General features: G+C 56.6%; 11 protein-coding genes, 3 long non-coding RNA genes and 1 pseudogene across 52 annotated transcripts in view; 6 read left to right on the top strand and 9 right to left on the bottom strand.

The window, feature by feature from the left end:
• Positions 1-22,094: 22,094 nt before the first annotated feature.
• Positions 22,095-28,499, top strand: LOC138846603 (uncharacterized protein DKFZp434B061-like). The gene is made up of 2 exons (XM_070062879.1): positions 22,095-24,518; positions 25,453-28,499. Exon 1 carries the CDS (start codon positions 22,438-22,440, stop codon positions 23,527-23,529), a length of 1,092 nt encoding a protein of 363 aa, XP_069918980.1. The 5' UTR covers positions 22,095-22,437; the 3' UTR covers positions 23,530-24,518; positions 25,453-28,499.
• A 5,664-nt stretch (positions 28,500-34,163) lies between these two features.
• On the top strand, positions 34,164-38,271 carry LOC103346200 (uncharacterized). The gene is made up of 3 exons (XR_515713.3): positions 34,164-35,482; positions 36,403-36,698; positions 37,519-38,271. It is a non-coding gene; the product is annotated as an uncharacterized lncRNA (long non-coding RNA).
• Positions 38,272-38,407: 136 nt separating this feature from the next.
• On the bottom strand, positions 38,408-42,610 carry LOC138846602 (uncharacterized). Of its 2 annotated transcripts, XR_011384148.1 has the most exons (3): positions 41,240-42,581; positions 40,599-40,774; positions 38,408-39,917 (listed from the first exon to the last, which is right to left on the bottom strand). It is a non-coding gene; the product is annotated as an uncharacterized lncRNA (long non-coding RNA). The 2 variants fall into 2 exon arrangements; XR_011384147.1 differs by having other exon boundaries at positions 38,408-40,774; positions 41,240-42,610.
• Positions 42,611-45,139: 2,529 nt separating this feature from the next.
• On the top strand, positions 45,140-48,290 carry LOC127485720 (5-hydroxyisourate hydrolase). Its single transcript, XM_051828957.2, has 4 exons — positions 45,140-45,300; positions 45,651-45,790; positions 47,443-47,578; positions 48,023-48,290. The coding sequence occupies exons 1-4, from the start codon at positions 45,241-45,243 to the stop codon at positions 48,110-48,112; spliced, it is 426 nt and encodes a 141-aa protein (XP_051684917.1). The 5' UTR covers positions 45,140-45,240; the 3' UTR covers positions 48,113-48,290.
• GAS8 (growth arrest specific 8) lies at positions 46,944-70,573 on the bottom strand. 5 transcript variants are annotated; one of them, XM_008251961.4, is made up of 11 exons: positions 70,396-70,573; positions 64,283-64,369; positions 61,301-61,498; positions 60,807-61,013; positions 57,434-57,488; positions 56,238-56,443; positions 55,619-55,786; positions 55,187-55,273; positions 53,398-53,607; positions 50,546-50,611; positions 46,944-48,760 (listed from the first exon to the last, which is right to left on the bottom strand). In XM_008251961.4, exons 2-11 carry the CDS (start codon positions 64,295-64,297, stop codon positions 48,611-48,613), a joined length of 1,362 nt encoding a protein of 453 aa, XP_008250183.1. In that variant the 5' UTR covers positions 64,298-64,369; positions 70,396-70,573; the 3' UTR covers positions 46,944-48,610. The 5 variants fall into 5 exon arrangements, with proteins under 5 accessions (XP_008250183.1, XP_008250182.1, XP_002723540.1 ...); XM_008251960.4 differs by lacking the exon at positions 70,396-70,573 and adding an exon at positions 65,549-65,679; XM_002723494.5 differs by lacking the exon at positions 70,396-70,573 and having other exon boundaries at positions 64,283-64,543.
• On the top strand, positions 65,629-68,578 carry LOC138846601 (uncharacterized). The gene is made up of 2 exons (XR_011384146.1): positions 65,629-65,890; positions 68,172-68,578. It is a non-coding gene; the product is annotated as an uncharacterized lncRNA (long non-coding RNA).
• DBNDD1 (dysbindin domain containing 1) lies at positions 70,567-82,491 on the top strand. 2 transcript variants are annotated; one of them, XM_051841353.2, is made up of 4 exons: positions 70,567-70,924; positions 78,428-78,574; positions 78,949-79,089; positions 80,504-82,491. In XM_051841353.2, exons 1-4 carry the CDS (start codon positions 70,894-70,896, stop codon positions 80,659-80,661), a joined length of 477 nt encoding a protein of 158 aa, XP_051697313.1. In that variant the 5' UTR covers positions 70,567-70,893; the 3' UTR covers positions 80,662-82,491. The 2 variants fall into 2 exon arrangements, with proteins under 2 accessions (XP_051697313.1, XP_051697312.1); XM_051841352.2 differs by lacking the exon at positions 70,567-70,924 and having other exon boundaries at positions 78,269-78,574.
• A 2,024-nt stretch (positions 82,492-84,515) lies between these two features.
• Positions 84,516-128,608, bottom strand: LOC100342095 (mitochondrial inner membrane m-AAA protease component AFG3L1). 4 transcript variants are annotated; one of them, XM_008251956.4, is made up of 16 exons: positions 128,406-128,607; positions 123,102-123,192; positions 122,026-122,120; positions 115,874-116,023; positions 113,702-113,770; positions 111,377-111,501; positions 106,196-106,466; positions 101,326-101,463; positions 101,045-101,198; positions 97,693-97,800; positions 96,993-97,118; positions 88,340-88,450; positions 86,702-86,817; positions 85,956-86,156; positions 85,681-85,875; positions 84,516-85,565 (listed from the first exon to the last, which is right to left on the bottom strand). In XM_008251956.4, exons 1-16 carry the CDS (start codon positions 128,541-128,543, stop codon positions 85,347-85,349), a joined length of 2,307 nt encoding a protein of 768 aa, XP_008250178.2. In that variant the 5' UTR covers positions 128,544-128,607; the 3' UTR covers positions 84,516-85,346. The 4 variants fall into 4 exon arrangements, with proteins under 4 accessions (XP_008250178.2, XP_008250179.2, XP_008250180.2 ...); XM_008251957.4 differs by lacking the exon at positions 115,874-116,023 and having other exon boundaries at positions 128,406-128,608; XM_008251958.4 differs by lacking the exon at positions 123,102-123,192 and having other exon boundaries at positions 128,406-128,589.
• On the bottom strand, positions 123,150-150,459 carry DEF8 (differentially expressed in FDCP 8 homolog). Of its 15 annotated transcripts, none has more exons than XR_011384140.1 (13): positions 150,249-150,335; positions 145,426-145,558; positions 144,766-144,863; positions 142,330-142,479; positions 141,060-141,201; positions 139,052-139,216; positions 138,403-138,530; positions 138,121-138,234; positions 136,416-136,496; positions 135,489-135,629; positions 135,252-135,361; positions 133,604-133,822; positions 123,150-123,192 (listed from the first exon to the last, which is right to left on the bottom strand). XR_011384140.1 is itself a non-coding variant. In XM_051828949.2 (12 exons), exons 2-12 carry the CDS (start codon positions 145,547-145,549, stop codon positions 133,720-133,722), a joined length of 1,356 nt encoding a protein of 451 aa, XP_051684909.1. In that variant the 5' UTR covers positions 145,550-145,558; positions 150,350-150,459; the 3' UTR covers positions 131,770-133,719. The 15 variants fall into 15 exon arrangements, 6 of the variants coding, with proteins under 6 accessions (XP_051684909.1, XP_069918977.1, XP_051684908.1 ...); XR_011384143.1 differs by lacking the exons at positions 123,150-123,192; positions 150,249-150,335 and adding exons at positions 131,770-131,994; positions 150,350-150,459; XR_011384144.1 differs by lacking the exons at positions 123,150-123,192; positions 150,249-150,335 and adding exons at positions 131,770-131,994; positions 150,350-150,459 and having other exon boundaries at positions 135,489-135,623.
• Positions 150,460-154,427: 3,968 nt separating this feature from the next.
• On the bottom strand, positions 154,428-161,947 carry TUBB3 (tubulin beta 3 class III). The gene is made up of 4 exons (XM_051828958.2): positions 161,790-161,947; positions 157,007-157,115; positions 156,488-156,598; positions 154,428-155,850 (listed from the first exon to the last, which is right to left on the bottom strand). Exons 1-4 carry the CDS (start codon positions 161,844-161,846, stop codon positions 154,775-154,777), a joined length of 1,353 nt encoding a protein of 450 aa, XP_051684918.2. The 5' UTR covers positions 161,847-161,947; the 3' UTR covers positions 154,428-154,774.
• Positions 161,948-164,685: 2,738 nt separating this feature from the next.
• MC1R (melanocortin 1 receptor) lies at positions 164,686-172,345 on the bottom strand. The gene has a single exon (XM_070062874.1). The coding sequence runs from the start codon at positions 166,289-166,291 to the stop codon at positions 165,338-165,340; it is 954 nt and encodes a 317-aa protein (XP_069918975.1). The 5' UTR covers positions 166,292-172,345; the 3' UTR covers positions 164,686-165,337.
• A 155-nt stretch (positions 172,346-172,500) lies between these two features.
• Positions 172,501-202,275, bottom strand: TCF25 (transcription factor 25). Of its 2 annotated transcripts, XM_017339568.3 has the most exons (18): positions 199,565-202,275; positions 190,676-190,837; positions 188,907-188,981; positions 188,152-188,270; positions 187,540-187,605; positions 183,620-183,702; positions 182,260-182,390; positions 181,643-181,742; positions 180,586-180,679; positions 179,651-179,743; positions 179,430-179,535; positions 178,241-178,400; positions 176,828-176,915; positions 176,102-176,260; positions 175,677-175,767; positions 175,002-175,081; positions 173,095-173,167; positions 172,501-172,761 (listed from the first exon to the last, which is right to left on the bottom strand). In XM_017339568.3, exons 1-18 carry the CDS (start codon positions 199,751-199,753, stop codon positions 172,603-172,605), a joined length of 2,028 nt encoding a protein of 675 aa, XP_017195057.1. In that variant the 5' UTR covers positions 199,754-202,275; the 3' UTR covers positions 172,501-172,602. The 2 variants fall into 2 exon arrangements, with proteins under 2 accessions (XP_017195057.1, XP_069918967.1); XM_070062866.1 differs by lacking the exon at positions 172,501-172,761 and having other exon boundaries at positions 173,119-173,167; positions 174,904-175,081.
• A 486-nt stretch (positions 202,276-202,761) lies between these two features.
• Positions 202,762-232,447, bottom strand: SPIRE2 (spire type actin nucleation factor 2). 4 transcript variants are annotated; one of them, XM_051828943.2, is made up of 15 exons: positions 232,146-232,447; positions 222,846-222,889; positions 217,884-218,240; positions 215,667-215,747; positions 215,420-215,584; positions 214,367-214,453; positions 213,982-214,105; positions 212,881-213,050; positions 212,038-212,227; positions 211,057-211,154; positions 208,078-208,212; positions 207,885-207,952; positions 204,528-204,555; positions 203,501-203,616; positions 202,762-203,142 (listed from the first exon to the last, which is right to left on the bottom strand). In XM_051828943.2, exons 1-15 carry the CDS (start codon positions 232,432-232,434, stop codon positions 202,920-202,922), a joined length of 2,175 nt encoding a protein of 724 aa, XP_051684903.1. In that variant the 5' UTR covers positions 232,435-232,447; the 3' UTR covers positions 202,762-202,919. The 4 variants fall into 4 exon arrangements, with proteins under 4 accessions (XP_051684903.1, XP_017195054.3, XP_051684902.2 ...); XM_017339565.3 differs by lacking the exon at positions 232,146-232,447 and adding an exon at positions 230,806-231,805 and having other exon boundaries at positions 215,667-215,738; XM_051828942.2 differs by lacking the exon at positions 232,146-232,447 and adding an exon at positions 230,806-231,801.
• FANCA (FA complementation group A) overlaps positions 231,104-260,059 on the top strand; it is a 57,807-nt gene continuing 28,851 nt past the window's right edge. For 11 of the 12 annotated variants that reach the window (XM_070062852.1, XM_070062853.1, XM_070062859.1 and 8 more), the window contains exons 1-16: positions 244,686-244,793; positions 244,901-245,098; positions 246,703-246,851; positions 246,947-247,042; positions 247,671-247,744; positions 251,096-251,205; positions 252,052-252,134; positions 253,367-253,400; positions 253,741-253,807; positions 254,451-254,563; positions 255,556-255,632; positions 255,870-256,011; positions 256,153-256,286; positions 257,597-257,707; positions 259,650-259,745; positions 259,833-259,892. In XM_070062852.1, the coding sequence (XP_069918953.1) occupies positions 244,733-244,793; positions 244,901-245,098; positions 246,703-246,851; positions 246,947-247,042; positions 247,671-247,744; positions 251,096-251,205; positions 252,052-252,134; positions 253,367-253,400; positions 253,741-253,807; positions 254,451-254,563; positions 255,556-255,632; positions 255,870-256,011; positions 256,153-256,286; positions 257,597-257,707; positions 259,650-259,745; positions 259,833-259,892 (1,605 nt within the window). In that variant the 5' untranslated portion in view covers positions 244,686-244,732. Of the gene's footprint in view, positions 231,244-244,685; positions 244,794-244,900; positions 245,099-246,702; positions 246,852-246,946; positions 247,043-247,670; positions 247,745-251,095; positions 251,206-252,051; positions 252,135-253,366; positions 253,401-253,740; positions 253,808-254,450; positions 254,564-255,555; positions 255,633-255,869; positions 256,012-256,152; positions 256,287-257,596; positions 257,708-259,649; positions 259,746-259,832; positions 259,893-260,059 lie in introns of those variants that run through there. The other variant, XM_070062857.1, reaches the window with a different exon arrangement.
• On the bottom strand, positions 241,777-243,998 carry LOC138846600 (large ribosomal subunit protein uL23-like; annotated as a pseudogene).

Genomic DNA, 260,059 nt, shown 5'->3' with positions numbered 1-260,059 from the left:
CTTCTCCAGGACCCACTTAGTACATGGACCCTGTGCCCCTGGTAACTTGACACCTGCTCGTGAGACTTGACGGCTTACCCAAGGAGGACTCTTGTCTCAGTCTCTGAGGCATCCATTAGGGCTGAAAACAGGGTTCTGTGCACACTAGAACCCAAAACTGCATTTTCATAGAATGTGTGAAAAAAATGAGCAAGCAGGCCAGTTCCCCAGAGACAGGATACTGAGTCACACTTCAGCTGGGCAGGGCCAATCCAATGCCATCTTTGGGACTTGCCACAGAACCACTTCCCCTCTCTTCCCCAGTGATGTGGGAACCCCTCACCACTGACCAGGGTAGACTTGAAAACCCCACCTAATCCAGGATCAGCCAGTGAGAGGTGGGGAGGAGTGACCCTTGATGCCCGACTTACCACACATGCACACACATGCACACACACACACACACGAGCACACATACACACACTACCTACCAACCTGGGTGACAGCTTGAACAGAAGGTAGATGAGGCCACTCAGCAGAATAAAGATGGACATAGCAACAAGGGTGCTGTCCAGCTGCCCCCAGGGTGGGATCAGGGAACCTGTGAGCAGAAGGGCTCAGGGCTGTGAGCAGCCTCCTTGCCAAGATGTTGTCTCCAAACCCCCATAGCAAGAGTCCCTGTTACTGCACTGGGCTACAATGGGAAGTTTGTGGCTTGCCTGCTGGGATACCTGGGGTGAGTCCCCAGGCCTCCCTGGCCTCATCTGCCATTCAGCCGGGGGTAATCACTGCTGTGAGCAAGGATCAGTCCAGCCCCCACCCAGGTGACTGAGGTCATGTCTGGCCTCCAAGCAGCCCTGGGAGCACACACCCTCTAAACAAAGGCCCTCAGAAAACCAAGGGCATCCCCTTCCTCTGTGCACATCTCTGACTTCCAGGTGAAGGGGTCAGTGGGGAGAGGCTGCCCCAGGGAGGGGGTTGGCAGGGTGCGGGGGCAGGACCAGCAGAGAGGGGGCCTGGATCAGCCCCTGGAGGACAGCACCCACCCCATCTCTGGAGGGTGGAAGCACACTGGCTGGCTCCACTCACTCGACTGGCCCTCGTGCTCCCCCTCTGCTTCATCCTCCTGCGTGGCCATCTGCACCCGCAGCCTGGCCTCATAGGCAGAGCCAGGGTCCAAGCCCATGGCTCCAAGGGTGATCCTGGTCACCCCAACAACGTGGTCCTTGTGCTGGGCCCACTGTGGGTGGGAGGCAGTTAGCAGTTTCTGTGGGTGGGGCTAGGCCCAACAGCCCTTGAGGCCAAACACACATGCACACAGACACACTCATGTGCATTTGTCCACACCTTCACAGATGGACACACTGCATTCACATTCTCACACACACACAGCCACACTCACTACACTCACACACTCACCCATATATAAGCGCAAGACACACTCATACGCATTCTGTGTGCATACACATACGAGTGTACACATGCACAACCACACTCACATGCACACACACACAGCCACCCTCACCACAGTCACACACTCACACATACAAGCACAAGACACACGCACACATACTCATAGAAGCATTCTGTGTGCACATACAAATGCACACATGCACATCACACTCACACTCGTCTCACATACACACATGTAAGGAGCAGAAATTAAACAGCTTCACCATAATATTAACAAGAAATAAGCAAGAGCTAAGCTGACTGCAGATCTGCATGGACTGGATAAGAACCACCCGTGGGCAGCACACACCCTCCTCGGGACCTTATCGGCCCTACACTGACCACTAGCAGTATATACAAGCTGCAGACTGAAGGGGCCCAGAGAGACTCTGAGCAGACTCTCCTGAGAGCAGCAGAACCCACCACACTCATACCTTCCCTCCAGAGAGTTCTCTCAGCCAGCCCTGCACCTGCCCAACACTGAGGCCCTGAGCTCACCCAACGCCGAGGCCTGCTTGCCTGATGCTGAGGCTCTGAGCTGATCCGACATTGAAGCCCTGCTCATTCGAAACCAAGACGCTACTCACTCTTCAAGACTTGTGTTCTTTGGCTCAGGGGCACATGCGGATGCTGGGAGAATCCGCCTTCCATGGCTAAGACACTTTGTGAAGACTACCAGAGGTACTTTGGGAACCTTGGGTGGTCAGTTTGCCCAGTGTGTTGTGTGAATTAGAGTGTCTGACTTCCCCACTCCATAACAAAATCTTTATTGGAACCAACACAGCCTCAGTGCTGTTACTATGCTCACAACAAGTAATATTGTATTTATGTATAAATTTATCATTGAGCCAAGACTCACACTCCCCAAATTTACAAAACATTAGTGATGGAAATGAAATAAATACAAAATAAATATAAGGACATATCATGCTAATGTACTAGAAGACCTAAATCTTTCAAGACTGCAATACTACCCAAAGCAATCTATAGTCAATGTGATTCATATCACAACCACATGGACTTGGGGCATGTCTATTAGAACACCCGTCCTAACATTCTTATGGAATTTCAAAGAAACATGAATGGCCAAAGCTGAACTGAAAAACAAACACAAATGTAGCAGATTCATATTTCTCAATTTGAAATCTTAACAGAAAACAATGGTAATTTTAAAAACCCTAAATACGAGACCAAAGTATAAACTGTACAATAAAACATACAGATAAATCTGCATAACTTTAGATTTCACATTTCTTAGATCTGACGCCAAAAGCACAAGCAACCAATAGAAAAACCAAACACACTGGATTTCCTCAAAACTAAAAATATTGTCCATCAGAAAACATTACCATGAAAACTGTTAGACAAGAAAAAAAATTTTTTTTCCTACTACTATTGACTCAGGGGTCAACATAGAACACCTCGTGATGAGATGGGGGGTGATTTAGAGAGTCCTGTAGTCCAGTCCAATTCCAGTACTATCTGCCTGAAGACAGCATCAGATACACAGATTGACAGCTCAGTGATAAAAGACCGTTCCCATTTCTGAAGCAAATTGCAAATTGCTATTAATAGGTTCCCAGCTGTGCACTAACTTTCCCATATAGGACCTCTGTGCTCAAAGAGTTGTATTATGAGAGTTAGCAGTAAAACTTGTTCTCAAATATTTACTTAAGGTGTATTAAGTGGAGGATATTGGTTTTTTTTGATTTATTTATTTATTTATTTGAAAGTCAGAGCCACACAGAGAGAGAAGAAATGGCAAAGAGAGAAAGGTCTTCCATCGCTGGTTCACTTCCCAATTGGCCACAATGGCCAGAGCTGTGCCGATTTGAAGCCAGGAGCCAGGAGCTTCCTCTAGAACCTCCATGCGGGTGCAGGGGCCTAAGGACTTAGGTCATCCTCTACAATTTCTCAGGCCATAGAAGAGAGCTGGATTGCAAGTGAAGCAGCCAGAACTCAAACTGGCATCCATAAGGGATGCTGGCACTGCAGGCGGCAGCTTTACCCGCTATGCCACAGTGCCAACCCCGGGAGGATATTCTTATGTCTCATAAGTTATAGTTATGTCTAAGTACTTGCAAAAGATATACCATTCTTGGGTTCTTATTTAAAGTTTATTAAGTTTCTCAAAAAAAAAAAAAAGTGAAATCAAGTTTGAGATATAATGACTTTGAACAGCCCTTATTTCTTCTCTTGCGTAGCAGGTTTTTTCCATACAATTTGTTGAACTCTTTATTAATATGGAGTTAATCTTCTGTATACAAAGTTAATTGAAAGTAGATCTTAGTAAAAAACACTGGGAATAGGAGAGGGAGAACGAAGAGGGGTGGGAGGGTGGGTACTGTGGGAAGAATCACTATGTTCCTAAAGTTGCATTATTGAAATGTATGAAGTTTGCATTCCTTAAATAAAAGGTTTCTTTGAGGAGGAAAAAAAAAATAGGTTCCCAGGTTAACACATGACTTATGTTCGACTTTGATACTAATCAGAGGTTCCCACAACCACCTTCTCTAGTTTGATCATTTGCTACAGTAGCTTACACAAACCAGGAAAACAGCACACTTGCCATTCTTGATTTATACTAGAAAGTGTATAATAGAAAGGCTACAAACGAACAACCCATGATGGTGTGCACAGGGTAAGGCGGGTGGGGAGACTGCGGAACTTTCACAGATTCTCAAGGTTGCCTCCCTCCCAGCACCTCCACGTGTTAATGCAGAAACTCTGAACCCCATCCTTCTGGATTCTTACTGGGTTTAATGAAGGAGTCAGCATGATTAGATCACTGGACACTGGTGGTCACGGCAACCTTCAGTCCCTCTTCCCTCCCAAGAGGTCAGGTGGGGGGCACTGAAAATTACAAACCTCAAATCACAGGGTTAGTTCCTTTGGCAACCAGCCATCTTGGGGCTGTCCAGAAGCCACCATACATCAATTGTCCTGTTAACACACAAAACAACCACCACATAAAATAACAGCAAAGTACCACAAAATCAGGGAAGAGACCAAATATGTATTTGCTGTTGTATTTCACTACAACTCATGTGATGGAAGAAAAAACTTGCATGTTGCATATATGAAAAGGATGTGTTATCCAGAATATTCCTTAGTAAATTTTACAACTCAACAACAAAAGACAAACAATTCAAAATACGGTAAAGAACTTGAAATACATTTCAACAGACAGGAAAAGATGCTTAACATCACTACTTCATTATGGACATACTGAAAACCAGTGAGAAACTCCTTCACTTACACTAGAATAATTATAATAAAAAGGAAAACCATAACAAGCATTGGTAAGAAGGTGGAGAAACTGAAATCCTTAAACACTGCTTGTGACAATATACAGAACATAAAATGGTTTGGTAATTCCTCAAAACGTTGAAAATACAATTACCACATGGTTCAAAAACTCACTGTTAGGCATATATTCCAGGTAATTAAGAAGAGGTGATCCAAGAAAGACTTGTGTGCTCTGTAAATATGTAAAGGGCCGATCTACACAGCAGTCAGAAAGAAAAAAAGCAGGATACGAAGAAAATAAGAACATTTTCTTCCAGTGAACACAGGCAGTGAAAGCAAATAGGCCCATTACTGGTTTCATAGAAAGCAGGTTGATTTTCTGATCTGTGGGCTAACCTGTGTCCCTGTTTTAGGAGAAAAACAGTGGAGTGTTTTATGAAGAGTGGCAAATCTGATAAAAAGCAACCAATGGGGAATCTGGGAGAAGGGACAGAGTATTTACATCACTGCTGCAAGTTTCCCGTAAGTCTGACATTGCTGAGAAGAAAATTCACTTTTTAAAACAAAAACCATGTCAAAAATAACCATGACAACATAAACCTCATCGTAGAGAGCAAGCCCTAATAAAATTCAGGGCAGCCAAAGCTGTGAAACCAATCACGCCTAAGACTCAGAAAGTCAAGTGGATATCACGTAAGCATTAGAGCCCACTGTGTGGATATTTATTACTAGGGACTACCCTGTGGATATCATATGAGCAGACATGTGTGCAGAGTTAAACAGGATGGTTATTTTGAACTGCATTTTTCCACCTGAGGCCCCTCCTCTGCAGAGTTCTCAGGAAGCCTTTTTCTCACCAATGCACAGCATAGGCCTGGCATCCCCACGAGGCCTGCCCCAAAGAGAAAAATGCTTTGAGTTAGCCATCAGCATGTCAACTAACACTTAACTTGCAGCCATTTCTTTTATATGAACTTCTACAAATATTTAAATAGAGCTCTTTCTTTTAACCTCTACAAGAATTCAAAATCCAACCTTAGAGGATAACAAGCAGCCCACCTGCTCAGTACCTGCACAGCCAGGGGTCTCCCCAGGAAGCACCACAAGGGGCAGCCCCCTGGCTGTGCCCTCTCAGACACGTCCTCCATTTGCTTCAGCTGTGAAAAGCTCCCTGCTCACTCCTTGAGGGGGCCCAAAGCCAGTTTCTCTCTAACTTCTGGACACACGCTGTAGAGGAAATAGGGCCACAGCCAGAGACAAAGAAAGAGAAGCAGACCCCTCCTCCCGACACAGACCTGAAAAGCGGCTGCTCACAAGTGACTAGTGAAGCAGCTGCTCACTGGGATCTTGTCTAGGGAGGGAAGACGTCCTGAGTTCTGCTTCGGTAAACTCCAGTCCTATCCGTCCTAATAAAGCTGCCCCTGGTATCTCTGGTACAAACACCAACACTGCCTCGATCCTCCACTGTCCCTGGTGTCTGTCTAAACAAAGGGAGTCTTCCCACCTCAGATCTCTGTAACAATGCATCACCCTTCTGTTCACATGAACCACTTATTTTATATAAAGCTCTTCTTACTTATTCAGTTTATTTATTTGAAAGTCAGACTAAGAGGAAGAGAGAGATCTTCAGTCTGTGGCAGAGGCCTTTGTCTTTTAATTAAAATTGTTTCTAACTAACATGATTGAAGTTGTGGTAGAAGCCTTCCCAAGGTCAGAAGAAGAAAAGGGGAGAAATTTGTCCTGCAAGTCAAACGTGGCTGTGATCTGCCTGCTTATGAGTGCTTCAACTGCACGTGCTACTGAGGCTGTCTTGTGGAGTTTGGGGTTCTGTGGGCCCTCAGACATAGGCAGGATGTTCTTCACAAGCAGGCTGCCCCTGTGGCTGGAAAGCTTGTTTCCAGACCAACTGGCATCTCCCCACTAATAGCTTCTTAGGGTGCATGTGTGACCTTGTGGCTTTAACTCACACCTTCAGGGTGGGTACAAGCTTTCACTTAGAGCTGACAGGAAGGGGCTGAGCCTCTGGGGAGAGTCGGACTGGCTCCTGGAGATCCCTGCTATCTTGTGTGATCCTTGCAGTTTTAAGCCATACTTTCAAGGTAGTTGCAATCTTCCACCCAGAGCTAGCAGAGGAGGGGGCTGAGCCCCTAAAGGCAAGACAGGCCATCTCCAGGAGGACCCCCCCATCTCCATGAGCCCCCTAGCCAATCAACATACAGTTTGTGAAACTCCCACCCAAGGAGCACCCCTACAGAATGACCCAATGGAAAAAAAAAGAAAAAGAAAGAAAAACAGCAATGCGGGAGCCAGTGTTGTGGCTCAGAGGGTTCAGGACCTGGCCTGAAGCACCGGCATCCCATATGGTCACCAGTTCAGACCCGGCTGCTCCACTTCCAATCCAGTGCTCTGCTATGGCCTGGGAAAGCAGTAGAAGATGGCCCACATGCTTTGGCCCCTGTATCTGCGCGGGAGACCCAGAAGAAGCTCCTGGCTCCTTGCTTCAGATCGGCACTGCTCTGCCTGTTGTGGCCAATTGGGGAGTAAACCATCGGATGGAAGACCTCTCTATCTCTGCCTCTCCTCTCTCTGTGTAACTCTTACTTTCAAATAAATACATACATCTTTAAAAAAAAAAAAAAACAGTAATGTCTTAAAAACTTGGGACGTTGCCTCAAAGCCAGTGTCCCACTCTGGCACTGCGACTGGTCTCTTCTCAGGCCCAACGCTTTTTCTGTTGCTTGCCAATCAAATGAAAGCTTCTTTTCTGTAAAATAATAGTTTCTGCCTCTTTGCTAATTGTTTCATGGCTTTTTATTTCTATACTAAGCTGAGGAAAAGAACCTGCTCCAGCAACCGCCCTATCTGCTCATGTGTAACCATTTCAGGTTCTGTGGCTCATTATGTGTGTGGAAAAAACATCATCAGTAACTATGTGCACATACACAGTATTGTATCAATACCTGCGGCAGCCGTGTAACATTAGAATATCCAATCAAATGTATTCGTGCAGCCATATAAGGGAAACAAAGAGGCTAAGATACCCCTCTTTGTCCTGCACTCAGGCTTTTGGATAAGAAATCCCACCTGGGCCCTACGAATAAATAATAAGACTACTTCCTGTTAAAAGACCTTGATTTCTTATCTCTGTACAGAATCTCCCTACACATCCAGAGGATCACACACACACACACCCCAATGCCTATAACAGAAAGCGCTGAGCCAGGGTGAAGCCAGAAGCCAGGAGTCAGGAGCTTCTCCTCTGTCTCTGATGTGGGAGCAGAGTCCCAAGCACTTGGGCCATCCTCCGCTGCTTTCCAGGCCCATTAGCAGGGAGCGGGATTGGAAGTGAAGAAGCCAGGACTCGAACCTGCGCCAAGTGTCCCAGGCAGCAGCTTTACCCGCTATGCCACAGAGCCAGCCCCACAGAGCTCTTTTAACAGACATAACTATATAACTATATAGTGTTCTGAGTTTTAAAACATCTACTTTGGAAATACTTTAACACTGAAAAAAAACAAAGCCATTGAAACACACATGGAAGAGCGACTGCAGCCGGCCACTGCCAACACTCACCTCGCCTGATGCCGGCTGTCCACGCTTTTCTCTTTGTGACAGGATTTACCCCCCGAAACAGACGGGAATCCGCACACACAGCTCAGCGCGCTGTGCTGGAGCCCGGCGTCGGCACCCACGGGGGACCCTGGGGTTCAGCACTCAGGGAACTGTTCCCTGAGGAGGGAGGGTCCTCACACCTCAGCGGGCAGTGCAGGAGCCCGCCCACGCCTCCACGGGGACCCTGGGTCCGCAGATTCTGGGGACTGTTCCCTCAGGAGCGAGGGTCCTCACACCTCAGCTCACCTAGCTTGAACCGCCCACGCCTCCACGGGGGATCTTGGTGATGGGAAGACCTGGGAACTGTTCCCTGAGGAGGGAGGGTCCTAACACCTCAGCGCGCTGTGCTGGAGCCCGCCCACGCCTCCACGGGGACCCTTGGGTGGGCAGACCCGGGGAACTGTTCTCTGAGGAGGGAGGGTCCTAACACCTCAGCGGGCAGTGCTGGGGCCCGCCCACGCCTCCACGGGGACCCTTGGGTGGGCAGACCCGGGGAACTGTTCTCTGAGGAGGGAGGGTCCTAACACCTCAGAGCGCTGTGCTGGAGCCTGCCCACGCCTCCACGGGGACCCTGGGTCCGCAGACCACGGGATCTGTTCCCTGAGGAGGGAGGGACCTCGTATCTCAGCGCGCTGTGACGCAGTCGGCCTGAGCATCCACAGGGAACCCTGGGGTTCAGCACTCAGGGAACTGTTCCCTGAGGAGGGAGGGTCCTAACACCTCAGCGGGCAGTGCAGGAGCCCGCCCACGCCTCCACGGGGACCCTGGGGTCCACAGACCACGGGAACTGTTCCCTGAGGAGGGAGGGCCCTAACACCTCAGCTCACCTAGCTTGAACCGCCCACGCATCCACGGGGGATCCTGGCGATGGGAAGACTCTGGGAACTGTTCCCTGAGGAGGGAGGGTCCTAACACCTCAGCGCGCTGTGCTGGAGCCCGCCCACGCCTCCACGGGGACCCTGGGAATTGGCAGACCTGGGAACTATTTTCTGTGGAGGGAGGGCATTATGGTAAGTGCAGTCTGGAAGAGGTTCACTTCGGATCAGAGGGCATCATGGGCGAGGGCATCTGGGCGAGGACGGCGTCGCAGGGTGAGGTCATCTCTGTGCAGGGGGCATTGGCAAGGGCATCGCTGGGTAAGGGTCACTTCCGGGCCAGGGGCATCTGGGTGAGGGTCATCTCTGGTGGTTGCTTCGCTGGGTAAGGGTCACTTCCGGGCCAGGGGCATCTGGGTGAGGGTCATCTCTGGTGGTTGCTTCACTGGGTAAGGGTCACTTCCGGGCCAGGGGCATCTGGGTGAGGGTCATCTCTGGTGGTTGCTTCACTGGGTAAGGGTCACTTCCAGGCCAGGGGCATCTGGGTGAGGGTCATCTCTGGTGGTTGCTTTGCTGGGTAAGGGTCACTTCCGGGCCAGGGGCATCTGGGTGAGGGTCATCTCTGGTGGTTGCTTCGCTGGGTAAGGGTCACTTCCGGGCCAGGGGCATCTGGGTGAGGGTCATCTCTGGTGGTTGCTTCGCTGGGTAAGGGTCACTTCCGGGCCAGGGGCATCTGGGTGAGGGTCATCTCTGGTGGTTGCTTTGCTGGGTAAGGGTCACTTCCGGGCCAGGGGCATCTGGGTGAGGGTCATCTCTGGTGGTTGCTTCGCTGGGTAAGGGTCACTTCCGGGCCAGGGGCATCTGGGTGAGGGTCATCTCTGGTGGTTGCTTCGCTGGGTAAGGGTCACTTCCAGCCTGGGGCATCATGAGTTAGGGTCATTTCTGGGTCAGGGGCATTTTCAGGGAAAGTCATTTTCAGGCAAGGGCATCTGGGTGAGGGTCATTGCTGGAGGGCGCTTCCAGGCAAGGGCATCTTCGGGCAAGGGTCACTTCTGAGGCAGGGTCATCTTCGGGCGAGGTCAATTTCAGGGATGGCATCTGGGTGAGGGGCATTGCTGGGCGGGAGCACCCAGGCAGGGGCAAGAGTCACTTCTGGGGCAGGGGTATCATGGGTAAGGGCAGTCTGGGTGAGGTTCACTTTGGGCCGGGGGGCATCATGGGTGAGGGTGTCTGGGCGAGGAGGGCATCTGTGTGAGGGTCACTGCTAGGCGGGGGCACCTGGGCAAGGGCATCTTGGGCAAGAGTCACTTGTGGACGGGCACTGCACAAGGCAGCAAGGCCTGCCAGCAGTAGACAGCCGTCTGTGCTGTGCTGAGCATTCAGAGGGGTGAAGAGGCCTCTTCCAGGCTGGTCTCCTTACACTGCAACTCCAGGGGCACTGCCACGTGTGTGTGTGTGTGCGTGCGCACGCCCATGTGTGTGTGTGTGTGTGTGTGTGTATTATATATATATATAATATGAGTTTTTATAGATATTTATAGAACAGGGCAGGAGCAGGACCGCAGAGGGACACAAATTTTCACCAAGGTCACGCCTGGAGGTGTCAGCTCACCACACAACAGAAAGTCATAGATGAAGGGGAGGCTTTGGGGCTGAGGGGCCCCCTTCAATCCACAGAACAGCTGTCCAGGCAGGCTTGGAAAGGGAGGTCTCCGAGGAAGAGGAGAGATCTGTTTAGAGGTCGAAGGGGGGCCTGGGGCTCTCAGGACGGGACGGCCTTGCCTGACCCAATCGGCTGGCAGTGGGAGAGAGAGGAGAGAGAACAGCGGAGAGAGAGGAGGGAGACGGGTGGTAAGGCAAGAGCAGCCAGGCCATGGCACTGGTGGGCCGGAAGCAGCAGCAGGTGGGCATGTGGGTGAGCTTTCTGGAAAAGGCCATGGACAGGAAGGGGAAGGAAGATGGGAGGAGGAGCTGGAGTGGGTGACCAGAGCTTCCAGGGAGTCGGGGTGGAGGGTGGAGAGGGCCTCCCCTGCCACTCACGCCACCTCTCACACAGCAACCAGGCAGCACAGCCACAGTCCTGACACAAGCCTGGCCCTCTCGGGCTTCCCTCCTCACTGATGGCCCTGCCTTTGGACCCACTGGCCAGGGCCAGCACTAGCCTCGGGAGTCCCTTGTGGCGGCCAGCAGGCCTGATGGAGAAAGACAGGAGGAAGATCCCTACTTGAACCAGGAGCACACAGCTAAAACGGATGGCTGGAGGGGGCGCCGGAGGCCCCTCCAGTGCTCAAAAAGCCCAGGAGTCCTCTGAGGGGACCCTGGGGAGGCAGGGCGGGCAGGGGGCCACAGACTCCCAAATCTAAGAGGGTAGCCTCGGCTGCTCGGGGGCTGCAGGTCGTGTAGGCGAGGCGGGGCCCTTCCTGCTGGGGAAAAGCAGAAGAGGGAGAGTGAGAGGCCAGCGAAGAGTGGCTGGTGGGGCCCTGGGCCAACTCTGTGGTCCAGCCAGGCAGAACTCAGAGTAGCTGACCTGCCCTGGCTACGGGGCTTCATCCGGGGCTGAGGATCCCACCTTCAGCCAGTAGCAGGTGTGACAATGCCCAGGTGGGTGGCAGGAGGCTGGGCGCCCCTGCCTCGTCTGGGCTGATGGGTGCAGAGGATTCTCAGGCTTTGAGGTCACCAAGCAACTGAAGGCTTCATCCCGGCCACTGCTCAACTGCACACCCAAGGGACGAGGTGACCCCCGGCCTGTCACCCTGGCCTGTGCTGGGGCTCCCAGGCCAGGGGGCAGGATACCCCCCTGCCCCCAGCAGCACAGCTCCAATTGGGGTGGGTGTGGCATGCCCAGGAGGAAGTTCAAAGACCTCTGGCTGTCCCACAACACCCCCCAAGTTCCCAGCCCCTACACCATCAACCACAAGCTCCCTGGCCTCTCTGACAGCTCAGAGGGCACCCACGTCTGCCAGTGGTGCGGATCCTGTCCCGAGAACCCCCAGGCTCAGCCACGGAGGCCCTGGGCAGCTGCACTGAGCCCCGAGGCTGCCTGGGAAGGGAGCGGAGAGAGCCAGCTGGCTCAAGGACAGAAGCAGGAACGAGGGAGTCTGGAGCTGCAGGGAGAGGGAGGGGCCTGGTCCTGAGGTCCCAGGGGCGCCCCCCAGTGTGGGGCTGGTGCAGCGGGGCAGATGCGGTCCTGAGGCAGGTAGAGTGGCAGGTGCCTACCTTGGCTGACGCTCCTCAGGGGGCACTGAAAGGGATTCTGAAAGACAGCTCGGGAGCCTCCTGGAGTTCTGTCTGCCCAGGAAGACTGAGGAAGGCCTACCTGTGGGCTGTGGTTGGGGTGGGGGAGGGCTGGGGGTAGCTGTGACTGCCACTGTGTGTTGGGGGGCACGTAGACAACCTGCCCACATTGGGTGGGCTCAGAAATCCTCATGGGTGTTGGAGGGCGTGGCACCACAGGGGTTGGCAGGCACTGGCAACCTCATGGGTTGGGGGACAGAGGCACCCTCACCAGGTTGGGGTGGCAGCCATCCTCACAGGGTCAGGGGCAGCAGCCACCCTCATGGGGTTGGTGGTTCAGGCACACTCATGGGGCTGGGGATGCTGGCACCCTCATGGCTCGGGGGGCACTGGCACCCTCATGGGGTGGGGGCACTGGCACCACGTGTCAGGGCCCCTGCACCCTCATGGGATCGTGTGGTAGAATGAGAAGGCCATGCCAAGATACTCAGGAATTGCTTCAGAAACTCCCTGGGAAACATCCTGGCAACGGAGCCTGCCTGGCAACAGGCTGTGATTGGTTAGGGCATAAACCACCCCTTGACCAGATTGGCTGCCTCGGCTATATAAGCTGCTGCACCAACTGAAGTAGACGAGTCTGCAGGCTGCTCCCCTCAGGCCTGCTTTCACCCAGCTCCCGGCATCTGTGTGGTGACTGCACCTCTTGCCCCCACCACGCTCCTCCTCTCAGAATGAATCCACAGCAACATCTGGCACCAACATGACTGAGAGAGACACTGTGTTGGACTTGGCAAGGTCCCCCCTTGATTTTGGCAAGTAGGCCCCTCAGTGCTTTGTGTGCTATTCGGTTCTGTGAGGGTGAGCACAGAACCCCCTCCTACGCACCTTTCCTTGCCCTTGTCCTCAGTCTAAGTGACCCCAGGTTAAGCACACACTGCCCAGAAACCTAATGCTGCTTCTCAGCTCCTCCTTTTACTTTCGGTTCACCTAGCGAATTCACATAAGGGACTGATCATCCCAGAATTTGGAACCAAGTCATCTACCCTCCCTTGAGAGAGTTGACGCTCCGGAGACACCATGTGGGCATATGGCCTTGATCTAATGAGTCAAGGAAGTCCCCCTCTAAGCACAGGACAAACGTACGACCTGATATACCACTGTCTGTCCGTCTAACGTAGGGAACTCCTGCATAATGCCATCAACCACTGAGGTGCTAGGAATTTGTTTTGTTATGGCAGCAGTGCTGTGCGTGTCTTCCCTTTGGCTAGAGTTGGCATGCTGTGCTGCTCTTAAGCACTCAAACATGGGAAAGATACCCCCTCTCAGAAACCCACACAGAGTACCAAACATAATGAATCGGTGAGTGATGAAAGCCTGTCACTCCAGGTCCCTGCCTCACAGACATCAGTTGATGACTTAGGGAGAGAGAGCTCTGACAGTGAAAATGACGTGTCAGCAGACAACGCAGCAATGCCTAGTCAGACACCCCCCAAATACCCATGGGATGAACTTAGACGACCTCGAGGCAATAACCCATGTGAGGTCATGTGCACCCAGTGAGGATCCCCATGTTTGTGGCAGTCCCCAGGCACCCCAGGCTCTCAGGGCAGCTGCTAGACCCATCCCACCTGCATGTTTGCCGGAAATGTAGCAGCAGATGCGGAATTCAGGCCCTGGATTCCAACACCCGTAGAAAGGCTTCTGCTGACCAAGGGCCGAGGATATGCTTGTGTCTATCCAGAGAATGCGGGACAGCCCATTTGGGTACCAGCCAGAAACATCAAGCCTGCAACTGACAGTCAACCAGAACCAGCTGAACAAGACTGAGAGTCCGCCTTGATATCTGACGCATCTGTTACCAATTGTCAAGCTGCTGCCCTATCATCCTACCCTGAGGAACTGCCCATAGCCATATTTACTACTGTTTTATAACCCACTGGCTCTGGTCAGTCACTCAAATGGCCCACAGACTGCATGCGGTTACCATTGTTCCTCATTCCTACCCCCATCTGAGCAAGCACTCCTGTGGTCTCCCATTTTGAGGGCTGATTAGTCAATGACGGGTAAGATCCCCTGGGGGACAACCTAAGACAGGCACAGCCACGAACGGAGACCACATGGAAATGGGGTCAACAATAGTATGGCCAAGATTCATGCTTCCCATTGCTCAAAAATAAACGAAAAGGGGGAAATGTGGTGGAACGAGAAGGCCATGCCAAGATGGCCACTGGCAATGGAGCCTGCCTGGCAATAGACTGTGATTGGATGGCTTTGGAAACCACATGGTAACGGAGCCTGCCTGGCAACAGGCTGTGATTGGATGGCTTCCGAAACCACCTGGCAACGGAGCCTGCCTGGAAACGGGCTACGATTTGTTAGGGCATAAACCACCCTTTGACCAGATTGGCTGCCTCAGCTATATAAGCTGCTGTACCAGCAGAAATAGACGAGTCTGCAGGCTGCTCGCCTCTGGCCTGCTTTCACCCAACTCCCCTTGTCTGTGTGGTGACTCCGCGCCTCTTGCCCCCACCGCGCTCCTCCTCTCAGAAGGAATCCACAGCAACAATTAAGTTCAGGGGGGATGCAGGAGATGCCTCAGAATGTGGATTAAAACTTGAGATTTGCACTCTGGCCCAGGGGTGCCTCTTTGAGGACAGCCAGGCCTGGATGCAGCTCCAGGAGCCCTGCAGGAACACACCTGCCAGAGAGAAGCTGCAGGGTAGCTCCTGTTAGTTACCTGATAACCCATCCTTGATTAGCTTGAAGGGTCTTACCCTGCTACTTCATTCCCCCATCCAAGTTTTTATCTGCTCTCCTTTATTCAGAGAGAAACTGCATTCTGCACCTGGATGTTGTTAACCAAGAATTCATACTCAGCTTCCAGTCCAAGCCAGGTCTCCAGGTGCCACTTGGGGGGTGCCTGACAAATGAACAGGTATCCACACCACACAGAAGAGATGTTCCAGTTACTGGTGTTACTTCTCTAACGATGAGGTGGTTTGGGCCCCACATGAATACTCATGAGCTTTGCACACGCTGATACATAGACCAGCCCGGAGCTCCCCAAGGCCTGGATCCAGGAAGAGGATTCTCTCTAGTGCTTTGTACTTGGCTAGAGTTGAGGATGCCTGCACTCATTTCTGCCCACTCACACAGCCCCACACCTGGGGTGCCTAAGATCCATTCTCAGGCCTGCCTCACCACCGCTGACCAGCATCAGGATATTCTGAGACTCCCCTCAAAACCTCTGGAGGCTCTGAGAGTACACAGGGAGGGCAGGATGACTGAGCCAGAAGGGACTTTTACCTATGGGGGCCTGGGGCTGCAGGAAATTGTTTTTTTCTCCCCCAGGCTATGGAATAATTGAATCTGGGAGTAGAGATGCCCCTTGCAGTTCAGTGACTAGAGAACAACCTCTCTTTATCCTTTCAAAAGGTCAGCACCATCAACACCAGAATGGGCTCATCCTGGCCCCCACTTCACATATGATCTCAGTGACAGCTCCAAGGCCAGCAGTCAGGCCTCTTGGAACCTGTCTGGGGCATGTAGGAAAAGAAGGGGCCTCTTGGGAGAGAACATGATGCCTTGGGCCATCTGGCCAGGTTTTCTGTGATATCCCCAGGACAATGGCAATCTCAAAAGCAAAAATAATCAGGTTTTGCAAAGAATGATATTCATTTGGGAATGGTAGAGCAACGCAATGGTTGAACAAGTGTCATAATAGACTATGAGTGCACTCAAAAGGTCTGAGGGAAGGGGAGTTCTTAAAGGAAAAAATAAGGAATGCTATGCCAAATACTTTGAAACAACAATATTGGATAACAGTGGAGAATACCCAGGCTGAGTCCTTTACAATAGTTACTATTAGGCAACCAAGAGTTTAGCATCAGCTCCAGGGCTGCAGCAGGTTGGACAGGACAGGAGCTGAGACGGCACTACGGGACTCATGGTTGTTAGTGACCATACAGGAAGTGTCCCTAGAACGGTGGCAAATACCCAACTAGGGTGAGCCCAAGAAAGAATGGCAAAAGCATGGACAAGAGTATACACATGGCCGGCGCCACGGCTCACTAGGCTAATCCTCCGTCTTGCGGCGCCGGCACACCGGGTTCTAGTCCCGCTCGGGGCGCCGGATTTTGTCCCGGTTGCCCCTCTTCCAGGCCAGCTCTCTGCTGTGGCCCAGGAGTGCAGTGGAGGACGGCCCAAGTCCTTGGGCCCTGCACCCCATGGGAGACCAGGATAAGTACCTGGCTCCGGCCATCGGATCAGTGTGGTGCGACGGCCGCGGCAGCCATTGGAGGGTGAACCAACAGCAAAGGAAGACCTTTGTTTCTGTCTCTCTCTCTCACTGTCCACTCTGCCTGTCAAAAAAAAAAAAAAAAAAAAAAAAGAGTATACACATGAGTCCATGCTTCCTGCTGAAAAGAGAGTCGAGTGTTCACAAAGACGTGTGATGTGGAGGTTTTGTCTCACGGATGAACATTGCATAAGATGCTCAGGCCATGCAAAGAGATTGATGCGAGACACTGGTAGAAAATCAACATACAGGCCGGCGCCGCGGCTCACTAGGCTAATCCTCCGTCTTGCGGCGCCGGCACACCGGGTTCTAGTCCCGGTTGGGGTGCCGGATTCTGTCCCGGTTGCCCCTCTTCCAGGCCAGCTCTCTGCTGTGGCTCCTGGTTCCTGCCATCGGATCAGCATCAGCGCGGTGCGCCAGCCACAGCGCACCGGCCGCGGCGGCCATTGGAGGGTGAACCAACGGCAAAAGGAAGACCTTTCTCTCTGTCTCTCTCTCTCACTGTCCACTCTGCCTGTCAAAAAATAAATAAATAAATAAATAAATAAATAAAATTTTTAAAAAAAAAAGAAAATCAACATACAAGGGACTTCGGAGCGCACTTACTTTAGAAATGAGAAATATCAACAAACAATTTCTCCTTGGTTTGTCTGTGCTTTGATGAGGAAAGATTGCCTTTCATCTGAGAGCCATTTTTCATTGTGTGGTATGCTGCAATCGCACCAAATTTAAATATTTTTCCTAGTTGTTTTCTGTCTCCGAAAATTTTCATCTTAAGGATGTATTTACAATAAGATTGCATTTTGGGCCTAATACTATGGTGCAGTGGGTTAAATCACTGCTTGAGGTGCTAGCATCACATACAGGTGCCAGTTTGAGTCCTGGCCACTCCACTTCCAATTCAGCTCCCTGCTAACACACCTGGGGTAGTAGCAGAAGTGCTTGGGCCCCTGCACCCACATGGGAGACCTAGAAAAAGCTCCCAGCTCCTGGCTTTGGTCTGGCCCAGCCTTGGCCATTGTAGCCATCTGGGGAGTGAAGTAGATAGAAGATACCCCCCCTTTCTCTCTCTCTCTCTCTCTCCCCCCCTCCAACCCCCCCTTTCTCTCTTTCTCTCTCTCTCTCTCTCTCCCTCTAACTCTCTCTTGCAAATAAAGTAAACAAATCATCTTAAAAGATATTGCATGTTATATACCTCATTACCATCAGATAGCTGAATAATTATGGGGCTCCTAAGCTTACTGGGGAATGCATTAAAGACCTGAATTTAAGGCCTACGACTAAATTTTCTAGGAGAAAATATAGGGGAAACATTTCAAGACATTGGTGTAGAAGGTGACTTCTTGGTTAAGGTCTCCAAGGCATAGACAACAAAAGCAAAACTAGACAAACGGTATTATATCAAAACTCAGAAGCTTCTGCATGTCAAAGGAAAAGATAGAGTGAAGAGACGTCCAACAGAAAATGAAAAAACACTTGTGAGCCACTTATCTGATAAGGGGTTAGCATCCAGAATATATCAGCAACATAAAAAACTCAACAACAAACAACCAATCGAGTTAAGAAATGGGGAAAGGATGTCAGAAGACAGTTCTCTGAAGAAGAAATGCAAATGGCTAACAAATATGGTGAGGGAATTCTTAGGGGATAATAATGTAAACCAACCCAAGCATTTGGTATATGATTGTCCTTGTATTCAGAACATGGCAATCAGGAGGTAATTAGTTCTGACCAAATGATACTACATTATTGGTTTTGTAATAATTGTCAAATATCATCAGTTTCTCATAGTGGATTCCAAAACATTTGGAGAGGCTTATTATTTTTTAGACATTTGGGAAGGAAGGACTGTTCAGTGATCAGAAAGGTGTTCTTTAAAACCACCACAAGAGGGCAGTAAGACGTAGGCTTTAGTATCTGCACCCCTGTTTCTCAGAGGCTTGGGAATATGTTTATTCCACCTTTCTTGTGTTAATGTCTCCTTTTCTTCATTTTAAAATTTTTCAAACATCTTAGTAGAGATAAATTTACTTTCTCTGGAACCTCCTGATTGTGCATCTGTGTCTGTATCTGTGTGCACATGTGCATGAGTATATGTTAGTGTTCACACGCATGCATTGTGATGTGTGTGCTTGTCTAACATATGTATACATCTCTGTTAGTGTTGCTATTGTATATCTTCATGTGTACCTTCATCTGTGTGTACTATGTAAGTGTGTGAAGGTTAAGTGTATGAGTGTGTGTACCTTTATGAAATATATGTTTGTGTATACCCACTTGCATCAAATACTATGCACATGTATGTGTGTGTGTGTGAGATGTGCACTGTGGTGTGTCCATTTGTGTGGCTCAGGCCTATTCAAGTGTGGGCTAGGGTATGTGACATATGTGTGCCTGTGTTCATATTTGTGGGATTTTGTTGGATGGGCAGGGAGATTTCAAATAGCATTTATGTGTGTGTGTAATGACAAGGAACTAAACCAACTGTCCTCTTTTTAAAAGATTTATTCATTTATTTGAAAGTCAGAGTTACACAGGGAGAGGAGAGGCAGAGAGAGAGGGAGAGAGGTCTTCCATCTGATGGCTCACTCCCCAATTGGCCACAACAGCCAGAGCTGTGCCGATCTGAAGCCAGGAACCAGGAGCTTCCTCCAGGTCTCCCACGTGGGTGCAGGGGCCCAAGGACTTGGGCCATCTTCCACTGCTTTCCCAGGCCACAGCAGAGAGCTGGATCAGAAGTGGAGCAGCCAGGTCTCGAACTGGCACCCATATGGGATGCCAGTGCTTCAGGCCAGGGTGTTAACCCGCTGTGCCACAGCACCAGCCCCACAAACTGTAGAATTTTCCTCCCAGTTGAACACCTCACTCTGGCAGTGTGCTGTCTGCACTCTCTGGAGAGCTCAGAGGAAACCCTTTGACTCCCATGTTGAGACCACTACTCTGTCTGCATTTCTCCGTCCTGTCACTGGATTGTGTGGGGGCCATTGTAAGCCCCCAGACCCACCGTTAACTATTTGTTTGTTCTGTGTAGAAGCTCTGAGTGTAAAGCGCACTTTAGTATTTATTTCTATCACCACAGAGTCTTACTTCCTCTGCTATTTGACCATTTCATCTCTAATGATTGAATTTCTTAGGAAAATACAGGTGTCAACTATCCTCTGAAATAATCTGTTTTCTAATATGACCATTTTCTTGGCTTCAGCAGATTCTTTTGAAGTAAAACTTGTCAGTTTATCTTCCTAAAGCTTATTTATGCCTGCCTTTACTTTAAACTCTGTATTCCTTTGCAAAAATGCCAGAGGAACCGTCACAAGCTCTGTTTTCTTAGAAAGAGTTGATTACTTGCTTTTGAGGTTTGTCTTGAAATTGTGTTCTCTGATCTTAGTGCCTGATATGTAGTCATTTTTCATGTTTTCCCACCTAGCATTTTCTTTTTATTTATTTATTTTTTGAAAATAACACACAGAGAGAAGGAGAGGCAGAGAGGCAGAGGTCTTCCATACGCTGGTTCATTCCCCAATTGGCTGCCATGGCTGGAGCTGCATCGATCCGAAGCCAGGAGCTTCTTCTGAGTCTCCCACTCAGAAGTGGGTGCAGGGCCCCAAAGACTTGGACCATCTTCTACTGCTTTCCAAGGCCATAGCAAAGAGCTGGATTGGAAGTGGAGCAGCCTGGACTCAAACTGTCACCCATAGGGGATGCCAGCACTGCTGGCAGTGGCTTTACCTGCTACACCACAATGTCAGCACACCCACCTAGCATTTTCTAACTTCATAGCATTCTGAGAGAGCAATGACTTTGCAGGCAGAGTAGCCCAAGATCAAACCAGGGGCCAAGCCAAATCACTTGGCCTTTACAGTAGTGGCTTTGGCTTTTTGTTTTTGGCTATAGCCTGCTCACTAAGTTATATAGTAGATTACCCATAAACTCTTACTAATTTTTATTTAAATTTTATGAAGGAAATGTTTTAAAAACAGTTTCTCAGACAAATTATTGTTGAAAGATGTTAATGTATGGTGGAATGAGAAGGCCATGCCAAGATGGCCGCTGGCAAGCGAGCATCAGTTACTCAGGAGTGGCTTCGGAAACTCCCTGGGAAACCCCCTGGCAACAGAGCATGACTGGCAACAGGCTGTGATTGGATGGCTTTGGATACTTCCTGGCAACAGGCTGTGATTGGTTAGGGCATAAACCACCCTTGACCAGATGGGCTTTCTTGGCTATTCAAGCTGCTGTAGCAACTGAAATAGACGAGTCTGTGGGCTGCTCGCCTCTGGCCTGCTTTCACCCGACTCCCGGGGTCTGTGTGGTGACTCCACGCCTCTTGCCCCCACCATGCTCCTCCTCTCAGAATGAATCCACAGCAACAAATGTAGTTGATTTCTTGCATAAGAATCAGAAAATATTAATTCTACATTATTCAAAATGGAGAACTTTATGCTTCAAAAGAACTCTAAAGCTACTGACTTAAAAAATATGAGGGGGTCTTCAAAAATTCATAGAAAGTGCATATTTTGAAAAAACTATGCATGGAGTTGAAACAGTTTTGCATCAAAATAAACATATCTTGGGCCAGCGCCACGGCTCACTAGGCTAATCCTCCGCCTTGTGAGAGAGAGAGAGAAAGGTCTTCCTTTTTGCCGTTGGTTCACCCTCCAATGGCCGCCATGGCTGGTGCGCTGCGGCCGGCGCACCGCGCTGATCCGATGGCAGGAGCCAGGAGCCAGGTGCTTTTCCTGGTCTCCCATGGGGTGCAGGGCCCAAGCACCTGGGCCATCCTCCACTGCACTCCCTGGCCACAGCAGAGAGCTGGCCTGGAAGAGGGGCAACCGGGACAGAATATGGCGCCCTGACCGGGACTAGAACCCTGTGTGCCAGCGCCGCTAGGCGGAGGATTAGCCTAGAGAGCCGCGGCGCCGGCCCTCCATCCGCATCTTCTACTGCTTTCCTAGGCTGTAGCAGAGAGCTGGATTGAAGTGGAGCAGCCAGGTCTCGAACTGGCGCCTGTATGGGATGCTGGCACTACAGGCAGCAGTTTTACCCACTATGCCACTGCACCTGGCCCATTGCTAAAATCTTTTAAAAGAAACAGTAGCAATTGCAATAAGAACTTTCATTCATCACTGTCCCACCCTCCCTGTAGATTTGAGAAGGAAATTGCTTTTGAAAACAATCATGTCAACACCATGCAAGAGAAAAAGAGAGGATCCAACTTTATTTAACACAGTAAGCCCGCCAAGTCCAGTGCAGCCACCTGCCAATCCAATCAACCTTGTAGGATGTCACTATGCAGACATGATAGAGTAATACTGGAAGACACACAGGGAACATCAGGTTAGTTTCAGAGATCAGATATCACACCAGTATTACAGGTCATCATCTGGACCTAAAAATCAGTATTACAGGTCACTGTCCAGGCCTCATACTAGTTTCAGTGACCACTGTGTGGATATCTTTTTTTTTTTTTTTTTTTTTTTTTTTTGACAGGCAGAGTTAGACAGTGAGAGAGAGAGAGAGACAGAGAGAAAGGCCTTCCTTCTGTTAGTTCACCCCCCAACGGCCGCTACGGCCAGCACTGTGCCGATCTGAAGCCAGGAGCCAGGCACTTCCTCCTGGTCTCCCATGCAGGTGCAGGGCCCAAGCACTCGGGCCATCCTCCACTGCCTTCCCGGGCCACAGCAGAGAGCTGGACTGGAAGAAGGGCAACCGGGACTAGTACCCAGCGCCCCAACCAGGACTAGAACCCGGAGTGCCGGCGCCACAGGTGGAGGGTTAGCCTAGTGAGCCACGGCGCCGGCCATGGATATCTTATTGGTAGATATCTTGTGCTTTAGGTGGAATTTCTCCCCCGTCCCCCCAGACCTTTCTGTGTCCAGCACTCCGAAGCCCTGTCAGCCAGAGATGGGAAGCATTTTACAGAGTGCGGATCTGAGATTTCACGCTTGCTGGGCCCTGGCGCACTTCTCACACCCTTCATGGCTACAGTCAGAAAAGGCAGGTTCGCGCGCCCTCTGGTGGCTTCTAGGACTCGGCACAGGACTCGCGGCCTTTCACCACAGACTCCATCTCCCAGCGGTCCCCACGGGCGTCTTGCGTCAGAGGACCGCGTCTCCCAGAACACCTCACGGGCTCTGGACTCAGACTCCATCTCCCGGAACCCTGTGGGCGCCCGCCTCAGACTCCATCTCCCAGAGCCCCGCGGACAGCCGACTTCCGACGTCTTCATCTCACGGAGGGCCCTGCGGGGGTGCCCTCTTTGAGGAGCCCGTCTTCCAGAGCACTCTAACCCTAAGACCCCATCTCCCAGAGCCCCATGGGCGCCTCAGACTCGAACTCCCAGAGCCAGCGAGCGACAAGCCTCAAAGGACGCCATCTCCCAGTGGTCCCCACGGGTGTCACGCATCAGAGGACCGCGTCTCCCAGAGCCCCTCATGGGCGCCCGCCTCAGACTCCATCTCCCAGAGCCCCGTGGGCGCCCGCCTCGGACTCCACCTCGCAGAGCCCCGTGCGCGCCCGCCTCGGACTCCACCTCCCAGAGCCCCGTGCGCGCCCACCTCGGACTCCACCTCGCAGAGCCCCGCGGGCGCCCGCCTCGGACTCCACCTCCCAGAGCCCCGTGCGCGCCCGCCTCGGACTCCACCTCCCAGAGCCCCGCGGGCGCCCGCCTCGGACTCCACCTCGCAGAGCCCCGTGCGCGCCCGCCTCGGACTCCACCTCGCAGAGCCCCGTGGGCGCCCGCCTCGGACTCCACCTCGCAGAGCCCCGTGGGCGCCCGCCTCGGACTCCACCTCGCAGAGCCCCGTGGGCGCCCGCCTCGGACTCCATCTCCCAGTGGTCGCTGCGGCCATCGCGCCACGTCTCCCAGAACTCCGCGCGGGCACCGCCCTCTGACGCCATCTCCCAGAGCCCAGCCAGCGACATCCTCAAGGACTCCATTTCCCAGGGATCCCCGCGGAAGTCCTACGTCAGATGACTGCATCTCCCAGAATGCGCCGTGGCCTCTCGCTTCAGACTCCGCTTCTCCCAGAACACCTCGCGGGCGCTCACCTCAGACTCCATCTCCCAGAGGGTGTCAGCTTCCTAGGACTCTGTCTCACGGAGGGCCCTGCTGGGCTGCCCTCTTTGAGGACCCCAGCTTCCAGAGCCCCCTGGGCAAGTTCCCCTCTGAATCCCATCTGCGAAAGCCCCGCGGGCGCCCCCCTGACTCCAACTACCAGAGCCCAGCCAGCGCCAAGCCTCAGAGGACTCCATCTCCCAGGAGACCCCGCGGGCATCATACGTCAGAGGACCGTGTCTCCCAGAATGCACTGTGGTCTCTCGCTTAAGACTCCATCTCCTAGAGGTCCCCGCGTGCACTGTGCGTCAGAGGACCGCGTCTCCCAGAACACCTCGCGGGCGCTCGCCTCAGACTCCATGTGCCAGAGTGACAAGCTTCAAAGGACTTCATCTCCCAGTGATCTCCGCCGGCACCGCGCGTCAGAAGACCGCGTTTCCATGAAGGCAGGGGGCGTCCATCCTCAGACCCCATCTCCCAGCGCTCCCCGCGGGCACCCCCCTCCCCCGTTATACTTAGAACGATGGAGCCCTAGAGTGTGGAGTGCAGAGCACGACAGGGCATCTGTCACAGATGCGTGGACACTCACGACGCGTGTTGGGAGACGGTGCTTGTGTGGAACTCACAGGCCGGAAGGAAAATGGAATGCACACGAGCAGTGCACCCTCCTTTCTCACAGGGCCAACAGAGGCTTCGGGCGTCAGGCGTCGCGGCACAGCCGCTTAAGTGGCCGCCTGCAATCCTGCATTCCCTATGGGCGCTGCTTAGATCAAGGCTACTGCACTCCCAATCCAGTTCCCCGCTGATGTGCCTGGGAAAGCCTTGGGTGGCGGCCAGAGTCTTGCACCCCTGCCACGCACATGAAAGACACAGAGGGAGTTCCAGGCTCCTGGCTTCAGCTTGGCCCGCCCCACCATTGTCGCCATTTGGGGAGTGAACCAGCAGATGGAAGATCTGTCCCTCCCTCTGTCACTGTAGCTCAAGAAAGAGAGAGAGAAGGAAGGAGGGAGGGAGGGAAGGAAGAGAAAAAAAAAAAAGAAATGAAAAAAGAAAAGGAGTCTGAGGGAGCCTGTTTCACCGTCCCGCCACTCAAGGCCACAGCTGCAGACCCATCAATGAAGAGCAGGTCTGCACCAGAAATCTCCAGAGCTTTAATCTTTGTCTTCTGTCCAGGACCGTGGGCAATAAATTACTGTTGAGATCTACTTCCTGAAAACCCATAACCCCAGGCCATTGTGAGGAAAGTCAGAAAAGAGAAACTCATGGCATAAAGCTGGAGACCTAGAAGCCATGAGCGATTTTCTAGTAAAAATACATAAAAGTTGGGGCCAGTGTTGTGGTGTAGTGGGTTAAACCACAACCTGTAGTACCAGCATCCCATATGGGCACCGGGTAAGTCTCTCCCTGGTACTCTGACACCATCAGAAGCACATGTCCTGCCTCTCCAGTCTGTGCATATCCTGGAGCCTGTGTGAATTGGCACAGACCCTAAATGCCTCCCTTCCACTTTTATCTTCACTCGTTTTCCGGGGTGCAAGCTTTTCCCTGAGGGCATGGATTGCAGGGGACACAGTGCACATCTGCGCTGGGAGATAAGTAGGAAGTGAGAGAAGCCTGGAAGGGGATTCCCTGAATCTGAGATCCCCAGAGGCGATCCCAGCTCTGCCCTCCACTGCCTTCCTCCACAGTGGAGACTCCCTGGGTTCCTACAGCCACGGGACGGGTGTGGAGAGTCCTCCCCTTTGTGGTGCATCCTGCAGAGCAGTGCAGTCATGCACATTTATGTCCTTTATGTCTCAGCAAAGCTGAGTTCCCATCTCCATGGAGAATCTTAGGAAAGGCCATGTGGGGTGAGCTCCTGTTTCGATGTCAGCTTTGCAACATTGAATGTAAAAATGGTCACTGAAAAACCCAGGAAGCTTGCTTATTGTGAGAGTTGAAGGATCAAATTCCACTGTATATTAACTGTAAATTTCAAGATTTAGAGGTGACTTTTTTCTTTTTTTAGTTTTCTTAAAGATTTTAAAATTTATATGAAGGAGTTACAGAGAAAGAGAGAGAGGTCTTAGATCTACTGGCCCAGTCCCCAAAAGGCTACAATGGCCCAGACTGGTCCAGGCCAAAGCCAGGAGCCCAGAGATCTTTCCCAAGTCTCCTGCATGTGTGCAGGGGACCAAGCACTTGAGTCGTCTGCCACTGTTTTTCCAGGCAAATTAGCCCAGAGCTGGACAGGAGATGAAACCGCCAAGTCCTGGACTTGTGCCCATACTGGATGCCAGCATCACAGACAGCAGCTTAACCTGCTATACCACAATGTCAGCCCAAAGCAGTTTTATTTTTAAACATTGCCTTCGTTAATCAATTAATAAATCTATTCATCCTTGATTTTTCCAGTCATTTCTTTATTCTCTGTGAATTTGCATCTGCTCTTTGGGATACCAACCCTTCTGCATTATTGACTGCAAACATTATATGAGGTTCCCTCTTGTCATTCATGAAGGGATGAAAGCATAAACTCATTTTAATGTGAACCTAAGGAGATCTTTTTAACATTAAACACAGATGATCTTGAGGTAGTTTCCTTTTTCCCTTCATTTGCTCAATTTTATTTACTTTCCCACCTCTCTGGTGTAAGCATGGTTTTAATAGCACAAGTTTCCATTAGTTGTGTTTCCAGAGTGGCCATGAGAAGCCGCTCAGATGTAGTCAGCTGAGGCATAGTAATAGTTCTGCAGTATAAAGCGTAAGCACATCAGAGCACTGTGTTGGTTTCTGATTTTCAGACTGCTTTTTCCTTTGCTTTTTATAAACATCACAATTTGAATTAACATATCTCAGTCCATTGCTGTGGATAGAAGTTAAACCATGTGTTGTAGAAAATAAGGTGTGGGGCCGGCACCGCAGCTCAATAGGCTAATCCTCCACCTGCGGTGCCGGCACTCCAGGTTCTCGTCCTGGTTGAGGCGCCAGATTCTGTCCCAGTTGCCCCTCTTCCAGGCCAGCTCTCTGCTGTGGCCAGGGAGTGCAGTGGAGGATGGCCCAAGTGCTTGGGCCCTGCACCCGCATGGGAAACCAGGAGAAGCACCTGGCTCCTGGCTTCGGATCAGCGTGGTGCGCCGGCCGCGGCAGCCATTGGAGGGTGAACCAATGGCAAAGGAAGACCTTTCTCTCTGTCTCTCTCTCTCTCACTGTCCACTCTGCCTGTCAGAAAAAAAATAGGGTGTGGAGGGAGAGTTTCTGGGTGATGTTCCATCTCTATCTGGCTTCTTGGTGATTTGGGGGTCAGTGATAAATTCATGCTTCTCTCTGGTCTGCTTTGCCTTCTATGAATCCAACTGTATATTATTCTAGCTATTTGTTTCTCCAGGTTATTGCTTTGCAGGTTCCTTTGAATGCCTGTTATAATTCAGGCCTATTTTTGGTTAGGAACGGCAGCAGTGGAGATGAATGTATGTGTTACTGTCGTCCCACTAAGCAGCCTGGAGTAGAGCTGATGGGTTTACTTGACAGTGTGAACTTCCCTTCATGTTCCTGGAAGCAGCCTTGCCCCCTGCGTGCAGACAACAAGGTAGCAGGACAGCGGCACAGCAAACAATGCCATGGAAATTTACCGTTGCGGGGAGCTAGGCCATGCTGCATTGGCTTCTGCATTGGCAGTGCTTAGCCTCGCCAGCAGGGCCATCTGCTGGGGCTGCCTCCTTCATACGGTCAGCCCTTCTTTCTTAGTGACCATGGCTCCTGTGACAGCAAAGCTACAGGTTTGGATGGTGGAAACCGTGGAGGAGTCAACAGTGTGGAGCAGCTTGAGTATATTTCTTCGGTGCTTGAATGATCCTGGCCCACCCGTATAGCTTCTGTGTCTAACATCACTGCCTTCTGCTGCATGATGGCTCTGCTCTGTCGTGTGTCAGAGACCTTTGGGTGGCATTTTCATTTATAGAGCATGAGCCTAGAAATGTCACTTCCCCAGTGGTTTTAAGTATTAGTTCTTTGGCCTCAGTTTCTGGAAACTCTTCTGTCATAATGTCATGGCCCAGCACAGAGATGGTGTTTCTCTGGCAGTTGCTGTGTTGAGATGGCTGTGTGGCCTTCCTGCTTTATTCCATAAGTGAATGAAATCCTGTTTCAAAGATCAGAAACATGATTTGTTCATTTCTGAGTCACGGACAGCAGGTTACCTCACTGGTAAGGCATGCATAAATGGTTATCCCAAGATACCTGGTAAAAGCCACTTGGTTCTTCCTTTAGTTATGAAAAACTAGAGCTTGTAGAGTGTTTTTGTAGGCTACGAGCTGACCATTATTGAAGGTGCTGTGAGCATGTGGTAACCCTGTATTCCTAGTCTTGGTTAGCATGTGAATGGTTGTGTTTAATGTATGAAAAAATATATAGATATATATTCCTAAACCTCCAAGAAAAAAATAAAGGAAACAAATTGCTTTCAAATGCTTGTGAGTATTTAAATCTTTGGTAAGTAAAATAGTAGTATCATAGGCTTAATAATAGTAGTTCTGTCTCCCCATATGTACATGCTATAAAAAGTTACTAGGAAATTACTGAAAACAATGGCTAGCTTTCTTTAATATTATTTCTCTCTAGAGTAGAGTCTAGATCCTAAGCCAGATAAAGTACTGAAACAGTAATTACTGAACATAAGTTTATATCTTCTATTTGACATCTTGCTTCTGTATGATAATGATAAGCAAAATATCTTGGAGTATCTTAATGAATATGAAAAAGATATCACATGATGATCCTTATTCCTCTAGAAACTACAGATTCACAAATGTGTTAGTCTGCTATCAAATGCTGCTCCATGACTGCACTATAGAGTGAATGTTCATGGCTGCCTCAAACATATCTGTTGGTATATTTAGCCTGTTGTGATGGTCTTCAGTACTGGGGTTCTTGGTAAGTGATATGATCACTCTTACAACAGAACCCTATGTCTTTTTTGTTTTTTGATGATTTTTTTTTTGACAGGCAGAGTTAGACAGTGAGAGAGAGAGAGACAGAGAGACAGAGAAAAAGGTCTTCCTTCCATTGGTTCACTCTGCCACTACGCCGATCTGAAGCCAGGAGCCAGGTGCTTCCTCCTGGTCTCCCATGAAGGTGCAGGGCCCAAGCACTTGGGCCATCTTCTACTGCCTTCCCGGGCCACAGCAGAGAGCTGGACTGGAAGAGGAGCAACTGGGACAGAATCCAATGTCCCCTCCGGTACTAGAACCCTGGGCTGCCAGTGCCGCAGGCAGAGGATTAGCCAAGTGAGCCGAAGCGCCTGCCTAGAACCCTATGTCTTAAACATTACTTGGCTGTTTCTGCTCTGAACAGCCCTCGGCAATTTTGACAAATTATCTGAACCATAATTGTTTCCATACTTCTCAGCATGTCCTAGGAAAATAATTTATTTGAAATCACAATTAAGAATTACAGAATCAGGCCGGCGCCGCGGCTCACTAGGCTAATCCTCCGCCTTGCGGCGCCGGCACACTGGGTTCTAGTCCCGGTCGGGGCGCCGGATTCTGTCCTGGTTGCCCCTCTTCCAGGCCAGCTCTCTGCTGTGGCCAGTGCAGTGGAGGATGGCCCAAGTGCTTGGGCCCTGCACCTGCATGGGAGACCAGGAGAAGTACCTGGCTCCTGCCATCGGATCAGCGCGGTGCGCCGGCCGCAGCGCGCCAGCCGCGGCGGCCATTGGAGGGTGAACCAACGGCAAAGGAAGACCTTTCTCTCTGTCTCTCTCACTGTCTACTCTGCCTGTCAAAAAAAAAAAAAAAAAAAAGACAGAATCAAATTGTTGCAGGAATTTGAGTCAGTTTTTTATTTCAGGTTGGATAATGAGTGTGAGAAAAAGGAGAAGTAAAGTTTTACTGAGGAGGGCTCCAAGGGAGTGTTCCAGTAAGGTTGCGGACAACACAGCTTATTTAGCAATTGCCTGTTGATTGAGCAATCGCCTATGTCGGGGCCTGCTTTGTTGTTTTGTTTCATGTTTGCATGTTTTCTTCAGGAGTCTGGTTTCTGGTGAATTGAGAAATGGCTTCCTTACATACATCTCAGGAAGTGGTCATTGTCTCTGACCAGGTTATCTCTCTATTGAGGTCTGATCTGGCTTCCAATATCTGGAACATTCTATACATCTGGGAAGTGGTCCTGGTCTCTGATGAGCTGAGAAAGTCATCTTTCTGAGTAGAAAGAGTTGAAAGACGTTACCTCACTGATCACTACAGAAATGCCATAGTTGGAAACTGTTGCTGACAGGTTGAAAATGTGGTGGTCTGCTCTGACACCAGAACATGGTATCTTGTAGTTATTTAAGAAAAAAGGACACTTCTACATCCCAGAACCCGTTATTTTCCTATCTTTCTGCTGGTATTTCACTTACTGCATTCTCACAAGATAGTTACTCAAGGAGCACCCCCCCTGCTACCCTTACAATGCTATAGTTGATCTGCTGACTGATGTGAGATGAGAAGGCCATAGATATCCAACTGCAGCACCAGCAACAATAAGCACAAAGAAACACATAGGAACATCTGACTACAGAATTGCCCACTTTTGGCAATCGAGGTTTATCTTCAGTTATTGAAACTGGAGTTAGAGAAGCATTTAACTTCATAATAGTAAATGAGAAATGGGCATATCTTTCCTATTCATACGATTCTTTTTTCAGTTGCTGATTGAGTGTGGTGGCTGCAGCTGACCAATTCTACAACAGCTTCTCTGTGCTGAGAACTACAGGCTGCACTGGGAGGCCGAGATGTAGCCCCTCTCCTACCAACACCTCTTTTTCTGCTCTATCCTCCATGGTAGGAAGGTTTGTTTGCTTCTACAACACAAAACTCAGAGATCGCAACCAGTTAAATTTGTGTTTTAACTCTGGTATACTACACATAAAACATGAATGCCATGGCATTGTTCTTAACCATCATTTTTGTACTATGTCTATGATGATTAGTAATTATTCTGTAAAGAATTTTGATGGTGTTCTTGTTTGCAGGGAATTTCTCCCTATATTCATTATCTGGTTTTTTGGAGTTCCTTCTCCATAGACTTCTCTTATAATTCTGTTTCTGTGAATTCGTTGGTAACAGTCTATGTTTCATTTCTGAGTTAAGATTCTGAGTCTCTCCTTTGTAATCTAAGTGTTTGTAATATGTGTTCATTTGTCAAAGAATCAAGTTTGATTCTGGTGATTTTTAAAAAGATGTACTTATTTAAAGGCAAAGATGGAGGGGGGGTAGGGAGGGAAAGAGAGAGATATCTTTGACTTTCTGATTTGATCACCAAATCAGCACAATAGCCTGGGCATAATCAGGCCAAAGCCAAGAGTACAGAACTCAATCAGGGTCTTCAAAATGGTGGCAAAAACCCAGGTATTTGAACTAATATCTTCTGCTTCCTATTTGCACAGCAGTGAGCTGGATGGGGAGCAAAGCAATGTGATTGTTTACTTCCCACATACTCCATACAGTCAGGTCCAGGCTTGCCGAAAGCCAGAAGCTTGGAACTCTACAGCTATATCCCACGTTGGTGGCCAGGACCCAGGTTCCTGTGCCATCACATGCTGCTCTCTGTGATCTACATTAGCAGAACAGGTACCAGTAGCCATAACTGTGACTAGAAACCAAGTATATGCATATGGCGCTTAGGCATCCTAACTGGTTGGTATCTTAACCGATAGGCCAAATGCCTATTCCATATTGTATGTTCTTTTTTAAAACATTTTATTTATTTTATTTGAGAGGCAGAGTTACAGACAGTGAGAAGGAGAATCAGGAAAGAAAGGTCTTCCCTCCATTGGTTCACTCCCCAAATGGCTGCAATGGCCAGAGCTGCGCCAATCCGAAGCCAGGAGCCAGGAGCTTCCTCCAGGTCTCCCACATGGGTGCAGGGGCCCAAGGACTTGGGCCATCTTCCAGTGCTTTCCCAGGCCTGAGCAAAGAGCTGGATTGGCAGTGGAGCAGCCAGGACCAGAACCGGCAACCAGATGGGATGCCAGTGCTGCAGGTGGAAAGATTAACCCACTGTGCCACGGCACTGGCCCCTCCATATTATATGTTTGTTTTTTGTTTTTGTTTTTGACAGGCAGAGTGGACAGTGAGAGAGAGACAGGCAGAGAGAAAGGTCTTCCTTTTGCCGTTGGTTCACTCTCCAATGGCCTGGAAGAGGGGCAACCGGGACAGAATCCGGCGCCCCGACCAGGACTAGAACCTGGTGTGCCGGCGCCGCAAGGTGGAGGATTAGCCTAGTGAGCCGCAGCGCCGGCCCAGGGCCAGCCTTACCCACAGTCGCCCAGAATGAGAACAACCACACGCCCACCCCCGGGGGCTGGACGAGCAAACTGCAGTTACCCACACCACGGAGTTTGCTGAGCCACAGAGAGCAGAGAGGCACAGCGACAGGGACGGAGTAGATAACAGCAGCGTCACCAGCACGGGCTGAGGGGCACAGGACGCTCGGCCAGCAGCGCGGTGGTGGAGCGGGCAGAGCCCCGGCCTGCGACACCAGCGTCCCACACGGCGCCAGCTTGAGTCCCGGCGGCTGCACTGCCGACCCAGCTCCCCGCTAATGGCCCAGGGGATTGGGCCCCTGCACCCACGTGGGGGACACAGAGGAGGCGCCTGGCTCCTGACTTGGAACCAGCCCAGTTCCAGCCATTGCAGCCATTTGAGGAGTGAACCAGCACATGCAGGGTCTCACTCTCTCTATGTAACTCTGACTTCCAAATAAATAGATGAATCTTTAAAAAAAAAGGCTGGCGCCGCGGCTCACTAGGCTAATCCTCCACCTTGCGGCGCCGGCACACCGGGTTCTAGTCCCGGTCGGGGCGCCGGATTCTGTCCCGGTTGCCCCTCTTCCAGGCCAGCTCTCTGCTGTGGCCAGGGAGTGCAGTGGAGGATGGCCCAAGTCCTTGGGCCCTGCACCCCATGGGATACCAGGATAAGTACCTGGCTCCTGCCATTGGATCAGCGCGGTGTGCCGGCCGCGGCGGCCATTGGAGGGTGAACCAACGGCAAAGGAAGACCTTTCTCTCTGTCTCTTTCTCTCACTGTCCACTCTGCCTGTCAAAAAAAAAAAAAAAAAGCCCTTCTCTGTCGCACCAGGTGCTCCACGTACGCTTGCCAGACCGGAGGGGGGTGCAGGGGGTGCTCCCTCTCATTTTAAGTCTCCTCGCAGTCTTATTTTTCCATCATGGGCTTTTCTTTCTTTCCTTTTTGGCAAATTAATTACGATGCCTGTGGGAAGAGTGGCTGCTTCAGCTGGACTGGCTCTGAGCCTAACCAAACAGCGCGGATTCCAGCAGGAAATGCGGGCCCTCCCCACAATTCCAACCCCACCCTCCAAGACCCTAAAACCACCTTCAGTCCAAAGAGAACCCGACCGCAGAGCTAAAGCACCTAGGGCGGCCATGGGCGCCCGCAGCGCCATCTGCAGGGTGCGTCGTGAAGTTCACCGCCCACCAGGGACCAGCTGCGCTCTAGAACCTCCTGGAGGTCCCAGGGCAAGGGCCAGCAGCCAGGGTTCACGGGAAGCCGGACAAGGATCAGCACGTGGCTGCGGGCAGTCAGAGGGAGAGGCCAGGGCCTGAGCAGGTGGGACAGGAAACGAGGATGACGGGAAAGCCCGCCCTGGAACAGCTATCTAACAGGTGGGCAGAAGCTACCCCAGCTCAGGGCAGCGCGGTCTGGGAGAACGGGGTTCCACCTGCACTCAGACACTGAGGGCACTGCTGCTGCCAGAGCCCCGCGGGCGTCCCGCCTTATTGGAGTCCATCTCCCAGGGGGCCCCGCGGGCGTCCCGCCTTATTGGAGTCCATCTCCCAGGGGGCCCCGCGGGCGTCCCGCCTGGAGGATCCATCTCCCAGAGGGCCCCGCGGGCGTCCCGCCTGGAGGACTTCATATCCCAGGGGGCCCCGCGGGCGTCCCGCCTGGAGGATCCATCTCCCAGAGGGCCCCGCGGGCGTCCCGCCTGGAGGACTTCATCTCCCAGAGGGCCCCGCGGGCGTCCCGCCTGGAGGACTTCATATCCCAGGGGGCCCCGCGGGCGTCCCGCCTGGAGGATCCATCTCCCAGGGGGCCCCGCGGGCGTCCCGCCTGGAGGACTTCATCTCCCAGGGGGCCCCGCGGGCGTCCCGCCTGGAGGATCCATCTCCCAGAGGGCCCCGCGGGCGTCCCGCCTGGAGAACTTCATCTCCCAGAGGGCCCCGCGGGCGTCCCGCCTGGAGGACTCCATCTCCCAGGGCGCCCCGCGGGCGTCCCGCCTGGAGGATCCATCTCCCAGAGGGCCCCGTGGGCGTCGTGCGTCAGAGGACTCCATCTCCCAGCGGGCCCCGCGGGCGTCCCGCCTGGAGGACTCCATCTCCCAGCGGGCCCCGCGGGCGTTCCCGCCTGGGGGACTCCATCTCCCAGGGGGCCCCGCGGGCGTTCCCGCCTGGAGGACTCCATCTCCCAGGGGGCCCCGCGGGCGTCCCATCCATCCCATCCACAGGCCTCCCACGCTGAGGCTGCAGTCGGTCGGATACAGCGAGTTCGCGCGCCCCCTCGTGGCCACCGCGACTCCCTACACAACGCTCAGCACGTGCCCCCCAGCTTTCCCAGGAAAAGTTCGGGGTCCTGCTCATGACTGAAGGCCTCCGTGCGGGAAACTCACACTGAAAGGGGCGCCATACCCCAGGGCGTGTCCGACAGTGTGACAGGCGACTCAGAAGTTGAAACTGTCTACAAAGTATAGCACACACGGACGGTTACAGACAGCCGGTTATTTTGCTTGGTTGTTCTAAAACAAGGCCTGTTCTTCATAAAAATAAACGTTAGCTTGTAACTGGTCCATTTCTAGCCTCTGTACCTCTTTGCTTGATAACGGCCAAGGCCGCCAGACATGGCTTCTATCTACTCCCGGCTGCCGCCACAAGATAACACAGGTGGCACGAGATCAGTGACACCATGCTTGACCGGGACAACGAATAACTGAATCGTTACTTTTTTTCAATAAGGTTACAGTAAACTTGGCTGATTGGCTAACTACTCACTTCTGTATGCCTGCTTTCTGCTTGCACAAGCCCACGAATAATCAAATGTCGGATAAAAAGTAGGTTTTGCCTTTATAAACCCCACACCACTGCGACTCGGGGCTCTTCTCTGGACTTGCTCTGTGAGAGCTGGCTAATAAAGACTCCTAATTTGACCCCAAAAGTCTCGCAGTGTTTTTAATCTGTGCGCTCCACATTTGGAGGTAGGCCGGCGCCGCGGCTCACTAGGCTAATCCTCCGTCTAGCGGCGCCGGCACACCGGGTTCTAGTCCCGGTCGGGGCGCCGGATTCTGTCCCGGTTGCCCCTCTTCCAGGCCAGCTCTCTGCTGTGGCCCGGGAGTGCAGTGGAGGATGGCCCAAGTGCTTGGGCCCTGCACCCCATGGGAGACCAGGAGAAGCACCTGGCTCCTGCCTTCGGATCAGCGTGATGCGCCGGCCGCAGCGCCGGCCACGGAGGCCATTGGAGGGTGAACCAACAGCAAAAGGAAGACCTTTCTCTCTCTATCTCTCTCTCTCTCACTGTCCACTCTACCTGTCAAAAATAAAAAATAAAAAAAATAAAAACATTTGGAGGCCCCAGCGAGATCCTCCCCGTCCCTCTTGGGACATGCAGGCTAGCTCCGACACTGTGGTGTAGCCCGACAAGGCTCAGGGGCAGCTGCTGAGAGACGTTCCTCAGCCCGGGGCTGACTTCCAGCACTTCGGCACAGTTTCCCGGAGCCTTCGCTAAATTTAAATGAAAGGAGTCGTCTGGTGCCTCACCGGTGAGTAGAAATTGTTTGATTTCTTCTGGTTTCTGGTCTGTGGGTCGGCCTGTGAGGGGTTGTTGAGAGGCTGGACACAGCACTACTTCCAAACCAGGTCTGAGTGCGAGACGTCATCTCAGGCCTCTGGTCTTGCTTGTCTGGTTTTGGTTAAACCTAATTTGTGTAAGGATCATCTTTGTTCATTCACTGTTGTGTCTCGTTAAGGAGATGGGACAGGGTCTCTCTTCCCGCTGACCCTCCACTGGGTTTCCTCCTGCAAGACTTGGATGAAGTCAAAAATTTGGATATGAAATAAATGCTCTTGATTTCCACCTTTTTTGTGAGTGGGAGTGGCCACTAATCTCTTTATGGCTTTACAGGTTCAAAGGGTGATTTTTGGGAAACCAGGTCATTGTGACCAGGCCCTGTACACTGAGGTCTGGATGGATTTTCTCATAGACCCCCCAACACGGCTGAGAGTCGGCCTAAAGAAACAGATAAGGCCTCTAAAGGAAAGAGTGCTGGGGACCCGAGGGAAGGATAAGCCACCCCCCCAGTCATTCCAAGTCCCCCAGAGGATTCAGATGTCCTAGACCCTCCCCCATATGGGATCCTGCCGACGACCCCAAGTGCCCCTGACTCTTCCACTCCAATGTCCCCTGCGGGCCCGTCGACACCTGCAACTCTGAGGACCCTTGATCAGGGTAGAAGACCAGCCTTATTAGCCCTCCACACACATGGAGGGGGGCGAGGTAGCCCCTTTACCCGCAGCTGAGGAGTTTCCAGATTCCACTCAACCCCTCGTTCAAGTCCCCCCTTTACACCAGGTGCCTCCCCGTTGGGGGAAGGCAGGCTTCCTGCATGGTGGTTATTCCCTTTTCCACTAGCCATCTGTATAGCTGGAAACAGGGAACCCTTCTTTCTCGGAAAAACCGCAGGCTCTAATCTCCCTTCTGAGTCTACTCTCTTCACTCACCAACCGACTGGGATGACTGCCAGCAGCTTCTGCAGACCTTCTCACCTCGGAGGAGAGATCGCATCCAGCGAGAGGCCCAAAACCCGTCTCGGCCCCGACGGACAGCCTTCCTCTGAGCCCATCAGACAGGAGAGAGTATTTCCCCTTAGCCGCCCTGATTGGGACCCAAATGATGGAGGTAAAGAGGCTCCCAACCAGTATCGCCAGATTCTTATAAGGGGGTATGCGCGGCAGCCAGATGCAACTAATTTATCTAAGGTAAGTGAGACCATCCAAGAGCCAGTCCCTGGGAGCTTCTCTTGGGCGCCTCTTTGAAGCATGCCGCGTGTATGCTCCCACAGACCCAGAGGCCCCTGAAAACAGTCGTGCAATTAACGTGGTGCTGGTATCACAGTCGGCCCCGATATCAGATGTGAGTTACAAAGTCTGAAGGGTTCAAGGCAAAGCTCTGAATTGGCAGAGGTGGCTCAACGGGTCTATAATAATGGAGATGACCCTGCTACTGTCCAGACAAAAAAGATGGCCAGAATTACGGCTTTAAGAAACCCTGGAAGTAGCAGTGTGGCCTCTTCACGCTGCCTGTGCCTAACTCATTCTGAGACTATGTGTTTACAACACTTTCTAGAATGTAAGATAAAATATATATACATGAAGACATGCTTCCATATGTGTGATCTTATTGAATACAAAAACTGTAAGGAAGTAAGGTCAACACAGTTAAACTTATCCAACATACATATAAGGAAATAAATTCAACTACTTTTTTGTAATCAAAACCGTTTATCCTGATTGTGTCTGAGTAAATCAAACAAACTGTTAAATTAGCTAAGTTAGGTAATCACATTAAGTGTGCCCCGCTTTAGTTAAATGCTATGGGTACATAAGGTGTGTGTACAAGGTACAGGACTGTTAGAATAATTACAAGTATGCTAGAAAGTGTGTTATAAAATGTGTTGCCATACTAGACCATGTATCTACACATAACTTGTTTGGTAGGTAATTTGCTAAATTGTTAAATTACTAATTGATACTAGCAAAAACAACTGTAAAATAACAGACTCATCAATATGTGCTGCAGGTATCTACTGAGCCAGAGACAACGGTAAGACAACAGACCCATCAGTCTCTGCCGCAGCAACACTGTGCGGCATAGTCTCAGAGAGATGGTACAACGGTGTTAACCGACTCCTCCAGAGGCTGCAGTATGTGAAACCTTGAGGCCCCACCTTACTAGGCCTCCAGTTTCAGGGGATGAACTGTAAGGAGCAGAAATTAAACCACTTCACCACAACATTAACAAGAAATACCCAAGAGCTAAGCTGACTGCAGATCTGCATAGACCTGATAAGAACCACCCATGGCCCACACACAGCCTCCTGGGGACCTCCTTGGTCCTACACTGACCCCCAAAAGTCTGCAGACTGAAGAGGCCCAGAGAGACTCTGAACAGACGCTCCTGAGAGCGGCAGGCGAAAGCCCCGGGTTGACCCACCACACTCAGACCTTCCCGCAAAAGAGTTCTCTCAGCCAGGCCTGCTTGCCCAATGCCGAGGCGCTGAGCTAGCCCGACGCCGAGGCTCTGAGCTAGCCCGACGCCGAGGCGCTGAGCTAGCCTGATGTTGAAGCCCTGCTCGTCTGAAGCAGAGACCTGTGTTCTGCTCAGAGGCACCACCCTTGCGGATGCTTTCAGAAGCCGCCCTCTGTGGCTGAGACACTCGTGGGGTGCACCAGAGGTACTCTGGGAACCCTGGGAGGTCGGTTTGCTCAGTGTGTTATGTAAATCAGAATGTGTGACTTCCCCACTGCATAATAAAATCCTTATTGGAACCAACACAGCCTCGGTGCCGTTACCCCATGCATGACAAGAAATAATGTATTTATGTATAAATTTATCATCGAGGCAAGACTCAAACTCCCCAAGTTGCAGAATATTAGTGGTGGAAATGAAATAAATACAAAATAAGCATAAGGATATGCCATGCTAATGTATTAGGAGACTTAAATCTTTTTTTTTTAAATTCATTTGACAGGTAGAGTTATAGACAGTGAGAGAGAGAAAGGTCCTCCTTCCATTGGTTCACTCCCCAAATCACCACGCCGATCTGAAGCCAGGACCCAGATGCCGCGTCCCAGTATCCCATGCGGGTGCAGGGGCCCAAGCACTTGGGCCATCCTCCACTGCCCTCCCAGGCCACAGCAGAGAGCTGGACTGGAAGAGGAGCAACCAGGACTAGAACCCAGTGCCCACATGGGATGCTGGCGCCACAGGTGGAGGAGTAACCAGGTGAGTCCCGGCACTGGCCCCAGAAGACTTAAATCTTTAAAGACTGCAATACCACCCAAAGCAATCTATGGTCAATGTGATTCCTATCACAATCACACGGACCTTGGGGCATGTCTGTTAGAACACCCATCCTAACATTCTCGTGGGCATGTCTATTAGAACACCCGTCCTAACATTCTCATGGAATTCCAAACAGGAATGGCCGAAGCTGAACTGAAAAACAAACACAAATGTAGCAGATTCATGTTTCTCAATTTAAAATCTTAACAAAAAACAATGGTAATTTTAAAAACCCTAAATATGAGACAAAGGGATAAACTGTGCAATAAAACATACAGATAAATCTGCATAACTTTAGATTTCACATTTCTTAGATCTGACGCCAAAAGCACAAGCAACCAATAGAAAAACCAGACACACTGGATTTCCTCAAAACTAAAAATATTGTCCATCAGAAAACACTACCAAGAAAACTGTCAGACAAAAATAAAAACCATTTTCTCCTCTGACTCAGCGGTCCACATAGAACACCTTCTGATGAGATGGGGGTGGTTTAGAGTCCTGTAGACCAGTGCAATTCCAGTGCTATCTGCCTGGGGACAGGATCAGATACACAGATTAACGGCTCAATCATAAAAGACTGTTCCCACTTCTGATGCAAATGGCAAAATTGCTATTAATAGGGTCGCAGGTTACCCCGGGACTTCCATTTGACTTGGATACTAATCAGAGGTTCCCACAACCACCTTCTCTAGTTTGATCATTTGCTACAGTAGCTTACACAACCCAGGAAAACAGCACACTTGCCATTCTTGATTTATTACAGTGTATACTAGAAAGGCTACAAACGAACAACCCATGATGGTGTGCACAGGGTAAGGCGGGTGGGGAGACTGCGGAACTGTCACAGATTCTCAAGGTTGCCTCCCTCCCAGCACCTCCACGTGTTAATGCAGGAACTCTGAACCCCATCCTTCTGGACTCTTACTGGGTTTAATGAAGGAGTCAGCAGGATTAGATCACTGGACACTGGTGGTCACGGCAATCTTCAGTCCCGCTTCACAACAATACTTGGAGTGAAACGTGTTCTGTTATACGACACACACTGCAGGAGGGTGCTTCAGTAAACTCCCAGGCTGGAGAGCGGGCGTTCAGCCACACCACAGTGCTCTGGCTTCCGGCAAGTGCAGATACTGGGAGGGCAGGGAGCACTGGGATCATTCACTGTGTGGGGTGTGTGTCCTCAGCACCCCCCCCCCGACTCATTTCCCTTTTCAAGATGAAAACACGAGCTCTACTGTCGGGGGTGAACACCTAGTGACAGCCGTGTGAAGGCTGGGTCCCGGCTGGAGCACGTGCCGATCACAGGGGGCCGCTCCTTCGCTCTTCCGCCTTGTGCAGGGAGCAGGGGCCATCAGTCTACGCACTGACTCAGCCGCACACAGCAGAAGCCTGAATGCCAGCCACGCCAAAGACACAGTCAAACTCACTTTCCACCAAGGAGGCAGGGTGAAGCCGAGGGAGAGATACACAGGGGACTGGGACACAGGGAGATGGCGACAGGCCAGAACTGCCCAGAGGAAGATGTGTGTACTGGGGAGGCGGCAGTTTTAGGCTCAGGCTCTCAGGGCTAGGGGACTTTCTGCTGGACCCAGTCCCCACCCCCAGTGGCTGCCCATGGAACCCTGAGGGCCTGCGATGCCTGCGCTTGGCAGTATCTGTGCTCCCGAGGCACCCCAGGGAGGCGTATCCCTGCCGGCCCTCCCAGAATTTCCCAAAACTGCTCTTGTCCTCTGCCCACACTGAGTGTGCGCTCCTGGCCCTGCCTGAGAAACAGCTCGGGCAGGGGTCCTGGCTTCTAACGTCGTCCCCACCTCCTTACTCCCACACGGGCAGGCACGAGGAGCCCCGGCGGCACGGAGGGTTTGCAGCAAAAAGGGAACTTCACTGGCGCAAGTTGGGCCGTGGGTCCCCGCCCGTGTCTGCGAGTCAGCGGCAGAACAGGCGAGCAAGGGGTACAAGGGAGCGACACCAGCTCGGGGTGAACATTCTGCAGGAATAAAAACAAATACATTTGGGGGGGGGGGGGGGACTGCATTCTGCAGCTCCGGCACCGAGCTGGCCACCCAGAGGGCGCAGGCTTTGTAAAAGTGGCTCTTTGGTGACCACCGTCACCAGAATAGGGCTGCTCATCCGCCTCTCATCTGCTATGGGCACAGCCCCTGGGAACATGGTGGCAGGTGCCCGGGGAGGCCACAGCCCCGGGCATTCCCGGGCCGGTCGCTCCCGGAGAAAGGCAGTGGCCTGCACCCTCCGTGCGTATCATCGTGCCAGAGGCCACGGGACGGACTTCAGGTTAGCGCCAGACACGCGTGCTGGGCTTGGGGTGGAAACCGGACTCTCTGAACTCCGTTTTTCCACCTGAAGCCCTTCCTCTGCCCAATGCTCGGAAGACCCCTCCCCACCACCAACCCCGGCCTGCCACCGAGGCCCGCGCAGGGAACCTTTTCCTCACCTCCGACAGCGCGAAAAACATCCCCGAGGACTCGGCTCTGGTTTCTCTGACAAGCCTGAAGCCAGTCAGAAAAAGCGGGTTCGCGCGCCGGACCCTAACCCTAGGAATCCTGACCTTTGACCCAAGCCTCAGCACAACCCTAACCCTAACCCTACGCTGATCCCCTGACCCTGACCCTAACCCTAGCATAACACTGGGGTTGGAGAGGAAGTGGAGAATCGTTAACACCGCTGATAGCAGGGAATGTTGAGTGGTGTCGCCACTGTGGAAAACAACCCGGCAGCTGCGCCAAAAGAAAGACAAGTACCGTGGGACCTAGCGATTCCACTTCCGGCTGTCCGCCGGCAGCCGCCGAGGATGCTGGGTACTGTAGTCCGCGCTCTCCCTGCGCAGCCTTCACCGCGAAGGCTCAGGGCCACCGCCAGGGATTCTGGGTACTGTAGTCCGCGCTCTCCCTGCGCAGCCTTCACCGCGAAGGCTCAGGGCCACCGCCAGGGATTCTGGGTACTGTAGTCCGCGCTCTCCCTGCGCAGCCTTCACCGCGAAGGCTCAGGGCCACCGCCAGGGATGCTGGGTACTGACCGGCGTCTCTGGGAGTTGAAAATGGCAGATGCGTCCGACCACCCCGGGGGAATCTCGGTAGTGTGGCCTGGCGCTCTGCACCGCGCAGTCCTCACCGCTGGACGCTGCGTGCTAGCCCTGGCACCCTTGGGGATTCCAGGGGCCTGCCCGATACCGCCAAGGATTCTGCGTAGGGTAGTATGGCGCCTTGCTCGCACAGCGTCGTCGCGGAGGCCTCTGGGAAATGTAGTCTTTGAGGTGCAGCAACACAGCCACACAGCAAGGCTGTGTAGACACTTGGAGCGAACCCCAACTTCATGTAGTTCCACGTATAAAAACTTCACTTGCATAATGAAAAGGACTCTTAACACAGCCATAATACCATCTTCACATAAAAAATAATAAAAACGTGTTAATATCAAATCAGTAGAGATTCCTCAAGTTATTTCAAATGTCACAGATCTAAAGAAACCTAGTTTAGAGTAGGCGCATTTGGGTGCCAGTTGGATCCCGGCTGCTCCACATCTGATCCAGCTTCCTGCTAATCCACCTGGGAAAAACTGCAGAAGATGGCCTGGGAGTTTGGGCCCCTGCCACTCCTGCAGGAGACCTGGATGAAGCTCCCCATTGCAACCATCTGGGAAGTGAACCAGAGAATGGAAGATTCTCTCTCTCTCTCTGCTCTCTAACTCTTTCAAAACAGGAAAAAAAAAAAAAACTTAAAAAAAAAAGTGTTTAATCCTCCGCCTGTGGCACCGGCATCCCATGTGGGCGCTGGGTTCTTGTCCCAGTTGCTCCTCTTCGAGTCCAGCTCTCTGCTGTGGCCTGGGAGTGCAGTGGAGGACGGCCCAAGTGCTTGGGCCCCTGCACCCGCATGGGATACTGGGACGAGGCACCTGGCTCCTGGCTTCAGATCGGTGTAGCTCCGGCCGTAGCAGCCATTTGGGGGATGAATCAACCGAGGGAAAACCTTTCTCTCTGTCTCTCACTGTCTATCTGTCAAATTAAAAAAAAAAAAAAAAAAGGAACACTCATTCCATTTCATTAACACATTTTTTGTAAATATTTATTTATTTGAAAGGCAGAGTTACAAAGAGGCAGAGGCAGAGAGAGAGAGAGAGAGAGAGAGAGAGAGTTTTCATCCATTGGTTCACTCCCCAACCGGCAGGAGCTGGACTGATCCGAAGGCAGGAGCTTCTTCCGGGTCTCCCACATGGGTGCAGGGGCCCAAGCACTTGGGCCATCTTCTACTGCTTTCCCAGGCCATAGCAGAGAGCTGGATTGGAAGTGGAACAGCTGGGACTCGAACCAGAACCCATATGGGTGCCGGCACTGCAGGCAGTGGCTTTACCCGCTTTGCCACAGCACCAGCTCCTGGTTAATACATCTTAAGTCCTCCTCCTTCTCCATTTCCTTTTTTTTTTTTTTTTTTTTTTAACAGGCAGAGTTAGAGAGACAGAGAAAAAGGTCTTCCTTCCATTGGTTCACCCCCTAAATGGCCACCACAGCCGGTACTGCGCCAATCCAAAGCCAGGAGTCAGGTGCTTCCTCCTGGTCTCCCATGGGGTGCAGGGCCCAAGCACTTGGGCCATCCTCCACTGCACTCCCAGGCCACAGCAGAGAGCTGGCCTGGAAGAGGAGCAACCAGAACTAGAACCTGGCACCCATATGGGATGTCGGCACTGAAGGTAGAGAATTAACCAAGTGAGCCACGGCGCCGGCCCCCCTCCTCCTCCATTTCTTGTCACGTATTTGTTAGCAAAACTAGGTCTTCTGTACTGTAGAATTCCCAGTCTTAGCTTGGCTGTCCTTCAGCAAGTTCCACAGACTATTTCCTGGGACCATTAGTTCTAGGGTCTTGATTACACTGGGGTTCAATATTTTCAGTTCAGGGACTGGCCCTGGGGAGACGGCAAACCACCAGGACCACAGAGGAAACGTGGCACACAGGTCGCACAGTGGGATTTTGTCTGTGTCCTCCTCCTCAGAGGAACCTCTGGTGAGGCACCGCTCCCTCCCCGGGCCTCCTCTCACACTGCCTGGGGCGAGACTCAGGGCGTCTCTGTCTAAAAGGGGGGACCAGAGCCTCAGGCCGCAAGGACAGGCACTCCCCAAACCTCTCTCACAGACGGCCTGGGGCTGGACTCAAGGCATCTCTGTCTTGGGACCAGAGCCTCAGGCTATAAGGATGGGCTCTTTGCCCTCAGGGGTCCCCGTGGCCTAAGGAGAGAACTTCTCAGGCCGTGTCCAGCCTGGGCCTCACTTTTTTGCGAGAAATGAAAAGCATTGTGTGAAGCTGTTTAGGGAGTGAGCTGACAAGGTGCTCTCTCTGAGCCCAAAGGTCCATTTGCTGGGGGTGCCACCAAACAGGCCACCTCTAGGGGGAGTAGGGAGCTGCCTCCGGAAGTTTTATTTACTTGGGACGGTAGAGAGAGAGAAGGTGTAGTCCCCACCAGCACGGTGTTAGGAGAGCGCCCAGGATACAGAAAGGGGGAGGGGGAGGGGAGGGCCGGCCAGCATCAGCAGCCTTCCTTGTCTGTGGCCTGGCTTGCTCTCAGCACCCTGTCACAAGGGGAGTCACCCTGCAAGGTTCTGTGAAAAAGCAGCTCAAGTGAGAAGTGCTGGCTTCTACCTAGATCCTGTTCTGGGTTACAGCACCTAGGTGTCTGCCCCTGCATACTCTATCCTCTTGGAGTCGTGAGCTTCCTAACTCCTCCAAAGGGGTTCTAAGCAAACACTCCCAACCTTTGAGGAGGGTCTGTTTCCCTGGCCTTGAGGGGCCCTGATCCTTAGCCTACAAATAACCCGTGATCACCCTGGAATAATTGGAAAAGCTACTTCGCAGGAAGGAAAACTTTTCCCCTGGCCAGAGCAAGGCAGCCGGTCACTAATACCGGGTCCAGCTCTTTGCTGTACATCCTACATCCCAAGTTCGTGCTACCGATGCTGCATAATTTACTACAACGATGGACCAGCACCCTCTCACACGGCTCCCCCACCTCCCGCGGAGCAGAGACCTCCTGCCCAGCGGGGGGGGGGGGGGGGCACAGCTCCGACAGCTGCACCTTTTCCAGGTACCCGCGGCCACCCGACGGCCCTTCCTGCACGGTCACGTGGCCCGCCGAGAGGCCTCCGGACAGGCGGCCCGCCAGGTCCCCCTCCCCCTCCCCCTGCGGCTGCGCTCCCCCGAGTCCCCCTCCTCACACTCCCCGCAGCCTGAGCCTCCGTGGCCCCACAGGTCTGGGCAAGGCCCCTGGGGCCCTTCTGGCGGACGGGGTGGAGCCGCGCTGATAGGGGGACGCTGGGCGGGGCCGGCAGGGCGGCTCCCTGGCCCCGCCTGGCCACACAGGTGGGTGCTAGCGTGGGGAAAGCAGCTGACCCGGAGGCGGGGTGACCTCTGATCTGTCTGCCCGCCCGGCACAGGAGCCTTGGGGCGGGGCATGAGCTCCGGGGCGGCCTCGCGGCTGCTGGTCCTCCAGCGACACCTGGACTACCCTGAGGTAAGAGGGCCGCACGCCTGAACCCTCAGGGCCCCTTTCCGCTCGGAAGTACAGGGGAGGCCCGGGTTGGGGCAAACAGGCTGGCCCTGGCCGCTGGCACTGAGGGGCGAGGATTGCGGCCCTCTAGCAGCTGGGTGAGGGTGCGTGGCGCGGGGGCGGGGTGCGGCCTGGGAGGGCAAGCGAGAAGGGCCCCCGGCCCGCCCTGTTGGCCAGGCTGGCGCCTTACCGTGCGGACTGCCATCCCAGCTAACCTTGCACCCAGCCGGCTCCCTGGACAATCTGGGCCACAGCTGGTGTGGACACAGGACTGGGGCTCCCTGCAGCTCACTCCTGGCTCTCTTGTGGCCCAGGGCGGTGGCATGGAGCCGGTGGACAGCCCACTGACCACACATGTACTGGACACCACCTCAGGCCTTCCTGCTCAGGGCCTCTGCCTCCATTTGTCCCGGCTGCAGGACCTGGACCAGCAGTGGATGGAGCTGAGGACAAGGTAGGCCGGTCCAGAGCACCTGACCCCCCCCAGCACAAGGTCCTCCCTGAATCCGACGGCCCACAGGTCCTAGAGGGCCTCAGCCTGGGTGCGCATTGCCTGGGTTCACACCCTGAGCCTGTGCCTCATCTGAAAACCCGAGGACAAGCCACAGTGGCTGTTTTGCAGGTGTGAGTGCCGGAACAGCACTGCCGCTGTCGGGGTGTCCTGCAGCCTCACGGCCCCCTGGGCTTGCAGGAATCAGAGGAGCCCCACTGTCTACGTGACCTCTGGGTACCTGCGGGCAGATGGGGAGACAGGTGGCACAAAGAGGGGTGCAAGCTGGGACTCCCAGCCAGGCCCATGGGGCACTGTGCTCCTTGGCCTCCAGGGCACACAGACTGACCCTCGGCCCCTGCCCTGTGCCCAGGACCTGCCGGGGAGGCTTTCCCAGTATTGCACATTGCTCAACCCAGGCCGGCTGGACTTGGCCCTCCAGGCGGGTTCCCCAGTCCCCTCATCTGGAGGAAGGAAATTTCAGTGTGATGGTGATCCCTGCCCAAATGCCTGCAGCAGCAGCAGCAGCTGGGAACTCAATCCAGGCCTCCCACATGGGCGTCAGGGATCCAGCCACTTGAGCCACCACCTGCTGTCTCCCAGGGCGTTCACTCAGGACACTGCGTCGAGGACAACCAGGATTTGAACCCAGGCACTTCAGCGTGGACGCACGCACCCAAAGCAGTGTCTTCACTGCTGTGCCAATGCTCAGAACGGAAACAACTCGAACGTACAGCTGGGCACACAAGGGAAGCCTCCAACCTGCCTTGTCAGAGTCCCACTGCTCAGCTCCCAATCCAGCGTCCTGCTAATGCACCTGGGAAGGCAGTGGGGCACGGTCCAAGAGCTTGGGCCCCGACACGAAGTTGACCAGGACGCAGTTCCTGGGTCCTGGCTTCAGCCTGGCCCAGACAGCTCGTTGGAACCTCAGGGTTTTCCAGAGGGACTGAGCAAAACCACAAGCTTTCAGAGCATTCAACCAGCTCATTGGACACAGCTGCCGTGTGTGTGTGTGTGTGTGTGTGTGTGTGCGCGCGCGCGTGTCTGTGGCGGGGGGGGGGGGCAGTTACAGTTCAACCCAGAAAGTTAAGAACATAGTACATGAAAAACATGTTATAGAAAAGTATGAATAGCATTATCTATTTTCTTTAAAAAAGAATGTTAATTATTTGAAAGGCAGAGGTAGAGAGAGAATGTGTTATCCATGGGTTCACTCCCCAGATGGCCCCAACAGCTGGGGCTGAGCTTCCTCCTGGTCTCCCATGTGGTGCAGGGGCCCAAGGACGTGGGCCATCTTCCAGTGCCTTCCCAGGCCATAGCAGGGAGCTGGGTCAGAAGTGTAGCAGCTGGGACTCGAAGTGGCACCCACGTGGGATGCGGGCACTGCAGACGGCAGCTTAACCCACTGTGCCACGGCGCCGGCCCACATGTTGTGATTTCTCAAGTGGGCAGTGCTGTGGTCTCTCTCGGCTGCGGAACTGCAGACCCTGGAAACTTCCAGTCTTCTGCTGCCCCAGGTCTGTGTCAGGCTGCAAGGAGGCCCCTGGAGCTGCAGATCCAGGCGGCCGGGTGGGGCGGCTCCTGACCGCACCTCTGCAGCCCTGTCCTCTCTCCAGCTACACAGATGCAGATGGTCGGTGCCCCGGGCTCTTAACACCAGGCCAGATGAAGGCCGGCACCTACAAGCTGTTGTTCGACACTCAGGACTACTGGGAGAGGAGGGGGCAGGCGAGCTTCTACCCGCACGTGGAGGTGAGAGCCGCGGGCAGGCTGGAGGGGTGGAGGCCCCTGACTCACTGGCCTGCAGGCCAGGTCCAGCTGGCTGGGCCTCGTCTTTGTGCCACGGGCAGACACATCCCACTTCTGGCAGGGCGGTGGCAGGCAGGTGAGCTCACCTGTTTGAGCTCCCACAAGAAAAGTGTTCAGGGACCTGAGGCATCATTAGATTGCCCCTAGGTCAGGCTTTGTGGGAGGTGGGCAGATGACGCATCCCCTTTCATCCTCAGCTCACTGCCTCCTCCACTGCCAGGAGCTGCCGTCAGGGCCTGACGTGACAGGCCAGCAGAACCAGGGGCTCGGGGCCGTCCCTCGGGCGAGCACTTGCCCAGGGAAGGTTCTTCCCCACCCTCGGGCCCAGTGCCCGAGGCCAGCAGCTCTTACGCCCTGGCCCCTCACCACCTTCTCTGCTTCTCTCAGGTGGTCTTCACCATCACGAACGAGACCCAGAAGTGCCACGTGCCTCTGCTGCTGAGCCCATGGTCCTACACCACCTACCGGGGGAGCTAGAGTTCAGCGTGGCACACGGAGCCCATCTGACGCTCCCTCTGGCTGAGCCGCCCACGCAGCCCTCAGCAGAGGGTCTGCGACCATCCCAGGGGCCGAGGTCACCTGCTTCCTGGGTGAGGGTCTGGCCCCCTGAAGTTTCTCAGTGGGCTGCAATAAATTCCACGCTGCCATCTGCAAACTGCGCCGTTCACTGCGACAGGAGTGACGCGGGAGCTCTGCTGGCGTCATGCCAGCCCACAGGTGAAGGAAGGGCCCTCAGAGAAAGTGCTGCTGGCTGTGGCTGGAGCAGGCACAGGAGGGGCGACTGTGGCACAGACTGGACATGCACCCAGGGAAGGATGCTGTGGGCTGAGCCTGTGCAGGCAGCTCCTCCACAGAGCCAGGCAAGAAGACAACAGCAGATGTGCAAAACCTTCAATTGCTGCAGAAATCTAAAAACGAAAGCTTGCTGTCACAGTGGTGAGAGGGTCCTACAGAGGACAGCCCTGGGCAGGGCAGCTATGTCGGAGAGCCCACCAGTCCGGCAGGGCCCTGGCCCAGTGTCTGTCCGACCACGGCTGTCTCCAGCGGCTTGAAGCCCACATTGTCCAGGGGGATCCCAAAGGCCAGCAGTTTTGCCTCATATGTGCGTAGCAGGTCATTGTGAGCCTGTGGAGACAGGGCAGCATCAGGAAGGGGGGTCCACCTGGACACTGTGGCCAGAACACTCTGGACAGGGCAGCAGCAGGAAGGGGGGTCCACCTGGACACTGTGGCCAGAACGCTCTGGACAGGGCAGCAGCAGGAAGGGGGGTCCACCTGGACACTGTGGCCAGAACGCTCTGGACAGGGCAGCAGCAGGAAGGGGGGTCCACCTGGACACTGTGGCCAGAACGCTCTGGACAGGGCAGCAGCAGGAAGGGGGGTCCACCTGGACACTGTGGCCAGAACGCTCTGGACAGGGCAGCAGCCAGAAGAGGGTCCACCTGGACACCGTGGCCAGAACACTCTGGACAGGGCAGCAGCAGGAAGGGGGGTCCACCTGGACACTGTGGCCAAAACGCTGTGGCCCATTCCTAAGTTCAGCGCCAATGGGGATGGAATCGGCAGTGTCAAAGAAAAGACAACATCTGTCAGCTGTACTCTGGCCAGACCCAGCGCTGAGCACTCTATATGCCTACACGCAGGTGGCCCTATTTCACAAATGGGGAAACTGAGGCACAGAGAATGAACTCAGCAGAACTGTGGCCTGAGAGGCTCCTGGCTCTCGCCAGGCCTTTCCCAATGGGGCTCATCCTCCCCGCCCTGCCGTGTCCAACAGCATCTGCCAGCTGCTCTTGGTGGACACAAGGCCCCTGCATCTTCACCCAGAGGGAGGGAAACCACCCCACCCACCCGAGAAATGAGGCTTGAGGACAGCACTGGTCGCATCAGCACAGCAGCCATGCAAGCAGGCTGGAGCCCCACCCCTGGGAAACGCAGCTTCCCATAAAACGGCAAGTTTCACCGGCTGCTTCAAAGCGTGGTGCCTGGACTGAGAAGGGGTGGCTGTCTCTGCCCTTATGCAGAAGAGGCAGGGCTTGGAACCTGACTTTAAAAGGGCCAACAGAACAGAACCTGAGAGAGAACTTCAGGGTTGGGCCCTGGTTCTCACCCCATCCCCCTGGGTTTAGATCTGCTGAGAACCACATAGCAGCCATGAGCACTCCCCGAAATGCACTGCGGATGGCCCAGACTCTGTGGTTAAGCATCAGCATCTGAGGGCAAGCTGGAGACGGGCAGACAGGAAGCTGGGGAGAGCTGGGCCTGGCTGTGGTTTGCGGAGGCCTGAGAGGCCAAGGCGGGCTGGGTGGCTGGGTTCATCTGGGGGTTCCTAACATATCGGGGAGACAGGACCGTTTGGTCATAGCCCACACAACAGAACCAGGATACGACTTCCACCCCACAGAACCAAGGGTGTCCCTGAGTCACACTCCCAGGGCGGCAGACTGGCCAGCTGTGTCTCCCCATGTAGGGAGGGATACCTGGTGAGAGCCCACGCCTCGCTCGGGCACAGGGGACGGGTGACAGCAGGGGCCCAGGCACCAGCGTCAGGGGGTCTAAGCCCCCTCGGAACTGCGGAAGGAGGCTGCTGATGTGCACTTCCAGACTGCAGGGGTGAGGCCCTGACTGCCCATGCTGAGGGGACAGCGGGCATTCATCTGAGACAGCAGAGGTGGCTCCTCCAACTGCCCGAGGCCAGAGCAGCACCACAGTGTCAGGGAGGAACAGAGCAGGAAACACCAGCGGCCGATCCCAGGGCAGGCTGTTACCTGCACCTTCACACGGGACAGCCACGCCCACCTCACCCAACAGAGCATGAAGCAGGACAGGTGGGGTCCTCAGGACGGTCCGTCTGGGAAGCCAGGCACCAAGGGAGCAGCCCTGAGGAGGGGACCGAGGTGCGTGTCCATACCTTGCAGACCCGGGCCAGCTCATACTGCAGGTCCTTGATGGTGCTGTTCTTGGATTCCAGGACATCCTGAGGAGAGACGTGTCAGCAGGAAAGGTCTCCGGGAGGGGAGCAAGCAGTAAGAAGAGGGGAGACGGGACACGTGCTTGCACATGGGCCTCTCCAGTAGGGAGCCCAGAGGAGCTCAGGGCGCCACCCACGCACTCTTAAACTTCTGGAACCACACACACAGATATCCTCTCGAACAGGAACAAGCAGCCTCGGCAACTTCTTTAAAAAATATGGATTTTTAAAAAACACTTATTTATTTGAAAGGCAGTTAGAGAAAGAAAGTGGGGGGCAGAGCCAGAGAGATCGTCCATCTACTGGTTCACTTCTCAAATGGCCGCAAAGCCAGGAGCCAGGAGCTTCCTCTGGGTCTCCCACAGGGTGCAGGGGCCCTAGGTAGGAGCACTTGGGCCACATTCTACTGCTTTTCCAGGCACATCACATCAGCAGGGAGCTGGATCAGAAGTGGAGCAGCTGGGACTCAAACTGGAGCCCATAAGGGGTGCCAGCACTGCAGGCAGAGGCTTAATCCAGTATGCCACAGCACGGGCGCCTAACTTTTAACACTTCAGCAGAGTTGGCCCAGGTACACTTGGCCATTCCATCGGCAGCACAGAGGCCATCTTCCTGAGGAAGACGGGCAGGTCCCTCCACCTGCTGCCAAAAGCAGGACCTCACTCCCACACTTGCCTGTGCTCCTGGAGACCAGCCCTGCCCGGAGGACAGGGGTCCAATCCTGAGCAGAGGGGAAACAAGTGTCCAATGCCAGGGCCGTGCTGCTGCCTCCCCTCCTGTGTGGTTGCACCATCCCAGGCCTGACAGCCTATTCTAGCCTATTCCAAGCAATCCAAGGTCCTGCAAACAGAGCTGCCCTCTGGGCCTGCACCTGCTGCTCCCCTGTGCTTGGCCACAAGCAGGGGCCTTCCCTACCCCTACACCTCTCTGCTCGCATGCATGCTGCACTGGCCATCTGCTCCCCTCCGGCTCTCTGAGCCAGTCTACATGTCCACAACTCGGGGCTCCCATCACTTCAAGTCACAGGTGCAGCTGAGGGCCCTGTTACGATGTCTCCCTTCAAACAGACAAGGAGGCCCGACACAAAGTCAGTGCTGGGCATTCACATTCTACTGAACAGTGTGTGGATGAAATCACCTGAAAAATGCTACCTGTAATACTTCTCAGGATAAAACACCTCCACAGGAGCCGGTGCTGTGGCACAGCGGGTTAAGATGCCACCTGTCAGGGCTGGCGCTGTGGCATAGTGGCTAAAGCCGCCACCTGCAGTGCCAGCATCCCACATGGGCACCGGTTCGAGTCCTGGATGCTCCACTTCTAATCCAGCTCTTTGCTATGGCCTGAGAAAGCAGCAGAAGATGGCCCAAGTCCTTGGGATCCTGCACCGACGTGGGAAACCTGGAAGAAGTTCCTGTCTCCTGGCTTCGGATCGGCACATCTCTAGCCATTACAGCCATTTGGGGAGTGAACCACCGAACGGAAGACCTCTCTCTCTCTCTCTCTGCCTCTCTGCAACTCTTTCAAATAAATAAATAATCTTAAAAAAAAAAAAAAAAAGATGCCACCTGCAGTGCTGGCATCCCAAACAGGTACTGGTTTGTGTCCTGGCTGTTCCACTTCCAATCCAGCTCCCTGCTAATGCACCTGGGAAAGCAGAGGAAGATGGCCCAAGTCCTTGGGCCCTTGCACCCATGTGGGAGACCTGGAGGAAGCTCCTGGCTCCTGGCTTCAGCCTGGCCTAGCCCTGGCCATTACAGCCATTTGGGGAGTGAATCAGCAGATGGAGGATCTCTCTCTCTCTCTCTCTCTCTCTTGCCTCTGTAACTCTGCCTTTGAAATAAATAAATCTTTAGGGGAAAACAAAACAAAACAAAACCCCTCCATCAACTATGAGGACACTTCAAATCTGTAACCAGGCCATCTGTGTCTCTGACGACCTCAGCACAAGGAGGAGGGACAGAGAGGAGTCCACTGGCCCCACAAGGGTCCATCTCAGGGACAAGGGACTCCCCTCGATGGGCAGGCTGCAGGCTTTGAGATCAGCTGTGCCCAATTTGGGAGCAGCAGCTGAGCCAGAGGCTGAGGACCTGTGTCTGTCTCCAAGGGCCCCTGCGGGAGCTGCACCTGCTGCTACTGGGGATGGACGCAGGCCTAGCTGTGGAAGCTGGACAACCAGCAGAAGCTGAGCTACGAGGCTGTCTGAGGCTTCAGATTCTTCTATCCCCGAGCTGTCTGCTGGGGGCCAAGGCTGCCCCCACCATGCCAGGGCCAGGAGAGCAACACCGCAGGCAACAATGGACACAAATGAGTGAATGTTCTGGGTCTGCTGAGACCTCACTACCCCTGCTCCACCAACCTAAGGCTCTCCCCACCCACCCTCTCCTGGGGGCCCCCGGGGCTGTGATTTTCCTAGGTGGAGAGCCCAGGGACGCAGCTGCTCCCCAGGCCTGTGTCTGGGTCTGTCGCTGAAGAGCTCAGGCCCGCAGAGAACCCGTCCTCATGCTGTGCTCAGGTAACAAGAACCTGACGTGAGCCAGTCTGGGTGGCTGCAGTGGGAGGGGCTGAGTCTCAGGCACCATGAAGGAAGGAGGGGCTGGGGGAGACTGACAGCCTGCAGCCCCACTGACGTGTCCACAAGCTGGCAACGACAGCCTGAGAGGCCACCACCAGCAGCTCCCCTGCGGTCACCTGAGAGGTCTCTGCCCGCCCACACAGGCACGGGGCAGCAGTGAGCAGTCCCACCGCTTGGCCAGCCTGGCCCGCACCGCCTCAGAAGCCTGCCCAAGGCCTACCTCAAGTTTGCGGGACACAAGCGTCAGGGTGGCAGGGTCCAGGTTGGAGGCGGCCAGCACCTCGTTGAACTGCACCTCCCTCTTCTCCACAGCGGCATTCAGGGCCTGCAGCTTGCGTTCCAGCAGCAGGTTCTTGAAGCCCGTCTTCTGCTGCACCTCCTGGATGGCGGCCGTGAACTTCTGGTAGAGCTCATCGCGCTCCTGTTGTACCTGCAGAGACGGGACTGGGGTAAGCATCGAGGACGCTTACCTGCAGACATGTCCCTGGCGAGAGGTCATTTCCCACCCCTGCCCCTGCTGGGCACATGCTGCCCCCCAGGAAGGTCTCAGGCAGCAAAGGGGCATCCTGGTGGGAGCTGGAGCAGCCCCAGCTAAAAGCCAATCCACAAGTGGTCAACAGCCTGAGCTACTGCTTCTGACCTCAAGTGACACCTGTCCCTGACCACCTGTGTGTGAAATCCAAGGCATCTAACTGCCAGCAGGAAGCATTTATGAGGTGGGGGGCCCCTTGAGCGGTCCTGGAATCCCACTGCTGCCGACGCACCCCACAATGGCCAGTCTGGAAGCCAGCACACTGCCCAGTGGTAGAACTACTCTCCTCTTCTCCTAACTCTGCTACTGACTGTGTTGTACAGGAATGAAGACATCACACAAGTGTCAAAAGCAGTGCCAGTGCTGTGGCGCAGCGGATTAAGCTGCCACCTGCAAAGCCAGAATTCCTTAGGGGTGCTGGTTCGAGTCCTGGCTGCTCCTCTTCCATCCAGCTTCCTGCTAATGTGTCTGGGAAAGCAGCAGAAGATGGCCCAAGTGCTTGGGCCCCTGGCAAAAGCTCCTGGCTCCAGTCTGGCACAGCTCCGGTCACTGCAGCCATTTGGGCAGTGAACCAAGGATGGAAGATATCTCTCTTTCTCTCTCTCTGTAATTCTGACTTTCAAATACATAAACAAACCTTTAAAAAAAAATGCAAGTGTTGGTTACAACACAATCCCAGTTTCTACAGTAAAGCACACAGGAAGAAGACCATGTCTAGAAAGAGGCTCACGACACTGCCTCCCCCTTGAGGGCCACTACTGGGCAGCAGGTCGGCTCCTTTCCACCTGCACGATGGACAGTGCCACGTTGTGCAGTTAGGCTAGTGCTCAGGAACGTGACACAGGGCGATGAAAAGGGCTGCCGTGAGGGGCCAAGCTACCCAACCTGTGTGAGAGGCCGGCTTCTGAGGAGACAGAGAGGGCGCAGCCACCACCACCGGGCCACCTTCTGCAGAACAGGCCCCAAGGTTCTGCCTCCTACAAGCTGCGTGAAGTACAGAGCCAGCATTAAGGACGCCAGCTTTCAGGGCCGGCGCTGTGGCAGAGGCCTGAAGTGCCAGCATCCCAGATGGGCACTGGTTCTAGACCTGGCTGCTCCTCTTCTGATCCAGCTCTCTGCTGTGGCCTGGGAAAGCAGTGGAAGATGGCCCAACTCCTTGGGCCCCTGCACCCACGTGGGAGACCTAAAAGAGGCTCTTGGCTCCTGGCTTCGATCGGCGCAGCTCCAGCCATTGCAGCCATCTGGGGAGTGAACCAGCAGATGGAAGACCTCTTTCTCTGTCTCTACCTCTCTCTCTACCTCTTTCAAATAAATAAAATAAATCTTTTTTTAAAAAGGAACTCCAGCTTTCAAACCCAGAAACTAGCCGCTTGTCAAAACCTCCTGGAGCGGGTGACAGGGGTCGAGGCCCCAGGACAGCCCTGACCAGCTGGCAGGGGTCTTGGCCACACTGAAGGCAAGCCCGGTGCTCGCTCACCTTCAGGAACCGCTGCTCCAGCACTTCGTGCTCCCACTGCAGGTCTTTCAGCTCCTTCTCAGTGACTTTCAAACGCGCTTTTGTGCACTGGAGAGACAACAGGCAACGGGACCTAGAAATCACTCAGGACTCACAGGCATCCCTCACACACAGGCAGGGCGCAGAGAACCGAGTGAAACCACCGGTGTGAAGATGCAAGCAGCTGCCTCCCACCACGGCCAGCTGGTGGGACACGATCAAAGATTAGGGCCATCTCCCAGGACACCCGCCAACTTCACATCCCCAGGCCGGCACCAGCCACACACAGGAGACTGCAGCCCCCAGCCCTCCATTCCTGACTTAAGGGCAAAGGCCACTCAGGCGTCTCAGCCGTCTCCCCGCCGCTCGCTCCCTCCTGAGCCCAGGAAGGAGAGAAGTGGGCAGGACACTCACAACCAGGATCTGCTTGTCCCGCTCGTAGTTCCCAAGCTGCTTCTGCATCTCGTGCATCTCGTCCCGCGCCTTCTGCAGCGGGTCGGCCAGGCGCTTGTTCTGCATGGACACCTCCGCCATCTCCCTCTCCAGGTGTTCTTCTTTCTTCCGCATGTCCTCCATTTGCTCCTGTCAGCACAAGCAGAGGTACGGGAGGTGCTAGCTGGGCAGAAACGAGGGGCTACGGCCTGCAGGGCAAGGCCAGCTGTCCTCAGTCTCACCAACAGGTACGTGTATAAACAGAGTATTTACACACAGTTTTAACTGATTCTGAATTTTCTAGGAATGCAGCGTCCAGGCAGAGAGATGACACTTTGGGATTCCATCAAAGCTGGCTTGCTGTGGAAACCTTACCACTGCCAGCGTCTGAGTGACTCCGTGCCATCCAGTCCAGTGCACCGCAGCCGTATGCCGGCCACGGGTGTGCCTGAGCCTTCCCATACCACTTCTTCCCTCTACAGTGCAGCCAGGCAGATGCTCTGACTGGCTTCAGTTAGGCACGTTTGTGAATTCAAAGGACGGACGGCAGAGGGGCATCCTCCAGTGGGCTTTAAGACAGGCACACTGTGTCTCCCAGCACCTTAAGGGAGTTGATGAGGGCCAGGTTGTTGAGGGTGATGTCGTTGTAGTAGTTCTTGATGTCGGTGAAGGCCTCTTCGTGGCGCTGCATCAGTGTGTTGATCTGGCTGTTCTTCCTCTCCTCCACCTCGTGGATCTCAGTCTTCCTCCGCAGGTCAAGTTCATCCCGAAGCATCTTCATCTTCTTATCGTACTTGGACTCAATTTCTGAAAGGCAGCAGCGCACACAGAAGCTTACAAGAGGAAGAACAGGTGCCCCTGCAGTTACACAGATGGGGTCTGTGAACAGGGCCCCAGAACACCTTCCACGGCCAAGACCAAGGTGCATAAAGGTCTCCACAGGAGAGCAGGACGGTGCAGGTGGATCGTTCCTGCCGAGGCGCACAGGGGACACATTCAGCATACGCTGCCTTCCTCTGCCAGGGCTCCCAGCAGCTGAGCGTCAGCCAGTGCCGGCGGGCACCAACCACGGCCCGTATGGCCTTGGAGCAGCCAAAGATGACAAGGCTTTACTGGAAACCAGGCCGACTTCTGAAACCGGACGACCAGGAGGCCTGGAGAAGATGAACCTCCGACGTTGCCACCAGAGTGACTAACAAACGCCTGCTGGTTGCTGGCACCGCCATAGCTCAATAGGCTAATCCTCCGCCTGCAGCGCCGGCATACCGGTTTCTAGTCCCGGTCGGGGCGCTGGATTCTGTCCCAGTTGCCCCTCTTCCAGGCCAGCTCTCTGCTATGGCCCGGGAGTGCAGTGGAGGATGGCCCAGGTGCTTGGGCCCTGCACCCCATGGGAGACCAGGAGAAGCACCTGGCTCCTGCCTTCGGATCAGCGCGGTGCGCCGGCCGTAGTGCACCAGCCACAGCGACCATTGGAGGGTGAACCAATGAAAAGGAAGACCTTTCTCTCTGTATCTCTCTCTCACTGTCCACTCTGCCTGTCAATAAAATAATAATAATAAAAATAATAAAATAAAATAAATAAAAAAAAACAAATGCCTGCTGGCAGCCGCTGACCCCAGCCAGGAGCAGGTAAGTGAGGGAGCGCAGCGTCCCAAGCGTTCGTGGAAGTGAGCTCTCTGCATTCCTGGGCTGCTCTGATCCACTTTATGTACCCTGACTGAGCAAGCTCTGGACGTGGCTGCTTCTTGTCGGCGGGGTCTGGCCCCAGGCTGCACAGTGTGAATGGGAGAGACTGACCTCGAACTTGCCTCTCAAAGTCGTTCCGCATCTTAGTGATCTCCTCGGTGTGTTTCTGCAGAGGAGAACGTCAGTTATTAGCAGGACCAGAGGAAGCGCCCCTCCTTTGCAGTGACCACACTCCCACCCTCCAGGAGACATCCAGCTCAGAAAATCCTGCGCTGCTGCTGGCTAACATGGTTTGGTCACCTCCATGCTTTCTGGTTCCCCTCTTCTGTATTTAAGAGTCAGAGAGACAGAGACAGAATAGAGAGCTTCTATCTGCTGGAATGGTCACTCCACAAGTGCCCATTAACAGCCAGAGCTGGGCCAGGCCCAAGCCAGAAGCCAGTGGTCTCCCATGTGGGTGTGAGGGACCCAATGACTTAGCCCACCACCACTGCCTCTGGGGTCTACATTAGCAAACAGTGGAGTGTGTAGCCAGGGGCAGGTCAGATGTCAAATCCAGGCACTCTGACATGGGACACATTTCTTCCTGTTTTTCTTAAGATGGTACCTTTTTTGCTGGAAAAGCAGACAGAGAGAAACTGTCCATATGTCCACTTATTCACTCCCTAAAATGCCTGCAGCAGCTAGGGCTGGACCAGGTGAAAACCAGGACACAAGAACTCAATCCAGGTCACCCACATGGGCGGCAGGGACCCAACTTCTTAAGCCTCCCAGGATGCACCAGAGTAGGAAGCTGGATGGGAAGCAGAGGACTGTGCCTCAAACCAGGCACTCGGGTATGCTACAAGCTGCCGGTGCCCTATGCAGCAGCTTAACCCCTATGGCAAGTACCTGCCCCAACCTCCACACCTTTTTTTATTTTTAAAGATTTATTTATTTGAAAGGCAGAGTTACAGAGAGGCCGAGGCAGAGAGAGAGACAGAGAGAGACAGAGAGGTCTTTCATCCAATGGTTCACTCCCCAGATGGTACAACGGCGGGAACTGCACCGATCCAAAGCCAGGAGCCAGGAGCTTCTTCTGGACCTCCCACATGGGTGCAGGGACCCAAGGAGTTGGGCCATCTTCTACTGCTTTCCCAGGCCATAGCAGGGAGCTGGATCGGAAGAGGAGCAGCCAGGACTCAAACCAGCGCCCATATGGAAAGCCAGCACTGCAATCAGCAGCTTTACCCACTACGTCACAGTACCGACCCCAATCCAACCCCCGTATCTCTTAAGGCACTTCCTTCAGCCGGCTGGGTCACCTCCTACCAAGCTTGAGAGAGCAGCGGCAGACAAGGCACTGAGCACAGTTCCATCTCTCACACGCTGAGAAGCAGTGCCTTGTCTACGCACGACTGTGGGCTCTCCAGGTCCCTCACCAGCTCCTGCTACTCTGCCTCACTGGTGCTTAGAGCAGCACTCAACACGTACCATGATAAGCAATTACTGCAAGTTTTTGAATAAAAATTTATTTTTAGAGCAATCTTTTCACTGCTCTAGAAAGGAGAGCCCTGATTATGTAACAGCCTCCTATCTAGGACTCAGGCTATGCCGACAGCCTCACATCACTCAGCTCACCCAAAACCAGAGTCGGAGCTACAGCGGCCCACAATGCAGTCTTCGCTGCCACTGAAGTTCCCTCCAGCTTCTGTCAAGGCTGGGCTACTTCCAGACATGAGACAAACGTGTGAAGAAACTCTGCCCAATCCAGCAGCCAGGAGCAACCTTGAAAACTGAAGTCAAAGGCAGCTCCTCTCTGCCCAAATTCTCAAAACGCTACTGACAGCCAACTCACTGTGGCTTTTCAGGCCCACGAGCCCTGCGGCTTCCCTTCAGCCCTCTCACTCCTCGCTCCTCTGGCCTCTGGGCCCTCCCATGGGCCCAGCCCCTCTCTGGGGCTGTCACCTCCTTCCTTCTGGCCTCTGCCAGACGCTGCCCCCTCCGGGAGTGCTTCCCAGAGCCCTCGGAGGAAACGGCTGCCTCCCTTCACTCCTGCTCCCCACTCTTGCACCACGTTGCTCCTCCAACAGGGACCCCCCCTTAAGCTGAGCCATACCTGTGAGTGTCTGTCACTCAAATTCTATATACTATGTTGTGCACTGTCTCGTCTCCTTTCTAGATCACCAGCCCCCTAGAATAGGCCTCTTGAGGGCCTGGTACCCAAGTGCACTCAGCCAACGTGTCTCAGTCGCTACCTAGAAACTTCCAGCACCCCTCAGAATGGCTCAGCCCCAGACTCACTCAAAACTTGACTGTGCAAGGCCGGCGCCGTGGCTCAATAGGCTAATCCTCCACCTTGCGGCGCCGGCACACCGGGTTCTAGTCCCGGTCGGGGCGCCGGATTCTGTCCCGGTTGCCCCTCTTCCAGGCCAGTTCTCTGCTATGGCCAGGGAGTGCAGTGGAGGATGGCCCAGGTGCTTGGGCCCTGCACCCCATGGGAGACCAGGAAAAGCACCTGGCTCCTGGCTCCTGCCATCGGATCAGCGCGGTGCGCCGGCTGCAGCAGCGGCCATTGGAGGGTGAACCAACGGCAAAGGAAGACCTTTCTCTCTCTGTCTCTCTCTCTCACTGTCCACTCTGCCTGTCAAAAATAAAAAAAATAAAAAAAAAATAAAAAAAAATTAAAAAAAAAAAACTTGACTGTGCAAAAGTCAACGTGGGTCAAGCCGCTGCTTCCAACGCTGGCAACTCCAATGATGGCTTGACTTCGTCTGCTCCACTTTTTTGTTTGTTTAAGTAGAAAAGACTTTATTTTAGGGGGAAACCGAAGAGAGGGTGAGGGGTTACAGAACAGAGGTTGAGCCAGTCCAAGAAAGAGGGCAGGGAGTTTGAAACCAGGCTCCATTCCTCTCACTGCTCCACTTCCGATCCAGCTCTCTGCTGTGGCCTAGAAAGCAGCGGAAGATGACCAAGTGCTTGAGCCCCTGCACCAGCCCCAGCCACTGTGGCCACGTGTGGAGTGAACCAGTGGATGGAAAACCTCTCTCTCTCTCTGCCTCTCCTTCTCTGTGTAACTCTGACTTTCAAATAAATAAATAAATCTTAAAAAAAGTAAACGAAATGCTGGTGAGCCCAGCCAGCAGGACTAACTGCCGCAGCTGCCCAGACGTTCACCTGGTGCACAGCTCAGGGCTGGTGTGTGCTTCTGCACACGTCTGACGCTGTCTCCTAGGAAAAGCAGCCGGTGGCAGGTGTCAGCAGCACAGGTGAAAGGTCCCGAGGTGGCGTCCCTTGGGGAAGTCAATCTGTCGCTCAGATCTGAGACAGAACTCTGCTGTTGGCCCCCAAATCAGGTTTGACTTACACATTTAGAACAAAGAAATTTTAAATGCAATACAAAAATGCAGAGTTTTGACGTAAAAACAGGAACCCTCGGTTGTTTAAAAATCCCGAGTTGCGGCGGCACCAGGCTGGCTGTCACACCAGGTGGTCTCACACCTACCAGCCGCAGGTTCTTCACCACCACCTCGCCGGCCAGCTCCTGCTCCCTGAGCTCCACCTTCAGCGCCCGCATGTCCTTGCGCAGGGCGCCCTCCTGCGTGCGGTGCTCCTTCTGGGCCAGCTTCATCACCACCGTGCCCTCGGCCTTCATCTCAGTCAGGTTGTTCTGGTGTTCGTACAGCAGGTGCTTCACCTTCTGCTTGTACACCTGCGGGGCGGGGGGACAGGCGCTCGTCCACACGACCGCACACAGGAGGCACGAGCACATACCCGGCTCCCACAGCGCTCAGCGGCAAAGCCTGGCCTCAAACAGGTCCGCAAGCCCCCAGAGCCCACGCTCCTTCTGCGGCATGGAACTTACAGGGATGAAGTTTTATGAAAACAAAACAAAAGCCAGAAAGACACCTGTGGGTTCCAGGGTAAAGGACACAAGGGAATGAGAAGACGACAGAGCCCAGCAACCTGCTGGTGGGCACAGCCAGGCCGGCCGCTCACCTTGATCTCCACCTGGTGCCGCTCCTCGGCCTCCTCCATCTCCCGGTCCTTGTTGCGCAGCTCAGCCTTCTTCTCCTCCAGCTGCCTCCGCGTGATCTCCCAGAACGTGTGGATCTTGTCTCGCTCCAGCTGGAAGTAGTTGCGCTCCTCCCGCTCCCGGTCCAGCTCCTCCCGGATGCGGCCGATGTGTTCCTCCACCTGGCGGGCAGAGCTGGGTGAGGGGAGGCTCCCAGCAGGGGCCCACACACAGCAGGGGGCGGGTGGACAGAGAAGGGCAAGGCAGAAGGTGGGAGGGGCCGCTCTCAACTAATAAATAGAAGCTAAAAGGAAAAGGTAAAATAGGTACTAGGAAGGGCCCAGAACGGGATACATGCAGTAAGTGGCAGAATTCTCTTGAATTTGAAAGTCATGAAGCGATTATAAGCTTCCTTCCACTCCTGGGAATTCATACTGAGGAAACTTCTCAAAAGAAACACAAGAGCTTCTGGCTCAAAGATATTTAGCCTCAGCAGTATTATAATAGCAAAACTAAGCAGATAAATAAAAGTAAATTAGAAGAAGCATGTAAACATGTTCACAAAATAACATTAAGTGAAAGAACATTCACTTTTCAAGGCACAATGTCAGTAAAAGCACAGAGAACCAGAAGGTTCCTAACACAAGAGGGTTTGGCCCACAGCCTATTGCAAAACTACAAATAGGTCAAAAAAAAAAAAAAAAAAAAAAAAGTAGGACAGGCTTCAGCTTTCCTGGCATCTCATTCCACTTAAGACTTAGTTATAGGGCTGGCGCCGTGGCACAGGTTAATTCTCCACCTGCAGCACCAGCATCCCATAAGGGCAATGGTTCAAGTCCTGGCTGCTCCTCTTCGGATCCAGCTCTCTGCTGTGGCCTGGGAAAGCAGTGGAGGAAGGCCCAAGTACTTGAGCCCCTGCACCCATGTGGGAGACCCAGAAGAAGCTCCTGGCTTCAGATCGGCTCAGCTCTGACCATTGCAACCATTTGGGGGAGTGAACCAGTGGATGGAAGATTGATATTCATATTGATATATCTCTTTCTCTCTCTCTGTAACTCTTGCAAATAAATAGAATAAATCTCTAAAAAAAAAAAAATAAAGACTTAGTTCTCTTTCAGGTATAGCCACAGGTCACTTTCTGTAAAGTTTGTTCTCTCCTAAAACCTTGTCCCCGAGGGAAACCACTACGTCTTACTTGAAGAGAAAAGGGGGCGCAGCACAGAGGACTTCGGCAGGGCAAAGGCCTCTGAGGGAGGATGCCACCCCAGAATCTCACAAATGCTGCAGCAAAATGGCACGTGTCACCAGGTCACAGAACAAACAGTTAAACCAGGGTACCTAGCTGCTCTGTGTGGCTCACACAGAGTTAGATCTCGTCATCAATCAACACTTAGATTTCTTATAAATATCCAGATTTCTAGCTTCTCCTGAAAAATTAGAAAACAGCACTAGAATCCAATAGACTGCGCACATGTCCTCAGCAGAGGGGCACGCGTGTCCAGGTGATGCCAGTCCCTGTCCTCACTCCTGGACTGCACAACGTGCCGTAAACCAGGCCTGTGTCAGGCCTGCTGCCGCGGCAGCTCTACCTCCACAGGGAGCAGACAGCAGCACAAGGGTCGCTGCAACGCCCGTGCACCCACGCTCCCCCGCCAGCCTAACGGACCCGCCCACACCACACCTCTGCCGGCACTGCGTGGTCTTCCCGCACATCCCTGGAGCACCCCTTCGCACTTCAGCTCCTTCATATTCGGGCTTATTAACCCTGCCACCTGAGTTCACACAGCACCCTCAGGCCCCAGAGACACTCACGGGGGGGCGTCCCGCCAACACGGATGCCACAGGACACACCGCGTTTGCCACGTGTCCCAATCGGAAGTGAGATTTTAATGACATCATGATGTTCTCTAGCCCTTTACACCAAAATGGACAAGCAGCTTAAAATGTCTCAAAGTAACTACAGACATCACCCCATGCCCCAAATAAGAAGGCCACAACGAAGGCAGCCGGACACTGTTCCTCCTTGTTGGAACGTTTGTAAAAACAAGCACGAGGGACCAGCGCTGTGGTGCGGGGGAAGCTTCTGCCCACGTGGTCATGGGTTTGAGTCCTGGCTGCTCATCGTAGGATCCAGCTCCCTGCTAATGGCCTGGGAAAGCAGCGGAGGATGGCCCAAGTGCTCGGGCCCTGCACCCACGTGGGAGATCCGGAGGAAGCTCCAGCTCCTGACTTTGGCCTGGTCCAGCCCTGGTTGTGGCCATTTGGGGAGAGAATGAGCAGATGGAAGATCTCTCTCTCTTCACACACACTCTCTCTCTCTCTCCCTACCCCCCAATTCTTTCAAATAAATAAATCTTTTAAAAAAAGAATGATTAATCAGACTCAGACAATGTGATTGAAGTAAGTCACGTTCTGCTTAAAGACTTTCTTTTTGCTATAGTGCTTAATAGGAAATAAAATAAAAGAGAATGCGCTGCATGTATGTGCTATGGGAACAGTTCTACAAACACCAGCTACCTGAAAGGGTTACAAAAATAGCATTTAAAAATATTTTCATTTTTTAATTATCTGAGAGAGAGAGTGCTCCCATCCACTGGCTCAGTCTCCAACGTCCACATCAGCCCGGACAGGGCCAGGCCAAAGCTGGACGTCAGAAACAGGGGCCCAGTCACCGCACCCATCGCTGCTGCTTCCCAGCCTCTGCACTGCAGGAATCTGAAGTCAGGACCCAGGGCGGGCACCAGCCCCAGGTCCTCGGATAAGGGACACGGTGTCCTAACCACCAGGCCAAACACCAACCCCGGAAAACAGCTTTCCTACCAGGACACCATGTCTTTCCACATTCCTACCACCCTGTTAGAACACGGCTGCAGGCGGCTGCGCGGCACGCGAGCAGACACGCAACGCGCTGGAGAGCTGTGGGCACACGTGGGCACAGGGGCGGCAGACGGGCTCGGGAAGCTCACCTGCTCCTTGCTCATGTCCTCCGGCGCGAGTCCATCGACGATCGGGGTGCCCTTGGCCTTGCCCTTCTTCCCTTTCCTTTTGGGAGCCTTGTTTACAGAAGAGAAGGTTGCTTCCATCTTTGTTGACGGTTACGTGGGGTGACCACGTAGGGTGACCGCCAATCGGCCTTCCCCCTGGGCCGGCTGGGCTCGAGTCCCCGCTGCAGAACGTGCCCCTCTCTGTCCAGGGCCTTGGGGTGCCCGGAAGAGCACTCACGGAGCGTGTTCATCTGCCCTGCGCCTCAGCCACACGATTACCCTTCGGCACACATGGCGAGGCCAGAGAGGAACGGGCTCTCCTTCCAAAAGGCAGGCACCCATTGCACACCCACTCACCCCTTGGTATATGCTCATAAAGGAAGACCCCTAGTCCCTCGCTGATGTGACCGGGTCGGCCATAATGCCCGGTAACCACCGCAGGCAGACGTAGGGAAAACCATCAGTCCTGGCCATCTGGGGGTTCCTTTTCCCGAATATGAAACTCCACCGAGAACCCGCATCTAGACAGCCTGGGCAGACGGCACCCACTGCGAGTGATCACGACCGGGCTGAGAGCAAGGCTTCTTCCCCAGCCCAGGGCGCCCAGGCTCGGGCCGGACTGAACTTTCAAACCCTATCCTGCCTCTCTTACTCCCAACCACCCTCCATGCCACGCACTTGCAAGACTTACTGCAAATGTCACATGCAGATTCGAGAGAAAGAAAACCGCCCACATTCCCGCAAGCTTATTTTGATGTTCCCCCGTTGCTTTTCAAGACTAGCAACTAGCACCGTAACTCCTAAGGTACCGGGCCGTCCGCGTACCCCCCACCCGCAGGGCTTTGGAGGAAGATTCGGCGCCACTTCGCGGCCCGCTGCGGGGCCAGCCGCGGCTCCCGGAGCGCCTGGACACGGGCCCCGCACGCTCTGAGCGCCCAGCGCCCCAGCGCCCCAGCGCCCGGAGGTCCTCGCGCGCCGCAGCCCCTGCGAGGCGACGCCCCGCCACCCAGGCGTTCGAGTCTGCACACCGTGCAAGCCGGGCGGGCGGGGCGGGCGCGAGGAACACCCCAGCGAGCGCAGGACGCGGGACAGCGCGGGTCCCACAGGCGCGCCGGGATCCCCCGCAAACGCGAGGCCGGCACCTCAGACCCGGGGCCGCCTTCGCTGGGACGCCCGCGGCCGGCACCGCCGACGCCGGGCCCAGACCCCGCGGCGCGGACCCGGGCCCCGACTCCCGCCAGTCCTCACCATGGCGCCGCTGACCGGCCCAGCCGCGAACTCCACGCGAACGAGCCGCCGCCGCGGCTGCGCCGTCTCCCGGCAACGCCGGGCGAGCGCGCGCCCCGGGAATCCTCGCGGGAATCCTCGCGAGACCGCGCGCGGGCCGGGGCCGGGGCGTTTCCGGCAGGGTGCGTGCGGCTGCCTCCCGCGCGGAGTGCGGGGCGCGAGGACCAGTGAGCACCCGAGGGCCCAGCACGACCGGATTAAATTCGCGCCCAGCGTCGGCCCCTGGGGCCCGCCCGTGAGGGGCCGTTGGCCACGAGCCTCTGAAAGACGCCGAAAGAGAGTTCCAGCGCGCCTGGCTCCCAGGTCTGCAGTCCGCAACGGTCCCCTCCAAAAACCAGTGCGTGGCGAGTGCTGTGCAGGGGTCAGCCCGCGACACCCGCATCTCGGGTCGGCTTTCGCGTCCCAGCGCTCCACTTCCCGTGCAGCCCCGTCCGCACCCTGGGAGACCCCTCGCACCTACGTGACCTGCCAGCGCCCGGGCCCTGCACCCACTGAGCAGCTCCCCAGCCCCCACCGCTGGTCCTCGGCCCTGCACCCACGTGGAGGCCGCAGTGACCTCCCCCGCCTGGGCCCTGCACCCACTGAGCAGCCATAGTGACAGCTCCCCAACCCCCACCGCTGGTCCGGCCACAGCCCGGGCCCTGAACCCACTGGAAAACTGCAGTGACAGCTCCCCAACCCCCACCCCCGGTCCTCCGCCCTGCACCCACCGAGAAGCCACAGTGACAGCCCTGGTGCCTGGGCCCTGCACCCACTGGGGGGCTGCAGATGACGGCACAAGTGCCTGGGCCCCTTCACTCACGTGGGAGACACAGATGGAGCTTGCCTGGCCCAGGCCTGTCTGTTGTAGCCATTTGGGGAGGGAGCCAGCAGACGGAAGATCTCTCCCTCCCTCTCTCTCTTATTCTGTCTTTCAAATAAGTCTTTAAAAATAAGTAAATTGCTCGGTGGATGAGGAACACCCAGAGACCCCGGCAGAGGCTGCCGGGAAGCCCCGGGGAAAGGGAAAAGCTCTTATTTTCCCTTCCTGACGTCTTCTCTGAAACTGATAAGCATTTCACGGGTGCCCCGCGTCACCAGACGTGAGCAGGCGCCTGTCTCCAGCATCACGGTGGTCCTTCCTTTCTCCAGAAGGGTCCCGCAGCAGGCAGGTCTTCTTTTGCCGCTTGTCTGGGGGATGAGACTTCAGAATCTCATCTCCCTGGAGCGCTGCGACAGGCGTGCCGTGTCCAGGTGGGAGAGGAGACGGCTGGGCATGCCTGGGCCTCGGGACCCGCCAGCGGAGGCATCTGAAAGCCACAGGGAGGAGCCCCTGGTTCACCCCCCAGGCGCTGCTGGGAAAGGAGCAGCCAGCTGGGAAGGCACTGACCGGCTTGCACAGGCCATGGCGTGCCCCGAGGCCTTGCTGAGGTCTGGCTCCGTGCTGTGCCTGGGCACCCAGCAGCCAGTACTGCTGGCCTCTGGGGGCCTCCTGCCCCAGGGCTGGGGGGGGTGAGGCTGAGCTCCCAGAGGAGGCTTGCCTAGGTGTATGGCAGCGGGGTAGCACCGGGTGCTACCACCAGCATTTGGTACTTCGCTTGTTGCTCTTGCTGTTTGTCTCAAGATTGCTTTTACTTACTTGAAATACAGAGAGGGAGAAATGGAGAATGAGTGGTGATGGCCCCACTCTGGTTCTCCTGCAACCTTTTCCACATGTTTTTTTCTTTCTTTCTTTCTTTCTTTCTTTCTTTTTTTTTTTTTTTTTTTTTTTTTTTTTTTTTTTTTAGGATTTATTTATTTGAGAGGCAGAGTTAGAGAGAGATGTCTGCCATGCGCAGGTTCACTCCTCAAATGGCCGCAACCAGGGCTGAGCCAGGCCGAAGCCAGGAGCAGGAGCCTCTTCCCAGTCTCCCACGTGGGTGCAGGGGCCCAAGTACCTTGGCCATCTTCCACTGCTGTCCCAGGTGCTTTCCCAGGGAGCTGGCTCAGAAGTGGAGCAGCAGGGACTGGGAACAGCACCCATGGGATGTTGGCACTGCAGGTGGTGGCTTTACCCATTACGCCACAGTGCCGGCCCAGGATCCTGATTGTTATGGAACGCTTACTTAACAGACCCCATATGCTGGGTGCTTCACGCTGGTTGGTTTTTTGCTGTAGATGTCTGCTTGGGAGTCCTGAATTACACAAACGTATTACCAGTAATCCCTTTCAGCAGGAAGGGCAAGAATAGGAGGGTTAGTTCAGGACAGCCTAGACAGGATGTTCGTTTGTCACAGACCAGCAGCGCAGCTGGGTTCATCAGTACAGATCACAGAGATAATAGTTTAGGGAGCCCTGGCTGCCAACTCGCTGGGCTGCCAGTAGAGCCTACTGTGACCTGTGCTTTTAAAATGGAATTGGAGTTCAGGTTTTTAGAAAAGAGCCTGTTCTGAACATGTGTGGCTTAAGACACTTTCATTCAGCATCAAGCTGTGCAGCTCAGAGACCCAGATAAATGGCATCCTAGTTTCTAGCAAAATCCCGGAGCAACCGTTAATACCTACAAACCAACCGACCCCTGTGTTGAGTGTTGAGCTCTTCCTAACACAGCCGCTTGGTTGTCCAGGTTAGCTGCCTCGGGCCACTGCATCAACTCGCTGGACGTTGGTGTCACAAGAATGTTTGCGGCCGGCGCTGTGGTGCAGTGAGTTAACGCCCTGACCTGAAGCGCTGGCATCCCGTATGGGTGCCTGTTCAAGACCCAGCTGCCCGACTTCCTGTCCAGCTCTCTGCTGTAGCCTGGGAAAGCAGTAGAAGATGGCCCAAGTCCTTGGGCCCCTGCACACACGTGGGAGACCCGGACGAAGCTCCTGGCTCCTGCCTTCAGATCAGCGCAGCTTTGGCAGTTGTGGCCAATTGGGGAGTGAACCAGCGGATGGAGGACCTCTCTCTCTCTCTCTCTCTCTGTGTCCCTCCTCTCTCTGTGTAACTCTGATCTTCAAATAATAAATAAAATAAATCTTAAAAAAAAAAGAATGTTTAATAAACTAGATTTTCCTTTAGAGGTGAATACTGAAGAATTTACAGGTGAAATGATGCACTGTGTATAGAATTTGTTTCAAAACAACCCAGCAGCCAAGGGGCGACAGTATTTGAGGTCAGCTGTGACTGGGTCATTGTTGAATCAGGGAGATGAGTCGGTTGTGCAGTTCTCTCCACTTCAGGGTTTGGAAATGATCTTGTGAAATGGCTTCTGAGGCCAGACAGCCTGGCCTGCTGGTTACCACCTGGGAAACCTCTGATAAGACCCCTCGGTCTCGTCTGTCCGCGTGTCTCATGGGAGTCATTCTCAAGTGATCAGCGTCACCGTTACCATAGCTGCGTGACAAGCAGCCCAAAGACCACGCCTGCATGTGTTCTGCTCCACAAGTCTGCACCCGGGCCATGACTCAGCACTCCACACCGCTCCTGAGGACGGCTCAGTGGCGGGGTCTGGGACCACCTGCAGGCAGCGAGGCTGAGTCCTCAGGGCCCTGCCAGCCGGAACACAGCCGGGTGGCCTCTTGTGTGGCCCGTGAGGTCTGGGTGCTGCAGCAGCTGACTCCTCGTGACCTGAGAGTCAGACAGTACCACCTCTGCCACACGCTGCCCTGACAGCTGCAGCAGGAGCGTCCCCATGCAAGACAAACTCCTCCGTGGCCTCCGGGGCAGCTGCTGGGCCGCTACGTCCCACCACCGGTCCTGCTGCTCAGCTGCTTCCCTGAGACAGGACCCTCAGGGCATCCCTCCGCGCGTCCCAGGGGGTCACAAAGTCATTTCAGAGGGCTTTAACCCACAATCGTGTTTTTCTTGGTCTTGTAAACCAAAGGAAAACAGAGTGAAAAGCCACTCTCAGGCTCAAGGCCCGTGGGCTGCTGAGGGTTGGCTGCCAGCGGTGCAGCCAGGGCCCTGGCGCCACAAGGGGGGATGAAGTTCATGACGCCTGTGCCCTCCACAAGCTGCCTGCATTGAAGTCCACACCCTGGACCCCGCTGCCGGCCATTTCCACCGGGAACAAACTCTTCCTCCCTGAGGCTCCTCTGTGGCTTTGTCAAAGTGCAGAGATACGCAGGGCCCAAGCTTCCGAGTCCAGTGCCCGGCTGTGCGGCCGTGGGCAGCCTACCCCGGTCCATGTGCGGCTTCTTGATCTGGACGGCCACAGGGGGAGGCGAGGGGGTGAGGTGGGCAAGGATCACTTGGGGAGGTGAGGGGGTGAGGTGGGCAAGGATCACTTGGGGAGGTGAGGGGGTGAGGTGGGCAAGGATCACTTGGGGAGGTGAGGGGGTGAGGTGGGCAAGGATCACTTGGGGAGGTGAGGGGGTGAGGTGGCCGAGGGCACGGGGGAGGCGAGGGGGTGAGGTGGCCGAGGGCACGGGGGAGGCGAGGGGGTGAGGTGGGCAAGGATCACTTGGGGAGGCGAGGGGGTGAGGTGGGCAAGGATCACTTGGGGAGGCGAGGGGGTGAGGTGGGCAAGGATCACTTGGGGAGGTGAGGGGGTGAGGTGGCCGAGGGCACAGGGAGGCGAGGGGGTGAGGTGGCCGAGAGCCCGGGGGAGGTGATGGAGTGACGGTGGCCGAGAGATTGGCACAAAGCCTGGTGCGCACTGTGAGCGCTTCAGAGCGCGGCCCACCTCCAGGGTCACGTTTGGAAATGGCACTCGACTGGACCCATCCCGGCGCGCTGGCTCGCCCAGGCCCCGCCCTCCTTTCACAGGGCGCCCTCCCTGCCCTCCCCCAGCCCCTGCCCCTGCAGCCCTCGGCTCTCGCTCCTACCCGGCCTCCCCCGCGAGCCGAGCGCAGCCCCGGGCTTACCCGGCTTGGCGCGGCGGCGCCGCTCTGCACCCGCTTTGTGCGGCTTCCGCCTCGAGCCCCGCCAGGCCCCGTCCCCCCGTCGGCGCCCCTGCAAACACCCAGTGGCGAGCAAAGGGCCGTCAGCCGAACGGGAACGCAGGAGCCCGCGGCGTCCGGCTGGGCTGGGGAGGCCACAGCCTGGTTCGGGTGGGGTTGGGGGCGAGCCGAGGTCCGCAGGAGACGCGGGGCCGACAGGGGGCGCGCGCGGGGCGGGGCGGGGCCGCACCTGTCCAGCGCGGCTGGGGGGGCGATGGGGAGGGGACCCGCGCCCCGGAGCAGCTGCGCGCCCCGCCCCGCGGGCTCCTCCCCGCCGCCGCGGCCCCGGGGCTATTGCCCCGATGCTCTGCGCCCGGAGCCCGGGCCGTGTCGCCGCAGCAGCTGTTGGGGCGCCAGGGCCGGGTGACGCCGCCGCCGCCGCCGCCGCCGCCGCCCGCGCCCGTCCCGGACCCTGCAGGCCACATGGAGCCTCCGGAGGGCGCTGGTCCCGGAGGTAAGTGCGAACCCAACCCCAAGACCCCCAAGCCGCCCCTTCCCGGGAGCCAGCCGCAGCCGGCCGCACCCGGGAACCCCAAGATCCTCCGGCAGCTTCCGTTCCCCGCGGAGCCTGTCCCGGAGCTGGGGGGCGGAGGAGAGAGCCCGGCCGGCCAGCTGGGCAGCCGGAAGCACCTCCTGGAGATGGCCCTCGCGCGGGGCCGGGGGGCGCACACACCGCGTCCCCGCCCCCTTGTCTTCGGTGCTCTGGGCCGGGGAACCGGTCCCTGGTGCATTCCTGGGTGCGGGGCTTAAGAGTTTCGCCCTGAATTCCCTCCCGGCAGAGCCAGGAACCCAGAGGGCGGGGGAGGGGCGTGCCGAGGCTGGACTTTGGGGTCCCAGTAGGCGAGAAGGGGGTGACGCTGCCGGCTTTCTCGCGCGACCGCTTTGTTCGCTCCAGCCGCGACTCCGGGCAGGCCAGCACCGGGAGGCCGCAAGGGGCGTGGGGCTTAGATGGGGTGTGCCTGTGGCGTGGCTTGCGGGAGGCTGCAGGGGTGCGTGAGTGCCCCCCTCTCACAGACCCTTGAGGGCTGAGCTGCAACCACTGGTCCCCCCACTTGGAATCTGCCCACAAGCAGAGTGGTGGCTGACACTGGGCGGATAACCCTCGGAAATCCCCCTTCCTCCCACAAGCCTCTCCAGAAATATTTTGGGGGTCCACCGGCCTAGGAACTTGGGTGAACTGTAGACTCCCACACACCTGCCTGGCCAGGCGGGACACTTCCTGGGTTTCCTGGAGGACCCACCCCAGGGACCCAGCAGGTGTCTAGAGGATAGGCCAGCCAGCTAGTCTACTGGCCCCCTGCAGCTTTCACCCGAGCCCAAAGACAGCACCCCACGAGTTGTCTGCAAGCAGTTGGCCCACCTGCCACTTGGGGATGGTGGAGCCCTTGTCACACCCCCCAAGCGCCAGCAGACACAGCCGCAGCCAGTGGATCTGGGTTTTCAGTCCCAGGCCCTGGATCTTGCCACGCAGCAGGCTTGTAGGGATGGGAAGGGGGCAGGTTTGGAGACCAAGGGCTTAGGGAGCTCAGAGCCCTTTCTCAGCTGTGAGGCACGGCAAGCAACGGACCCCGAGGGGCCTGTGTTCCCACAGCTGTCAGTGGAGACGGCACCCCTTCCCCTGCAGGACTGTGGCAGCCCATGTGAGATTAACGAGGTAAGGCATTTTGGGAAAGAAGTGAATGGCCTTTCTCTCCTCCTCTGGGGAAAGAAAGCACTTCCAGCCACTTAGGGCAGAGGCAGCACGTTGAGTTTCTGCATCTTTTACCGGCTGGGACCTCAGATACCTGATTCACTCTGGGAAAGCAAATGTCTTTCCAGGGTGTCAGTCCCACACCTGCGGTTGGGGACACGGCAAGAGACAGCAGGACCCCATCCTTCGAGGGCTCACGACCTCACTTCCCCTGGCCATGCTTTCTGGTTTGCATGAGGGCTGGGGATTTCCACTTTGTGGGATCTCATATTGGCAACATGACGTTCATTATCTGAGTTCTCACCTGCTTTTGAAAACTATTTTTGAGAGTAAGGAGCACGGGCAAAGCAGAGAGAACAGTGTGCTAAGGCCCCCTGTGCCACATCCAGCCCGCAGACCCATGTCCAGGGCTGTGCAACCAGACTGCCACCAACTTCCCTTTGGTAGCTCTAAACTCAGAGACTGTCTAAAAAAGCATCATTAAAATGTTATTTTTGCACCTGAATTGATAAATAATATTTTTAAAGATTTAATTTATTTGACAGGCAGAGTTACAGAGAGAGGAGAAACAGAGAGGTCTTCCATCCGCTGGCTCACTGCCCAAGTGGCCCAACAGCTGGAGCTGGGCCAGTCTGAAGCCAGGAGCTTCATCTGGGTGCAGGAGTCCAAAGACTTGGGCCATCTTCCATTGCTTTCCCATGCACGCTAGCAGGCAGCTGGATTGGAAGTAGAGCAGCCGGGTATCCAACCGACGCCCATATGGGATGCTGGCGCTGCAGACAGAGGCTTAACCTACTAGGCCACAGCACCGGCTCCACTGGACCCCTCCCCCCTTTCTTAGACTTATTTATTTGAGAGGCAGAGTTACAGAGGGGAACAATAATTTCCTAATATCAAAGTGTACTGACACATGCTCTCTTGTGCCTTGGGATAAGGCGGGGCAACGTCCCTGGCCCTGCCCTCGGGAGGTATCCCAGCACCCTTAGTGTGCAGGACGGAGGACCTGACTTCAAGGTCGAGGTCTAGAGTACTGGGGAACTGGAGTGCAGTGTCCCCCCCGCCATGACCATCTCTCCCTCCCAGTAGCCACTTGGCCTTTGTGCACTCAGTTCATTAGTTCATTTGTTGGTTCATGCGGTGGTCTGTGCGGAGTGCCTCCCTCAGCTCAGGCAGGGCCGACAGTACAGCAGGGAACCTGAGATTCGGGCCAACTTTTCCAGTCACGAATGTGCTAGAAAATAGGTCACCGGCAAAGCACAAGGTATCAGCAGTCAGCCCCGGGGGAGCCTGGAGGGGCAGGACTGTGGGGTCCCAACTCCTGTCTCCACCCAGAGACCAGAGAGGCAGCACCCCTGCAGGGGCCTGGGTGCCCAATAAGGGTTGTGCTGGGCTGGAAGCCAGGACCGTGCTGGGACTCCATGCCGGGGACCTGCTTGTGGCATCAGACACTTCCTTATCTCCGCCTTGTCCGGGGAGACACCTCCACGCTACGATGGAGCCAGGGTGCCGCACCCCGCCCCTACAAGCCTGCTGCGACACCCTAGGAGAGCAGCAGCTCTTAGCAGTGAGGATCCTGTTTCGTCCTCCTACCAGAGCGTGTCCATAGGTGTAAGCGGACTGGACGGTTCTCAGTGCAGCCTCTTGTGGGGCCTGGGAATGATCCATTCCACACTCACTGTGCACCTACTGTGTTCCAGGCCCCAGCATGGGAGCTAGAACTGCACACCTCTCATACCTAATCCCAGCCTTCCCTGGGGCTGAGCCTGCTACCTGGCACGCAGCACATCCTCCCTCTGGCTTTTCCCATCAGCTCAAGCCACAGTCATCCTTTGCTTCCACGCGACTTGTTTTTTAGCTGAGATCTAATTCATGTCTCATTACATTCACCCTTGCAAATCAGACAATGCAGACGTTTTACTGTGTTTACAACGGTGTGCAGTCATCGCCACATTTCTAGAGTATTTTCCACTACCCTCCAAAAAGCCTGTACATGCTGATCACCCCCACCCCACAGAACTTGGCAATCAGTACTCTAGTGTGGACCTGCCTACTTGGGACTTCCTGTGGAATGAAATTACACAGCACCGTGGTCTTTTGTGACTGACTGCACCCACCATGCTGTCTTCAAGGCCCATGCATGTTGTCACACATGTCAGTACTTTATTCCTTTCGTGTTGTCACCGCCTGCTGTGTAGTTAAACCAGCTTGTGTTGGCCCACTGGTCCCAGTGCCACGCTGGGCTGCTTGGCATCCTCATGTGGATGCTTAGGGAACTGCTGGGTCACACGCTAACTCCAGGTCTACTCGCCTTTTTTTCTTTCTTTTTTGGACAGAGTTAGTGAGAGAGAGAGACAGAGAGAAAGGTCTTCCTGCCTTCCGTTGGTTCACCCCCCAAATGGCCGCCATGGCCAGAGCTACACCGATCTGAAGCCAGGAGCCAGATGCTTCTTCCTGGTCTCCTATGCGGGTGCAGGGGCCCAAGCACTCGGGCCATCCTCCACTGCCTTCCCGGGCTACAGCAGAGAGCTGGACTGGAAGAAGAGCAACCAGGACTAGAACCCTGCGCCCATATGGGATGCCGGCACCGCAGGCAGAAGATTAAGAGTGAGCCACAGTGCCGGCCCCGGTCCACTCGCTTTCTACACAGTGGCTGCACCACCTTACATGCCCTTCCCAGGGACTCAGGCCTGGCATTCAATCTCCTGTTTCCACATTCTTCCAGCCAAAAGATTAATGTTCCTGAGGGCAAAAGCAGCACCATCTATGTTTTCCTTCTCCCTACAGCCTGACACTGGCCAGGGCTTTACAGAATAAAGACCAGATCACTGCCACAGGGAGATGGGAAATCATCAACACTAGACACCTGCTGGCTTCAGGAGCTCAGGGGCACCAACCTCCATCAACTTGGGGCACCGTTTACTGTTTTGCGTGGAAATGTGAAAGGCTCTGCCTCACAGGGCTTCGGCAGGGCCCCAGGGATCCAGGGTGCAGAGGAAGGTCGCTGGTGTGCCAAGCGCCCCTCCCCACTGCAAGACAGTGACGGAGCTGTGTGGGGTCCTGCTCGGCCCCCATCTCTGCACCCACAGCAGGAGACCAGCATGTGTGAGGAAGGTAGGGGCAGTACCTAGACTTCTCCCCTCCCACTCAGACCCTGTCCTCACTTGCCTCACCATAAACACGCATAAATGCTTTTCCACACGGCTCCCTCAGGGCAGAAGTCACAGTCCTGACACAGCCCCGGGGAACTGCGCACACCCCTGCCCATCTTCTCTCCTGCCATCACCAGCCCTTGCTGTTTGCCGGGCCCCCACTGCCCCCTCAGGACGGTTATGCACACCACTCCTCCTTAGTCTCAGGTCCTCCCTGACAGCTTCCCAGGGTGGGAGAGCAGACCCCAACGCTCCCACATCACGTATGTGCCCTATCCCAGAGCCTGAGCACTTGCAAGTCTCTGTTGGCGGGATGAATGAGGTTGTTTAGTGGAGACCCCACCTCTGGCCTGCCTTCTTTAAACCAGTTAGGGGATTTCTGGATTTCTTCTCCCTCTGCCTCCCAGACTCATGCCACGAGCCAGGTCAGGGGCCTGCAGGTGGCAGGTGACAGCCTGGATTCCAATCCCTAGCCAGCCCCCTGTGCTGTGCTCCTGGGAGAGGTGCGACTCGAGACTCCTTTTCTTTTCTCTTCAAGATTTATTTATTTATTTGAAAGAGTTGCAGAGAGAGGAGAGACAAAGAAAGAGAGAGAGGTCTTCCATCCACTGGTTCACTCCCCAGTTGGCCACAACGGCTGGAGCTGCGCCGATCCGAAGCCAGGAGCTTCTTCTGGGCTCCCACGTGGGTGCAGGCCCAAGGACTTGGGCCATCTTCCACTGCCTTCCCAGGCCATAGCAGAGAGCCAGATTGGAAGTAGAGCAGCCGGGATTCAAACCGGCACCCACATGGGATGCCAGCACTGCAGGCAGCAGCTTAGCCCGCTACGCCACAGCACCGGCCCCGTGGGACTCCTTTTCCTCCCCTCTGAAGACTACTCAAGCGTCCTATCTGGTTGTGAGGAGGCAGCTGGCTGACTGAGACTGGGGATACACAAAGTAAAATACTCGTTTTTGTCAGCCCGGGGGAGCTCAGCTTCCACAGAGGCAGCTCCCCGAAGAACTGCTTCCACCCAGGTCGCCTCGATTTTGGAGGCTGTCAGGAGTGGGGGGGGGGGTCCCTCAGACAAAGGGGATCAGAGGTGGAGACGAGGACCAAGGGCCAGCCAGGGTCCTCCTGCTCAGAGAAAGGGGCATGTGCTGGGCCTGTAAGCCTGGGCAAGCAGTGTCTCTGGCCTCCTCCAAGGCAGGAACTGCCAGCAAGTTTGGCACCTGTTTCCCTACTTCTCCCCTCTCAGGTCTGGGCTGGCCATGCCTCAGAGGGCAGTGCCTGCTCCAACCTCTGCTCTGCTCCCATCCCGTGTGGCCACTCCAGGCCAACAGCAGCACCTTCCTGAGTCTGCCAGCACGGCCAGGGTCACACCAGCCATGGACCCAGGCTTAGCTCTGAGATGTGTGGAAGCATTTTTGAACTGCAGTAATGGCACAGGCCTGCGAGACCCAAGTCACCCACCTGCACCCTCAAGGAGGGGAACCTGGGGCCTTCTGGGCAAGCGATTCAGGCATTTGTCCCCCTGCTGCCTGGTGAGGGAAGGCCCCTGGTCCCCATCCCACCCCTTTGCCCTCTGCACAGGAGGTGTCCTTGCTGAGCTGGGGGTGGTGGTGTAATTTTACCTTTCGAGGATGCTAAGAAACCACATTCCAGACGCCGGCGGAGAGACAGAAATTGGATCCTCCATGCCCGTCCAGCCTGGCCAGCCCTCATGCCTGAGACGGGACCACGCAATGACACAGCACTGGGCCCCAGGGACAGGAGGCATGGAGCAGGTGGTCCTCATTCAGCCAGCTCTGCAGCTGTGCCTCCATTTCCTTACCACCCGGGAACTCACTACAGACCACGGGTCCCCCCTGGCGGTTCCCAGGCCGCTGCCCAGTGTCACCAGGGGGCAGGCCGGCCACTGGCAGGCAGCTGTCAGTGCTGAGAGCCCTGGCTCAGGCTGCTGCTTGCTTGTTCACACCCAGCAGCTCCTGGTGTTAACACTCAGGACTGCCAGAAATACCCACAAGGGGCCTCCGGCAGCCACAGGGAGGCAATGCTGACGTGAGCCGGGAGGGAAGTCACTCCTGTGAGCGCATGCCGAGGCTACTCACTCTAGGGTGCATAAGGGTACAGCGGCCCCTCTTGCGCAGGGCCCAGCTGAGGGAAGCGAGGTATCTGGGAAGGGGCCTGGGGGCCACAGTGGGGACCAGGGAAGGGGAGGGAAGGTGGCCACCTCGACGCTTCCCTGGGTCAGGAGGAAAGTGCACCAGGGGGTTTGTCTGCCTCTAACAGGGCTGGAGAGAGGCGGCTGCTGGGACGACAGCAGCTGTGATGGGGTGAGGGCAGCCACGCTCAGTCTAGACTAACAGGGCGCCAGGCAGAGGCGGCTGCTGGGACGACAGTGGCTGTGAGGGGGTGAGGGGCAGCCACGCTGGGCCTGGAGCGCCTGCAGGAGCTGTCAGGTGTGGGCAGGGATGGACTTCACACTCCAGAACGACTGAACCAGGTGTGGCTGGTGCCGAGGCGGTACGGCCTCCTCCCAGGCAGGTCCCTCAGGAGCCTCCCGCTCTCACGCCACAGAAAAGTTGCTAAATATAAAAAATAGGCAGTTGCATTTTTGAAGTCACAGAGGAATGCTGGAAAACATTTGCTCAGATGTGAGGTGGGGTCGGCAGAGAGCAATCAGAATGGAAAGACTGCCACTTCTGTCTGCTTTACAGCCTGAGAATGTGGGATCTTGAATTCAAACACAGCAGCACGCGTTTCTAATAGGAGAGTCCACAGAGAGGCAGGCGTGACCTTCTTTGGGTCCTGGGCCAGACCCAAAGTTAGAAACAGGACAGTGGAGGCTCTGGCTGAAGGACCATCGTAGCATTCCCACACCCTGAGCTGCATGGCGTCTAGTGCTAAGTCTGGACCTCTCCCTTCCTCACCCACAGGAAGGAGGCTGGGGCCTGAGGGGAGGGGCAGCCTCCACAGAGGAGCCTCCCTGCCCCGGTCTGACGCCCCGCCGCTGGCCACCCACTGCTTACAGCCCAGAGCCACAGGTCACCTGTTCTACCAAGCTCTCTGGCTGCTTCCTGGGTGGGGTGCGGGAATCCCAGCATGTCTACAGCTGACAATGCATGTTTGGTCACAGAGACTGTTAAAGAGGTCGAGGTGCCCCGGGCCGCCCTGGATGTCCCAGGCCATGAGATGGGAGACAGCTGCCACACACCTGTGACCGAGGAGGAGGGCGGCATCCCAATACCAGCACCAGGGCTCCTGCAGGTCACAGAGAGGAGGCGTAAGTATCGCCAGCCTGCACAACGCACTCTGTGGGACCCTGCGCTCCTCTCAGCCTGGGGTGTGGAGGGCAGAAGACGGCACGGAAATGGGGTCTGCATCCAGTGCCAAGCCAAGCTTTTGCTGCCGTGGCTCCTTGAGGCTCAGTGGCACCATCTCTGGGACAAAGACCCCAGAAGGCTTTCCAGCCTCGAGGGCTGAGACCTTCTGGAACCAAGTCTGTCCCAGGCTTAGCCTGACTGTGCTGGGCTCTCCCAAAAGCTCTGACGAGTGCGTAGGCCTCATGGAAGAGGCAGTGCACTTTCCCAGGCCCCTCAGGGCTGTGAGGGCCTCACGGGGAGGGACTATGGGTGACAGTGCTCCCTGTGCCTCCAGAGCCCCTGAGCAGCGTCTCTTCTCTGGAGGTCCACTTTGACCTCCTGGACCTCACCGAACTGACCGACATGTCCGACCAGGAGCTGGCTGAGGTTTTTGCTGACTCGGATGACGAGAACCTGACCAATGACTCCCCAGCAGGTGAGGATGGCACCACAACATGGTAGGCAGGGGTGGGGGGAGTCCTGGGGCTGCTGCTCCCCCAGATCCCTATTTCTGCAAATACTCTCACCTCAAATATGTGGTGAGTATGTAGCCACTGCACCCCTTCATTCACTACTGAGCATTTTATGTGCCTGTTGGCCAGACTTCAAGGAATGTCTGTCACAGGTGCCTCCCCTTTATTTTGCTCATGAGCAACACAAAGCCAAAGCTACTGTCCCACTGAGAGCAAAAACTACTACATGTGACTTCAACTCACACGGGGTGAAGTACCAAGACGGGGGTGGGAGCAGCTGCCCAGCTCACTGCCTGGTCACCTCCAGTTCCCAAGACACCAAGGCAGCAAGGTGTCCAGCCTCACAGCACAAGTGGGGACACAGTGGTGTGTCCTTTAGTCTCTCTGACCATGGGCAGCAAAGGGCATCAACAAGACATCTGCCCACCTCAGCAGAGGAGCTGGAAACACACACACACACACACACACACACACACCCCTTCAGAATAGAAGGACCCAAGAGAGCATCCGTCCACCTCAGCAGCGGAGCTGAACACTGCCCCTACCCACCCCGCCACAACCTTCAGAAGTCAGCCTGGCCTCTGCTTTGCCCACCCCAAAGCCCAGGATAGAACCTGCACCACCCCATCCCCCTTCCTGTCAGCTGAGGCCCCATTAAAGGCAGCAGCCCCCACTGTGAATCCCCATCATGGAGGGGTTTCTCACAGGGTCCCTGGAGGTCAGAGGGTGGGGATGGGGACAGCCTGTCAGTCCCTGGGGTGCTGTGGGCTCCCAGCAATGACAGTGGCCCTGGTTAGGGGGATGAGTTAGCCCCGCAGCTTACCTCCAGTCCAAGCCACTGCCTAGACCCAAGCTGGTTCCCACCAGGCTCTGCTTGTGCAGACAGGTACAAGAGCCTGCATAGGAGATGTGTGCCGGGCTAGGGCCAGCCTGTGGCTGCTGTGGCTGGGAGTGGAGCTGGGAGACTTTGAACCCAATCTACCCCAAACTCCAGCCCAGGGAGCCTGCACCCTGGAGAAGCTTAGACTCCTGGTGGGGCAGAGGCTGGGTGAGACCTGCAGGGCCTGAGGGAGCAGCTGGCCACACGGGGCCACCACGAGGCTTTGGAGAGGCCACACCAGGGTCATTGTCACACCAAACTGGAGGAGCCAGGCAGCAGGATGGGTGACTCCTGAAGACATGAGAAAAGCCCTGCCCAGGGCCATGAAGCCACCATCTCTGTGGGTGGCCCCCAACATGCACAGCAGACCTCAGAAGTGCTTGTACAGGAGGCCAGGGTGACATGCCAGAGACACCACAGTACTCCCCCACCCCCACCCCCGCGCGCAACAATCTACCACAGCCTTGGCTGACTTCTGCGTCCCCTGTCCCTGCCAGGTCTGCACCCGCTACCCCGTGCCGGCTGCCTGCGCTCCCCCTCTTGGACGAGGGCAAGGGCAGAGCAAAACCGCGAGAAGCAGCCCCTTGGCGACCCGGAGCGGCAGACGGCAATCGTGGACACGTTTCTCACCATAGAGAGGCCGAAGGAGGACTAAGCTTTCCCCAGGTGTCCCAGAGCTGCTACAAGGCTGGGGCCAGACCACCACTGCAATGGTAAACCCCAACAGTTGTGGACACACTGCTCTCCCCATGAGGCTCCAGCCATCACCTGACAGCAGGTCAGGGCCAAGGGTGCCACCACAGGAGGCCCGCCGGGTCTGCAGGGCACAGCCTTGGCCCATTCCCCTGGGGACACGGTGGGCCCCAGCACAAGCACAGCCTGAGGGCCTTGCATCACGCTTGTTCCTGAGCCCTGGAACGGGGACGGAAATGCTGTGGAGTCACTGCCAAGGAATCCAGCAAGTGGACAATGGTGGCCTAGGCCTTCCAGAAACTTCCATGTGTAGGATCACTGCTCCTATCAGAAGATTCGTGTGTGGGCTCAAGATGAGGGGGACCTGAGCCTATGGGAGCTGCTCCAAGAAATCCCTGGCGGGTCTCCACTCAGAGCTTCCCCGAGGTGGCAGTGGCTACCAGAACGCTTTGCTGTCTGGCATGTGCATAAGGGGTCAGTCCCCAAATTTCCACCTCAATTTCAACTCTGCCTCCTTCCTCTGCCCATGGGAGATACTATTGGCACCAGGGTCTCCTCCCCAGGCCCCTTCTAAGACCTGCACTCACTTCTCTTGGTTGGCCCGTTTCTTCTCCAGCTCAGAACACCGAAAGTTGCCAGACAGCCTCAGAACCTCAGTAACTCCTCCCTCTCCTGCATCCCACACAAGGGTGCATACTTGGGTCAGTTCTCCACATCCCCACTGCCCAGGCTGTGCCCACCCAAGGCCGTCAGACACATTTGGCAGGCCTCGTCTGGGAGGGTCTCTACCCTAGGAGCAGCCCAGGAAGGAACAGGGGAGGCAGGGCTGCGATGGGAACTTCAGGGGCACCCAGGCCAGTGGATCCAGACAGCAAAGTCAGAGTGGCTTCAAACTAAAAGTTCAAGCTTGCTTCCCAAGCCAACCTGCCCTGCCCTGTTCCCCCACTAAAATACTCTGGCTAGGACACAGGGTCCTCCCCTTCATCTTCACTGGACTCCTGGGGAGAGATGCCCTAGGCATGCATGGGGCTCCTGCTGCGTGCAGAGCACTTTGGGACTCTCCTACTTCTGAGGCACCCCCTCTGCCTCTGCACTCTTGTCCCCGGAAGGCACAATCAAGTCTCCTAAGATGAAAAATGCCCCTGGTTTCCAACCCACACGGCGAAACATCCCTGCCTACCCCTACCTAGCAGGCTCCCTCTCCTGTGCCATCCCTCCTGCTCTTGCTCCCAAACAGCTCATTTACAGAGTGGGATTAAAGCATCAACCCCCTCACCTGAAGGCCTCATCTGTTTCTTCCCGACATCAGGGCACATAGGTCCGTGCTGGGAGGGCAGCAGTATAAGGTGGGCCAGCCAGGAGGGAGCTCCGTGCTCTCTGCCAGTTCTCAAGTTCAGGAGCCACTGGGACCCTGCTGGGCTGTGCTTAACTGGATTCCATTTTAGGGACAAGTGCCCTGGATTTCCAATCCAGAAGTAAGGCAAAAGCATCACTGAGGAGTAAAGCTATGGGGTGGGTGTTGTGGCACAGCAGATCAGGCCACTCTGCACTGCCTGCACCCCACAGCGGAGTGGTGGTTCAAGTCCCTGCTATGCCACTTCAGTCCAGTTCCCTGCTCTTGCGCCTTCGTGTGGAAGAAACAGATGGAGTTTCCGGCTCCTGGCTTTGGCCTGGCCAGGCCCCATCTGTTGTGGCCACTTTGGGAGTGAACTGTGGATGAAAGATCTGTCTTTCCCTCACTCTGTCATTCTACCTCTCAAATAAATAAATAAATAATCTTTGGAGGAAAAAAGGAGTAAAAGCCCCGCCCCCACACAATCCCATAGAGGCAGCCCAGGCTGGAGGCAGTTACCCCTGGCTAACAAGCTTCCCACAGAGCCACTCCCCAGGGAGCTTCAGGGCCCAGAAGCCACAGGCTGTGGTAACAGGGAGGGAGCCACAAAGCAAAGATGAAGCCACACCTGACCACTTAACCCACGAGGAGAGGTGAGCAGCACTCACATCCTTGCACCCTCATCAGCCCCGAGGGCAGCCTGCACCTTCCTGAAAAGAAAACTCTTAGCCATGTCTCCTCCATCTACGGACCGGGAACCTGACTCAACCTGCCTGTGCTGTGTGCATTCTCTGAGAAGGGTGTGGGGAGCAACCCGGACTAGACTGTTACTGGAATTAAGACTTATTCTATGCATCTGCTCTCCCACAATATGGCGCTGGGAGAGGAGAAAACAGTTTCTACACAGCTGCCTCCAGTTCGGCCAATAAGCTGTGGGACTTGCTCCTGATTGGAGGAGAGCAGCGTGCTCGGCGTGTGGGCAGCCGAGTTGGGATTGGCGGAGGAGGACTATAAAGGAGGAGAGAGACGGCATGCACCAGGAACATCTAAGGGGAACATCTAAGGGGAACATCTGTGCAGCCCCCGAGAGAGCCGGCCGGCGGTGTGCCGCTCCCCTGCGGAAGTGGGGAATGTGGCAGGGGGAACCGCCCTTCCACGGAGGTGGAAGGGACAGTAGCCAACCCGGGAAGAACCAGCAGCAAACCCGGGGAGGGCCGAGCAGACGAAAGAACAGCGCAGGGTCCTGTGTCGTTCCTCCACGAAGAGGGGGAGCGACATAATGGTGCCGTGACTCGGATATGAAGCCTAGGCAGGGTTTAGTGTTGCTCCTCCACGAAGAGGGGGAGCGACAAAGGGTACATAGTTCCCAGCACAGTACGGCAAGAGAGAAACACCCACCTTCAGTGGAAGCAGATCAGAAGAGGGATCAGCTCACTCCTACTCCCTGAAGGCGCCATCACCTGCTGTGCAGCAGGCACTAAGTGAGGCTGGCGTGCCAGAACAGGGTCACTGCGCAGTGGCCACCAGTACTCATCAGAGTAGGGGTGGAAGCGCCATTCCCCTCTCAGGCCAAGGAGGGGCAAGCTGCCAGCCACACTTGGAATGGCAGGGACAGGCAGTGGGAGATGGCTCGTGCCATTCACTGGTGAATAGCTACCACCCAGGGAGATGCTTCAACAACTTGGGAAGGCCCCATGCAAGGGAGTGCGGAGCTACCTGCACCAGATAAGGTGAGGAGACAGGTCTGACATGCAAGTGCAGGCAGCAGCCCAGGTGCAACGGGAGGGGGTGTGCTGAGGCCTGGGGAGCAAGAGGCACGGTGGGAGGCACTGCTGTGGCCTAGCCCCACGTGAGATGTAGCCCAGGCTCTCCTATGGGTGGGCTGCCGCAGTGACCTCATGAGACCTATGACAACACCCACCACAGGGGCCTTCTGGGGTGGAGGGAGCACACTTTCACCAGAAGACCCCCAAGAGGCTCAGGTGATAAAGGTTTGGTAGAGGCCACAATACAGCTTAAACCCTGGAGATTTTAAAACAAACTACTGTGCATTTCACAAATAATGGAAACTGAATGTGCTTGTCTCCAGTTTAAACTGTCTTTGAGAGGCAGACACAACACTTTGGAAAATGTACTATCAAGTTCCCGTGTCTGGTCTTGGCCTCCTCCCAACAGAGATGCAGAGAACCAACGGGCATTCAGGGGCAGTGACCCCACCCTTCCCCAGGGTCATGAGCTTCACCATGTGACCCAGACATCATCTGCCCACCCCAAGGTGGGCAGGGCTGGTACAGTTGCTGGTTCATGCCCTGGGACCACTGTGCTTTCGGCGAATCCAGGAGGCAGGCTCATGTGCTCGCAGAAGCACACAGGGATGTCTTCACCACATCTGCGGCACTGGGTCCACACCACACTCACCAAAAAGAAAAAGTCAAGCCTGTCTCAGGTCAAGGCACCTGAAAGGCATGGAGCTCACAACCCAGAACTGGCCTTCCTTTTATTGAGGAGCTAGCCAACACGAGGAAGATGGCTGATCTACAGGTGCTATGGCCAGAGGAAGCACTGGGGCACCTGCAGACGGTCCCACAGAGCTGAGTGGGGCAGTGGGGGCTCAGTCCAGACTTGCCTCTCTGTGACCCCAACAAAACGAATCACAAGGAAGGTTACCAAGCCACGGCAATCAGACTGACTCATGCTAGTCAGAAAGGCGCCCCAACCCCAACTTCCTCTCACACTCAGAGCAGAACTGCCACAGGAGGGAGACCTTGCTGCGAGAGGGACCCCCAAGATCCCTCCAACCTTCCCTCAGCCACACACCTGTGGCTTCGTGAGGACATACGGGCCTCCCACTCACCTGGCTCACAGCCTGACCTTCCCTTCATAACCAGCTCAGATTCTCCTCCTTTTAATTCTAACTTTGGGGATTCTGCACTGGGTCGAGGCTCGTCTTCTGAGTGACTTTAAGATGACCTGCATTAACACTTCTCCAGAGGCAAGCTCACTCGGACACTCGTGTCCTATCTCTGCCAGAAGTGTCTGAGGCTACATCCTTTGCTCAGGGCTCCCAGGAGGGTACAAAGGCCTGGGCTGCAGCCCTGCTGCCTCTCCCTGCTGGTCCCGGTCCAGAGACTCGGGACACTCCCCCTGCCACCTCTCTGGCAGGCAGCCCTTCTCTGGTACTTCTCAGGGTTTCACCCACAGGCCCACTTGGGGTTGCCAGGTGTTTTCATGTGTTCCCGTGATTCTGGAAGCCACTCGGCAGAGGCTCAGAGGCAGCAGCGGTCACCCAAGGTTGCAGCCAGGTCTGCACACAGCTATAGGGGGCTTTCCTGCATGTGCTGCTCAGGGACCCCCTCCCCCTGTACACGGTTCCAGCCCTTCAGCCCCTCAGGAAGGGACGTGTCCTCTTCTAGGCTGCCAGTGCCCTCAACAAGCTCCTCGTATGTGGCCGTCTCCGCGAAGGGTCGGGGGCCCAGGAGCTCCACCATGTCGGCCTTGTCCAGCACCTCCTTCTCCAGGAGCCGCTTGCCCACCTGCAACAACGGCCCATGTCTCAGGCGGTGCCGAGTCGGCTCACACCACTCCAAACACGGCCCACGAGCGTGGGCGTGACCCGCGAGCCACCCTGAGACCCGCGCCCCTACTTGCCTTTTCCACCTGGTCCCGGCACCGGGTCAGCAGCTCCAGGGTCCGCTCGTAGGCAGAGCTGATGAGGTGCCGAACCTCCTCGTCGATGAGCTGGGCAGTTGCCTCGCTGTAGGGCTTCTCCACCAGGGTTTCGCCTTGTTGGGGGAAGTCAAACGACACCTGGCCCAGCTTCTCACTCATCCCAAACTGCACAATCTGCAAGTGCACGAGGAGCCAAGGCTGAGCTGTGCCCCACACAGCCACCTGGGGCCATGCCCGCGATGTCTGCCCCATACCTGTGCGTAGGCGCTCTGTGTGACCTTCCTTAGGTCATCCTGTGCCCCTGTGGTGATCTTCCCAAAAAACAGCTGCTCGGCCACCCTGCCACCCAGCATCATGCACATACGATCAAACAGCTGCTCCCGTGTGTACAGGTACTGTTCTCGTGGCAGGTACTGGGCATAGCCGAGCCCCTTGCCTCGGGGGATGATGGACACCTGCAAGACAAGAGCCGGTACCCAGGTCATGCTCCAAATACAGCTGTCCCGCAGCAACCCCAACCCACATCACCCCAGCTCTGACCGTCAAGAGTGGGAGAAGAGCCCTGGGCCCACGGCCCACCAGTAAGGTCACCTTGAGTAGTGGGACCCCACCTCAGGGAGCTTCAGTTCATGAGGTCAACACAGAAACCATCTCTGTCACGCACACCCCACAGAGGCTCTGAAGGAACCTGAAGGCATGGCTCCACTGACAACAGCCAAATCCAAAGCATGGAGCAAAGCGCAACATCAGGACTTCTCCCTGAAGTCAGCGGGTGAGGCCCCACCTAGAGCCAGGAAACTCCGCTCTGCCTTCGCACCCTCTAGGGAATCTTCTAGCAAATTCAAGACCATTGTTGTACTGGAAAAGTAAAGGGGCAAGCCCTTCAGGGTCCCAAGCCTGTATGGCCAGGGGCTGGTACCTGGACAGCCGCACAGGAGGGTGATAGCCAGGCCTGGAGGTCTCTCCAAGCCCACACAGCATGCTAGAGCAAGGAACTGACCTTTAGCAGGGGGTCTGCGTGCTCCAGAAACCAGCCCACCACGGCGTGCCCGGCCTCATGGTAGGCCACGGTTGCCTTTTCACTGGGCTGCAGGACCTGGGTCTTCTTCTCGAGGCCTATCAATGACATTCCCAGGCAAGTAAGAGAGAGGCAGGAGCAACAGTGGTGCCGCTCCCCAGACTCAAAGCCTGTGTCCGCTGCTGCATGGCGTCCCCAAGGTCCTCTCCACACCCGACGGCACTATGGCTGAAGCCCCAGCTCCATGCTGCTTTCTCTTCTGCAGTGAAACCCCCGTGCCAGCTCTGAAGAGGATGTTCCTGTCCACTGCTCTCTGCCCCAGGCTCCATCCCATGGCTGCCTCAGAGGGCCAGTTTACATCAGTGGGCTCTGGGAGCCACTTACTGTAGCATGACTGGGACATCTAAGCAAGGTGGGCAAGGAGTGATTCCTAGGCCCACCTTCAGCAGCTGCAGGAATAAGGAAAAGCACAGACAATGGGCATGTGCAGAGTAGACTTACGACTAGTTTGGCCTCTCCTGTGCGGTGGCTCTCTGATGACCAGCTGAGAGCCCCAGGGGCCTCCAGAGTATTCCAGCGAGCACATCTAGATTGGGCTATTCAGTATTGCATATTCTGCATATTTTATACTTCAATAAAAAGGCAACTAGTTGAGCAGCAAGGACAAGCTCTCACCGCCTCCCTCCTCCGGCACCCACGCCCCAGATGCAGCTCTGACGGTGTGGGGTTGCATCAAGAAGCACAGCTGCCGAGTGTCACCTCCCAGGAAACGGGAACAGCACCAAGGGCACCACAGCCAATGCGGCACCTGGCACCTGCAGCTAGGGCTGCCATAGAGACCCCCACCCACTGCTGACTGTACTTCCCTGCTGGCCCTGCTGGACCTCCCAGGCCACCCCAACCTGCTGGAGGCTATGCACAGTGGTCTCTGCCCAGTCTACTGAGTGGAAGATGGGACAGCAAGGGAGCTAAGTCCCTAGCTGAAGACAACCTACTAACATCCATTCCTTTATCATCAGCATGGTCGGGGCTGGTGCTGTGGCACAGCCAGCTAGGTTACCACCCACGATCCTGGCATCCCCCGTGGGTACCAGTTAGAGTGCCTGCTTCTCCACTTCTGGTCTAGCATCCCTGCTACTGTGCCCAGGGAAGCAGTCAAGGACGGCCCAAATACGTGCACTCTTGCATCCACATGGGAGACCCAGATGCAGCTCCTGGCTTTGGCCTGGCCCAGCCCCGGCTACTGCAGCCACCTGAGTGAACCAGCGGATGGAAGCTCTCTCCCTTCCTCCCTCCCTCCCTCTCTGTAACTATGCCTTTCAAATAAATAAATAGATCTTACACATATAAAAAAAAAATCCGTGTGGTGCCAAGAAAGCCCAGGCAGCAGGAGCCCTGGGATGACCCCTGCAAATGACACAAGGCTTCTCCCACTCCTGTCCTCTTCCTTGTAGCAAACATCTCTGCCTTCCACAGCCAGTATCCAAGATTTGGCCTGTCTTTATTCCTAAATGAAAGCTGCTGGGAGAGGCCCAGTCCAGAATTCTGGTTTAGAAACTGGTCGAGCATAGCGGATCAGAGCTGGAAAAGTGCGTCCTTCCCCAGGGCGACTGGGCTCACCTCCAATGATCCTCTCGATGGCCTGCTCAAAGTGCTTCCCCTGAACACAAGGACTTAGGTGGCGGGCGGCGATCAGAGCTGCTTCATTGCAAACGTTAGAAATATCAGCACCTGACCCAGGAAAGGAGAAACAGTCACAAGTCAGTGCTCCCTGCCACAAGATCTGCACACAGATCAGTTCTGTTGACGGGAACTCTCTTCAACAAAGAATGGCAACAGGACCTGCTTCATCAGTGACTGACTTTAAGCTTTTTTTTTTTTTTTTTTTTTTTTTGACAGGCAGAGTGGACAGAGAGAGAGAGAGACAGAGAGAAAGGTCTTCCTTTGCCGTTGGTTCACCCTCCAATGGCCACTGCGGCCGGCGCACCGCAGCTGATCCTATGGCAGGAGCCAGGTGCTTCTCCTGGTCTCCATGGGGTGCAGGGCCCAAGCACTTGGGCCATCCTCCACTGCACTCCCTGGCCACAGCAGAGAGCTGGCTGGAAGAGGAGCAATCGGGACAGAATCTGGCGCCCCGACCGGGACTAGAACCCAGTGTGCCGGCGCCGCAAGGCGGAGGATTAGCCTAGTGAGCTGCGGCGCCGGCCAAGCCAAATTTTTTTGCTTAACAATTTCATTGAGGTAGAATTCACACACCCTAACATCCATCCATTTTAAGTGTACACAACAAGGATTTTAGCAACTTCACAACTAATCCAACTGTTATAATAATCTAGTTCTAGGATACTTCCTTTCATCCTCATGCCCTATTTATATGTAATTCCTATTCCCACCCCAAAAAAGTCAGTAATCCACTGTCTTCTTGGATCTGAGTATTCTGAACATTTCATATAAATGGAATCAGAGGTGGGCGTTCTGTTCAGTGGTTAAGTTGCTGCCTGGGACACCTGTATCCTTATCAGAGTGCCTGGGTTCAAGTCCCAGCTCTGCTTCCAATCCCAGCTTCCTGCTAACACGTAACCGGGCAAGCAGCAGTCAACAGCTCAAGTACTTGAGTCCCTGCTACCCAAGAGGAAGACTCAGATTGAGTCCTGAGCTCCTACATGCTGGCTCCTGCCCAGGTCCACCTATTACAGGCACGTGGGGAGTGAACCAGCAAATGGAAGCTCTCTGCTCTCTCTGCCTTCCAAGTAAAAGGAAAGTAAATTAATAATACTTGTTGGGGAGGAGGAGGAAGCAGGTGTTATGGCGCAGCAGATTAAGCTATAGTTTGGGACACCTGTATCCCCTATTCAGAGTACTTAATTCAAGTCAGCTACTCCACACTTTGGATCCAGCTTCCTGCTCAGGCATCTGGGAGGTGGCAGATGATGGCCCAAGCACTAGAGTTCCTGCTACCATGTGGAAGACCCAGATGCGGCTCCTGGTTTCAGCCTGGCCTAAGCCCCAGTAGCTGCAGTCATATGGGAAATGAGCCAGGGGAAGATGTCCGTCTCTCCCTGTCACTTTTTCAAATAAATCTTTAAAAAATGTTTAATAGAATAATACACGTGACTTTCTGCATAATAAATTTATTTGACTATTTATCTGCTAGTAGATACTTGGGATTCTTCCACTTTACGGCCATTATAAATAAATCATGCTGTTACAAACATTCATATACAAGTCTATTTGAAAATATATTTTCAATTCTCTTGGGTATACACCTAGAAGTAGAATTGCTGGGTTGCAAAGAAGTACCAAACTGAGTTCAACAGCAGTTGTACCATTTTATATCCCACTGGCAATATGCAAGGTTCCCATTTCTCTACACCCTTGACAACTCAGTATTGCTGTCTTTTTTTTTTTAAAGATTTATTTATTTATTTGAAATTCAGAGTTACTCAGAGAGGAGAGGGAGAGAGAGAGAGAGAGAGAGAGAGTGATCCGAAGCCAGGAGCCAGCAGCTCCTTCCATGGTGCAGGGGTCCAAGGACTTGGGCCATTCTCCACTGCTTTCCCAGGTGCATTAGCAGAGAGATGGATCAGAACTGGAGCAGCTGGGACTTGAACTGGTGCCTATATGGGATGCCAGTGCTGTAGGCCAGCGCTTTAACCCACTGTGCCATAGTGCCGGCCTCAGTTCTTTTTGTTAAGTTAAAAATTCTCATTATATATTCTGGATACCAGATCCTTACCAGATTTCCACTCTGTAGATTTTTTTCCTCCACTTTGTTGGTGGCGTCCTTTGGTACAAAAGATTTTAACTGTGTTGACATCCAATTTATCTATTTTTTCATTCCTGCTTATGGTTTTTGTATATTTATTTACTTGACAGGCAGAGTAAGACAGTGAGAGAGAGAGGCAGAGAGAAAGGTCTTCCTTCCATTGGTTCATTCCCCAAATGGCTGCTACGGCCAGCGCGCTGCGCTGATCTGAAGCCAGGAGCCAGGTGCTTCCTCCTGGTCTCTCATGTGGGTGCAGGGCCCAAGCACTCGGGCCATCCTCCACTGCATTCCCGGGCCACAGCAGAGAGCTGGACTGGAAGAGGAGCAATCGGGACAGAATCCAGCACCCCAACCGGGACCAGAACCCGGGGTACTGGCGCTGCAGGCAGAGGATTAGCCAAGTTGAGCCGTGGTGCCAGCCTTTGTGTCATATTTAAGAAAATACCATCAAAGGCCTGTCCAGCCCCAGCTGTTGTGGCCATTTGGGGAGTGAACCAGTGGATGGAAGATCTCTTTCTCTCCCTCCCTCTCTCCAACTCTGCCTTTCAAATAAACACATAATTTTGTTCATTTTATAATAAGAAAACCATTGCCAAATCCAAGGTACAAGAATTTACCATATTTCCTTCTAAAAAGTTTAACAAAGTTTCGTTTCTCAAATTTAGTTCTTTTATTCATTTTGAGGTCACTTTTGGATATGGTGTAAGGTAAGGAACCAACTTCATTCTTTGGTATGTGGACATCCAGTTGTCGCAGCATTATTTGTTAAAGACCAACTCACTGGGGGCCGGTGCCATGGCTCACTTGGCTAATCCTCCGCCTGCGGCGCCGGCACACCAGGTTCTAGTCCCGGTTGGGGCGCTGGGTACTAGTCCCAGTTGCTCCTCTTCCAGTCCAGCTCTCTGCTGTGGCCTGGGAGGGCAGTGGAGGATGGCCCGAGTGCTTGGGCCCCTGCACCCGCATGGGAGACCAGGAGAAGCACCTGGCTCCTGGCTTCAGATCAGTGCAGCATGCTGGCCATAGTGGCCATTTGGGGAATGAACCAATGGAAGGAAGACCGGCCGTGGCAGCCATTAGGGGAGTGAACCAACAGAAGGAAGACCTTTCTCTCAGTCTCTGTCTATAACTCTCTCTCTCACTGTCTAACTCTGCCTGTCAAAAAATTAAAAAAAAAAAAAAAAAAGACCAACTGACTGGGACAGGCATTGTGGCACAGGAAGTTAAGCTACCGATTGGAATGCTAGTTTTGAGTACTGGCTACTCCACTTCCAATTCAGCAGGCATCCTGTATCAGAGTGGCAGTTCAAGACCTGGCTGCTCTGCCTCCAATCCAGCTTCTTGCTGACGCATCTGCTAACCACAGGGGAGACAAGGATGGAGTTCTTGGCTCCTGGCTGCAGCACGGCCAAGCCCTGGCTGTTTCAGGCATTTGGGGAATGAACCAATGGATGAGCACTTACTTTTACTTTCTCACAAATAAGTAAAATATTTTCTTAAGAAAAGATGTTAAATTTCCACAATCAACTAAACAGAAAACACAAGTCACATACAAAGTAACTTGGTGAGCCTGTACAACTGCCACCTTGTAACTATATATAACCCTTCCCAGAACGTCACAAAAACTCAGTGAATGAGTCTCAAATCAAATTCTATAAACAGCGAGACAGAGCTCTTCCATCTGCTGGCTCACTCCTTAAATGCTGACAACAGCCAGGGCTGGCCCAGGACAGCGCCAAGGGCCCAGAACCCAACCCAGGTCTCCCATGTTGGTGCGGGAGACCAAAGTATTGAGCCATCATTGCTGCTTTCTAGGGTGGGAAGGGCAGGAGGCTGAATCAGGAGTGGAGCCAGAATACAAACCCAGGCACTCTGACATGGGCTGCAAGGACCCCAAGCGGCATCTTAACCATTGCACCAAATACCCTCTCTTCATTCCTTTTTTTTTTTTTTAAAGATTCATTTATTTATTGAAAAGGCTGAGCAAGATAGAGACAGAGACAGACAGACAGAGAGGAATCTTTCACCCACTGATTTTACTCCCCAAATGACAACAGCCAGGTTAGTAGGTCAGGCCAAAGCCAGAAGCCAGGAACTCTATTCTGGTCTCCCACTTGGGTGGCAGGGGCTGAATTACTTGGGTAATCTTTTGTTGTGTTCCTAGGCACATCAGCTGGATCACAGGCAGAGCAGCTGGGACTCAAACTGGCAGTCCAACAGGAGATTCTAGTGTCATAGGGGGTGGTAGAACCTACTCCGCCACAATGCAGGGCCACTTATTTATTTAAGGATTTACTTATTTATATGAAAGGCAGAGTAACAGAGAGCAAGAATTACAGAGAGAGACAGAGAGATCTTTGATTTCCTGGTTTATTCCCTCAGAGGATCGCAACAGCCAGGTCTGGGCAGGGCCAAAGCCAAGGGTGAGGAACTCCATCCTGGTCTCCAATATGGGTGGCAGGGGCCCAAGTACATAGGCCATCTTCCAGTGTCTTCCCCAGCTCACTGGCAGGAGCCAGATTCTAAGTGGAACAGGCAGGACTCAAGCCGACACTGCAATATGGGATGCAGGCAGATCCAGCTTAAGCCGCTGTACCGCAGTGCTGGCCCTCCTGCTTCTTTCTTGATGGACAAATCTGGCAGAGAATTCTAAGTTAATATCTTTTCCTCTCAGCATTTTCAATGTGTTAGCTGTAGATTGCAGTCTGCAGCTTCTGGTGGAAAGCAGTCGTCAATACTGCTGAGGCTCCCTTATTACACATGAAGCATCTCTTCTCCTCACTGCTTCAAGATTCTATCTTCATGGCTGGCGCCGCAGCTCACTAGGCTAATCCTCCACCTTGCGGTGCCAGCACACCGGGTTCTAGTCCCGGTTGGGGCACCGGATTCTGTCCCAGTAGATCCTCTTCCTGTCCAGCTCTCTGCTGTGGCCAGGGAGTGCAGTGGAGGATGGCCCAAGTGCTTGGGTCCTGCACCCCATGGAGACCAGGAGAAGCACCTGGCTCCTGCCTTCGGATCAGCGCGGCACGCCAGCCGCAGCAGCCATTGTGGGAATGAACCAACAGAAGAGGAAGACCTTTCTCTCTGTCTCTCTCTCTCACTGTCCACTCTGCCTGTCAAAAACAAAACAAACAAACAAAAACCAAAAAGATTCTATCTTCAGCTTCTGACAGTTTGCCCATGTGTCTCAATGAGGATTTCTCAGAGTTTGTCACTGAGCTTCTCAGGTAAGCAGATTTCATGTCTGCTATCCAATTTAGAATGGTATGACCCAAAGTGTCTTGAAATACTTTCTGTCCCTATTCCCTGTCTTCTGGAACGCCCACAATGCTGGGTGGCATACGACTGCGGATCCCTGAGGCCCTGTTCATTCTTCACCCTTTTTCCTTTCTGCGGCTCAGACTGAACAAGCCATCAAGCTACTTTCAGGTTTGCGGTCAGCGTCTCCTGTCTGATCAAACCTGTGAAGTCGTCCAGCGAGCTTCTGTTTTCATTACAGCACTTTTCAGCTCCAGATGTTCTATCTGGTTCCCCCTTACTTCCATGTCTTTCCTCCGCCTCCACACTCGTTGAGACAAACACTTCTGGTTTCCTCTGGTTTTGCCCAAGGTCTCCTCTGGCTCTCTGAGCATCTCTAAGACAGCTGACTTTATCCCTCTGCTCAGTCTGCCCAAAGTCTCTGCTCCCCAGGGACAGTAGCTTCCTTTCTCTTTCCTGTGAACATCCCATGCTTAGCTGCTTCTTTGCATAATCTGCAATTTTCTCCATAATCGTTAGCTGAGGGTTTTTTTTGTTTTGTTTTGTTCTTAAGATATATTTATTTACTTGAAAGAGTTACAGAGAGGAGAGAGAGAGAGGTCTTCCATCTGCTGGTTCATTCCCCAAAGGGCCACAACAGACGGAGCTGGGTCAGTCCGAAGCCAGGAACCAGTAGCTTCTTCTGGGTCTCCCATGCGGGTGCAGGGGCCCAAGGATTTGGGCCATCTTCTACTGGTTTCCCAGGCCACAGCAGAGAGCTGGATTGGAAGTGGAGCAGCTAGGACTCGAACCGGAGCCCGTATGGGATGCTGGCAGTGCAGGCGGTGGCTTTACCCACTACACCACAGTGCCAGCCCCAGCCGTTTTGTTTGTTCTTTCATTTTTATTGAAACTTTATAGTTAAAACAAAAAGTGAACAGAGACCATAAAAGGGAATTTTAAGTTGCCATGTTTCCAAGGGAACAACTAAGTTTAAAATGGCTGGGTCTCTTTCATAGAGGCCTGTAGCACATAGGGAGAGAGGGTGGTCTCAACAGAACTACTGGAGCTCTACAACTGGTCATTATTTTTGTGTCTTTTGAGAATGTGTCAACAGTGCTGAGCACAGTTCTCTGTGTTTAGCACCTCCATATCCACAGAGGGTTTGTCTGCCTCTCCTCTCTGGCACAGCAAAACCCACAGTGAGTTCTGGGGCTAAGTCATCTCTGCAGTCAACCTGCTAAGGGGGTACTTAATCATCCTTGCTCAGTCATCCCTACCAAGGAGCAGTGCTGAGTCATCCCCGCAAGGGAGCAGTGCTCAGCCATCCTTGCTGGGGAGCAGTGCTGAGTCATCCCTGCTGAGGGGCAACGCTGGGCTATCCTGCTGAGTCATCCCTGCAGCGGAACAGTCCTCAGCCATCCCTACTGAGGAGCAGTGCTGAGTCATCCCTGCAGGGGAGCAGTGCTCAGTCATCCCTGCTGCAGGGAGCAGGGGCAGTGCTGAGTCATCCCTGTGGGGGAGCAGGTGCAGTGCTGAGTCATCCCTGCTGAGGGGCAATGCTGGGCTATCCTGCTGAGTCATCTCTGCGGGGGAGCAGGGGCAGTGCTGAGTCATCCCTGCTGAGGGTCAATGCTGAGCTACCCTGCTGAGTCATCCCTGCAGGGGAACAGTGCTCAGTCATCCCTGCTGCAGGGAGCAGGGGCAGTGCTGAGTCATCCCGGTGGGGGAGCAGGGGCAGTGCTGAGTAGTCCCTGCTGAGGGGCAACGCTGGGCTATTCTGCTGAGTCATCCCTGTGGGGGAGCAGTGCTCAGTCATCCCGGTGGGGAAGCAGGGGCAGTGCTGAGTCATCCCTGCTGAGGGGCAATGCTGGGCTATCCTGCTGAGTCATCCCTGCGGGGAAGCAGTGCTTAGTCATCCCTGCTGCAGAGAGCAGGGGCAGTGCTGAGTTATCCCTGTGGGGGAGCAGGGGCAGTGCTGAGTCATCCCTGCTGAGGGGCAATGCTGGGCTATCCTGCTGAGTCATCCCTGCGGGGGAGCAGTGCTCAGTCATCCCGGTGGGGGAGCAGGGGCAGTGCTGAGCTATCTCTGAGGAGCAGCAGTGCTAAGCCATCCTGTACTGAACTCCCCTATGAAGGGCAGAAAAAACCTAAAGTCTGGTAATTTATTCTGGTTTCACTTCAGTACCTAAGTAGACACCTGCAGTCTGCAAGGGGAGAGAACTAAAGCTAAGAAGCATACTCCCAGCATGAGGACCGATACGGCCCTTCACCTGTCAGCCTGGCAAGAACCCCTCATCACCCTACAGCGGACAAGTGTGCACTCTGAATGCAGCACTGAGCAGGACACTGTGGGGCAATGGGAGACGAGGCAGCTAGAGGGGACGAGGCTTCATAATCCACTGTCCCAGCGGTGGCAGAGGCAGATGGCTGTGGGTCAGTGGCTTACCACAGTAACCACAAGGCACTGAGGCTTGCAATGGCTGCACTGTAGGGAACGAGCATGGCAGGAGACCCCTTGGACATCTCCACTGGTCCTGGGATTTCTATCACCCAGGGAGGGAAAAAAAATTTCCAAGCACAGGAGATTGGTTTTTAATTAAGAAGACAGGAAAGCAAAGAACCACCCAGCAGGGAGCTCAAGGTCAAGAATAAAAAGTAGGGGCTGGAGCTGTGGCATAGAGGATAAAGTGGCTGCCTGCATTGCCGTCATCCAAAATGGACACCGGTTCAAGTCCTGGATGCTCCACTTCCAATCTGGCTCTCTGCTATGTCCTGGGAAAGCAGAAGATGGCCCAAGTCCTTGGGCCCCTGCACCCACGTGGGAGACCTGGAAGAAGCTCCTGGCTCCTGGTTTTGGATCAGCGCAGCTCTGGCCATTGCAGCCATATGGGGAGTGAAACAGTGGATGGAAGATACCTCTTTCTATCTCTGCCTCTGCCTCTCTGTAACTCTGCTGTTCAAATAAATAAATAAACTAAAAACCAAAAAGAATAAAAGGTACCGTGAGTGATCATGTCAGTGGATCTTTCCTCAGACATTATTTTGGTGTCTGCAGTAAAGACTGAACAGAATTAAAGCAGAAATTCAAATGAGGACAAATTAGCCTTGATTTCAAATGAGGCCTTTGAAATGAATCAACCTGCTTCAAAGTTTCACAGACAAAAGCGAGCACGTGCCAGGCCTGAAAGGGCAGGACCACTAACCTCCCCAAAACAGCAAGCATGCACGGTTCCTGCCCCAGGCCAGAGGCACCCGGCAGACAGCACTCACCAGTGAAGCCCGGAGTGAGCGCTGCCAGCTTCCTTGCCAGGGTGTCCTTCCTGAGGCTCTCTTCCAACTTCAGTGGACACAAGTGGACCTTGAAGATGGAGGACCTGCCTTTGATGTCAGGGGGTCCTAACAGAGAGAGGCACATGGGTTCTGTGCTTTCTGGGATTTCCCAACCTGCTCACACACAGCCACTTCACACACCTGCAAGAGCAGCAGGGGTCATCCAAAGGGAGCCCCAGAGCCAGTGAGCAATGGCAGAAACAGCCCAAAGCACCACACCTGCCTTTGGTGCTGCAGCATATTAACCCCTTCCTGAATGCCTCAGGCCAATGTTAAATCCATTCCCAGGGCCATGCAACCTGACAGCAAGCAAAACAAGGGCTGCCCTAAGCAACAGGGGGACGTCCACACATGATTAATATTTTCTAACTGGAAAATCAGAGAAGACGCAGATGGCTGACTGTCAGGGTGAAAGCCAAGGGGTAAAGTCTTATCTTCCAAATGATCAAGTGTTTATAACACTGCACAAATAAAACCTGAAGAACATAAATCTGCTACATCACTCTCACAGCTCCAAGCCCTAACAGCTTCAGGATCCCCAGTAAAACCACTCCCACACGCACAGCAAGTGATCTAATCAAACCTTTAGCCCCAGGAGACAAGGCCCAAAACTAAGCACCCAAGCAAGTGGCAGACTCACCAAGGTAAATCTGACGGTCAAACCGGCCTGGCCGCATCAATGCTGGGTCAAGGATGTCAGGGCGGTTGGTGCCGGCCAATACAACAACATTGGTGGTGGAGTTGAACCCTGGACACAAGAGAAGCAGGTGAGCATGGAAGGAGGACTAAGCACACGTACGACCTCAGGGAAGATTCAGGCCAGCCCTGGCATCTACCTGGTACTGGGAACACATCCCACTGCCCCTCGCGCATACCTGCCCTGTCTTTTCAGACACGGCCCATGCTTGGTTAACTCCCACCCTCACTCTGCTCGCTCCAGACTCCACTGCAAAGGGTCGTGAGGCAGGGATGAGTCCTCGCCCAGTGGTCTGCTGACTCTTCCCAGAAAGGACGTCTCATAAAGGCTTCACCTCTGGTTCTTGGTTCTCAACTGATGCACCTGCTTCTGCTGGTTAACCAAGTATTCTTCAGCACGGAGTATGGAGAACGTGGGCCAGGGTGTCATCAAGCTCCAGGGCATGGGTCCTGATTCATTCATTACCTACAAGATCTGCATACATCCAGGTCCTTGTGGGCTTGCAGACCCAGACAGACTACATGAGGGCAGGCAAGGGGCAGCATAGAGAACTGACTGCCCCATAGGCAGGAAGGGCAAGAGGAGGCCGGCGAGCCGCTGTCCCACCCAGCCTCCATTCCTCTCTCCAGTCGGCTCCTCCTGATACCGAATCTATTCGGAATTGCTATGGGATCCTTAAGACAAGAAATATCCTAGAAGTGTCTTCTGGCTTGTGCAGGAAGTTGTCAGCACAGCAGGCTTGTCTGCTGACTTCCTAAAGGCCTTCTACCAAAAGTCTCAGGCTCCTCAGAAAAATGGAATGGAAAACTCATCTGTCTCTTCCTCCAAATCCAAGAAAAAGGAAAAAAAAAAATCTTTTTCCAAGGAGGAGTTGGTCAGTGGTGACCCTGAGGGGCAGCTGGCAGCACATGTCTTCCCCAGAGGAAAAAAATCTTCACCCAAAGATAGAACAGTCAGTGATGCACAGGAAGACATTCCACTCTAAGGACTGCCCAGACAGCAGAGCACCTCAACTGGCTGCTGGTAGCAAGAGCAGTGCAAGGGAAAACCTCCACCATCCCGACGAGAATGGTTCCCTAGACCCAAACCACTTGAGCACACGGAGGTGGCCTGTGCAGAATACCTGCCACCCTCTTGTGTATCTGGAACTTTGGTCCATGCCAGGCAGAGGGTGTCTACATGACCAGCTCCCCACGGGAATCCTGGAAAACTGCGTCTCTCACAAGTCTTCCCTTGTTGACAATCTGCACTTGGGTTGTATCTGTACTCACTACTGGGAAAAACAAGCATATCCCACGGGATTCCACAGGAGGACGCGTGGGGATCGCTTGGGCTCCCCAGACTTCTCCTCACTGCTTCCTGTTTTCTTCTGGATATTTCTGCTACAATAAACCACAGCTGGGAAGACAGCTAGATGCTGAGCCCTGTGACTTCCCTAGTGCATCACGGAGCCACAGTGACGACAAATGGGCCAAAGGTCCGATGACAAATTTTACAAAGTCAAAAACTGGCACTGGGGCTGGTGTCATGGCACAGTAGGTTAAGGCACTGCCTGAGATGTCAGCATCCCATGTAAGTGATGTCCCGTATAAGCAGCATACAAGCAGCATATATAAGCATCCCATATAAGCAGCAGTCCCGGCTGCTCTACTTCAGATCCAGCTCCCTGTCAACATGCCTGGGAAAGCAGCAGAAAAGCCACAGTACTTGGGCTCCCACATGGGAGACCCAGATGGAGTTCCAGGCTCCTGGCTTTGGCCTGGCCCAGCCCCAGTGGGTGGAACATCTTTCTCTTTATCTCTCTCTCTCTCTCTCTCTCTCTCCTTCTCTCTCTGGCTTTCAAATAAAAAATTAAAAAAAAAAAAAAAAGTTGGCATTAAGGGGTGGTCACTGAAATACAGCACTTAGGATACCCTGTGGGACACTCAACCCTATACTGGAGTGTCTGGTTCAGGTCCTGACTCTGCTTCTTATCCAGCTTCCTACTCAGATGCACCTGTGATGGTTCAATGCTTGGGTCCCTACCACCTCCATGGGTAACCCAAGAGTTCCTGGCTCCTGGCTTCAGCCTAGCACAGCACAAATTATTACAGGCAACTGGGGAATGTACCAGCTGATGGAAGATCAATCTCTTTCACTCTCACTCTGCTTTTCAAATGAAAAAACATTTTTAAAAGATTTATTTATTGTTTTATTTGAAAGGCAGAGCTATAGAGAGAGGAGAGAGCAAGAGAGCTCATCCATCCACTGGTTCACTCCCCAAATGGCCTCAACGGCCAGGCTGAAGCCAGGAGCCTGGAGCGTCTTAGGATCTCCCATGTGGATGCAGGGACCCAAACACTTGGGTCATCTGCTACTGCTTTCCCAGGCACATTGGCAGAGAGCTGGATCGCAAGTAGAACAGCAGGGACTCAAACCAGCACCCGTATGGGATGGCAGCATTGCAGGCGGAGGCTTAACCTGCTACACCACAACGCCAGCCCCCAAAAATCTTTTAAATAGCATAAATGCCTAGCCACATTCTAGAAGCTTCAACAAGGCTGACAGGCTAGACTCACCCTGGAGGGAGCAGGCCTGGGTAGGGAGGGAAGCTGGAGTCAGGGTTAGAGAAGAAGCAGTGTGGTCTGCGTCCAGACCATCCTATCAGCACAAGGTTCATCTACCTGCTGCTGGAAGCAAGCGAGTGCATTTGCCCTCACACTGTTTTAGAGCACTGGGGAACACTGGGCAAATCTAATGCAGCTTTTTCCACCTTGTGTGCCTTAGAACAGTTGTCCTAAAAACTGAATGGGGGGCAAGCACTGTGGTACAGCAGGTTCAACTGCCTCTTGCAATTCCAGTATCCACGTCAAAGTGCTGGTTTGAGTCCCAGCTGCACTGTTCTGCAGCCAATCCAGCTCCCTGCTAACGCACCTGGGAAGCAGCAAAAGATGGCTCAAGTACTTGGGCCCTTGCCAACCAGTGGGACACCTGGACGAGGTTCTGCATTCCTGGGTTCAGCCTGGGCCAACCTCAGCTTTTATGACCACTTGGGGAGTGACCTAGCAGATAGAGATCTGTCTCAGACTCTCCCTTTTCCTGTCCCTCTTTCAAATAAGTAAATATTTTTTAAGAAGCTTAAATAAATCAAAAGCAAAACAAAACCTGAACAGTTAGGTATTCTCCTCCAGGGAGCAACTTTATAAAAACAAAATCTGGAGCCAGGTCAGTGACTTCCTGCCAAGATGGTTCCTGGGAACCTAGGCTCTGCAGGCAACGCCGACACCACAGGCCTGGAACAGGAGCACCTACTCACCATCCATTTCCACAAGCATCTGGTTCAAGGTGTTCTCTTGCTTGCTCTGGCCTCCCAAGTGCCCACGGCCCCGCTTCCTACCAATTGCATCAATCTCATCGATGAACAAGATACAAGGAGCATTTCTCCGGGCCATTGTGAACATGTCACGCACCTGAAACAGGAATGCAGGGTCTCACTTGTCACTGCTCTGGTGTATCGGCACTCACACCCAGTGGGTGCTGCATGAGTAGATCAGCCACACCAGGGAGAGGCATTCTGGTACCTTGTACAGCACCTACCCTCGCTGGCCCAACGCCGACAAACATTTCCAGGAACTCTGACCCGTTCACAGTGATGAAGGGCACGCTGGCTTCCCCTGCAGCCGCTTTGGCAAGAAGTGTTTTGCCAGTACCAGGAGGACCAGTAAGCATTGCTCCCTGGAACAGAAAATGACACTGGTTCTTAAAGGGGGACAGGGGGTATACAGAAGCGCGAGTCCTGTTTCTCTTTAGATTTGACTAGGAATTTCTTTTATTTATTTTTTTTTTTAAAGATTTATTTATTTATTTGAAAGTCAGAGTTAGAGAGAGGAGAGGCAGAGAGAGAGAGAGGTCTTCCATCCGATGGTTCACTCCCCATATGGCTGCAATGGCCAGAGCTGCGATGATCCAAAGCCAGGAGCCAGGAGCTTCTTCCAGGTCTCCCACGTGGGTGCAGGGGCCCAAGGACTTGTGCCATCTTCTACTGCTTTTCCAGGCCACAGCAGAGAGCCAGGACATTCGGAAGTGGAGCAGCCGAGTCTCGAACTGGTGCCCATATGGGATGCTGGCACTTCAGGCCAGGATGTTAACCCACTGCACCATAGTGCTAGCCCCTGACTAGGAATTTCTTTTATTAAATAGGAGATTCCTAAGGCTGATGCACCACTCGTATAGCCTGCGGCTACTTGTTTAAAATCTTTTCTGCTGGTAAGATTAAAGTTCAAGAGTTTCAGACACAGCGCAGCAAATGGGCGCTTTGTCTCCCCCCCACCCGCCCCTGCCGCTGTATCACAGGGCCTAACGTTCATCAGCATGGACAAGAGGCTCTCAGAAACCGTGGCACCAATTCCTGCTCCCACCAGGAATGAACTGCAGCCACCTCTCCAAATCTTTGGCCACAGTGAACTCAGTGCTACAACCTTTTTGCTACCAAAGCTGGAAAGCCCCAAGTTTCAGGTGTTCGGCAGTTGTGCAGAACGGCTGTCTGTGTGTTGATGGCACCTGTGACTTGCCTTTTTCTACACTGATTTAAAGTTAAAAATAACAACAATTCTTGCCCACACAACATTTTATGTATTATCAGAAAACTGAATATTAAAGCAGAAGTAGCGGCACTTAGACTGTTCCTTTTATAGTCTAAAGATGTGGGCTCACAATCCAGGTTTCTGTTACCTTTCAGAAGAAAAACAGGGACCAGCGCTGTGACACAGTAGGTTAGCCTCTGCCTGTAGTGCCAGCATATCATATGGGTGCTGGTTCCAGACCCAGCCGCTCCACTTCTGAACTAGCTCTCTGCTATGGCCTAGGAAAGCAGCAAAAGATGGCCCAAGTCCTTGGGCCCCCGCACCCGCCTGGGAGACCCAGAAGAAGCTCCTGGCTCCAGCTCTGGCTGTTGTAGCCATTTGAGGAGTGAACCATCAGACGGAAGATCTCTGTCTATAACACTGCCTTTCAAATAAAATCGGAAGGAAGGAAGGAAGGAAGGAAGGGAGGGAGGGAGGGAGGGAGGGAGGGAGGGAGGGAGGAAAAGAAAGAAAGAAAGAGAGAAAGAGAGAAAGAGAGAAAGAGAGAAAGAAAGAGAGAAAGAAAGAGAGAAAGAAAGAGAGAAAGAAAGAGAGAAAGAAAGAGAGAAAGAAAGAGAGAGAGAAAGAGAGAAAGAGAGAAAGAGAGAAAGAGAGAAAGAGAGAAAGAGAGAAAGAGAGAAAGAGAGAAAGAGAGAAAGAGAGAAAGAAAGAAAGAAAGAAAGAAAGAAAGAAAGAAAGAAAGAAAGAAAGAAAGAAAGAAAGAAAGAAAGAAAGAAAGAAAGAAAACACAAAACAAAACATTTATATCAAAGGCACAGTCACTCACCCACCAGGCGCTAGAGCTCCCCTTCTCCCCTGGCAGGGTCACACAAGCCCCCCTTTCACACAGCATGGATGTGAGTGTAGCACACCTCAGCCCACACATGGACAGTGTAACCCTCCATGAGATACAATGTGTGAGAACATGCCAGAGGGCATGAGGGTGGCGGGAACATCACTGGCACGCCATGTCTAACTGAGAAAACACACTCGGGAAATACATCCACTGCGACCACAGCACAGCAGGTGATGCCATCTCACAGGGGAGGCTGCGAAATCATCACACTTCATACCCAGCAGGAGCTGGAAAACCCTGACCTCACTGGTTCCTGGAATCCATAGCATAGTCTGGAGCCCATGAAGCAAAAGGTAAGCTGACAGGGCCTGTCTCTCACAGCAGTTCAGCCCAGCCGGGGGACAGAGACTAACACTGCAGGTGAGAGGCCTCTTTTGGTACCTGAGAGTATCACCCACCTCCTTCATTACAGGTACTGCCCAATACATACAAGCACATTAAACACATTCGGAAAAGAACAGAAGCACCTGCACCCACCCCATCAGGAGACCGGCCACTGCTGGTGGCTGGCAAAGCTGCACCAGGGAACAAAAGGCCTTGGTGTAGCTGCCAGACTCACACACCTCAACATGCACCAAAGCCGTTAACACACACACTTCCCCTGGCTCCACCCCCAGGCTCAGACTGGCTGCTGATTTTTTGTGCTTATTGTGCAGAACAAACTGTCCAGCAGTGCCCAACCTGTGGGAAGGTGCTGCGGAGAGAGGAGGCTACTGCAAGGGTGCGGGTGTTGTCAAAGCACCATTCTACACCAGCAGTCCTACTTGGCCTGGTCCAGAGCCGAGATGACCTAAAGGCTCATGGCCTGTGTGAGGTGCAAATCTTTTTTTTTTTTTTTTTACAGGCAGAGTGGACAGTGAGAGAGAGAGACAGAGAGAAAGGTCTTCCTTTTGCCGTTGGTTCACCCTCCAATGGCCGCCACAGCCGGCGCACCATGTTGATCCGATGGCAGGAGCCAGGTGCTTCTCCTGGTCTCCCATGGGGTGCAGGGCCCAAGCATTTGGGCCTCCTCCACTGCACTCCCTGGCCACAGCAGAGAGCTGGCCTGGAAGAGGGGCAACCGGGACAGAATCCGGTGTCCTGACCGGGACTAGAACCCGGTGTGCCGGCGCCGCAAGGCGGAGGATTAGGCTAGTGAGCCACGGCGCCGGCTGTGAGGTGCAAATCTTAACTGGAAAAAAATCCATGCCCTCTGACAGGCCCCAAAGAGCCCACAACTGCAAGAAGGCCCTCTACTCGGCATCTCTCCTGCAAGCCGAGAGTCACTGTACTGCCAGCTACTCTGATTCTCCTGACCTCCTGGATGCAACCACCAGGCTGGCTGCACATTCCTGTCCTACCTGCCAGGCTGTATCCCTGGTAAGAGCAGCAAGATCTAATCTCTAACCTGTTCATTTGAGTTGTACTCACTGTTGTTTTAAATTCAAAAGGCAGAAAAAGAGAGAGAGGAGAGAGACAGCAGAGAAATCAAGATCTTCCACCCACTGGTTTACCACCCAAATGCCAACAACAGCAGAGACTGGGCCAGGCCAAAATAAGGAGCTCAGAATTCCATCTGGGTCTCCCACATGGGTCGCAGGGACTCCAGCACTTGAGTCGTCATCTGCTGCTTCCCGGAATGTCCATGAACAGGAAGCTAAATCAGAAGTCGAGTAGCCAGGACAACAACCAGGCACTCTAACATGGGACATGGGCAACCCCAGCATCTGCCCCTATTTATTGTTTTAATTATGTAATTTAATGTTAGATAATTCATAAAACAGAAGCAAAAAAAGCTGTTTCATAAAAAACTAAGTTGAGGAGCAGGTAGGTATTTGGCACAGCAGTTAAGACAATTTTTTTAAAAAGTGATGTCAAGCTGAGTAGGTTAGAAAAAAAAAAAAACATTGAAAGAATGGAAGGATTTTGCTCAAACTGCCTTTAAGTAACTTCCTGCTTCAATTTAGAGAAGTGAAATTATAGAAAATCTGTGGTTTACACAGGACATTTAACAGATTTTTGCTCACTGGAACTAAAGTCAAAGGACGGACATGCTTTTTAAGTTAAAAGGTACACATGGGGGCCGGCGCCGTGGCTCAATAGGCTAATCCTCCACCTTGCGGCGCTGGCACACCGGGTTCTAGTCCCGGTTGGGGCGCCGGATTCTGTCCCGGTTGCCCCTCTTCCAGGCCAGCTCTCTGCTATGGCCAGGGAGTGCAGTGGAGGATGGCCCAGGTGCTTGGGCCCTGCACCCCATGGGAGACCAGGAAAAGCACCTGGATCCTGGCTCCTGCCATCGGATCAGCGCGGTGCGCCGGCTGCAGCGGCAGCCATTGGAGGGTGAACCAACGGCAAAGGAAGACCTTTCTCTCTCTCTTTCTCTCTCTGTCTCTCTCTCTCACTGTCCACTCTGCCTGTCAAAAAAAAAAAAAAAAAAAAAAAAAGGTACACATGGGGCCGGCCAGTGCTGCAATGCAGTGGGTTAAAGCCCTGGCCTGAAGCGCCGGCATCCCATACAGGTGCCAGTTCTGGTCCCAGCTGCTCCATTTACGATCTAGCTATCTGCTATGGCCTGGGAAAGCAGCAGAGGATGGCCCAGGTCCTTGGGCCCCTGCACCCACGTCGGAGACCCAGAGGAAGTTCCTGGCTCCTGGCTGCGGATCAGCGCAGCTCCGACTGTTGCAGCCATCTGGGGAGTGAACCAGTGGATGGAAGACTTTTCTCTCTGTCTCTACCTCTCTTTGTTAACTCTTTCAAATAAATAAAATAAATCTTAAAAAAAAAAAAAAAAAAGTACACAGACCAGTATGTGTTGTTCCTATGATTCCATAGTTTTACACATTGTGTTAAGTTTATAATTTTGAAAACTATAGTCTCAGGTCCATTCAGTAAGAAGATCTGCTATTCCATTTCCCATTATAACCGTCAAACATCCATCAGCTCTGACCCAAGCAACCTCAAGCACCAACCTGGGGCTCTCAGCAGCACTGCTGTTTTCTGAAATCAATACCTTTGGAATTTTGGCTCCTAAGTCCTGATACTGCTTGGGATTCTTCAGGAAATTCACAAACTCCATAATCTCCAATTTTGCTTCTTCGCAGCCAGCTACATCTGCAAATCGCACACCAATGTTGTCCTTCACGATCCTGGCTGTTGTCTCACCCACGCTGAAGAGGCCCCTTCCTCGCCGGCTGCGCCCAGCACCCACTGGGCTCCTCCGCAAGGCATAGAGGAGGATGGCAATCAAGAGAAGGGTGGGCACCAGGCTTCGCAAAAAAGAGCTAGAGAAAAATCCAAGAAAACCACTGTCATACTCACTTCAGAGAACTTGTCAGTCTGCCCACAGCACTGGCCTCCCCCAGTTTCAAGGCTGTGATCACACGCAATTTGTCTACCCCGATTTTGACTGCGGTTGGCAGGGCAGGGCAGGGCAAGGAGGGAGGGAACCAGGCATCCTGATGAAACCTTCGCCGCAGTTTCCCTCAGTGCCCAAGGGAGACTCAGGATCTGCATTGTCTCCTTTCTCTCCTAAGTGGAAACACCAGCCAAAGAGGGAGAGTATCCCTGGCTGGAACAATGCTCCCGTTCCCTTTCCCAGGCAACTCCTGCCACTTCCAGTTAGTTCCCAGATAGGCCCACATACAACCAGCATTCCTGGCAATCCAGCAAGTAAAAGAGAACCCAGGTCAGCACATACAGACTCCCAGAGGACGTGCAGGAGCGTCAGCACGGCAGGCCTGATCACTAGAAATCTCCAGGACTCTAGTCTTCACTGTTAGGGTTACATGTCCCCTCTAAAACTCACGTTGAAATTTAACTGCCACTGCAACTGTGTTAAGGGTTCAGGCCTTGGGGCTGGCACTGTGGTGTAGCAGGGAAAGCCACAGCTTGCAATGTCGGCAACCCCTTGGGACTGGCGCTGTGGCAAAGTGGGTAAAGCTGGGGCCTGCAGTATCAGCATCCCTTTGGGGTTTGCATTGTGGTATAGTGGGTAAAGCCATAGCCTGGATTGCCAGCATGCCCTTGGGGCCATCGCTGTGGTGTAGCAGGTAAAGCTGCAGCCTGCAATGGTATCCCATATGGGTGTTGTTGGTTTCTGTCCCAGCTGCTCCACTTCTTCTTTTTTTTTTTTTTTTTCTTTTTTTTTTTGACAGGCAGAGTGGGCAGTGAGAGAGAGAGACAGAGACAAAGGTCTTCCTTTGCTGTTGGTTCACCCTCCAATGGCCGCCGCGGCCGGCGCGAGCGCACCGTGCTGATCCGATGGCAGGAGCCAGGTGCTTTTCCTGGTCTCCCATGGGGTGCAGGGCCCAAGGACTTGGGCCATCCTCCACTGCACTCCCTGGCCACAGCAGAGAGCTGGCTGGAAGAGGGGCAACCAGGACAGAATCCGGCGCCCCGACTGGGACTAGAACCCGGTGTGCCTGCGCCGCTAGGCGGAGGATTAGCCTATTGAGCCGCAGCGCTGGCGTTGCTCCACTTCTGATCCAGCTTCCTGCTGATGGCCTGGGAAAAGCAGCAGAAGATGGCCCAAGTACTTGGGTACCTTCACCCACGTGGGAGACCTGGATGAAGCTCCTGACTCCTGGCTTTGGCTATTACAGTCACCTAGGGATTGAATCAGCATAGAAGATCTCTCTCTCTCTTTCTCCCTAACACAGCCTTTCAAATAAATAAAATAAATATTTTAAAAAAACACAAACAGAGAGGTGGAACCTTTTTCCTTTTTAATTCTTTTTGTTTTTTTTTTTTTTTTTAAATGTTTATCTGTGAGGCAGAATTAGAGACAGAAGGAGAGACGGAGAAAGAGATTTTCCATCAGCTCGTTCACTCTCCGAATGGCTGCCACAACCAGGGCTAGGCCAAGTAGAAGCCAGGACCAGCATATTCTTCTGGGTCTTCTACATGGGTGCAGGTACCTGAGTACCAGGGAGGGCCATCCTCTACTGCCTTCCCAGGAACATTAGCAGGGAGCTGGATGGGAAGTGGAATAGAGGGACCAGAACCAGCACCCATAGGGACCCTGGTGCTGCAGGGCATGGCTTTACCCGCTGAGCCAGAGTGCCACCTTCAAGAATTGGGGCCTTTAAGAGGGGATTAGGGGGCTGGTGCTATGGCGCAGCAGGTTAAAGCCCCAGCCTGCAGTGCCAGCATCCCATATGGGCACCGGTTCAAGTCCCAGCTGCTCCACATCTGATCCAGCTCTCTGCTGTGGCCTGGGAAAGCAGTAGAAGATGGCCCAAGTCCTTGGGCCCCTGCACCCACATGGGAGATCCAGAAGAAACTCCTGGCTCCTGGTTTCAGATCAGCACAGCGCCGGCCATTGCGGCTGATTGGGGAGTGAATCAGCAAACGGAAGAACTCACTCTCTCTGCCTCTCTTTCTCTCTGTGTGTAACTCTTTAAAATAAATAAATGAATATATATAAAAAAAGATCCCCCCCTCTACCTTTCTCTGTCTTTCAAATACATAATAAAATAATCTTAAAAAAAAGAGAGGATTGGGATGTCACATTAGGGTTAGTTCTCTTGGGAGTGGGTCTGTCACAGAAAACAGAAATTAGGCTCCTGCCCACTTGCCAAGCCCTGTGTCCCTATCATGTCGGGACACAGGAAGGTCCTCAGCCATGCAGGCCCTCAATACTGCTAGTCCCAGCCTCCAGAACTCTAACAAATTATACTTTTCTTTATAAATTACCCAGTGTGTGACTTTGTGTTTACAGCAAAAAATGGATTAAGACACTAACTTGCTCTCATCTTCCATGCAATTCCAGCAATGCCTGAAACACCGGCTACAAGTTAAAAAAAAAAGGGGGGGGGGGACTACATAAACCACCCCCATTCCATCTCAGTACAGCCCTCCTAGGGCTTGTACCCTCCTGACTAGTTTTCTTTCTTTTTTTTTTTTTTTTTTTTTAAAGATTTATTTATTTATTTGAAAGTCAGAGTTACACAGCAGAGACAGAAGAGGCAGAGAGAGGTCTTCCATCCGATGGTTCACTCCCCAAGTGGCCACAACGGCCAGAGCTGCACCGATCTGCAGCCAGGAGCCAGGAGCTTCCTCTGGGTCTCCCAAGTGGGTGCAGGGGCCCAAGGACTTGGGCCATCTTCTACTGCATTCCCAGGCCATAGCAGAAGAGCTGGATAGGAAGTGGAGCTGCCAGGTCTCAAACCGTTGTCCATATGGGATGCTGGCACTTCAGGCCAGGGCATTAACCCACTGTGCCACAGAGCCAGCCCCCTGACTAGTTTTCAATTCAAAGAACAGGGCAAAGACATCCCTAGGAAAGAAAAGCAAAGCAGGATCCGAGTTTTAGGAAAGCTGACTTCTGTGCTAAGTCGTCAAAGCAGAGTATTTCATCTGGTATTAGCCTTCATGTCCATAATGAGTTTAGGAACACACTCGCACTGTGCAATGGGGTTAAACTCAATACAACATTAGGACCAGGGCTGTGGTGCAGCAGGTTAAACTACCACCTCCAACACTGGATCCCATATGGGCGTCCATTAGAATCCATGCTGCTCCACTTCTGATCCAGCTCCTGTCAATGTTCCTGAGAAAGCAGCAAAGGACAGCTCAAGTACTCAGGCCCCTGCCACTCATGTGGGAGATCTGGATGGAGTTCTGGGCTTCCTGGCTTTGGCATGGCCCAGTCCCATGTCATTCTCTCCCTCTCTCTTGGGGAGTGAATTAGTGAATGGAAGATCTCTTTCTCTGTCTCTCCCTCCCTGCCATTCTGCCGTTCAAATAAATAACCTGAATTAAAAAAAAAAAAAAAAAAACAGATGACATAAGAGCTGTGGAAAAGCATAGCTTGACCAAGAGAAGACAACCTGGCAAAGTCACAGGTGCCTGAGCCCTGCCCCTGGACATTCTAACAGGTCTGCAGGAATGAAGGAGAGAGAGGATGGTGGCACATTCAAAGGGCTTTGTCCAGGGTTCTGTTGCAAAGCTTCCTCTAAGACTTGAAGGAATTTGTGGTGCAACCCTTTCTGAAGGGTGCCTAGCTAAATAACTCCCTGTTTCAATTTTTTTTTTTTTTTTTTGACAGGCAGAGTGGACAGTGAGAGAGAGAAAGAGAGACAGAGAGAAAGGTCTTCCTTTGCCGTTGGTTCACCCTCCAATGGCCGCCGCGGCTGACGCACTGCGGCCAGCGCACCGCGCTGATCTGATGGCAGGAGCCAGGTGCTTCTCCTGGTCTCCCATGGGGTGCAGGACCCAAGTACTTGGGCCATCCTCCACTGCACTCCCTGGCCACAGCAGAGAGCTGCCCTGGAAGAGGGGCAACCAGGACAGAATCCGGCATCCCAACCGGGACTAGAACCCGGTGTGCCGGCGCCGCAAGGTGGAGGATTAGCCTAGTGAGCCGCGGCGCCGGCCTGCTTCAATTTTCATATTAAAAAAAAAAACAGAGCTGGGCAGGCACTGAGCCTGGTTATTAATACAACAGCATCCCATATATCAGCTCCATGCCCAGATCTGATCCTGACTTCAGCTTCCTGCCAATGCAGACCCTGGGATGCAGCAGTGATGGCTCAATTAACTGGGTTCCTTCAACGGACAGAGGAGAGCTGGATGGAGTTTCTGGCTTCCGAATGGCCCAGGCCTGGCCACTGTGAGCATGTGGGTAGTAAATCAGCAGTTGGAAGCTCTTTGCCCTTTAAATTTAAAACAAAACAACAACAAAAAAAACAGAGCTAACAATTATTTTTCACTGAAGAAACTAAACACTAACAGACGTCTGTAATATCCTTGGAGAGGCACAGGCCAAGGACAGGCATGTGGCACAGCAGGTTAAGCCACCACTTGGGACACTAGCATCCCAGGCTGGAGTGCCACATTAAGTCAGCTGCTCTGTTTCCAGTCCAGCTCCCTGCTAATACAGCAGAAAAACAAGTACTTGGGCTCCTGCTACCCACTCACTAGGGAGACCAGGATGGAGTTCCTGGCTCCTGGCTTTGACCTGGCCCAGGCCCAGCTGTTGTGGCCATTTGGGGAGAGAATCAATGGGGACAGAAGATCAAGCTCTGTGTCTCCCACCCTGTGTCACTCTGTCTTTCAAATGCATAAATAAATCTAAAGGAAAAAAAAAAAAAAAAAAAAAAAACAACAACAACAAAGGCACCATCGGCACACTCCAAAAGAGCGTGAACACTGATTTTGATTTGTGTTCTGCCCTTACCCCACCACTCACCCGTCACTCTCGGTGGTATATACCACTGCTGCCTGCTGGGTGGGCTCAATCCCCAGCTCCCACTGAGCAGACTCCAGGTTCCGTTCAAAGGTGTCCACACTGCCAATGTTAAACCACACGAACTTCTGCAGAGACCAACAACAAGTTCAGGCTGAACCACTGGGTCACACAGGAGACCTGCCCTGACACACACTCCTCGCCACAGCCTGCCATCTTCCAGCACAGCCCGTTCTCCGGGACCCACTCTGAGCCCAGGTTCAAGGGTGACTACACTAACAGCAAGAAGATCCTTCCTCTGGGCCAACAAAACTGCTTTAACTTCTGACAAACGTGCAAAATGCTGCAATCACGCCAGTTTGTATTTTCCTAGCAAACCTTGGTAAGTGCTTCTTACACTTCACTTTGCAACACTGAATTAGTTGTTATCTTATAATGGTTCCTGTCTTTTTGGAAGACAACATTACTAATACAGGTAGAGAAAAACCATCACATTAAAATTAAGGGACTGTTGAGGGGAGCTAGTGCTGTGGCGTAATAGGCTAAGCTCCCGCCTGCTGCACAGGCATCCCATATGGGTGCTGGTTTGTGTCCCAGCTGCTCCTGTTCTGATCCAGTTCTCTGCCGTGGCCTGGGAAAGCAGTAAAAAATGCTTCAAAAAATGGCCTATTTGGACCCCCGCCATCCAATGGGAGACCTAAAAGAAGTTCCTGGCTTCAGATCAGCCCAGATCCAGCTGTTGCTGCCATTTGAGGAGTGAGCTAGCGCACAGAAGACCACTCTCAGGGTCAGCGCCATGGCAGAGCGAGTAAAGCCACCATCTGCAGGGCTGGCATCTCATATAGGCACCAGTTCAAGTTCCAGCTGCTCCACTTACGATCCAGCTCTCTGCTATGGCCTGGGAAAGCAGTCGAAGATGGCTCAAGTCCTTGGGCCCCTGTAGCCACGTGGGAGACCCAGAAGAAGCTCCTGGCTCCTGGCTTCAGATTGGCACAGCTCCGGCCACTGCAGCCAATTGGGGAGTGAACCAGTGGATGGAAGACTTCTCTCTCTGCCTCTCCTTCTCTCTCTGTGTAACTCTGACCTTCAAATAATAAATCTTAAAAAAAAAAAAAAAAAAAGGAAAACCACTCTTTCTGTGCCTATAACTCTACCTCTCAAATAAATAAATAAAATCTTCAAAAAAAAAAAAAAAAGTGGGGGAGGGGTTGTTGAGCGGCCTGTGTTACATCGAAGCAGGTTAAACCTCTGCCTGCTGTAGAAGGTTAAGCCACCACCTGAGGTGTCAGCATCCCATACGGGTGCTGGGAGTCCCAACTGTTCTACTTCTGATCCAGTTCCCTCCTAACGCACTTGAGTAAGCAGCAGAAGATGGCTCAAACCCTTGGGCCCTGTGACCACCTGGGAGACCCGGAAGAAGCTCCTGGCTCCTCGCTTCGGCATGGCCCAGCACCGTCCATCATAGCCATCTGGGAAGTGAACCAGCAGATGGAAGATCTCTCTCTCTCCTTCTAGCTGTCATCTCTGCCTTTCAAATAAAAAATAAATAAATATTTAAAAAAAAAAGCCTCTGCCTGCAATGCCGGCATCCCATATGGGCTCCAGTTCGAGTCTCAGCTATTTTTGTTTTTGTTTTTGTTTTTGTTTTTCATTTATTTGAAAGGCAGAGTTACAGAGGCAGAGGCAGACAGACAAAAACAGGTCTTCCACCCATTAGATCACTCCCCAAATGGCTGCAATGGCCGGAACCAGGCCAATCTGAAGCCAGGAGCCAGGAGCTTCTTCCAGGTCTCCCACAAGGGTGCACGGTCCCAAGGACTTGGGCCACATTCTACTGCTTTCCCAGGCCACAGCAGAGAGCTGGATCGGAAGTGGAGCAGCCGGGTCTCAAACGCATCCATATGAGATGCCGGCACTGCAGGCAGCAGCTTTACCTGCTATACCACAGCACCAACCCCTGTTCCACTTCTGATCCAGCACCTTGTTAATGTGCCTGAGAAAGCAATGCAAGATGGCCCAAGTGCTTGGGCCCCTGAACCCATGTAGGAGACTCCAAAGAAGCTCTGGGCACCTAGCTTCGGTCTGGGTCAGCCCTGGCCGTTGAGGCCACTTGAGGAGTGATCCAGAGGATAAAAGATCTGTCTCTCTTCCTCTCTCTGTAACTCTGCCTTTCAAATAAATAAAAAATAAATAAGTCTTTTTTTTTTTAAAAAAAAGGGGGGGGGATGTTGAATGCAAAAAAAGGTATTGTACTGAAAATACAGAAAACTACATTTTACATTTAAAAACCCTGTACCTGTAACTTTCAGCTTTAAACCCACTCCTCACCTCTGAAGACGTCCCAGGGGCAGGAATAACTCGCACAAACTGCTTGTTCACGACTTCTAGCCGGTCTACCTGGAAAAACAAAGAAAAACAATCAGAGGAGCTGAGATAGTAAACTGGATATATTCCAGAAACCACAGACCAGGCCCAGCGTCAAGGCTTAGCAGGTTCAGCTACTGCCTGCAGTGCCAGCATCCCACAGGGGCGCCAGCGCGTGTCCTCACTGCCTACTTCCCATCCAGCCCCCTGCTAATGTGCCTGGGAAAGCAGCAGAAGATGGCCCAAGTACTGGGCCCTGCACCCATATGGGACACCTGGATGAAGCTCCTGGCTCCTGGCTTTGGCCTGGCCCAGCCCTGGCCATTGTGCGCCATTTGGGGAATGAGCCGGTAGATGAAGATCTTTCTCTTTCTCTTTCTCTTTTTCTCTCTCTCTCCCCCCATCTTTCAAATAAATAAATTAATTAAATAAATCAAAAAAAGAAAAAAAAAAACACAGTCAAATCAAATAAATAAATCAAAAAAAGAAAAAAAACCACAGTCCTCTTCCTCAGACACAGTCCATGGTGGAGACACCAATGTCATGGCGTCTGAGGGCCCACACCTGCTGTGCAGTGCAGATCTAGGTTTTGTTTTGCTACTAGCTTGGACATTTTTAACCTGCAATATGAATCTAGTTCCTCTACAGGAATTAATTCAAGAAAAGAACCAAGATTTGGCATATCTGAGCACCAAAAATCCAAACCAGCTTAGAAATCTAAAAGGAGGCTGGCGCCACAGCTCACTAGGCTAATCCTCCGCCTTGCGGCGCCGGCACACCGGGTTCTAGTCCCGGTCAGGGCGCCGGATTCTGTCCCGGTTGCCCCTCTTCCAGGGCAGCTCTCTGCTGTGGCCAGGGAGTGCAGTGGAGGATGGCCCAAGTACTTGGGCCCTGCACCCCATGGGAGACCAGGAGAAGCACCTGGCTCCTGGCTTCTGATCAGTGCGGTGCGCCGGCCGCAGCGCGCCAGCCGCGGCGGCCATTGGAGGGTGAACCAACAGCAAAGGAAGACCTTTCTCTCTGTCTCTCTTTCTCTCTCTCACTGTCCACTCTGCCTGTCAAAAAAATTAAAAAAAAAAAAAAAGAAATCCAAAAGAAACACAAAGAAAAATCTTACACTGACAACACAATATTGAAATACAGAGCTGATTCAGAAACATTTCGCCCACCTGCCTGCAAGTACCAGAATAGTGCCAAGAAGAATGAAAATCCAGCCCTGAAGACTGACCCTGTCCAACAAGCGGATACACGCCTCTGAAAAACACACGCAAAGGTGCAACCTATCATCACTCCCTTTGCTCATCACAGAATCTTAAATCGATAACCAACACAACTTCTCTTGGCAACCAAATAAAGACTGAAAGTGACATGACTAAAATGAACACATTAATTACTAAGGCACCATATAACCACAACAATATGACAGTGTCAGTCATGTCAGACATTTAAAAGGACCCGACAGAAGCTCTGGAATCTGTCCAGAATCCATGTACAGGAGGACATCCTGGGCCTAACAGACCTGTCACACCCCTCCCCTCAGTTACACGTGCTAATGGCAGATCCACAGGCAGGGAGAGTTATCATGGGGCTCTCTGAAGAGATCATCAAAGAACAGAAAGTTCAGAGCTCAACAGGTGTTATTCAACATCCTTCTGAGGACATCCGAAGGGCAAGGTACCTGGTTCCTCTGAATGTCTGCCCCGAAGGTGAGCAGCAAGTACCTCCCAGCCTCAGCACACATTCTGGGTAGGACCGTGGCCTCTGCAGTCCCACACGCTCCCAGGAGTGGGAGCACCAGTGTGCTCTCTAGGACCACCCAGCAGGGGATGAGTTTTCCATCAACGGAGAGAGAAAAACCAAAATCAGATAGGAGATGGAAATTTAAAGACAAATGGAGAAACAGAACTAAGTCTCGAAAGACAAGGCTAAGACAAGATATCAGCCCACGATCGCAAAGGAGCCTGCACAAAGCAAGAACGCGGGTGCAGCACCATTCCTGCACGCACCCTGAGGTGGGAACACTCAGGACACACACAACAACCCAGGCCTCTGCGCTCACAGCCTCCTCAGGACATCATGTGAGGGCTGCGCGGCAGCACCCTCTTCCCTGGCAAAGAGACTATAAATTCTACTCACCAGACCTCTAGCCAGGTAATACTGCACAAAGTGCTTCCAGGTGATTTCTCTTCCAGGCTCTCGAAAATAAAAGTAGAAAAAGCCCACAGCAACACCTGCCCCTAAAATGGCCAAACTGCGGAAGTCCTTGTCATCCGACGGGAACTCTCCCTGTGGTAGAAAATGTGTTTTCCAGTCAAGTGAAGAGTACTTTTCATCATGAAGATCACTATCTTTCTTCTTTAGGTATTCATTTTTTTTTTTTTTTATTTGAAAGGTCAAGTTATAGACAGAGAGGAAGACACAAAGAGAAAGGTCTCCCATCTACTGGTTCATTCCCCAGATGGCTGCACCAGCTGGAGCTGAGCTAACGTGAAGGGAAGCCAGCAGCTAGGAGTTTCTTCCAGGCTTCCCATGTGGATGCAGAGACCCCAGTGCTTGACTCATCTTCCACTGCTTTCCCAGGCCATAAGCAAGGAGCTGGATCGGAAGTGGAGCAGCCGAGACACGAACCGGGGCCCACACGGTGCTGGCATTACAGGGAGGGTCTTAACCTACTACGCCCCAGCCACAGCCCCATTGTTTAGGTATTCTAAGGGAAGTTGTCTAAACCCTTCTCTCCTGACACTACCCAATGCAGTCTCAGTGGCGTGGGAAAAATCAAGCTGTTCCTCTCAGGAGTGTCGCTCCCCGTCTTCATGGGGGAGCGACACTAAACCCTGCCTAGGCTTCATATCCGAGTCACGGCACCATTATGTCGCTCCCCCTCTTCGTGGAGGAACGACACAGGACCCTGCGCTGTTCTTTCGTCTGCTCGGCTCTCCCCGGGTTTGCTGCTGGTTCTTCCCGGGTTGGCTACTATCCCTTCCACCTCCGTGGAAGGGCAGTTCCCCCTGGCCACATTCCCCACTTCCGCAGGGGAGCGGCACACCGCCGGCCGGCTTTCTCGGGGGCTGCACAGGTGTTCCTTCAGCTAGATGTTCCCCATAGATGTTCCTGGTGCATGCCGTTTCTCTCCTCCTTTATAGTCCTCCTCCGCCAATCCTAACTCGGCTGCCCACACGCCGAGTACGCTGCTCTCCTCCAATCAGGAGTAGGTCCTACAGTTTATTGGTTGAACTGGAGGCAGCTGCGTAGAAGCTGTTTTCTCCTCTCCCAGCGCCATATTGTGGGAGAGCAGATGCATAGAATAAGTCTTAATTCCAGTAACAATATAGTCCGAGTTGCTCCCCACAGTGGGAGAGCAGATGCATAGAATAAGTCTTAATTCCAGTAACAGTATAGTCCGAGTTGCTCCCCACAGATCCCCCTTTCTTTTTATTTTTTGGCGTTGATACGCGCCTGTCTTCGGTGTCCCGCAGCACACACTCTGCTCTACTTGCTAGAGTTGCCACAGGCTCTTACAAGTCCTATCAATCAGGAAAACCGAATCCGGGTCCTCTCTTCGCCATTGTGAGGAGGTTTTTAGGCGCTGATGCGTGCCTGTGTTCGGTGCCCTGCAGCGCATGCTCTGCTCTGCCCGCAGGGGCTTACAAAACCTATCAGGCAAACCGAATCCAAGCCTTCTCATTGCCGTATTGTGGGGGAGACTTATTAGTGTTGGTTTGTGCCTATCTTCGGTGACCTGCAGCTCATGCTTTGGTCGAGCTGCTTGCTGGTGCTTACCGCCTTAAATCAGGCAGACCGAATCCAAGCCTCCTAATTGTTGTATTGTGGGGGAAGCCTTACTGATGTTAATTCGTGCCTGTCTTCGGTGACCTGCGGCGCATAAGCTGCTAGCCGCCGCAGGTGCTCATCGTGCTCATCGCCTCACTTAATCAGGCAGACCGAATCCAAGCTCTCACATTGCAGTGTTGTAGGGAGGCCTTTCTATTTCTCTATTTCTCTATCTCCGGGCATTCCTATTTCTCCCATTTTACTTCTATCTTCCAGCATTCCTATTTCTCTTTTACTTCTAAACTTCTGTTTCTCTTATCCCTGCGGCTTCCCGCTCTCATTCTTATCCCCGCGGCTTCCCGGCTGCGCCCGCCCCGAGGCTGCTTCTCGGCAGCTTTCCGGCTGAGCCGCTTCAGCCCGCGCCTCTCTCATCTGCGCAGCTTCCCGGCTTTGCGCGGCTTGGCTTCGCGCGCTCTGCGGTCTCCACGCCCTTCGCGTCTGCACCACGGCCTCGCGCCAGCCCCGTTCCCTATCTATTCACGCCCCGTGCTCTCTCTGCACACGGCGGCTTCCGCGAGTAACACAGCGTAGCTTACGTGTCCGCCACTAGCATTCAATCTAAGTTCCCCGGGCTAGCCTGGCGAATTCAACCCAGCATACGTCTCCGCCCCACGATCTGGCTTCCCGTCCTTTGCTCCCCGGGCTAATCAGACGGATCCCAATCTGGCTTACGTTTCAGCTTCTGGTTTCAACTTTTCGCCCCCTATTCCCGGGCTAACTTGAGAACCCCAAAGTGGCTTTCGTGTCCGCCTTGGCCTGCCCCCCACGGCTTCAATTTCCCTAACATTTTTCTCTACCCGGTATGTTTCCCCAAACTTTCCTCCAACGATATTCCTCCCTCATTTCTCCTGGCCTCTCCCCACAGTCCGCATCCGAGTCTGTTTGTTCTAGCTTTCACTTTCGCTTTCGACCTTAGAGATTTCTCCCAGCTTCCCCCCGTAGTCCGTATCTGAGTCTATGCCTAGGCTTTCAATAGCTTCTTCCGGCTCCTTTTTCGTCCGGCTTTTCCCTAGGCTGTTTGCTAGTCTCTCTCTCCGATATTTTCCCTAGGCTGTTTGCTAGTTTCTCTCTCCGATATTTTCCCTAGTTCTTCCCGTTTCTTCCCTCCTAAGTTTCATATCCGTCCTAAGTTTCCTATCCGAGTCACGTTTCTTCCCTCCTAAGTTTTCTATCCGTCCTAGGTTTCCTATCCGTCCTAGGTTTCCTATCCGAGTCACGGCACCATTATGTCGCTCCCCGTCTTCATGGGGGAGCGACACTAAACCCTGCCTAGGCTTCATATCCGAGTCACGGCACCATTATGTCGCTCCCCCTCTTCGTGGAGGAACGACACAGGACCCTGCGCTGTTCTTTCGTCTGCTCGGCTCTCCCCGGGTTTGCTGCTGGTTCTTCCCGGGTTGGCTACTATCCCTTCCACCTCCGTGGAAGGGCAGTTCCCCCTGGCCACATTCCCCACTTCCGCAGGGGAGCGGCACACCGCCGGCCGGCTTTCTCGGGGGCTGCACAGGTGTTCCTTCAGCTAGATGTTCCCCATAGATGTTCCTGGTGCATGCCGTTTCTCTCCTCCTTTATAGTCCTCCTCCGCCAATCCTAACTCGGCTGCCCACACGCCGAGTACGCTGCTCTCCTCCAATCAGGAGTAGGTCCTACAGTTTATTGGTTGAACTGGAGGCAGCTGCGTAGAAGCTGTTTTCTCCTCTCCCAGCGCCATATTGTGGGAGAGCAGATGCATAGAATAAGTCTTAATTCCAGTAACAATATAGTCCGAGTTGCTCCCCACAGTGGGAGAGCAGATGCATAGAATAAGTCTTAATTCCAGTAACAGTATAGTCCGAGTTGCTCCCCACAAGGAGGAACGACATCCACATGAGTTTTAAACAGCGTTGAGGCAGAAGTTTAGTTGAGGGGTAAGACACCTGATAGGACACCACTGTTCAGCATCCGTGTATTTGGGTTCAACACCTGGCTCCAGTCCTGACTCCAGCTTCCTGCTAATGCACAACCTGGCCGGCAGCAGGTGATAGTCAAGTACTTGGGTTTCTGCCACTCACATGGAAGACCTGGACTGAACTTCCAGCCCCTGTTTTCAGCCAGGCTGTCACAGGCATTTGGAGAATGAACCAGTAGATGGGAGTTCTCTGTCTCTCGAATTAAACAAAAGTCATAACTCACCAGATACCCCAGAAGCAAAAACCCACAGAGCACGCTGCCCTTAGAAACACTGTGCTGTGGTTCTTTCACCCTGGGTCTCTGAAATTCACACAGCACTCTCAACACATTCTGTTTTTAAAGATCTATTTATTTAGGGGCTGATACTATGGTGTAGCAGGTAAAGCCACCACCTGCAGTGCCAGCATCCCATATGGGTGCCAGTTTGAGTCCCAGCTGCTCCACTTCTGATCCAGCTCCCTGCTATGGCCTGGGAATGCAGTAGAAGATGGCCCGAGTCCTTGGGCCCCTGCATCCACATGGGAGAGCCAGAAGAAGCTCCTGGCTCCTGGCTTCAGATCGGTGCAACTCCGGCCGTTGTGGCCATTCAAGGAGTAAACCAGTGGATGGAAGACTTCTCTCTCTCTGCCTCTTCCTCTCTCTCTGTGTAACTCTTTCAAATAAATAAATACATCTTTTTAAAGCTACAAGAGAACACTTCCATCTCCTGGTTCACTCCCCACATAGCTACAATAACTAGAGCTGAGCCAGGCAGAAGCCAGGAGTTTCATCTGGGTCTCCTATGTGGCTGTCAGGGGCCCAAGCACTCAGGGCGTCTTCTGCTGCTTTTCCCAGGCCATAGCAGGGAGCTGGATCCTAACTGAAGCAGCCAGGACGTGAACTGGCATCCATATGGGATGCTGGTGCCAGAGGCTGTGGCTATACCCATTACACCACAACACCGGCCCCTTTCAACACATACTTACAAACTCCTTAGACTTTCTGAACCAATTAATGGTTAGCCTCTAAAAAGCAGAAAGGCTGCAATGGTCTGAATGTATGTGCCCCTCTATAATTTAGGTTGTAACTCAACTCCCACGGAGACAATAAGAGAAGACTGGGAACTCGAGGATGGGATTAGTGTCCTTAAAAGAAATGCCCTTATTGGGGCTGATGCTGTGGTGCAGCGGGTTAACACCCTGGCATGAAGTGCCGGCATCCCATATGGACACCGGTTCTAGTCCAGGCTGTTCCTCTTCCGATCCAGCTATGGCCTGGGAATGCAGTAGAAGATGGCCCAAGTCCTTGGGCCCCTGCAGCCTCTTGGGAGACCTGGAAGAAGCTCCTGGCTCCTGGCTCCGGATCAGCGCATCTCCAGCCATTACAGCCATCTGAGGAATGAACCAGCAGATGGAAGACCTCTCTCTCTCTCTCTCCTCTCTCTCCCTCTCTTTGTAACTCTGTCTTTCAAATAAATAAAATTTTTAAAAAAGAAAAGAAATGCCCTTATAACTAAGGAAGAGAGCCCACCTCTTCGAATGTGAGGAAACGGCACTTGTCTCCTCCAGAGAAAGGTGTTCAAGAAGCTACCTCAGGAGGTGAGCATTTGGTGCGCAGTGAAGCCACCTCTTGGGACATCTGCATCCCACACTGGAGTGCCTGATTCAAGTCCCAGTTCTGCATCCAATTCCAGCTTCTGGCTAATGAGGCAACGGGTGATGGCTCAAGTAGTTGGGCCCCTGCCACGCTTGTAAGAGACCTGAACTGAGTTCCAGGCTACTGGCTTTGGTCTGGCCCAGCCCCAGCTGTTGGAGGCATCTGAGGAGTAAATGGAAGATCTCTCTGCCTGTCTCTGTCTCTGCCTCCCTCCCTCCCTCTCTCTCCACCCACTCCTTTTTTTAAATTAATTTATTTATTTGAAAGTCAGAGTTAAACAGAAAGAGAAGAAGAGGCAAAGAGAGAGAGAGGTCTTCCATCCACTGGTTCACTTCCCCAATTGACTGCAATGGCCAGAGCTGCGCCAATCCAAAGCCATGAGCCAGGAGCTTCTTCCAGGTCTTCTCGTGTGGGTACAGGGGCCCAAGGACTTGGGCCATCTTTTGCTGCTTTCCCAGGCCATAGCAGAGAGCTGGATCAGAAGTGGAGCAGCTGGGTCTCGAACCAGCACCCATATGGGATGCCAGCACTGCAGGCAGTGGCCTTACCTGCTACGCCACAGTGCTGGCTCCTCCCTCTCTCCACTTTTCAAACAAATAAAAACATATAAATATTGTTTTAAAAAAAGCAGCTTTCTCAGAAGCAGAGATCCGGCCTCCACCAGGAACCAAACCTGCTGGTGCCTTGATCTTGCATTTCCCAGCCTCCGTAACTGTTATCAATAAATTTATAAATTATGCAATCCAAGGAATTTTGTTGCAGCACCAGAATTGGACTACAACAAAGATCAGACAAAATTTCAGCTCTGCAATGACTCTATCCCTTGGGGGAGTGACAGGGTATCTTGGACTGGCCCTCGGATACACACGTACCTTCTGCATCCGTTTCCACCAGGCAAAGTCATCCTGCTTCCCTCCTTTCTTCCTTCCATCTCGTCCAGGCCCAGCATTCTGTGGTTCACCAGTCTCTAAAGGAAAACAAAGTCTGACTTCAGAAAAGCATTACAGGCTGGCACTGTGGCATAGTGGGTAAAGCTGCCGCCTGCAGTGCCGACATCCCATATGGGTGCTGATTCGAGTACTGGCTGCTCCACTTCAGATCCTGCTCTCTGCTAGGGCCTGGAAAAGCAGTAGAGGATGGCCCTAGTCCCTGGGCCCCTGCACCTGCATGAGAGACCTGGAAGAAGCTCCTGGCTCCTGGCTTCGGATCGGCACATTCTGGCTATTACAGTCAATTGGGGAGTGAACCAGCAGATGGAAGACCTCTCTCTCTGCCTCTCCTGTCTCTGTATAACTCTGACTTTCAAATAAATAAATAAAACTTTTAAAAGAAAGAAAAGCATTACATATAATTTTGTAGAGCAAGCGAATTCAGAGAGGAGGAACACTTTTCAACCTATAATTTTTCAGTTATTTTTATTTATTTGAGATAGAGATCTCCCACCTGCTGGTTCACTCCCTCTATATCACAATGGCCACGGCTGGGCTAGGCTGAAGCCAGAAGCTGGAAACTCAATCCCAGGATCCCACGCAAATGGCAGGAACCCAACTATTTGAGCCATCACCATAGCCTGACCTAAAGAATTAAGAAAAAAAAATTTTTTCAAATGGACAAATGCACTCTAAGCCTGCACAGTCTGTTTTATCTTCCAAACATGAGGCCTGGCTGGTACTCAGACCCAGATATGCAGAAACAAAGGTTTGTTCCCATGTCGTCCAGATGTGTCTGGCACTTCCTTCTGAAAGAGCTTCTCTCTTGCCAGCCTCACTGAAAACCAAAACCATGAAGGCATGGGGAAGGTGCTGCCATGTGGCTCACATGGAAGCCAGACAATGCTGACAGGGCATTCCAAGTTGCCCTGTGTCCCTGTGGGACACACACCCTGATGAGGTCACATGCACTCCTGTAAACCTCATGTTGCCGATGACAGCAGGAGAAACACAGGTACCTTTGGGTGGTCTTGCACACAGCTGCTGGGAAAACGATGAGTTCAGTCTCGTCTGCACAAGCAGCTGCTGGAAGCGGATCCCCTGGAGGCACTGCAACCACAAAGCATTCACTCATGAGCCTCCTGAGTCTGCTGCCAATATGATTCAAATAAGATGAACAGAAATCAAATTCACTTCAGAAATAAAAAAAAAAAAATGTATATAGTCTCCCATAGCAAGGAAAGCAAAAAAACAGCCATTTCTAGCCCGAGATAATTTTAGTAACTTAAAACATCACTGCTTCAAAACACAATTTTAAGACTAAAACCGGGGCTGGCGCTGTGGCACAGCGGGTTAATGCCCTGACCTGAAGCACCGGCATCCCATATGAGTGTCGGTTCGAGACCCGGCTGCTCCACTTCCGATCCTGCTCTCTGCTATGGCCTGGGAAAGCAGTAGAAGATGGCCCAAGTCCCTGGGTCCCTGCACCCTCATGGGAGGCCCAGAAGAAGCTCCTGGCTCCTGGCTTTGGATCGGCACAGCTCCGGCCATTGCAGCCAATTGGGGAGTGAACCAGTGGATGGAAGCCCTCTCTCTCTCTCTCTCTCTCTGCCTTTCCTCTCTCTGTATAACTCTGACTTTCAAATAAATAAATAAATCTTAAATTAAAAAAAAAAAAAAAACACTAAAACCTCAGAGCCAGTGTTGTAACATAATGGGTTAAGCCACCACCTGTGCCACTGGCATCTCATATGAGCACAGGTTTGAATCCCGGGTACTCCACTTCTCATCCAGCTCCCTGCTAATGAGCCTGGGAAAGCAGCAGAAGATGGCCCAAGTGTTTGGGCTCCTGCACCCACATAAGAGACCAGGATGCAATTCCAGGCTCTTGGCTTTGGTCTGGCCCAGCCCCAGCATTGCAGTCATTTGGGGAGTGCAGCAGCAGATGAAAGATATCTTCCTCCCTCTCTCCCCACCATAACTCTTTCAAATAAATGTATCTTAAAAAAAAAAAAAAAAAAAAAAAAAAAAGCCGGCGCCGTGGCTCAATAGGCTAATCCTCCACCTAGCGGCGCTGGCACACCGGGTTCTAGTCCCGGTCGGGGTGCCGGATTCTGTCCCGGTTGCCCCTCTTCCAGGCCAGCTCTCTGCTGTAGCCAGGGAGTGCAGTGGAGGATAGCCCAAGTCCTTGGGCCCTGCACCCCATGGGAGACCAGGATAAGTACCTGGCTCCTGCCATCGGATCAGCGCGGTGCGCCGGCCGCGGCGGCCACTGGAGGGTGAACCAACGGCAAGGAAGACCTTTCTCTCTGTCTCTCTCTCTCACTGTCCACTCTGCCTGTCAAAAAATTAAAAAATATATATATACATAAATAAAATAAAAGAAAAGAAAAGAAAAACTACAAAAAAAAAAAAAGACTAAAAGTTCATGAAATTGACATGCTGAGAGAGAGAGTATGATGCATCTTGGTCAGGCAAGGGGTGATGTTTCTAACAGGCCAATAAAGCAAATAATCTGCCAGACCCCCTTTCATTTTCTTTAGTCCTCAGAAAGGAAAATACTAGTTTTTTACCATTAGCTGCTAACACCACTTAATACATTATTTAAAGATAAGAATAGTGATTTTTAAATTTTTTTTGGCTATTACCAGTCAAAATCCACTACAACAAAAACTACTACAATAAAGGATAACATGCTAAAAAATAATAATAATATATTAGGGGCAGTGCTGTGGCATAGCTGGTTAAGCAGCAGCCTACAGGGTGCGCCCATTCGTGTCCATTTCTGATCCAGCTCCCTCCTAATGTACCTGGGAAAAGCAGAGGAAGAGGGCCCAAGTACCTGGGCCCTTGTACCCATGTGGGAGATCCAGAAGAAGCTCCTGGCTTTGGCCTAGCCCAGCCCCTGACCCTTGTGGCTATTTGGGGAATGAACCATCAGATGGAAGATGTCTCTCCCTCTCTCCTTCTCTCCTTCTCTCTCTCTCTCCCTCCCTCCCTCCCTCCTTCTGTCTCTCCTCTCTGCAACTCTGCTTTTGAAATATATAAACCTTTTTCAAAAAATAAATTTAAAAATCCAAGTACACTCACTAACCCAATATTAATTGTATTAACCAAAGTCCCAACATAACTAAAGAAAGTGAATTGTCCCCAATATTTTACCATAATGAAACTGGACCTGCAGGTGATGACAGCCGCTGAGTCAACATCCAGGGTGAGACAGGTTCTGTGCTACCATCCCAAAGTAAATCTGCTCCCCAACTAGTAACTTGTTAATTAAATAAACTACTCAGATATCCCTATCAAAAGCCAAAAGAATAAAAGGTGGTCATTACTGGGCACCAGCAGGCACCAGGTACATCTTAATTATCTCTTTCAATCCTCACCAACTGTCCTGAGAGTAGGAGCTGTCACACCCACTGCACAAGGAGAAAAGCAAAAACTAGGGCCGGCGCCGCGGCTCACTAGGCTAATCCTCCGCCTAGCGGCGCTGGCACACCGGGTTCTAGTCCCGGTTGGGGCGCCGGATTCTGTCCCGGTTGCCCCTCTTCCAGGCCAGCTCTCTGCTGTGGCCAGGGAGTGCAGTGGAGGATGGCCCAGGTGCTTGGGCCCTGCACCCCATGGGAGACCAGGAAAAGCACCTGGCTCCTGGCTCCTGCCATCGGATCAGCACGGTGCACTGGCCGCAGCGCGCCGGCCACGGCGGCCATTGGAGGGTGAACCAACGGCAAAAGGAAGACCTTTCTCTCTGTCTCTCTCTCTCACTGTCCACTCTGCCTGTCAAAAAAAAAAAAAAAAAGAGGGCCGGCGCCGTGGCTCAATAGGCTAATCCTCCACCTTGCGGCGCCGGCACACCGGGTTCTAGTCCCGGTCGGGGTGCCGGATTCTGTCCCGGTTGCCCCTCTTCCAGGCCAGCTCTCTGCTATGGCCAGGGAGTGCAGTGGAGGATGGCCCAGGTGCTTGGGCCCTGCACCCCATGGGAGACCAGGAAAAGCACCTGGATCCTGGCTCCTGCCATCGGATCAGCGCGGTGCGCCAGCTGCAGCGGCGGCCATTGGAGGGTGAACCAACGGCAAAAGGAAGACCTTTCTCTCTCTGTCTCTCTATCTCACTGTCCACTCTGCCTGTCAAAAAAAAAAAAAAAAAAAAAAAAAAAAAACTAATACAACTAGTCATGGCAGGTATGGGATGAGAACTCTGGTGCCCAATCTCCCAGGACTTCTCCAGGTCTACCCCAAAAAGACAGCAGCTCTGACGCTAGCAGCTCAACATACGCCAGGCAGCCTATATCCCTACAAGTACAAAGTGCTTCAGGCCTCCAAACTTGATAAAACTTGCAATTCCTTGTTGTTTTTTAAAAGATTTATTTATTTGAAAGGCAGAGTGACAAAGAAAGGGAGAGACAGGGAGCAATCTTCCATCTGCTGATGCACTCTCCAAATGTCTACCATAGCAGTCAGAAGCCACGAACTCCATTCAGGTCTCACACGTGAAAGGCAGGAACCCAAGCACCTGGACCATCACCTGCTGCCTCCCAGGCATATCAGCAGGAAGCTGGATGGGAAACATGGAACAGCCAGCACTCTAACACAGGATGAAGGCATCCCACGCAGTGGCTTAACCTGCTATGCCACAAGGTGCTCCCCCACCCCATTTGTTTAATTCATGATGCAATCTTTTAATGATTTTGGTTTTTTTAATTGTTATTTATTTATTTATTTATTTGACAGGCAGAGTGGACAGTGAGAGAGACAGACAGAGAGAAAGGTCCTCCTTTTCCGTTGGTTCACCCTCCAATGGCCGCCGCGGCCGGTGCACCGCGCTGATCCGAAGCCAGGAGCCAGGTGCTTCTCCGGGTCTCCCATGCGGGTGCAGGGCCCAAGGACCTGGGCCATCCTCCACTGCCTTCCCAGGCCACAGCAGAGAGCTGGCCTGGAAGAGGGGCAACCGGGACAGAATCCGGCGCCTCGACCGGGACTAGAACCCGGGGTGCCGGTGCTCTAGGCGGAGGATTAGCCTAGTGAGCCGCGGCGCCGGCCTCTTTTAATGATTTTGTTAGTGGAGCTACTCAGGTGCAATGTAGTTGTCACTGTAAGTTTAAACAATGATCTACTCTCCCATCTTGGAGTTTAGTTTTGGCAAATCAATTCACAGCTCACACTATATAAAGCTTGTTAGACTAGTTTGTGCAAAGCTAAGCTGTGAAGCTCGGCACACCATAGTGTCTTCCCAGTCAGATCAGGAACCAGGTGCCCTTTGTCTGTAACACAGACTCACACACAGCACACGGGTGAAGACTCATCAGGCCTATGAGGCCCTGCCCCTCCTGGCATCACCACCTTCCAGTAACCCCTGCCTTAGTCTGCCCACGCAGAACACGACAGCTGTACTCAGCCAAAGGCAGTAAACTTGCAACTCCAACGCTGCTGCTGCGAAGTCCGGGAAGGGGCACTCGGGCCAGGGCCGCAGGGCTGGCCGGCGGGAGCGCGCCCGGCCCCTCCGCGGGATCCCAGGACTGGCTGGCGGGAGCGCGCCCGGCCCCTCAGGCGGGATCGCAGGGCTGGCCGGCGGGAGCGCGCCCGGCCCCTCAGGCGAGAACACAGGGCTGGCCGGCGGGAGCGCGCCCGGCCCCTCAGGCGGGATCCCAGGACTGGCCGGCGGGAGCGCGCCCGGCCCCTCAGACGGGAACGCAGGGCTGGCAGGAGTGAGCGCGCCCGGCCCCTCAGGCGGGATCGCAGGGCTGGCCGGCGGGAGCGCGCCCGGCCCCTCCGGCGGGATCCCAGGACTGGCCGGCGGGAGCGCGCCCGGCCCCTCAGGCGAGAACACAGGGCTGGCCGGCGGGAGCGCGCCCGGCCCCTCAGGCGGGATCCCAGGACTGGCCGGCGGGAGCGCGCCCGGCCCCTCAGACGGGAACGCAGGGCTGGCAGGAGTGAGCGCGCCCGGCTCCTGGTCGGGATCCCAGGACTGGCCGGCGGGAGCGCGCCCGGCCCCTCAGACGGGATCCCAGGGCTGGCCGGCGGGAGCGCGCCCGGCCCCTCAGAACAGCCGGCCGAGGGCCCGGCAGGCGGCGAGAATGTGGGAAGTGGGTGGGGGCGTGCTCGGTGGACAAATGGATCCAGTAGGTTCAGGCTGGGAGCGACCGCCAACAGTCACGGACACTGCGAAGTGGCCGCGGTCGGAACCACCCCACACGGGTGCAGCCCCAGTCGCCAATTCCCGCCGCTTTTCCGGCCATGGCAGACGCAGGGAGATGACGTCACGGCGGCGCCAATCGAAAACCACAGACCACAGCCCGGAACCAGAGGCAGCGCCTCGCTGCTTACCTGCCGGGCAACGCCGAGAGCCCTCACACCGGTCCCGGCCGTCTTGCCATGTCCGGGGCCGCAACCGCATCGCCACAACACGGCGAGCGGCGCTGCCACCGCTCGACCCCCGGTTGCGGCCACCAGCCGGCGCAACATCCCCCGACCCCACCCGGCCCGAGCGCGCGCACGCGCAGGCTGCAGCAAACGGGTCCTCACGGGGCCACGCCCCCGCGCCCGGGCGGCCCTTCGCTTTAGGTGTCCACGTTACCGCCTGAGTATTGATGCATCCGATCGGGAGCGCGCCCGGCGGCCGAGTCCGGCAAGACGCTAAGGGGATGCCCAGCGCCTGGGGACACTGCGCCTCGGAGGTCTCCAGGGACGCTCACTTCCGGGGTCCTCCACGGGAAGCGGCTCGCGAGAGTGGACATCTGTTCTGTGGCATAGCGGGTAAGGCCGCGGCCTGCAGTGCCAGCATCCCATATGGGCGCTGGTTCGAGTCCGGGCCGCTCCACTTCGATCCAGCTCCCTGCTGGCGGCCTGGGAGCGCAGAAGGTGGCCCAAGTCCTTGAGTTCCTGCATCCGCGTGGGAGACCCGGAAGAAGCGCCGAGCTCCAGGCTAAGGATCGGCGCAGCTCCTGCAGTTCTGGCCATCTGGGGAGTGGGCCAGTGGATGGACGACCTCTCTCTGCCTCTATGTAACTGCCTTTCAGATTTAAAAAAAAAAAAAAAAAAGACGCTTCGGATGCGGCTCCATCCGCCACCCTGAGCCTGGAACACGGGAGCTGACCCGGGACGCAGTGTGCCGTGTTGTTCCCTTCGTGGATGGTCGCTGCGGGCCGCTGGGCGGCTGCTCTGGTACCACTAGAGCGCACGCCGGTCCTGCGCCCGAGAACGCAGGGCTGGCCGGCGGGAGCGCGCCCGGCCCCTCAGGCGGGATCGCAGGGCTGGCAGGAGTGAGCGCGCCCGGCCCCTCAGGCGGGAACGCAGGGCTGGCCGGCGGGAGCGCGCCCGGCCCCTCAGGCGGGAACGCAGGGCTGGCCGGCGGGAGCGCGCCCGGCCCCTCAGGCGGGAACGCAGGGCTGGCCGGCGGGAGCGCGCCCGGCCCCTCAGGCGGGATCGCAGGGCTGGCCGGCGGGAGCGCGCCCGGCCCCTCAGGCGGGAACGCAGGGCTGGCAGGAGTGAGCGCGCCCGGCTAGGAATAGCCCCCGCCGCCCGCCTCCGAGTGAACCAGAACTAGGCGGCGGGTGGACGCCCTCCACCTGCTTCCCCGCGCAGCCCATTTTCTCTGCCAAGTTCGGGAGGGAGCAGAGCAAGCACAGCCCTCCTGGACCTGAGACACGGCTGGGGGGCAGAAATGCCTGGTGAGAGGGCCCTCAACTGCCAAAAGGGGATGGACAGCAGGTACCCTCGACGTCACATTAGAAGTACTGGCATCCCATATGGGTGCTGGTTCGGGACTCGGGTGCTCCACTTCAATCCAGCCTAGGAAAGCAGTGAACGATGGCCCAAATGCTTGGGCCCTGCACCATAATGGGAGACCAGAGGAAGCTCCTGGCTTCGGAGCAGCACAGCTCTGGCCATTGCAGCCACTGGGGGAGTGAACCAGCAGAAGGAAGACCTTTTTCTCTGTAACTCTACCTCTCAAATAAATTTTAAAGTCTTAGAAAAAAACAGAAAATCTAGAAATATCTAGTACTTTGTTTACAGTGGTGGAAACCAGTGAACCATTTGGAAAAGGCTAAAACTGAATCCTAAATAAATAAAATTTTTTAAAAAGGAAGAAAAACTGGGATCCATACCTCACAGCATACACAAGAACAGACTCCAAATGATCAGGGTTCTAAGCGCAAAAGTTAAACCATGCAAAAAAAAAAAAAAAAAAAACTGGGTGGCTATAAAGAAAGCTGTGTATGACAGTCAAATGTAAATGAAATGAAGAAAACTTTAACCTGGCCATATAAAAATGTAAACAAAACAGAGGGGATGGGGCCGGCGCTGTGGCGCAGCGGGTTAAAGCCCTGGCCTGGGGCGCCGGCATCCCATGTGGGCACTGGTTCTAGTCCCGGCTGCTTCTCCTCCGATCTGGCTCTCTGCTATGGCCTGGGAAAGCAGTGGAAGGTGACCTAAGTCCTTGGGCCCCTGCACCCACGTGGGAGACCTGGAAGAAGCTCCTGGCTTCGGATCGGCACAGCTCCGGCCGTTGAGGCCATTTGGGGAGTGAACCATCAGACGGATGGAAGACCTCTCTCTCTCTCTCTGCCTCTCCTCTCTCTGTGTAGCTCTTTCAAATAAATAAATAAATAAAAGAGGGGAGTGGCAATGTGGTGCAGGGGCTAAGCCACCACTTGGCAATGCCGCCATCCCGTATCAGAGTGCTGGTTCACTTCTGATCCGGCTTCCTGCTGATGCACAGGGAGGCAGCAGGTGATGGCTTAAGTGCCTGGACCCCTGCCATCCACATGGGATACCTAGATGGATTTCCTGGCTCCTCATTTTGGCCTTAGTCGCAGCTGTTGTGGGCATTTGGGAAATGAACCAGCAGATGGGAGCAGTGTCTCAGTCTCTCAAATCAAGTAAACTTTTTAATGATGATAATACCTGAGGTGGGCACTGTGGTGCAGTGGGTTAAGCCACCACTTGGGATAACCGCATCCTGTGCTGGAGCACTGATTCAAGTCCCTGCTGCTTTGCTCCCCATCCAGCTCCCTGCTAATGCACCTGGGGAGGCAGGAGACGGCCCAAGTCCTTGGGCCCCTGCCGCTCATGTGGGAGACCAGGATGAGCTCCTGGCTGCTGACTAGCCCAGACCTGGCTGTTGTGGCCGTTTGGGGAGTGATCTGCTAAGTTTTCTATCTTCCTCTCTCTGCCTTTCAAATAAATGACTCTGAAAACAATGACACCTACGCAAGGAGAACAGGAATGGCCCTGAGCTACAGTGAGGGTCCCGTCAGTGGGCCCAGCTTGGGAAGATCAAAGATGCTCCCGGCACTAGATGGAGCCTTTGCTGACTCTGCTGTAATCTGCGGTCAGTGTCACTGTGGAGTTAAGGAGACAGCCCTTCCTTCCCACAAGAGGATGCTAGACACAGAAGACACAGCTTCTATTTACTGAATACTCCTTGTGTTCCAGGCGTGCGACATGCTCCCTGGAGCCCCGGCGACCCCAGGAAGCCTGTGATGTCGTTTCAGAAGCGAAGGCTCGGGAACATGTTCCTCTAAACTGTCTCGCACTCACTCCTTGGTCTGACATCAACATCCCCCTCTCTCCCACTCAGGAAATTTGAGCTCGCCCCAAGTAACATTTTACTCCACTAGATAAGGAAGGCAGTGAGTTTTTAAGTTGACAGTCTTGGCTTTGTCCCAGATTCACCACACAGAGAAAGTCTGAGAACACATATTTAATGAAACAGTGACAGTGGCATTGCTGCAACTCTCAGGCCAGCCTGGTCCACGCCGTGGGGCCACGCTTAGCTGTCCTTTCTTCTGCAAGACGCTGGCCATGTAATTCAGTTCACTGCTAGGTTCTTCTATACTGCAGGCTCACAGAACCTACCCATGATTCAGTTTACAGGCTTTATCATCCAGAAAGGGCAGGTGGAGAGGAGGTGCTGGTGGAGGAGGCATGGGGTGGGGGAGGGTATTAAAAAAATGGGCCCCAACCCTTTATCCAATAAATGCCAGCATAATAACGTTTTCTATGGGCACAGTGATTTATAATGAGTAATGTGATGTTGACTACACAGGAGATACCCACATGACAGACATGTGATGCAGTCGTGAGAGATGCACAGACTAGGGGTGTAGGAAAAGGGCATTTGGTCTTTAATCCCCTCTCCAGTCCCAGAGGAAAGAGAAGCCCACTGTGATTCAGCCTCACGTCACACTCTCGATCCTCTCACTGTTCTACCCTGAGATAGGTGCACACTGCGATCTCCATTCTCCAGGCATGGAAACAGAAAACACAGCAAGAGCTTTGCTAAACAGCCCTGACGGCAAGGGGCAAGAGAAAGGTGACAGATTCCTTACATGGGCCAGCCAGCTAAGCTGACTGTTCTGGCTGAGGTCTCCTCTTGGGCCTCCTGGTCAAAGGTTATGATGGCCTCTGCCACTGCCCAGGTGTTGGCCATGTGCATCAACAGCCAAGCACAGTCCAGGGCAATGAGGAAAAAGGCAGACACAAGCAGCCCCCGCTTCCTAGGGGTGAGAGATTGGGAAGCTGCGTCCTGAAGCATCCCTCCCCATAGCCCCCACAACCTCAGGACTCGTAAAGTGCAAACACTGAGCCCCAGTGTGCCCCATCCCACCCCGTGTCCAGGGCACCCTCCACATGGGGCGAGCAACCACCTGTCAGGGGTTCCCTTGAGCACATGCTCCCAGCTTCTGACCTCTGGCGTCCAAACAGGAAGCTCCTGGCTGGTCATCTCAGCGCACAATGGCAGAAGGATGGAGCGCCTCTGAGGCAGAGCTGGTTTCACCAACTGCCACTCAGGCCTACCCTTCTGCCTAACCTCCAACCTCCCCGGGCAGAGTCTCTGCCACACACTGGAGCATGGGACACCCTCCTTGGGCTGAAACCCCCAGCTGCCAGCTTGGAGCACCAGGACAAGGTGGGCTGGGCCACGGCGGAACAGCAGCATTGCACGCAGCAGGGCAAGTTCCACAGCCCCTCCCCCCCCTGTAGTGCAGACAGCACTGACAGTGCACACTGGAGGCTTGGCTGGGGCGGGGCGGGGCGGGGCCAGGTCTGTCAGGAACGATCATGAACAGCCGTCAGCAACATCCAGAAACCCTCAGATTGGCCAGGGGTGCGGGCCAGGGGGCGGGGGTGGCTTGGAGCCTCTGAATAGAACCCAACCCAGCAACTGAAGGTAAAACAGAAGCCTGGGGCTGCTGTGCACAGCCAGCACGCTCAGCTGTTAAAGGCCACTCCTCTGAACCTCCCTGTGGGTCTCAGCCTAAACAGTCGCCAAGGAGGCCAGGACTAATGCAAGGGTATCTCTAGGGCCCAGAAGCCTTGGCCCCAGGTGAATGGAGGGGCTGTATGCCACGGAGGAGGCGAGAAGTCCTTCCCTTCTCCCCTCGGAGTCCAGCAGTGGGAGAGGGGCAGAGACCACATAGCAACCCCTCATCGCTGCACACCCAGTAACAGAAATGCAGCTACCAGAGTCCCAGCAAACACGTGGGCGATGATGGTCCTTGTGAGAACTGCTCACCCACCTCTGGTCCAGCAGGGGTGAAGAGGTCCAAGGGCTGCACCCCAAGGGGTCTCCAGAGCAGAATGGACACCTTGACTTTGGCAATACCCAGCAAGGTGGGTGCTGTCCCCCAGTGCTCTAAGCATCCTCCTCTGGACCAGGCTCCTGGAAGAGCGACTGCTTCCGTAGGGTGAGCCGGGCACACTTGGGACACGTGGTCGAGTTGTCATAGTAGCAGTCCCTGGGGGTGGGAAGACAGGTTGGGGCTCTCTGCACAGAAAATTCTAGCACTGAGGGGCCAGCATTGCGGAGCAGCGGGCTAAGCTGCCGTCTGCAGTGCTGGTGTCCCATATGGGTGCTGGTTCAAATCCTGCCTGCCCTACCTCTGATGCAGCTCTCTGCTATGCACTTGGGAAAGCAGCTTGGGCCCATGTACCCACCCAAGAGACCTGGATGGAGTTCCTGGCTTTGGCTTTGGGAAGTAAACCAGAATATGGGCCAGACGTCTCTCTCTCTCTCCCCCTCCCTCTCTCTTCCTCCCTCCAACTGTGCCTTTCAAATAAATAAATAAATCTTTAAATGAAAAAGAAAAATTCTGCCACTGAATCTTCATACACTCCCATTATCCCCCACACAGGGCAGCAGGCAGGGAGATGGGATTAGGTGCTACCACAGGGCAGATGCAGGGCAAGTGCAGGGATCACACTCTGCGCGGCTGTGAGGCCTGTGTGAGGGGAGCACTTGCCTCTCCCATGGGGTGGGTATTCACACTGCCCACCACCAGGACAGTGCACGCTCCCAGGTCACACCCAGGCTCTGAGCTCTCAGTCAGCTACTAGCACCTGCCTTCAACACTGTGTGCACAGCTCCCACTCAAGGTTCCCAAACTATGTATCGAGGCACCCCAGGGCACCGCCGCCTCAGTCGGGTCTTTGAGAACACATCTGTCAGATACCACACAAAGCACTCTCTCCAGGAAGCTCACAGCCCACATCAGTGTCTGTGGCAGCCCCTTCTGTAACACCCTAGCATTGCAAAGGCAAGGTTTTGGCAGTCACTGTGTTAAAGAGAAAACGCCAGGCAAAACAGTGTGGACAGACAGGGCTGGTATGTCCTGTCTGACGGCAGGTTTGAGAAGGTGTGCAGGGCTCTGGAGGTAAGGAATTGTGCTTCTCGAAGAAAGAAACTAAACTATTTCTCTTGTAATGTGTGTGGACGATCTTTCTAAACAGCCACCAAATCTTTATGGCCATAAACTTACAACACTGTTTGAGTGTAAGCACTTAACAAAACATGCTAGGTATTTCTTTTGGTCTAGGGACACTTTGAAAAACTACCAAGACACTAAGGGTGCCAGGAACTAAGTACCGCACGGACTTGTGGCCTATACCAGCCCTGAAAGAGCGACTTCAATCCTGATGGAGAAAGGAAGCAGTTTGGATGCTGGCCGAGGCGGGCCTTTAGGGGTTCATGCTCCCCAGCCCCACAGATGTCCACTCCTGATGGAACTTTTAATTACGTCATCAACTGCAGGATCAGCAAAGACCCAAATACCTTTCTGTCTGCCTGTCTGCCTCAGGGGAAGGCGTGCAGGCTCACACAAGGTCAACAGGGCTGAGGCAGAGGGGAGGGGCAGCACTCAGTCTGAGGGAAGTTCTGTCCACACCCACCTGTGGAAAACGGCGGAGCAGTCGGTGCACACAGACGTGTGGCTGTCAAACGGGAACAGCACGTCCCCCTCTCGGCAGAGCTCACACACGAAGCCCTTGGCCTGGCACCGCTGGAGGAGATTGGGGACGGAGGCAGGTAAATGCCAACCTTGAAGAGTCCTCTGAGGCCAGGGACAGGGCTGAGCTTTCGCTCCCGCTCATCCCAGCCATCCAGATGGGGGGCAGGGGGCGACCCACCTCGCAGTCCAGCTTGATGTGCTTGGCAAAGAGCGTGTGGATCTCGGTGAGTGAGCAGCCAAGGCGGCCCATGTGGACGTCCAGGAGGTCCTGGACAGAGTACATCTCGTCGTTCTCCACAAAATGCTGCCGGTCCTGGAGCTGCCAAGTTGCAGCGGCTGTGACCCCAGCACAGGTGAGGGCCCCTCCCCAGTCCTCACCCACAGCCGCTCCCACTGTCAGGGCTCAGAGTGCTCGAGGAAGCCCAAGCTTCAAATGGCGTCTGGGCCCTGACAGCAGAATCCAGGAACCTGAGAAAGCCAGCAGGTGAAGACGGGCCCAGGCCCGCGATCCCTCACCTGAAGGCCTCCTGCCACGCTCCACGCTCCACGCCCCTCGGCACCCCATGCTGGTCACCTCGCTGCCCCCCGTTGCTCCAGCTTGCCCCTTCCCTTGCCAGCTGGGCGCGGCCCCCCAACCCCCACAGGCCCCATCCCTTCCCTGCGTTCTCTCCCCCACAGGGCTCGCCACCCACACATCACCTTATCTGTCTCGGCTCCCCTGCCTGATGGGTGCTCTGGGAGGCAAGGATTCCTGCTTAGGTTGTTCACTGCTCCCCAGAATCTAGAACAGCATCTGTGAATACTGACTAAACAAATAGGTGAGCCCTGAAAGCCGTGCTGGTGGCAGTCCCGCCCGAGAAGGCTCACCAGGTCCAGCCCCGTGCAGACTCTCATGGAGCCCAACGGGACAACACCGGCTTCTCTAACGAGAATGCTTCTGAAGGCAGAACACCTGTTCACTTATTTCACACCTAATACTTCTTGGGCAGAGTTCTGGAGGAACTCGACTAACAGCAAAGTACAGAGAGAGCCGAGTGTGAGGTGTGCCCACCGCCCTACTTGCTCTGAGTTCCCAGCCCGGGGCCGGTGCCTCTGGCGATCTGACCTGCAGCAGCAGACGTGCCTCCATGGCCTCCTTGCAGGTGATGAAGTAAGGCTTCATGAGCAAAATGTCCTGGCGCAGCTTCTGCAGATGAGCAGAGGGGGAAGGCCTCAGCCAGGACGCAGGGGTGGCCCTGCCGCCACGCCTGCGCCGGTTCATGGGCAATCTGTGGTCACCCACCTCGTCCTCTGGGTGACACAGGGTCACTAAGGGGCAGGGAAGGGGCTTTGAAAGACCTGAGGATGGACCCAGACCTGAAGTCTCTGGCCAAGCTCAAGTTCAAATCACAGCTCCCGGGCTATGCAGGAGCCCGAGGTTCATTTATCATTTATCACTGTCTGCCAAATCCACCATTTACTTGACCTGAGCCCAGCACAGCCCCACAGGCACAGAAGCCACCTACCTGGGAGCCGGCAGCCCCAGGGCCAGCACGGGGCTCCATCTGACACCCTGAGCCAGACTAGACTGCCTTTCAAAACCCACATCCCTCGTCAACCGTGAGCCCGTGGCAGGTCAACTCGCTCAGTTTCAGTCCATAAAATGCAATTAACCCCTTTCCACTACCTTGCGCAAGACTCTGTCATCTCCTGTCTGGACTGTAGCACCAGTCTGACTTGGCCCCTGCCCTCCCTCCTCCCTCACTCCTGGCTAAGAGAGTGGCTACTGAGCACCAAAAGTGTCTGGTCTGAACTGAGACACCTTGAGAGTAGAATACACGCTGGAATTCAAAGATGTGACACGGAAAAGAAATGTAAAACTTCAGGGCTAGCACCGGGGCACAGTAGGTTAAGCAACTCTGCAGCACCGGCATCCCATATGGGCACTGGTTCAAGGCCAGCTGCTCTACTTCCGATCCAGCTCTCTGCTATGGCCCAAGCACACAGCAGAAGATGGCCCAAATCCTTGGGCCCCTGCACCCACGTGCAAGACCCAGAAGAAGCTCCTGGCTCCGGATTGGCCCAGCTCTGGTCATTGTGGCCATTTGAGGGGTGAACCAGCAGATGGAAGTCCCCTCTGTCGCCCTCTCTCCATCTATAACTCTGCCTTTCAATAAATAAATAAATCTTAAAAAAAAAAAAAAAGTGGCTGGCACCACAGCTCAATAGGCTAATCCTCAGCTTGTGGCGCCGGCACCCCGGGTTCTAGTCCCGGTCGGGGCGCCGGACTCTGTCCCGGTTGCTCCTCTTCCAGTCCAGCTCTCTGCTGTGGCCCAGGAGTGCAGTGGAGGATGGCCCAAGTGCTTGGGCCCTGCACCCCATGGGAGACCAGGAGAAGCACCTGGCTCCTGGCTTCGGATCGGCACAGTGCGCCAGCCACAGCAGCCATTGGAGGGTGAACCAACGGCAAAAGGAAGACCTTTCTCTCTCTGTCTCTCTCTCTCACTGTCCACTCTGCCTGTCAAAAAAAAAAAAAAAAAAACATGAACTATCTCAACAATTCTGTATATTGCTTGCACACTGAAAGAATCTTTCAGATGTATGGTGTTAAATAAAATATACTATTAAAATTAACCTCACCTGGTTTCATTTCACTTATTTCATGTGGCTACTAGACAATTTAAAATTGCCTCCATGCCTGACATCCAATCGCTAACGGAAGTAGCTCTGGCATTTTCAATCCAAAGGAGTGCCCAGGCTCAGAACGTGCCGCAGCCCCCACAGGTGCCTGAGGCGACAGCCCTGCCCACCGCTGGGGCCCTCAGCCTTACCCGGATCTCCACGAGCTCCTCCACGTAACTGAACAGCAGAGGGTTGATCTCCCGGAGCCTGAGCACTGGCCGGGACACCATGAGTGCCAGGTAGCGCATGCTGCAGCGAGACACCTAGGGGCATGGCCGAGTGACTGCCCCTGGGGGGTCACGCCCCCCTCCCAGCCACTCAGGGAACAGGGATCTCCACCCTCACCTTTACCCCATCCCAGCTCCCCCCTCTGCCATCTGCAGACTGGCTCTGCCTCCCCAGAGCTGAGACCCTGCCCTCCAGACCAGCACCTTGCGGGGCTCGAAGTCCCAGTTGTGCACGACCCGTGCAGGGATGACGGCCAGGTCATTCCAGTGGCAGTGGCTGCAGTAGTACTGGCCGGTGTAGTCGCACTGCCGCGCCTCACTGGGCACACCCCCTGCAGGGGTGGGTGTGAGGTCAGACTCCCGGCTCCCATTTCCCCTCTCACAGCCTGCAGGGACAGACTCCGCAGGCCAGGAGACCTCAGCCAGTCCCCGTGTCACTGCCACAGGACTCCCGAGGGGCCACAGCACACACATGACTACCGCGCACTTTCCCAGGCCCTGTCTGTAAAAGAAAGCCACACAGACGCTGAGCCAGGCCCCAGCCCCACAGGCAGATGACCTGGGCAAGTCACGAGACAGCTGGAACCTCAGTCTGACTGAGTGGGAACAGAAAACAATGCCCCTACCAGTCCCTCTCCCTTGCTGAGGACAAGCAGGCATGGCTGCACCCACAGATCTGCTCAGCTGCCTGCTGGGTGCCTGCGTGCCCAGCTGCCCCGACCACAGCCCCATCTCACTCTGTCCCCACCAGCACTCGGCACAGCGGTAATCCTGGCCGTCCAGCCCTGTCTCAGGGCTGTGCCCAGCTGTCCCGACCACAGCCCCATCTCACTCTGTCCCCACCAGCACTCACGCAGAGAGATGGGTGCCCGGCACTCGGCACAGCGGTAATCCTGGCTGTCCAGCCCTGTCTCAGGGCAGATGTTCAGCTCGTACTCAGCTTGATGGCTGACTTTGGAGCTCACACAGGGCTTGGAGATGAGGTTCAAGCACTTGCTGTGACACCGGTAGCAACACCCTGGAGCGGGAAAAACAGTCACAAACCTCTCAGAGACGGGTGGGGCTGGGGTCGTGGTACAGCAGCTTGGGCCACCACCTGCGATGCCGGCACCCTGGACTGGCGTGCTGGCTCTAGCTCCAACTGCTGTGCTTCTGATCCGCCTTCCTGCTCATGCACCCGGGAAGACAGCAGAGGACTACACAAGTGCACGGGCCCTGCCACCCACACGGGAGACCAGGATGGAGTGACTGGCTCTTGGCTTTGGCCTGGCTCAGCCCTGGCTGTCGTGGGCATTTGGAGAGTGAGTCAGTGGACAAAGATCTCCCTTTCTGCCTTTTAAACAAATACGTCTTCAAAAGGCAGCAGCAGGGAGTAGGAACCATCCAGCCCACGCTGGCCTCCAGCCAGCCCTGCCCTGCAGCCTCTACTCAGACACCCAGGTCCACTCATAGCCTTCTGCTCCCACAACAGATCTCAGAACCTGCAAGACTTCATGTCCCCAACCTCCGACCCTCTTAACTCCAATCTCCACACCTGGGGACCACCCCGCCATCCCCACCCACCAAAGCCCAGCTGTCCACATGCAGTCCCTCTTCTTCTGTCTCCACCCTGCCCCCAGCTTCCCATCCTGGGTCACACCCCCTTTCCAAACCTCAGCCACCTCCAGAGTGCCACCACCCTCGCCTCCCACCTTTGCCCTCCCTCTTCCAGTCCACTATTAAAACCTAAGTGTAGGGGCCTGCACCATGGCATAGCAGATAAAGTGGTGCAAGTGGTTTGAGTCCCGGCTGCTCCACTGCTGATCCAGCTCCCTGCTTTGGCCTAAGAAGCCAGCAGAAGATGGCCCAAGCCCTTGGGCCCCTGCACCTGCGTGGGAGACCCAAGAAGCTACAGGCTCCTGGCTTCGGATCAGCCCAGCTCTGGCCACTACAGCCATTTGAGGAGTGAACCAGAGAATGGAAGACCTCTCTCTCTGCCTCTCTGTACCTCTAACTCTTAAATAAACAAATCTTAAAAAAAAAAAAAAAACAAGTATGGGGCCGGCGCTATGGCAAGTTAAGCCACCACCTTCACTTCAGCACCAGCATCCCAAATGAAGGCTGGTTTGATGCTCAGCTGCTCTGCCTCTGATCCAGCTCCCTGCTAATGCACCTGGGAAAGCAGCAGATGGCAGCCCAAGTGCTTGGGCCTCTACACCCATGTGGGAGACCCAGAAGAAGCTCCTGGCTTTGGTTTGGCCCAGCTCTAGGCATTGCGGCCACTGGAGAGTGAACCAGCAGACATAAGATCCATCTCTCTGTTTCTCCCTCCCTCTCTCCTTGTAACTCAACCTTTCAAATCAATAAATATTCTTTTTTTAAACCCTAAGTGTGTCCAGCAGCCACCTCTGAGGCCGACCCTACCATACCTCCCCTCAAGCAGCGCCCCAACCACACTGCTCTCTGCACACTGGACACCCAGCGACCACAGGGCCTCCAACATGGGGCTCCTGCATTCCTATGCTCATTCCTGGACTGCCAAGTGTCAGCTTGAACACAATGATGCCTCTTCATTCCACCCTTACGTGGTGCCCACTCCATCCCCCACACAAGCCATTCCCTGCTTCTCTTCGCTGTGCTATGTCTGGCATTTACCAGTCTGACTTCTTATCCAGAGCAGCACAGTCCAGTGTGGTGGCCACAGCCTCGTGTGTCCAGAGAACACTTGCAGGGCACACAGCACAGCCGTGAAGTGAGCCCAGTGACAGCAGTGAGCTTCTGGTCTCTGGCATCCCTGAACACAACCCAGACATGGACGCAGAGCTCTGAGCTGCTCTGCCCTGCCCTGGGGACCAGCAGCACCTGTCTCCACCTAGGCCCACCTGTGCAGGTGTACCAGGTCTGGATGAGCCCCCAGATGATGGTGTTGCACTTGTCGCAGGTCTGCTTGACACTCTTGCTCTTCTCCTTGTAGAAACGGTGCTGGAGGAGGACTCGGATATTGGGCTCGTCCTCACTGGGGTCCTGCAGACAGAGGGCCAGAGCGTGGTCCCTGGTGGGCTGGGCTGCAGCGCCTTCCCCACCACACAAGCCCCTCAGTGCATTTCTTACAGGCAACACTTGTAGCAGACTGAGCTTGAATCCAAGGCCAGGTCCTCTTTCCCCTTCAGCAACAGAACCACCACCCCTCTGTGTGGGTCAACCAGCTAACACACCACCTTCCCAGCATCCCCTGCAGCTAGGTGGGACTGCACTGGGGCCATCGGCACGTGAGCAGGAATGACACGGCCTTCCTGCCTCCCCCCTACTGCCAGCTGGATGCAGACCCCATCTTGGGTTTCCCCAGGGACTGGCAGACCGGCAAAAGACTTCCAACGCCATCTGCTGCCACATGGACCCTGCACCGACCGCCTATGGGATTTTTATGTGAAGAAAATCACACGTCTCCATGGCCCCACCTAATCCCTACCGAATATGCCACCTAGAATTCCCAGGGGACCAGGTGGACCACCACCACCACCACCACCACCACCACCACCACCCCGTAGCTTCTGAGCCCTAGAACCCACTGCCCCTCCTCCTGTCTCCCTTAGGGGACACCACGTCTGCACCCTGAGCCCTGGGACCTACTACCCCTCCTGCCTCCCTTAGGGGACACCATCTCTCCCACCCTGAGGTCAGACACTTTAGCGGGGAGCCAGTGACCCAGAGCTGGCCCAGGACTGACCCTCACCCTGAGAAAGGGAAGCGCTCATCTGTGCAGGACCACCACGCCAGGGGAGGCCACCTCTGCCACGGCAGCTCAGCCACCAGGGCGAGGTCTGACGCAGCCGGAGGGGCTTGCAGCTAACAAGGTAAACACTCTCTTCCTTCAACTGAAGCTACTGAAGCGGCTTCTGCCCCCTGCAGCCAAGAGGGGTCTAGAATAACAAAGAAATAACCTGCACGTAGGGCCAGGGGCCCTCTCATTCCCCTGCCTTTCTTGCTACCTCTCTGCCTCAGCCTCTCAGGCCTAGAGGGAGACCCCAGAGGCTGCCCCTTGCGCCCCGCTTCCCGCTCCAGCCCTGGCCCTGGAGGGAGACCCCAGAGGCTGCCCCTGGCGCCCCGCTTCCCGCCCCAGCCCTGGCCCCAGCCCCTCCACGCAGCACCCACCTTCAGCTCCTGCAGCTTCAGCCGGAGGTGGATGAGCCGCACCACGGCATCCTTCTGCTGCTCCGACTGCTCGGGCAGCTCCAGAATCAGCTGCTTGCACTCCTCAATGGCCTGCCGCAGCTGCTGGATGTCAGAAGCCAGGAACAGACCCTGCCCGGGTGGGGGCAGGAACGACAGTCAGGGGCCCACTACAGGCTCTCCGTGTCGAGGCTGGGCCCATCACCACTCAGACCCACAACGGACCTCCACCCAGATGAGGAAACAGAAGCCCAGGAGCCAGAAGCTGCTTCAGGCCTCTGGGAGTGAGCAGCAGGGTAAGAACGCCCACCCAGCTGGACCCGTCCTCCGAGAGGCCTCTCAGGCGCTCTCCAAGGTGACTTCCTCCTTCCAGAAACCCAGCTGCCTTTCCAGCTATGCCACTTCACTGGCTTCTAAAGAGCTTCCCCTCAGAGAACAGCTGGGGAAACGATGCTTGCTGGCCTGAACAGGAAGTGGCCACCAGCCTAAGTTTCAAGCTCAGGCAGACACCAGCAAGGTAGCCTGGAAGGGCCCCCCACCGCCAAGACCCAGATCTTCCGGCTGCTTTCACCACACAGTGGCCCCGCAGCTCAGGCCCCTGCCAAGCCCCCAGACTCAGAAACACCCAGATGTTACTGGGGACGACGCCTGGGAGCGTGGGCTGACTGTCCTCGGGAGCCAAGCCCTCTTCCGTTTGTGCACTAGAGGGAGCGTGGGCTGACTGTCCTCGGGAGCCAAGCCCTCTTCCGTAGGTGCACTAGAGAGCCAGTACTGAGGAGCAGCACCCTGCCCCTCCTCCTGGGAGCTCACGCCATGGCTGAAAGAAAGGGCTCAAAAATGCTACAAAAGACACAAAATACAAATACGGAATATGCAGCTGTACGTGCAAAGCTGGAAGGCACAGACGAGGTGAAAAGTGGGTTCCAACTGGGGGCTCCTGGCTCTTTATTTCACTCTTTTTTTTTTTTTTTTTTTTTTTTTTTGACAGGCAGAGTGGACAGTGAGAGAGAGAGAGAGACAGAAAGGTCTTCCTTTGCCGTTGGTTCACCCTCCAATGGCCGCCGCTGCAGCCGGCGCACCGCGCTGATCCGATGGCAGGAGCCAGGATCCAGGTGCTTTTCCTGGTCTCCCATGGGGTGCAGGGCCCAAGCACCTGGGCCATCCTCCACTGCACTCCCTGGCCATAGCAGAGAGCTGGCCTGGAAGAGGGGCAACCGGGACAGAATCCGGCGCCCCAACCGGGACTAGAACCCGGTATGCCGGCGCCGCAAGGTGGAGGATTAGCCTATTGAGCCACGGCGCCGGCTTTATTTCACTCTTCTTAAAAGAATTATTTATTGGCCGGCGCCGCGGCTCACTAGGCTAATCCTCCACCTAGCGGCGCTGGCACACCAGGTTCTAGTCCTGGTCAGGGCGCCGGATTCTGTCCCGGTTGCCCCTCTTCCAGGCCAGCCCTCTGCTGTGGCCAGGGAGTGCAGTGGAGGATGGCCCAGGTGCTTGGGCCCTGCACCCCATGGGAGACCAGGAAAAGCACCTGGCTCCTGGCTCCTGCCATCGGATCAGCGCGGTGCGCTGGCCGCAGCGCACTGGCCGCGGCAGCCATTGTGGAGGGTGAACCAACGGCAAAGGAAGACCTTTCTCTCTGTCTCTCTCTCTCACTGTCCACTCTGCCTGTCAAAAAAATAAAAAATAAAAAAAGAATTATTTATTTATTTATTTAGTTATGGCTTGAAAGGCAGAGTGACAGAGATCTCCCATCTGCTGCTTCATTCCCCAAACGTGTATAAGAGCTGGGCTGGACCAGGCGGGAGCCAGGCGCCTGCGCCTCCCTCCAGGTCGCCCGTGGGGGTGGCAGGGACCCGAGTGCTGCAGGCCTCATCGCCTCTGCCTCCCAGGTGCATCAGCAGGGAGCTGCACCAGAAGCAGAGGCAGGCAGGCTGGTGTGGGGCACAGGCGACTGCCTGCCCTGAATCCTTTTCACTTAAGCTACACTTCAATGTTTCTACAGAGTTTCTAAAAATTAAAAGCCTTACAAACTTTTTGTAAAAAACTGAGCCCTTTTATTGCTTTTCTTCAGAATAAGCATTCTGTGAACAGAATATAGAACAAATCAACAAGAGGTGCAGAGGTTGCGGGAAGCAGGCAGGCGGCTTCTCTCTCTCTGTCCCCCACCCTCACCTTGCAGCATGTCCACAGGATTCCAGAGAACCCCAGCAGATCCAACTGTCACATCTGCTTCTCAAGGACCTGGGGCTGGGGAGAGGGGCAGGCCCACGTCTCCAAGCCTCGCCCAGGACGTCTCCAGCGGCCCTCAAACGGGCTCTGAGCGTGGAGTCAGGCCCAAGGACTGCTCCACCACCAACACGTGAGACACAGCCCAGCCCACCCATCCCCTGCCCCCCAGACCCCAAACCTCACCACAGGCCGGGAAAAGTGGTCTTCAGACAGCCCCAGGTCCATCACGCGCTCAGTGCAGCGGAACTCCGGCTCCCCCAGGGGCAGCTCGGGCAGGGTCTCTAAAGGAAGAGGGCACAGGTGTGCAGGGCAGCGGAGAGAGGGGCCGGTCTGCCCCACTTGCCCACATCCCTCAGGGAGGAGGCACTGCAGGGAGCGGCTGTCCACCTGGCACTTGCAAAGGAACGCAGCTGCTGGTGCAGGCAGCAAACAGCCACCAAAAAATAAAGTGCTGAAAGACGCCCCAACTTCCCAGCAGGAACCCCCGTATAAACGCGCCGAGTGAAGACAGGACACTGGAAGCCTGCACTGCGAAACCCAGGAACCTCAGCATGGCTCTCTGTACCCCTGGGTCACAGCCCCCCACAGCCTCCTGACCCCCAGATCTTGGCTCTGAGTTCACTGCACCTGCTGCGTGCTGGGCCCTGGGACGCAGTAGAGACTGATGAGACACAGATCCCCTCCTCAGAAGCATGCGTCCCAGGGGAGGAGCAGAAGCCAGCTAAGGAGCAGGAGAGTGATTCCACAGCGAGGCCCTGCCCCTGGCAAGGCCAGCAGGGTCCAGGGAGGGTGGGGGCCGGGCAGGGGTCCAAGGGCCCAGCCCCGCCCCGCCCCCGCACCCACCTTCAGAAGCAACTTCCAAGACCTCCTCACGAGGCCCCTGCTCATGCTGCCGCGGCCCGAGCTGCTTGTTGAAAGGGTTGAGGTGGGCCTGCCGGAACCGGGCCAGCTTCTCATCATATTCCATAGCATCGCCCTGTGGGGCCAAGCAGGGGTGAGGGCTCAGCGCCCAGGCTCGCGTGGACCATCGCTTCTCCCCACCCCTCTTCCTGTGCTACTTTCCTGGGGGTGGGAGGATGACAGCCACCCCCCCACAGCCTTGAACCTCAGCCCGTTCCACAGGCCATCTCAGTGGCCACCACCGAGGCCCCCACTGGTAGCAGAGGAGCCCGCAGCACTGGTGCCCGCCCCATACATAGCATGTGGGCACATGACCCACCCAAGGGTCCCCAGCCACACCGTCTAGAATCCAGGCTCCTCCCCAGGCCTTGGATGCCCCTCTCAGCCCCACCCTGGCCATCAGTCCATGCCCATGAGTCCCATCTCCTGGTACTGGGTTCCTCTTTCCTGACTCAAGACAAGAGCAGCCCAAAACCATGGCTTCCACCACAGGGCTCAGTGTTGATGCTCTGGAGCCAACGCCAGGGTCCAGGCCTACAACCAGGGGGTGACCCTGAGCAGGGCCCACCACACTCCCACTCCTGGAACTGTCAGCACCTGGAGCAACTTTCACCAGCGCCGTCTACACTGGCACCTGGGGCCTGGGTCTAGGCCCCCGATCAGGACACGGCTGAGGCAGCCTTGGGGTCAGGGGAGAGGCAGGTGCCTAGCTCACCACCTGCAGGAGTCACAGATCCGTAACTGCTTCTCCCCTCCCTGGGCTGGGCTGACTGGGCCCAGCAGGGGCAGCATAAGCAGTGTCCAGCCTGGTCCTGGCTGGGCACATTCCACAGCCTCTCTCTGCCTCTCTTCCTCTCCCACAAATGGATCATTGTGAGGGTAAAGTGCACACAAAGGAAGCCCTCAGGGATGTGAGCTGGCAGCCTGGAGGCCTGTGTCCCCCATCAGAGCGTGGCCTGTGTCCCCCATCAGAGCGTGGCCTGTGACCCCCATCAGAGTGTGACCTGTGTCCCCTATCAGAGTGTGGCCTGTGTCCCCCATCAGAGCGTGGCCTGTGTCCCCCATCAGAGTGTGGCCTGTGTCCCCCATCAGAGCGTGGCCTGTGTCCCCCATCAGAGCATGGCCTGTGTCCCCCATCAGAGCGTGGCCTGTGCCCCCCATCAGAGTGTGGCCTGTGTCCCCCATCAGAGCACGGCCTGTGTCCCCCATCAGAGTGTGGCCTGTGCCCCCCATCAGAGCGCAGCCTCCACCTCCCAATCCCAGCTTCTCGCCACCGCAGACCCTAGGAGGCAGCAGTGATGGCTGAAGCAGCTGAGTCCCTGCCTTCCAGGCAGGAGACCTGGACCAAGACCCCAGCGCCCAGCTTAGCCTGGCCCAGTTCTCACTGCAGGCATTTGTGGAGTGAACCAGCACATGGGCATACTCCTTCTCTCTCTCGCTGTGCCTCTCAAAAAATTTTTAAGAATACATAATTAAGGCCAGCGCCGCGGCTCACTAGGCTAATCCTCCACCTTGCGGCGCCGGCACACCGGGTTCTAGTCCCAGTCGGGGCGCCAGATTCTGTCCCGGTTGCCCCTCTTCCAGGCCAGCCCTCTGCTGTGGCCAGGGAGTGCAGCGGAGGATGGCCCAAGTGCTTGGGCCCTGCACCCCATGGGAGACCAGGAGAAGCACCTGGCTCCTGCCATCGGATCAGCGCGGTGCGCCGGCCACAGCACGCCAGCCGTGGCGGCCATTAGAGGGTAAACCAACGGCAAAGGAAGACCTTTCTCTCTGTCTCTCTCTCTCACTGTCCACTCTGCCTGTCAAAAAAAAAAAAAAAAAAAGAATACATAATTAAATTCTCAGTAGCATTCTTCTTTTAAGCTGTGCCGAAAGTACACAAGTGTTCGTTAGCTTTCTCTGCACCCATTACAGTCTGAAATAACTCACAATGATAAAAGACAATCAATTCCGGAACTCTTCTCCTAACACCTTTCCCCAAAAACAAAGAGCCCAGTGGTGTGGGAGCTGAGATCTGAGGCAGTCATCTGGTGGCAGCGGAATAAGGCAGCACCACCCAAGCCCATGCAGGGCTGACACTGGAGTCAGGGCCACCCAGCACCCATGGAGCCCTCCTGCCTGTGAAGCCTCTGTACTGTGTGTGACTGAACAGAAGCTCCAGTCTGGTGGGACCTGGCACCTGCTGACTGGGAGGCACCGAGGACCCGAGTCTCTCCTCTCTCCCCTACTGCCTGATGACTCTGGATGGACCACACAGGACGGTGGGGTGAGAGGCGGACCCCTGGTGCCCAGAACCTCCCCAGAGAAGACCCACAGTGCAGAAAAAGCCATCCCGATATTCACATCCCTCCCTCCAGAGCTGGGAGCCCTCATTGCTGGTTTGTCACATGGTTTCCCGGCCTCTTCTGCACTAGGTGTGGTAATAGGACAGGAACAGGAAGAACATGCAAGACTTTGGGGAACTGCCCTCGAAGGGAGAGGCTGCTGCCGGCTGGGACACAGACGAAACGGTGAAGGTGGGGCAGACACCCCGAGGTGTGACCTAGCGGCCTCAAATGAAGGTGGCAGAATGACCATACTGCAGGTGACTCACGGAGTGGATTCCACTCAAGTGACACACAATAGACCTGTCTACACCACTGTTACTGGGACGGAGGTTTCCGTCCCAGATCCCCACTGGTTACCCAGTAACCCAGCAGCCTGCGGCCCTATCTGAAACCCAGGCCTGCCAGCTCCTAGCAGTGTGACCTCCTGGAAATTAGTAAACCTTTCTCTGCTTCCAATTGCTCATGCCCCAAATGGGAATTACAATGGCAACATACACAGTTACAGGAAAGACTGGTTAATACAAAGTTCCAAGGGCACCCATCAGCACAGAGCAAACACTCCGAGTATCAGCCACAACTTAATAACTATTACCACTGTTACCCTTAAGAACCAAATGATTGGGGCCAGCCCTGCGGCACAGCAGGTAACCAGTATCCCACCTGCTCCACTTCCAATCCAGCTCCCTGTTAACATGGGCCTGGGAAAGCACTAGAAGATGGCCCAAGTGCTTGGACCCCTGCACCCACATGGGAGACCTGGAGGAAGCTCCTGGCTTCTGCCTGCCTGGCCATTTGGGGAGTGAACCAGAGCATGGAAGATCTCTCGCTCTCTCTCCTTTTCTCTCTGTAACTCAGACTTTCAAGTAAATAAATAACTCTTTGAAAATAAAAATCAAGCAGCCTGATTTAAATTCTGTGTCTCCTAGTGAGAGCTGAAACCGCAATTCCTCACCTATGTGTCAGAGAGAAGCAGGATGTGTGCATGCCAGGGAGGCCAGACCCACAGTCCCTGCTATGCAAACTGTAGCCATCAAGCTCTGGTACCCAGCCCAAAGGAACCAAGGGGTGGACATGTGGCCTCGAAACACACTGGGGAAGCCCACCTACCACCTCAGAATGCTGGGTCTGAGTCTCAGCTCCACTAATGCAGACCTCAGGAGACAGCAGGGGGGCTCAGGTGATGGGGTCCCTGTCACCCACGAGGGGGCCTGGACTGTGCTGACACAGACCCAGGCCACAGCAGAGGGGCTCAGGTGATAGGGTCCCTGTCACCCACAAGGGGGCCTGAACTGTGCTGACACAGACCCAGGTGACAGCAGAGCTGGCACAGGTGATGGGGTCCCTGTCACCCACGAGGGGGCCTGGACTGTGCTGACACAGACCCAGGCCACAGCAGAGGGGCTCAGGTGATGGGGTCCCTGTCACCCATGAGGGGGCCTGGACTGTGCTGACACAGACCCAGGAGACAGCAGAGGGGCTCAGGTGATGGGGTCCCTGTCACCCATGTGGGGGCCTGGACTGTGCTGACACAGACCCAGGCCACAGCAGAGGGGCTCAGGTGATGGGGTCCCTGTCACCCATGAGGGGACCTGGGATGCACCGTGTGCTTTCCTAACCGGCCTCGGTGTCTCAGCTTTAGAGCAGTGCCCAGTCAGCCGGGCAGCGCCTCACCGAGCGTCAGCACTGCCCCGCTGGGCGCCCGGTGCCAGCCAGTCCCAAGCTCTGTACCTGCCAGCCCCAGCTACTGTGGGCATTTAGAGAAAAGACCTCTCTCTGTCAGTCATACACATACATACACAAAAGTAAATATCCTCAGAACAGTGAGAATGTGGCCTCCAGCTTCAAGGCCAACAGGGGCAGGGGCAGTTCCCTGACCGCGACGCGCAGGAAACAGCGGCTCTCGTCCACCCCCGAGCGGGCACTAGGCCTGGGGGGGCGGGAGCGGGGCACCGGGCTGGAGGAGGCAGGGGATGCGGGAGCCACCCTCCGACCTCTACGCAGGCTGCACAATCGCGCTGGGCTAAGGGAGGCTACCTGCGGGTGCGGCGACCCCGCCGCGTCTTCCCCGCACGCGGAGCTGGATGCCTGCAACCCCGGAACCCGCGCCCGGAACGGCGGGTAGGGGCGGCCCGAGGGGCCAGCGCCGCGCCACCACCTCAACACGGAACCCCCCCGGACCCCCGTCTGCCGCGGGGCGCCCCGTCTGCTCCCGGCCGGCAGGAGGCTTCCGGGGCCCAGGGCGTGCGGGGCGAGGACTGCCGGCCTGTGAGCGCCCTGGGCCCCGCAGGGCCCCGCAGGGCCCCGCAGGTCCCCGCGGCGCGCGCTTGCTCTGGAGCCCCCGCCCTGCCCTCTGCCACCGCACCCACCCATTGCGGGACGCTGAGACCGAGGCTCCGGGTGGCCCAGCGTCTCCGAGGGCCGCGCAGGTCTCTGGCTCACCGGGCCTTGCACAGCGCTGGAGCCGGTTCTGCGCCCGCGCGGCCGAGGGTGCTCCCGCGCCCCGGCACCCCGGGCCCGCCCCAGGCCCGCGCGCCGCTCACCTGACCGCCGCCGCCCTGGCTGCATCGCCCCCCGCGGCGCCGCGCTCGCCGCTCCGGGTCCCGCCGGGCTGCGCGTTGCTGCCCCCTGCGGCCGGGAGGCTCACGACACCCGCGCCCGCCCCACCGAGCTCACCCCTCGGGGCCTGCCGGACCGCGCGCTGCTGCCCCCCGCGGCCGGGAGGCTCACGACACCCTCCCCGCGCCGATTGTGCCGGGACGGCACCTCATATGCAATTTATTAAAATTTTGAATTTTTTTTTAAAAAGATTTATTTCTTTGAAAGGCAGAGTTATAGAGGGGAGACACAAAGAGAGAGAGAGAGAAAGAAAGAGATATCTTCCATCTGCTGATTCACTCTCCAAATAGCCATGACAGCTGGAGCTGGGCCAGGCCAAAGCCAGGAGCCAGGAGCTTCTTCCAGGTCTCCCACGTGGGTGCAGGGCCCCCAAGGACTTGGGCCACCTTCTGCTGCTTTCCCAGGCCACAGCAGGGAGCTGGATCGAAAGTGGGGCAGCCGGGTCTATATGGGATTCTGGCACTACAGGCAGTGCCTTAACCTGCTGTGCCACAGTTCTGGCCCCTAAAATTTTTGTTTTATAACATCACCTGCACTAAACCACCCAGCCACAGGCAAGGGCTTGGATAGGGTGGGCCACGCCCATGCTCACCACCCCCTCGCTTGGATGGGGTGAACCACGCCCATGCTCACCACCCCATGCTCACCACACCCACCTCACCCTGCAGGCTCCCGCAGCAGGTCCACTCCCAGCTCTGCGGTCGCCGCAGCTGCACCGGCTCAGCTCCCCTGCTGTACCCTCCTGGGTTTATTGTGAAGCCTCAGGAAGACATGGCCCTGATTGTGCCTCCTCATGTGCTAGGGGCCGAGAGCCCAACAACACCCCAAACTAGTCAGAGATGCTGCTCTAGGGCCCCAGACCTGCTTTTGCTCGCCTGACACTGAACTCACGGTGGTGGAGCAAAGTGGGTGTTCATTGTAAAGTGCAGAGCAAGGAGCCTAGTAGCTAGTTCCTAATCCCCCCGGGAGCTAGGGTTGAAGGTTCCCGTGCATTGCAATTGGGTCTGAGAGGTGCGTGTTCAGCTCGTGTCCAGGTTCTTGGTGGGTCACTGGCGCTCATGACCTTTGATTGGTCGGCAATGCCGTGCTCTTTATGGACTTTTGTGATGCCAGGTGGGCTTCTATTGGCCTGGGGAGTTCCATTAAGTCACCTTCTGCCTCAGGCCTGGAATTCCCCTGTCTGGACCTGGAATTCCCCTACAAAACCCTGCTGGACAGTACTGGCCACAGGACTTTATCTATGAGAGAAGCAGATGACTTGCTGCGTGCAGTGATTAGAACCCTGTCGGGAGGCTGTGTCACTCCATCAGTTCAGATAATTCAAGATCTAGAGTAACAGTTGGGCAATGCACTCTCAGGATCCAGGATCTGGAGTAACAGCTGAGTAATGCACTCTCAGGATCCAGGATCTGGAGTAACAGCTGAGTAATGCACTCTCAGGATCCAGGATGTGGAGTAACAGCTGAGTAATGCACTCTCAGGATCCAGAGTAACAGCTGAGTAATGCACTCTCAGGGTCCAGAGTAACAGCTGAGTAATGCACTCTCAGGGTCCAGAGTAACAGCTGAGTAATGCACTCTCAGGGTCCAGAGTAACAGCTGAGTAATGCACTCTCAGGATCCAGAGTAACAGCTGAGTAATGCACTCTCAGGGTCCAGAGTAACAGCTGAGTAATGCACTCTCAGGGTCCAGGATCTGGAGTAACAGCTGAGTAATGCACTCTCAGGGTCCAGGATCTGGAGTAACAGCTGAGTAATGCACTCTCAGGGTCCAGGATCTGGAGTAACAGCTGAGTAATGCACTCTCAGGGTCCAGAGTAACAGCTGAGTAATGCACTCTCAGGATCCAGAGTAACAGCTGAGTAATGCACCCTCAGGGTCCAGGATCTGGAGTAACAGCTGAGTAATGCACTCTCAGGGTCCAGAGTAACAGCTGAGTAATGCACTCTCAGGGTCCAGGGTCCAGAGTAACAGTTGGGCATTGCACTCTCAGGGGTGCCATAGTAACACTCATGGCCCCTGCACGCCTCTGCGGGGAGGTTTACACACTCCAGCAGTAAGGCTGAGAAGGAGCAGCTGGAGGAGGAGGAGGAAACACACCAGCAGAGGTGGTTCTGAGAAAGTGAAGCAATGGAGGCTCCCCTCGGCTTGGGCTCCAACCGTGACCCCCCCGCAGCATCCAGATCCACACTCACCCCGTCTGTACTGAACCATTCTCAGTGCATGGTGCCCCCTGCCCACTGGGGGCCTATTCCTTCTCGGAGGCGGCTCCAGTCCAGGTGTCCAAGGACCACCAAGGAAAGTGGTGTGAATAGAACAGACCGCTCAGGAGAGGGGGGGAGAGGAGAGGCCACTGTGCCACGGAGGAGGCGTCTCCGCAGGGGCTGAGTGCTGCGTTCACAGTACCCACTGCCACAAGAGGAAGGGCTGGGAAGGGCCCAGCAGGAGGCGACTGCAAGGACTGAGCAAAACAGCCACCCTGCTGCAGACGGCAGCACTGGAGCTCCGACGTGCTCCGACGGTGGAGACAGCCAGGAGGCAGGACAAGAGCCAGAAAGAGTCGAACCAGAGTGTCTGGCTGAGCACCTGGGGAAGTAAGTGGCATCACCAAGTTGGGGGGCCTGGGAGAGGGGCTCTGGGGCTCCGTTTGGATGTGTGGAGCACGAGGCATTGAGAGGCTGTGTTCTGTTAGACCCCACGAAGCACACCTCGCAGAGCTCATGCTCCCTGGCCCCGAGACTGGCCCACTGAGAGCAGCACAGTGGGACCAGGCCTGTCCCTGCTCTGGGCCTTATGGAGGCTGAGACCACTTTGGGAAGTGGGCAGCCATGAGAAGAACAGAGACGGATGGACTCAATAGCAGCCTGGCCAGTGACCAGAGAATGCTTCTCTCAAGACTGAGACGTTGAACCGTGTGCTTATCCCAGCCAACACCTTGGGAAGCCAAGAAAACATCGAGCGAACACGGGGCACCAAGAGAAATAATCAGCTGCTGTTCGGGTGGTTTGTAACAGCTTGGATGCCAGTCCTGGCCCACGTCAGGGTCGAACTTGCAGCAGGTGGCCCTCTGAGCTGATTCCCCGGACCTGTGACCTCTCTTCTTGCACACAGAACCACCTTGAAAAGTGATGTGAAGCTGCAGCAGACTGAGCCTCTGCTCATGACACCCACGTCTCTTACTGCAGCGCCAGTTCAAGTCCTGGTGACTCTGCCACACTGCTTCCAATCCAGCTCCCTGCTCATGTGCCTGGCAGGCAGTACTGGGGCCCCTGCCACCCACGTAGAATACATGGGTGGAGCTCCAGTCCCCGACTTCAGCCTGGCTCTTTGTGGGTATTTGGGAGGTAAACAAGCGATGGAAGATCTCTCCTTTCTGTCTCTCTGCCCTCCAAAATTTTAAAATAAATTTTAAAAAACATTAAAAAGAAGAGACACAAGAAAAGTCCCACCTCTGTTGCTGGACAGGGGAGAGTCTGGGCCTTTAGCCCTGACAACACTCCTAGGCTCAGAGGGATGGGCTGCACGGAGTTGTGCCTGGTCCAGCAGGGATGTACACTCACGTGCCTCCTGGGGGATCCTGCCGCTTCAGGGAATGACCACCAGGGGGCGCGTGAGGCTGGCAAGTCTTCTGGCCTGGGCTTGGCTGCTATGAGCACAACCCGCAGACCCTGAGCAGCCCCTCCCCAGGACGCAAGTCTCCAGCCTCCCAACACAACCAAGGGCTCCCCTCCCTGCCTCCCGGGTCCAGGTCTCAGCCTTCGGGTCTGACGTCAGTTTTCGTGTGCACCTGCCCCCTACTTGCAGCTCACAGATGAGCTGGAAGCAGGAGGCTGAGTGTGGATTGCTCTCAGGTCACAGGAGCGCTCCTAGGGAGAGGACTGGCCAGGCTCCTCCAGTTCCTCCAGGCCACAGCACAGGCCTGCCCCAGCTCCCCTGCCCTTCCTCACCCCTCTGGACCCAACTGGTCAGAATAAAAAGAAATCTCCAGCGCCAGGCAGGGACATCCGACAGCAACAGGTTTATTAAGTACCCCCCCAAATATAAACACAAACCAATCTTTAAGAAAACCATAAAACATCAGGCCTGGAGCCACAGAAGAACAAAGAAACAAATGAGCAACACAAAGACAGACGGAGGCGGCCCAGGGTGGGGAAGAGAGGGCTGGGTGGACCCTTTCGGGGAGGGAAATGACCATGGATACTAGAGGACGACGACTTGGGGGCCCTGGGGTGCTACGGCGAGCTGGTGGGAGCAAAGCTGGGGCAGTGTTGGTCGGTAGGTGGCTGTGGGGGGCGCTGCTGGCCTCGGCCCCGGCTGCCACACGGCCCCACGCTCCAGCCGCAAGCTGCTTTACTTGGGGCCCTGCGCCTCGGACTCTTCTTCATCATCTTCATACATCTCGCCCTCCTCCTCGGCCGTGGCGTCCTGGTACTGCTGGTACTCGGACACCAGGTCGTTCATGTTGCTCTCAGCCTCGGTGAACTCCATCTCGTCCATGCCCTCGCCCGTGTACCAGTGCAGGAAGGCCTTGCGCCGGAACATGGCCGTGAACTGCTCCGAGATGCGCTTGAACAGCTCCTGGATGGCCGTGCTGTTGCCGATGAAAGTGGAGGACATCTTGAGGCCGCGGGGCGGGATGTCGCACACGGCCACCTTGACGTTGTTGGGGATCCACTCCACGAAGTAGCTGCTGTTCTTGCTCTGGATGGCCAGCATCTGCTCGTCCACCTCCTTCATGGACATGCGGCCGCGGAAGACGGTGGCCACCGTCAGGTAGCGGCCGTGGCGCGGGTCGCAGGCGGCCATCATGTTCTTGGCGTCAAACATCTGCTGGGTGAGCTCGGGCACGGTCAGGGCGCGGTACTGCTGGCTGCCTCGGGCCGTGAGTGGGGCAAAGCCAGGCATGAAGAAGTGCAGGCGGGGGAAGGGCACCATGTTCACGGCCAGCTTGCGCAGGTCAGCGTTGAGCTGGCCAGGGAAGCGCAGGGAAGTGGTGACCCCGCTCATGGTGGCTGACACGAGGTGGTTGAGGTCGCCGTAGGTGGGCGTGGCCAGTTTGAGGGTGCGGAAGCAGATGTCGTAGAGGGCCTCGTTGTCGATGCAGTAGGTCTCGTCGGTGTTCTCCACCAGCTGGTGGATGGACAGGGTGGCGTTGTAGGGCTCCACCACCGTGTCCGACACCTTGGGCGAGGGCACGACGCTGAAGGTGTTCATGATGCGGTCGGGGTACTCCTCGCGCACCTTGCTGATGAGCAGGGTGCCCATGCCCGAGCCCGTGCCGCCGCCCAGCGAGTGGGTCAGCTGGAAGCCCTGCAGGCAGTCGCAGTTCTCGCACTCCTTCCGCACAACATCCAGGACCGAGTCCACCAGCTCTGCACCCTCCGTGTAGTGGCCCTTGGCCCAGTTATTGCCAGCCCCGCTCTGACCTGCGGAGCGAGACAGACAGGGGTCAGGGTCCGTAGCACAGACCTCCCAGAGGGCAACTGTGGAGGCCCGAGCCTCTGTTTTCTCTCCCATAAAGGGGCAGGTCCCACGGGGGATACCTTCACACACCTGTCACGGCTGCCCCAGAGCCCAGACAGCTGCATGGTTTGTCCTGTAAAGGGTCTTTCTCCTGGGGGTCTCCTGTGTAAGATCATCCACCGTGTGCCTTGAGCCTACCTTTCCTCTCACTGGCTGGGCTGTGAAGTTCAGCCCCGGCCCCAGAATGCCTTGCGGCTCAAGGCTGTTGGATGTGGGGGCGTCAGAGGGCTGCAGTGAGGTGCAGCCCTCGCCCTCTTTACCTATGAGGCACAGGAAGGAGAATGCCGTGGCCGCTTGCTGCTTGCTTGCAAACCCCAAGTCCCCTGGAGGCCCCGACTGTTCTGCCAGCTCTCCCACAATTCTGTGAGCTCCTTTCTTTTCTCACCTCATTCTGCTTGAAATGTGTGAGCAGTTCCTGCTTCCTGCATGGAATGCCCAGTGTAAAATGGAGAGATCAGTTCTCACCCTGCAAGATCATGTTGAAGGGTGTGAAGGCATTGGCCTGGATCTGCCAACAAAGCTGGGAGCAGGGGGACTTACCGAAAATGAAGTTGTCGGGCCTGAAGAGGTGACCAAAGGCCCCCGAGCGGACGCTGTCCATGGTCCCGGGCTCCAGATCCACCAGGATGGCCCGAGGCACATACTTGTGAGCTGCAAGGAGAGAGGGGCTCAGTCACACAGGTTACAGTGGGTCAGGGGTGCCCCCGTTCTCCATCCTTCCCTGACCTCAAGAGACGGGACCCAAGGGTGAGCTTGGAGGCACTGGTGAGGCTGAGTATCTACCTTTACCCTCGGCCTCACGAGTGTAACACAGGGATGGGGGGTGGAACAACATGTCCCTGTGGGCAGCTGAGCGCTCCCCAGTCTGTCACAGCAACAGCCCTGGTGCAGCAAGCCCTCGGGTGACGCCCCCCGTGCCCTCTCAGGATGCAGCCAGCCACCCAAGCTTCCTGCCTGCTCTCAGGGCCATCAAACAGCTTGGCGCACTCTGTGGACACCTAGGCTAATGGATAGGAGGGCAGAGATGCTGGAGCCCAGGCTGGGGTGGGGGGTGCTCACAGGAGGCCTCGTTGTAGTAGACGCTGATGCGCTCCAGCTGCAGATCTGAGTCCCCCACATAGTTGCCGCTGGGGTCTATGCCGTGCTCGTCACTGATGACTTCCCAGAACTGCAGGAAAGGAGGTGGGGAGGAAGAGTCAACTGGCGGCCCGTGACCCCCGGCAGGGCCCTCTGAAGCCTCAGAGACCTCAGTACAGAACCAGGGGCTCGGGCCTGAAACCTCCACGAGCCCACCGAGACTCTCTGGATCCAGACCTACTTGCTGGCAAGAGCCCTGGTCAGTCCGTTGGTCTGTGGAAGGGGCTAGCAGTAAACACCACATGGAGAAACTTTTTTGTTTCTCCTTTTCAGATCAGGGAACCGCGGGAGACACGGCGATAGCAGGTTGCAGAGCCACACCCTGTATGTGGCCCCTGTCCAGTGACGGGGCAGTGAAACCGGCACTCCATTGATGACCTCAGCCAAGGGGCCAAGGGGACCTGTGAGGCTGTCCCAGTGAGTGGCCCCCAGACTGCCCCTGTGGAACCTGGCAACTCAGAGCCTCGGACTCTCACTGCCTTCTGCTGCTCACCTTTCCCCGCCTTGGGCCGCCTGGGTTCACAGTCCAGCCCCACCCCTTGCCAGCTGCACAACCTTGGGCAGGTCACAGGGGTTCTCTGCGCCCCATGTCCTTGGCTGTACGCAAGCTCACATGAGCACGTAGCACGGGGCTGGCGCTGTGTGGAAGTGTGAGCCCAGGTATGTGAAGGGCAGGCCTGCCACACTCCAGGGACGCCTCTTTGCTTGAATAGCAAGGTGGCTGCCCCCTCTGACAGGCCATCTCTGGCCCACACACTGCGGCTTCTGGGGTTGTCCATGTCACTCCCCTACTCCCCAGGCCAGAGTGACTGTCAGATAAGTCACTGGGCACGCAGGCCTCAGCGCAGCCAACGGCCTCAGTCACGTCCTGGTGAAAAGGCCACTGCAGGAACCGAGCGCGCTGCCCTGTCTGGCCGTCTCTGACAGTCACAGAAAGCTGTCCTTGGGACAGAGAGGCTGCTTCTCACCGGGTGGAACTTTGTCGTATGCACCCAGGAGCTCTCCAAAGGGATCAGGGAGTAATGGATCTGAAGAGACCGGGCGATGTGATCATGCGATTACCACACAAAGACACTGCAGAGAGGCCTCCCCCTCTGTGCGTTGTTATTACTGCTGAGCTCTCTTCTTCTTGCATGAAGTGTGAGAATTTTCACCTGGGAATGTCACAGAGGCCTTTCAGGCCTGCCCCTGCTGCTTGGCCCCCTGAACCCGCCCGAGAGCCCTCCGAGCAGCTCTTGGCAGCTTGTCTGAGCCAGGGGCCTGGCGCCGCACAGCCCTGGGCACTTCAAAATCCTGGCATCAGGAACACCCACAGTTACCAGTCCCTGGGGAGGGGATGGGCTCAGCCACTGTGCTGCCAGTGCATGAGGGACAGTTCCTGGCGGAGCGTGAAGCGTGGGACTCCTAGGAGGCCGAGGGCTGCAGCCCTGCGCCAGCCACACTGTGGGCAAGAGCCCCCTCTTCCTTGGACCTTAGTCTTCTCAGGAAGACATGATAATGGTGCTCACATGAACATAAGCAGCATAAAGGCCAGGAAAAAAGCAATCAGCAAACGTTGTCTTCATTTCCTTAGAAGGCCTTAGGTGGAGGTGGCGTTGTGGCGTGGAGCTGCCACCTGCAGTGCCAGCAACCCATAGGGGTGCCAATTCGGGTCCCAGCTGCTCCACTTCCGACCCAGCTCCCTGCTGTGGCCTGGCAAGCAGCAGAAGATGGCCCAAGTGCTTGGGTCCCTGCACCCACGTGGGAGATCCTGCATCCTGGGTTTGGCCGTGACCAGCCCTGGTGATTGTGGCCATCTGGGGAGTGAACCAGAGGATGGAAGATCTCTCTCTCTCTCCCTCTCTGTAACTCTGACTTTAAAATAAATAAATATTTAAATAAAAGGCCCTAGGTACTATTTAAAGTTTAAAGGCACATGTACAGACAGATTAAGCAAAATGGGCTGGAAGAATAAAAAACAAAACCAAACCGTGTTCCTGCTCAGAGAGAGGAATTTTAAACTCCAGGTTTCCGCGCTTGCTCCATTTTTTTTTTCCAGAATACATTAATAGTTGCTTTTGTGGTTGAAATTTTTAAAAATTGTAACTTAAAATAAAATCAGTAAACCATAAGTAACCCGTCCAAGAACAACACGTAACTTGGCAAATCAAATAGGAAAGAAATCCACAAGGTCAAGGCCAAGTCTCCTTGCTCAGCGGGTGGCGCTGTCCGTGGTGCTGACCGCAGGACCCGCCGGCCGGAGACCGAGCTGCGGCCAGGGTGGGTCCGTGGGTCTGAGCCTGCCGCCCCTCTCGAGGGGAAGAAGACAGACAGAAACCTTCCTCCCATTGGCCGCCATGACCAGCGCTCCGCCCCTCTAGAGGCCCCGCCCAGCGGCAGGGAGGAGGGCGCGGCCCGGGAGTCCAGGGAGGACTAGGGCGCAGACAAAGACCCCAGAAGACCCCTTCCCTTCTGGCGGCCCTGGCACTGGGGAGCAGACTGGAGTCAGGATCCCGGGCCCAGGAGGAGGAGCTGCCGTCCCTGAGCCCGGCTCGTCCTTTCACACCGCAGTCCCACGGGCTAGCCTCGCTCCAGTCCTGCCACGCCCTTGCAGGATAACGCAAGGTCTCTCCCAGAGCGATGTCTCGGGTGCCGCCCGCCATGAGTCACTCAGCGGCTACTGACGCCCCAAGAAGAGCTGGTGCTCCAGGCTGCAGACCCCTGGTGTGGTCCTCCCTCAGGCTGGCCAGGTGCCAGAGAGGACCCACAGCTGGGAAGCAGCCCCTGCCCACCCAACAGCTGCTGCCGGTGATGGGGGGGAGGCCTGAGCCCCACCCCTGCAGGCACATGAGGGACCCAGCAGTCAGCTGCAGCAGCAGGAACAAAACACAGCCACAGAGCTTCCTGTCCTTGGGGCAGGCACTGGGCCTAAGGGTCCCAGCCACGGCCAGGGGGCTGCTGCAGTGGTGAGCAGTACAAAGGAAAACAGCTCCAGTCCTGAAAGGTCCACCTTTCTATGGCTTGCATTGTTGGAAGGGTCAGATAGGAAATTCTTCATTGAGCAGAATAAAAAAACAAACAAACAAAAAGCCAGGGAAGGAGGTACACAGCCCTCAGGGCTCCCGCAGGTGCAAACAGAGTCTGGGGTCCTCCTGAGGTGGCAGCAGGCCTGTCCCAGCCATAGAGGGAGGGAGCTCACGGGAGGGCTCAGGGCTGCCAGCCCAGGGACCCCAGGCCCTCCCGGGAGAGCAGATGTTCAGGGCAAGCCTGGCCCTGGGACCACTAACGAGCCCTCAGCCCCTCCTGCCATGCTCCTCAGGAGCCCTGATTCAATTTGCGACCACAAGCCTCCCCTCCCCCACGCCTCCTTCCCTGGCACAGCTGTCCCCTTCCCTGATTAAGGAGTGCCTCTGCTACTGCCCCCACCAGAGGCACCCCCACCCCACAGCTGAACCTGCAATTTGCATGTCAGCCACGTGGCCACCCCAGCCCCATTGTAATCAGCTTTTTGTTCCTGCTTGGTTTCCAGGACAACAGCCTGCAGAGGCCCCACCCCCTTCCCCTTCTGGACCCGACCTGCTAGGGCCTCATCCCTGCCCCCAGCTGCTTCCCTGGCCATGGTGCTGACAAAGACCTCCCCTCCCCACCCCAGCCTGAGCCCCAGGCGGGGCATCTGCAGGGCAGCCCTGGCTGTGGTGCTGAGAAAGACTTCCCCTCCCAGCCGGAGCCCCCCAGCCGGCGGCAGCCTCCCCCGACGCACCCGGAGCCCCAGGCTGGGCGCCTGCAGGGTGCTGAGGATGGGATGGGCAGGTCTAGCCCTGGTGCTGACAAAGACCACCCTTCTCAACTGGAGCCCCCCAAGCCTGAGCCCTGCTCCAACCCACCGTACCCGGAGCCCCAGGCTGGGCACCTGCAGGGTGCTGACAGTGGAACGGGCAGCCCTGGCCGTGGTGCTGACAAAGACCGCCCCCCCCCACCAGCCGGAGCCCCCACCTCACCCCAGCTTAAGCCCCCACCCCCGCCTGAGCACCTGCCCCCCAGCCGGAGCCCCCGACGGGATGCGCAGCTTGCCGGTCTGCAGCGTGCTGCGTGACCTTGGGTGAGGGACAGCTGGCTCAGGAGCTGCAGAGGAGCGAGGCCACCTCTGGAGGATCGCTGCGGATAGCTCTCCCGCTCCCCCACTCCTCCTGCTCGGCCTCCGCAAAGTGGGCGAACAATGGCGGGGCGGCCGCGGGGACGCCGCCCTCCGCACCCAGAGCCTGCTTTGTCCCCACGTCCAGCCCCCGGGTGGGTGCGGTCTAGGCCCCCGGGGGCTTCGGCCAGGTGCTGCTGCCCCCCGGGGAGGATGAATCGGGTCTCAAACCAAGGTGACCCCTGAGTCCCGGTCCGACGGCTCCCCACAAAGGAACGGGGTGGGGCTGTGACGCGACAGCGGCTCCGCTGCCTGCAGGACACCGCATCCCACCCCCCACCCCCGTCCCCCGATCCTGCAGCGCGGCGGTGCTTAGAACGCGAGCCCCACCCATGCGCCCACCCGGCCCGATTCGGCCGAGGGCCACGCCCAGCCGGGCCGGGCCTTAGGCGGGCGGCCACCCAGCAGGCACGGGGTGAAGACGCGGGCGGGGGCCGTGGAGCAAGGACCCCGCCGACCCTGCGGCGCGCGCGAGGCGGCTCCTGGCTTCGTCCCGGGTGTGCAGGTCGGGGCGGGCACGGCGCACGGCCTCACCTTGGCCCCGATCTGGTTGCCGCACTGGCCGGCCTGGATGTGCACGATTTCCCTCATGGCGGCGCGGCGGGCGGAGGCGGCGGGCGCAGGGCGACGGGCGGCTGCGGAGGCTCCGCGGCCCCCGACGCCCGCTCTTAAGGCCGCGGCCCCCGCGCCCAGGCTGACGTCTCCGCGGCGTGGCCAATCCGCAGGCGCCGCCGCACAGTGCGGCGCGGCACCGCGCACCGCCCCGCGCTCCCGGCCCCGCCGCAGCCTGTTCGCAGGGAGGGGCTGGCGCGCTCCGCCGAGGACAATGGAAGCCGCGGGCCCCCTGTCACCCTCGCCCCGCAGCTGCCCCGGAGAGTGCTCCCGCAACTTTGTGAGGGGCCCTTACACCCCCACCCCCGCGTCATGTCCCGCACACAAATCCACTGGGCTTTGCGGGGTCCCTGGGGTGGAGGAGGCAGGCAGGGGACGGCAAGCTTGCGGGCGGGGCCCCCGTGCAGGTAGCGTCCGCAGCGCCTCGCCGCGGACGTCTGCAGTGCGTGGTGCCCCTTGTACTACCCCGCACCATGGACCTGCCCCAGGGGTGCACAGCAGCCCCAGGTGTGCGAGGCGTGGAACCCCCGACCCAGGCCGGCGCCGAGCCGCTGCCCAGCGGGTGTCGGAGTTGGCGGTTTGTCCTACAGCGCACACGGCGGTGGGTGGGGGATGGGTCCGCGGGTGTGTCTGAGTCACTCCCTGACGTCACCTCCTGGACTGCGGGACTCGGTGCAGCCGAGCCGAGAGGGAGACCACTCGTGTGGGGAGAGGGACCCCTAACCCCGCGCTGCCAGGCGGACTGAGGGACCCCCACCCCATGGAACGTCCCCCGGGGCCGGGCCGCAGGGACCCTTTGTGCTGTTTCAGGAGCAGGAGCCCCTTAGGAAGTGCCTGCGGCGTTCCCAGCATCCTGTGTGCTTGGAGTGTGGGGGTGTGGACCCAACGATGTCCTCCGTGTGCAGCCCTGTGCTCACAGGTGTGCTGGTGTGGCCCCGCCCATGTCCCCCACGTGCAGCCCTGTGCTCACTGGTGTGCGGGTGTGGACCCGCCCCTGTTCCCCGTGTGCAGCCCTGTGCTCACGGGTGTGCGGGTGTGGCCCCGCCCATGTCCCCCATGTGCAGCCCTGTGCTCACGGGTGTGCTGGTGTGGACCCGCCCATGTCCCCCATGTGCAGCCCTGTGCTCACGGGTGTGCTGGTGTGGCCCCGCCCCTGTCCCCCATGTGCAGCCCTGTGCTCACGGGTGTGCGGGTGTGGACCCGCCCCTGTTCCCCCTGTGTCATGTGCAGTCCTTGTGCTGGTGTGGACCCGCCCCTGTTCCCCGTGTGCAGCCCTGTGCTCACGGGTGTGCGGGTGTGGCCCCGCCCCTGTTCCCCGTGTGCAGCCCTGTGCTCACGGGTGTGCTGGTGTGGACCCGCCCGCGTTCCCCCTGTGTCATGTGCAGTCCCTGTGCTGGTGTGGCCCCGCCCCTGTTCCCCGTGTGCAGCCCTGTGCTCACGGGTGTGCAGCCCTGTGCTCACGGGTGTGCTGGTGTGGACCCGCCCGCGTTCCCCCTGTGTCATGTACAGTCCCTGTGCTGGTGTGGACCCACCCCTGTTCCCCGTGTGCAGCCCTGTGCTCACGGGTGTGCTGGTGTGGACCCGCCCGCATTCCCCCTGTGTCATGTGCAGTCCCTGTGCTGGTGTGGACCCGCCCGTGTTCTCCGTGTGCAGCCCTGTGCTCATGGGTGTGCAGGTGTGGACCCGCCCCTGTTCCCCCTGTCCTCTCCGTGTGCATGCAGGGGTGTGCAAGAGGCCACTCGGTCTGCGCCTTTGTTCTCTCAGGAGAAGCCCCCCACTTTGGCAAGCTGGAAATGGGTCTTTTGTTCTGAGATGCCCCTCCCTGCACTGCGCGGCTGCCTCGGGGGCTCTGCCTCGGCCTGGCTGTGCCTTCCGTCTCAGGGAGGAAGGGGTCTGGCAGCACTCGGAGGCCAGGACCGCCTCCTAGCCAGCTCACGCCTCCCGCCCGCCGCCCCAGGAGGGTTCTGGTGCCAGGCTCACGCTGACTCACCCTCCTGTCTCCCAGCAAAGGCCTGCCCTGCCCGGAACCAGCTCCCAGCCCAGAGGCCCGGAGTCAGGGCTGGAACTGACAGAAGGGGTGGGGCTGCCAGGAGCTGGCAGGCACCGCCGCCTGCACCTCCCGCTGAGGCTGCCCGGGTCGGGGTCGACTGTGCAGGAAACCGAGGCAGGCTTCGAAGCAAGAAGCCCAGGCTTCAGAAGGGGGAGGGCTGGGGCGTGCACCACGCCTGTACCAGGCTGCATGGTTGACTTCTGGGTGCCCACTCCCCCAGCACTCGCCTTGGGCTGCTCCCTGAGCCCCCCCAGTGCCTGCCAAGCCTGGCCAAGCCTGGCCCCTGCTCCGGGGATAGAGGTTCCGAGCCCAGCCCACCCTGCACCACAGGCCTCTGGGGCACCTCAGGTGGTGAAGACAGCCCTTTCTCACTGTGCCGTGCCTGGGGCTCTGGCAAGCTCTTAGGTGGTCACGGCGGGCTGGGGCTGGATGCCGCAGGGTGCAGTCTGGGCAGCGTGGAGGTGCTGGGAAGGGGCCGCTGAGCCAGCCGCTCCTCGCTGTCTACTGGGATTTGGGGCCCCAGCAAGGGAGCCAAAAAGCAGGAGCAGCGTGGGCCTGAAGTAGGCAGGCAAACAGGCTAAAATGGACTAGGTTGGTGAGCTGGAAGACCACGCCTTCGCCACGCCCCTGTGTGACCTCACCATAGCAGGCCCACATGGGGTCTCCACACTGGCTCCGGGGGCACTCTGGGGTCCTTGGAACAGTGGTGTCCCACCCTGGGCAGGCAGCCCCTGGCTCACTTCCCACCCTTCAACTCCACGCATCCTCTGGGATGATGAGGCCGCTTTTATTACCGGAAGGTTCCCATCCACGAGAGCAGTGGTCACTGATTCAGGCCGTCAGCCTCTGCTGCACCAGAACTGGCGCTGGCCAGAGCTGTGTGGCGGAGAAGCAGGAGAGTCTCCATCTAACCCCCAGTGGGCCTCTGAGTCGGCCCTTGGAAGGGGTCACCCCACGTCCCTTCTGCAGACCCCCGGTGTGCCCGGGGTGGGGGGTACTTCCTGCAGCAGCCTGCTGGGTGGCTGCAGCCACACCCTTCTGGCCACAGAGCCGCTTCTGCGGAGGCCCTGGCTGGGAGCAGCACTGCGTCTCAAGGGCCATCGCTCTTCCAGTCCCGGAGACTCCGTGTTCCAGCCAATGAGGGCACAAGTCCCGGGAGTCGGCAGCAGACTCGGAGGGGGTGGGTACTGCTGAGTCATCGGCGGAGGTGGAGCACTCCAGATGCTGGCAGAGTCTCTTCAGGAGCCTGGGCTCCAAGACCCCTCCCCCTCCCTCAGCCTGCTGCACCCCCCAGGACTGCTGCCTGGGCCTGGGGGCTGGAGGCTGGGCTGGCAAAGGGGCACTAGGACAGCCCCACAGGAATCAGGCCACACCATGGCACCGACGCCCTGGCCCGGAGGCCCGTGGCCGCCACCCCCTCTCACCAGGAGCACAACAGCACCTCCTTGAGCGTCCTGCGCAGTTCCTGGCTGCGGAAGGCATAGATGAGCGGGTCCACGATGGAGTTGCAGATGATGAGGGTGAGGAAGAGGTTGAAGTTCTTAAAGACGCAGCTGCAAGTGGGGTGCCGAGGGCACAGCACGATGAGCGCGAGGTGCAGGAAGAAGGGGCCCCAGCAGAAGAAGAAGATGCCCAGGAGGATGGTGAGGGTGGCAGCACCCTTGAGGCCAGAGCCCTGGTGGGATGGGCGCTGTCCCTTGTGGAGCCGGGCGATGCCCTGGGCGTGCTGGCATGCCCGGGTGAACATGCGGACGTACAAAACTGCCATGAGGGCCAGCATGGCCAAGAAGAGGATGATGAGGCAGAGCAGGACGGCCGTATGGTTGTAGTAGGCAACGAAGAGGGAGCTGGAGGTGACACTGGCCCCCCAGACGGCCAGGACGACACACCGCGCCCTGGGCAGCGTCACGATGCTGTGGTAGCGCAGTGCGTAGAAGATGGAGATGTAGCGGTCCACGGCGATGGCGCCCAGGAAGCAGAGGCTGGACACCATGGAGCTGCAGATGAGCACGTCGATGACGTCGTCCAGCTGCTGCACCACTGCGGCCCGGCCGGCCAAGGCGCCCGCCTCCAGCAGCAGCAGGACGGCCGTCTCCAGCACGCTGCTCACGCTCACCAGCAGGTCGGACAAGGCCAGGCAGCAGATGAAGCAGTACATGGGCGAGTGCAGGTTGCGGTTCTTGGCGATGGCAACCACTACCAGCAGGTTCTCCACCAGGCTCACCAGCCCCAGGCTGAGGAAGAGCCCATCGGGGATGGGCACCTGCAGACACCAGGGTCCTGTGTGGTTGGCAGCTAGCCCAGGACTGGGGGAGGCTGTGGCCGTGGCATTGAGGGAGCCCAGCAGCCTGCTCTGGGGCGCCTGCATGGGCATAGTCCCGTCCGGGGATCAGGAAGGGGCTGGTGGGCCCCCAGGTTCCAACGGCTGTCACTGTCCAGGTGTCCAGCTCAGCTCATGGTGCCACTGAAAGGTACGGGTGGCGCTCGGGTGCCCCCGTGCCTGCCTCATTCCATCTGGACAGCCCCAGACCTGTCCTCACACTCACCCTCTCCCAGGCTGGGCGGAGGCTGGACAAGGCATGGCTCAGTCAGTGTGGACACTTCCCCGGCCACGACCCCGGCTCCATGGTGTTGGCCCTCTGGGCTCAGGGAGCATCACTCTTGGTGAGAACAAACCACATCCTCAGTCGGGTCACTGGAGGCAGCTGAGGCCTGGACATTTCCACACCAGCCACCTCCTGATGACTCCAAGGGCCGAGGTCCCGGGGAAGAATGGAGCCTCTCTCTGCGCTCTTAAAAGTTGTCAGCAGAGCCCCTCCCCGCGAGGGGCCACGTGATGGGCCGGCGCCAGGGATGCGGTCTGCCCTGCAGTACCCAGGACCGCCACCAGGTGTCGTAGAGAGCAATCCCCCGCTGGCTCCTCCCCGCTCCTGCGCACAGTACAAGGTCTTCCCTGTCCATGCATGGCCCAACCCCCATTGACCTGGCCATCTGGGCCTCCCCTCCAGGTCCCCAGGGCTCCCTACATACTCCCTGCACACTCCCACCTGTGACACTTCTAACCCTCTTTCACACCTATCTCAAACACGACACCCTCTTATTTTATTTCAAGATTTTTTTTTTTTTTTTTTTGAAAGGCAGAGTTGTGGGTGGGGAAGTTTCCATGCTCTGGTTCGCTCCCCAGGTGACCATAACAGCCGGGGCTGGACCAGGCTGAAACCAGGAGCCAGGAACCTCTCCCAGGTCTCCCACAAGGGTGCAGGGGCCCGAGGACCTGGGCCATCTTCTGCTGCTTTTCCAGGTGCATTACCCGGGAGCTGGATCAGAAGTGGAGCAGCCGGGACTCAAACTGGTGCAAATACGGGATGCTGGAGTCTCAGGAGTTGGCTTACCCGCTACACTGGCCCCCAAATCCTTACTTCTTTGGAAGTCTTAAAATACTTTTTTGAGGCAGAGACAGTGCTCTTCTCTGCTGGTTTGCTCTCCAGATGCCTTCAACAGCCAGGGCTGGGCCAGGCCAGAGCTGGGAGCCAGGAACGCAATCCGGGCTTCCCATAGGGTGACAGGGTTCCAATTACTTGAGCCATCACAGCTGCCTCCCAGTGTGTGCATCAAGCAGGAAGCTGCAGCCAGGTCTCAGACGTGGGATGTGGGGGTTTTAACTACTAAGCCGAATGCCTGCCCCAACATACCCTGCTCAAAGCCGCCCTCCATCCCCCCACCCCCACCCGGGGCAGCTCTGCCTGTGCACCCCTCGCGCCATCTCCCTCACCACCATCCGAGGGCAGGCAGTATCGTGTACGCTCAGTTCAGCCCGGGCAAGGAGCAATAACCCAGCTGAAGTTCAAGGTGGACCTGGGGCTAGACCGGGGAGAGCAGCCCAAGAGTAAGAGCCCTGTAAACTGAGTGGCACTGCTGCGGGGGAGGGGCAGAGGGTCATGGCTCCCAACACTGCTTCTCAGATGAACTCAGCTGAGCCCTTTTCAGGCTGCTCCAGACCTGCTCCCAAAGGGCCCGGCTTCACCAGGCCCAGGGCAGTGGCTCCTCTTAGCTGCAGCACAGGGTGGGGGGGTGGGGGGAGCTGAAAGGCCGGAGGGCATCCTGGTGACGCCGCCGTCTTGCTCATACTCACGGGTGCTGTGCCCATTTCCGCTGTGGAAGGACACTGCAGGCCCCCGAGCCAGGAACCACATCAAGGGCAGGGCTCAGAGGGCCAGCAGCCCCGTGTGGTGCAGGCTAGCCACTCGGTGGCCAGGACGGTGGGCAGGGGCTGCCCCCCGCCCACCTTTGGCGTCTGTGAGGTGCACCGGGGACTGTGGACTGTGGAAGTGGGGGTGGGATGAGTCCTTGCATTCGCAGGTGGAGACGCGAGCATTTGCAGTAAGATGGGAGCCAGTGGTGAGCCGGGGGCCAGGCTGCAGGGTGGTTTCAGGGTTTGTCTGTGACATTCGGGTTAGAATCCACTCTTTCATCCCTCCAAATGCCAGTCTCTGGCCCGGCCACGCCCACGCTCACATTGCAACCCCGTGAGTGCACATGCTAGCACCACTAATGTCAGTCTTTCCTTCTGCACCTTACAGAGCCTCCCTTCTAAAACAGGTATGGAAATACAACCTAACTGCGCAAGTGTCGGGTCCCAAAGCAGAACAAACAAGACACGGGCCAAGGCACGGCGGCTCCTCCTGCCGCCCCAGCGAGCTAACGGCCGGGCCTCCGAACCAGAGCACTGTGCCTACTCTAGCACACCCTGTCATGCACATGGAGTCACACAGGCCGGATGTTCTTGCTCACAGAGAGATCTGCCCTTGTTGCAGGAATTGTCCTCATCCAGACCGTGTGCTGTCCACTGTGTGACCAGGCCATACTGGGCATCTGGCCGGCTCCTGGGCTCTGCCTATGACGGACAGTGCTGGGAGATGCTCCCACCTTTTGGTTGAACACGTGTGCTCCTGCAGGATGACACCAAGGACAGGCACGGGGTGGGCAGAGGTGTGTCAGCCTTGCCTTTGTGCACTTTCCACAGTGGTGGAGGTGGCGCAGCAGAGCCGCAAGGGAGGCCCTGCCACAGCTGCATCCCAGCTTCTGCTCCCGGCTGACCGAGTGGCAGCCAAAAGGTGGCGGAGGGTCCCAGGAGGTGATCGGGAACCAGGGCTGGGGCAGGGGGAGCCGTGTCCTGGGGCCACAACTCCTGGTGCCCGCAGATCCCCCAGCGGTCAGCAGCGCCAGCCCCAGCTTCCTGTGCTGTCACATTTCGGGGATGTGTTTCCAGCTCCGTAAATGAGGCCTTTGAGAAGCAACAGGGTTCACACCAGCCTTCCTCCCCCACTCGCCCAGCCTGGGATTTGAAGAGCGTGGGAACCAGGCAGCCTTTGGCCGAGGTGACCACATCCTTCCTCCTGGCACAACCATGCTGGTGGGCACCAGGGGAGGGTGACCCTGCCATAGGACTCTCGTGCCGAGCTTCTGTCTGTCACCGGAGGGAAGAGACGAAACCGGAAGACCCTAACAGGAGTCACACCGACTTCACCTCCTAGTGCCCCTGGACAATCTGTGAAGCAGGAGGCATGCTGGGCAGTCCCAGCATGGGACAGAGTGCACTGGCCACTCACCATTGTCCACCACCTGAGAGGCCTCTGGACCAGCCCAGATGTCAAGAGCTGAGCAGAGCGGAGCCTCCCCAGTGCTGCTGTGTACCTGCCACACCTCCAGACGTGCAACTGAGCCATGGGGTGTAGCCTCTCTGTGTCCAGCCACAGCTGCAGCCAGTGTGGTGGGGTGGGGGTGCCCGGCTCCTGGTCCTGCTCCCCTCACCAGCCACGCGCCTGCCCACTGGCTCTCCTCAGTGAGCTCCCGCTGCAGCCTATCAGAGCTGGGGCACCACATTTTGGTTGGGGTGCTGTCCATCTTTTTTAAGATTTAATTATTATCATTATTATTATTTATTTATTTATTTACTTGAGAGGCAGAGTTACAGAGGAGGAGACGTCTTACAGCCACTGGTTCACCACCCCCCAAATGGCTGCAATGGCCCGGTTTGGTCCAGGCCAAAACCAGGAGCCAGGAGCTTCTTCCGGGTCTCCCACGTGGATGCAGGGGCCCAAACACTCGGGCCATCTTCCACTGCTTTTCCAGGCACATCAGCAGCAGGGACTTGAACCGGTGTCCACGTGGACTGCCAACACTGCAGGTGAGGCTTAACTTTCTACGCCACAGCATTGGCCCCTACGTATTTATTTTTAACTGTTGTCTTTAACCTTTTTTAGCTTTTATTTTTTTAAAGACTTATTTACTTGAAAGTCAGTCACACAGAGAGGAGGAGAGGCTGAGAGAGAGAGAGAGAGGTCTACCATCTGCTGGTTCACTCCCCAAATGGCTTCAACAGCCAGAGCTGCCGATCTGAAGCCAGGAGCTTCTTCTGAGTCTCCCACGGCTGCAGGTGCCTAAGGACTTGGGTCATCTTCTGCTGCTTTCCCAGGCCACAGCAGAGAGCTGGATCGGAAGTGGAGCAGCCAGGATTGAACCGGAATTCATATGGGATGTTGGCACTGCAGGCGGCGGCCTTACCTGCTACGCCATAGCACCAGCCCCTACTTACTTAATTTCTAATTTTTAAAGTCAAAGCAAGAGAGAGACAAGGAAAGAGAACGATAGTCTACCCACTGGTTCACTCCCTAGATGGCTGCAACGGCCAGGAGCTTCCTCTGGGTCTCTACATGGGTGCAGGGGCCTGAGCTCTTGGGTCATCCTCCACTGCTCTCCCAGGCACACCGGCCCCTAACCCTCTCCTTTGAATCTGGGGGTGGGGATGCTGAACAGGTCTCTGGTCTGCCCCGTATCCCAGCCCCTTGGCACACAGGGGCCTCCCGTGGAAGCTGAGCAGAGTCCAGGGACAGCTGGGACTCAGCACGACCCCTGGCCTGGGTAGCAGATGCAGCCCTTCAAGCTGAAAGATGGGACGTGAGGGCCACAGGTGTCTCCTCCCACTGCCATTAGCAATGTGTCAGCTGCAGGTGACCCCACAGCCCTGGCTCTGTGGGCTCCCGGCCTCTCAGGACAGCAGGCCTGGTCAGTGTCATCTTGGTCTGCTTCAGGCAGGGTGCAGGGAGGCTGATGTGGCTCCAGATGTCACATCTCCACAGGCTGGGGGAGAGGCACAGTGCCACGCCCTCCGACGCTCACTTCCAGAACACGACCTCTCGGCACAGCCCAGCGTCCCAGCTCAAGTTCCTTCCAGGACTCCCCAGCTGCCGGCGAGCAAGATGGGGGCTGTTGCTCACCCACCCGTGTGCTGGCACATGGTCCCCGTCTGGGACAGCCGTCGGGACCCACCCACAGCATGGCTCCTTGCACGTGGTCTCTCAAGGGCACAGCAGGCACCGGACTCCACGCTCTTGCTACAAAGTGGAGCTGCAGGCCCAGATCTGAGACAGGCAGTGGCAGCTTGGCTCCCGGGCTCTCTCTCGCTATCAACACCATGCAGTGAGCTCTTGACATCCCGGGGAGGTCCCGGGGAGGGGGCCGGCACCCCAGGCATCTGGTAGTAAATGTAGGGCACCCCCCCAACCTCTGCTGTACCAGGTGACCCTGCCTCCCCTCCCCTACCAGCCAACACCACCACCTCACAGGAACAACGAAGCACTGTGGGGGCTTCTCGGGGGAGGCCAGCGGGCCAGGCCTTGGGGAGGACCGCGCCGGCCGCCTCTGGCCAGCAGCTCTCACCACCCTGTGGCCGGCATCGTTTCCTCACCCCGCCCTCTCCCTCCTGTGTGGAAGCTGGGGCTGAGCAGGGACAGAACACCTGCCGCACTTCTTCACACCTGCAGGCTCGGATCCTTCCAGGACCAGTCAGGCTTCCAAGCCCTGGGCCAGAGCAACGGCCTCACCTGTGTGACGGCGGCAGCACCGTGGGGCCCTCGGGACCTGGGCACGTGCTGAACAAGTGAGCCAGGCCCTGCCCCGGGCCACACGCTACCGCCAGATCAAGCAACCCTTAATCAAGACACGTCTTCCCCAAACCTGCTCCCTGGGGCCTCCTGCAGGCCTGCACCCTGTACTGCAGCGCCCCTAGAGCCCTGGCTGCCCCGCTTCCTACTCAGCTCCTGCTCACGTGCACTCTGGGAGACAGCAAATGATGGTCCCAGTGCTCAGGCCCCCGACACCCACAGGGGAGACCGAAATGGAGCTCCTGATCCTGGCTTCGGCCTGCCCCAGCTCGGCCCTTGCGGCCATCAGGGGAGTAAGCCCTTCCTTTCAACGCTCCTGTAACTCTGCTTTTCGAACAGAAAGTCAATTTCCAAAACCAAACAAACAAAACCTGCTTTTGGGTTTCCCCTTCATCTGGGCCCCGCCCTGTAGTTTTGCGATAACTCACCCCGTCAGATTGGAGAGACGGTGGCGTTCATCGGCCAGCTAGGTCACACGTGCTGCTCTGCTCTGAAGGGGCCCAGGGACCCTGCCCCAGCAGGGAGCACCCAGGGGGCCCCACACAACCTTGTCCAAGTTCCAGGAGCCCACCCTGGAGGCGGCTGAATGGGTGCGGGCACCGCCCGCCGACACCCGCAGGGAACAGAAGACGCAGGCCGATGATACATCCAGCTTTTCTACTTGCGGGGCCTGGCCAATTCCGACCAGAACAGAAATCAGGAACATAATTGCACAGTGTGGGGCGCAGCACGTGCACACAGCTCAGCCCCACTCCCCCTCCCCCTCGGGGTTGTCCTCTCGCGGTGCCTCCAGGTCGTTGAAGTGGAAGTTGGCCATCATGTCGCGCACAGCCAGCATCAGCCTGTTCAAGCCCTGGTTGCGGTTCAGACCCCCAGCAACTCCTTCATCTGGCCTCTCCCCCTGTGGCAACGAGACACATCTGGGCTGGGACTCGGGAGGTGTGTGCTCCAACGCCCGAGGATGCCCATGCGTTAGCACTGGGCCCCAGACCCTCCCCATGTCCCTGCCAAAGTGAGGGAGCTCTCAGAAACCAAACGAAGGTGCAGAAGCCACGTCAGGCCCAGGGAGCCGGCCCAGCAGCCACGCTGGCCGTGGGGCTCCCGCCTCGACTGCTCAGCAGACTGCACATAGGTCCTTCCCTGCGCCTGCGCTGCCTGCATGGCTGCAGACTCTCACACCCAGGTGGACTTGTCTACCAGCCCGGCAGGGACGGGCCGAGGCCGCTCCACGTACCTCCATGGTGTAATTTGGCAACAGGGACCTGAAGAAGAGGGCGATTGTGTTTCCATGGCTGACAGGACTTAGCCTGCAAGACAAGGGCAAGAAGGGTCACAGGACAAAATCAGTTACTACCTCCGGTTTCCAGCCCCACTCACAACGGCCCTCGTCAGCTGTCTCCCACCCATCTCCCACTGGCAGGGTCAGGAAGCAGCCTTAGGGAGCCCAAGGACACAATGGAGGCCCTATGTCTGCACAGCATAGCAGATGAGGGCCCTGGGGTGGGCAGTGGCTCCCGAACAGCTTGAGGACGTCCCATATGGATGTCGGTTCAAGCCCTGGATGCTCCACTTCCAATCCAGCTCCCTGCTGATGTGCCTGGGACAGCAGTGGAAGACGGCCCAAGTGCTTGGGCCCCTGCACCCATGTGGGAGACCTGGAAGAAGCTCCTGGCTTCGGCCTAGTGCAGCCCTGGCCATTGAGGGCATTTGGGGGGTGAACCAGAGGATGTAAGACCTCTACCTCTACCTCCCTCTCTCCCTCCCCCCCTCCCTCCTTCTCTCTCTTTCTCTGTGTCTCTACCTTTCAAATAAATAAAGGCAAATAAAGAAAAGCTGTAGGTTCACTGTCTCCTCCAGCAGCCTACAGCTACTTATGCGTGGAGACCCCTGCTGGTGAGAGGTGGGGCTGCAGCCTCTCTGCCACACACTGGCGCACACACTGGCGCCCACATCGGGATTACGGGCAGGGCCCACAGAGTGAGGCTGAGCGAGCAGCTGCCACGGGACCACTCCCTCACTGGGACGAGGCCCAGTGCAGCAGAAGGTTCTTTTCATGAACACACGAAGAGTCCATGATTTCCACCCTGACAGAATGGAGAATTCAACAGGAGCTCTTTTCCAGTGCACACAGTCTCCAGTTTTCTGACAGGATGCGGTCTACCCAGTCTACCCAGGTGCCTGCCAAGGTCTGGAGAGCACGCGCTCCCTTCAAAAGGGAAATCTGTCTGCGACTCTTTGAGATGGGCCACTTGGTGTGTGCCGGCCACTATTCCTCAGCTTTAAAGGCCAGAAGGGGCTGGCGTTGTGGCTTAACAGGTTAAGCCGCCACCTGCAGCACCGGCATCCCAAATGTGCACCGGTTCTAGCCCTGGCTGCTCCACTTATGATCCAGCTCCCTGCTAATGCACCTGGGAAAGCAGCGGAAGACGGCCCAAATCCTTGGGCCCCTGTACCCATGTGGGAGACCTGGAAGAAGCTCCTGGCTCCTGGCTTCACCAGGCCCTGGTTGTTGTGGCCATCTGGGGACTGAACCAGCAGATGAAGAACTCTCTAACTCTGCCTTCCAATAAAATAAAAACAAAACAAAACAAGGCCAAAAGGAAAGGCTATAAAAGAAAAAAAAATCCTTGTTTGTGTCGCAGATTCTGCAGGCTGGCCCACAACACTGTAACCCACGTCATCTCCTGTCCCACTGTCCTGCTCGCCTGGCCCTGGCCCTGTGAACACCCCACACGCTCTGCTCCTGGCACGGGGCCTTGGATCACACGGGGCTTCCTGCTCAGCAGCAGGCACACCGCCCTCTTCACCTCCCAGCCAACGCCAGCTCCTCTCTCAGCCTTGCTGCCGGTGTTCCCAGCAGGTCCTACGGCAGCTTCAACTTCACACTTGCAGACATGACAACTGGTGTCTACCTTCCCGTCCTGACTGTGCCCCTGCTACACAATCTCACAGACAAGTGCAAAGCAGGTCTGCGGTCCCACCAAACATCACCCCCCCCCTTCCCCTGGGGACAAGGAAAGACCCCTGCAGCTCCTGTGCTGACCTGTCGGCTGTGCACATGCAGAGGCCCTGAGTCCCAGGGAGCCCCAAAGCACGGACCTCAGAGCTAGGCAGGCAGGACAGCAAAGCGGGAGGGGGTACCTCTCGGGTCTGGCGTAGGAGGAGATGGTGTCCAGGGGAGGCAGAGGGTCAAAGCCCATCACAGACTGTGTGGTCACATCCTTCAGAGAGGGAACAAAACAGACACATGACAGCATGCTGCTGGGACGTCCACTAGGCACGACACTTCTGGGTAGAGGTGGGACAGCTCGGTGGAGTACGTGGTGGGAATCACCACTCCCACTTGACCCGTGTGTCACCAACTCTCATCTGGTGACTGCCGGCTACAGGCACCTGAGTGGCTGAGTCACGAGACACACACCTGCTGTTGCTGCTGCCAGAACAAGAGGCCCAGCTGAGGGCAGGTCGGCTGTCAGTCACCAAGAGTGGCAGAGTAGCCAGGTACACCAGACGTGACTCAAGGCGTCCTGGACAGCCTCTGGCCTGCCCTTGTCTTACCCTTTATGACAGCACCAAGTTTTTCTCTTGGATTCAGACAGTAGCAGCACACAAGGTAGGTGCCAGAAAAGGACCCGACCCAGGACAGCAGAGAAGGCACACAGAGCCGGCAGCACAGTCACGGGACCGTGGACAAGCCCAGGAAGGACCTGCCTCTCGCAACGTCAATCATCTGAAGCCGTGTGCATCCCCCACCAACACCGCCTCGCAGGGCGGGAGCACACACGTGACCAGCTCATGCTGGGAGCATGACCTTACCGGGGGCAGGGCAGCAACAGCCCCCTTGATCTCGGAGAGGATCACGTGGCGGTGGATGTTTCGGGGTGCGCGCTGGTACAGCACCTTCCGCCTGAGGCCGGGGAAAAGAAGAGCAGGTCAAACGGCAGCGCCTGTGGGAGACAAGGGCTGCGGCCCAGCCGGCCACCTGCGGCTCTGCCTCCCCACCCGGCAAGCAGAGCAAGCAGCTGCCCAGGGTTCACCTGACTGCACGGCCAATGCAGCAGGGCTGGTGTCGGGCCTGGCTCACGCCCGATGCAGCAGCTGCGGTCCTGAGCACTGGACCCCAATGCAGGGAAGGGGCAGCTCCCGTCTCTGCCAGGTGCCCACCACCCAAGGCAGAGGCAGACAGCGGCAAGCACTGAGCAGACCGTGCCCCCACATGCCCCCCTGCCCGTGCAGCTCACCTGCTCTCACAGAGCTCCACGGCTGGGTCCCCAGCGTCCACCGCCTGCAGAACCTCACGGACGTTCTCCTCCAGCCAGCTCATGGTGGCGGGTTCTTTCCAGAGGAAATGTGACCGCCCGAGATACAGGCTCACCAGCTGGCGCAGGGCGGGCGGCTGACTGTGGACAGGGGCACCTGTAAGCAGACCCCCGAATGGCCAGGGCCCCGCCCTGGAACCAGCTCCACTGCTGCGCACGGGGGTGGGGGAGGGTCCGGCCATGCATAGTGGCCCCTGGGGAAGAGGACACTGGCCCTGGCTGGGGGCTGGGGTGCACCTGTGCCTGGCTCTGTGCTCTTCTCTGCAAGTCGTTTGCACTCCTCAGCACGAATCACTCAATGGAAGCGTGAGCACACAGAAGGGACGGGACGTCTACAGATGGGGGCTCTGCACCCGGCTCCCCACGGGCGTTTTCTTCTGTGCACATTTCACTTTGTTTTCCAGAAGCAATGTGAACGGGGTGTGTGCCGACAGAGGAAGCGGGGTGTGCTGGCCTGCCTTCCTCCTGAGCACTGCCCCAGCCAGGCCCTTTCTCGGGCCAGGGTGTTCTGCCCTTGGACTCCAGCGCCTTCCTCCAAGGGATGGCGAGGTCACCAGCCCAGGGGAGCACCAGCATCACCTGTGGGCAGCCACGCTCTGCACCCCTGGCACCCCACGGCACACACACGGGGCCCCCTTCCTTCTTTACCTTATTTCCGCATCAGGTCCGAAGAAGCGGTGGCTCGCGACGGTGGCATCAGGCCGCACGCTGCAACACTCCAGCAAAGGCATGAGGACTGCAGGCGGAAGCAAAGGCTCCAATGTGCCCAGCGACCCCAGCCCCCAGCCGAGGTCAGGACACGGTGAGATCCTTGTCCCAGACACGACTTGGGTGTGTGAGGGTGGAGACAGCTGGACAGCCAGTGGGTCCACTCCGAGTTGCTGCTACAGGGAGCATCCTGGGTCTGAGGCTGGGGTGTGTCCTCTTGGACCCTGGGGGCAGACGCTTGTCCCGCTGCACCCGAGAGACTTGCCCATGACCCTCAGCAGGCACACGAGATGGATGTGCTGATCATGAAGATCAGGCTCCACGGCAGAGCGGCACAGAGGAGCCAGCAGGGCAGAGCTCCGGGTGTCAGGGCGGCAGCCCCTGGGTGGGGTGTGTGCCCTGGCACCCTGTCCCGAGACACAGTCTGTCCAAGCCCACCCTGCCTGTGGTGCTCTCTGGCTGAGCGGCAGTGACTCCCCCAGACAGCTGCCTGCTAGAAGTTGTCAGAGGTCCCCACCAGGAAGAGAGAGGCGGCACGTGGCCTCACCAGCCTGCGTCCCCAGCAGCACTGCCCATGCGAACTCAGGGCACCATCAGCTGCATCTGACCCCAGACGAGGACGCAGAGCCTTCCTGGACAGGAAATGAGCCTCTCTGCCTCAGTGAGAAGGCGGAGATCCTGAGCGAAGCCTCACGAGTTCCGCCCATGCTGGGAACGGCCTCAACCCCTCACTGGGTCCCCCAGAACCAACGAGGCAATGTGGACTCCAGGATGTTGCCCAGAGGACCAGTGGTCACTCAGTGTGGGCACATGGGCTATGCAACAGCGTCCCACGCACAGCCAGTGCTAGTCGGAGAGCCTCATCTTAGAGTGATTTCATGTATGCTCTTAGGGGAGGGTCGATTCATCCACGGTCCAACCAAACAGCAGCCTGGCTGTATGCCCCTGTGGGCACTCGTGTATGTGTTTGGTGGGGGGGAGGTGTGGGGGCGGCTCAGGGTGCTGAGTCTGCTGGGAGCCCTCGAGGACCAGGGCCCCTTGCTCTGCCTCCCAGCACAGCACAAGTGTAGCTCCTCTTCTGACTGCCCAGGCTGCTGCCCGTCTACTGCCTCTGGGCTGGGCCTGCCCCCTAGCACCAGAAACCACCTAACACACTGCACTTGTATCTTCTGGCTAATTTGGCTGTCTCCTGCCCCAGAACGGAAGCCCAAGGTGGGCGTCAGGCCGGTGTGCAGTGGGCTCACTGAGACTGGGGATCGGCTTCCAAACCTTCCTGACGACGGCAGGAAGTGCTGGGACCTGGCCTCCACCACCAGAAGGCGAGTCACTCCCCAGGGCGGACCGCACACCCACCTCCAGGGAACATGGTGAGTGCCTGCTGGATCAAGAGGGAGGCCTTTTCCCTGGCCGAGGTGAGCTCGTGCTCCGGGAGCTCTGTCTGCTGACTCAGCAGGAAATACGCCAACGGAACAGAGAAGGCAAAATTTGGCAGCTGGGACAGGTTTCGATGAGCCTATAAGCGATGCACAAGCAGATTTGGGTCCTCGAGGCCACACAGACAATGTCAAGTTCACGGGTACTCCATGTCCCTCGATGAGCCCCTTGCTCACATGGGCACCACGGTAACTGTGCACGAAGGGCGCGTGCACTCCTACCTGGGGGACTTTGTCCATGCAGAGAGGGTGGGGTCAGCGGCGGTGAGAGGAGGGCCTCAGAGCCACCCAAGAGCAACTGTCGCCGTCCCAGTGTGGAAAAATAACTTCGGAAGGGGCCTCTGCTCCCAGCACCACTCCCGACTGTTTTTCCTGCCTTGCTCAAGTGTGCGTACAATTCAACGTGGCTTAGGTTTTCCGTACCACACGGGCTCATGGTCTCCACAGAGCTGTACCCTTAGAAACCACCACAGACAACTCTCTGTAGCCACGTTCTAGGGTTGTTTTCCCTAGGAATTTCTAGCTCCCTGTACGTGACACTGGTTGATCGATTATGGCAAATGTTATCCAATTACCCATGAGCTATCATGTCATGCTCGAGTATGTGTGCCTTGTCAGACCTGTACTAATGGGCGAGGCCCTGACACCTGGCACATCAGTACACACTCGATCGTGAGCCCGTGGATGTGTCAGTCTAGCACTCCCGTGGTGCACAGCCACCCCACACTCAGGACTTGGGGCGCCCTCCCCAGGTGACCACATATGCTGGGGGTCCCTGCGCCAGCCCCACACAGTTCCAACTCTCCTGCAGCATCACACTGTACTGACCACGGCAAACTCTCTGGTCTCTCTGACCACAACAAACGTTCACGGTTCCAGCACTGCTGTCTTTGCACGCACAGGTCTGCATGTGTGTACATGGGTGCGTGTGCACTCCCACAGTGTGCACCTACAATCCAGCAGTGTGCACGCACACCAGGGCTCTGACAGAGGCTGGAGGATTCCACACAGCAGAGGTAGCGGGAGGACCTTGGGATCTGCTCTGGCTCCACCCCCAGCCTCACACCACTCACCGCAAGTTCTGAGTGACAGTACACGGCCACACCTACCTCCCACTCCTGGAAGAGGCGGATCAAGTACTCATAGTTGCGGGCCCGCAGGGCCAAGTGGTCGACCAGCAGCAGCATGCATAGTGGGTCCTCGTCTGGCTCCAGGCTTCGGGAGGCAGGGAAGTGGGCAGAGCAGAAGGCAGCAGAGGGAGCAGTCGTCACAGCCCAGTCTGCAGACCCCCAGCTCCGCAGGGAGGACCAGCAGCCCCAGGGCCCCTCACCTCAGAATGAGCTTGCAGTACTCTAGCGCAGTACGTGGGCAGCCTCGTTTCTCTAGGAAGCTCATCTGCTTGTAGAGGGCCAGGTAGAAGCTCCTGGGTCCAAAAGAGATCCCCGTGAATCCCAATAAGGGCACAGCAGCAAGGCCTCAGGAGACAGACCCGCCCAGGATGGCCGTGGCCCGTGGCCCTGCCCTCGGGCCTCCCAATGCAGTGTGTGCAGCACCGAGAGCCTGTGCTCCGCTTCACGCAGTTAACTGCACATCTGCATCTTCAAAGACGAGCTTATTTGAAACTTAAAGTTTTGTTTACTATTTACCACCTAAGGGCACAGAGTTAAAATCCTCCAACGTTACAATCACGATGTGAATCTATCAAATTTCAACAGATGTTATAAAGTCCTAACATGCTGTGAGGTTCAGTTACCCTGCTGACTAAGCCTTTCATTAGAAGACATCAAAATGACACAGAGGAAAGCAGTGGACAAAAGGGACAGCAGCCCGCGCTGAGGATCCTGAGGACGGCCAGAGGGAGGCAGATCCTGGGACAGGGCCCGGCTGGTGAGGGCTGATGTCAAGTGGCAGTTTTAGGGGAGACATTACGTGTGACACTGCTGGGGCTGAATCTGAACTGCTCGCTGATTCAACAATTGAGACACACGGCTGCCAGGCATCCCAGAGCACAGTAAACTCACTGGGGCCAGATCCTTCTGTCCAAACACAGGCAGTTATGACTGCAGGCCTCTCTTCTAAGGTGGACAAGTCAAGCTCGACCCATCCTGTCCCGAGCCCAGCCCTCTCACCTAACAGCTTCCAGTGGAGCGCACCTTGAGAGCAGTGACACCGCCTGCAGCTGCCCCTGCAGTGATCCGAGTGGGGCTCACCGGGAAAGGGCAGGCGAGACGCTCGAGCAGCCAGTGCAGGGCGGGCTGTGCTCACCTGTTCTCAGGTCTGCGGTAGTCCAGCCGGCAAGCCCCGCTGGTGAGACTGAACAAGGGGTGGAATGCACACTCCATGCTGTACAGCGCTCTCTCTGTGGGCCAAACACAGGGAGGGCGTCATGGCCACGCGGGGCAGCTGTGTGGGCTTGCAGCAAGGAAAGGTCTAGCAAGGTCACACCGAGGGCACAGGTGTGACCTTCTGGGTCTCCCTGAGCCTGAGATGGAGACACTCTGCATGCCCTGAGGTGTGACTGAGGCCGCGTCCTATGCAAACCACATCCTCAAAAACCGGTGGCATGTGTGCAGTGGCTGGGGAGTGCAGCGCCTGGAGAAATCCTGAACATCACGGCGAGGGAGACCCTGTCCGCGTGACTCCAAGGGGGAAGTGCCCCAAATGGGCAAATCCAGAGAGAAACAGAGTCGATTTGTGCTTCCAGCAGCTGGGAAGGACAGCTTTTTTATTAAAAATAATTTTTTGTTGTTGTTCTTTTTTATTGGAGAGGCAGAGAGACAGAGTGCTCTCATCCATTAGTTCACTTTCCAAAAGCCCACAAAGGCAGGGACTGGGACAGGTCGAAGCTGGGAATGCAATACAGGCCCACCAGACAGCAGGGACCAAGCCTCCCAGAGCACACACGAGCAGGAAGCTGGAGCCAGGTCTCAAACACCAGTACCCCAGCAGGGGGCGCAGACATCCCAACTGGTACCCTAACTGCTAGGTAAGTAAATGCCTGAACCAGGGTTGTGTTTTTTAAGACGCATATATGCATGTACACAGGTATCTCTCTACTTGACGAGCAGAGACGGAGAACCTCCATTCACTGGTTTAATTCCCCAAAGTGCCCGTCACAGCTAGGACTATGGCAGTCTAAGCTGAGGTGGGGAACCTGGTTCAGGCTTCCCAGCATGTACATCACAAGGAAGCAAGAACCAGAAGTGGATCTGGGACTCAAATATCCTGGCAAACCCACTCGTATCCTCTGTAACAAATATCTGCCCACACCTGTGAGCCTCAGCTGTCCCTACGCACGATGGACGAACAGGCCCCACCGTACCGACAAGGTCTCGAGCCATCTCCTGATCCTCCTGAAAGCGGCAGGCGTCGCTGAGCTGCAGGAGGGAGTCCACGTGGTAGGGGCTGGTCTGCAGCAGGACCTGCAGGGCAGGGGCACCTCTGGAGGAAAGCCGCAGGCAGAGGCCTCCCGTGACAAGACAGGGCGTGCCTCTCCCTCGGGCATTTTACTGAAGCTGGGAGAAGTCCTCACCAGGGTGACAGTCACAGTATCCCCCAGGTAAAACAGGTGCTATGGCCGCTAAGCCACGCCACTGCTTGCCTTAAAGCGTGGACCTGGACCTGGCGTACGTGGGCTGGCGCCATTTCTCTCCAATGCTTCAAGAAAGGAGGATGGAAAATGCGCTCCTCTTTCTCCCAGGCAGAACACAGCGGGAACTGCCAAGAGCACCTTGCCCTGGGCAGCCACGAGGTTCGGAGAGGACGCAGACTGGCCGGCTGCCCCAGGAGCTGGGACATGCCAGGTGTGGATGGAGGCACTAAACGCGCCTCCCTCTGGTCACAGTACGATCTGCCCTGCACAGTCGCAGGAGGGACACAGGACCTAGCAGAGCGGCAGCACACTGCCTGGCCCGGCCAGGAGCTGCAGGGCTCACGTACCACGATGTTGTTGGGCTCCATGGACTCCACGGCCAGCAGGAACTTGTGCTGCGCCTGCTGGTACTCCTCACTGTGCTCAAAGGCGAAGAAGGAAAGGCCTGCCTTCGACTCCAACAGCCGCATGGACAGACCTGAAGGACAGAGCGCTCGGGGAGGGTGTGCAGGGGCTGGCTGCTGGCACTCTGTAGGGGTAGTGGCCCCAGGCAGTTTCACCCAGCACTGTGCTCTTCTTGGAGAGGACCCTGAGAGGTCCAAACAACTGAAGCAAGTTGCCAGAGGCTGGGGCTGGACTGCCGCCAAGCCTCACGCTACAGTGCACCAAGCTCTCTCCCGGAGTGCCCAGGGCCTGCTGCTCACTGCTGGGGCTACACCGGGAGCCAGCATCCGGCTGCTTTGGTTTTCTTCAAAGTTGTGTTTCCCCAGAGAACTCAGATCCAGCTCAACGTGGACGGAGCACAGAGTGGCCCAGGACCACGAGCCTGGCTAGTACGAGTGGCGTATCAGGGACAGGGACACACATGGGACACGGCTGGGCCAGACAATGCACCAGATCAAGTCTGGTTTGAAAGAATATCCAGGGTGCCTGTGAAAGGGCAGGGGGCAGGCAGGACTGGGAAACAGGCCTTTCTGTCTGCTGCTGTGTCTGACTTTGGGTGCATGGGCCCCAGTTTCTTCTGATAAACTTGAGAAAGTCACCCAGGACCCCCACCCAATAGGTCAGTGCTTCTCAGCCCTCCGCAGCCCTACCAAGGCCCAAGTTCTTTACAACCACAGGCAGCTCCCACCTGCTCTCTGCTAGGAAGGTAAGAGGCTGGTGGGGGAGGGGTGGGGTCGCCCCCAGATCAGAGGATGTCATCAAAGAAGCAGGGCTTCTCCTCCAGTAGCACTAGACTCCAGGTGCTCAGAAGTGCTGAGCGCACAGGAATCTTCTGGAACCCCCGCAGACACAGGAGCAGAGGCAGCGGCTGTGGGGGCTGTGCAGTGCTGACAGTGGTATCTCTGCCCCAGGCTCTCGGAGGGCCCAGCATCCTTGACAGACACGGACTCACCTCTGCACTCTTTTCTTTACTTTACGAGTGCTGAACTGTTTGCAGTAAGACACAAAATCACTGCACTTTTAACAACAAACTCAACTATAGTACCCACGGCAGAAAGACAGACAAGAGTGTCAAACAGACTCAAGGAACACACACATGGATGGAACCTGGGAGATTCTCAGCCACCAGCACCAGTGTGCTCAAGCCCTGAGGTGGTGAGAAAACACAGAACCAGGGGCCACACACTGGCTTCACACAAATGCGGGGGCCCAGCCCAACCACTTCTAGTATCGGCCACTGCCCCGACCCCCACAGATCCTCACCTGGTTTGCTATACCGGGGCCAGGTGCTCTTGGGGGTCGTCAGCCACGTACACTTGGGGTACACACGCTGTCTCTGCCGTGGCCTGGGAGAAGAGGACACAGCTTACCTCCTGTGGCACATGGGGACCCAGCCTTGGCTACTTCATGTTCGCAGTGACTTGTGGGAGACCACGGAGCATGGGAGCAGCGGGGAAGGGTGGGGACGGGCACTGCCCCAAGGACAGAACACAGAGAAACAGAAAGAAGATTCACCCAGTCTAGCAAAGAGGCAGCAGTAGGAAGAAAACCTACAATAAAGGGCACAGAAGTGAGACGAGGGCCAGCACTGTGGCACAGCAGGTTAAGCTGCCATCTGCAATTTCATCAGCATGCCCTGAGTGCCAGTTCAAGTCCCAGCTGCTCCACTTCTGATCCAGCTCCCTGCTAATGTACCTGGGAAGGCACTGGGAGATGGCCCAAGTGCTTGGGCCTCTGCCACCCATGTGAGAGACCCTGGCTTTGGCCTAGCTCAGTCCTGTCTTGGCCATTTGGGGAGCGAACCAGTGGATGGAAGATCTCTGTCTCTCCCTCTCCCCGTAACCCTGGAGGATAAGCCTGAGTATGTAAGGACCTCGACAAACTCCTGGAAGCAGCATGGAGGGCAGCAGTGAGACGATGCTAAGCTCCTGGAGAAGGGAACAGGCCCTACCCTCCCTGCCCAGGCAGAGCTCCCGTTGTTCCTGGTGGCAGCTGTTACAGGTGCCACACGCCCACTATTGTTTGAATATTCTGTCCCTCTGAACACATGCAAAGATTTGATCCTCAAAGTTATACTCTAACGATATTAACAGGATGGAGAGGCAACCCCACCGTGGTGCTGAGACGATAAAGTCTGGATACAGTCATTAGGGTGGGGACTGCCCCCCGCTAGGATCCTGGTGACTCTGTAAGAAGGGGGACACCAGGGTGGACACACAGACACAAAAGCTGCCATGAGCCACCTGGGACTCTGTCAGGAAGCGACACAGCTGCGGAGGGCCTTCCCCAGGACTCGTGCCACGCGGTCTGCACATCCAGCCCCGAGACTATGTGCTCAGGAACCTGCTCTTCTACCAAGAGGGCTGCCTTGAGGGCTCTGATGGACCGACACACTGCACACGCTGGCTGAGAGGCCTTGCAGCAGGCAGAGCAGTGCTGGGGGCGGCAGGGAGGCTGCTGGCCCTGCAGGGATGGCCATGGGTGCCTGGACGTTATTCTCTAGGCTCTGATCACCTGAATTACTGAATTCAAGCTAAACAAAAAGAATGAATACAGAGCTGGACTGTTAGGAGCTGGATAAAAAGGCCTATTTCATTTGCCTTAAGAAAACCAAAAACTGGGAGAGAAAAAAACTGTGTAGTAACCAGGGTCAAAACATGAAGGACGCTAACATGGGGCCCAATTCTGGTAACTGGTAGGCTGCAGAGTGGGAAATGACTGGACACTCGAAACCGTACTGCAGAATCGCAGGTGTGGCCTGGCCTGGTCCCAAAGTCACTGTGGTCATCTGGAACAGCCTGGAACAAGGCGGCCTTGACAGATGCTGGGAGGTGAGGTGGGGAAGAGGTGTAGAGGGGGGTTCAGAGAACCTGACAGTCAGCCGTGGACCCCACAGGGCAGTGGGGTGATGCAGAACGGGCCAGGAGGTGGTGGGGGGAGAGGGGCAAGCGGCTGACATCGTGTCACACCAGGAAGAGAGCAAGGCCTGGGTTCTGTGGAGATTCTGAGCACGAGGAGAAAGAAACAGATACATATTCAGACTCTGTCACAGAGCAGCAGGACGAGCGGTGGGTGGGGAGGAAGAGGGGGCAGCGGCTTCTCAGTCAAAGCTTTTGGTATCACTTAAAAGCCCAGAGAAATGACAGTGGTGGGATGGCTACTGTCGCACAGCTTAAGCGATAAGCCGCCAGTTGGGATTCCCGTCAGAGTGCCTGGGTTCAAGTCCCAGCTCCGGTTCTGACCCAGCTGCCTGCTAATGTGCGCCCTGGAAGTAACAGCTTATTTGGGTCCCTGGCATCTATGAGCGAGACCCAGATTGACTTTCAGGCTCTCAGCCTCAGAGGGGTCCAGTACTGGCTGCTGTGAGCATGTGGGTACTCAACCACCGGAGGCAGATCTCTGTCTCTCTCTTCCTGTCATCTGCTTTTCAAATACACATAAACAAACAAACAAAAACACCAAAAAAGTGTAATACTATAGCAATAAATGCAATTATTATTAACTGATCACCGCCAATTAACTGTAACAGTATTATTACAAACTAATCAATAAATAACTATAACTTGCAGAAACAGGACTATGCAAATGGAACGAAATGGCAGAGACAGATCAAGCAGGCGCCAAGGGTGGGGAGAACAATACGGGGTGACAAAGGCGACATCATCAACAGTTCAAGTATTTTTCATTAATATTCCAAAAAGAATATAAAAGTCTTTAGTCAGAATAACTTATCAAAAACCTAAAGCAAAGTATAAAGCAAAAATTGTGAAACACAAGGCAAGTGTGAGCAAATGGCCTTATGAGGAGAGCAGACAACCCACTGGTCCTTGAGGCCGGCGCTGTGGCACAGCGGGTTGAGCTGCCGCCTGCTCTACTTCCTGTCCAGCTTCTCTGCTAATGCACCTGGAAGGCAGTGCAAGACGTGGTCCCCTGCCGCCCACAGGGGAGATCTGGATGGAGTTCTCGGCTCCCGGCTGTCATCCAAGTAGGTGCGCTAGGTCCATCAGTAGGAATCTAGATTGGGAGTGGAGGCGGGACTTGATCCTAGGCACTGCAACATGGGACCCAAGCATCCTAATGCTGGCCTCACGACAGATTTTAAAATCATACACCTGCTGTGGATGAGAGGACAAATGTGTCTCTCAGTCGGTGGGCCAGTCTTTCTGAGGGCAATTTGGCAACATGTAGGGAACTGGAAATAGCCATTCCTGGACAATTTGGTACAGATGCCCCCCATTTGCAGGGGGTCCATGCAGGCAACATCTGGACACAGTCTGATAAATGTGTCAGCACATGATGCTTATATAACAGTGCAGAAAACCACTCTCAGGACTCAGAACCTGCAAAACCAGAGCATGGCACAGAACTTCCTCCACGTCATGTGGGACAGGAAGTGTGGGGTGTGCAGAAACACCCTGGGAAGATACAGAGACTCATCAACACAGAGTCAAAGGAGGCTACCTGAAAATTCCCACCCCTCACCATTTTTATTTAAAAGACAAAAACAGAGATTTTCCACCTGCTGGTTCACTCTCCAGTTGCCTTCAACAGTGGGCTAAGCCAAAGCCAGGAGCTGGACCTCCTTCCAGGTCTCCCATGTGGGTGGCAGGGACTCAAGTACCTGAGCCATCACCTACCGCCTCCTAGGGTTCATGTTAGGAGGAAGCTGGATGGGAAGTGGAGTAGCCAGGACTCAAACCAGGCACTGAGATACAGGACAGGAACATTCCCAAAGTGGAGACTCAACCAGTGTGCCGAATGCCTGCCCCTGTTTCTTAATGTAAAATTTTTATTTTTATCTACTTGAGAGGCAGAGAGAGAGAGACACAGGAAGAGTTCCCATCCATTGTCTCATTTCCTAAATTTCCACATCATACAGGGCTGGGCAGGGGCTGACGCCAGGAGCTAGAGGCGCAATACCGGTCCCTGATACGGGTGGCAGGGACTCAAGTACTTCAGCCAGCACCACCGCCTCCCAGGGCCTGCATCAGCAGGAAGCCAGACAGGAGCTGGGATCGTGAATGGAACCCAGAGGCGCTGGTGCCAGATGTGGGCATCTTAGCACTATACAAACTCCTCCCCACCCAGGGCCTTTTCATTGGCTTCAGGAAAGTGCCTCCCTCCCTGCAGACAGCCCAAAAAGGAACCAAAGTCTCCATCAGGCAGCTTACAGTAGGTCTTACCTTTGTTCACCCAGCACTGCACGAGCACCAAAATACCTTTTCAGCTCTGTGTCTGGATTCAAGTGTCTAGAGAAATGGAAATATTAGCAAGAAAACTTAAACCATGGTCTCCTACAGTGATCCTGGACGTTCCAGAGAGCCACCTGAGAACCCAGCAGAACAGCGATTCTGGCCACAACGGTAACCTCCAGGCCTACCTTCTCTAAGGCCACCCCCACGTGTCGTGAGACCCAGGGAACAGGGCTCCCGCAGGGCATCAGAGGGGTGCAGTGGGTCCTTCTGTGGGAAGGTAAGGCACCTGGGCAGGTGTTGCGCACACGGCAACCATCTGCCTGCAAGGCCAAGTGGGGGCAGTGAGTCAAGAACGTCTCTCCCTTTTCAACTGGAGACAATCTCAGGGTGGGGTAGGGGCACGTAAAGAGCAACACTAGACCCCGACAGTGTGGACGAGGCCCCTTCTCTTCAGCCTTGCTCCTGTTTGCTGCTGGATGCTCAGTGACAAACTCTGGCCACTTTTAAACTCAGCAGTTCCGCCTTGTCTGGAAATTAAACAGCGCCAATCTGTGTTTTAAAATTACTTTCTGTTCCCATGCAGTGGAGTTGAGGCCGTACCTGTGCTCCACGTACAGGACGTGCTTCTTGGAGCTCAGGAGAGGGGGCCCTGGGCGGCTTAACCCACTGCTGTCCTCAATCCTCTCCAAGATGCGGTCGATATCTTCCAGTCCATTTTCCTAAAAGCCCAAGACAACCTATTAATCTCCACACTGATTTTCTGAAAGTTAAAATAATACCCAAGTGATTTTTATAAGAATTACTAAGCTGTATTTACTTCCTAAAGAACAGGGTACTTTAAACATTCTATGACAGACATATATTTAGACAAAAACAAAAGGTGTTTTGCATGAGCAAGCTCAGAAGAGAATCACAGAACCCTGCAAACCCTCGGGTCACAGACGAGGCTGCTAGCCTTATACGCAGGCTGCTCGCGTGGGGACTTCCCAACCCAGCTGAGCTGTCGGGACAGACGAGGACACACAGTCTTGGAAACAGACTTCCTGGGGACAGCCAGGTGGTTCCCACGCCCCACCACTCAGTCCGTCAGGGCGAGTAAAGGGGACAGAGGTGAGCATCACCCAGGGTGATGGGCAACGGTCCTGCCAAAGCCCCTCTGTCACAAGGACACGATTCCTAACGCGTGCTGGACACACAGAAAGAAGGGAACAAAGACAGAAGCAACAGGAGCTAAGCTCCTCCTCCCTGACCTCCTGAGCAACCACACTCCTAATGGTGACAAAAAACCAACTTCTTTCACCACGGCTGCAGGAAACAGGCAGAGGACGAGCCAAAGCCAAGCCTGACACACGTACCGAAGTCTCTCCTGTGCCGGTTTTCTTATTTTTCTGTTTCTTTTTCTTCTTTCGGAGTTTGCTACTTGCATGAGACTAAATGGAAGAGGCACATGTGAACCAGTGGAAAGAGAAGCACAACCTCAGAAACTGACAACCAAAGCGGCAAGCTCAATTCCCCCTCCTCTGCTTGTTTCTTGTTTTAAAGCACCAGAGGAGGTAATCAGGGTTCAAAAAGGATTATTTGTGTGTTTATTGTGAGGCAGAGCACCAGCAATCTCCATTTGAACATGATTATCTATCCATCTCCCCTCCCTCCCCACCCGGGACGTCCCTTCAAGTCCCTTCAAGTCGTATCCTTTGATGCGACAGTGTGGCCTTTCTCTCCCACCCTTTCTTTCATATATATATGTGTGTATATATATATATACACATACATACATGAAAGGTTTTATTTATTTATTTGAGAGGTAAGTTACAGAGAGAGACAGAAAGGTCTTCCATCTGCTAGATCACTCCTCAAATGGCTGCAATGGCTGGAGCTGGGACAATCTAAAGCCAAGAGCTAGGAGCTTCCCCCAGGTCTCCCACATGGGTACAGGGGCCCAAGCACTTGGGTCATTTTCCATTGCTTTCCCAGGCCATAGCAGTGAGCTGGATCGGAACAGGAGCAGCTGGAATAAGGAACGGTGCCCATATGGGATGCTGGCACCACACGCAGAGGTGGAGGCTTAGTCTACTATGCCACAGCAGTGGTACCCCGTCCCTGACCCTTTCTTGATGGGCTGTGGGCTACCCCTGAGCTTACAGTTCAGCCCAACCTCACAGTGGCTCACGGCCACTTACCTACCCACCCTCCCACCAACCCTCCAGCTCTCTTTTATCACCCTGTCAGTCACTCCCTGCCACAGCACAGCCATGGTGGACACGAGGGCCCTGCTGTGCCAAGGCTGTCTCACTATGACCCCCTGTGCCTCTGCCCTCACTCTCCTACCTGCACCTGGTCTGCTCCTTCTAAGTCCGCCTATCAAGACCCCAACCGTAACTAGGGGCCTGCTTGGCTCTCTGGGTCAGTGCTCCCATGTCTACTGGTCCTGGGGCACACAGATTCATCTGCAGGGACCAGAAGGCTCCAAGTGAACATCTTCGGGATCAAAGAGGAAACCTCCCTCAGGAGCTGGCATCTGGCCCAGTGACCAAGATGCCCGTGTCCCACACCAGGTGCCGGGCTCAGTCCTGGGCTCAGTCCTGGGCTCTGGCTCCTGACTCCAGCTAATGTACATTCCTGGAGACAGCAAGTGATGGCTCAAGTAGAGGCACTCCTTTCTGTCACATGAGACTTGAACTGAGTTCCCAGCACTTGGTTTTGGCCTGGCGTAGCCCTGGTATCTAGGGAGTGAACCAGCAGACAGTAAATCTCTGTCTTTCAAGTAAATAAATAAAGATTAAAAAAAAAAAAAAAAAGCACACACACAAACTTAAAAACCCCTCCTGTAGGGATCCAGTGGGAAGACCCCCGTTCTTCAAGGACCCTCCTCTGTGGCGTGATGCACATTCCTCCCAGCACCCAGGCCGACGGCCCACAGTCAGGAGGACATGCCACACGTGGACACAAACTGCTGCGCAGACCCAGGCACCCTGATGTCACTACTGGTCTTGGGTATTTCATGCAATTCTCATCAGGGGAACTGGGCAGTGAACAGCATCCAGCTCAGAAAATGCGAGCACAGCAGGTATGGCTGGATGCCCGGCGGCCCTGCTCTCTGACACCGGCCCGTGGTCTCTCATACCTGCTCTGGAGGCACTGCCTTGGCCACTTCTGCATCTCTTCTGGGCTCTGTGCTTCCGTGTTGAGCCCTTGCTTTGTTCCCTGATGCCATGGAGTCTGCCAGGGCACAGCCAGACCTGTCTCCATTTCCCACGGGGTCATCCTCCAGGTCCTCAATGTGGATCTGGAAAAACAGGTTGGACAGGAACAAGGGCTTTGCCTGACAAAGCAGTCATGATGTGAATGGCAGATGTGAATGCAGAGAAGGCACAGCCAAGAGAGTTCTGAGCTTTCTATTTCTAGCAAGTTTTTTTTTTTTTTTTAAAGATTTATTTATTTGAAAGTCAGAGTTATATAGAGAGAGAAGAGAGGGGGAGGGGAGGGGAGGGGAGGGGAGGGAAGGCAAGGGGAGGGGAGGAGAGGAGAGAGAGAGAGAGAGAGGTCTTCCAACCATCAGTTCACTCCCCAATTGGCAGCAACGGCCAGAGCTGTGCTGATCCGAAGCCAGGAGCTTCTTCTGGGCTCCCACGCGGGTGCAGGGGCCCAAGGACTTGGGCCATCTTCTATTGCTTTCCCAGGCCATAGCACAGAGCTGGATCAGAAGTGGAGCAGCTGGGACTCGAACCGGAGCCCTTATGGGATGCCGGCGCTCCAGGCCAGGGCGTTAACCCGCTGCGCCAAGCGCCGGCCCCTCTAGCAAGTTCTGGCTCAGGGTGCCTCAGTCAGGGGCCCCCTGAGAGACTCGGTGTTCTCTGCCTTCAAGGATGACACAGCGAAGCAGCACCACGGTCGCCCCATTCACTGAGCACCACCCCAAGGTGAAAGTTAAAATGCGTGGCTCAGCCAGGGCACTGGAGTCCTTCTTCCTATGCAATCCTCAGCTCGTGTACAGTGGCACGCAGGACGCAGTGAGGACCCACCTGCCCACAGACTGTGATGACAGGAGTCACAGTTGTCTCTCAGCATCTGTGGGCCTGGGGACACTGGCATCGCAGATTCTCTAGTCTCTTACATAAAATGGCGCAGATTTACACATAACCCATGTACATGCCTTTGTCTTTTGTAAATCATCGCTAACGTAACGTAAGCACTGTGTGAATGCTGTTACGCTGCATCCTTTAGGGAGAAAATACGGAAAGTCTGTACTTGCATTTCTTTCTCATTATTTCTGCTCCCTGGTGGTTGAATCCACAGACATGGAGGGCAGACTGCACATGGAAACCAGTGGAGCCCCAAACAGCAGTGAGAATGAGTGAGCCACAGCTGGGCAGACGGGCATGCACACGCGCGCGCGCGCACACACACACACACACGAGTAAATCTAAGCAGCATGGCGCTGAATGGAGGGACACACCCTCTCGGGAGGGGAGACAGGCAGTGGGACAACAGGGAAGGGCGCAAGTCATGAGGAAAGTTTCAGTACTTCAGCAAATAAACGAAAGGCCGATAACACTCACAAACCAGCACATCAACTGGGAGGTGCAGAAATAGATAAAGGCAACTTTATATTCAATTTAGAACATTTGGAAAATATAAAGCTCAAAAAATAAGAATGAAATCAACTCCAACCCTTGCAACCCTGAGAGAGTTTTAAAATAGAAGTGGGATCAGCTTTCCATGGTGACTTCGTTGATGGGGATGAAAGGCAAATGCCACTGCTGTTCTTTCCTGGCTGCCACTGCAAAGCTGGCATCCTGTATCAGACTGCCAGTAGAGTCTCGGCTACTTCACTTCCAAGCCAGCTCCCTGCTAACGGCCTGGGAAAGCAGTGAAGACGCCCAAGCGCTGGGCACCTGCACACATGTGGGAGACATGGATAGAGTACTAGGCTCCTGGCTTTGGCCTGGCCCAGACCTGGCTATACTACCATTTAGAGAGTGAACCAGCACATGGAAGATCACCTGTCTGTCTCTATTTTCAATAAATAAGTAAATAAATAGTCGGGGCCAGCGCTGTGGCACACCAGGTTAAAGCCCCAGCCTGTGGCACCAGCATTCCATATGGGTGCTGGTTCAAGTCTTGGCTGCTCCACTTCTTCTGATCCAGCTCCCTCCTGATGCACCCACAAAGGCAGTAGAAGATGGCCCAAGTCCTTGGGCTCCTGCACCCATGTGTAAGACCTGCAAGAAGCTCCTGGCTCCTGGCTTCAGATCGGCTCAGCTTCAGCTGCAGCAGCCATGAAGGGAGTGAACCAATGGATGAAAGACCTCTCTCTGAAACTTTTCAAATAAATAAAATAAATATCTTTTTTTAAAAAAGGAGAGACAAGCCATAAACAGGAATAAAATATTTTTAAAATGATAATAAATAAATGTCGAGCTAAAGCTAATTCAAACAATGATGCTGTACACACAGGCACGTCTCTAAGCAGTTCCGCTGACAGCGCATGATTCATTGCCACCTATGCTGGCCTCCACCAGCAGGTGGCGTCAGTCACCTCGAGATAAATCTTACTAGCCACTGTGAAAGCTGTATCAAAGCAGAGCCACATCTGTCCAACCCTACCTGCCAAAACGAGCCAGGAGGCTCTGAAGAACGAACCTTCACACACACACGGGCCTCTGTGGGAACTGCCCTAGAAACTTCTCCTAACCACCGCTTTGGGGCATGCGTTTAAGATGCCTGAGTCAAGATGTTGTGTCCCTGGGCCGGCATTGTGGCTTAGCAGGTAAAGCCACCACTTGCAGTACCAGCATCCCCAATGGGCGCTGGTTGGAGACCTGGCTGCTCCACTTCTGATCCAGCTCTCTGCTATGGCCCGGGAAAGCAGAAGATGGCCCAAGTCCTTGGGACCCTGCACCCACATGGGTGACCCGGAGGAAGCTCCTGACTTTGGATCAGCGCAACTCCAGCTGTTACAGCTATTTGGGGAGTGAACCAGTGGATGGAAGACTCCTGCCCACCCTCCCCCCCGCTAACTATGCCTTTCAAATCAATCAATCAATCAATCAATCTTAAAGCAAGCAAGAGAAGTAGAACTCGAACCCAGACACTCCTCTATGGGACGTGGGTGTCCTAGCAGCTTCTTAACCACTGGACCTGTTTCTGAATTACCAGTTCTGCTGCGCTGCTCTATCTGTCCACGTTTCTGCTAACACCACACCATCCTGATGCTTTACCGAGCCTGGAAACCAGGTGGAGTTTTCTGAGGGGTGTCTTGGCCACGCCAGATCTTCTGCATTCCCATGTGAACTGTATGATCAGCCTGACCACAGAGCCTGCTCTGCAGTCTGTAGACTAAGAAGGACTGGACTCGACCAACCTGGGGAAATGACATTCTGACGATGCCAGTCTTCTAGTCCCTGAACATGGACGTCTTTCCCCTCACATGTGCTGTCACTGTTCCCAGCAATACTTGTGTTTTTCAGTACAGAGATATTCTGTATTTTTCACTAAATTTATCCTTCAATATCTGAGGTGTTTTTTAAATTTTTGTCATTTGAGAGGCAGAGAAACAGACAAAACCCGAGTCTCCTATGTGGGTGGCAGGGACCCGACTATTCCAGCCATCTCTGCTGCCTCCCAGGATGTGATTCAGCACGGAGCTGGGACTGGGAACCCTGACTGGACAGAACTGAGGAACAGCCCGTTGAAGGTACAGGTGAAGCTTTACAAATCCAAGAAGAAGAAACTGAGAAGAAAACAGACAAACCCGCAACTGACTGTAAAGCTTTAAAACTGTGCCTTCAACGACTGTTCCACAGCTGTATCCAGCCAACAGTTTCCAGGAAGAGCAAAGCTGTGGGCTCACGCCTGCATCCCCTTTTCTGTGAAGTGGGCCCCCAGTCTGTGACATACTACCTGGGATCCCACGCAGGTGGACAGTGCCTAGACAGCGAGGAGGACTGAGACCTGAGGGCAGGAGGCACAGCCCTATCTGGAATGAGTACGTATCCGTTCTTTGCAGAATGAATGGCTGGTCCTTCAAAGATGGAAGGGTCTAAAGCAGCATAGGGAATGCACATATTTATACAGTAAATGACTGAATTCTTAATACACTAAAATCACCATGATATACATTAAAAGGGTTAAATTTGAGTTGACAGTTCTATTCTACAAAATTTTTATTTAATTTTTTTGAATTTGAAAGGCAGAGGCAGACATAGAGGTCTTCCATCCACTGGTTTACTCCCCAAATGGCAACAATGGCTGAGGCTGGGCAAGGTCAAAACCAGGAGTCTGGAACTCCATCCAGGTCTCCAACATGGGTGGAAGGCATCACCTGCTGCCTCCCAGGACGTACGTCAGCAGGAAGACAGAATCGGGAGCAGAGCCAGGACTGGCATGGGATGCAGGAGTCCCCAAAGGTGTCAAGGAATGCATAGGGGCCAGCACTGTGGCACAAGTGGGTTAACACCCTAGCCTGAAGCACCAGCATCCCATATGGGCACCAGTTTGAGTCCTGGCTGCTCCATTTCCCATCCAGCTCTCTGCTTTGGCCTGGGAAAGCAGTAGAAGATGGCCCAAGTCCTTGGGCCCCTGCACTCATCTGGAAGACCCGGAAGAAGCTCCTGGCTCCTGCTTCGGATCAGCGCAGCTCTGGCCATTGTAGCCAATTGGGGAGTGGACCATCGGATGGAAGACCTCTCTCTTTTCTCTCTGCCTCTCCTCTCTGTGTAACTCTGACTTGTAAACAAATAAATAAATTTTTTTTTTTTTTTTGACAGGCAGAGTGGACAGTGAGAGAGAGGGACAGAGAGAAAGGTCTTCCTTTTTGCCGTTGGTTCACCCTCCAATGGCCGCCGCGGCCGGCGCGCTGCGGCCGGCACACCGCGCTGATCCGATGGCAGGAGCCAGGAGCCAGGTGCTTTTTCCTGGTCTCCCATGGGGTGCAGGGCCCAAGCACCTGGGCCATCCTCCACTGCACTCCCTGGCCACAGCAGAGAGCTGGCCTGGAAGAGGGGCAACTGGGACAGAATCCAGCGCCCCAACCGGGACTAGAACCCGGTGTGCCGGCGCCGCTAGGCGGAGGATTAGCCTAGTGAGCCGCGGCGCCGGCCAAATAAATAAATCTTAAAAAAAAAAAAAAAAAAAAGGAATGCATAAAACACCTAAAACACCCACCCCCCAATACATACTTTATAAAGATGCATGTATTTAATTACTTGAAGGCAGAGCAACAGAGAGGGAGACAGAGGAAGATCTTGTCTGCTGGTTCACTCCCTAAATGGCCTCAACAGCTAGGTCTGGGCCAGGCTGACACCAGGAGCCAGGAGCTCCATCCGGATCCCCGACACGGGTGGCGGTGGCCCACTTGAGTCATCTTGTGCTGCCTTCCGAGGTGCATCAGCAGGGAGCTGGATCAGAAATGGAGCAGCGACTAGTGCCCCAAAATGGGATTCCAGTGTGGCAAGAAATGGCTTACCCAGTTCACCACCAGACCCACCACCAGTATTTTCAATCAGCTGTTTTTCACTTGCAGTATTACTGGGGGCAAATATCCACCATACACACATCTGACACAAAACATGCATTAAAATACACATAGAGTTCCTATTAAATAGTAATAGGAAGACAATCACATAAAAATGGGCAAAGAAATGTGAAGAGGCACTTCACGTAAGATAAACAAATGGCCAGGGAAATGCAAATAAACAAAAAGAGATGGCACTGCACAGCCACAGAACGCCTGACTGCAAGACTGGCAGTGCCCAGTACAGAGAGACAGGCTGGGCAAGGCTGCCTTCGCCTCAGAGAAGGGTCTGCAGTCTCTTCACGTCCCAGGTGTTCAGTCGAACAGAAAATAAAGACTTCTATACAAATGTTCACACAGCTTTAGTCCTAATACCCCACACTTGAAATAACACAGGCATCGACCACAAAGTAAATGGACGAACATGTGGTATGTGCACAGTGTGTGACTGCTCCGCAGCAGAGGGACAAGCCGGAACACCACAGAAAGAGTCGATCTCACAAGCATACGATGAGCAAGAGCTGTCAGACGCAGAGAGCAATTCTGCACAACTGCACACGGACCCCGGAAATAGCACCTCTCACCAACAGACATACAGCGGGGGCACGGGCTGGAAGCAACTCCTCACACACGGAACCTGGAAAAGGCACTTTTCACTGACATACAGCGGGGGCACGGGCTAGGAAGAACTCACATACGAACCTGGAAAAGGCACCTCTCACCAACAGACAGATCGCAGGGGCACAAGAACAACTCCTCATACATGAACCCCAAAAAGGCACCTCCCACTGACAGAAAGTGGGGACACAGGCGAAAAACAATGATAAAACCTTCTATAACTCAGTGGTGGTGGTGACACTGGTCTACTGCACAGCTGTCAAACTCAAACCATACACTTTAAATGGGTGTCTTTTATTACACACAGATTATACTTCAACTAAGCTGATTTTTATTTATTTGAAAGGCAGAATGACAGAGAGAAAGAGGACATCAGAGCTACAAGGTGACAACGGACCAGCAGTGAGCACAGTCAGAGCTACAAGGTGACAAGGGCCAGCAGTGAGCGCAGTTGGAGCTACAAGGGGACAATGGACCAGCAGTGAGCGCAGCCGGAGCTACAAGGGGACAATGGCTGCAGTGAGCACAGCCGGAGCTACAAGGGGACAATGGCTGCAGTGAGCGCAGCCGGAGCTACAAGGGGACAATGGCTGCAGTGAGCACAGCCGGAGCTACAAGGGGACAATGGCTGCAGTGAGCACAACCGGAGCTACAAGGGGACAATGGCTGCAGTGAGCACAGCCGGAGCTACAGGGGACAATGGCTGCAGTGAGCACAGTCGGACTACAAGGTGACAAGGGCTGCAGTGAGCACAGTCGGACTACAAGGTGACAAGGGCTGCAGTGAGCACAGTCAGACTACAAGGTGACAATGGCTGCAGTGAGCACAGTCGGACTACAAGGTGACTCTGTAGGATGGACACCAGACCCCCATTTGTGCTCTGCCTCCTCCCCAGGAAGCCATCACCAGTCCCTAGACGTGTTTTTGAGTAAGGCACTCAGGACTGCACATTTCTAGGGAAGTTCTTTTGTTCTCTTGACTCAGTTTATCGTATTATGTCTGGTCTGACCACACGCCCAGGATGCACTAAAGGCTATACACTTTAGTGGATTTAATCCTGACAGTACCTAAGGTTAACAATAACATGCCCAAAGTTTCATTAAGTATCTTGTTCAAGTTCTCCCATCTGTGAAGGGGTGGAGCCGGATCCACAGGCAGCACTCTAGCCTGCACAGATACTATTTATCTAAGACTACACAGTAACTATGTGTAGGCCTCCTGGGAAGTGGGGACACATTTACAAATAAGAGTTTCTGTTTTCATGATGCTGATACTCCACTGTAGGATACAATTGATATAAAGTAAGTGGAATAGACAGTCTATTAAGTGTGTTCAGTAATAAACTTCAGCGGAAAAGAAGACCAGAAAAAGAGATGGGAGAACAGCAGTGACTGCAGTTTTTAAAAAAAGTTATTGAGGCAGACAGTGATGGAGAGCGAAGATCTTCCATCCACGGTTCACTCCCTAAATACCTCCAACAGCCAGGTCTGGGTCAGGCCAAAGGACATCAGAGCTACAAGGTGACAACGGCTGCAGTGAGCAGTCAGAGCTACAAGGTGACAAAGGCAGTGAGGACATCAGAGCTACAAGGTGACAAGGGCCAGCAGTGAGGACATCAGAGCTACAAGGTGACAATGGGTGCAGTGAGCACAGAGCTTTGAATTCAATCTGGGTCTCCCACATGGGTGGCAGGAGCCCCAGGATTTGGCCATTCTCTGCCCACTCCCAGGGTGTGCGTCAGCAGAAATGCTGCTGGATCCGAGGTGCAGAAGCCAAGCTGAGAACCAGGCACTCTGAGGGGGAGTTCAAAGTCACGCCCCAATCTCTGAGCCAACACCTGCCCTGACTGCGATTTTAAATCAGGTGGCAAAGCCAGGCATGAGCCGGCAGGCGGCACCTAAGCCAAGCCAAGGGGCGGTCGGGGGTCAGACGTGTGTCAATGTCTGGGGAGAGTTTCCGGCAGCAGGCATGGCCGAGAGCGAGCTGAGAAAGAGACCAAGTGGAAGAGCCTTCCAGGCACACTGGGTACCGCCAGGGAGGGCTGTGACAGCGTGTGCTCAGAACACCACGCAGAGTGACAGGACCAGAAGTGGGGCTGGGAAAGGACGGGCAGCTCCCCAACTCTGCAAGTGGGCTGTGAGCCAGCGAGAGACAGACATCAGGATCAGGTATGCCATCCAGGTGGCCGGCCCCAGCACAGAACGAATGGAGAGGCCTCCATTGGAGACAAGGACGACTGAAGGAGCGCATTGGGCCAGAGCCGGCGGCGTAGGTAACGTTTGCATGAAAGGGAGACACGAGTGTGAATCACGCACGTGGAAGGGGCTCTGAGATGCTGACCTAATGTCCCATCTGTGGGAGCCCTGCACTCCGCACCCAGCTCAGCTTCCTGCTAACAGGCACCGTGGGAGGCCACACCCTCCCACGCACACGAAATACCTGGACCGAGGCCCCAGCTCGCGGGCATCGAGAGTGGACCAGCAGGTGGCTGCTGTCTCTGCCTCAAGACCCAGAGAAGTGGCACCCTGCGCACTCTGCTGCAGCCCAGCCTGCCTGTTCACCCAACACCCTCTCCGGTCCTGCTCTCCGCAGACCGTCCCCGCCCCTTGACCCCGCCCCCTCACATCTTAGCCCCGCCCCCTCCACAGAGCACAGAATCGGCTGGCCCCGCCCCCGTAACACCGCCCTTCTCGCTGGGTCCCACCCTTGACCCCGCCCCGGGCCGCTAGGCCACGCCCCCATTCAGCTCCTGGCCACGCCCCTCCGTCGAGTACAGCATAGGGTGGCCCCGCCCCGTGACGTAAGGGCCCGCCCCCGCAGCCCCGCCTCGCCCCCCGCCTGCCCTCCCCCGGTCCCCCCCCCGGCCGCCCCGCTCCTCACCAACTCGAACCGGTTGTTGACTCGGACGCCCTCCTTCCCTGCGCCCCCAGGGCGCCGGCCACCCGGTTTCCGTTTTGGCCCTTCTTCCGCGTCATCGTCCTCACCGAGGTCGAACCGCAGGGCTTCGGGCCCGAGGGGTTCCTGGCCGCGCTGTTCCCCCCTCAGCCTCCGGAGGGCCCGGCGCGACATAGGACCCAACGGCCGCTGACGTCTGAAGAGAGAGAAGGAAGAGCAGAAGAGAGCGGGCGGCGCGCCTGCGCACACCCGGCGCGCTGGCGCGAGGCTGGCGTGTCGCGTCTGCGCGCTGCGGCTCGCCGGAACTTCCTGTCCACTCCAGCAGCGTCAGCGAAGGTGCAAGCGCTTCCGGGAGGGCTCTCGCGAGAAGTCGGCGCCCCAGCGCGGCGAGATCTGCCGGCAGGTGGAGGTGTTCCCGGCGCGGCTGCTGGTTCTGAGGCGGCCCGTACCCCTGTGGAGACCCTAGATCTGAGGGCGCAGGGTGACGCAGCGCGGGAGCCGAGGCCCACCTGCGGGAGTCCTCTCCGCCCGCCTCACGGGAGTCAGCGTCCCGGAGCCGGCGCCCCGCCTCCCGCAAGTGGGCCGAGCCGAAGCCGGCGCGGCCCCGGGACCTGGCGCTCGCTGTCGTGAACGCCGAGGGCGAGTCTCGCGGCTCGCCTCGCGGGGTTGCCCCGAGCGAGGACCCCGCCCCCGCCCCGGACTCTCGGTGGGGGCCGCGGCAGGGTTGCCGTGCGGCTCCCGACCGCAGAGGGGAGCGCCGGGCCAGGTGCTGTCCGCTCTGTCACAGGGGAAGAAAGTCAGAGGCCCGAGACGTGGGTGTGCGTTCAGGGCGAGTCGTGGCGCCTGCTCTCGGCTCTGAGCCCCAGCCCCAGCCCGGAGTTGGAGCGCTTCTCGGATGGGAGCTGAGCAGAGTGTGTGCGCACGGCGGGGCTTTAGGCTGCTTGTCAGTTTTGTGTCACCCGGGGCAGGTGGATGACCAAGTCACGTGGGCCTCTTGCCTGGCCTGCGATGGCTACTTGGGGGATCCCAGTGTGTAGTGCAGAAGACGGAGGTGTGTACACAGTGAGAAGTGCATCGGGCCCAGCTTGCGCCGTGTCCTCCCTAATAAGCAGCTCCAGACAGGTTTCCCCTGCACTGCTGCAGGCCTGGCCCTCATCTAGGAGAGCGTGATTCTGAAGAGCCCGAGGCACCTGTCTCAAAACCTGGTAGATGAGGCCAAGGCAGGGCTTGGTTCCGTTGGCTGATTGTGCAGCTTCCTGTACCAGGGTTGGGGCAAGACAGAGCTCCCATCTACGGATGCCTGTGGCGGCCAGGACTGGGCTGGGCTGGAGCCCAGAGCCAGGAGCACAGTCCAGGCTTCCCAGGTGGTGGCATCTGCATCTGCAGAAGCTGGAGTAGGGAGGCAGAGCCAGCAACCAAACTGCGGCATCTGGCGCGGGGTCTGAGGCATCTGAGCCATTAGGCCAAATGCCGGCGCCACAGGGCTTGTCAGGAACCAGGAACTCCATTCAGGTCTACCTCATGAGAGGCAGGAACCCAAGTACTTGGCCATCATGGGTCAGAAATGTGAGGTAACCAGGGCTCAAACCAGCGTCTCCAATATGGGACGCAGGCACCCCAAGCAGTGGCTTAACCTTTTTTATTATTATTTTTATTTTAAGGATTTATTTATTTATTTATTTGAAAGGCAGAGTTACACAGGGTGAGAAGGAGAGGCAGAGAGAGAGAGAGAGAGAGAGGTCTTCCATCCACTGGTTCACTCCCTAGATGGCCACAAGGGCTGGAGCTGTACAGATCCAAGCCAGGAGCCTCCCCCAGGTCTCCCACACGGGTGCAGGGGCCCAAGGACTTGGGCCATCTTCTGCTGCTTTCCCAGGCCATAGCAGAGAGCTGGATTGGAAGTGGAACAGCCGGGACTCGAACTGGCGCACATGTGGGATGCTGGCACTGCAAGCGCGGCTCTACCCACTACACCACAGCGCCAGCCCCTGTTTTATTATTTTTATAATAGATATTATTTTTAAGAGAATGAAAGGGGCTAGCAGTGTGGTGTAGGAGATTAAACTGCTTCCTGCAACACAGGCATCCCATATGAGCACCAGTCCAGGTCCTGGCTGCTTCGCTTGAATTCTGATCCAGCTCCCTGCTAATACACCTAGGAAAGCAGCGGCAAGTGGCTCAAGTACTTGGGCCTTTGCCATCCACATGGGAGACTTGGATGGAGTTCTAGGTTCTTGGCTTTGGCCTGGTCCAGCCCCAGCTGTTGAAACCATTTGGGGAAGAAACTGGCAGATGGAAGATCTCTCTCTCTCTAATTCTACCTTTAAAATACAATTTTTCTTTTTCTAATTTGAATTTCCTGGACTCCAGCCAATGAAAAGCATTCTTTCCTGTAGCCCTGTTATAAATCATTGCAATGCACAGGCCTCACTGAGGTGTCAGCGTGTGGCCAAATTCCTTTACCTCATGAGCCTCTGCTTCCTCACCTGTCGGTGCAGTGGTGACAGAACTCACCTCCTGGGTCCTTGTGAGCAGGCAGAGCACTAGCAGGTGCTGCCAGTGTGGGTGACAGCCCAGACCAGCGTGACCAGGGACTTGCAGCTGGTAGAGGAGGCAGCTGGGGCTGTGTGGACCCGAGTAGGCCTTGGTGCTTCATGTCATGAGGGGCACCTTGACGGCTGAGCCCAGGTGGCCACTTGGCCCCAAGGGAAGGGGCCCAGTGCTATAGCTGGGCAAGTGCTATGTGCATACCTGAGATGGAAGACTGGGAGGTCACCTTTATTAGGCCAGTGCACAGGACTGCTTGCCTCTGTAGCTGGACCACCCAGTACCACCAGGGCCTTCTGGGCCAGCAGTGCGTGAGGTCAGCACCAGAGTGTAACAGGGCTGGGCCGGGCAGGGTGCCTGGGCTGTGGATGCCAGGCCAGGGTCTGAGAGCAGACAGCCTCGGGGACTTTGTGGGACACCTGGGAATCCATGTGTCCCATTCCAACTTGGAAGTGCGGCCAGGGAGAAGCTGCCATGGCAGTGGCGTCAGTGGGAGGAGACCCACGATCTAGAATCCTCTGTGCTCCCTCCTCAGTGAGAAAACCCGTTCCCCTGTTGTCTTCCCTGCCCCCTCCCCAAGGAATCTTGAGGGGCTGGGGTGAGCCTAGCCACAAATGAAAGCTGGAGACAATGTGTATAAATATAGGCTGTGTGTATATATTATATAAATGTATATGTGTATATATGTACATATATATGTACACGCGCAGCTCAGGAGCGTGGGAGGCAGCTGTGCCCCAGCACCCCAGGACCAAGCTGGGCTTCTGCCCGGGGGCCTGGCAGCCTGAGGCCATCACTTGAAGTCGAGAGCGCTGGTGTGAGCGATGTAGAGGGACTGGGTCTGGCGGCTGCGGCGTGGCGTAGTGTTGAGGACGTCCACACTCTTGCGGCTGGAGCGCACCACATCGGCCACAAAGCTGGTGCAGTCACTGCAGACATCCTTCAGGACGCAGCCGTGAGTGTAGATGTGGGGGAACTCCTCCTCCACGCTCCGCCACTGTGGGCCCTGCAGAGACCTGGACAGGGCAGACGGGAGAGGGCCGTCACGGAGAGGAGCCAAGCCCACGCCCCTTCCCAGGTCCCCATTCTCTCCTTCGGCAGGCATCCACATCAACTCTTGGAATGAATGTGCCTCGCACAGTTCGTCCCAGTAGAGGCTCTCCCTTGACGGGAACGTGAGTCCTGGGCCCTGCCCCTCCGTCTCCCATCACCCAGAGCCCTCATGATCTGTCTCAAAACGATGGCCAAGGAGTTCCATTTCTTTGGGAATGCCCCTTCAGGCAGACGAGTCCAGCCCTCATCGCCCGAGTGCCCACATCACCATGAAAACCTGCCCATCAAGGCCACACGGGCACATAGCAAAGGAGAACGCACTGGAAGACGTCTCGCCTCTGTGTCGGCCAGGCTTTGGCAGTCGACGCCCTCTGAGAACTCTCAAAGCCCAGTGTGTACACAGGGATGTGTGCAAACTTCTTGGAAGGCATCTTCATCTGCAACACAAAAGACAGGTGGACAAGACACCCTCCCACAGCAGTCCAGCTGCACACCCGTCCCCCGGCCCTGAGGCCGGACTGCTGGCCACCCTCCACTCTGATGCGTATTCCTGTTTGCTCACTGAACACCCAGCTGAATTTCCTGCTCATCCAGGCAGGGATTCCTAGGGAGCAGGCACTGTGCCTCTGTGTAGCACACAGGTTATGGCGTCATACCCTGCGCTCAATCATGTAACACTGCTGAGGGGTCAGTTTTCCTTTTCAGGAGTCAGGATGCAAAGCAGGGATCGTGGTGGTAGATGCCCCTCTGAAGCCGAGTCCTGCTTGTGAACTGAAGTGCACGGCTGACACACACTGAAGTGCTGTTATCCATCACCTCTGAGCACCTCTGCGCTCAAGCATCCCCCAACAGCAACAGCCAAGGATGTGGCAGAGCACCCAAAGGCATGAGCCTCCTGACATGGAATGTTAAAAAGGTGGGGAGGAGCAGCGTCGTGGCACAGCAGGTTAAGCTGCCACTGGTTTAGGTCCTGGCTGCTCCACTTCTGATCCAGCTGCCAGCTAATGTGCCTGGGCAAGCAGCAGAAGATGGCCCAAGTCCTTGGGCCCCTGCACCTCTGTGGGAGACAAGGGTGGAGTTCTGGGCTCTTGGCTTTGGCCCAGCCCAGCCCCAGCCATTGCAGCCATTTGAGGAATGAACTAGTAGATGGAATCTCTCTCTGTGTCACTACCTTTCAAATAAATAACTCTTGAAAAACAAAATACATACGAGGTCTTTAAAGACTGCAGTCTTAGAAAGTTTAGGGAAGGGGGAGGGAGGAGGTGATGGATGTGGAGCCTGGCGAGGAGTGAGGTGTGTGATCCCCTGTCCCACCTCATCAGATCCCAGAGATCCCCAAGATCCTTACCTTTATGCTACAGGAAGTGCAGACAGCTCTGGAAGGGAAGGGAGGAGGCAGCGTCAGTGTGCAGAGGCGGCGCCCTGTGCCCTCACGCATCCTGGCCCAAACCGTCCTTGCCCTCTGCCTGGCCCCTGGAGGATCTGGGGAAACAGTCCCCCACGCCCCCGAGCTGTGTGTGCCTGGCTCTGAGCACAGGAACGCCAGTGATGCCCACAGGCCCAGGGAGTGGCTTCCTTCTAGCAGCAATGGACATTTTCCGTTCCCACACACGATTTCAAAAGGAGACGCCTTCTTGTAAAAACTGAAACATTAGACGATGAGTCGGATGGTCCTGGCCAGCAATGCACATAACTTTAGGGTAAAAGGAGGCAATAGGCATGCCGTGCTATAAAGATACATCTGGGGCTGAAGTTGTCCAGAGGTTTTCTAAAACGAATAACCATGTTCTGCGTGAGTGACCTACAATTTTCTATCAGCAAACCCGGGAGTTCATTTTATTTCAGTGTGGTCAGAGAACTTACTTTATATGACTTGAATCCTTTTCTGTTTATGGAGACTTTTTTATGGCCCCAATATAGGCTATCTTGGCGAATGTTCTGTGTACACGGGAGAAGAATGTGTAGTCTGCTGTTGCTGAGTAGGCGGTTCCACAAATATCGAGTTGTCTAATCCTGCTGCTCAAATATTCTGTAAACTTTCTCTCTGCCTGCTAGTTTGATCAACCGTTAAGAGAAAAGTACTAAAATCTCTAACTGGATTTATCTATTTTTCCTTGCAGTTCTGTCCTTTTTGCTTCGTGTATTTGGACTCTTACTAGGTTTTAGTTTAGGCTTATTTCCCCCTTCTTATGAAATAAACTGATTTATATCTGGTAATATTCTTGCTCTGTATACCTGCACCAATGCTAGCTTTCTCGGACTGGTTTTAGTGCGGGTTATTTTGTCCTTCACCTTGCTGACCCATGGGTCTTTATATTTGAAGTACACATCTAGGGGCTGGTATTGTAGTGCGGTGGGTTAAGCCATTGCCTGTGACAGATGCTGGCATCCCCTCATGGAGGGCTTGCTCCAATCCTGGCTCCTCTACTTTTTTTTTTTTTTTTTTTTGATAGGCAGAGTTAAACAGTAAGAGAGAGAGAAAGGTCTTCCTTTCTCTGTTGGTTCACCTCCCAAATGGCCGCCATGGCCGGCAAATTGCGCCGATCCAAAGCCAGGAGCCAGGTGCTTCTCCTGGTATCCCATGCGGATGCAGGCGCCCAAGCACTTGGGCCATCCTCCACTGCCTTCCCGGGCCACAGCAGAGAGCTGGACTGGAAGAGGAGCAACCGGGACAGAATCTGGCACCCCGACCAGGACTAGAACCCGGGGTGCTGGCGCCGCAGGTGGAGGATTAGCCTAGTGAGCCGCGGAGCTGGCCTCCTCTACTTCTTACCCAGCTTCCTGCTAATGAGCCAAATAAGACAGCAGATGATGGCCCCAGTACCACAGACCTGGATGGAGTTTCTAGCTCGTGGCTTCAGCCTGGCTTAGTCTTGGCTAATGCAGCCATTTGGGGAGTGAATCAGCAGGTAGAAGATTAATCTCTCTCTTTCTTTCTCTATGATCTGCCTTTCAGATAAATAATCTTTAAAAGTTTATTGAGGCCGTCACCGTGGCTCACTTGGTTAATCCTCCGCCTGTGGCGCCGGCATCCCATGTGGGCGCTGGGTTCTAGTCCTGGTTGCTCCTCTTCCAGTCCAGCTCTCTGCTGTGGCCCGGGAGTGCAGTGGAGGATGGCCCAAGTGCTTGGGCCCTGCACCCGAATGGGAGACCAGGAGGAAGCACCTGCCTCCTGGCTTCGGATCGGCACAGCTCCGGCCATAGCAGCCATTTAGGGGGTAAACCAATGGAAGGAAGACCTTTCTCTCTGTCTTTCTCACTGTCTAACTCTGCCTGTCAAAAAAAAAGTTTATTGAAAAAAATAAAGTACATGCCTTGTAGATGGCAGATAGTTGGGTCTTGCTTTTTCTTTAAACATAATTTATGTACATGTTGATCTGTTTGGAAGACAGACCGCTAGGCTCACATCCCCTCTGGGCCATGCCAGGCCCCAAAGAACTCAAGGTCATTCTCTCGTGTGGGTGGTGGGGCTCCACCGTCTGAGAGCAGGCTCTCCTGCCGGCCCTCAGGGTGCACAGCAGGGGCAGTGGACCAGGACTGAACTCCAGGTCCACGGGGAGGGGATGCAGGCGTCCCTGCCGGGCTCTCAGCTGCCCCGCAGCGGTCAGTCTGTGACTCTCTGCCTTTTAACTAGGCTGCTGTGGCGACTGACAGTTGTGCCTGAGTGTCTGCCTGCCTGTGCTCTGCTCCCCATCTGGTTCTGTTTTTTTCCAGATCACAACTCTTTTATGATTCCATCTTATCTGCTTTGTTGCCTTAATTCACTCTCTCTCTGTATTTAGTTGTTGCTTCAGGGCTGCGGTAACACAGTCTACCTCCAAGTCATGAGCATAGCAGCCGTGCGCGTCCCAGTGGTATCGTGTTTTACTTCCACACGCTCCAAACCCCACAGCACGTTGGCACTAATTTTGGCTTGCTTTTGGCATGCCCGGGGGTCTGTGACAGGGGCCAGCCACGCTGACCGCTCGCACTGCGTGTCTTTATTCCCTAGCCTTTGCTTTGCTCGGGCAGGAAAGCAGGGTAACCGGGACACGTCAGTCCTTTGAGGTCTTGTTTCACGACGTGCCAGCAGGGCCTGGAGCAGAGCTCAGCCTGGGCCACTCACCCCCCGCCCGGTGTGCCTCCCACTCGGTGCCCGTGGGTTTCATCTCAGCTGTGGCTGATGGACACCAGGTGACTCCGGTCCTTTCCATCTTTAGCACAGGCGGAGGAAGCTCAGAGGAGCGAAGGGTCAGGTACGAAACGCTCGGACAGGTCACTGGCCTGCGGACTGCAGCTCGTCGAGCTCTGTTTTAGGCCGATGTTGCCCCTGGCACGGTGCACTCAAAGCGCAAGGAGGGCCTTCTCTGAGGCAGGTCCCCGGGGTCCTCTGTGCCTGTCTCTGGACGCTGCACCGAGAGCTCCCCTGCCTCAGTCTGCACAGTCCGCCCACCTGGAAGCCCTCGGCTCCCTCGGCAGGCTCTCTCCAGTGTCTTGAAAACCACGGTTCCACATCCTTTGTTGTCCCATTTTTGGCTGTTTCGATGGAGTATGTCTACTCTCTTGACTCAAGCTATTTAAACAGATTTCTTAATTCCACACCTTTAAGGAATCAATGGTCATGTACATAGACCCAGGAAGCCTATTGGTCAGGTCTGCCCTGGGCTAAAGGCATCTTACCTCCTGTCCACAATAACTGGTAGCCCAGGTGCTACGGGAGGCTCACCTCTTGCAGAAGAGACAGGTGGGGGGCCACGAGAACAGGGGGAACTTGGCTCGGCAGCAACAGCAGACCTGGGAGGAAATGCCCCGCTAGAGCCGACTCCGCCCAGAGCGCGGGCGTGGGGGTTGCAGCCTCTCGCCCCTTGCCCCTGCCCAGGCTCCCGACCAGCAGGGCGAGTGGCAGCGCTGGCCCTCACCTTCCCCTTCTTCAGACTGCTGAAGAGCTCCCTGTCCTGCAGGAACTTCTCCATCTCCGCCTTGACAAGCACGCGGCGCACGTCCATCACCTCCTCCACCGTCAGGGCCAGGCTCTCCACGGGGTGGCTGAACTCCTGGGAGGGACATCCAGGGGATGAGTCTCGCTCCTTCTGGACCCCCGTCCAAGCAGTCTGGCGACGTCCCGGAACACCGGGGCCTCCGTGCATTTGCCCTGGGGCCAAGCAGGCTCCGGTTTCTCTGAGGAGGCCTCTGCTGCTGCCTGCCCTGTCCAGCCTGCCCCAGCCCTTGCTGACCACATCACCCTGTGCTCCCCACCTGCAAGCACCAAAGTCCATCTCAAATCTCGGCTCCTCCCAGAGGCCCAGGAGCCCTGTCCTCGCGAGCGGCTGACCTCTCTCTCCTTGAGACTTCACGGCACTTAGTCTGCCCACCTGTCTCCTGGGTCCTGGTTTCACCTCCCAGTGCGTAGCATGGAACTTGACATGCCCTCTCTAAGCCTCAGTTTTTCTCCTGTACACCAGGGCTGTTACTGGAAAGCCCCTCCCACAGTGTGGATCTCCAACTGCGCCACCGCTGCCGGGGCACTGCCTATGAGGGACCACGGACGTCATTTTCCCGCTCAGTTTTGTGGGGTGCTGGCACCGCACGGACTAGGGCCCCCGCATGCCTCCACTCTGACCTGAGGTGCCAGTTTCTGTTGCTGGCGGATGGTGCGATGTGCACTTGAACAGTCCCTCTACACTTGGCAGATGTTAACTGAGTGCAGAGAGACCAGCAGCCTGCCCCTCAGATAAGGCCTCAGTCCACCACGTTCAAGGTGGACTGAAGGCCGCAGGGTCTCAGACTGCCACAGTCAGACCTTACAGAAAGCATTTTAGACTTGTGGTCATTTTATTTATTTTGAAAAGATTTTTCAACTTAATATTTGAGAGGTTGAGTGACAGGAGGGTGGGTGGGAAGAGGAAAAGGAGGAGGAAGGATCTCCCATTCACTGATTCATTCCCTAGAGACCCACAGAAGCCAGGGCTGGGTCAGGCCAAAGCCAGGAGACAGGGATTCCACCCAGGCCTCCTTTGTGGGTGGCAGGAATCCGAGTACTTGGGCCATTGCCTGCTGCCTCCCGGGGGCATTAGCTAGAAGGCAGATCAGAAGCCTGGGGCAGCCGGGACTTGAACTGGCCCTCTGCTATGAGATGCCAGTGTCCTAAGCAGCACTTAATCTGCTGCGCCACAATGCCTGTCTGTCTTGGGATGATTTTCAAACGTGTCCCGATTCCTTCACCAAGACGTGGGCCTTGATTCCCCTCCCTCTGAGAAGGGGCTGGACTTAGCAAACCACTCACGAGGAGACAGCGTGGCTTCTACCTCGCTGGGATGGCAGCTCCCGCCGACTTTGTAACTGCAGCCCCTGAGAGACCAGAGCCGGGACCACCCCGGCTAGGCCACTGCTGGATTCCCAGCCCTCAGAAACCACAGGAGGTGGTACACACCTGCCATTCTGACTGTGAGGTCCTTTCACACAGCAGTGTGTAACTAGCCCAGGACTATGAGGGCAAGCACCCCTTCAGGAGGAGAGCTCTGACAAGCACATTGCAACAAGCCCCACACCCCGCTGTGGCTCACTTGACAAAATCCCACACAGAGGGTGGTGCTGTGGCATCCTCCTGCAGTGCCGGCACCTTACACAGGCACCAGTTCAAATCCCGGAGAGTCCACTTCCAATGCCGCTCTCTGCTGTGGTCTGGGGAAGCAGTGGAAGATGACCCAAGTGCTTGGGCCCCTGCACCCGCATGGGAGACCTGGAAGAAACTCCTGGCTCCTGGTGTCACATCGGGCCAGCTCCAGCTATTGCAGCCATTTGGGGAGTGAACCAGCGGATGGAAGACCTCTCTCTATCACTCTGCCTCTCAATAAATAAAAAACTCTTAAAAATATATATATATCCTGGGGCCAGCGCTGTGGCGCAGTAGGTAAATGCCTTGGCCTGAAGTGCCGGCATCCCATAAGGCACTGGTTTGAGACCTGACTGCTCTACTTCTTTTTTTTTTTTTTTTTTTTGACAGGCAGAGTGGACAGTGAGAAAGAGATAGAGAGAAAGGTCTTCCTTTGCCGTTGGTTCACCCTCCAATGGCCGCCGCGGCTGGTGTGCTGCGGCCGGCGCACCGCGCTGATCCAATGGCAGGAGCCAGGTACTTATCCTGGTCTCCCATGGGGTGCAGGGCCCAAGCATTTGGGCCATCCTCCACTGCACTCCCTGGCCACAGCAGAGAGCTGGCCTGGAAGAGGGGCAACCGGGACAGAATCCGGCGCCCCGACCGGGACAGAACCTGGTGTGCCGGCGCCGCAAGGCGGAGGATTAGCCTAGTGAGCTGCGGCGCCGGCTGCTCCACTTCTGATCCAGCTCTCTGCTGTGGCCTGGGAAAGCAGTAGAAGATGGCCCAAGATCTTGGGCCCCTGTACCCGCGTGGGAGACCTGGAAGAAGCTCCCAGCTCCTGGCTCCTGGCTTTGGATCGGTGCAGCTGTGGCCGTTGCGGCCAACTGGGGAGTGAACCATCGGATGGAAGACCTCTTTCTCTCTCTCTCTGCGTCTCCTCTCTCTGTGTAATTCTGACTTTCAAATAAATAAATAAATCTTTAAAAAAATATCCTACAGAGAAACCCAGGTCTCGGCCAGGGCCACCAGAGACCAGCAAGTGTCAGGTCTTCACAATCGCCAGTTAGACAAAATCCCCAGCTGATGAAACCGAGGTGCAGAGAAGCCCAGCACCACGAGCGGCAGAGTCCTGACCCAATAGAATGCTCCTGCTGAGCTCAAAGCACAGGGCTTCAGCCTGCAGGGTCACCCTTCCCTGGCTGCGGGGCCACAGTGCCCCAGCAGGTGGCAGCAGAGACCAACCTCACGGCAGGCTGGTGCCCAGCTGTGCCCCTGGGCCCTGGGCAACGTGCCCACTGCTCACCAGCCACAGGTGTTTGGCATCTGGTCTGTCCTCCTCTGGGCCCCTGAGTTGGGGGGAGCTGGAATCAGGCAGGGACTGGACATTCACAGATGGGGAATCTGGAGAAAGAGCACAGGCCCTGTGAGGAGTGTGGGTGAGAAAATGGACAACGCAGACAGTGGGCAGTTCCATGACGGGGTGGGTAGATAGCCAAGCCAAAGGTCAAGGGGAAGTGGGTCAGGGACCCTGCAGTTGAGTGAGCTCCATCAGTGACCCAACGCTAGGAGTCCCAGTGCACAGCAGGCCTTGCCAAGCTCCACGGATGCACCACACAGAGACCCTCTCCTCCACGGCCGCACTCACACTGGAGGCCCAGAGGACAGAGAGGGAAAGAGGTACATGCACTTTTGCGCCCAGCTCTCTGGGAATCCCAGACAGCTAGGGGAAGCAGGTAGCCTGGGGCAAGAGTGAGGTTCGGAACTGGCCTGGTCTGGACCCCTCAGCACTGGAAAGTGGGTCCCAGCTGCTGGACAGAGTCATCCTGAGAGAGGCCACAAGGCTACAGGGCTACCAAGGGGCTCTGCAGGCCGACAAGGAGGTCTGGCCGTGACCCCGTGGGGAGCACAGCCCTGTTCTGGGGGGAGAGCTCAGCGCACGGTGCTGCTCCAGGCAGGGCAGGCTCTGGAGCCACGTGGGCTGCACGAGCCCACCCACCCCGCAGCGGACCCAGGTTTCCTCTCAGGAGGGCAGGAGAGGCCCGGCTGGCATCTGTGCCCCAGCATGTTGATCACAACTGTCCAGTATTCAAGTCAGGGGAATTCAAGTTTTGAAAGCATGCTTCACAGGGAATATGACTACTTATCTAACAAAACAAGTTTTCACATAAAGAGGGGTGCCTGTGTGAGGGACACTTCATACGGCCTTCTTACCCAGGAGGGCCGAGGGACGCAGCGCCACGCGAGGGGCCCGAGGGAGGGGGCAGCAGGGGGAGGCAGCACTTGCCCTGGTCTCGGCTGCGGGGCCTCCAGGAGTGCACACTGCCCGCCCGGGGCCGGCTCAGCTCCACGCCTCCGGGGGGCTGGGGAGCCGGCTGCAGGCCAGAGGCCACCTCGCTCCGGAGCTGGGCCAGGTCATGCTCTGAGAAAGAGCGATCCCGCTTCAGCGTCACCTCTCCACACGGAGACTCTTCCTCCTGCAGACACACCACACACAGCCCAGCGCTGACCACCCAGTCTCCTGCCCGTGCCCACACTGAGCAACGGGGGTACTGCTGGCTTGCCAAGGCCCAGACTGGCCTCCACTCACTGCTGGCCCCACCGTCTCCCAGATGGGTCACAGCCGTGGCTCAATAACCAAACCTTTCCCCAGACCTTCTGCAAAGTCCTGGAGAGGAAAGGCTTGGTGCAGACAGAGGCTGAGCCACAGAGACGGCCACCACCAATGGCCGCCACTCAGGACCACCATGCTCAGAGGGATGGGCCTTCATGGGGACCAGTTCTCTATGGAGGAGGGGGCTGCTCAGCTACCTTGCCACAAGGGGATGGGTCACTTTCCTGTCACACTTTTTTTTCTTTTTGGTGTGGGAAGAGGTAGCCCAAAGCCACTGTCATGACAAGGAAGGGTCCCTGAGCCCCAAGCCTACTCACAGGATGGTTGCAACCACATGGGACTCCATTGTCCAAGGAAGGGCTGCTGGCCTGCAGCTCTGCCAGCCCCTAGCCGCAGCCTTGGGCAGCGGTGCCCATTCGGCCATGAGCTGCTCCCAGCCTCTGCTCGGGCCCTCCTCACCTCCTTGCCCTCTTGTCCTCCCTCGCCCAGGTTTTAAGGAGCCCAGTGGGCACTGACCTCTGACGTGTTCATCTCTTCCATCTCGGCCAAGGTGGGTGCCTTGAGGAGCACTCGGGGCCGCGGGCGCTGGGTGCTGCTCCCAGCTTCCATGTTAGACAGATTGATGCAGGAGGTGGACTTGACATCGCCGGAGCAGGCATTGAGGATGCAGGGCAGAGAGCCGAACCCTGGCAGGAGTGAGGGTGGGCGGTGAGCGTGCAGCCCTGGGGTGGAGTGGGAGTGGACAGAGCCGAACCCTGGCAGAAGTGGGGTGGGCAGTAAGCGTGCAGCCCTGGGGTAGAGATGGACAGAGAACTGAACCCTGGCTGGGATGGGAGTGGGCAGAGAGCCGAACCCTGGCAGGAGTGAGGGTGGGCGGTGAGTGTGCAGCCCTGGGGTGGAGTGGGAGTGGGTGGTGAGTGTGCAGCCTTGGGGCAGATGTAGGCAGAGAACCGAACCCTGGCCATGGTGGGAGTGGGCAGAGAGCCGAACCCTGGCAGGGGCTGGGCTGGGCAGTGAGCGTGCAGCCTCGGAAGGGGGTGGGGGTGGGGGTGGGAGTGAGCAGAGAGCCAAACCCTGGAGGGAGTAGGGGTGAATGGTGAGCACGCAGCCTGGGGAGGGGGTGGGTGTGGGTGTGGGTGGTAAGTGTGCAGCCTGGGGTGGGACTGGGCAGAGAACTGAACCCTAGCAGGGGTGAGGGTGGGTGGTGAATGTGCAGCCCGGGTTGGAGGACCAGGGAGGGCCCTGACAGCTTCATGGGCACTGCCTTGCTTAGTTCACACCTTACAGAAGGGGAAGCTGAGCGCTGACCACTGAGCAGTAAGAGGCTTCCACCCGAAGACCCACCTAGGCTGTTAGCAGGAGGAGGAGGAGGAGGCCTCAGACGCTGAACAAATGCGTCTTCCTCCACTTAAAAACTGGTTTTATTTTCCTCCTAAGTATCAAAATTTGTCACATCATTGTGAAAAAAAAAATGTGAAATGGCAAATGGGATGAAAGGCAAGACGCAGACATAGGACGCAAGCCTCCACGTGGAACCTCCCACGGCTGGCCCCAGGTCCTGATTTGCAGCCGGACCAGGACAAGAGGGATCTCAGCCCCCCACCGTCCCCGGCTCACCACGGGCCCCCCAGCGTGGGCCCCCGACGGGGCGCAGCCTGTGTTCCTGCTTGATCTCCTCCAGGATCTTCTCGTGCAGGGTCCTCTGCTTCTGCGGAAGCGGGCGAAGCCTTCTCTCCGACACCTGTGTGGCCAGGGGGCTGCTGGGAGGCCAGGCATGCCAAGCAGGCCCACAGGAGGGAGTGGGACCCCCAGTGGGCTCTGTGTGCACCTGGGGTGGGGGGTGGGGTGTCCTCGCGGTGCTTCCCAGAAGGGCGAGGGCCCAGGGCTACACTGTGTGGGCCAGGGCCAGGGCCCAGTCCAGTCAGCAGGCAAGAGAGGACCAAGCTGCCTGGACCCAGCTGCGTCCAGAAAGCTCCTGGGTGGACTCCAGGAGAGCCCTCACCTGCTTCAGTGGAGGCCGGGAGCGGATGAAGTCCAGGATGAGCTCGTGGGCATCCTTCTTCACCCTGGGAGGGATGTCCCCGTCAACCTGCAGGGAGACAGGAAGGTGGCTCCCGCTGCAGGGGCTGTGTGCTGGTGCCCAGGTGCCCTGACCACAGCCTGGTCCTCACCCCAAATCCCCTCCCGGGCTCTGATCCCCGTGACCCCTCCGCCTTCTGCACAGGTGCACTGTGCAGCCACACTCCAGCCACACGGTGACGCGGCTGCAGCATCCCGGGTCTGGTGGTGCCCCTGCCGGCACTGGGCTTCTGGGACGGCCACACTCCAGCCACACGGTGACGCGGCTGCAGCATCCCGGGTCTGGTGATGCCCCTGCCGGCACTGGGCTTCCGGGACGGCCACACTCCAGCCACACGGTGACGCGGCTGCAGCATCCCGGGTCTGGTGATGCCCCTGCCGGCACTGGGCTTCCGGGACGGCCACACTCCAGCCACACGGTGACGCGGCTGCAGCATCCCGGGTCTGGTGGTGCCCCTGCCGGCACTGGGCTTCCGGGACGGCCACACTCCAGCCACACGGTGACGCGGCTGCAGCATCCCGGGTCTGATGCCCCTGCCGGCACTGGGCTTCCGGGACGGCCACACTCCAGCCACACGGTGACGCGGCTGCAGCATCCCGGGTCTGATGCCCCTGCCGGCACTGGGCTTCCGGGACCTCAGATTCCTCTGGAAAAGGGTCTGTCGTAGATGCCATGAACTTGGCGTGCACGATTCTAAGTGGCACGAGCGCTCAGGAGGTGGCACAGTGTGTCCCAGAGGAGAGACCCTGGGGCCCTGGCTCCTGTGCGGCCTCCTCTGGGGCCGTTCCTGATTCTCCAGGATCTTCTCCCTCCCCTTGCCTGCCATCCATACACTGACCCTGAGCCGTGGGAACCGAGGGCTGCGTCTGCCTCCTTCACACCCTGGCCCAGGCTGGGCTCAGCACCCAGCACCAGGAGCGGGGCGTCTTGGAGCTGCTGTGGGACCGAGAGGGGGCGGAGCGCTGCTGAGCTCACCATGACCTTTCGCAGCTTGTAGTTCCTGGCACGGATGTCCTGCATCAGCATCTCGAAGGGCGTCAGCTGGAACTCGGTGGGGAGGGGGTTGAACTCCTGCTCCTCCACCTTCTTGAGCTTCACCCCGTGGCGCAGCTCCCGCATGAGCTGCACCCACAGCCGAGCCTGGGCCCAGGGGGACGGAGAGGGCCCTCAGGCACAGGCACAGACCCCCGGGGCACCCCACGTCAGGAGGGAACCCGCTTACCCAGTCTGTGCGCCCCAGGTCGTCGAGTTCCACCAGCGGCTTTTCCACCTGCGGCTCGTCCTCCCCGAGCTTCTGCAGCATCTAGGACACACCCCTGGTCAGTCCTGAACGTGGAGCAGCAGACCGCACGCTGTGCCCAGGAACACTTGATCACGCTTAGGCTACCAGGCAGCCAGCTAAAAAGGGGGCCAGCGGGCACATGGGCTCGGCCTGGGTGTTCAGGCAGACATTTGAGGAACTCAAGAGACCAGGCTGGAGCCATCAGTGCACACTATGTCCACACCTGCCCAGGACACTGTCAGAGGGTAGCGGTGGACAGGAGCCTGACACCCACAGGGCACCCATGTGGCGCCGTCTCCCAACTGACGCAGCAGGCGCAGGTGTGTGTCTCACTCACAGCGCTGTCTCAGGAGCACCTAGGCAGGCCAAGTGTCCACCTATGATCCCAGCTTCAGTCTTACACTTTGCTGCTTCTTTTTTTTAAAAAAAAAAAATTTACTTGTTTATTTGAAAGAGCAGGAGAGAGAGAGAGAGAGAGAGAGAGAGAGAGAGAGAGAGAGAGACATCTTCCACCTGCTGTTTCACTCTCCCCAAATGCCTCCAACAGCCAGGGCCGGGCAGGCCAAAGCCAGAAACGCCTTCTGGGAGTTTCGGATACCTAAGTATCTGAGCCATCCCTGCCGCCTCCCAGGGTGCGCGTGGGCAGGCAGCTGGACGGGAAGCTTGACCACAGAGACCCTGATGTGGGGTGTGGGCGCCCCGGGTGGCAGTTTAACCCCATCCCTAGCTGCTGCTTGGAGTCACAGCTAGGACCCAGTGAGCACAGTGTAGCTCACGCTTGGTCCCCAAGACTGGGTGAATGAACCAGTGGGTGGGGGTCTGAGTGAGCACATCCTGTAGACACGGGTGTGAGCCGCGCGAGCTGAGAAAAATGCTGACGTCAGGGTGAGAACTCGGGGACGATGACAGGGACAGCCATTCTCTCCTGAGGCCTGGGCAGGATGCTGGCGCTCAGGAGAGCCAGGGCCCGTCTCTCACTAACTCCTCCATGCTCGTTGGCACACGGCAGTACCACCACCCCAGGCAGAACCGGCTATCCTGCTGTCCTGGCTTTTCACCTCGAGCTGCTACTTGCCAAAGCACTGCCAACTCTGAGGGCACAGGCGTGATTCTGCTAGTAGTCCAGTGTGTGCCCTGGCCAGTCTGTGGGCAGGGCTAGCTGTCCCTCCTGAGCGGGCTAGCCCGTCCAGCTGCGCCCAGCTGCAGACCTTTTTCTCCATCCCTACTACAAATTCCCGGAGCGTCTCCTGGGCCGACGGACGGCCCCTGCGGAAGGGTGGGCTTCCACTGTCCAGACAGCAAGCCTCAGAGCAAAAGGCAGACTGAGTTCAGAGGAAGACAAGAGCACCACCAGCGCCTGCGAATCCTGGGGAGGGAAGGAAACTGCTCATCTTGGCACGTGACTGGGTTACAGGTGCGTGCCAGCCACGCCCACCCCGAGAGACCCCCCCCCCCAGGGTCACTCCTGGTGAGGGAAGGCGGCACAGTCCCACCGATCAGGAGCCAGCCTCACCTTCGAGACCTTCAGCACCTGAGCGAGACAGGGAAGTACACCTTGCCCCCGACCCCCACGCCATGCTTCATGCCCTCATCTGGGAGGTGCACACCCACCTTGGAGCAGCACCGACTCCCCCGGGAGAGGCTGAGACCTCTGACCCCTGACTCCAGGTCCCTGAAGAGGCAGGCAGTTCGCTGGCCCACATCAGCTAGGGCTTCAGGCAGGGGACCCAACCCAGCAGAGCCTGCACTCGCTCCTTGGTAAGACCATCTCAGAGGGGTGGTGTGAGCACAGGGGCCACAAATGCGAGCACGGTTCTCTCACTGGCTGCACACCAGCCCCGAGTCTGTCCTGAGCAGTCAGACAGCTGCCTTCAGCACAGTACTTCCAGAAAGAGCTGGGACCAGGAGGCAGCAGGCAGCCCCCTCTGCAGACGAGAGAAAGCAGCGGGCAACGTGACCACTTAGGGGCTGGGGGTCAATCACTACTGCCTGGGTTCAGTTTCCTTCAGTGAAAAGGTGGGAGAGTTAGATCACAGCCTACCGAGAGCCTGGGCCCTGAAACTGTGCCCAGGACACAGCAGAGGGCTGCCTGCCCCTACACCTCCTTGTTCATGCCCTGGCCCTTCCCACCTCCTGTGACCCCCACACCCCTCTCACCTCCTTGGCCTCCCGGACTCGGGCCAGGAAGGCACGCAGCTCCAGGGTCTCCACGAAGAGGGCTCGGCACACGGCCTGGTAGTGGGCTTGGGCGCCCCGAGGGTCGGTCAGCCGGGCAGCGCACAGCCGCATGGCCTGGGCGAAGGTGCGCACGACCCGGGGGCCGCCCTCGGACTCCTCCTCCTCCTCGGGACCTCCGTAGCCCTCGTCGGCAGCCCCGCAGCTGGCGTCCTCGCAGTCGCTGTTGGCCATGAGGTCGATGAGCCGCTCCAGCTGCGGGCTGAGCTCCCGCTCTTCAGTGTCGTCCAGCCCCCAGTCCAGCGCGCGGTAGATGGCGAAGCCCAGCGACTGCACCATCTGCGGGACGAAGGCGGGATGCACGGGGAAGTCACCAGGGGGCGCTGGGGCGGCGGCAGCCAGAGCCAGTGCCAGGTGGGGAAGGCCGCAAGGGGCTGGAAACATGGAGCCCCGCTAGGAGGCATCCCCAACCCCCAACAGCAAGGTCCCTCTGGGAGGTAATGGCTGATTATTGCCATGTAAAAATGCATGCAGGGCATGGCTCAGCACCTCCCCTCCCGGCTGCTGGACTGAGTGAGGCGAGAAAATGCATCCACACTTGTCCCCGACGCACCGCAACCCCGGCCTGGGAACCACCAAAGTACTCAAGTGGTGGACGTGACCCTGCCACCTGCTCCCAGGAGAACACTGCAGAGCAGGAGGGAAAAGCGTGGACCCCAGGCGTGAGTCGCCAGCCTGCTGGAGCACCGCGGTTGTCTAGGGGAGACCCTACACTCAGCAGCAGGGGTCGGTGCTGCCGGGCTGGGGGCGGGGCAGGGCTCGCTCCAAGGGGATGGCTGAGAGGGCCATGTCTCGGTCGTGCGCTGGGGACGCAGCACTCCATTGGGCCACCCACCTAAATCGTACGTGTTTCACTGTGTGTGACAGCTTTCCTAGGAAGAACCCATCTCCACGTCAGACCTCGTCCTAGCTGCTAGACCACCCGGAAGGTAACACCCGTCATTGTCGTGACCTAACAGCATCATTTACACCAGAGGAGGAAAGTGGCCAGTTTAATCGCTGCTGCTGTGGGACCCACTTGACGTCCGTGATAGAATTTGGCACTTCTGTTTCACAGGGAAGGGGACAGAGGCACGCAGAGGGTGGACCACCCGCTCCGGGGCATGACGAGCCACACCCTCATCTAGATCCACCTTACCCAGGTGGCGGGGGGTGGGGTGGGGTGGGGGTGTCCTTTGACCTCTCATTTCCTGTGCACCTGTAACTGTAGGAGGCTACATCTTCCTGTCCCCCTTCACATTCTGATGAGCAAAAGTTATCTGCTGATTCAGATGACTAATGTGAATTCAGCACACAAATGATATGTAGGAATTCCAGAGACTACAGGAAAACTGCTAGAATCACAAGATCTCAGAAAAGGAAGAAGTTTGCGGCCACCTGGCCAGGAACAAGGACCACGCACTGCGAGCTGTCAGCCTTAGATCAAAGCTAAGCCCCTGAGGTCCCCAGCCCTCTCAGCTTCTTTTAAAACTGCTCTTGCTAACTAGCAAGGCAGAAAAGCTCTTCTGAGACAAGCTGTCCGCTCTGCCAGCCTGCTGAACAAACCTCTTTCTTCCCACCCGTTCTTGTCTTGGGGAACCCAGGCAATGGAAGCCCCCGCCCCACCACTGGTTTTCCAGTCACACAGGAACCAGAGCCCAAGCCTGGCATGGCCAGGGTGGGGTCCAGAAGAACGTGGGGCCCAGAACACGGCATCCTGTGTCCTGTAGAAAACTCCTGACCCCCAGCTCACCTTAGCCCTGCTCTGGCACACCCCAGAGGCGGGGTCACAGGGCAGGCAGTGGAAGCCTAAGGGCTGGCCACATTTGAGGGGATGCCAGGGTGGGGGCCTCTGGGCAGAGGCCTCCAACCCCTTCCAGGTGCGACAATGGGGTGGGGATGCAGGACCAGCAAGAACCACAGTTCACCTCATTTCCCATCAATTCCTTCGGACCCAGAGGCAGAGGCCAAGATGGAGGTCGAATTCCACACCATCCTGCCTCTGCCTCCCAGCTCCCTGCTGACCCGTCGTGTCTGGTTCTGTGTCCAGCCCCAGCCATGCCACCTCATGGAGGAAAGCCCCCACGCCCTCCTGCACAGAGCAGCTCCCAGCCCATCTGTGGCCCCTCCCTCTTCCTCCTAGTCCCTGGTCCCTGCTCACTGGCTGAGCTAGCGCCACGAAGGGTTAACTCCAGCCCAAGATTTTTATCTGAGAGCTGCTGTTAAAAGCTTTTCTGTGCACCTGGTCACTGGAAACTTTCTCTGGAAGGCAAAGAATGCTTGCTTCCCCACGAGGAAAATCTAGATGGCCGGCTAGTCTCAAGACCTCTGCCCCAGGCAGGCGCTAGACCTGGCCGGCTAGTCTCAAGACCTCTGCCCCAGGCAGGCGCTAGACCTGAGCTGCCCCAGCTGACGGGCCGAGCAGCTGCCTGCAGCACTTCCTGGGGCGCAGCCTCCGAGACCAGTGCAGACGCTCCCTGCCCCACCACAAAGTTCTCTGTCAACCTTTCACTGCGTAACAACGGGTCTCTGGAAAGCAGGGGGCCACCGCCACTCTGTCTGGGCTCATGGACAGCAGGGGCCACCTAACCTCTACCCAAGAGGTGCTGAACTTCAGGAAAAATGAGTTCTCTAGAATACTGTACAGCTGTGGAGAGCGAGGGTCGCCAGCCACACACAGAGAGGCAGGTGGGTCAGGAGATGGACGGCCATGCAGAGACAGACAGGTAGGTCAAGAGACCAACAATCACACACACACACACACACAGATACACACACACAGAGACAGACACACACAGAGACAGGTGGGTCAGGAGACCAACAGCCACACACAGACAGACACAGACACACACACAGAGAGACAGGTAGGTCAGAAGACCAACAATCACACACACACAGATACACACACACAGCCAGATACAGACACACACAGAGACAGGTGGGTCAGGAGACCAACAGCCACACAGTCACACACACACACAGAGACAGACACACAGAGACAGGTGAGTAAGGAGACCAACAGACACACAGACACAGACACACATGGGGACAGGTGGGTCAGGAGACCAACAGCCACACAGCCACACAGACACACACACACACACACGGACAGGTGGGTTAGGAGACCAACAGCCACACAGCACCACACACACACACACACACACAGACAGGTAGGTCAGGAGACCAATAGCCACACAGACACACACACACAGAGACAGGTGGGTCAGGAGACCAACAGTCACACACAGACACATAGACAGACACAGAGACACACACACAGAGACAGGTAGGTCAGGAGACCAACAATCACATACACACAGATACACACACACAGCCAGATACAGACACACACAGAGACAGGTGGGTCAGGAGACCAATAGACACACACATACACAGATATATACAGCCAGATACAGACACACACAGAGACAGGTGGGTTAGAAGACCAATAGACACACACACACAGATGCGCACACACACAGACTTAGACACACAGAGATAGGTGGGTCAGGAAACCAACAGCCACACACACACAGATACACACACAGACACACACACAGAGATAGGTGGGTCAGGAAACCAACAGCCACACAGCACCACACACACACACGGGGACAGGTGGGTCAGGAGACCAACAGCCACACACAGATACACACACAGAGACAGGTGGGTCAGGAGACCAATAGCCACACACAGATACACACACAGGCACACACACAGAGACAGGTGGGTCAGGAGACCAACAGCCACACAGTCACACACACACAGACACAGACACACACACGGGTATAGGTGGGTCAGGAGACCAACAGACACATAGCCACACACACACAGCCACACACACACAGACACACGGACAGGTGGGTCAGGAGACCAACAGACACAAACACACAGACACAGACACACAGAGACAGGTGGGTTAAGAGACCAACAGCCACACACACACACACACACACACAGAGACAGGTAGGTCAGGAGACCAATAGCCACACAGACACACACACACAGAGACAGGTGGGTCAGGAGACCAACAGCCACACAGACACACACACACATACTCACACAGACACACACACACAGAGACAGGTGAGTAAGGAGACCAACAGACACACACACACACACACACACGGGGACAGGTGGGTCAGGAGACCAACAGCCACACAGACACACACACACAGAGACAGGTGGGTCAGGAGACCAACAGCCACACAGACACACACACACACACAGACACTCACACAGACAGACACACACAGACAGGTGAGTAAGGAGACCAACAGACATACACACACACACGGGGACAGGTGGGTCAGGAGACCAATAGCCACACACACACAGAGGCTGGTGGGTTGGGAGGTACACTGCTTCCACCACCTCAACCCAGGAAAACAGGCGTAGCCAGAGCTGGCGTCTCCAGCGCTCACAGCTGCAGCTCAGGATGGGTGGCACCGAGCCCTGAGTATGGTAATAAGAAGCACGTAGGCTTGCGTGGGTCTGTTAGGGTTTCGTTCTCAGCAGCACAGGATGCAGCCCATGTCCATCTGTGGGCACAGTGGTCAGCCGCTGGGTCTAACACACACACAGGCACTGCAACAGGACCATGCTTCGAGAAGGTATCACGTTGAGGGTGTCACCTCTGGGCAGGTGGGTGGGAGAGGCGGAAGAGTCAGGGGCTGGCTGGAGGTCCTGGGCAGCAGTCCCGGGGCTGGCCCCTGACATCCACTACCCGCCCTGGGCGCTGTGTCCAGGAGACCAACCCCACAGACCACATTGCCTCGCCTCATCCTCTGGCCTCCCTGTGCTCAGGCCTCGGAGCTCCGGGGAGCCTCCTGAAGCCCCTACATCACGTGACACAGCCGGCCTTTTCTGTGGACCAAGTAACCTTGGAAGTTGTTTTAGAAGTACCTGGGCTTCCGAACTGCTCGGCAGTGCCACCATCGTCGCAGCATCTGCGAGAGAAGACAGGAGTCAAGGTGGGTCCGGGGCTGGGGCCGTCCACCTACCTTCTCCCCCAGAGACCCTGCATGCCCCAGCGAGCCCGTCAGGAGACAACGGCAAGGCGGGCACAGCCAGTTCTGGGCAGCTCGCCTGGCCGAGGGCTGACGATCCTCCCCGAAGCCCCAGGCACCAGGCCCGCTCCCCGGTCACCGAGGGAGTGAGGGCGGGGGGACAGCCGACAGGGCACTGTGGGGGAGCTTAGAGGAAGGAGAGGCTGAAGAACAGGAAGAGGAGGTGGTGGCTCCGTGACCTCAGCTGTGCAGCCAAGACCTCAGGTCTGAAGCAGACGCCCCAACCCACGTGTGCCCTAAGTCGCAGCAGTCAGTGGAGAGAGCCAGGCTCCAAGTGGATGACATATACTACTCAGTGGGGAAGGGCCCAGCCCCACAGCCTCTCCGGAGAACCAGAGACCCAGGCTGAGGCACGGGGGAAGCCGGCTCCCTGTGCTCCATTTCCTGGACCTGGCACCGAGTGAGGCCATGCAGTGGGGTGGGGTCCTACATGTGCTGCTGCGGTGACCAGGTCATGACCCCAGAGGCGGGTGTCTCTGCACCCACCTCACAGAAGGGAGCCCAGGGCCCAGCACCGTCAACTCCTGTGCCCCAGAGTGACTCGGAACCTGTGCTAACGGCTGTGTTTCTCCCTCGGCCCTCCTAGGACGCCAAGCAGACACAGACCCTCCACCCCTTACTCCTACAGCCTCCTGAATTACGCGACTAGAACTATTAGGATGCGAACTCCAACTGCTTTAAGTTTTCTGCAAGGAAGTGAGATAAAAACAACAACACATGCCATTGTCTGCTGTCCACAACTATTTTCGAAATGCTATCAACCACCAGGAAGATTGCCAAAGATAAAGGGAGTTGTGCAGCCCATTAAGATAATGGAAAACATCCCCTGCAGCGTGGGGTGGGGGCGAGGAAGGGGTGAGGGAGGGAGTCCAGGGAGGCCAGATCGGCCCCAGCAACCGGAAGGAGAAATCAGATGGGGACAGAGGCGCTGCCTGCAGGAGACCAGGGCCTGAGCTGTGTGATGGGCAGGGAGGTGACCAAGGGTCAGCTAGCTCTCCAGAGCTCATCCAGCAGACAGCTTCCCAGCTGGAATAATTTAATGCTGTGTCCACGGTTTAACAGTCTGGGGGCCGGCACTGTGGCACAGAGAGTAAAGCCACGGCCTGTGATGCCAGCATTCCATGTGGGCACCGAGCTGAGTCCAGGCTGCTCCACTTCCACTCCAGGTCTCTGCTAAGGCCTGGCAAAGCAGCGGAAAATGACCCAGGTGTTTGGGCTCCTGTACCCACATGGGACACCCAGAAGAAGCCCCTGGATTTGCCTGGCTTAGTCTTGGCCGCTGTAGCCACTTGGGGAGTGAACCAGTAGATGGAAGATTCTCTCTCTCTCTTAAATAAATAAATAAATAAATAAATCTTTTTAAAAAAATCTGTATACCAACAAAGAGTTGTGCCAAAATCAAGTGTTCAAGACTCTGATTATATTCTTCTTCTTCTTCTTCTTCTTCTTTTTTTTTTTTTTTTTTTGACAGGCAGAGTAGACAGTGAGAGAGAGAGAGACAGAGAGAGAAAGGTCTTCCTTTTGCCGTTGGTTCACCCTCCAATGGCCGCTGCGGCCGGCACACCGCGCTGATCCGATGGCAGGAGCCAGGTGCTTCTCCTGGTCTCCCATGGGGTGCAGGGCCCAAGCACTTGGGCCATCCTCCACTGCACTCCCTGGCCACAGCAGAGAGCTGGCCTGGAAGAGGGGCAACCGGGACAGAATCCAGCGCCCCGACCAGGACTAGAACCCGGTGTGCCGGCGCCGCAAGGTAGAGGATTAGCCTAGTGAGCCGCGGCGCCGGCCTTTGATTATATTCTAAGTGGAAAGGACCTGGGGAGTCTGCGCTCAGAACTCCTCGTAGTCTCACGAGCACCCGGGGCCACATCCGCATGCTGCCTCACAGAAGCTGGGGCCATGATTCCTCCTTAGAGAAGAGGAAACTGGGGTACAGGTGGATTAGAAACTGCCCCCAACGGGCCAGCACTGTGGTGAAGTGGCTAAGCCGCTGCCATGACACAGGCATCCCACGTGGAGCGCCGGGATCCCAGCTGCTCGGCTTCACAGGCAGCTGACGCCCCAAGTCCTTTGGCCCCTGCCTCACGCTTGATCCCATCCTGGTGGAGTCCTGCTGTGGCGGCCAGTTGAGGAGTAACCCAGTGGACGGAAGAGCTCTGTCACCCCACCTTCCAAACAAAAATAGACCACACAGACAAAAAACAGAGGAGCCGGGTCCCCACAGAGCCCAGCCAGGTGCCCACGTGCAGGGTCCTCATCAGTCCCCAGGGAGCAGCCCAGGCGGCCCTCATGGAGCGGCTGTGATCCGTGACCTGTGGGGCCCCAGGAGGCCATGCAAACTGTGTCCTGCTTATTTTAAACTTTTCAAGGCAGGCATTTGGCCTAGGGGTTAGGCTGCCCTTCAGACCACCGGTCTCCCATACTGGAGAGGCAGCGGTGACACAAGGGCTCCTGCCACCCCCGTGGGAGACCCAGAGCTTTGGTCTGGTCCAGCCCAGGCTGTTGCAGGCATTTGGGGAGGGAACAGCAAATGAGATCTCTCTGTGTCTGCCTCTCGAATAACATAAATAAGTAAATGAATAAAAATGCTCCTGGGAGGAGAGGGGGAGGGACTCAGAAGCAGAACACGGGGGCGCAACACCCAGCCCCCACTGGCACCTCTCCTCAAGCTGTTCACGGGCGGAGACTCCCCTCCCTGCCCAGAGCAAAGGAAAGGTACTCCCGTTTCTGCTGGACAAATCATGGTGAGGGAGGCCGGTGCAGTAGCACAGCGGGTAAAGCTGCGCCTGCAGTGCCGGCATCCCATATGGGCACCGGTTCGAGACCCAGCTGCTCCTCTTCTGACCCAGCTCCCTGCTGTGGCCTGGGAAAGCAGTAGAAGACGGCCCAAGTGCTTGGGACCCTGCACCAGCATGGGAGACCTGGAAGAAGCTCCTGGCTCCTGGCTTCGGATCGGCACAGCTCTGGCCGTTGCGGCCAATTGGTGAGTGAACCAGCAGACAGAAGACCTCTCTCTCTCTCTCTCTCTCTGAAACTCTGACTTTCAAATAAATAAATAAATCTATTTTAAAAAATCACGATGGGGACACAGGATGCAGCCAGGCAGTTTTCCGAGCAGCAGTCTCCTATGGGACAGACTTCACCTGTCTGTGGGAGGTACCGCCCACAGAGCTGCAGAGGGGGGCTGGGAGCAAGGAGCCTGGGGGGACTGAGAGCAAGGAGCCTGGGGGGGCTGGAAGCAAGGAGCCCCTGGCCAGGTCAGGCTCTGGCCACCTGCAGTTTGTGACACCAGGTATCCTGACCTTCTGACCTCACCTGCCTTCACACGTAAGGAACAGGTGCAGACACACCTCCTAGGGTGTGGCGCCCAGAGGACGTGGTCAACAATGGGTCATGGGACCAAGGTGGCAATGGGGCAATGGGCAGGGCCAGCTCACATCGACCTGCCGGTGACTCCCTTTTAGGTGTGGCTGTGAAAGGCAACAGACGGGCAGCAGGGGAGACCTCACCCACCCGCGGAGCCAAGCATTGGCATGCCAGGCTCTCCCCAGGCCTGGACCCCGAGAGCTAAGTGCCAGCAATGCCTGCCGACCATTGGAAGAGAAGATGCTCCCGTGTGGTGGACCCACGAGTCGGCCACACTGCAAATGTGCCACCTGCAGCATCTCTCACCTCACCCAGCAGGTCTGCCTCTAGAAGGCATGCCCACACGGTCACCGCCTCCCCCTGCCCAACACCTACTGGAAACAGGGAGACAGCCACACGGGACACCTTGGTTAGCTGTGGATGGAACAAGGTGACCCCAGGCCCCCACGGAGGGGAAGCAGGGATGCTGGCAGGGGGTGGACTTGGGGGGGGCTGGGTCTCCTGCTGTCCATTTGCACTTCCTGTATCTGCAGGAGCAAGCAAACATGTAAGGCCATTGGTCATAGCCTCACCCGATGGCTCATGGGGGCGGGGTGGTCGAAGCTAACATACCAGGGTACCCAAAACGTTCGTTCACAGGAAATGGAATTAAAAGATGTTTATTTTGGGCCAAAAAAAAACTTTTGAAACCCACGGAGATGAGGGGTCTCCAAACAGGTTATGGAAAACACCAAAAAGCCACGCACAGATTTCAAATTTCTTGCACTAAAATAAACTTATCTTTACCCGCCCCCCGATTTTCCAAAGCCCCTTTGCGCACACGGAACTCTGACTCGTGAAGCAGGGCTCTCTCCCTCCAGAGTGGTGGTGACGGCACAGTGCAATGAAACACACCCAGAGAGCTTGCTCCCACGACAGGCGCTCGCACCCTACGGCCCTCAGAAGCTGCTGAGCCCAAGGGGAACCCCTGCAAGCCCGAAGCTGTGTTTGTTTAGCAAACAGGAGAGTCTCCGGGTCAAAGGGACGCAGGCGTCTGGTGTCTGTGGCCTGTCCTTCCTCCTCAGAGCTCAACAGTCCTCTGCATTTTCACACAGGCCTGATGTGTGCCCAGGGACAGCCCCATGGAGGCCGTGCAGACACCAAGTCCCTGTGCGATCCAGGAAACCCACTGGGCCCAGACGGGATGAGGAACCTGCCGAGCTCTCTGGGCTTAGCTTCAGCCCCTGGGCTGGCCAGGACCCGGGCCAACGCCCACACTGCAACTTCCCTCGCTGACCGCCCGAGCTACCTTAAGCTGGGGTGAGTGATCCTGGCCTTGGAGGTGTCCAAGCAAGAGCTGTAGCCCAAGGCATCCAGCGGCCATTGCCGGGAGCTTGTTGGACGGGGAGGGTCAGGCTTGCCCCATGCCTGCAGACCCAGAAGTTCTGGGTTGGCACCCACAGACCCTAGCGTGACAGATGCCCCCAGGCGGGAGAGCGTGAGGCCCTGGGGCTCTGGGCGGCTTTGGAAACAGACTCCTGGGTCTGACCCGGAATCTGGATGGGGAACAGGTCAGGGGCAGTGCTGAGAACTCCCAGGTATGCCCGGATTTCATGGGGTTCAAACAACCGAGGTCCGTGCACACAAGCTGAAGGACCTGGGGGACGCATGTTCACAAACAACCACCCTGAAACACGACAGACGGGGAACAGAGGGCACCTGATGCCACGTGCTGCCCACTCCACTCCTGTCACCCAGACTTCTCCCTGCCGCGGCTGGCAGGATCTTGGCCCCAAAGCCGGCCACATCCCGCTCCCCAGAGCCTGGCATGGGGAACATAAGGTCGCAGAGCGTGGCAGGGTTGCTAACGGCTGATCTTAAGGTAAAGAGACCATGTCTTAGGGTAGAGGAGCAGTGTAGCCTCCATCTGGGTTGTCTGGGCTCAGTGGAGCCCTCACACCCCACTCAGGGTAAAGGAAACAGTGCGAGATCCGAGGAGATGGAGACAGAGCCCTGCCTGCCCAGGTGCCTTGCACGTCTCCGGGATGCCACCTGCAGGCAGCCTTCCTCCAGAACTGGGCCTCTGAGGGGTCGGCGTGGAAACCCCGGCACGTCTTCCTGGAGGGGCCACAGCCCTGAAGCAGACCAACGGGGCCTGAGAGGAGTGGCCCGGCCCCTCAGCTGTGCCCACCACTCCACCAACCCAGGGACGTGACAAAGAGACAGAAAATTCCACCCCGTGTGGGCCGACAACGGTTCCTCGTGGACGTCGGAGGGTGGGGGCAGGGGCACCCCCGAGAACCCTGGAGAGTCAAAGCCTTTGCCTCCGAAAAGTGCAGAAGAGACGGACGGGGCAGGGCAGCCTGCTGGGGCGGTCACAGAACCATGCTAGCTAGGCCCAGGCAGCTGGAGAGGGAAAACGCTCGCCTCTGTGAGGCAAACGCCGAGCAGAGCCGAGACTGAGCAAAGCCGGCCACAGGCCCCCACGCCACACCCATCACCCCGACTCCCGAGTTCCGGACAGAGGACACCACCAATATCATCCAAAACGTGCAGGAGCAGCTCACCCGGGCCAAGCCGGCTCTGCACGCCTCGCCCTCTCCTGGCTGCTTCCGCTGGCCTGGGTGAGCGGCGCGGGGCAGCAGGACTCCCTCAGGCTGTGCAGGCGGCACCGCCCCTCACAGAGCTTGGAGCTGGGCACAAGAAGGCCGATGGCTTCCCAAGTGCAGGCAGCAGCGGGGCCAGGGCGGAGAGAGACTTCTTCCCCACACATGGGACCAAGTCAGAGGAGCAAACGGGAGCAGAGCCCGGCGCCGCACACAAGCACCTCGCCAGTGTCACTGCTGCCACCAGGGTGCAAAGGGGTCCACAACAGGTCTGCACTGCCTCTCCTGCAGCCAGGAGGCAGAGGGGCCGGCTCTAAGGGGACTCGCGGAGCAGCAGACCAAAGCCACATGGGAAGGTGCTGGCTGGGGGAGGACGCAGGAGAGGGAGATAGTCCCTCCTCGCTTTCCCCGAGGCCTCACCCCAGCTCTGGACAACAGCACTCCAGGCTCACCTGCACATGCTGCCTGAACCCCAGTGGCCCAGCACCACACCTCAGGAGTCACAGGCCCCACTTCAGCTCCCAGGAGGGGCACACGGGCCAGGACACAGCCCCAGCGCGCTGGCAGGAACAGCTTCCCGGGCCAGGGGGAACCTCGTCGGTGCTGCCTCACCTCACCACTGGGGCAGGTGCCCATCACTCCGGCTTATGGAGGCGGTCAGCATGCTCCACACACTGCCCCGGGGCAGACTGGGAAAGACAACAGGCCTGTGGGTGCTGTGCCAACAGCTGGACCGTGATGGCTTTGTGCTTGGAACTGGGGGCTGCGACATGAGTGGCACAGGAAGGCCCCGGGCCCACATGGTTGAGAGCAAGAACGGGGAGGTCTCATAGGGCCTGTGGGTGCTGGCCTCAGAGCTACAGGCAGGAGGAGGGACGGGGTGAGCCGGAAGACAGGTGACACGGGGCACCCCACGCACAAAGACTGAGGCCTGCCTGGGAGATGGTTCAGCATCAAACATGGGCAAGGGAAACAGGTAAAACAGTGTCGTGTACGTGAACGGGGGAGCAGAGGAGCCCGGCCAATCCCTGCCCTCCCAGAGGAGCTGCAGACCCCACAGATGCCCTGGGCCCAGCCCTCGCCTGGCAGAGAGCCTGACCCACACAACTCACGTGGGACAGGAACCAGGGTCTCCCAGCGGCTGACGGCCACGGCCCCCTCGGCAGATGCCACTCTCATGGGGTAAAACCAGGGATCTCCAGGCAGACGAGCGCCCCGGGTGCCTCCCTCGGTCACCTGATCATGCTCGGAACAGCACCGCATGGGGGTGCCGGGGGAGCTGCTTGCCTCAGTTACAAACAGGAGTCCCGGGGCCCGCGTTCTGGCGAGGCAGGTTAGGCTGCTGCTGTGACACCCGCATCCCACGTCAGCTGCCCCACTTCCAGTCCAGCTGCCAGCGCGCCTGGAAAGGCAGCAGAAGACGGCCCGAGTGCCTGGGCCCCTGCACTCCCGTGGGAGACCCAGATGGAGCTCCAGGCCCCTGGCTTCCGCCGGGCCCAGCCATCTGGGGAGTGAACCAGTGAATGGAAGATCAACCTCTCTGTCTCTCCATCTCTCTCTGTAACTCTGCCTTTCAATTAAATAAATAAATCTAAATAAAAGAGAGGAGAAGAGGAGGCTTGTTCTGGAGAGGAGAACAAGTACCTGCGGTGTGCTGAGATAGCATTCACCCTCTCAAGGCTGGTTCAGTTTGCCGACGCTGAGTGACTTTAAGCACTCACCGCTGAGAAGTGGGCAGGCATGGTGGTGCCGCGGGTTAGGCTGCACACTGGACACCCCCTCCCGTGATCCGCGTGCCTGCGGCGGGCCCTGGCTCCACTTCTGATGCAGCCTCCTGCTAACACACACCTTGGCAGGAGGAGGCAGGTGGTGGCTCAAGTACTTGGGTCCCTGCCGCCCATACCGCGACTGAGTTCTGTGCTCCTGGCTTCAGCAGGCGTTTGGGGAAGGAGCCAGCGGGCGGAAATCTCTCCTCGCTCCACCCCTGTTTGCCGCTCTCTGTTGCTGTGTCTTTCAAATAAGTAAACAAATAAAATGGAGCTGACGACTGAGATGTGGACATTTTCCTGATTGCTATCCACAGCAAGGAACAAAAGTGCCTCCCGGTGAATTCCTGAAGCCCGGGGACAGGTGGGGCCGGCCACCCTCGGGGAGACAGCTGAGCTGAGGGACAGCAGCTCAGCTCCAAGAGGAAGCTTGGGTAAACATTCTCCTTAATCGCTGGGAGGCAGCGAGTCACCACCCCGGCACCTTTAGGAGCCGAAGAGCTGTGCACCGAAAACGAAAGTGAGTCCCTCCTGCCCCCGGTCAGTGCCAGCAGGAAGAAAGGGTCCACGCGCCCCCCAACCCTGGGATGGAGAAGGTTCCAGAGAAGGCGGGCAGGGAACATGGCTGGACTGGTCCACACTTCGGGGAGGCAGCTGCTGCGCCGGCTGTGCGCCTCGGCTTCCCTGGAGTGGGGGTGGGCCCAGGCAGCTGCACCCAGACCTGGCCCCCTCCTGCCTGACTCTGCGGAGCCGGGGCCTCGGCTGACCCGCGGGGAGCCGGGGACAGACCCTAGCGAAGGACCCAGGGCTGCCTGCAGCCTCCCTCACTGCACCGCGAGCAGCTCGCAGGTGTCACACGGGCGGCGGACCCGGTGGGAGACGGCGACGCCCCTGCCGGCCGCAGCTCGGGGCTGTGGCTTTGTCCTGCCCGGCGCAGGGCCTTCCGTGCCGGCTCCCAGGGCTGCGGGAGCCCGGCCTTCCTCCCGCACCCAGTAAGTTTGTCCTCCCAAAGAGCGAGAGTAACGACCGCCACCTTCCGGGGGCTAAATCGCCGGTTCCCGGGGGGAGGGGGCTGGTTAACGGCGGGAAAACCAAGGCTCCCCCGCGCCGGTTCGCACGGCCCTGCGAGCCCGAGCCACGCGGTGCCTGCCAGCCTCGGCTACGGCTCCGGGCGCGGGCAGAGGCGGAGTCCAGCGCCTGCCGACCCGGCCCGCGCGCGAGCCCGGAGCCATCTCGCTCAGGCCGGGTTCCCAACCGGAGACTGCGCGGGCGGAGGTCGGCCTTCCGCGCCCCGGGACCCCCGCCCAGCCCCGCCGCGTCCCGGGAAACGCGCCCCGCCTCACCCGCAGCGCCAGGCCCCGGCCCCGCCCCGCCGCGTCCCCGGGGCCCCCCACCCCACCCCGCCTCGCGCCCCCGCCTCACCCGCGGCACCGGGCCCCCGCCGCGCGCCCACCGAGCCGTCTCTGCGCAGGAGGACGTCGTCCGTGTCGCGGATGCGGGCGCCCGGCGCGTCCCGCAGCCCGCGGCAGCCCTGGAAGCACACGGCCCACGCTTGCTCCTCGTTGATCGGCTGCTCGTACACCCGCAGCACCTCCCGCAGCGACAGCTCCCAGGGCTCGGGCTGCCCCGGGGCCGCCGCGCCGCCGCCAGAGCTGCCGGCAGCGGCCATGGCCGCCCCATGCTCGCCGCGAGCGCGCCGGGCCGTTCCCATGACAGCGCGCGGGGCGGGTCCCGCACGCCCGCCGCGCCCCGTTGGCCGCAGGGGGCGGGGCGGGGCTGGGGCGCAGGTGCCGGCGCGGACGCGGTAGTGACCGCGCTGTCCCGGCCGGGCAGGTGCTGGGGGACGTGGGAGGGAGCCCCCGGCGCTGCGAAGCCGCCCCCCGCGCGCTCGGCTCTGGCACGGAGAAGCGGGCGGCGGCTGCCCGCAGTGGCCTCTGCAGAGCCGGCCGGCAAGGTGACCTCGGAGATGGCTCCGGGTGGGTGACACGAGGCGGGAAGCGCGCGGTCGATGACCACTCGCAGTGCCTCGGGGCAAACAAACCGCGTGGCGTGCCGGGGACGCAGCGCACCGCACGCGGGCGCTCCTGCGCGTGGCCGCGGGTTGCCCAGGCCTCTCCTGCCCGCCGGGCAGGATCAGGGCCGCAGGACAACGAGACACAGCTGGAAGATCAGTGCCGGTAGTGATTCGCGCAAAATGCAGAGCCCCGGGCTCTGGGACTGGAGGTGGGGACGCAGGTCCGAGCGGACCGGGACTGTGAGACCTGCGGTACTGCGGGCAATGGGCATGAGGCTTTACGGCCTGGTTTGCAGGGTAGAGTGGGCTGTTCCCCAGGGCCTCCGGTCACGTGATCCCCTCCCCTTTCAGTCTTGGGACAGAAGACTCATTTGCTAAAGTTTTTTTTTTTTGTTTTTTTGTTTTTTTTTTTTTTTAGGTTTATTTATTTGTTTGAAAGGCAGAGAGAGAGAGAGATCTTCCATCCTCTGGCTCACTCCAAATGGCAGCAACAGCTCGGCTGGGCCAGATGGATGCCAGGAGCCCGGAGCTCCATCCAGGTCTCCTGCGTGCTTGGGCAGTCAACTGCTCTCCCCAGGTGCATGAGCTGGGAGCTGGATGGGAAGTGGAGCAGCCAGGACTCCAGCAGCTCTCCCAAATGGGATGCCCGTGTCCCAGCCCACTTAACTCGCTGGCCACAGCACCAGGCTGGCTTGAAGGTTTTGTGGTCAGTCCCTGGGTGGCTTTCACACCTCTGCTCATGTTCCCAGACAAAAGCCGCAAGACGAACAGAGGCCCTGGTCCTTTGTGGAGGGGCTGGAGAAGAGGGGGGGCCCACGCCAGTCCTGAATGTGGGGTGCTGGGCGCCTGGGGCTCCACTCCCTCAGACGGAGGGCCAGTGGCAGTGGCAGTGGCGTTGGCGTCGAGGCTGGCCCCCGGGCAGAGTGGCCGCAGGTGTGGGGCTGGAGGGTGCCCTGCCCTCTCCCGGTGGTTTCTGCCCTGGGAACCCGTGGGAACTTGTCGCTGAGCAGGTGCAGGAACAGGGTTCCTGCTGCCCTCCCAGGGCACCACCGTGTGTGCGTGTAGCCGGCCAGCAGGATGTCCACACAGCACGGCCAGCACCTCAGCAGGAAGCTGGTGGGGAAGAGCAGGCAGCCCCTGCAGCTCTCCCAAGGCCTCACGTGTCATTAGCGTGGCGGCTCGGGGAGGCCGCGTGATGACACACCCGGCCGGCTGCAGGGACGCTCACCTGGCAGCATGCACGCATCCCGGGGACCTCCCGGAACACCGGCCAGCAAGATTTAAAACAGGCTCTACCGAAGAGCTTCAGAAACAACACTCTCCTTTTATTTATTAAGATCTATTTATTTATCTGGAAGAGAGTTACAGAGAGAGAGAGAGAGAGAGAGATCTCCCATCTACTGGTTCACTCCCCAGATGGCTACACAGCCAGGGCTGGGTCAGGCCAAAGCAGGAGCTTCTTCCAGGTCTCCCACGTGGGTGCAAGGGCTGGACTGGAAGTGGAGCGGCCAGGACTCGACTGGTGCCCATATGGGATGCCGGCCTCGCAGCGGGCAGCTTGACCTGCTCTGCCACGGTGCTGACCCTGAGGGTCTCCTTGCCTCTCGATACCTGAATAATTCCCTGGCCCTGGCCACAGTAAGGAAGAGGTAAGGGTTTGCTTTCAGAGGCTGAGAGAAACCCACCTGCAGGCCAGATGCCCGGCAGAGAAGGCAGTGCAGGGTGTCCTGGGGGTGGGCTTGAGCCCTGCAGATTGGCCAGCAATCACAGTCCACTAGGAAGCAGATCCGGCTGGCCCACGGCCGGGTCGCCGTGGGAGCTCGTGGTCTAGTGTCGGTTCCCACCAGCTGGCCACTGACGTCCCCTCCCGTGGCCCAGCACCAGGAGTGGCCACACTTTGACTCAGAAGTTGACTCCACATTTCTGTCATTGAGACTTGGGTAAACCAAGGGAGGGGCAGAGTCGGCAAGCAGGTGCCAGGGTGGGATAGGGCATTGGTCCTCTAGCTCTAGCTGACCACAGAGTGCACAGAGCGTGAACTGGCCTCCAGGGATTTGGAAATAAAAGAGCGTACTCCCTGCTGTCCGGAGAAGCCTAGGGGCCACGGGTGGCATCCCTTAAGGGCGCCGGTGCTGTCCTCTGCTAATCCCAGCTATGGCCTGGGAAAGCAGCAGAGGGTGGCCCAAATGCTTGGGCCCTTGCACCCATGCGGGAGACCCTGAAGCAGCTTTTGGCTCCTGGCTTCAGCCTGGCCCAGCTCCAGCCATTTTGGCCATTTGGGGAGTGAATCAGCAGATGGAACCTTTCAAATAAATAAGTCTTTATCAGGGGTGGTGGGGGAAGCACAGTGGAGATTGATCTAGGCCAATCATTAACCTCGCGTTGAAAGTTCAGAACAAGGCCGTCTTTCTTTCTTTCTTTCTTTCTTTCTTTCTTTCTTTCTTTCTTTCTTTCTTTCTTTCTTTCTTTGGCAGGCAGAGTTAGACAGTGAGAGAGAGACAGAGAGAAAGGTCTTCCTTTGTCATTGGTTCACCCCCTAAATGGCTGCTACGGCTGGCGCGCTGTGCCAATCCAAAGCCAGGAGCCAGGTGCTTCCTCCTGGTCTCCTATGCAGGTGCAGGGCCCAAGCACTTGGGCCATCCTCCCCTGCACTCCCGAGCCACAGCAGAGAGCTGGCCTGGAAGGGGGGCAACCGGGACAGAATCCGGTGCCCTGACCGGGACTAGAACCCGGTGTGCCAGCGCTGCAGGCGGAGGATTAGCCAAGTGAGCTGCGGCACTGGCCAAGGCCATTTCTAAGTACAGGATCACGGATCAGGAAGGCCTAGGGGAGGCTCTCAGAGCCAGGGTTGCTCAGTGCCATGATTAACCCACCAGGGCTTGGAAGGGCAGTCACCCTCAAGTTATCTCGTTAGCAAACACACTCCCCAAATATTCATCTGTGGCGTAAGCTGTTTGTTCACACGTGTTTACCGAGGGCGATGCGGGCGCGGTACACAGGGAAAGACCAGGAACAGCCCAGCCAGTGTCTGCCCCCTGGGGGCTGATGGCTTCCCCTGAGCTGGAACCCCAGTGTGCTCGCTCCGTCCTGTGCTCTGCTTGCTGCCTTCGAGGGGGCTCTGGCAGGGAGCTCCGGCCCTGTCAGTGCACCGCAGGCTGTGTGCCGACTGCAGGGCACCTCGCGCTGCAACGCTGTGGGAATCGTGGCTCCGAGCATCTCTGCAGACACAGGCCACAGGATCCTGAGTGTTGGGTCCAGATGCCCAGGTCCGTGTGGGCCGCGATCATGCAGACGATGCCAGGGAGAACACGCCAGCCACCTCGGGACAAAGGTCAGCGTCAGGCACAAAGACGGTTTCAGACCAAAGGCCGCTGACTCACCGGGGCCCTGGGCAGAGCCACGCCAGCTGTGGCAAGGGGATGCCTTCCCAGTCGCATTTCAGGTGCAGGAACAGGTCGGCTCCTCCTGTGTCCTTCTGTGCACACCGCGGTGAGCAGCCGGCTGGCCTGCATTACCACGGGCAGAGGCCCCTCAAAGCCTGCTTTGTCTTGGTCCCTGCAGCCAGCCAGGGCCAGAACCCAGGGGTTGGACAGGAAAAGCTGAAACCCAAGAGGTGGTGGCTTTGTGTCTTCAGTTTATTTTTGGCTGGGGCCAGAGGCCGAGCTCCCGAGGGATGTGGGAGACAGAGGCTGTGCTTACTCTCACGGGGAGCCCAGGACAGCTCGGAGGAGAGGGCTCTGGGCTGGAGACCAGGAGCGCTCAGAGTTCAGCTACTTGTGTCTGAACCTGGGCATCGTGGGCCGGGGGTCCAGACTGGGGCGGAGACTCAGTGCCCCAGTCCAGACTGTGGTGGAGATGACGGCCCTGGGTACATGCCATGGCGGGGACACACTGCCCCGGGCACACGCCACAGTGGGGATGACAGTCCCGGGTACACACCACAGTGGGGATGACAGCCCCGGGTACACACCACAGTGGGGAGGCACAGCCCGGGTACACACCACGGTGGGGATGACAGCCCCGGGTACACACCACAGTGGGGACACACAGCCCGGGTACACACCACGGCGGGGACGCACAGCCCGGGTACACACCATGGCGGGGATGACAGCCCCGGGTACACACCACGGCGGGGACACACAGCCCGGGTACACACCACGGCGGGGACACACTGCCCCGGGTACACACCACGGCGGGGACACACAGCCCGGGTACACACCACGGCGGGGACGCACAGCCCGGGTACACACCACGGCGGGGACGCACAGCCCGGGTACACACCACGGCGGGGATGACAGCCCCGGGTACACACCACGGCGGGGACACACTGCCCCGGGTACACACCACGGCGGGGACACACTGCCCCGGGTACACACCACGGTGGGGACGCACAGCCCGGGTACACACCAACGCACAGCCCGGGTACACACCACGGCGGGACGCACTGCCCCGGGTACACGCCACAGTGGGGATGACAGCTCCAGGTACACACCACAGCGGGGACACACTGCCCCGGGTACACGCCACAGTGGGGATGACAGCCCCGGGTACACGCCACAGGGGGGACACACTGCCCCAGGTATACGCCACGGTGGGGATGACAGCCCCGGGTCCAGGCACTGGTTCAAATCCTGGCTGCTCCACTTCCAGTCAAGCTCACTGCTAATGCTCCTGGGAAAGTAGCAGGGAAGACCCAGAAGAAGCTCCTGGCTCCATCCTGGCCCAGCCCCAGCTGTTGCAGCCATTTGGGGAGTGAAACAGTGGATGGAAGATTCTCTCTTTCTCTGTCTTTGTCTCTGTATCTCTGCCTTTCCAATAATAAATAAATCTTAGAGAGAGAGAAGAGCTAGAAGAAGATGGAGACAAGGGGACAGCAGACATGGCCCTTGTTGGAGCCCTGTGGACTGGCCCGAGGGTGTCCGGATTCTGGGTCTGTATGTGGACAGATAACGCAGGACGGCTGAAAAACAACAGGAAGTTGGGTACCGTGGTGCACTTGAGATGCCCGACCCCTACATCAGAGTGGCTGGCTCAAGCCCCAGCTGTGCTCCCGACTCTGGCTTCCCGCTAACCTGCGCCTGGGAGGCAGTGGTCCTGCTACCCACACAGGAAACCCAAATCGAGTTCCTGGCTTTGACCTGTTGCAAGCCCAGCCATTGCAGGCCACTGGGGAGTGAACTAGGGAACAGGAGCTCTCTCAGTCGGTCTGCCTGTGAAATTAAAAAGACGAAGAATGAATGGAACGCTTTTCCAACCTGTCACTGCGACACCGTGGCCACATGAGCAGAAAGCTGCAGTGAGGTGGCTCCATGTCGGGGCTGACGTGCAGGCTGGGACGGTGACAGGTGCCCGCCCCGTCGTGAGATCACGGAAGCCATTGTGGTTCCCATCCAAGTTGGAATTGGAGTTGTTTGAGTGTCAGACGGTAGAAAAGGTGTGCACTGATTAGTCTCCCACACACGACGGCCCAGGGGCCCCCAGAGGCGGGTACTGGGCGGGCGCACACCCATCTCCCTTCCAGAGTAGCAACTGTACCTGCCTGCGCTGTGACTTTTACCTCCACGTGAAGAGCTCCTCCAGGCACCAGACCCACGTGAGGCAGCTCGTCTGTGGGTGCGTCACCCCCAGCTCTCTGTAGATGGACATGGAGGTGGTTTGTGGGTGCGTCACCCCAGTTCTCTGATTGAGGTTGTTGGTGGGTGCCTCATTTGTGAATACATCACCCCCTAATTCTCTGCTGGTGTAAGATACTGGTGGGTGCCTTGCCCCCCGTTCTGTGCTGGTGTAGGTTGTTTGCAATCATGCATGGACAATCTTTAACTTTTTAAGCTCCTGGGGACAGAGTTTTTGCTTAATCACTTCTATACACACAAGTGAATTTCACGTAGTGAGGGCACAGCTGATGCCTGTCCATTGTCTTGTGTGTCAAATAAAGTCTAATAAATGAACAGGTTGGGGCGTATGCTGGGCCGGCCCAGAGGGTCGGGCCCTGGCCTGCGGAGCTAGCATCCGCATCTGAGCGCCGCCTGGATGCCCGCTGCTCTGGCTCCCATCAGCTCTCAGCTGCTGCACCTGGGAAAGCAGTGGGACGACGGCTCGAGTGCTTGGGCGCCTGCCACCCACATGGGAGACCTGGACGGAATTCCTGGCTCCTGGCTTTGGCCTGGTCCAGTCTAGGCCATTGCAGCTGTTTAGGGAGTGAACCTGCAGGTGGAAGATCTCTCTCTGCATCTCCTTCTTTGTCACTCTGCCTTAAATCAATAATAAGATAAATCTTATAAAGAAAGAAATGGTCTTGTTGGATCAAGGGATCTATTAGCTTATTCCAATACCTGTTATCAATCTGGCCCCCTGGAGGCTGCCTGCCTGCACTGGTGATGGGGGGTTACTGCCCCTAAGTTCCTCCACCATCAAAAGTTCAGTATGTTGGCCAGTGCCGCAGCTCAATAGGCTAATCCTCCGCCTGCGGCACCAGCACACCGGATTCTGTCCCGGTTGCTCCTCTTCCAGGCCAGCTCTCTGCTGTGGCCTGGGAGTGCAGTGGAGGATGGCCCAAGCCCTTGGGCCCTGCACCCGCGTGGGAGACCAGAATATGTACCTGGCTCCTGCCTTTGGATCAGCGCGGTGCGCCAGCCGCGGTGGCCATTGTGGGGTGAACCAACAGCAAAGGAAGAGCTTTCTCTCTGTCTCTCTCACTGTCCACTCTGCCTGTCAAAAAAAAAAAAAAAAAAAAAAGGGCCGGCGCCGCGGCTCACTAGGCTAATCCTCCGCCTAGCGGCGCTGGCACACCGGGTTCTAGTCCCGGTCGGGGCGCCGGATTCTGTCCCGGTTGCCCCTCTTCCAGGCCAGCTCTCTGCTGTGGCCAGGGAGTGCAGTGGAGGATGGCCCAGATGCTTGGGCCCTGCACCCCATGGGAGACCAGGAAAAGCACCTGGCTCCTGGCTCCTGCCATCGGATCAGCGCGGTGTGCCGGCCGCAGCGCGCCGGCCGTGGCGGCCATTGGAGGGTGAACCAATGGCAAAGGAAGACCTTTCTCTCTGTCTCTCTCTCTCACTGTCCACTCTGCCTGTCCAAAAAAAAAAAAAAAAAAGTTCAATAGGCGAAAACTGGGTTAGTTTGCATTTCTCGTTACACAGAAGAGCAGAGCTATTTAAAATTAATTCAACTGGTGGTCTGAGGCCCCCAGGCCTCTGACTTCCTCTGGTAGGGTAGCTTGTTCTGAAGACAATTTTGTGTTTGGGAGCCCTTCGGTGAGTACAAGTGATTTTTTTTTTTTTTTTGACAGGCAGAGTGGACAGTGAGAGAGAGAGAGACAGAAAGAAAGGTCCTCCTTTTCCGTTGGTTCACCCCTCAATGGCCGCTGCGGCTGGCGCGCTGCGGCCAGTGCACCGCACTGATCCGAAGCCAGAAGGCAGGTGCTTCCACTGGTCTCCCATGCGGGTGCAGGGCCCGTAGACTTGGGCCATCCTTCATTGCTCTCCCAGGCCACAGCAGAGAGCTAGACTGGAAGAGGAGCAACCGGGACAGAATCCGGCGCCCCGACCGGGATTAGAACCCGGTGTGCCAGCGCCGCAGGCAGAAGATTAGCCTATTGAGTGGCGGCGCTGGCCTACAAGTGATTTTTTTTTTTTTTTTTTTTTTTGGACAGGCAGAGTAGACAGTGAGAGAGAGAGACAGAGAGAAAGGTCTTCCTTTTTTTTTTTTTTTTTTTTTTTTTTTTTTTTTTTGACAGGCAGAGTGGACAGTGAGAGAGAGAGACAGAGAGAGAAAGGTCTTCCTTTGCCGCTGGTTCACCCTCCAATGGCCGCCACTGCAGCCGGCGCAGCGCGCTGATCCTGGCAGGAGCCAGGAGCCAGGTGCTTTTCCTGGTCTCCCATGGGGTGCAGGGCCCAAGCACCTGGGCCATCCTCCACTGCACTCCCTGGCCATAGCAGAGAGCTGGCCTGGAAGAGGGGCAACCGGGACAGAATCCGGCGCCCCAACCGGGACTAGAACCCGGTGTGCCGGCGCCGCAAGGTGGAGGATTAGCCTATTGAGCCACGGCGCCGGCTACAAGTGATTTTTAAACATTTTTGTTTTTACCTGGGAGGCAGAGGGACGGAGACTGTCCCGAGTGCCTGGCCTGGGGCTCTGCGGCGGCCGAGCGCTGCCTGCCGTGGTCTGAAATCGCCCTGGCTATGTCGCTAAGCACTGCGTGCGTCCACGAGGGCTCCTGCGTCCTAGTCCCTGGCGGGTAGTGGGAGTCTGTCTCCCCGGGCCACCTTCATGACTGTCTGTCTGATGCCAGCCGTGTGCCCTGGGCCGAGTGTGTGTCTGGCTTCCTATTTCTCCCGTTGGAACTCCTGGCACTGCCTCATCACGTTTCCCTCCTTTCTCCCTGGAGGGTCCTGCGCCTGGGTGCGTCCCACTTGTGTTCTGGTTTGGGCTGCCCCTGGCTGTCTTCCGCAGAGCCTCCGCCTGGTGCCAGGCACTGGGTTCCCTGTGTGCCCAGGAGGGCAGATGCCCTGCCCCGCCTCGGGGGTGCTGCACGCCCATGCCATTACTCCAGCATCTGGTTCCTGCCTGGAAAACATCAACTTTCTCACCTAAAAGTCATGAGGCTCTGGGGCCAGTGTCAAGGTCAATCCTCCGCCTGCGGCAACGGCATCCCACATGGGCGCCGGTTCTAGTCCTGGCTGCTCCACTTGCAGTCCGGCTCTCTGCTGTCTTCTGGGAAAGCAGTAGAAGATAGCCCAAGTGCTTGGGCCCCTGCACCTGCGTGGGAGACCGGGAGGAGGTGCCTGGCTCCTGGCTTCGGATCAGTGCTGCTCCAGCCTTTGCGGCCATTTGGGGAGTGAACCAGTGGAAGAAGACCTTCCCTTTTTCTCTCCCTCTCACTGTCTGAACTCTAACTCTCAAATAAAATAAATAAAATCTTTAAAAAAACAAAAACTAGTCATGAGGTTCTACTTTAAAAAGCATGCCGTATGGCTGAAAAATTTTTTTAAAAGTATGTTTATTCCTTTTCTGTTGTTCTTTTTTTTATACTGACTGCAAAGTTTATTAGCAAATTTATATCAAGTTCCATAATTTAAAATTATTTAAAACAAAGTTAAAAACTTCTGTAAAAGATCAAAACATTCAAAATTTTAGGACAAAACTAATTTTTAAAAAAATTGTAGCATCATAGTGATGAAAATAACAATTATGGCAAGCTATACATTTTTAAATTATAGAAAACATTATAGAATATCTAACAAAATGTGTCTTGCTGTTGCTTTGGGGGAAAAGTTAGGGATAGATATTTATTTACATATATTTATCAAAGTGGTTTCCACGTGCCCCTGCCAACAGTCTCACTCCTCTCCTCTAATGCCATCATGGAGCTCACCCAGGGGCGACGGGGACAGACGTGCCACGACGGTGGCAGGGCAGCCCAGCCCAGGCACACCGAGCTGCTCCGAGGGCACGCCCCGCACAGCCGACGCGCTCGCTCACGTCACAGAAAGCAGCCTGCCGCCTCGCTGCACGCCGCACACGCCAGCTCCGCTTTACTAAACACGAGGGCAAAATGTGTCTTAACTGGCTTAGCGCGTCCCCAGGCTAGCTTCGGAGCTCCTTCTCAGTCCTGATGGAATCCAGAATGAACAGGATTTCTTCACATATATGGATAAAACACGATTACTTTTTGTAACTGACACTCTTTTATACTTCTGTTCTTTTTTTTTTTTTTAATGGTGAAAAAACATCTACTTAGAATTGGCCAGCTGGACTCCGTTCGGATGATCCCAGTTTTGTTGGCGGGGTCCAGAGCACCACAGTCAGGAGCCAGCGCTCACACGCCTCTTCTCTCCGTCAGTCTGATCAGGTGTCGACTGGCCACATAGTTTCAGAGTTTCTTCACAGCTCGTTGGATCTGGTGCTTGTTGGCCTTGACACCCACAATGAACACCCGTGTGTTGCTGTCTCTGTCTTCTTCATGGCCGACGCCGTGGTCAGCGGGAACTTGATGATGGCAGCGTGGTCACGCTTGTTTCTCCGGGGGGCGCTCTTCCGAGGGTACTTGGGCTGCCGTCGGAGGCGCAGTGTCTTGGGCCGCCGGAAGGTGGGGGACGTGCCGGTCTTCTTCTTGTGGCTGTGGACGCCTTTCAGCACTGCCTTCTTGGCCTTCCAGGCCTTCGCTTTGGCTTCGACTTCAGGAGGGCCAGGAGCTTCCTTCTTCGCCTTCGGCGCCATCTTGGTGAAAAGGGTTTCCCAGTATACTTCTGTTCTTTTAAAAGGTCTTCTTTAATATATTATTTGAGAGGCAGAGAGACAGGTGGACAGTGAGTGCTCCCATCTGCTGGGTCACTGCCCAGATGCCCACAGTGGCAGGGCCAGGAAGACCCCAGTGGAAAGCTTGGTCTTGGCCTGGGCCTCAGACAGCCGGGGGTCCTCTCAGAGGCAAGACCAAGGGCCGCCCCAAGACCAAGGAGACGGCACGGGCTGGTCAGTCGGGCCGCCCTGGGCTGTGGCGCAGCTGGGAACGGACTCAGAGCGCCGCCAGCGGGGCTCCCACCCCAGCTCCCTGCTGGCGGCCAGGGAGGCAGCGCAGGATGGCCCGGGTGCGTGGCCCCTGCAGCCACGGGGAGACCCGGCGGCGGGCCGGCTCCTGGCCACTGTGGCCACCTGGGGAATGAGCCAGCGGAGGGGAGACCTCTCTGTGACTGCCTCTCCCTCTCTCTGCCACCCTGAGTCCTGAGGGAGGAGGCAAGCCGGCAGCAGAGGCCCGGAGGACGCGGGCGGCTCGTGTTCCGGCTGCTTCTCCGGGCTTCCGATTTTAACGTGGATCCGCGAAGTCAGCACTCCCGCGGGGGCGTGCAGTCCTCTCTGGACTGGAAGAGGCCCTCAGCCTCCTCGCCCTGCGCTCCTGAGCGGTGGGGACAGAGGCTCCGCCTGGCGCCCGCCCCTCCCGCGCAGCCCAGCCCCCAGTGTCCTCCGCGGCCTTGTTCCGATCCATCCGTGGCTTCTGGGTGTGGCTGAGTGGGTGCCCTGCTCACTCCTGAAGGTTTCTGGGTCTTACCAGAGGCCCTGGCTGCCAGCTCCCCCTGCAGAAGGGGCTAATCAAGCCCTGGAGGCTGCCACACGCCCCACGGGCAGGCCCCGGGTCCCGTGTGTCAGGTGTGTGTCACATGCGTGTCACATCTGTCACACGTGTGGCATGTATGACAGGCTGGGTGTGCTCCGGGGAGTGCGGCACACACCGCACCAGCAGGCAATGGCAGGCCCCGGGTCCCGTGTGCCAGGCACTGGGTGTGCTCCGGGGAGTGCGGCACACACCGCACCAGCAGGCAATGGCAGGCCCCGGGTCCCGTGTGCCAGGCACTGGGTGTGCTCTGGGGAGTGCGGCACACACCGAACCAGCAGGCGATGTGAGTGGCGTCTTTCGCTCACGCCGGGTGCCTCTGCACCGTGGCCAGCGGCCCGGGCCGACCCAGCCTGGACGCTCGGACCCGGCACCAGGGCAGGCACGGTAGCGCCTCGCCGCCATCCGCCCCGCTGCGAGGCGAGGGAGCCCTGCGGGGCGCGCACTTTGCAGTCCGGCTGTGGGGCGCGGGGCTCTGCGCTCTCAGTCCCCGCAGCGCAGGGAAGAGGGGGGGATGCAGCAGGGGCGCCCTCGAGTGGCACGCCGGGGGGTTGCAGCAGGAGCGGCGGGGACTTACTCAATTTATAAGTTATCCGAAAGGCAAAGACATGACCCGTTGACCCACCACGATGGCCCCAGATGCCACTGTTAACACACACTGGTGGCCTCCAGCGCCAAATTTACTGTATTTTTTCCCAGTTATCCAGAGCTGTTTCGCCGCCACGCACAACATGGCCACCGCCGCGTCACGCCCCTCCCCCCAAATCGTCACGCCCCACAGCGTGAGCCCATATCCTGGGGGGTGTGGCCGGGCCGCCGCCAGCCAATGGGCGCGCGCGCTGGCCCAGCCAACGAGGAGGCAGCGCGGGCTTCGGCGCTCGGGCAGTCGCGATGTCCGGCTCCGAGCGCCGGCGTCCTGCAGGCTGCCGGAGGTCCTGGGCCGAGCTGCTGGGTAGGTGGGCGCGACCGCTGTCCCGAGCTGAGCTCGCGGGTGACTGGGCGGCTAGTGGTCCTCGCGGCCCTCCCGGCTCACGGCGCCGCCCTCGCTCTTCTCCCTAGCGGGCCGGGCCGGGCGGCCGCGGCGCAGTCCTGGACGCGAGCAGAAGCTGAGGGACTCCGCCGTGCGGCTCCTGAGCGGCCGCCAGGACGTGGGCGGCCTCTTGGTGGAGGTCGGCAGGGCCGGGTCTGCGTTCCGGGGGGACGAAGACCGGGCCAGCGGCTCCGAGGCCCGCGCGCAGCGCTTGGGGACACTGGTCGGTGAGTTCCAGCCTCGCGTCGGCCCTAGGGGAAGCGGCCGGCAGGACCGTGCGGCGGCTGCGGGAGGCTGCGGGGGCGGCCGCGGCAGGGGGTGAGGGCGGCTGGCCGTCCAGCGGGATGCGGCCCAGCGCGAGCGCAGAGCCCGACTTCCTGAAGCTGTGGTCACGGTGCCGACAGCGTCCCCACGAGATGCGCGCACCTCCGGGCTCCCCCGAGTTCTGTGTTCTTTTTAAGGTTATTTGACAGGCACAGCGGCAGAGGCAGAGCCTCCATCTGCTGGTTCGCTCCCCGGATGGCCACGCAGCCAGGGCTGTGCCAAGCCAGAGCCGGGCGCAGCAGCCGGGAGCGGATCCGAACCGGGGCCGAGACGACGGGTTGCGCGGCTGCTGCGAGCCCGCCGGGCCACAGCGCCGGCCGCGTAGCGCGCAGCTGGTTTCGGTCGCTGGAGTTCGGGCCCCTTAGGCACCCGCGGTGTTTCCCGGGCCCTGGCGACGGCAGGCGCGTCCTGCAGCTCTCGGTGTTTGGTGTGGTTGCCTTTGGGTTATTTCTGTTAGTAATTTTTATTTATTTATTTATTTATTTATTTATTTATTTATTTATTTTTGACAGGCAGAGTGGACAGTGAGAGAGAGAGACAGAGAGAAAGGTCTTCCTTTGCCGTTGGTTCACCCTCCAATGGCCGCCGCAGCCGGCGCGCTGCGGCCGGCGCACCGCGCTGATCCGATGGCAGGAGCCAGGAGCCAGGTGCTTCTCCTGGTCTCCCATGGGGTGCAGGGCCCAAGCACCTGGGCCACCCTCCACTGCACTCCCTGGCCACAGCAGAGAGCTGGCCTGGAAGAGGGGCAACCGGGACAGAATCCGGCGCCCCAACCGGGACTAGAACCTGGTGTGCCGGCGCCGCTAGGCGGAGGATTAGCCTAGTGAGCCGCGGCGCCGGCCTCTGTCAGTAATTTTTTAAAGTTTTGCTAGGGTATACAGTTTCATGTGTTTACTAGTTTTGTTGAAAGCGATTTCGGAAGCCACACGAGCTGGAGAGCGTTCCCGGGTCACCTGATGGAGGCAGGCGCCCGGGAGCCCCGAGGACCAGGCCCCCGTGGCCGCTGGCGCCCGGGTCTCGGCAGAGCTGCAGTGGTCAGGGACGCGCGGAGACTGGAAGCTGCGGCAGGCCTCGGGTCCCCGAGCTGCGCTGGGAAGAGGTCGAGGTCCTGGGCACAGACGGCTGAGACGTGGCCGCCGCTCGGCCCTGACGTCTCCCTTTCTGCAACGCCACGGCTTACGATGACGCACGTAGAGCCGCAGGTCTTCAGGCAGAATCAGGAGAGAGAGCCAGACTGCTGTCTTCTATCCACTGGTTCACGCCTCAAAATGGCCGCAGTGGCCAGGGCTGGGTCAGGCCGAAGCCAGGAGCTTCTTCCAGGTCTCCCACGTGGGTGCAGGGACCCAAGGACGTGGGCCATCTTCTGCTGCTCTCCCAGGCCACAGCAGGGAGCTGGATGGGAGGTGGAGCAGCCGGGACTGGACCAGCACCCGTGTGGGATGCCGGCACTGCAGGCGGTGGTTTTGCCCTCTGCGCCACAGTGCCAGCCCTCTGCTTTGTCTTCAAGGCTCTGCTTTGCGGGATGAGGCCTCCCGGCTGGGGGTTCCCGCAGGGCTGCTGTCAGCCAGGATGGTGGCCGCCGGCGTGGTGCGGATCTGTGCCCAGGGGGCAGCGGCGGAGCCTGGGGACCGTGTGCTGTTGGACACAGAGCAGAGAGTAAGATGCCCCCTGGCCTCGGCGGGGGTCAGGGCTCACGGCGCTGTCCTGGTGAGTGACCCGTTTTCTCTCTCTAACACTTGGTGTCTTTTCAGAGGGACCTGGCGTCCTTGCTGGAGACGGCGCAGAGCCTGCTGGTGCAGGGCACCTTCTCCCGCCGTCGCTTCTGTCAGGAGCTGTGGAGAGAACAGGTACCGCTGAGCCGCAGCCTGGCCCCGAGGAGGGTGGCCGCCTCCCTGTGTTTCTGGGGAGTCCCCCGCACCGCATCAGCTACAGGGGCTCGTGGGGCCCTTGTGGCCGGGATGGCACCTTGGTCACCACGGAGACGCGGCCTTGGCAGTGCTCGAGGGTGCAAGGGGCGTCCCCGAAGGATGGCGAGCTCGCGGCGGAGATGAGGGGTTGTGCCTGCTCTCTCCGGAAGCCCCGCGACGCTGTGCTTACACAGTCAGAAAAGTGGCCACTCCCTGGCCGTGCGGGGTCCGTGCAGGGCCCATGCAGGACTCACGTTTGTCAGGCTCCGTCTCCATGCGTCTCCTCGCGGTCGGGCTCAGGGAGAGGGCAGCTGACGGCCGAGCGAGCCCGTATCTGGAGTTCGGAGGCCTTGCTGGGGGGACTTGATCTGACTCGCTGGTAGCAGGTAGCTCCCGCACCGGCTGCCAGCGGAGGCAGATGCGGGGAAGGGTTCCGGGGAGACCCTGACGTGCAGGAGGCCCCTGGACACCCTGCAGGCCGTGCTGGCTTCTCTGCTGTGCGTGCCCACGGCGCATGGTGGCTGTGAACCCAAGGCAGTGAGGGCTCATCGTGCCGCTCCCTTCCCAGGACTCTCTGCTGCTCGAAGCCCTGTGGTGTCTTCACACACAGAACCTCGTGAGTCTGCAGGAGCTGCTGGAGAGGTAGGGCCCTGCTGATGTCGCTGGGTGGGCACAGTGGGTCCCCGCGGCCCCGTCGGCTGACGTGTTGGAGTGTTCAAGGCGGAGTGTCCCTGGGCGAAGCGGTTGCTTTGCCTTCTAAAGGACACTCGTCGGTGTCGGTCGGACGGTGCTGTTGTCGAGTGTGCGAGGTGGTGGGGTGAGTGGTGGACACAGTACGTGCACCTGCTCCCTCAAGTCCCCTGAGGAACTGGGACTTTCAGAAAAGGCTGGCCCTGGGGAGGTGGGCGGGCACCGGACAGAGCAGACAGGCTGGTCCCGGGGAGGTGGGCGGGCACCGGACAGAGCAGACAGGCTGGCCCCGGGGAGGTGGGCGGGCACCGGACAGAGCAGACAGGCTGGCCCCGGGGAGGTGGGCGGGTACCGGACAGAGCAGACAGGCTGGTCCCGGGGAGGTGGGTGGGCACCGGACAGAGCAGACAGGCTGGCCCCGGGGAGGTGGGCGGGTACCGGACAGAGCAGACAGGCTGGTCCCGGGGAGGTGGGTGGGCACCGGACAGAGCAGCCGCTGTTGTGCAGGGGGGTGCACTGGTCCGAGTCCTTCTCGTTACTCCCTAAAGGCCCCGGGGGCCCCAGGAGCCCCAGGAGCTTGGGGCAGAGGAAGTGCGGGGAGGGAAGGCTTTAGAGCCCCTGCCTCTGCCGCCTGAGGCTGCTGTCTTCTGCCGGGCGGGCCTGTTGGGTGCAGTTGAAAAAGCTGGAACCCGAGTTGAGTGTCAGTGCCTCCTGGGGACAGCCCCAGCCACTGCGACCATCTGGGGAGCGAACAAACAGATGGAAGGTCTGTCCCTCTCTGTTGTCTTCTATGTCTGTAGCTCTGCCTTTTGGGTAAACAAATTGTAAAAAAAAAAATGTAATTTATTTGAAAGGCAGGTTGGTCTCTGTCCACTGGTTCGCTGCCCGGATGTCCACAGCGGCTGGGGGCAGAGCTGAACTCAGCCTGGGTCTCCCGTGTGGTGGCAGGAACCAAGCACTTGAGCCTTCCCAGGTCTGCATCGGCAGGAAGCTCTGCCGGGGTGTGGGTGTCCCCGGGCCGCTTTTTTTTTTTTTAAGATTTATTCATTTTTTTTATTGAAATGCAGGGTTACAGAAAGGCAGAGAGATAGAGAGAGGTCTTCCACCTGCTGGTTCACTCCGCAGATGGCTGCACTGGCTCAAGTTGTGCTGATCCAAAGCCTGGAGCCAGGAGCTTCTTCCGGGTCTCTCACGTGGGTGCAGGGGCCCAGGGACTTGGGCCATCTTCCACTGCTTCCCCAGGCCACAGCAGAGAGCTGGGTCAGAAGTGGAGCAGCCGGGACTCGAACCAATGCCCATATGGGGTGGCTTTACCCACTACGCCACAGTGCCAGCCCCCCCCAGTGGCCTCCTAACGGCTGTGCCAAGCACCTCTCCAAGCATTTAAGGAGAGACTGTGCCATGCCCTCGTTGACTCCCAGCTTTCCAAGGCCAGCATTGCCTGGGTGTGGCCACCAGGGGAGGAAGACGCAGAGCAATGTCGGATGAGCAGGAAGGTTAGGCACACAGAGCAGTCAGGCCAGGACGCAGCGAGGCCTGTCCCATGGACCCTGCCCTGTGACAGCTCCCGCTCAGCGTTGCATCTGGAGCAGGCCTGCACGGCAGTGGCCGTGGGCGTGGATGCAGGAGAAATGGCTGATGAAAATGTGACATCTGGCACACGGGGCAGGGGGGCTGCTGTGGTGCTGCCACGGCCTCCGGCCCCTCCACAGGTCACCGCGGAGCTGTTCCGTGGCCGCCCACCTGCAGGTGGCCCAGCTCGGTGACGCCGGGCCCAGAGCAGCTGACCAGCCGTGTTTTCATGGTGCACTAAGAAAATGGTTTGCGGGGGCACTGCTGGGGCGGCGTCAGCACGGCCAGTTGGGCCGCCCCCTGTGATGCTGCCATCCCGTCCTGGGTGTCGGTTCAAGTCCTGGCTGCTCTGCTTCTGACCCAGCTGCCTGCTGGTGCACCTGGGAGGGCAGCAGGTGCTGGCCAAAGTGCGTGGGTCCCCCCACCCATGTGGGAGACCCAGAGGGCGCTTAGCCTGCTGGATTCAGCCTGGACCAGCTGTGGTGTTGTGGCCGTTTGATCCAAGATGAAAAACTGATACCACCTGAAGAGAAAGCAGAGTGTGTGGCCGTCTGGGGAGTGGACGCGTGGATGGAAAGAGCCCCATGGGGCCAGACGTTTGGCACAGTGATTAAAGAGGAGCCGGGGTGGCCGGCGCCGCGGCTCACTAGGCTAATCCTCCGCCTAGCGGCGCCGGCACACCGGGTTCTAGTCCCGGTTGGGGCGCCGGATTCTGTCCCAGTTGCCCCTCTTCCAGGCCAGCTCTCTGCTGTGGCCCGGGAGTGCAGTGGAGGATGGCCCAGGTGCTTGGGCCCTGCACCCCATGGGAGACCAGGAAAAGCACCTGGCTCCTGGCATCGGATCAGCGCGGTGCGCCGGCCGCAGCGGCCATTGGAGGGTGAACCAACGGCAAAGGAAGACCTTTCTCTCTCTCTCTCTCTCTCACGGTCCACTCTGCCTGTCAAAAAAAAAAAAAAAAAAAAAAAAAGAGGAGCCGGGGTGGCCTGTCTGTAGCAGAGGACCAGGGCTGAGGCGTGGCTCTGCTCTGACCGCTGCTGGTGCCAATCGGTGAAGGCACCGGTCAGTGACGGTGCCGGTCAGTGACGGTGCCGGTCGGTGACGGTGCCGGTCAGTGATGGTGCCGGTCAGTGATGGTGCCGGGCCGGTGCCGGTGCCGGTGCCGCTCTGTGATGGTGCAGGAAGCAGATGTGGCTGAGGCTGTTCTCGTGCCACCGAGCTTCTGTTTGCTTTTTAAAGACTTACTTACTTAATTATTTATTTACTTACTTACTTTATTTACTTAATTACTTGAAAGGCAGAGTTACAGAGAGGGAGAGACAGATCTTTTATCGGCTGGTTCACTCCCCAGATGGCTGTAGTAGCCAAGGTTAGTCCAGGCCGAAGCCAGGAGCCAGGAGCTTCTTCCAGGTCTCCCACGTGGGTGCAGGGGCCCAAGGACTTGGGCTGTCTTGCGCTGCTTTTCCCACGCCGTTAGCAAGGAGCTGGATCAGAAGTGGAGCAGCTGGGACATGAACCAGGGCCTGTGAGTGCCACCAGCGACTCGGGTGGCAGCTTGTTGACCCGCTGCCCCGCAGTGCACAGTAGTCAGCTGTTGGGAACGAGGGCTTGGTGGGCGTCCTTCCCTGTCCGGCTGTGACGTCTCGGGCTTCCCAGTGGCTAAAGCTTCTGGTGAGTGCAGAGAGAACTGCTCCGTGGTGGAGATGAAACGTGTCCGTGTCCGTGTCCCCCCAGCCACCCCGACAAGCAGGCCGTGGCGGCGTGGCTCTTCAGGAACCTGTGCCTTCTCTGTGAACAGACGGAGTCCGCTCCCTCTGCCGAGGTCGCCGGAGCTGTGCTCTCCGGTAGGTCCACGGCCCGAGGGGGCTTCGTGGGTGGAACTGGTTTGGAGGGAGAGGAGGCAGGACGGCTGCCCCGCAGCCGCGGTCAGCGCCAGCCCCCGGGAGGGTCTCCCACAGCCTGCCCACAGGCCCTGGGGGGCGACGCCCGTGGGGAAGGGGGGCTGCAGGCGCAGCTCGTGGGTTTCCCTGCAGAGGGCGCGTGCTTCCCGAGGCTCATGATGAGGGGTAGAAGCCTTCTTTGTTTTATTTAAATTTTTTAAATTTTTGTTTGAGAGAAAAGATTTAAGTCAGAGGCCTCCCGTCAGAGTGGCCTGAGGGGGCTCCAAGGGAGGAAAACCCCTCCACTTTTTTCTGTTTTAGAGGTTTATTTTATTTACTTGAAAGGTGGAGTTACAGAGGGGGAGGGGGGACACAGGTCTTCCGTCCGCTGGTTCACTCCCCAAGTGGCGCAACACCTGGGCGGGGCCGGGCCAGGCCAGGAGCCAGAAGCTTCTTTTGGGTCTCCCATGGGGTGCAGGGTCCCGAGTACTTGGGCTGTTCTCTGCTGCTTTCCCGGGTGCCTTAGCAGGGAGCTGGATCAGAACTGGAGCAGCCGGGACTCGAACTGCCGTGCCTCAGAGCGTACCGGAGCAGTCCCTTTTAGATGGAGTGTCAGGAAGGGATGTCCGTGTGGAGAAAACCCGGGGAGCCCCTCCCGCCCCCAGCCCCCACCCTGGGGCGAGGTGCCCCCTGCCGCTCCGCAGAACCCTCCCTCCACACAGCGTGCGCCCCTGCCTGAGCCGCTGCCTGGGGCTCGCAGCTCTCTGGAAACCAGTGTGCATGCAAATACTTGGGTTTCTGGCTTTTCAGATTTTGTGCGAATCTTTGTTTTGACGGGATTTAGTGAAAACTCAGCTCAGAGGAGACGCGGGGAGCCTGAGAAGATGCCCCAGGTGAGGGGTGCGGGGAGGAAGTGGGGAGGGGCTGCGGCTCAAGAGCAGGCCGGGTCCTGGGTCTTCTCCGTCTCTGAGGTCCCTGGCCCTGCAGCTGCCTGTGAGTGGGTTCAGGCACCGGAAGCAGGAGGGGCAGGAGTGGGCAGTGGCCGCTCCCCTGCGTGTGCTGGTTCCCAAGGCCCAGAGCGAGAGGGGAGGAGCGAGCTGAGGTGGCTTCAGCAAACTCCGCCTCAGCGGCACAGCCGCAGCTGTGAGGCGGCGCTGGCAGCACTAGCAGGAGGCCCTCCCGGCCCTCCCCAGCCACTCGCTCTGGGTCTCCTTGGTACTTCGTGGTTCCTAGGCCTAAGAAGTCTTCAAAGTGGACCCCTTGGTAAAACATGGGTCTGTTTTACTCTAAACCATGGGAGGTTTTCTTGTGTGCACATACAGCGGTCATGTGTGCCTAGGGCAGTGGCTGTGCTGTGTGTGTAGGCGGTGGTGTGTTGTGTGTGTGTGGAGGCAGTTGTGTGTGTGGAGGGCGGTGGCTGTGTTGTCTATAGGTGGTGACTGTGTGTGTGTAGGACTGTGGACATGGCTGTCTGTGTAGAACTGTGGCTGTCACTGTGTGTGTGTGTGTGTGTGTAGCACTGTGGCTGTCACTGTGTGTGTGTGTGTGTGTGTAGGGCAGTGGCTGTCTCTGTGTGTGTGTGTATGTGTGTGTAGGTAGGGCAGTGGCTGTCGCTCTGTGTGTGTGTGTGTGTAGGGCAGTGGCTGTCACTGTGTGTGTAGGACTGTGGCTGTCAGTGTGTGTGTGTGTGTGTAGGACCGTGGCTGTCACTGTGTCTGTGTGTGTCTGTGTGTGTAGGGCAGTGGCTGTCGCTGTGTGTGTGTGTAGGACTGTGACTGTCACTGTGTGTGTGTGTGTGTAGGGCAGTGGCTGTCGCTGTGTGTGTGTATAGGACCATGGCTGTCACTGTGTAGGACCGTGGCTATTGCTGTGTAGGACCGTGGCTGTCTCTGTGTCTGTGTGTATGTGTGTAGGGCAGTGGCTGTTACTGTGTGTGTGTGTAGGACCGTGGCTGTCGCTGTGTAGGACCATGGCTGTGGCTGTCACTGTGTCTGTGTAGCACCGTGGCTGTCAGTGTGTGTGTAGGACCGTGGCTGTCGCTGTGTAGGACCGTGGCTATCTCTGTGTCTGTGGGACCATGGCTGTCGCTGTGTAGGACCGTGGCTGTCACATCTTATCTCCGCAGGTCGCCCTGGACGTGCTGCACAGGATGCTGGCCTGTGAGTGCCGACCAGGCTGTTTCCCAGCTCAGCGGTGCTGCTGTCTGCCTGCCTTCCCCCGCTGCTGTGTACTTGGGGTGGAGGCAGCGTCCAGGACTGCTGGAGGCTCCCTGCTGTGTGGTGGGCGTGGGCTTCCCTGCACTTCTGCTCGGCTCCTGGCGGCTGCAGTTACCTTCCAGAGCTGTGCAGTGACTGCGGCTTCGTGTGCAGGCTGCGGGGCAGGGTGCAGGCTTGGAGAGCGCTGAGTGGAGCCACGAGGGGGGCTTGGCGTCCTGCACACGGCTGTGGGGGCCCACGCATGTGCTGGGAGGTGTGACGTTGCTGTGTTGTGCTCTTGCAGTTGGCCTGGACGCAGTGGCAGCCGGCACTCAGGAGGAGTCCTCGGCACACAAGGCAGCGAGGTGCTGGTACGTCCGGTGCTCCTGCCCTGCCGGTGGGTGGGGGCTCCGACTGCAGGGTCCTGGCTTTTGTTCCTGAAATCCCTGCTCTGCTGGCCCTCGACTGGGGCCCTGAGAATCCTGCCCGCTGTGTCCCTGTCCCCTCCCTGCAGGTGAGCCCTCTGTGCCCCCTCCCCTCCCTCTGGGCTTTCTAGAACACAGGCTGTCATTTCTCCTGCGTGAGCCTCACGTGCCCTCTGGGGGTGCTGAACGGGAGCCGCTCAGCCCCGCGCTCCTGGGCTCCAGGGCGACCTGCAGGTGCACTGGGGGATGGGACAGGGTGGGCGTGTGGCGCTTGGTCACAGGGGAGTTTAGTGTGTGAGGTCCGGAGGCCTCAGCCCCCTGCTGCTCTGGCGTGCGCGGCTGCAGGGCTGAAGCGGGCACCCGACAGGCCACGGTCCCCTGTTCAGTATTTTGGTTTGCTGCTGGTACACGCCAGTGTTTCCCAGAGCCGGCCTCTCCTGCTCAGCTCTGAAACCAGGACCCCTGGTTTTGTGACCTGCTGTGGGGGGCTGTGTGCGTGACACTTGGAGAGAGAGCCTGCCCGTGAGCCCTGCGGTCGCCTTGCCGTGCGGTTGGCACGGGGTGAGAGCCCCTTCCTGCGTGTCTGCAGGCTCAGCGCTTGCTGTGGACGCACGCTCTGTGGGATGGTTCCAGGGGACGCGCCGAGAAGGTTTGCCAGTGACACGCTGACGCAGACACTCACCTACAACCCTGTGCTGAAAGGTGGGTCGGTCTCCGGCTGAAGCCGTGGACCACCCGCCCTGTCTGGGGGTCGGTGTCTTCTTGTTGCCATGGAGACCACACCAGCTTCTGTGGCTGTGCCCTTGTTGGGAAGTGGGGGCGCTTGGTAGCCTGTGGCCTCTCCTAGGGTGCTTGGTTATTAAGTAGCCGCAGGGGTAAGGCGGACAGGACAGAGTTGTCACGGAAGGGAGGGGTCTTAGGGCCTCTTCCTGAACAGAGCCGTGCGCGGCCCATCCTGCTGCCCGGTGTGTGCCCGCAGCTGGCGGCTCTTGGGTAAATGTCTGGCGCGCATGTCCTGTGCGCTGTGCTGTCCCGTGACCTGGCATAGCTGCTTCCAAGGCTGCGTCGCTGCCAGTGAGTCAGGCTGAGGAGACGTCTGCCTGTCGGCCGCCGGCTATGTCCGCAGGTCAGAGGCTCAGCTGGGACGTCTGGGACAGGAAACACGGGCGACTGCTGGGACCTCGGCCCCTGCTCGAGCCAAGCGTCCGAGTGTCCTTCCGACTCCATCCTTACTACAGTTGCTCATTGACAGTTGACCGTTTCAGAGTAGCAGAGCTAAAATGTAATTCACGCGTTGGAGGCCATTTCTAGCAAATAAGACCAAGTGGTAGGACGCTGAGCCAGTGGCACCGGAATCCGCCCCGCCGTGCGTGCGCCCCACGTCCCTGAGGAGATGCTGGGGGGAGGTAGTGATTGCGCTAAGCAGGTACACACGTCTCTGAATGATACGGAAAACCAGCACCCTGTGCAGGGTGCGTGTCGTGCTAGGTTTTCCAAGCCACCGGGAGAGGACTCGATACGTGTGGGGGTGGGTGCAGGTCCTGGAAGCCGACGGCGACGGGTTCACAGAAGCGGGCTTCACTGATAAGCGAGAGGACGCTGCTTGGAGCAAGATCGTGTTTCTGCGTTGAAGCTTGAGTGCCGGCCTTTGGGAGGGCACTGACTTGGGGTCCCCTCTGTGTCCCCCCTGCAAGTGTCCGACGCCATTGAGAGGCAGAGAGAGTGGAGTTTCGCCAGGACCCACCCGCTGCTCACCGCCTTGTACCGCGGGGTGCGTGTCATGCTGGGTTTGGGGGGACTGCAGGTCTGTGGCTCCAGGGGAGGCTGAGGGCACTCGGCGAGACGTGGCCGTCCACGTCTGCACCACCGTCCACGGGTCAGGGCGCGGATCTCGTCTGTTTGCTGAGAATTCCCTGCAGAGGAGGGGACGCGAGGTGTGCACGTGGCAGCCCGGTGTGCCGTCGGTTCCCGCGGCCTCCGTGGCCAGCTCCGGGCCTTCTCGTTGCAGCTCTTCGTGATGCTGAGCGCCGAGGAGCTGCTCGGCTGTGTGCGGGAGGCTCTGGAGTCCCAGGAGGTCCACTGGCAGCGTGTGCTGGGCTGCGTGTCCGCCCTGGTCGTCTGCCTCCCAGAAGCGCGGCAGCTGCTCAGCGGTGCGCCGGCCCCTCCCCTGCGTGTGTGCCGCGGGTGCTGGGGCCGCGTGGGTGGGGGCCGGTGTGGGCACGGCCTCCTCGCTCACTTCTGATGGGCTGGCCCTCGGGTCCCCTCCAGCTGAGTCTCTGGGTCCTCCACAGACTGGGTGGCCCATCTGATGGCCCGGGCGTTTGAAAGCTACCACCTGGACAGCATGGTCACGGCCTTCCTGGTTGTGCGTCAGGCTGCGCTGGAGGGGCCCGCCTTGTTTCCGTCGTACGGAGACTGGTTCAAGGTGAGTGGCGTGGGACACTGCTGCAGCGGCCCTGGGCAGCCTCCTGTGGGTGCTCGGCTGGTCCTAGACCCAAGGGCTTTGAGGATTCACTCGCCAGACCCTCAGCGGTGCTTGCCAGAGGCACCTTGGTGGGTGTGGCCATGGGTCCACCCTGAAGGCTGGGCTCCTACTGATCCTCTTGGTGGCCCCGTAAAAACCAGCGGTTTCTGTGAGGACGGTGTGGGCTCCTCGACGTAGTCGCCCCTCAGCGGGAAGCTTGGCTTCCTGCCCCTCCGGAGGGCTGTGAGCAGTCTCAGGTTTGGGGGAGCCGCGTGGGGTGGGGCCGTGGGCAGTCGGGTGTAGGGGAGCTGCGTGGGGTGGGGCCGTGGGCAGTCGGGTGTAGGGGAGCTGCGTGGGGTGGGGCCGTGGGCAGTCTGCGGTGTAGGGGTGCTGCGTGGGGCGGGGCCGTGGACAGTCGGGTGTAGAGGAGCTGTGTGGGACGGGGCCGTGGACGGTCGGGTGTAGAGGAGCTGCGTGGGACGGGGCTGTGGGCAGTCGGGTGTAGGGGAGCTGCGTGGGACGGGGCTGTGGGCAGTCGGGTGTAGGGGAGCTGCATGGGGTGGGGCCGTGGGCAGTCAGGTGTAGGGGAGCTGGGCATCTTTGTTTGCTGAGTTTCCTGTCTCCCTGGTGGTCAATGGGGTAGGGACAGCAGCCCGTCTGCCCTGTCTTCTGACCGTCTTCGTCTTAGGGGTGCTGTCCCCTTTTTGATGCTGGCTGTTTTGCAGTTACCAGAACCAAGGTTGGGAACAGTCAGCATGTGACGGTCTCATGGTCCTGTGGGTCCATGCGTGGCCAGCATGGCAGGGTCTGTGTGGTTTTGGTGTTCACAGATGTCCAGTTGCTCTCTGCAGGGTTGGTTGTCATGTGTGCGGGGCCAGTGCCTCGTCCTGCTATCGTTGGGGCCCTGCTGGAGACCTGTTGCAATGGGGGTGCTCCCTCGGCCCCCAGAGGGCTGGCTGCTGGGCACCCCCCCACTGTCCTTGATCCGTGGCGTCAGAATCTGTGGGCTCGTCCACCGTGGCCGCCTGTCCTGCAGGGGTCACATCACTCTTGGTCGGGTGTGGGAAGGACATTGCCACGTGAGACGAGCGTATTTGCACATTGGAGCGTCCGTGGGGGTGGCTGTGGACCCCTGAGGACCAGGAGCAGTACCTGGTCGGATCTCCTCAGTCAGGGCACCCCCGCCAGCCAGCCCCTTGGTGCAGCCCAGGGGCTTGGGCCCCGCCGAGCGGTGTCTGCGCCCCGAGCCGCATCCCCGTGTCTCCCCACAGGCCTCCTTTGGGAGCACACGTGGCTACCACGGCAGCAGCAAGAAGGCACTGGTCTTCCTCTTCAAGTTCCTGTCCGACCTCGTGCCCTTTGAGGCCCCGCGGTGCCTGCAGGTGAGCAGCCGCCCCAGAGCTGGGGCCCCGTTTCCACTTTGACAGGTGAGAGGTTTGTATACTCAAGGGAGGGACCAGTCAGCAGGCAGTCTGGCAGTGGGTACAGGTGGGATCCCATGTCTATTCATTTATTTACTTTTGTTACGGATTTGCTGTTATACATCTTTGAAAGTTTTACAAAGAGAGGTAGAGACAGAGAGGTCTTCCTTCCTCTGGTTCAGTCCCCAGATGGCCAGAGCTGAGCGGATCCGGAGCCAGGATCCAGGAGCGTCTTCTGGGTCTCCCACGTGGGTGCAGGAGCCCAAGGACTTGGGCCATCCTCTGCTGCTTTCCCAGGCACATTAGTAGCAGGAGCAGTGGAGCATCCGAGACTCGAACCTGCGCCCATAGGATGCAGGCACTGCAGGCCAGGGCTTTAACCCACTGCGCCACTGCGCCACAGTGCCGGTCCCCCTGTGTCTACTTCAACAAGTGATAGGTTCGTGTATTCAGAAGGACCTGGAAGGTCGCGCCCTCAAGCTGCTGGCGGCCATCACGCCCTGGGTTTTACACCAGTGTGCAGTGCCGTGTGCAGTATCTGGTGGTTTTTGGTTGGTTTGGTGTTTGTTTCAGTCAGCTGCTCCAGCATGTGTCTTCAGGAGCAATGACCTGGAGGCTGGGCGTCATGGGGCAGGCATTTAGACCCGTGGTTAAGCCACGTGCGTCCCGTGTTGGGGAACCTGGGTTTGATATCTGCCTCTATCTCCCGACCCCAGCCACCATCCTACTGGCGCACACCTGGGAGGCCGCAGGGGATGGCCTGAGGGACCAGACCCCTGCCATTCACGTGCTGACGCACACCCGGGAGGGACCAGACCCCTGCCACCCACACGGGGGATCCGAGTGGAGTGCCCAGCCCTGCCTTGGGCTTGGCTCCGTTCTGGCTGTTGTGGGCATTTGGGGAGTGACCACGAAGTTCTCTCTGTGTCTGTATCTCTCAAATACATTTAAAATGTCTGAAAGATAAAAGGGGCGTGTGCTGCTCAGATGTGTACAAGGGGTACAGGAAACAGAGTGGATAGTCCGTGGACCGCTCCCTCCCACCCCACCCTGGAATTATGGCCCCTCCCCTGCCCAGGCACTGTAGTGTCGGGTCTGTGTTCAGCACTCCTTTAAGGTGAGAAGGTGCCTGGCGAGCCTGGCTGTCACCACCGGCAGCAGCGTCCTGTCCCAAGCCCCTCTGAGGTCACCACGTGCCTTCCCTGCCGCCTCCTAAAGGCACGGTCGGGACGTCTGTGCAGACCCTCTGTGGCTGTCGGGCCGCTGTCCTCGGCAGTCTCCGGCTTCCTTTGTCGGGCCCGCCCCCTTTCCTGGAGCCTGTGGCTGGTGCCTTCCGGAGCAGAGGCCGCGAGTGTCCCCTGCGGTCTCCGTTGTCCTTCAGCACTGTGGACTCCTTTGTTTCGTTGCCGTCCCCTGACCAGGGAGCTGCAGGTGCCCGGCTGTGCCTGGTTCTGGGTCCGTGTCCCCCACTTGCCTGGTTCGCGCCCCAGTACTGACTCAGTGCTAACCGATGCGTTAGTTTCTGAGTGAGCAGCCTCTGCTGCGGGTGTCGGTTTTGCTAATGATTTTTCTGCTGTGCTTTTGAGCCTGCCCCAGGGCTCCTCAGTGTCCCTGGGGGTGCAGGCCGTGAGCGGGGCTGTGGACCAGGGTGGCCGTGGCTGTGCTGCCCCAGGGCTCCTCAGTGTCCCTGGGGGTGCAGGCCGTGAGCGGGGCTGTGGACCAGGGTGGCCGTGGCTGTGCTGCCCCAGGGCTCCTCAGTGTCCCTGGGGGTGCAGGCCGTGAGCGGGGCTGTGGACCAGGGTGGCCGTGGCTGTGCTGCCCCAGGGCTCCTCAGTGTCCCTGGGGGTGCAGGCCGTGAGCGGGGCTGTGGACCAGCGTGGCTGCAGCTGTGCTTTGCCCACAGGTACACATTCTCCACCCGCCGCTGGTTCCAGACAAGTACCGCTCCCTGCTCTCCGACTACGTCTCGCTGGCCAAGACGCGGCTGGCTGACCTCAAGGCAAGGCCGGCCACTCTCTGTGTCCACTCCCTCCAGCTGCCCAGCAGACCGGTCTTGGTGGTCATCGTCCCCTTCTCTTCTCTGAAGGTTTCCATAGAAAACATGGGGCTTTACGAGGACTTGGCATCAGCCGGGGACATAGCAGAGGTGAGGTCGCCTTGCGCTGCGCCGTGCTCACCGGGCACAAGTCCAGTTTGCTTCTCTCTGGGGTGTTTCAGCCTTGGCGTCCTGCCCCGATTCGCCTCTGGCACGGCTGGGGGCGGGGCAGGAGCGCTCCCGCGGTGTCTTGGCGGCACCCACCTGGAACGAGTGTG

This window comes from Oryctolagus cuniculus, chromosome 18 (genome assembly GCF_964237555.1).
Source record: "Oryctolagus cuniculus chromosome 18, mOryCun1.1, whole genome shotgun sequence".
Taxonomy (NCBI): Eukaryota; Metazoa; Chordata; class Mammalia; order Lagomorpha; family Leporidae; genus Oryctolagus; species Oryctolagus cuniculus.
This window is presented reverse-complemented; position numbering and strand designations above follow the sequence as displayed.

Bases quoted from the DNA above. Each gene is read 5' to 3' on its own strand.
- LOC138846603 (XM_070062879.1), top strand. From the start codon at position 22,438: ATGGATATCTTATTGGTAGATATCTTGTGCTTTAGGTGGAATTTCTCC.
- LOC127485720 (XM_051828957.2), top strand. From the start codon at position 45,241: ATGAGCTCCGGGGCGGCCTCGCGGCTGCTGGTCCTCCAGCGACACCTG. The intron at 45,301-45,650 runs GTAAGAGGGCCG...CTTGTGGCCCAG, and splicing joins GACACCTGGACTACCCTGAG to GGCGGTGGCATGGAGCCGGT. The intron at 45,791-47,442 runs GTAGGCCGGTCC...TCCTCTCTCCAG, and splicing joins TGGATGGAGCTGAGGACAAG to CTACACAGATGCAGATGGTC.
- GAS8 (XM_002723494.5), bottom strand. From the start codon at position 64,399: ATGGAAGCAACCTTCTCTTCTGTAAACAAGGCTCCCAAAAGGAAAGGG. The intron at 61,014-61,300 runs GTGAGCGGCCGG...CCCGCCCCGCAG, and splicing joins GGCACCAGGTGGAGATCAAG to GTGTACAAGCAGAAGGTGAA. The intron at 56,444-57,433 runs GTCAGTCTCTCC...GCTGCCTTTCAG, and splicing joins CTTTGAGAGGCAAGTTCGAG to AAATTGAGTCCAAGTACGAT.
- DBNDD1 (XM_051841352.2), top strand. From the start codon at position 78,394: ATGTCTACAGCTGACAATGCATGTTTGGTCACAGAGACTGTTAAAGAG. The intron at 78,575-78,948 runs GTAAGTATCGCC...CTGTGCCTCCAG, and splicing joins GCAGGTCACAGAGAGGAGGC to AGCCCCTGAGCAGCGTCTCT. The intron at 79,090-80,503 runs GTGAGGATGGCA...TGTCCCTGCCAG, and splicing joins GACCAATGACTCCCCAGCAG to GTCTGCACCCGCTACCCCGT.
- LOC100342095 (XM_008251956.4), bottom strand. From the start codon at position 128,543: ATGTTGCGCCGGCTGGTGGCCGCAACCGGGGGTCGAGCGGTGGCAGCG. The intron at 111,502-113,701 runs GTGAGGAGTGGG...TGGTCTCTGCAG, and splicing joins CCCCTGGGACGTCTTCAGAG to AAGTTCGTGTGGTTTAACAT. The intron at 86,157-86,701 runs GTCAGTTCCTTG...CTTGTCTTGCAG, and splicing joins ACGCAGACCCCCTGCTAAAG to GTGTCCATCATCCCCCGAGG.
- DEF8 (XM_051828949.2), bottom strand. From the start codon at position 145,549: ATGGAATATGATGAGAAGCTGGCCCGGTTCCGGCAGGCCCACCTCAAC. The intron at 135,362-135,488 runs GTGGGTCGCCCC...AATCTCCTCCAG, and splicing joins ACATCAAGCTGGACTGCGAG to CGGTGCCAGGCCAAGGGCTT. The intron at 133,823-135,251 runs GTGGGTGTGGAC...TCCCACCCCCAG, and splicing joins TGCTCCGCCGTTTTCCACAG to GGACTGCTACTATGACAACT.
- TUBB3 (XM_051828958.2), bottom strand. From the start codon at position 161,846: ATGAGGGAAATCGTGCACATCCAGGCCGGCCAGTGCGGCAACCAGATC. The intron at 156,599-157,006 runs GTGAGCACCCCC...CTCTCCTTGCAG, and splicing joins CTACTACAACGAGGCCTCCT to CTCACAAGTATGTGCCTCGG. The intron at 155,851-156,487 runs GTAAGTCCCCCT...CTCGCTCCGCAG, and splicing joins GCCCGACAACTTCATTTTCG to GTCAGAGCGGGGCTGGCAAT.
- MC1R (XM_070062874.1), bottom strand. From the start codon at position 166,291: ATGCCCATGCAGGCGCCCCAGAGCAGGCTGCTGGGCTCCCTCAATGCC.
- TCF25 (XM_017339568.3), bottom strand. From the start codon at position 199,753: ATGTCGCGCCGGGCCCTCCGGAGGCTGAGGGGGGAACAGCGCGGCCAG. The intron at 190,838-199,564 runs GTGAGGAGCGGG...CTGTTTTTCCAG, and splicing joins TCAACAACCGGTTCGAGTTG to ATCCACATTGAGGACCTGGA. The intron at 178,401-179,429 runs GTAGGTGTGGCC...CATCGCTTATAG, and splicing joins GCCTCTTCCAGGAGTGGGAG to GCTCATCGAAACCTGTCCCA.
- SPIRE2 (XM_051828942.2), bottom strand. From the start codon at position 231,346: ATGTTCCCTGCCCGCCTTCTCTGGAACCTTCTCCATCCCAGGGTTGGG. The intron at 215,585-215,666 runs GTAAGCGGGTTC...CCCTGGGCCCAG, and splicing joins ACCTGGGGCGCACAGACTGG to GCTCGGCTGTGGGTGCAGCT. The intron at 203,617-204,527 runs GTAAGGATCTTG...TTTGTGTTGCAG, and splicing joins GCACTTCCTGTAGCATAAAG to ATGAAGATGCCTTCCAAGAA.